The following is a 247,576-nucleotide window of genomic DNA, read 5'->3' as shown; positions in this document are numbered from 1 at the left end:
TTTGACCCACATATGACCTCACTTCACTCCCCATTTATGATGCCAAGCTTCAATCCTCAGCTTCTTAGATTTACATTGTCACTTCTGCTGGATTTGCGGGGCTTGGGGATTTTCTCTTTCTGAAGTCACTCTCCAACTGATTGAGTCTTCTCCAGTTAGAAGCTACCTCATATATCTTAGGTGACCAGAGATGGCATCTCTGGGTTAAGGCGATCTCTCCACCTCTTACCTATTTTATTAAGGTATTATAATTGAGTAATGTATTTAAAGAAGAAACTTGATTGTTTCATGTAAAAAATGTGTATTACTCATACTTATCCAGTCATAATGCATGTACATCCTCCCAGCCTCTCCATAGTTATATCCACATGCCTTATGCTCCAGTTATAATTGAGATATTCATGGGTTTTGTCACCAACTCCCTTGTCAAGGGGAGATTACTCTGCCTGGTCACAACCTAGTTGGACAGATAAATTTTAGCTCTTATTTAGCTAAAGGTGTTATTTGGGAGGGCTGGATTTTTGAGGTAGTTGTTACAGTTCTCCAAAGGTATTTTCATTGGGTAAGTTTTTGTATAGAAACTTTTTATTAGAAAATATTAGTTTCATCATTGTAAATTAAATTGCCAAATAATAATGTCTTAATTGTACGTCAGAATGGTAGTGAAAAGAACATGATATCTTGGATATGTATATTGTTGACATTCTAACAGGTGGGGTTTCATTTGTTTCGATATGTTTGGAGATACTCTATGTACTGTTGGAAACATGATGGAAGAACATAAAAACAAGTACATTTGGTTCCTAGGGGAGTATGTTGCCTACCTGGTCATCAGTGTTACAATACAATTTCTGTTGGTAATGTACTCCACAAAATGCATGTTTAATAAAATGAATATTGTTCACTTAAACTTGTGTAAATGTGTTTACTCTCAGCATAATGGCAAAGAAATAAACCCACAGAAGAGCTGCAGTTGTGTGTTTAAGGTTATCAGTTTGCCCATGAAATTACCACATCAGTGGCTGTATAGCCTATCTTGTACTAAGAAACCCTGAAACAGTGACAACAACCACATCAGTGGCAAAAGGCTTCTGTAGTGCTAGGTTATTAGTTTGTCCATGAGCTTCTGGCATCAAAAAGTGTATCTGTGAACCAACATGTGTCCAGGATGACTTTTAGCAAACATTTGTGAAAAAAGTTACATTGATAATTAAATGCAAAGTAGTGCAGTTTAAACTAAAGTAAAGATACAAGAACATAATAATTCGCTCTCTCTCTCTGTTGGGGCTCCAAGTGGCCGAGTGGTCAAAAGCGCTGTCCATTAAGGATCACTGCCATCTCATCTCTGTGTGGGTTCGAGTCTCGGATTTGGCCAATATGGTTGTGTGAGAAAGCTTGCCAGTAGCTTCTTGAGGGTAGTTGATTCTTTCCGGGGATTACCCGGGTTCTTGCTCCACCATTATTACTGGCTGCCATGTATAGCTTATTGTTTTCTGAACAATGGCATTTAAAACCCTACAACAACAACAACAACTCTCTCTATGACACATATTAGGCACACATTTTTAATGCCTCTGCCTATGCACACAGATCTGTTGTTAAGTGGATTGGACCTGCCAACCCTTATGATTTTGCCATAGGTCATATAAAAATGACCCCTAAAATATAAACATATGGAATCAAAACAAAAACTACAGAAACAAGATTGTTGTACCTAAATCAGGATAATTGGCCCATCTGTATTTGATTTGGATTCAGATTAGATTTAGTAGAGTTAATCAGGGAATCAGAATAGCTTTATAGTAGTATCTCAGACACTTTAAACAGCACATATTTTTTTCATGCAAAGCATCCTCACGATCAAACTGTTGATTATAAAATTAAAAAATGGCATCCAAAAAGCAATACATGTTGAAGACAAAAGGGAAAATAAGCCTCTTAAAAAGTGTTAATAATCAGTACAAAAGAATAGGAAGGAAAATTCTGATTTTTGTAAATAAGAGAAATAAGTATGCTGTCTTGAGTATTCCTTGTGGCAGGAGATATGATTGAGATCATCATTTGAAATCAAAGAAAGTTTCCACAAATAACGTCAAGATGAGATATTGGCCACAAGCCACTAAGGGTTGGAACTCAAAGTGTGTGGATCTAACACATACGGGTTACTCCATCAAGTTGTTCTCCTGTAATTCTCATGGAGGTGGAATTGCTGACATCACAAAGAACTCCATGATAAAACGTCTTAACCATACACAATATTCAGTTTTGACCACACATCATTTGTACTAGTCCAACCAACACTCACACTGGAGCAAAGGTCAGTCCATTTTTTCTGCCTATACTGCCTTCCTCCTAGTAGAAAAAACAAGCTGGCTGACTCTCTGTTTTTGGAGCAGTTTCCGAATCTCCTTGACTATGGAAATTTGATAGGTGGCAACCTGATTATTCTTGGAGATTTCAACTTTCACTTTGACTGTCTCGGAAACCCAATTACATCAAAATTTCATTAATGTTTTCAACCTCAAACAATCAGTTAAACAACCCACCCATATGAGATATGGTCACATTTTAGACTGGATTCTTCATAGACCTGATGATAACATTATATGGTCCTTCCTGGTATCCCATGACCTTGCATCAGATCACCTCTGCATTATATGCCATCTTGATGTATCAGTCCCTAACCCTCCACCTTTATCTGCTACTAAGAGATATCTCAGTATGATAAATAGAACCAAACTAATGCACAACATCCAAGCTAACCTAACAACTTGCTTACCTCCTACTGCAGAACAACTTGATAACTGCCTGCATTCATTGCTCAACAAGCATGCCCCAGCTACCAAGTGCAGAGTATCAGTTCAAAAGTGTTCTCCATGGTAAAGCAGTGTTAGGGACCAGCTTCACATTGCTATAAGAGGCTGCCGTAAAGCTGAGAGGCTTTGGCTTTCCACCAGACTCACTATTCTTAAGCAAATCTATGAAGCCGCTAAGAAGAATGTCAAAAATATAGTCCAGGCAGCGAAATCAGCCCACTATACTTCTAAGATCATGGAAAGTTCCAGCTGCAAAGAGCTCTTCGAGATTACTAGCAAGCTAAATTCAAGGAACAAATATACACCACTTCCAACTACCTTCTCTCCAGTCGACCTTCTGGATATGTTTGCAAATTTCTTCCATTACAAAGTACAAACCATTAGAGATAAGTTTGACACCACAACTTCAATTGACTCGTCATCACCATACAGTTGGGATACAGAATTTGAGCGACAACCATTAGCAGCATTTGAACCTGTCTCTATGGATTTTGTATGTACAGTCCTGATGAAGAGTGCACCAAAGTCATGTGAACTTGATCCAATTCGAACATCAATGCTGCTTGAGTGCTTAGATCCAGTATTGCCTTCACTAACTGTTGTTATTAATACCTCTCTAACATCTGTGGAATTCCCGTCATTTTTCAAAACTGCCATTGTAAAGCCTCTGCTGAAGAAACCAACACTAGACCATAATGATTTAATTTAAACTACCACCCAGTTTCTAATCTCCCATTCATATAAAAAATCTTAGAAAAGGTTGTTCTATCCCAGCTTGTATCTCATCTAAATTAAAAGTCTTTTTAGCAATGTACAGTCTGCATATAACCCTTGCCACAATACTGAAACTCCTCTTCTAAAAGTAGTTAATGACATTCTCTCTGCGTTGGATAGCGGAAAGATTACAGTTCTCACCCTTCTTGATTTGTCTGCAGCATTTGACACAATAGACCATGATATATTACTTCACTGTCTCCAGCATGTATTTGGCATTCATGATACAGCCTTACTGTGGTTCAAGTCCTACTTGGTCAACAGGACACAAATTGTATCTGCAAATGGAATACACTCCAACCCAGTTGATCTATGTTGTGGTGTTCCACAGGGGTCTGTTCTTGGACCTGTTCTCTTCATTCTGTACACTCAGTCACTCTCTAATGTCATAGATCATCATCCAGTGTCTCACCAATTGTACGCTGACGACACCCAAATATACAAATCTAACCACCCAACTGAAGTTGATGCTACCATCCAAGGTTTAGATAGGTGCATTTCTGATGTGAAATCATGGCTGACATGTAACAAGCTGCAGATGAATGATGATACAACTGAGGCCATTCTGATCACAACACAAAGACTTTCTCATTCACATCCTTTGCCTCAAACAATAAATATGAGCAACACCAACATTAAATTCACACAGTCAGTACGAAACCTAAGGTGTTATTCTGAACAGTACTCTCACATTGCACCAACATGTCATGAACATATACAAGGCTGCATATCTTGAGTTCGCAAATACCTTTCAGTTGACACTTGTGTGTTCATTAGTACTTTCAAGACTGGACTATTGTAACTCAATTCTGCCTGGTTCATTTCAATATCTGCTCCAGAAACTTCAAAAAGTTCAAAACACAGCTGCTCAGATCATACTTAGAGTACCACAATCAGAGAACACCTCCCCGCTGCTCTGTACCCTACACTGGCTATCCATTCGATCCAGAATCAAACACAGAATGTGTTCTCTGTGCTACATTTCACTGACTGACTCCAGTCCAACATACCTGTCCAACTCACCCATGTGTACACACCAGCAAAACACTTACGCTCCTCTTCTGACAATCATATACTCATTATTCCAAGCATGAAAACAAAGGCATATGGACAGCGTTCTTTTGCATACCAGGGCCCAGCAACGTGGGATTAATTGTCTGCTGAACTTTGACACAAAGACACAGTGATCACATTCAAGAGGGCTCTCAAAACTCACTTATTTCGACTGCAAGAACAAACTTAAAGACCTAATAATGTTTCCTAGCTTAAATATTATCAGCATGTTTTTTTTTTAATGTTTTCTAATTTCATGGTGTTTGTTTTTGTAATCATATCATTATATGTTTTTTTATGTTATAGGTGTTGTCTAATGTTGTAAAGTGCTTAGAGCTTCTAAAAATTAGGCACTATACAAAGTCCTCATTATTATTATTATTATTATTATTATGATTGGAAATTAAAATATACTTGTAATTTACAAACTTTTCAGATGAACATAATGTTTAAACTTATGGAAAAAAATTGACTGCCTTGCTGAGATGGTGTTTTTAGGATTCTGGTGCATGAATTCATGTTTTCTTTACAACAGTTCAGTATGAATAAGAGCTAATTTTTCATCCTCATCTTTATATATCTGGAACAGTTCATGGTTAGTTAGAGCCAATTAATAATTTTCATTTATATATGTTCACACATCAACCACCAGAGCTATGTTTTCTCCATTTTTAATTACACCTATATTATTCTTCTATTTAGTGTCAAAATAAATTTTACATTATGTTAATGAGAAGTCAGGCTTGAGGTGACTATCAGAACTTGTGCTACTGAGTTTGACTTCAGTCAGATATGAATGTAAATGTTTTAATACTCAGATTGTATTGATTGTTTTTTTACTGCACTAAGTACAATTATTACTGACTTTTGAATGATCATTAAACCAGATCTGTCACACATTTCAACTGAAATAAGGACCTGAATGCATATATAGATTCTGATAACATATCTTTAAAAAAATATTATATTCTTTGCACAAAAGGTATTAATAAAATTTGTGAGACATTGTCATTATGTTAATCATTTCTAAAAATCGTTCCGGCATTAAGTATAATCCATTGTCTACATTAGAACTAGCAAATGTTTCTGATTACTTGAAGGATCACATTTGTTCCATAATTAAAATGGAAGCAAGTTTAGTGCTGAAAGAGATTAATATGTGGGTAAAATGATCTTTCTCTCTCTTTCACTCTTAATTTCTTTCGAGCATGCTTGCAGTTGTCATAAATAATAGTGTATACCCATTTAGAAAGACCACATCCACTCCATATTGGTCATCATATGCAATTGTACAAGAAAGTGTGATGTGCCGATCTGTCATCTCTTATGTGCCATGGTTACTCTGTCAAGACATACGGAGATGATGGAGGTTTTTTTGTAATCTGCTCCACGCTTCCTCAAGCCCCACCATGAAGCATGGGGAATCAAAATATTGCTTGAGCTCTACCATACATATACAGTGTTGCTGTAACAAATATTAACTATGAATCCAATGTATATTTTTGTTGTGTTGTAAGTCAGATGACAGTTTGTACATAAAATTAAAGCTACAATAATGTAGGTACATTAAGAATACCAAAAACACTCAAACTGTTTTGATATTGAATTGAAATTGTGTTGCCTTACTAAAATACATTATACAGTTGGTCACTAGATATTTATTTAATTAGCTGTCTCACCTAGATAGGTTGTCATTACCATACCTTTATCCCACAAGAGACAAACTATTAACGTTTAAAATAATGATAATAATAGAGTCACATTTAATGACATTGAGTTTGATGTTTTATATATTATGTGGAAGATTTTGAGTTAATATTTTTTTCTGAACTATTTTCTAGAATATCTCGCTCTGTTTGAGATGTTATTGAGACACTTTGATTCTGACCCAGAGAAGTTTGCTTGTTTAGACCCATCTCAAGTTAACGCTAATGGAGACTGCTTATTCCATCTTCTTGCAAAGTGTAAATTCAGCAACACAGCACTTAAAGCTGTTGAGATACTCTGTGCCCGCAAGCTAAACTCCAGTGTTCGTAACTCAGAGGAAAAACTGCCAATAGATTACATAACCAATGAGAATGACAGAAGGAAACAGTTCCTTCGACTGGTCGCATCTCCAGACTTGCCCCAAAATAGGAGTAGTTCTCGTGTAAAAGACGGAACAATTAAGAAAAGTTCAATACAGCAGACAACAGCCAGGAAGATTACTGAAGTGGCGAAAGGTTCCACACAGACAGAGGCTCAATTAAAGAAAATTGAGGAAATGATCAAACTCTTAGAGGACAGCAAGTTGTCTGTGTTTGATTTATCAGCCAGCAAACCTTCCGTGTCTGGACCAAAACAAGAACCAACTGAGACAATACTGTCAGTGAAATCAAAGCAGGTTAGTGTTAAAGTTACAGAATCAAGTTCATTCACAGACCTAGAATCAAAGAAAAGCAATCAAAATATTGAATCTCATGTCAGTAAGAAAAAGGAGGAGGAAGGAGTGGAACAAAAGGCTGACTCAGATAATGCTGTGAGTTCACTTGCCATGAAACCAGAGGAAATGGAGAAAATAGAAGAGATGGACATTGATGCTCAGGTATTTGCATATATGTTAATTATGTGATGCCTATAGGTTGCAATATATATCTACTTTTTTTCTCCAAAACAATTGGTCTAAGTCCTAATTTCTCATAAAGAAATTGAATCACCTAGATCAAAAAGAGAAATATTCCCCCGAGCCAGATGACACAGGGAAGATCTTATTAGGGTAGAATCACCCTCTTACTCTCAGTCTCTCTATCTCTCTCTCACTTAGAAAGAAATATTAGATTCATACCTCAGAAGTAACTTCACTTCACTGTAATTGTTCACAGTTGTGAAAACTTTATTTATGTTTCTGAGAAGTCATTCTATTCTTTCATACAAAAGGTAACCTGCCATCATAGATGAATGTCATTGTTTATCTGTATTTCTTTGTATGCATATATCATACTTGCCTATGTTGTGTTTCAGTAAATATATGCCTTTCTTGAGTCACATTGGGAGAGGGTAAAAGTACATATAAAGTAGAGTGACTATATTTTACTTGTGGTGCAAGCAGGTGTTACTGAGTGTAGTTCTGTAAAGTATTAAGCTGACTTAATTATGTTGTTATACATACCAACATGTTGGAGCGTATGTCCAAATTACACTAGTGCTGCAATGAACATCACTGTGTTTGCAGCAATGCTAAAGCTGAGGAACTCGCAGTACTAATTAATGGAAACATGGGAACAGGTGAATTTAAATTAGACTATACATGGGTCTGATTAATTGATAATGAAAGCAAGAGTTTAAGCAAAATTAATCTTTTGGGAGCTTACCCTAGCTGTAACTAAAAAAAAACAGACATTGTTTTATTGATATAATTTTAGTCCCTTTGCTGATTTCAGTTTGAATGACTCAAAATCAGAATCTGACTCTAGTGCAGTATTGAAAGGACATGCTTCATGTACATATAGATCCAGAAATTATATTTCTTTGTTTCTCCATTCATGTAACATATTTTTATTAAATATTTTTATTTGTGTACTGACAGAAGAATAAACATAAAAATGTTATGACTGTTTGAGTTTTAGGGAAAGGTTGTGACCAGTACAGTATTGTAACTTGATCGCCAGGGTCAACAAAGTGCCATCTAGCTGTGTAGTGTACCATTCAATATCCTGCCAGGTCAGTTAAATGAAGACAGTTGGCAAATGTGATCTAAATAGTATATGTATTCCCCAGCTAGTCTCATGGTAACCAGAATATTAACTCTATCTAAAGTATGCACAAATATTCATAATTTATAATGTTTTTCTCGATTCCATTCACATCCAAAAATTTAATTTCTTGCTAATACACACAGACTTATAAAACACTTTACTTTCTGAAACATGCTGGACATGTACAAAATGTTTTAGACCTTTCAGCAGCAATAAAATGGATAAATCAGTCATTGGGAGGTTTAAAATAGAAACTTGTATTTAGGTTTGAAATTTTTAAACTGGATTTCATGCAGGAGATTATTGACTTCATAATGTTCTTGAGATAAAAATTGAACAGTGTAATTGCCTTAGTGATTATGGTTAACCACTGGGAGTAAATCATTCAATTTCATGACTATATAATGAGTGCCAGAAAAACAGCTGAGTCATTCTTTAAAAGGCAAAGGAACCTATAAATAAAATAAATAAAATATTTATTAAAATGTTTATAATGATGACTTTAAATTACTGGAGAGCAACAACAAAAAAAGGCATAGTATGCTTGATTATAATAGCAAATCCCTCCACACCTACAACTTTAATGGGGGCTTCAAGTGGCCATTATGGATTGTTGCCATCTCACCACTGTCTGCATGGGTTTCGAGTCTCAGGTTTGGTCAGTGTGAGAAAGCTTGCCAGTAGCTTCTAGTGGTTCTGTGGTTCTTCCTGGGGTTTTCCAGGGTTTTTGCTCCACTAGTTACACTGGCTGCCATGTATAACCTATTTGATGCTGAAAAATGGCATTAAACCCTACAACAACAATAACTTGAATGGTTCTGTTCCAGTCAATGGTCGACAACAGTGCAGCAAAACATACAGCTTTATCATAACATTGAAAAGTTGTTTGTGTATATATGGGAGCAGCTGTTTGCATTTCTGTCTGCAATATAAGAATTATTAAGAGTGGATATGACAACTGTGAAAACTGCTCCAGACTTGTTTCAGCATGTGTGTATTTATGGTTGATTTTGCAAGCATTGGTAGTTTATTGTTATCTTTAACAGGTGGATAGATTAGTTGATTTATAAATTCAGGTAAGGAACATGTTTATACAACCACATTATTTTGGTGCTTGGTTGAGTATGCCAGATGACTGCAGACATTGGCTTGCTATCATTTACCCATGATTGAGAAGCAGTTTTACATAAGACACATTGAAGAAAAGCACCAAGACTTAATGGATTTATTGTGAAAATTGTTGATTAACAACATACAATACATCTTGATGAATTATTTAATCAAATTCTTGTTTATTTTGGCACTAAAGCTTTGTAGTACGTAATAAAAATAGCAAAATAATTGCAAATGTTTGGTTGCCACAATATGTCCATTAAAACTAAGCATGCTAGGATGTTGTATATGGTATAGTTCTAAGTGTCTCCTTCCGGTTCAACATGTACCTATAAATAGGCTGCTTTTCCAAAATGCAGAAGAATTTTGAGCTATGTGCTGTTCCAAAATGGGCTGGTCTGGGCAGGTATTGAACCTGTGACACTTGTGCAGCTGAGATAATGTAGCTCCCTGTGAATAAGATTTGTTTCCAAGCATACTACTTTAACCTTTGTAAATTCTTTGCCAACATTTTTTATACATTTTATTAAAATTTGAATTTATGCCTTTAATAGGTGTTTGATCATTTGGCCTGGGAGGTACATTGCACAGATGATGTGTGGAAAAAGTTGCAGGATAAAGGCATGCCAAAGCAGATAAAGACTAGGATTGTTCAAAGTATTTGCCAGTTGGCCAGTGGGGAATGGCAGCCGCACCTCTGTAAGAAGTTGAGTAAGGTGCCACATGATCTGCAGCTTTATGAAGCCAAGGTGGCCAAAGGTATATATGGCAGTATGTGGTTATGATAATTATGATACCTCTCACTGCAGCAGTGGAAGTTTGATTTTGTCTGGTTGTTTTTCCATTCAGATAATTTGTTTAGCAAGAGCATGCTTTTTGAAGGAACTTAAGGTCAATAGACAATTAAAAACTGCATAAATTGAAATGAGCAGCAAGATGATGTGACCACCTCTGATAATAGTATTTTATTGTCCAGTTGACAACAGAATGCATCCTGCCATTAAACTATTCATGGTTACCATGTATAAACACACTAAGCCTTGACTGAGAAATAAATCTTTTTTAGTAGGATACGTCCCACCTAGTGAAACACTGAAGAAGCTCCCCCTTCGCATAACTATTCCCCCACACTTTAAGATTAATTATAAAGATGATATTAATATATTTGATTAAAAAGAATGAATGGAAATGGCTCCATATGAAAAGACACATGCATTCTGGCCTGCATTGAGTCGATGACTATTGTTATTGTGTTTCCAGCTACCAGGAAATCGGGACAAAGTTTGGAGAAATTATATTTTCCTGACAGTGAAAGGTCCTTGAACTTTGCAAAAAATTGATGAACATTGGGAAAAACCCAGGGATTTTCTGCCACCACATGATGACAAAAACAGTTATATAATTGTTTTATAACTGAGCTGAGCATGAGTTAAATTTATTTTGTGCCAAACTGATGCTATTTTCTGCCCATTTACTCTCAGACAGTCTGAATTAATTTGATCACATATAGAATCTGAAGAACTTTAAACACCAAAGCAGAACCTAACATATGGAGAGATTCAAAGTAAAGTTAACTATTTTATGCTGATTGAGCTCTTGCATAATCCAACCATAATCAGTGAACATTTTTAATCATTTTGGAATTATTTCCAGTCACACATATAATCCATCTTGACAAACCTACAATATGTAAGTCAAAGCAGCCCAGTAGACAGATCGGAAGGGATGTTAATTGTTTTATCTTTCTTGAAATTAGCAGCTACATTGTCTTGTCCAGATCAAACCAGATCAAAATGAGTATTACCTTAAATATAGGACACTGGAATCAAGGTGAGAAAGAAAAATGGATAAAATAGAATTTTCAGTAATAAATTTGCATACATGGGAGAATGTAGCGATTAGTGGAAGGGCTGGAAGAAAACAATCATCTTGGGAGGAAAGCACCCCCAGCTGGGAGGTTCACATGCATCTGTGAATAAGTCTGGGGTAGTCATAAATGTATGTTTAGTAGCACCATCAGTCAGTTTCATCATGTTGTATTTTTAAATGTAGGTGGAAGAGTACTGTGGCAGCTTGCACTTGCTTTCTCCCAGCGTAGAAGCAAAATCATGGACCATTGCCTGGCAGGAGATGAGACGGGTACTTCTCATTCTGTCATCAGTGGAAATATCTACTCAGAAATCATCCGTGTCTGGGACATTGAGCTTGATCACGTTAAACTGCATAGGTACATGCATTTATTTTTACCCACTCCATTATTTAAAAAGAACATGGAACATAGTATTTGTCAGAGGTGTCTGCATGGCAAGCAGATTTGTTGCTATGTTTGTAACAAGCTAGGACATAGCCAAAAGTAATGCACATACCAATAAATAAAAGACATGAAGGCCTATGAAACACATAACCAGCAACAGAACCTTTGTACACTTCTGAGTGTAAAAATTATGTATACAGATTTCAGTTATTATCTCATCTATTTGCAGAGTGCACCTTGTTGTCAGGTAAACGTTGTGAAATGTCAACAAATTATTCTAGAAGTACTATAGCAACATTTTAAAAACATCAATGAATGACTATTAATCTTTGAGACTAGCACATACAGACTTGTTCAAGGTCCAATAATGTGACTATGCCTAAGTTCACAACGAATAGCAATTTATTGTTAAAATTTATCCATCCCATGAAGGCTGTCAAATATCTGATAGGTAATTCTTGTAAGGCAGGAGTGGTTACAATTATGAGACCACTTGTGCATTTTCTTCCAGTAATGATGTGAAATCTTTTAATGACAATATATAATGTAAACACAAGAACTTCTGTAATCTATACAATATTTGGTTTACATAGCTTTCTAGTGTTCCATTTTTCCTCTTATTGTCCTGGATTTTGGACCTGAATATGGGTGTACATATTTTGTGCTAAAAATTCATTTGTTTAAATAAAACATAAATTAAAAACTTTCTTGCAGTTTCCTGTTTAGATCAAACCCGATTCCATTCTCAGAATAAATCCATTGCATGTATCCTTTGTCATGTCAAAAAAGGAAAGCAGAAGATTCAGAATTTTTGCCAGCAAAGAAAAGAAAACAGAAATGGATGGACAATTATGCCATCTTGTTTAGATTTGTGAAACCTTTTAGCAAAGGAGAAAACTTTTCATTTTGCAAAATGTATAATTCTGATTTCGCTGTTGGGTATGGAGGGGCCCATGACAAAACTGCATGAAAAAGCTAATAAACATCAGCTTACTGCTTCATCATCTACAGCACTGTCTGAACTTGCAGTGTTTATAAATATCAGAGAAAACCTTGATATTGATATAATTTGATTGGAAGTTTGTTTCACTAAATTTCTTTTAATAGCTAGTCATGCTGCTGATTTATTTCACTCACTTTTTTCAGACAGTAAAATCACTGGAAAGAAAGGACAAAAATGGTTGTGGAGTTTGTATCCTGCATTTGTAACATCTTTTGGATTATATTGGTGGCATTCCTCATCATCTTAACATATAATGTTAGTGAGTCAACAGTCAGCCTGAATTTTCCTCACAATGGAAAATCTCCTTTCAGTGTCTGCATTGGAAAATACAGCTCTAGATCTGCTGCATCCACCAAGAAGTTTCAATTGATTCCAGACTGTTGATTCTGGTTGCTGGCTACATGCCAGAACTGCCTGTTATTGGTGCTGCCTGCGTCAAATTTAAGAATTTATTGGGAGTCTGTATGTAGCTCTGAATTTCATGTTCAAGTGCAAGTCTTTCACACAGGTTTCGTATTGTGAACAATCTTTGAGCTACCTTATTTGTTTATTTTGGAGCTGAAAGACATCATAAATGCCATGGTTTTGTTTTCTTTGGCACATAGGATTACTGCCACTGGTATTCTAGATTTCACTACACAAGCCAAATGATCATGAAGTGAATTCACAATCCTGTGAGAATGCACTTAATCCCTGTTATGCATTTCCTCTGTATTCTTTAGGCCAACATGAGGTGTTCATCCATCCAGGCTTTTTCTTGATGGTCTTTTTTTGCAGTTCCCTATAGGGCCTTCAAATTCTTTAAGTCACCCAGAAGGCTTCTGTGTGACTTAATGGTCTAAGGCACTTGCCTTTACAGATCACTGATATCTGACCTGTGTCAGGGTGGGTATGAGTCTTGGCTTAGCCAGTGAGTATTTGAGAGAACCTGCAAGTAGCTTCCTATTGGTCAGTGGTTCTTCCAGTTTTCCCAGGTTGTTCCTCCACCAGATGTACTGGCTGTCATGTATTGCCTACCATGTGCTGAAGAGTGTCATTAAGTACCACAAAAAGAAGACAAATTAAGTATCTTGCTTTCCCCAAATATAATCAAGGGATATAACAAATCAACAGTCACCTGGCATATCAGTACATAAATTAATGGTGCTTGTTATTTCCAGTATTCTGACCATCTTCCAGAATCTTTCAGTTGGTTCCAAGTCAAGGTACATCGTTGTTTTGTCTCTATTTCTATATTTGTATGGTCATTAAATTACTCATCCTCATATATTTTGGAAAATGTATTCTCCTGGTCTCTGGTAGATTTTGAAATTTAGAGATTCTGCTTTCGAAAGCAAATTTATTTCTTTTGCAAAGATGAACCTTTTGGTGTAGCCTGTCAAGGTCTGTAACTTTATATATTCCAGTCATGCATAGGGCTGCAACATCGCAAATGTTGTAGGCACTTGGTGGTTGTGTACACAGATTAACCAGGAGAAAATCTTCTCCTTCTGACATAAAGAAACAGAATTTGACTGGCACCATAAAGGGATTAATTCTTCATATGAACATTTGTTTTTTTAGTGAAATCAATTTTCTTCCAGCTAGGCATAATACTGTTCTGAGGTTGTCCTTGGTAGCTCTATGTTTAGCTATTAGTTAAGGCTCATAATGATACATATGTTCTAATCCTGTTCAAGTCAGCCATAAGCTATCATTGTGAATCTTGGCATGAGTCTTCCTTACCAGTCTGTATGTTGTGAAATTTTATTTTTGGTACAAATTGGATTTGCGTTTTTTCAAGCAGATACATTGTTTTTCTTGCAGATCTATTAAAAAATCTGTGAAGAGAATCATCAGGTCTCACAGTTGGGGAAAGACCTGCCATATTCAGAAGAAACTTCTTCCATCCTTTCAGACCCAAACCAGTGCAGAACGAAGGATTCCCATGCTCTTTGTTGAAGTAGAACAGGAGGTCAACTTAAACAGCTTACCTGCACAGCAAAAGAAACAGCTGCAACAATATTTCCCACCAGCAAGTCCAAGCAAAAAAGAATATCACACCCTGAAATTTTACCCCTTTAATTCCACACTTGTCAACCATGTTTTGCAGAATACTGATGTCACAGTGGACTTCCCGTTCTGTGTCACTGAAATGGAACATGCAATCATCACACTTAGATCCAATGCTCCATTACTGCTACTGGGTCGCAGTGGTACAGGTTAGTAGAATTTCCAGTATGTAGAATTATGACATTTGTTTCTAAAAATATCAGTTTTGTTTTGGTTACTAATTTAGGATAGATGACCACATGCCCATGAGATTAAGCAATAGGAGCAGCAGAGGTCCGAAGCACTTTCTAAGTTTGACAACCATGCCTGCCCAATCTCTAAACAGAGCCGATGCAAAGGCACAGTACAAATGTAATGATAATTCTGCTAGCAGAATTGCAGTCATTTTGATGTTAAGATTAAGTTTGGGGGAAGAAATAAAAGCAGGAATCCTTGGAAAGAGTAAATGAAGTCAGTGGATTTTTCAGTCTTGTTACATACGTGGAAAGGACCTTTAATTTTAGCCTTGTTTGATTGGTACTTACTTAAATGTGGCGTTGAGATCCATTTCTGGAGTATTTTTATCTCAGAGTTATGCTGACTTGTGTGAATCCATCTTAGAAAATATGCATATCTATCAAATTGGGTCACTGTAAAAATCATTTATATCAGCTGCTCAAGTGTTTTAGGTTTAGTGCTAGATTCAGTGTCAATTTGGGCTGGTGGTTTGTGTAGCTTGTTGAGTGATCCTGTTGAGTACAGCATTGTCTAACAAAAATTTAAAAAATTTATTAGGGCATTCATGGTCCATGGATATACTTCTGATTTCTTTTATCAGGAAAGACAACCTGTTGCCTGTATCGTCTGTTTTCTAAATTCCGTGAATACTGGACAATGGCCCAGGAAGCTGATGACCCCCTCCAACCACATTCTTTAAAATATGTTTGCCATAAGATGGAAGAGGATAGAAGGGATGAGAGTGATTTAAATGATAAAAAGACATATTCAGGTTTGTTTTATCTTCTGAAATCTAAAATCTCATTTAACAATTATTTGTTTTGCAACACACAGTGTGCACAGTAAACTGAGGAGAATTTATAGGATTTTGTAACATCATCATCCTTTATGCGCTCTTGTACAAAACTATGTGAATAGTGACTAAATATCGTCAAATTCTTTTCTTAATGATTTAGGATGTAGTGAAGTTTCATTTTAAAGCTGTTAAACATTTAAAAGCTCATTTGGATGTAATAGGATGTTGAATGTTGTAGTTGGATTCTTAACTTTCCACAACTATTGACTATCAAAGCCCTGAAAATACCTTTGCACATAACATGTGCCTGTACTGTTGAATTTAATTATATGAAAGTTTAAATAATATCATTTTAATCACTTAGCTTTTCGAATCACTTAGCTGTTGTGACACATTGTATATAATCAAGTCTCATTCTTAATTATGATTAACTAAATATGAATTTATCTAAGTTTGTTTTCTTATTAAACAAATATTTTTTGACAATTTATCAATAACTATGCCTGCTTGTTTGTTTGCCTATAACTATTGACTGTTGTTGAGGTTTATACTATGAACAATACAACTTCATATTGACCAAATATGTGCAGAGCTTGCTGATTCATTGAATTTCATATTCTCCACAGCAAAGGTATCTAATTGTTTCATTACATAATTAATGCCAAATTTTGAAATTGTTTTATGATATTTACAATGTCAGTCAGATGTATTTTGCCTTGCAAATAGGTAATGACATATAAAAGCGAAGGTCAGAAATTTAAGCTTGTTATAAAATAGTCATGACCCCATTTTAGATGCATCTAGTCATAAAAGTAGGTTATGCTGTCATATACAAGTTGATAATGTAACGATAATGGAATTTGATCAGGGGTCCCTGAGTGGCCGAGTGGTCTAAAGCGCTCACCGTTACGGATCACTGCCATCTCACCTCTGTCTGCGTGGGTTCGAATCCAAGGCTTGGCTAGTGTGGGTATGTGAGAAAGCCTGCCAGTAGCGTCTCGTGGGTCTGTGGTTCTTTCCTGAATATTCCAGTGTTCTTCCTCCACCAGTTATACTGGCCCCCATGTATAGCCTATCTTGTGCTGAAAAATGGCATTAAGCCCTAAAACAACAACAACAACAATTTGATCAGAATATTTTTATGAGATAACCATTACTTCACTTGCAATGTGCATAATACTGTATAAATTATATTAATGTCTGGATAAATACAGTATTTACTACTTAATGTCTCAATAATTTATTAAAATTGTGTATTTTTAAAATGATTGTAAAGTACAGTAATCAAAAGCAGTATTTGAACATTTGTTGTTTCTCAGAATGCTTGCAACCAGTAATCACAGTAAAAGTACAGTGATCATAGTAAAAGTACAGTAATACAAAAAGTACAGTAATGACTGTACAAGTACAGAAATACAATAATCAAAGCATTAGCACAATAGTTTGAAGTTTAATTGAAGAGGTATTTTGTAGTAAAGTAATCAATGTAGTCTAATAAAGAAATAGCACATGAATCAAAGGCAGAATTACATAATATCAATCTGTAGTACACTAATTAACTGATTAAAGTAGGTGTACAGTAATTAAATCACTAGTGCAGTAATCAAAAAGTCTGTTTCAGTAGTACAGTTATCAGAGCAATATTGAACATAACTGTCAGGCTCAAACTCAAAACCTCAAAACTAACTCGATAAATATATATATTTAGAGAGAGTTTGTGCTTGGGGTGTGTTATAGCATTACATATAGGTACATCTAGTAGAGGGACACAAGCTTAGAAAATTCAGAAAGTTTTATGGTTTTATCATCATTGTAAATTATGTTTCATAATGTTGAACTTGAGCTTAAATGTGCTCAAAAATATAGATGCTATTGAGCAGGATCTCTTTTCCTTGGCCAGGAACTGTAGTTGCTGGGATTACAAAAGAGAGCAATTCTGGTTCGCAGCAATACCACATCCATCAGATCTTTGTAACAAAGAATGCAGTTCTCTGTAGTGAGGCACAGAAGCAATTCCATGAGCTGAGTCGTGCATGTTACATGTTACATAATCATGTAGAACAAGAGGCAAAAAATCTACCGAGCAGGTTTCAAGATGTAGATGAATGTTTGTACCCACTGTTTATCACCTCTAGACAGTTTTTGCTAATGTTGGATGCATCCATTGGTGCCCCATATTTCTTTGCAAGGAAGGAAGATGGTAGTTTGAAGGTAACATTTACTATTGGAGTGAAACCAGTATTGCCTCACTTTTGTTCAACTTCATCAAGAATGCAATATGCTTAATGTATATACACAGACATACACATGCATAAATTGTCACAGTTCCATTTATAAGTTGGCAACATCTAATTGCTTCTTGTATTGACAAGCTTTCTGTGGCAGAAAGTTATCTCTTTTTTAACAGAAGTAAGAATAAGTGGTGAATATCCAGGCCTGAAAATTTTAAGAAAATGTACTGTCAACAATTAGAGAATATGATTGTCAATATAGTGGAAAGCTGATTTACTCACAAATAAAACTAGTAGTATCAGTGGCTCCCTTGTCTTAGATAAAATAAGAAAAATATATGGAAAATAAAAAAGAATGTATCTATTTAATGTTTCTTCTCAATGTATCCGACGGATAAGGCCATTTGTTTTAAAACATACTTATATCACTAGATATTGACTGTGTCCTAATATGGATTCCTGCTGTTTCAAGTGCATGTATGCTGGGGACAGCAATTTTGATGTAAGTGCTGTTCTTGTTACTTCACTAGTGAAACTGCAAGTGAATATTGCATTAAATATACCCATTCATTTGCATGTGTAATTATGCAGATATCATTTTACTACCACTGTGCAGACTTGATGTTCAAGTTCTTAAAGCAAATCAAGACTTATTTTTATGTACAGGTAGATATACAGGGGTGGTCAGACAGTGATTGTCCCCTCAGCAGAATGGAATTGTTAGATGAGGATACTGATGGGGAGAAAGATGACAATATGGATAGTGAAGACCATGAGCAACATGCTGCTGTAACTCGAATGGTATACTACAGTAGCAATTAATGCATTTCATATTGAATTGTACTACATTCACAACCACCTTTAATTAGTTCATCTGGCAGAAGGACATGCAATTTTTGTGTCATTACCACCTTGTCATCACATGTTCATCAACTTTTTATGTTATTTACTCCACCAAAAGAGATCTGCTGTATTCAAAAAGCAATATTTGACCTTTTCTCTCGAATGACAACAAAAGTGATCTTAAAATGAATGTTTTTTGAAACATACTTTGCTCAAATATTATTTGAATCGTTGCTTCTTAAACAAAACATATTTTGACATTTTCGTTGGAATTTTCTTTGGAATTGTTGAATTGACTTTAATCAGGATTGGTAGACATCTACTCAAAGAATTTATCTCCAGGAATGTGTAGATGATTGAATGTACAACCTACCATTATCACATATACAGGTATATCAGATGCTTAAAGAAATTTGATGAAACGGTCATGATTTTTACCATTGGTGGAAACAGTATTTATAAACTCCACACAAGATAACTTTATTGTGAAAACTTTCACCTTGACAGATTTTGAAAGAAAAGATACTTAAAATTTGGCTCTGCCTGTATGAAAACTTCCGCCCTGACTTTAACCAGATTCCAGATGGAATTTTAAAGCGGATTTCCCTTAAAGCCTAGATTCTAATTATAAATTTTAGGTGGGTTCAGGGCAGATTCAGGGTGGAATACAGCCTGAAATATACAAATTAGGCCATCTATTACTAGGTGGAATTTGTTTATTCCGCCTACTAGGCAGAATTAGTTTATTCCACCTACTAGGTGGAATTTGTTTATTCCATCTACTAGGCAGAATATGTTTATTCCGCTTATTTAGCCTAGATTCCCAATATTAAGCCTAGATTCCCCTTATTATCACTTTTAGGCAGATTCAGGGTGGAATATTGCTTGAAATTACTGTTACTAGGCGGAATCTTTATTTCTGCCTAATTACATGGAAATACCTGCAGAAACCCCATCCAATAATGAAAATGTCAAGGCAGATTTCAGACGGGTTTTTTAAGCATTTTCTGTCTAAACCATAAAAAATATACTTCTGATTTATATTATGTATTAAACTGCCTAATGATTTTTAGATATTATTGGGAATCAATGATAAATATTCACAGTAATATTTACAATGGATCATAAATTTTATTTTGACAGACATTATCAAATAAGATTTAGGTTTTATTTGTCCTATGGGGCAATGCCATTTTCTATCTTGCATACAAAATCTGATCCAACATGGCATCACTTAGTATTTTTCATTTCACTTTAAAGTTTGATGAGGTTTCACACATATTTTGACCAAAACTTTCATTGAAATTATGTTGAGGTCTCACTCAAATTTCTTTGAAATATTTGTGAGGTTTCACAAAAAATTTGACTAAAACTTTTCTAAGACTTCACTAAAATTTTGATCATTATATAGTATTTTACTAAAGTTCTTTTTTTAGTGTTTTAGACATTTCAGCAGGTTTCAAAGAAATAATGGATATGAATTAAACAGGACTTTATTAACCAAGGTGATATTTAAGTGTGCATGAAAACAATTATACTGATGTTGTAATTATATGACATCCAAGGCAAGAGAAATGGTAGTTAATACTAATAAAAATAATAATAATAAAAATGACTTTATTTAGAGAAGGTAATTCAGTTAGTTACAGAACTAATCTACCGTGAGGCCTTCTATCTGTGATGTACAACATATACAGTATATACAACATGATATGAAGTATCTGACACTAAATAATTAAGTGGTTTTAAAAATCAAAGTATCAAGCCTGGAATACATGCACAGGCAGCTGTGAACACATTTAACATATATAAAATATAAAATATTAATCTGCATTGAAAAATTCAGCCGTGAAAATAATGCAAAATTACAGAAAAGCATCCATTTGAGACAATTTGATTATGAGAAGAAGAAAAGCTAGGAGCCTGCCTTATGTCACTTGTACTGTAGACTGGATTTTTGATTGCACAAACTATGATGCTGTTGTGGTCTCTCGAATTAGTCCTTGTTCCAAAAGCATCCATGACAAACGTTTATCATGATATGATAATTCTTATTTTACACTGAATTCCAACACACCAAGAATATTTTGATAATATACACAATAATGCCTCATGAGATTGAAAGTAGATTCTACTTTTCGGCCAAGAAAATTCCGCAAAAATATGAGTATCTTTGATAGATATGGATATGTGGCAACAATTCCCACCAGTGATCTACACGTTGTCCCTCCTTAAATTCTGAAGTTAATCAGTTTGGAGTTGTATATTACTTCAAAATCATCCTGATTCAATTCCTTGTCCAATTTAGCACGTTAGCCGTTACTGTAAAACTCTTCATGGCATAAAAAGCAAAATGCTTTTTCCTGGCATTTAGTTTTCATACAGATTGTTCCCATCAAATTTGCGTTCAGGGTATTCACATTGCTGCACATTTTTCAAATGGTTATTCATTCTCTCATCCCGCTCGAAAATTTGAATCGCCATGTTTAGTAAACATGCTCTTTCCCATCAGTTTCTGTTATGCAACGATTCAATGGGTAATTACAAAATGTTGACCAATCAGACCAATAAACGGAACAAATGCTTATTTGAAAGCTCGTTGTGGAATGGGACCGGATAGAGCATTATTTAAAAAAATGTTTCAGAGATGATATTAAAAAATGGGTCCATTATGAGGAAATTCAGGTCAGGAGAAAAGCGAAATTATGTTTTAAAATGGAAAACAAGATGAAAACTTGTTTGAGGGCAGTTAAATCCAATTGAAGTTAAACAAAAATACAACAACAACAACAAATTTGAAAAAGAAATTTAACAAGGAAAGCTGTGGAAAGAAGTTATAAATTGTGCCCAAAATAAACAATAAAAATTTACTGCTATCAGAAACAGGAAATATGAAATGCTGCTGAAAATCATTCAAATTGTACCAGAACAATAAATTTTATTATATCTTACTGATATTTTTATTGAACTGTTAGTGATATTACAATCACAAAATATCACTATATTTTTGGTCATTTAACTTGACAGACACAAAAAAGCCAAGTCCCAATTATGCCTTTATTTAACTGATGTAAATGACTAAGTTCTTCATTCCGCCTAGATGTTGGTTAGAAAATAAACTAAGTCCAGATTCCTCCTTTCATATAATAGATGCCAGTGACTAAGTTCCTAATTCCACCTAGATGGTGTGTGGAAAATCAACCAAGTCCAAAATTATGCCTAAAGATGTATTTATAGCAGGAATTTGACAAAAGTCCATCTTAGAGTTAGACGGACTCTTAGATGGATTCATCTTTGACTTCTCAAATTTTCCATGTCTGCCTTTGTATTAACCAGATTTTTAACATTTTAGACAGATTCCGCCTGGAGTCTGCTTAAGTTCCAGGTGGAATCTGCCTAATTGTTTCGTACGGGTGTTAATTCTGAAGATTACCATAAACCATTAATTCTAAGAGGAATGGGATATTCTGTTAAATTAGATGCTCAGACTTCAGCATGACAGCATGTTATCATTGTTATGATTTTCTGAATCGACTAGTACAGAACTCAATGTGCTAAACAGTTTTAATACATCTTGAGAAACTTGCTTTGAATTTGGTTTCCTGTGATTGATATGCATAATAGAATATGATGTATTAAGATATCAAAATGAGATGCGCCTTCATACTTTTCTGGGAAGAGCACTGTTCTTATAGGTGTGGGTTTGCTTGGCAACGAAAGCAAAATGGCGGACAGGGATGTGCACATGGTTGATGACATCACATGAAAACAATGGATCGTGCTCAAGTTTGGTTATTGCTAGTACAGACATGCCCTTTGCTACTTGCCTTCAGTGAAATAGACTGTGCAAGATTCTCAATACAGAGAGTTCCAGTGTTGAAGAACTCTTATGACTCTATATATCAAACAGTATACCTACCACAGGCGATTTGGATAATTATCCTTGATGGGGTTTTGCTATAAGGATTATTTATCTAGTATCAAATAAAGGTTATGATCTTAATGAACTTGAATATGCCTTTTGAGACTAGAGTTGATTCCTTTCCTTTAATAGCTAGAAGTTATTAAACACAACACAAGTACCAACAATTCATATTTTTGTACCAGTTGTAAACAAGATTAATTGAAGTAAGTATTGTTAAATTCTTTATCCAGTAGCTTAATAAAGTACTATATGCAGTTCTTATTGAATTAATATAAAATAAAATGTACACATTATTGATTTAATTTGGAACACTAATATGTATGACTGTTGTTTGGACATTTTGCACATGATAGACTTTAAAACTGAAATCGTTGCTTTCAGAACAAAGTGGACCCTAGACGGGAAGTGACATACAGAGTATTTGAGAATGAGGTATGGCCACGGATTAAGAAAAAGATAAAGGTCAGCTATCACCCTTCCCTGGTCTGGACTGAGATAATGTCTTTCATCAAGGGATCATATGAGGCCATATCCAAGCCCTGTGGATACCTAAGTAAGGAAGAGTACATTGTGATTGGTCAGAAAAGAGCCCCCAGTTTTTCAGGGGAAAGAGACAAAATTTATGAGTACTTCACTTGCTACAGTCACTTCAAGAAGCAGAATAGATTTTTTGATGAGACAGATTTTGTTCATGATATCTACAAGCGTCTTCAAAATATTCAGATGACTCCATGGGTTATTCATCAGATTTTTGTTGATGAGACACAAGACTTCACACAGGCGGAACTTTACCTCTTAATTAAAACCTGTCAAGACCCCAACCAGATGTTTTTGACTGGAGATACAGCGCAAAGTATCATGCGAGGAATCTCTTTCCGATTTTGTGACCTGAAATCACTGTTCTTGAAGGTACAGCAAGCAGAGCAAGCCATAGGAAGAATAAATGTTGAAGTGCCAAAACAGGTCTACCAGCTAACACACAACTATCGTTCTCATGCTGGAATTCTCTCCCTGGCAACAAGTGTATTGGACCTACTTGTCGAATTTTTTCCAGAGTCCTTTGACCAACTAAAAAAAGATCAAGGACTTTTCAATGGTCCACAACCAGTTCTAATCCAGTCCTGTAGTTTCAGTGATCTTGCATTGATTCTGTGTGGAAATTGTCAAAAGATTAAGTTTGGAGCTGACCAGGTCATCATGGTGGTGGATGATGCATCCCGAGATTTGATCGCAAAGGATTTCAAACATGTTTTGATCCTGACCATCTATGAGGCGAAAGGACTGGAATTTGATGATGTGATTTTGTACAACTTCTTTAAAGATTCACTGGTAGGAAGGCTTTTATGACTTACAATCAAATAAAATCCACTCAGAAGAAGTCAGAAGAAGTGTAAACATGTTATGATAATGAAATGATGCTAGAAATAGTACTACACTTTGTGCAGTTATCATTGATGCTGTGTGCAATTTCACCTTACAGCAAAATGTTGATATACTGCTAAGAAGCGATCAGATTATAAAGATATAGCTGAAGTCAATTTGCTCAGTGAGTCCTAATGTAGTTGATCTCAAACGAAATTGCTGATCTTTAAAAGAACTAGCTTTATTTTCTACTTTTTATGTTAAATGATTAACTATGGAATGATAATATTTTGTTTTTAGTAGTGTCCTTTACACCTTTTAAAATATTCATGATTGCATCTTAAAATAAAGTCATCAGTAAATTCTGAAACAGACTAAGCCTTGAAAATCATTGTTTACCGCATCAGAGAAAAGACAAATAAAACTATATTTTGCAAGATTTAAACCATTATATATGTAGTCAAATCAATAAATGCAAGTATTTTACTGCATTGCTGCATGTTTATGAAATAGGGTCAATGAAATATACAGAATGTGTTATATATTTTAGCAGTAAATCGCTTAGAATATTGTAGTGTCCTAATGTCTTCAGAATGCCTGTAAGATATATTTGCTGTAATCTTTTTGGAACAAACACAATCCAGATTACAGTATGTACACAAAAGTTATAAATGTTGGTTCAAATTGCAGTAAAAGATTATGTTAATCTGTCTGAGGTATATTGAGACCGTGTTTTTTTTTCCATGACAGTACATGTATCACATATATCATTTTGCAAATGATAGATTTGAGGAAAATTAAATGTATTTTATGTCAGGAGGGAAGTGTGTGCAGATAAATTTCTCCTGGTTTAATGAAGTTACTGATACTGTATTCATGATATCTATACATTCTGCTACATTTTGAATCCAGTTCTTGCGAAATCGTTTTAAAAGAAAATGTTGTTTCTTTAGCAGTCCCAGTAAAGTGAATGACGATGATCAGCCATATCACATGGCATTCATTTTCCATCTTTAGGCATCCAAGGAATGGCGATTAGTTACAAGCTACTTGGAACACTTGTCAACCAAAGAAAAGGCATCACATCTAGGGACCACATCTGAAAGTCTGGTAGAGATTGATGCAGGTAAATCAGAGTTATCTGCCATTCACATTGCCATATCAAGAATATTTTTCAGGTAAATAAGAAACATTTTTTTATTTTCCAACCAAAACCATTGCTTGAAAGCAATGATGCATATCTGCTGCCTTTTTCTGCAATACAAAACCAGCAAATGTCCCATTTCAAGCAAAAACCCATCATCCATTTACTATTTTGTAGGTCAGAAAATAGAACGTGATCCCAACCTTGTCTTGATGATATCCAAAATACAAAATACCTTTTGTTTTTTCTTGGATTCTTGCTTGCTTATGTACATGTGTTTCCTTTTAGTTTTGTTTTTAAGCGTATTTGGCCAACAATATGTTTTTGAGTACTGTTTTAATCATTTTCTATAATACTCCTTGCATTATGGGAGTGCATCTGCATCACTTTGGAATTTTTCAAAGAGTACTTGCATTTTGCTTAGTGAAATGGTTCTCACGTTTGGTTTTATTTTGGTTTTTTCTCTGAGACAATAATTGTGTTGCAGTGTGTTCAGAAGGCAGGCATAAGAAGGCTTCATGGGTTTTACAACTGACCTAGAAATCATATATCAAGTGTGCACAAACCATTGGTTGTACTGTTAATTGATGTTGGGTAGATGCAGTGAGAATCTTAGCTGACAGTGACCATACTTACAGGGGAAGTAAGAATTGTTCCACTTCCTCCTTATCATTTCAAAATGATCCTCTCCATTCCCAGGAGGCATGTAGATCACAACATGTCATAGGGAAATAAATAGATCCAGTCAGGAAGGGATAATGAGCAGTTTCCAATTTTCTTACATTTCCTAAAGACCTAACACCACTGATATTTGAAACAATGCTGTCTAAAAGCAGATCTGAAAGCAGATCCTTAGCTACTCCCAAGGGAAGGAAGTTGCTGGTACAGTAAAACCTGTTATGAGAGACCGCCCCTTCTGCCAACCAAAAGCGGTCTCTCAAGACAGGTGGTCTCTCATAAGAGGTGTGTGAAAATGGACTGGTTTTCAGGGTCAATAGTTAGCATTGTTGAAAAATAAATAATACCCATACTCACTGTACATGTATCATATCCTTTATTCATGAATCTTGTTAAATAATGCATGCATTCCTCTCAAAATATCTTTATATAATAAAGATATACATCTATCAAACGAGAATAAAATTTATGTTTCAACATCACATTAATATATACAAAAAATTAACAGATATGATGTATATATCTTATTTTATACACTTATTCACTTGTTTTTTTTTTTAAAGAAATCCATTATACTTCTTTGTTGACATGTTTTACTCAGCTATTTGGTCTGAACATGTATCTCAGTTATTGCCCTTTCATGAATCAACTTCCCACTTACTGGTATGTTTTTACTCCTTGCGACACAAAACCACTCCCATACTCGCTCGTTCAGATCTCCGTAAACTGTCCGTCGTGCCGTGGCATATTTCCTCTTTGCTTGTGCACCTTTCTGCCATTCGTTTCTAATGGACTTCTTGTCTTTGATTACATTTTGAACTTGCGTTTTACCGACGCTTAAGCTGACTGCTATTTTGCGAGTGGTCTCGTCTTTTTCATTTCTTTCAATGACATTAATCCTTTCTTTCAGTGTTAAAATTTTTCTTTTTTTCAGCGGAGATTCTGCCGTTGTTATTAGTGTTGACGTTATAAAGACTATCGGTTTTGATCAGGTTTTGGGGAATTGTGGAATAAATATATATTATGTACCAATGAATGAAACCAAAATACATAATTAACTCGTCAGGAAACAATACTGTACATTTATTCTGAGACGAAGTTTAAATCAACAGAGTTATAGCTCGATAAACAAATGTTCCGACCATCTGCACCCACGTAAACAGATTGTGGTTTGGTGAAACACTAACAAAAGAAATAAAAAATAATTTTAAAAAAATCCGGAAATGATTCTCACTTACTAGTATTAAAGACAATGAGCTCATTCACCGTCCAGGCATTATGGATTAACTGGAAAGCAAACGACGTACTCAAACCAACACTGAAGCCCTTTCAAACGATTTCTCACTTGGACATAAGGACTACCGGCGTTTTGTGAGTTTTCATACAGATAAAGAAAAAATACAAACCTCTAAATTGACTGCGTATATCCATCATTACTCCCTTTGATGTTACTCTTACTGGCTATTCACATGACTTCAGCACTACAATGGCGGTTAGTGACATGTACTTTAGTCTGGTTTACTGCAGTTTACAAATGACACCGTACGCTGGAGTTGTAAATTTCACAAAACTGGTTAGACAAATTATTTTTAAATACTTTATTAGAGCAATCTTTGCTATTTATGTAGTCTTTGTTACTAAGGATTAAATGATGGTTAGAGGTGTTTATCCCGATATATGGTTGTTCAACTATAGTGTTATTTAATGTGCACTTTGTTTGCATACTACATTTATCCCGAGCTCTAGTGTTTACAAAGGATTAAGTTAAGGTCAGTGGTGTCAATCTGTTTTGATTTTTTGGCGATGCGGTCGTTCATAGCAGTGTCAAAATGCATATTTTGCCAAGAAATCGCGGTCGCTGGTCGCGTTCAGCAGGTGGTCGTTCATAACAGAGCGTTTATATAGTAAAATCGATCCGTGCATTACGATTGTGGTCAGAAATGACAGGTGGTCGCTCATAGCAGAGGTCGCTCATGACAGGTTTTACTGTACCTGAAATGGGTATGTCATCCTTTCACTGTGGTTGGTTGGGGCTGTACTCTTAATTTAACAGTTAGACTTGATATTAATGGCATTATGTTCATGCACATGCTTCCATGAGAACATCATTAAATGTCCTCAGGGATACTTTTCTCAAGTCCCTGTCTCTGTATTGATTGACAGTGACTTGTCTGGGTCTAATCCTCAACAAAGAGAAATTCACACCTATCTCTTTACAGAATTTAATGGGGATGAATTTCCCCATGAATCACAGAAATGTTTGCATTCCTCCAAATAGAATCACCCAGTTTCTGTCCGTCATTGAGATTCCTTTGGCAAAGAATTTGTTGTTGGCTTGCCTTCACTGATCTATTCATGCAATAGTGGACACAGCTAAGGAATAATTTTCCCCTAGGGAGGTTTGATTTTGTGTTTTCTACAGTGGCTGCAAACTCGATATCATACCAATAATCCCCTGTGATATGATATCCATTACCATCTGGGCTGGTAGTTAAATTATGATTCAGGGTTAGAAGTGGACATAAAAAACCATTGAAGAACCTAAACTTTCATTTTGACCTTTGAAACCTTAAAAGAGCTTTAAAAAACTGAAAAAAAACTAAAATACACAATATAAACCTATATTTTCTCTATACCCACAAAAAATGCATTTTATGCACATGGTTTTTCAACCTAGCATTCTAGAAAGACATCTGGTCCCTTTAATTTTTAGTTTTCGTTCTATCTTTAATTTCAGGGGCCCCGAGTGGCCAAGTGGTCTAAAGCGCTCTGCATTACGGATCACTGCATCTCACCTCTGTCTGCATGGGTTTGAGTCCAGGATTCGGCCAATGTGGGTATGTGAGAAAGCTGCCAGTATCTTCTCGTGGGTCAGTGGTTCTTCTCGGGGGGTTTTCTGGATCTTCCTCCACCATTTATACTGGCAGCCATACATAGCCTATCATGTGCTGAAAAATGGCATTAAACCCCACAACAACAAAAACAACAACAACTATCTTTAATTTCATTAGGAACAAACTGTAAGCGTACTTGATCAGATTTGTAATAAATGTTATGTTCACCATGTAGATTATCTTTTAACTGTCTTAATCTGCAAAGATATTTCAAAACATTGAAAAAAGCTGATAATAACATAACATTTTAAATTTACTTTCACTTCTAACCCTGAGGATGGTTTCTAACTTGATTCTTAATTCACTACCCACAAACTGCCTCAGTTATACACATATATTAATCAGGTTCATGATGGGATTTTCATCTGGAGCCATAGGGACCAGTATTTATGGTTTGTGGTCTCTGGAAGATCCAATATGTAATATCAACAGGCTAGAAACAGGCCTCTAAGATTGCAAGGGTGTGTCAACCTTATAAAGTGTCATTGCATTATGATTGCCTCTGACAACACATTGTACGGGTGTATTTACATTCTGTCTCTATGAGTGCAAGTCAGGAACCTCCTTGGATGGGCAGCCTCAGAGGAGATCAGCATCAGCATCTCCCACATTATGAGCAATAGACACTGGGGTCCTAACAGAATGGTCTTCTAACAGTTCTTAGTAAAGGAATATTTAAACTATTTAGGAAGGAGGGCAATAATAGAATTGTTGGCTATGAGTCTAAACATAAAGTCTATTCATATGTCCCCCCTCACCAATGTCAGCTTAGAGGGCCTGGACAGTGGGCAGCTTTCAGTCTTCACCAAGTGAGGACTACCACTCCTCTGTCCATCAAAATACCTTCCAGTAATCTCAAGGATCATTGTTCATTTATTTCCATTAAAGACTGGGTAGCACAGAGCATCTCTTCTACTTAAAAAGTCTGGACATTTTTGCTTGACTTGAATCAAGTGATTGATTCAGCAAGACCTGTTGCCAACTGCATTGCCTATGGTGCCAAGTGGAGAATCTTCTGAAATTGTGTGCAGTAGAACATGCATTAATACTATCTGTCCCTCTTCAACCAGTTTTATATTTCCTTCTCCTTTGCAAATAAATGAACTGTTCTGTATCTATCACAAAGAACAACAAGGCAGCATTTTCTAGAACTCGTATGTTCTTAAGGGGTTCCTTCATTGTGTCTAATCTACATGTTTCTGATATCTTTAAGTTTTGTGAGTTTCAGAGTCTGATACTATGCTCATTAATGCCTTGGTGAAACATTTTGTATGTTCTGTTCTACCCATCGCAACTTAAATGATTGAATGAAACTTCCTTCTGGAAAGTTACCTGTAAAACAGTTTTTCATACTCTATTGTATTGTCAGTGAGGAGAGGGAGTGCAACTCATGTCATATTGGTGAAAATGGGGAAAGCACTAACTAAATCTTGTGAGATCAACTTTTACACACCACATTGAATCACAAGATCACATGCAGTTTGCAATTTGTTGCAGATATATTCTTGAGACAATACATTTAAACAGTGAAAAATTCTTCTAATCAACCATGATGAAAAGTTTCCCGTTGAAGCTGGCTACACTAGCTATGCAAATGACTGTTCATATGTCAGTTGGTGAACCAGGGTTAGCAGCACAAAACATGCTATTCATAAACAGCTGGTAGATTATTGCTTATTATACAACTTCAGGGAATCTTATGAGGAGTTGATTTTATAAAAACCAAACTGAGTGAAAGTAAAAAGATAATGGACATTGGGCAAGAAATGGATTATACTGATTTCTCTGTTGCCCAAATTTATTTCTGCCCCCCGCCCCCGCCCATTTGTTTTTGGTGACAAGTTTGTGATCCCCTTAAAATAAAACCCTCTCGCCATCACTGGGTAGGTATTATATAATGAAAATTAGTTTACTTCACAATAAAACTCCCCACAAAACATTGCATTTCATGAGTATTAACAAATGAACAATCTGATACATGAGAAGTGACTGCATGGATAAATGTTTTTTTACTATCCATGTATAATTAATTTCTAAGTTTTATATTCAGCATCCCAGGATACTATATTTGACCAGGAGCATGTATAATTAACATTTAATTAGTTGGCTTATTGTGGAAGATTAATGTGAAATCTGCAATTTCCCTGTGATTGCTACAGAACTCTTCAAACACTGCTTGCTCCATGGTATGTAGTGATGCATATTGCATCTAAATTCATTTACTCTCCTTCCCCATTTAAATGAACTCATAATCTTCTGAGAGTATAATGAAACCTGTAGCTTTCCTTGTGATTCATTTGCTTTGCACTAATCATGGAAACACTTGAATTGTGCATCATTTGCTTTTAAAGTGATACTTTTCAGTCAAGTATTGAAACAGTTTCTTTTATTACGAAGCTATTAAAGCATATAACAGCTACATTCAGTAAGGTGGTAATATGTGGTAAATCTCATTTTGTTGAGGTGATAATGTTGATGCAGTTACATGCCATTTTAAATTGGTGCCTTTGTGATAACATTCAATATTGAGATGGCATGTCACTACGGTGCTCATAATTGAGATCACATTCCTAATGTTTCTCTTATATACAAAGTGCATGCCATAATAATCCCCCTTGCACAGATTCAACAATCAGTAAAGATGTTCAACAGTCAGTAAAGATGTTCAACAATCAGTAAAGATGTTCAACAATCAGTGAAGGTGTTCAACAATCAGTGAAGATGGTACAAATCACTTGAACAAAGAGTAAAAAGAATTTATGAGACACAAGAATGCATAGGGTATGTGTTTCAGCTTTTTGCATAACCAAGAATAGAAGATTTACACTTGTCATTGTTCATTAATTTATCATCAAGTAAGACTTAAACATTAAACATTTTCTGTCACTTTTAAGAAATCTAATTTTGCTTTGCCAAATGCCAGTTTGCCTTGTTCATTAATTAATAACAGTGGCAATTGGTTTTTGATATAATTAGGAAGAAGTAGGGCCATTGGATTCATCCGCGATGCATAACATGACTGTCTGTGTCTGGCTGTCTTTCAGGTGTGCTTATGCAGGAAGGACGACCTCGACCTTTGACCTTTGACCCCAACCAGCACAAGGTGCTGAACTCGGAACTCAAGCTTCTGTATACAGCCTTGACTAGGGCACGGAGAAATATATGGATTTTTGATGAGGATCCTCAGAAAAGGGCACCAATGTTTGAGTACTTTAAAGCACGAAAACTTGTCAGATGCCCCAGTGTGGAGAAGTTGAAAACAATTAGTAAGTTCATGATCATCTCTTGAAGGTTATTTGTAAAACAAGAGGCAGATTAAGATAATGGCATTACATTATTTCAGGCAATGGTTATGAGTTTACCTTATCTACACATAACTAAGAAGTAGTTAAAGCAAACTGTAGGGAATGTACTTTTGCTATCCTTGTGTCAGCTGTCTAGCATGATCATTATATTAAGCCTAAAATATTTTTCTACCAATGTTGTGATTTAAGTAAACAAAAAAAACACAACAATCTTAAATCATGTTTACAAACTGGGATTTGCGAAATTATTAATCAAGTTGTATGCAACCCAGGCTCAACAATAATCAAAACAGGCTGAATTGGGTGGTGGGGGTAGATTCCTGCAGGGATGAAGATTAATGAATATTCTTATCCTTTAAATGTCCATATTATTTGTGCATCTCAAGTTGTTCATATCCAGTTTTCAGAGCATCACTAATTTCTTCTTAAGCATATTTGACCCAAAATGTACTAAATTCTGACAAGTGAAAATTTGCCAGTTTATTTTCATCCATATGTAAATGACCATACACGTGTTTAGGCTAATACATCAATTTTTCAATATTTACCAGTTTTGAACATTATCAATTTATTTTTTTCATGTTTAGAAGGAAAAAAGACCAATGCTAATGAAAGGAAAACATGTCTTGTTAAATACAAACAATTTGAAGTAGAAAAGCTAAATTCTATGACTTATTTTAGATTAAATTTTCACCCCATTATAGCAGTTACAAATGGTAATTAAATTTTTCAACTCTTGAACCAGACTGATCAATGATAACAAAAAGCAGTGATGTAAACACACAAAAATGTTTTTGTGTATATGTAAAGGTTGAAACCAATTGGAATAAAGTTAATGATCTTTCAGGTGTTGGGCATCCGAAAAATAATTACAATTTATACAGAATAATGAACAACTTCTTTAGAAAAGCACTTTACTGACAATTATTCTCATCGCAACTATAAAATGATTATTCAGTCATTAAACTGCCAAGATACCCCCCCCCAGTCTTCTCTAGTTATCGAGGGGTGTGTAACAGTACAAATGCTGATATAAAAGAATGTCTGGTTAAGTATAATTGATTTGACAAATTGTAAAGGTCATGCCTGCCAGATCATGGTGTGTCACATGGAAACATGATAACAAAATTCAAAAGACTCTGACATGTTCATATTTGTGGCAAAAAAATTCCAGTAACATTTTATGAAAAGAGAACCTTCATTGATACTATGATATATACATTTGTCTAGTAACCTATTAAACAATAAATAGTCATGATTCATCAGAAAAACTACCAATGAACAGTTTATACAGGCCTACTTGCATCAGTAAAGTACACAATTGGAGTTTAAACTTTACCTTTTTTGTCCTTTATGTTGCCAACCACGAACCAGTCCCATGTAAGTTGTGACCCGGTACTGCCTGTATCAGTTTTCCATTGCCAGTCACTGGGTATCCATATCTGGCCCTTGAAGTCTCTCATGTGGATCACAATTTCCAAAGACAGACAGCCTTTTTCGCTGTCCCCTCCATTGCCAGCTCAGCTATTGCAGTTGATGCAAAAGTCCCCTTGTCGCCCTACACTTCATACAGTTAAGACACATACAGGTGCTGTCTTCCTTTCCCAAACTGAAAATGTGGAAGGTTGAACCATCTGTGTATTTGCCTTTGTAAAACAATTGTAGTCTGGCTTCCACACTGACCACCGTTTCTTACAGAACTTCTTGCTGAAAAAGTTAAGTACGTTTGCAGTGCTCAACATCTGGGTTCCAGCATCATAGCTATTGTTCTATTCTTGACTTGGGATGGCTATATTACATCAATCTGACCATAGCATTGTTCACGCCATACAGAACCCCTCTGTCAGACACTTTAGAGGGTCAGATTTGTGTATGGCTTTTACACTCAACAGAACAATGTATCAATCTATGTCATCCCTTCTTCCATTTATAGACCCTGTTAAAATCATTTATTATAGATCACAATCACTATCATCCAGCCTCTGTATGGAAATAGGCCACCATGAGGTAAATTGTAAGCATGCTTATCATGTAAGACCATGTCATTTCACCATTGAATATGGTATACTTTTGCAACACTGAATCATGTGACAGAACCCATACCTCAAACCAGGTAAATTTTTACCTGTAGAAATCTTTTGTCACTATATATGTTGTATTCTCCAATACTTGCACCATGAATAGTAGCTGACAGGAATTGGTGACAGTGCTTTTACCTGACAGGAGACCAGTCATGTGACTTTCTCTTTGACAGTTATATTACCATTTTACATATGTTGCTTATGACTTGGCATTTGTCTTTTGTTTATATGGGCTGACTTGATTTTTGAGGTAGAATCAGTGTACAATTTTTGTATTGTGATCAAAAACATTTTGCTGAACATTGTATGCATCTTGTTCATTTTAAGGCATTGACCGATTTGATTGCCATACCTTTTTTCAATTGTGCAGTATAATTCAATTATTTTATTTTGTGTCTAATCCTACAATGTGTAGGATGCTTAATATTTGTCAGCATTGTGCATTTTGATTCAGTGACTGTTCAGAATATCATTGCTTCCAATTTTGTACTTGTTTGTGCTTATGAACAGTGAGTACTTTTATGATTTTGCAATTTTGACCACATCTTGTATTTAGCTGCATTCCACTGAATGCACTGATAGTTCACACATTGATATTGATTTTCAGATATAAAATTGTAACTTCATTGACTTGTATCTATGATAATACAAATGAGAATAATTGATTTTTTTATCCATTGAACCCACTAACCCATGCTTTGACCATTGTAAAGTTTTTATTATTTTTTTTCTTATCTTATCTGAAATATTATAAAGACACATTTAATCAATGTGGATATATATCAATATTTTTTGAGATTAGTTCAGTAATCTTTTATTGATGACATCAAGTTAAAGGTCAAATGCCATAACATAATTACAGTTATCTGGTGATGATGTTAACACCAACATACAAAAATAGTCCTGTCATGAAATTTGGTGCATTGGTGTTTCTCGTGAATATTTGAACTGGTTGAAATACTCACCAGTTAAACAGATCAAACTGTCATATCATGGATTTCACGAATTCATTCAACTAGTAGTATGGTAATTATTTCAAATGAATCTGTTGGGTTCAAGAATTTGAGAATTGCAAGTTTTATGCTATGACTGAGCAAGCTTTGAGTTATGTCCTGCGTTTGAGCCATTTTCCTTTGAAAAAATATCTTGCTTTACTATTTATGGATCTATCAAGAATATGCTGATTTCATAAATTGTGCTTTACAAGTCAATATATCTTTGATTTGGTTATTGATAATGGCATTTGATAATGGCTAACTATTTTAGAGCCATAATTTTCGCTCATGTCTATAGAACAAACATCTTACATTTTCCATCTCTATTGAATAAAGCATTTGCTCAGAAGTCCAGTCGAGCTGACTGGATACGCAGGGGCGAGGATTTCATGAAGAATGCCTTGTACGAGATGTCAGCTAAATGCTTTGGGAGGGCAGGAGAAACTCTGAAACAAAAGATTGCACTTGCACATCAGAGGGAATATGCTGCTTCACTTATAATGGATGATCCTCATGCCATGTGTGAAGGATACCTAAAGGCAGCAGAATTGTACCTGAAGTGTGACCTACCTGTCAAGGCAGCTATCTGTCTTCAGAATGCAAGGGAAAGGAAGTTGGCAGCTCTGCTTTTTAAAAAAGTTGGAGAGGTATTATACTGTTTGTTACAACTTGATGGGCCAAAACTTAAATAAGAGAAATAAGCAAAATTGAACAAGTTATTTTAAAAAAATTAAGTAAACATAATTTTCTTTTCCCATTGAATTTAAAGTGAACATTTAAAGAAAACTTACGGTATTGTGAATTAAACCTCAAATAGTGCTAAAAGCTTGATCACAGGTCCAAAAAGTATGTTAAAAATGAATTCCAATCTGGAAAGTGTTGATGTACCAAGAGCCTGGAATAGTATTGTTCTGATAACAGTATACATGTATCAGAGTGACAAAATGTCCTTGAATGAATTCACATGAATCCCAAAATAGTTTTTTAGTCTTAAGAGCATTCATGAGCACATTGTAATTCCAATGAATAATTTCAGTAAATAAATCCCTTCGGATATAACTGAAAAACAACTAACATTAAGATAGGAATAAAGATTTTAAGATAGGAATGAAGAATTTATTTACTTTGCTCATATTTTAACACAAAGACACAATATGACAACCAGAATAAGGGTAATTTTTCTATCAAATTCATAAACAAGATCCCTTCTACAAACTTCTAAGGTAAAAAAAATGCATAAACAGGTTTGCCTCCAGGTGTTGTATAATCTAAATCATAGACAAGAATTAGATATATATTACGTTATTAGAATTATGGCAAAAGGTCAGTCACAGTACAAATTAAATATACAAAACACAGTACATTTTGGCTGAAGACTTGAGTGAGTGGTGAAGGAAACTAAAAGTAGAAGTCATCACAAACTTCTGTAGTTTTAGAACTTTTTTTAAAGTATGGTTTTACACACACATGTTCACACCACAGCCACATCAACAAACATTGCCTCCTGATCAGAAAGTTTTGTCATTATCATGTGATGAATGTGAAATATTATGCTCCTAATATTATTACTCATTGAGATTACTTGAAAAAGGTCAATAGACAGATTGTCATGGCTGAACACAGTAATATGTCATATGTTACACTCTTTCATGTTACTCATAATATATACTTTCATGGTCATGTGGAAACATGTATGAATAATCATGGCAGCCCAGGATCTTATTTGAAATAAAGTCAAAGCTTCTCTTTTGAAATTATGACTATAATTATGTTCCGTTTACAGCTGATGCATCCATATTCATAAACCATTTATATGACAGTATTAGCCCTGATAAATTTATGTTCTTCAGTTTCCTTGCCAAATGTATAAGTAGTTTAATACAAAATGCAGTCAGACATGTATACAATGCTTATCTTGGGAAACAAGGTGGTCTTTATACTCAGGTAGGAGCCACCTTGGTGGATTGGAAAGAATTGGTGTTTGATATAGGCTGCATATATAAATATTTTGTCAGACAGAAAAAAAGAAAAAAATCAGATAAGGGATAAAGTGGCCCTAACTCTTAATTGTACTGTGCAGAAAGGCAGTGGGAACCCAAAAGTAGCTTTGATTATATTTACACTGAAACATTATATGTTCCACAGTTTGAAAGAGCAGCGGAAATTTATCATCGACTGAAGCTTCCTCTGGCAAGCAGCAGATGCTATGAGCATGGGGGGAATTTCAACCATGCATTGCAGGTTCTCTGTGAGAATGAAAGTTATGACGTGGCCATAAACACACTAAGGAGATACAAAATGATGACAGAGGTATTTTACTTTCACTGGTGAAAATATTTCCCTTTTTATTTGATTAAATTTGAAGATTGAAAGATTAAGTACATTATTTATAAAAAAAAGATTACTGTAAACAAGTATCATTATGGAATGTATTCATTCAGGTGCTTATGATGTCAATACATGTATTTTTTAATTTCTGGCTTGTCATATTAAAAGTCAAGGACAGGATTTCATCAGCAAAAGTCTTAATCGTGATGTAGAGTCAATTATTATATAACTTTGGTCTTCCTTGGGCCTGTCAAATTGTCAGCTCGAGATATACAGACATCTGGTTAACTATGAACCAGATTTGTTTAGAACACTGAATAAGTCTGACTAGTTTGCAACACTGATCAAAGGAATGTTCTTTAGGAGCAACTATCTTTGATTTATCTTAATGACTCTGCTATAGCAAAAGCAAAGATGTTTGGCCTCAAAATGCTTAACACATTATCATGACATAATATACATCAGTCATGCTGATGAGTAGAGCTGGGTACATTGAAAAAATGTTGTACCACAGTATTCTTGAACATGCCACAATATACAGAACAGTATACCACAATCATATTAGGGATTATCAATTTAATGTTCCGGGGCAGGAGCCAGACAGTTTTTTTGTTTAATTTCAAGCTGTCAATAGCTGGGAAAGTATCTTGTTCTGATTTATAGAAAATAACACCATGATATTATTTGGAAAAAAATATTATCTTGATTTAAAAGAAAAGAAAATATTTTAGGAAAGAAACAGACCCGCTTTCCAAAAACTAAGTTGTCTTCTATTAAATGAAATTTCAACATGTATGTTAATTGTTTTATATGCTTAAATCCAAAAGTGGTTACTAATGTAGTATTGCCAAGCTTACACTGGATGCTACTATGAAAGAAATTGAACTGACATTAGAATGACTAGTGATAAAATAGGAAGTGTTGATATCATAGCCTTCAACATTTCTGGCTACATTATTGATATAAAAGGCAGGGAAACTTCAAGTGGGATGCCAACACACTGGCAAGATATTTATCAGAGAGGGTCAGTCAACAGAAAACACATTTACTCAAAAATGAGAAAAATTTTGATGGACTTGAGAAATTATGAAAAGTTTAGAGAGAAAACAAGCATGCTTTTAAAAATTGTAGGATGAGTCGCAGTTTAGAACTTAATTCATATTCTTAGCACATTCATGTATGCCATTAAATAACTAAAACATAATATGTTTCTTTATAATCCAATATTTTTCAAAAAGTTGGATTTGGCCAGAATATATAACACAACATTCCATTTGTACATGTATTAAACATGTGATAAAAGGATCATAAATGTAATTATTTTTATAATATTCCCCGTTAATTAGTGGAAGATACTACCATTTTGTAGAACCAAATGAATAATATTTTGAACAGTTTTGTCATGAATAATAAAAACATGCTGTTGATATCCTTAAAGGCTTTACTAGGTTCCTGCGGAATTTCTGCATAGTCCTTACTGACAAAAATTACTGACATACTGGTACAATCAAAAAGCACCTTGCTACCTAACACCTGAAAAAAATACAGTGGTAAACTGGTATGCAAGGTAATACCACACACTTATTTTATCTAGACACATGATTCATGTACAGTGTATTTATTAACTATCACAGTCCTCTGCCTTTTAGAGGACACTAAAGATTTATTAAATTATCAAACACAAAGAAAGGTTTACCCTTCTAAATTGAATCCAATGTAATATTTACCAAAAAACACTAACATCCTTATTTTGAAACAACCTGTCAGTTCCTATCAATTTCTTCCTCATGTGGAGCATCCTTGTTTTTTTTCAAATGTGAGTCAAATATTCGTGACTTGCTGATGTAATCTTAGTTGTCATCCTAGTTACACTTCCCAAATCAGCAAGTTCTTGATGTGCGAATAATATAACTATATAGAGCGATGATATTAATAATAATGATGAGGACTTTGCATAGCACCTAATCTTTAGAAGCTCTAAGCGCTTTACAACCTTAGACAACACCTATCACATAAAAACATATATAATGATATGATTGCAAAAAACAAACAACATGAAATTAGAAAACATAAAAAAAACATGCTGAAAATGTTTAAGGTAGGAAACATTATTAGGTCTTTAAGTTTGTTCTTGCAGTCAAAAAAAGTGAGTTTTAAGAGCTCTCTTGAATGGGATCAGTGTGTCTTTGTGTCTAAGTTCAGTGGGCAATTCATTCCACATTGCTGGACCCTGGTATGCAAAAGAACATTGTCCATATGACTTTCTTTTCATAGTGTGAATAATGAGTATACGATTGCCAGAACAGGAGGGTATGTATCTTGCTGGTGTGTACACATGGGTGAGGTCGGATAGGTATGTTGGACTGGAGTCACTGAAACGTAGCACAGAGAACAAATTTTTTGTTTGATTCTGGATTGAATGGCTAGCCAGTGTAGGGTACAGAGCAGCGGGGAGGTGTGCTCTGATCGTGGTACTCTTAGTATGATCTGAGCAGCTGTTTTGAACTTTTTGAAGTGTTTGGAGTAGATATTGAGATGAACCAGACAGAATTGAGTTACAATAATCCAGCCTTGAAAGTACTAAGGAACACACAAATGTTTTAGTTGCATCAACTGAAAGATATTTGCGAATGGAGCTGATGCGTCTTAGCTCAAGATATGCATCCTTGCATATGTTCTTGACATGTTGGTGCAATGTGAGAGTACTGTCCAGAGTAACCCCTAGGTTTCATGCTGACTGTGAATTTAATGTTGGTGTTGCTGATATTTATTGTTTGAGGTAAAGGATGTGAATGAGAAAGTCCTTTTGTTGTGATCAGAATGGCCTCAGTTTTATCATCATTCATCTGCAGCTTGTTACATGTCATCCATGATTTCACATCAGAAATACACCTCTCTACACCTTGGATGGTAGCATCAACATCATTTGGGTGGCTAGATTTGTATATTTGGGTGTCATCAGCATATGATTGGTGAGACACTGGATGATGATCTGTGACACTTGAGAGCGGCTGTGTATATAGAATAAAGAGAACAGGTCCAAGAACAGACCCCTGTGGAATACCACAACACAGATTAATTGGGCTGGTGTATATTCCATTTGCAGACACAATTTGTGTCCTGTTGACCAAGTAGGACTTGAACCACAGTAAGACTGTATCATGAATGCCAAATACATGCTGGAGATGGTGAAGTAATATATCATGGTCTATTGTGTCAAATGCTGCAGACAAATCAAGGAGGGTGAGAACTGTAATCTTTCCGCTATCCAAAGCACAGAGAATGTCATTAACTACATTTAGAAGAGTAGTTTCAGTACTGTCGCAAGGGCAATATGCAGATTGTACATTGCTAAAAAGACTGTTTGAATTCAGATGAGATAAAAGCTGGGATAGAAAAACCTTTTCTAAGATTTCTTTATATGAATGGGAGATAAGAAACTGGGTGGTAGTTCTTTAAATCGTTATGGTCTAGTGTTGGTTTATTCAGCAGAGGCTTTACAGTGGCAGTTTTGAAACATGCTGGGAATTCCCCAGATGAGAGAGAGGTACTAATAACATCAGTTAGTGAAGGCAATACTGGATCTAAGCACTCAAGCAGTAGTGATGTTGGAATTGGATCAAGTTCACTTGACTTTGGTGCACTCTTCATCAGGATTGTACGTACGAAGTCCATAGAGACAAGTTCAAATGCTGCTAATGGTTGCCACTCAAATTCTGTATCCCAACTGTATGTTGACAATGAGTCAGTTGAAATTGTGGTGTCATGCTTATCTCTAATGATTTGTACTTTGTCACAGAAGAAATTTTCAAACATGTAGGAAGGTCGACTGGAGAGAAGGTAGTTGGAAGTGGTGTACATTTATATCTTGACATTAGCTTGTTAGTAATCTTGAAGAGCTATTTGCAGCTGGAACTTTCCATGATCTTAGTATTGTAGTGGGCTGATTTCGCTGCATGGACTACATTTGTGACATTCTTCTTAGTGGCTTCATAGATTTGCTTATGAATAGTGAGTCTGGTGGAAAGCCAGAGCCTCTCGGCTTTATGTCAGTCTATTTTAGTAGTGCGAAGCTGGTCCCTAACATTGCTATACCATGGAGTACTTTTTTGAATTGATACCCTGCACTTGGTAGGTGGGGCATGTTTGTCGAGCAGTGAATGCAGGCAGTTATCAAGTTTTTCTGCTGTAGGAGGTAGCAAGTTGTTAGATTTGCATGGATGTCATGTATTAGTTTGGTTCTATTTATCATACGGAGGTTTCTCTTAGTAGCAGATATAGGTGGAGGGTTAGGGACTGATATGTCAAGATGGCATATAGTGCAGAGGTGATCTGATGCAAGTTCATGGGATACCAGGGAGGACTGTAGAATGTTGTCATCAGTCTATGAAGAATCCAGTCTAAAATGTGACCATGTTTATAGAGGAGTTGGTTAACTGACTGTTTGAGGTTGAAAACATTAATGAAATCTAGGAGTTTTGATGTGTTTGGGTTTCAGTGACAGTCAGAGTGAAAGTTGAAATCTCCAAGAATAATCACGTTGCCACCTGTCAATTTCCATACTCCAGGAGATTCGAAAACTGCTTCAAAAAGAGGGATTCAGTCAGCTTTTTTTTCTGCTAGGAGGAGGGCGGTATAGGCAGAAAAAAAGAAGTCATTTTACCCCAAAAATTGCAAAGAACATTTATGGATGCTTCACTGTAAAATAAATGCTTGCATTTTTCATGTCTAATGTTATTGCTTCAACCTTTAATAGAAAGAAATTGAACAAATTATTCAGTTTAAATAGCCATAAACATTTGCTTTCAGTTCACATAGAGCTAACACCTTGACAAGTCATAACGATGTCAGTAAAATAAGTATGATAAAATCAACCATGGGTTTGAAGATGCATTCAGAATGGTCACTTTTTATGTTGAAAGTCTTTTTATAGCATATAATGGAGAAAAACTGACATTCTGATTGTTTCTTTCTCTTGATATTGTGATTTTGTCTGACATAGATTTTATAGGGTAAAATGACTTTAATACTCAAAGTTTTATTTTGGGAACACTGGGTTGATAAATGTTTTACATGTGTTATCATGTTGCAGGAATATGAATCGAGAGGAGAACCCATTCCTCAGATTCTGATCACCAACAAGCCATCAGACATGTTTAGTGAGGAGGGTATCAGCTACTTGGCCGCCAACTTTTTCCACAAGCACAACAATCGAGAGAGAATGTTGGATGCTCTAAACAGGCTACGATGTTGGCAAGACCAAGTTGAGTTTCTCAAACAAAACAAGTACCTGGAAGAGGCTGTACAGATTTTGGAAAAAAATGGTTAGTTCCACAGAGTCTGCACATTCTTGACAAGTGCTAACACCTCATGGTTACACTTACTTTGAAAAGTACTTGACCCTGAGGTGTGTTCCACAAAGTGCTGAAAAATGATTGAAGAGAACATTTATTAGTCCTTGAAAATACAATGCATTTCACTGAGAAACATTAATTAGCAGATAGAAATGTCATAAATAAGAATAAACCTATAGTAGAAGTTATTTAATATTTAATCTTTTTTAAATTGTTCATGATGGGTGGGTTAAATATTCAATAAGAACTTTGGCTGTGTCTCTTATATGTTCATAAATGACTCAGCCCATAGCAAAGTTGGCCCATTCATGTTCTCGGCCCATAATGTACTCAGTGTACATGGAATGACACATACTGTACTCAGTGTATATGGAATGGTCCATAAATGTACTCCGTGTACATGAAATAGCCCATAATGTACTCAGTGTACATGAAATAGCCCATAATGTACTCAGTGTACATGAAATGGCCCATAACAAACTCAATGAACATGGAATGGCACATAATGTACTCGGTGTACGTGGACTGGCCCATAATGTACTCACTGTATGTGGAATGGCCCATAATGTACTCAGTGTACATGAAATGGCCCATAATGTACTCAGTGTATGTGGAGTGGCCCATAATGTACTCAGTGTACATGAAATGGCCCATAATGTTATCAGTATACATGAAATGGCCCATAATGTACTCTGTCCACAAAATGTACTCAGCCAATTACATACTCATCCTTTCAATCCACAACTGATATAATAACAACATTGATGTAATGTTCTTTGTTCAATGGTCATTTCATGTTTTTATTCTTTGCGTACTTCTTTCTAGTGGAAAACAAATTATCCCAGATTAATTAAATTATGTATGGTACATTCAACATTTTGAAACAATCCTTGTCCTGCTGCTGATAATAAAAGGTAGCATGTGTTTACTCTACTACTTGTGATTGCAAACATTTATTCACATTTGTAAAATGATTACACTCACAGCTCCCATCTGTGTACCATACATTGTTTATCAACTGTAAATATTTTCCAGCATTCTGTGTTTAAAATAACTGTGTTAGTTGAGTTAAATAGACACTGTATTTTTTTTTAATATAGGAGCAGACAAAAGCAAACATTTCAAATTTGTATGTATTTATTTTTTATTATAAAACTTTGCATCTTTGCCTGTTTTTGCCTTGTCTTATTCCTTCTCTCAATATGAACTATAAATGAAGATGTTATTTATTTCATTTATTATCAGCAAATGGATCATCCTCTTGTCCAAATTAACTATCTGTAAAAAGTCAATAGGATGTACAGTTTTCATCTGGAATTTTGTTTACATTCAGCAATCAAGTTTGAATTGATTTTAGATATATTAGTAAACAACAAGTAATGAGTTACAGGAATCACAAGCAAGTACTTGCTGCTTTGCAGTTATCACTTTTGTGCACTTTACACAATGATCACTACTACTCATAGATGTGTTGACGTTATCATTTAATTTATGGATGGCAATATATATATATATATATATATATATATATATATATATATATACACCTTGATGCAAAGATCAAATGCCAATTCATTTTTAAATTTGGCTTTACTCAGAATGACCTTATATAAAAGAAGGTGACTGTTCTCCTCAAAATGGCAAAGATCGTATTATTGTTAATGATTAATTAATTAGTCAGTAGATAACATGTTTTGATTAAATATTTCTTGTTTAATAAGAAAGCCATATGAAATCATCGCCTTAAGGCAGATAAAGGCAGGTAGGTCCATTGCATTGGAATAAACAGCGCATGCATAGGAGCTATGCAGTAACAAAGAGCTCTGTCTTGTTCTTGAAAAGAAATTGATGTTTGGTCAATGAGAGTGAGTGCTTTGACGTCCCAAAGAATGAGTGAAAGTCAAAGATCAAATGCCAATTCATTTTTAAATTTGGCTTTACTCAAAATGATCTTATATAAAAGAAGGTGACTGTTCTCCTCAAAATTGGAAAGATCGTATTATTGTTAATGATTAATTAATTAGTCAGTAGGTAACATGTTTTGATTAAATATTTCTTGTTTAATAAGAAAGCCATATGAGATCATCGCCTTAAGGCAGATAAAGGCAGGTATTTCCATTGCAACGGAATAAACAGCGCATGTGTAGGAGCTATGCAGTAACAAAGAGCTCTCTCTTGTTCTTGAAAGAAAATTGATGTTTGGTCAATGAAAGAGAGTGCTTTGACGTCCCAAAGAATGAGTGAAAGTCAAAGATCAAATGCCAATTCATTTTTAAATTTGGCTTTACTCAAAATGACCGTATATAAAAGAAGGTGACTGTTCTCCTCAAAATTGGAAAGATCGTATTTTTGTTGATGATTAATTAATTAGTTGATAACATGTTTTGATTAAATATTTCTTGTTTAAAAAGAAAGCCATATGAGATCATCGCCTTAAGGCAGATAAAGGCAGGTAGGTCCATTGCAATGGAATAAACAGTGCATGCATAGGAGCAATGCAGTAACAAAGAGCTCTCTTGTTCTTGAAAGGAAATTGATGTTTGGTCAGTGAGAGTGAGTGCTTTGACGTCCCAAAGAATGAGTGAAAGTCAAAGATCAAATGCCAATTCATTTTTAAATTTGGCTTTACTCAAAATGACCTTATATAAAAGAAGGTGACTGTTCTCCTCAAAATTGGAAAGATCGTATTATTGTTAATGATTAATTAATTAGTCATTAGATAACATGTTTCGATTAAATATTTCTTGTTTAATAAGAAAGCCATATGAGATCATCGCCTTAAGGCAAAGGCAGGTAGGTCCATTGCAATGGAATAAACAGCGCATGCATAGGAGCTATGCAGTAATAAAGATCGAGCTCTGTCTTGTTCTTGAAAGGAAATTGATGTTTGGTCAATGAGAGTGAGTGCTTTGACGTCCCAAAGAATGAGTGAAAGTCATGAAAAGAATGAAATATGGAACATATGAATTAATATAGATATATTTTTCTTTAACATTAACATCCTTGACAAGGTCAGAGACTAAAAATATGTGACAACTAACTCTCAGTTCGATGAAGATGATATGACTGTTCCTATAACTCAGTGTCTCACGACTTGCTGTTTCTTCCCTTCCTAGTTAAAAAATATTTCATTGTTCATTTATAGGACAGAAGTACCTAAATATGAAGTTGTAAAGACTATACACAGCTTAATATTTCCTATTTTTTAAGTATTATAACAATGCATTTTATGTCTTTGAAAAGTGTTTGAATTTTTTGATGTAATGTATGTAAGAACTATATTATATGATTTTGCACATAAATTAATGAATGATGAAAGTGTTACTATCCCATCTTCAGAAGTATTATTGTTCTAAGTCCTTAAATTTCTTATCTATGGAATCTACAAAACAAAATAGGTGCTGTAACTAATTTACACTATCATATGAAATTAATAATAGATGACTTAAGTGCAAGGCAAAAATTCTTACGTGTAAGAACAGCTTCAAGATCATTACTGCTGAAGAATGATCAGGACCTAGACTAATGTTTAGATAGTTTGTTTACATACCATTAATAAATAGTTCCATTTACATTCCAGCACAATCAGTCAAATCATAGAGGGTACTAAGTTTCATGTATTCTGCAATTGCTACAAGCCACTTTTTCTTTTCGTAGATTTTGCATTTGCAATAAGCCACTTTTTTGTTTTATGGTTTCTGCAATCGCTAGAAGCCACTTTTTCTTTGCATGGATTTTGCATGTGCTATAAGCCACTTTTTCATGGATTCTACAATTGCTAGAAGCCACTTTTTCTTTGCGTGGATTTTGCACGTGCTATAAGCCACTTTTTCTCTTTATGGATTCTGCAATTGCCATAAGTCACAAATTGTAGGACATGGTGAGTAATGATTCTTCTGTGGAGAGAATACAAGTCCTTTCTTTTAGCCCCAGTGGCATTTGTTTTAAAAATATGAAAATTATAAATTAATTGTAATCACAGGCATCCCATCAAATGAATTTTATCAAGGTTGGGTATTGTTGTTGTTCCCTTATTGTATCATTTGATGCATTCTCATATATTGTGTTCCGAGTGTAGCCGATAGACTATTTAATATTGATTTAAAATTGATTTAGTATATGGTATTTACAGAATGGAAAATTTACAAATTAAGACCAGGTTGTGAAGTAAGATTCATGTACTTTAGATGTTATATCCCACATTTACATAATTCTGTGAAATGTTATATGAGTGGTATATGGAATACCAGTGAAATATTGTTCCTAATCAATTTCAAAGTCACAGGAACCATTAGATTAAATTTGGTGTAAATTGTTAGCTTCCTGGGTTCATTGGATATGGAAAATACTAATAATATTACTAATAATATATAATATTTTCCAAGTCTAAAGATGGACAAACATGGGTTTAATGGTTTTTTTTGTATAGTTACTTTCTGTCTCAAAATTCTTTACAGGTCATTTGAAATCTGTTAAAGTAACACAGTAAAATAGAGGATGTCATGTTAGTTTTTCCTGTCATGAAGGAGAATATTTGTATTCAGATCTCTAAAATAACTACAGATTGTACAGGAACTATGAACAGCATGATACTTTGCCCTCTGCACAATTTATAGACAACCATTTGAGGTACACAAAAACAAATGTTTGGAGGCATATTTTTATTTGTATATAACACACTGTAACAAAAATTCACCTTTTTTGCCCCACAAAATGACAATTGTCTTTGCTCAGAAGCATGCGAGTGACATGGTTTTTCTTTGAATAACAAATATGTTCTAGTTTTATCTGATGTAGTATCTACAATATGGAACAATGCTATTAAACTGGATTTTTTTATTACAGGTCAAAAAGATGAAGCAGTAAAGCTTCTGCTGATTCATGGCAGAATTGATCAAGCAGAACAGACTGCCAGAAAGACATTACAGGAAAATGTGATTGCCCAAACGTTGCTGGTGAAGTTGCAAGTTATCATGTCTCATGAACCTAAGACACTTTCTTATACTAATGATCTGCAAAGGACAGTAATGGAAGCTAAAACACTGTTCCAAAACTGCAGAAATTTGGATGGTTTTGCAGAAGCAAGTCTTTTTCTTGCAGATTTTTCGGATGGTGTGACAGACCTTACAGAAAGTTTAGCACATATTAAACAAGCTTGGAAAGCTTTTGTAGAATCGAAACCATATGGCAATCTAGCTGGTACATTGGAGTGTGTGGAGTGGATAGTTACTCACAAACAGATCACCAAAGAGAATTTCATGTGCCTTGTTCGAGGATTTGATCATCTTTTCAAAGTTCTTCAGATTTTGTGTTGCTCCAAATCATCACAAAATCAGGAACTGCTTCAGAAATATGACAGTTTCTATGGTTTGTTCTCTACCAAGCCAGATTATGTTGTTTATTACCCAAAACAGAAACCGAGATGCAAGAACATATTAAAAAATTATTCACCATCCAAACAAGAGAGGGAGGAACAGGTAGAGATTGAGATTGAAATGAAAGCAGCTCATGAAATGATTGCCTCCTATCTTTTAAATAGGGCCAAAGGTTGGCTGAAAGACGCTGTAGAGGAGGTAATAAAAATGAGAAATAAAGTTCAGCAATGCCTCTTCTACCAGGTTGGTCTTCCATGCCCAGATATGGAGATGCAAAATGGAATATGTCCAAACCTTCATTGTCCCTTAAACAATAGAACATTTGAGGAATTGATGGAAATTGATAAAATGTTCATTGAATTACAACGAAACATTGAATTTGGAGCTAAGCGTATGAGAATGACATGTCCACCAAGTCTGGCTGAAAATGTGGAGTACTTCCGTGGGTACTCTTTGATTAGTTCTCAGAAAGAAGTTGACAAATTCACCTCCTGTAGAATGATCCTAGAAGACTTAATACCAATGAGCTTCCATTCCCATGTGCTGTCCAGTGGATACCCAAGTGAAGTTCTTATAAAAATGAATCCACCAGTTAAGCAGTACATGAAAGCCTTCATGGAGAAAAAATGGAAAGAAGACACAACAGGTGAGAGGAGATTTAGAACAGTTGCTGCAAAATCTGCAAATGTTTTTCTGATGGTTGAATTTTGTAGCCATTTGTTCCATATTGATTTTGATTTTGACAAGGAACTGAGAGAGTTTGAAAGTGCACTCAGTGAGGAGCAGAATCAGGAAAACAAGGAAAGGAAATGGAGGTACTTTGCTTTGATGAAAGATCATGAATCTCGAAACAAGCCTGGCAGTCAGTGGATTGTGGAGTCATTAGCACGGAGATTTTATGATAGTTACTATCATCTGACAAAACCAACATCAGACCCACTGGAGGCTCTAATCAAATTTACCAAGTTTGTTGCTATGATTAGCAGCAAAGCTAAGGAAGTCCTGCCCGACTCAAAATTATTCCTTATGTGGCTGGAGTTTTATACTACCCTCGCTTTTTTTCTCATTGCCAAGACAAGTAAAGTAATGCAAAGAAACTATTTAGAACAGCCAGATGCTTCATTTGTTGTACCCGTTAATTATCTGCATTTGATGAATTTTATTGAGGCCACATTTCCACAGCATGCAATGTTCATCCAAGAGGCTGTTAGTGATTTTAATCCCAAAAGGACCAGTCATGCTTTGGTTCAGCAGAGGCTTGGCCACATCATCATCATGGTGTGTGGTACTTCAAACAATACAGGTCTCCTCAATATCCTCTTCTCAGCTGATTTGGACCAAATTTTCAATTGTGCAATGGCAGAAAGAGTCCTTGTTCTGGCCATGACACTGATCAGTAATACTGGAACATTTGTATCAGTAGAATCAGAAACCGCCCTCATGCAGGCTTTTATTCATTTACAACCACCAGAGAAATATCAACAAAGGCTAAGGTTGGCACTTGAATCTGTACAAAAAGCACAGTGCATTCGAGATGTGGGAGTAGCATTGAAGACCCTCTTGAAAGAAAGGGGAGAAGAGCATTTAATGTGTTGTAAATGGATACCAACAAGCTTTCAGAAAGATCATAGAGATCATGTTCAGTCATCTCCTCTAAATGATGCTGGACTCCTACCTGCAGTTTTCTTTGGAGAGAACACTTTAGCAGCTGTAGGTCAGGAAGCTGTATTCAGGCCAGATGTCAAGGAATTATTTGGTGACCATGAAGATGAAATACAGATATCAATGGAAGAAAAGATGAAATGGGAAATTGATACTGCAGCTCGGGAGAAAGCTCGCATAGAGAAGGAAGCTGGCATTAAGATCCTAAGATTGTTTAGACGGCTGACATTTGCTTATAAATGTCGTCATCTGACATATAGAGTTAAAGAACAAATGGTCAAAGAAGAGCTGGAGGAAAAGCTGAAAATGTTTGAGACAGCTAAAGTGACTAATCTTATGTGTGGAATATGCAATGTATCATTTGAAAGGTGCTTGGATCAAAGCACGACAAAAGACATGGTCTGTGATTGGTCTGACAAGACCTATGCAAATGATGCATATAGATTAGACTTTGAAGGTAAAATAGCATCAGGTTCCTTTACAAGAGTGAACAAGAAGTTTTTAGAACAAATGCTTAATCCTGAACAGGATAAGGATGAAACTAAAAACCGATCTGATGTCATGAGCCGAATGAAGTCCCAGATTCACAGATTTTATGATAGCCCTGGAGACCAAAGCAGTGCAGATAGTACATACAGAGAGGGGACATTAAATGAACATAGCAATACTAACCAAGCAAAAGGAAATGCAGTTGGGTACCTGAAGACTGTCTCAAATGAATATACTGCAGAATGCGGAAAGACAGACAAGTCAGTTGAAAGAGAGTTCAAAGAAATAAGAGCAAAGGAACTGGAGAAAATAAAGGTGGAACATATCCAGTCTTGGAAACATATGCAGAAACAACTAGAATTTCATTCCTTCAGAAAACTGTTTATGGAGAAACTTGAACCTAACAAAAAGTTCATGGATGAGAAAATCCATCAATATGAACTGGACAATCCCCACATTAGAAATACAGTGTATTCTGGCATGCAGCTAGAAATAAACAGGATAGTGAAATGCATGAATGGCATAAATCATGAGATGAACAGAATCTTGTATGAGAGGTCTTGGAAAACCAGTCAGTATCTACAGCGACTCATTGGGGATATGGTTGGATCCTACAATGCAGTGCATCACTATGTGGAGGAATCGTACAGAACATATAAACAGGTTTGCTAAAATATTTGATTTTCAACTCTTAATAAAAACTCTGAGCTTATAACTTAGCTCAGCTTCCATTGTCCATTATCCACCATGGTTTTAGTGTCTTACATTATCCACCATGGTTTTAGTGTCTTACATTATCCACCATGGTTTTAGTGTCTTACATTATCCACCATGGTTTTAGTGTCTTACATTATCCACCATGGTTTTAGTGTCTTACATTGTCCACCATGGTTTTAGTGTCTTACATTGTCCACCATGGTTTTAGTGTCTTACATTGTCCACCATGGTTTTAGTGTCTTACATTTTCCACCATGGTTTTAGTGTCTTACATTGTCCACCATGGTTTTAGTGTCTTACATTGTCAACCATGGTTTTAGTGTCTTACATTGTCCACCATGGTTTTAGTGTCTTACATTGTTCACCATGTGCCTGTTTGCATACACAGTATGTTAAGTGGAAATGTTGGCTTGAGTACAAGAAACAATTCAAGCCCAAAGGTTCAAATCAGTTTTTAATGTAACATAATATGACATACGAGGGTACAGATGTATGAATGTATTGTACATATCTGTAGGAAGATAAGTTTCAAATGAAAGATAAATGTCAAGGATACTAAATTACTGTTTATTTGGGATTACAAAAAATATAAAGGTAAAACGGAGATTATTATTATTAAACCCCTACATGTAGCATGATAGCTCATGAAATGAACTGCATTCTTTCTAAAATCCAAGATTTTCTCTGGTGGTACTTCTTCAGAAGCTTGTTGAAGCTCTAAGAATTCAGTCTTCTTCACAAACTGAGAAACGAATTTGACAACCATCAAGAGAGAGTTTGGTGGACATAATTGCATTCAGATATATAGACAAACACACAAATGTCTCTATGTTTTGAATTATAAAGTCTTTCTGAGATGCAATAGCATTCAGCTTATTTACCTTTATAATTTGGCATTGGATGCTGTTTAAAATACTGGAAGTTGACGTCACACATAATCTAGCATCGACATATACAACACTCATTACATGTCAGATTCACATGAAATATAAGCAAAATTACCCTGAGAAATTAGTCCTTTTGAAAGTGATTTTTAGATTGTTGGTCTGTAATGATTATTGTACCTGCCTATTTTACCACAAAATAATCCCACAAGAAATTGTTATCTGTATTAAGATGCTATTTTCTAGTCCCAGTTTTAGAAAGCTTTAGCTGTGTTGTTTGGTATAATCTCCTGTTTTGTCTAGATAGAACATTTATGTTTATGTACACATTTTTTAAAGAGTATCCTTTTTGACCTATATAGACCACATTTCTATACGTTTTTATAGAGTTTTCAATTTGGTCAATATAGTTTGTTTTTCTGCACATTTGTATAGAGCATTTCCTGTTTGGACAGTATAGACCGTTTTTATACACATTGGTACATTATAGCATCTTCTGCTTGGCCTATATAGCCCAAGTTTGTACACTTCTTTCAGATAACAAAGCAAATAATTCCTAGTGATTATCAATTTATATGACCTATACTTTGTATTATTTCCTAATCAGAAAGTAGAAATGGTTGAATTTCATCATGCATTGAACTTCAGGATATATTAATATATTATTTCATCAAAATATTTAGAAGTTGTAATTTCAGATTTTCTTTTTCAGAGGCAAAAACATCAGGCAGCTGTGGCTTTACATATAGAAATCCCAGAAAGAGAAAACTGGGAGGATGAGATTGAAAAAAATGTTGTGCATAATTCCGATTAAAAGTGAGATAGAGCTCAAGAATAATGTCAGACAGGGCAGAGATAATAGACACCAGGATTGCACACTGAACCCATGCAAGGTTTCTAATTTTCAATAATTTATTTCCAGAAATAAAAAAGGATAAACCACAGCTTTGAGCACTATCAGCTGTAGAGCATGCCTGAGATGACAGATGTCTATATATTATTGTGGTTAAATAATCTGTGTTTTTAAAATCAATTGTAATTTTTTAAAGTTTGAAATTCATAGATTTTATTTGTCAAAATAAATGAAATACTGAACTCTTAATTATTTCAAATTGTAGATTAATTTGCAGTTCATGTCTTTAAAAAAATTTTGGACATGATCATCTGGCATCATTGTATCAAACAAGAAAAGACATTCCTAACACACTGCTCAGGTGGCCTTAGTGAAAAGAGCATCTGCCTTGGATGTGGGAGGTTATGGATTTGAATTTCAGCCGAGTTATACCAAAGACTTGTCAAAATGGTACTAGCAGCTGCCTCACTTGGCACTCAGTTAGTGTTAGGACCGGTCTGTCTTGTATCAAGTTAATGGGACTTGGTGGACATGATGCTATATGTCTGCAGCATGATTCCCCAGTGCTAGACATCACTATAAACTGCCACACTGCAGACATCCTAGTGATATGCCAGATTGTTTTTAAAAGCTACATTAAAAATTGAAATCACACACACACACACATTCTTAATGCACATGTGGTATAACGTGTGGGACTACTCTTTGTACTAGAAACGTTAATATGACCGTTGTCATGTTTTATTCACTGTTATAGCAATAAAACCATGCACCTTTTAAAATTCTGTTCCAGATTTACCAATTTATTGAGCTTTTCATGAAATTTCTGTGTTCAAAATACCGCTGATGACTTCCAGAGAACAGATTTGTATGAGATAAAAGTTTAAATAAGTTTTTTTTGCATTCATACAGGTAGAAGGGAAAATAAAGATTTTTGATGTAGATTATAAGCAACAAGTCTGTTAGATTGTATATAGTTAAGAAATGGTGACAGAGATGAAGAGAAATGTCAGATCCAGATATCTCAAGAAGAATGTAAATTGTACGGATATTGTTAAAAATATTAAAGAATGTAAGACACTGAAATCAGAGGAATGCATTTTTGTACTGTGTACAAATATGTATAGGATCAAAGGAAGATGCATTATGTTTTTATATTTTCGATAATTTCACTGAGTGTATTATCCATTCCAGATAGGTTTCCTTGGCTCTGGAAAACTGACCCTTGGATTTCTGTTTTTTGTTTTCGATTTATGTTTTTCAATGAGATAGAGCAAAATTTTCTTATGTATTGATGTCGGCATGGCCATATTGTCTTCAGGAATTTGTTACTGACCTTGTAAGAGTTTTAAGAATTATTTCAGTTTAGCACCTTTCATTTGTAAATACTAGGATGTAACAGTAATGTATTAATTCTCTGTTGTTATGTATTTACTTTTTGTTGATGAGCTAGAAAGTATAATAAGTGAACCTGGGAGAAAAGACAAGCAACCAACCTTGGCTTCATTCAATGTTGGTCATTAAATATACACGGTACTAGTTTATATTGTGTGCAGTTCTCACTGGGACACATAAATTCCAAAGAAATGGGCTACAAATTGGTTAATATAAAAGCTCATACACTTTAGTGTAATAATTTCTGTGGGAAATAAGAACAAAAAGTGGATTAACTACCAGTTTTACAGGATAGCTTGCTATGATTGTCGACACAGGTTTGCACTTCCATTAGATAACAGTCATATTGGGAAATGACACACTTTTTTCATGCATGAACTAGACTTTGCTGAAAATCAGAATGTTTCACTGTAAAACAGGGCAGGTCCAGAATAATCATGAAGAATACAATAATTCCTATAATAGGCTGATGTCCTATGGCATGTACATTAAACTCAATGGCTGATGTCCTATGGCATGTACATTAAACTCAATGGCTGATGTCCTATGGCGTGTACATTAAACTGAATGGCTGATGTCCTATGGCATGTACATTAAACTGAATGGCTGATGTCCTATGGCATGTACATTAAACTGAATGGCTGATGTCCTATGGCATGTACATTAAACTGAATGGCTGATGTCCTATGGCATGTACATTAAACTGAATGGCTGATGTCCTATGGCATGTACATTAAACTGAATGGCTGATGTCCTATGGCATGTACATTAAACTGAATGGCTGATGTCCTATGGCGTGTACATTAAACTGAATGGTTGATGTCCTATGGCGTGTCCATTAAACTGAATGGCTGATATCCTATGGCATGTACATTACACTGATTGGCTGAGCTGACGTCCTATGACATGTACATTAAACTGAATGGTTGATGTCCCATTGCATGTACATTAAAGTCAATGGCTTATGTCCTATGGCATGTACATTAAAATGAATGGCTGATGACCTATGGCATGTACATTAAACTAAATGGCTGAGCTGATGTCCTATGACATGTACATTAAACTGAATGGCTGATGTCCTATGGCATGTACATTAAACTGATAGGCTTATGTCCTATGGCATGTACATTGAACTGAATGGCTGATGTCCTATGGCATGTACATTAAACTGAATGGTTGATGTCCCATGGCATGTACATTAAACTGATAGGCTTATGTCCTATGGCATGTACATTGAACTGAATGGCTGATGTCCTATGGCATGTACATTAAACTGAATGGTTGATGTCCCATGGCATGTACATTAAACTGAATGGCTGATGTCCTATGACATGTACATTAAACTGAATGGCTGATGTCCCATGGCATGTACATTAAACTGAATGGCTGATGTCCTATGACAGGTACATTAAACTCAATGGCTGATGTCCTATGGCATGTACATTAAACTGATAGGCTTATGTCCTATGGCATGTACATTGAACTGAATGGCTGATGTCCTATGGCATGTACATTAAACTGAATGGTTGATGTCCCATGGCATGTACATTAAACTAAATGGCTGATGTCCTATGACATGTACATTAAACTCAATGGCTGATGTCCTATGGCATGTACATTAAACTCAATGGCTGATGTCCTATGGCTTGTACATTAAACTGAATGGCTGATGTCCCATGACATTTACATTAAACTGAATGGTTGATGTCCTATGACACGTACATTAAACTCAATGGCTGATGTCCTATGACATTTACATTAAACTGAATGGTTGATGTCCTATGACATGTACATTAAACGGAATGGCTGATGTCCTATGACATTTACATTAAACTGAATGGTTGATGTCCTATGGCATGTACATTAAACTGATAGGCTTATGTCCTATGGCATGTACATTAAACTCAATGGTTGATGTCCTATGGCATATACATTAAACTCAATGGCTTATGTCCTATGGCATGTACATTAAACTCAGTGGTTGATGTCCTATGACATGTACATTAAACTGGTAGGCTTATGTCCTATGGCATGTACATTAAACTCAATGGTTGATGTCCTATGGCATGTACATTAAACTCAATGGCAGATGTCCTATGACATGTACATTAAACTGATAGGCTTATGTCCTATGGCATGTACATTAAACACAATGGTTGATGTCCTATGACATGTACATTAAACTGAATGGTTGATATCCTATGGCATATACATTAAACTCAATGGCTTATGTCCTATGGCATGTACATTAAACTCAATGGCTTATGTCCTATGACATGTACATTAAACTGATAGGCTTATGTCCTATGGCATGTACATTAAACTCAATGGTTGATGTCCCATGGCATGTACATTAAACTCAATGGCAGATGTCCTATGACCTGTACATTAAACTGATAGGCTTATGTCCTATGGCATGTACATTAAACACAATGGTTGATGTCCTATGACATGTACATTAAACTGAATGGCTGATGTCCTATGACATTTACATTAAACTGAATGGTTGATGTCCTATGGCATGTACATTAAACTGATAGGCTTATGTCCTATGGCATGTACATTAACCTCAATGGTTGATGTCCTATGGCATGTACATTAAACTGAATGGCTGATGTCCTATGGCATGTACATTAAACTCAATGGCTGATGTCCTATGACATGTACATTAAACTGATAGGCTGATGTCCTATGGCATGTACATTAAACTCAATGGCTGATGTCCTATGACATGTACATTAAATTGAATGGTTGATGTCCTATGACATGTACATTAAACTGAATGGCTGATGTCCTATGACATTTACATTAAACTGAATGGTTGATGTCCTATGGCATGTACATTAAACTGATAGGCTTATGTCCTATGGCATGTACATTAACCTCAATGGTTGATGTCCTATGGCATGTACATTAAACTGAATGGCTGATGTCCTATGGCATGTACATTAAACTCAATGGCTGATGTCCTATGACATGTACATTAAACTGATAGGCTGATGTCCTATGGCATGTACATTAAACTCAATGGCTGATGTCCTATGACATGTACATTAAACTGATAGGCTGATGTCCTATGGCATGTACATTAAACTCAATGGCTGATGTCCTATGACATTTACATTAAACTGAATGGTTGATGTCCTATGGCATGTACATTAAACTGAATGGCTGATGTCCTATGGCGTGTACATTAAACTGAATGGCTGATGTCCTATGGCGTGTACATTAAACTGAATGGCTGATGTCCTATGGCATGTACATTAAACTGAATGGTTGATGTCCTATGGCATGTACATTAAACTGATAGGCTTATGTCCTATGGCATGTACATTAAACTGAATGGCTGATGTCCTATGACATTTACATTAAACTGAATGGTTGATGTCCTATGGCATGTACATTAAACTGAGTGGCTGATGTCCTATGGCATGTACATTAAACTGAATGGCTGATGTCCTATGGCATGTACATTAAACTGAATGGCTGAGCTGACATCCTATGACATGTACATTAAACTGAATGGTTGATGTCCCATTGCATGTACATAAAGGTCAATGGCTTATGTCCTATGGCATGTACATTAAACTGAATGGCTGATGTCCTATGACATTTACATTAAACTGAATGGGTGATGTCCTATGGCATGTACATTAAACTGAATGGCTGATGTCCTATGGCATGTACATGACACTGATTGGCTGAGCTGACGTCCTATGACATGTACATTAAACTGAATGGTTGATGTCCCATTGCATGTACATTAAAGTCAATGGCTTATGTCCTATGGCATGTACATTAAAATGAATGGCTGATGTCCTATGGCATGTACATTAAACTAAATGGCTGAGCTCATGTCCTATGACATGTACATTAAACTGAATGGCTGATGTCCTATGGCATGTACATTGAACTGAATGGTTCATGTCCTATGGCATGTACATTGAACTGAATGGCTGATGTCCTATGGCATGTACATTGAACTGAATGGTTCATGTCCTATGGGATGTACATTAAACTCAATGGTTGATGTACTATGACATGTACATTAAACTAAATGGCTGAGCTGATGTCCTATGACATTTACATTAAACTGAATGGCTGATGTCCTATGACATGTACATTAAACTGAATGGCCGATGTCCTATGGCATGTACATTAAACTGAATGGCTGATGTCCCATGGCATGTACATTAAACTCAATGGCCGATGTCCTATGGCATGTACATTAAACTGAATGGCTGATGTCCTATGACATTTACATTAAACTGAATGGCTGATGTCCTATGGCATGTACATTAAACTGAATGGCTGATGTCCTATGACATGTACATTGAACTGAATGGCCGATGTCCTATGGCATGTACATTAAACTGAATGGCTGATGTCCCATGGCATGTACATTAAACTGAATGGCTGATGTCATATGGCATGTACATTAAACTGAATGGCTGATGTCCCATGGCATGTACATTAAACTCAATGGCTGATGTCCTATGGCATGTACATTAAACTGAATGGCTGATGTCCCATGGCATGTACATTAAACTGATAGGCTGATCTTCCATGGCATGTACATTAAACTGAATGGCTGATGTCCTATGGCATGTACATTAAACTGAATGGTTGATGTCCTATGGCATGTACATTAAACTCAATGGCTTATGTCCTATGGCATGTACATTAAACTGAATGGTTGATGTCCTATGGCATGTACATTAAACTCAATGGCTTATGTCCTATGGCATGTACATTAAACTGAATGGCTGATGTCCCATGGCATGTACATTAAACTGATAGGCTGATCTTCCATGGCATGTACATTAAACTGAATGGCTGATGTCCTATGGCATGTACATTAAACTGAATGGTTGATGTCCTATGGCATGTACATTAAACTGAATGGTTGATGTCCTATGGCATGTACATTAAACTCAATGGCTGATGTCCTATGACATATACATTAAACTGAATGGTTGATGTCCTATGGCGTGTACATTAAACTGATATGCTGATGTCCTATGGCATGTACATTAAACTGAATGGTTGATGTCCTATGGCATGTACATTAAACTGATATGCTGATGTCCTATGGCATGTACATTAAACTGACTGGTTGATGTCCTGTGGCGTGTACATTAAACTGAATGGTTGATGTCCTATGGCGTGTACATTAAACTGATATGCTGATGTCCTATGGCATGTACATTAAACTGAATGGTTGATGTCCTATGGCATGTACATTAAACTGATATGCTGATGTCCTATGGCATGTACATTAAACTGAATGGTTGATGTCGTATGGCGTGTACATTAAACTGAATGGTTGATGTCCTATGGCGTGTACATTAAACTGAATGGCTGATGTCCTATGGCATGTACATTAAACTGAATTCATTATAAATGTGCCTTTCTTAACCAAATGAAGTACATCATTTATAAGAGATCATCATATTAATTGGCATACCCTTTAATTTTCAAATAAACATATTCTTTTGTTGTTTTTGTTTTCTTTTAAATTTTGCATTAATAAATGTTGATATTGATCTCTGACAAAGAATAACCTCTGATTGTAAAGATCCTTGAATGAACAATCAATTTGGCACATGCTCCATGCCATACATGCATTAATGTTATTTCTGAATTTTTTTCATTGTGAACAGCTATTGAGATTCCAGAATGGCTTCTCTCATGGCAACTGCGCCAATTTTAAGTAACAAGCTCTTTTAGGCCTTGAGTGGTCTCCTTTTTTAAATATCATTTGAAACAATGATTATAGCCAATCCATTGTTGATTAGAACATTGGATTCTATAATTTTGGGGACTTAGTATTTTGAATTGCGTATGTATATAGAATTCAGATGCGATTCTAAAGCTGTGAATTTGAGTTGGTACGTTTGGGCAGATACAAATTATGCATTTTTATCATTGTGACTTTAATATTCTGGATCACAGGGAACTGGGCCTGGCAGATATACCCAGTTTACTGTGGTTGACAGGGCCACTATCAGACAGTCACATGACTTGCCTCCCCAGTTAATGAGTGAATGCCAGGGCCCAGACTAGTCAAATACAGTGTAACAGGCTGATGTAACAGCTGCTTTGATAGATAAGAAATTTTGAGGTTAAGGTAGCAGTGCACAAACCAATAACCATTGATATATGTTATTGAATGAAGATGCATTGAGATATACTTGTATGTTTATTTATGTATCTACATGTCCATACAAGTCTGACAGCTTACACAACACTTTGTATGGCTCTGCTGTTAGTGGATAATGTATTAAAGAGTGTAGAAAAATGAATAAACCTGGAATAAGTCAATGTGTTTAGGAGTGTTTCAGCCAGGATTTCAATCAATGGTTACAAAGGTACAAAATGTGTATTCTGCATAATTTTGTCCACAAGCAATATTTTAATAATTATCAGATTTAACTGCCACAGAAAGAAAGGTTGTAAACATCTATATGACAGTTCTGTTCTACAGAAAATTATTAATTGATAGTGATTTTCAAATAAAGTTTGTGCATAGAAATCTTAAGAATGCTTGATATGTTCAGAGGAAGGTCGATTTAAAGCACTGATATTATCATCCAGTACTGTGCCTCATATCCTTTGATTATCTAAGTCTGCATTCTAGACCTTGGGAGAACTGCTTCGGTGGCCTTGTGGTTAGAGTGTCCACCTTGGATGATGGAGGTCGTGGGTTCTATCCCAGGCTGAGTCATACCAAAGACTTAAAAATTGTAATTAACTGAGGACACTGCAATGTATAAACTATAAATATGTAGACACTAGTGTTTATAACATGAACACTGCAGAAGTTTTTGTTATTTTCAAATTTTATGAAGATTTGTTTTTGTAAATAGCAGATCTCTTCAAAAACAACACTGAGGCAACATCATTTGCATCAGCTCATTATGTTTCTACATTATTAGTTCCTAAGTATTATTTTACAGAAACAAGATTAAAGATGTAATGAACCATCTTATGAAATTATAGTGGCTACTTCCCCAGTTACAAATATTTAAAGGATTGCTTTTTTGTGCTTTTTTCTTCTTCTATAAGGCATTATTGTGTATGCAGTATTCAGACTGAGAGATCAGAAGAAAGGTTAATGTACTTTGATTCTGTCAAATGAAAAATAAGTACACTTACTAATTAATACAGCATTTTTTAACATCAGGATATAGTTTTGAAAATTGTATAATTCTATTGGAAAATAGTACATGGTAAAAAGTGAAAATTTCACAAAAAGTAAATGAAATTCTAGCAATTTAAGTTTGTAAGCTGTATTGTAAATTGTCCAAATTAACAAACCATTAAATTAAAAACAAAAAAATTATTGTGAGAATAGGACAGCATGTCATGTTTTGCCTACTAAGATGAAAAGAGCCCAGCTTGAATATGTTGAATACACATTTAATTGAATGTTGTGGAAGGGAGGTGGAGTTTGAAGAATCATCAAATGGCTCTTTCTTTGACCATCGATAACATGTTATCACCTTTTACTCACCATTTCAGAGATTTGTTAAACATAATTGGTTCCTTTTCTATGTCAGTGCAATGTGATCAAGAGAAAATGTATTAAACTTCTTTTGCTGAAGTAAGACTTGTTCTCTTCCATTTGAAATAGTTGAATATTATTTGAAATAATAATAAACTAATAGAACAGAAGGTAATCAAACACCAGTAGATCCTTAAAAATGTTTCATGTCATTCATGTAAATATTGTATGCTTTGATGCCTGTATGAAAATGGCCAATAGCTTCTTGTGGGTTGGGCTTTTTCAAGGGTTCTTCCTCCATCAGTTAAACTGGCAACCATGTATAGGCTATCTTGCACTGACAAATGGCATTAAACCCCCAAACAACAAAAACAACAACAATATGATGGCTTTGTGAACCTGTTTGTACTTTAACAAATACAAATTTAAATTAATTATTATTTTACGAAAAGACCACCTGACCTAGTTGAACTGCATATTATGGAAAAGATTTGGGAAAACAAAAACTGCCATATCATATTGTTTTATTCTGTCACAATTACAAAGTGCATCGTCAAAATTCATTACTAAAAGAACCCAAGAAAAGTTCATTAATTTAGTTAGATAAGCACCAGTAATGACCAACTATGGTGGACTTTGTAGTACTCTGTTGGCTTTGTAATGCAGTTATATGATGTTTAAAAGTATTGCACTTCATCATGTAAGTAAAATTATTGTTGGATTTGTGCAAATCAACATATTAGGAATTTGTTTATATAAAATATATTTTATGTTGGTGTAGAGAGATTCAGCCGCATATAATGTATTGCTGCAGAAAAATAAAATGGCAGACTTTTGAAGAAAGATGAATTTATTTCAAAGAAGAAAAAAGTTTGAGATTCTCTTGATGCATGACAATTTGCTGTAATTGAACATTAGACCTCAGAGTTAAGAAAACTATCATTCAATAATCATATCCCTTGTCACAAATCTCCATTATCACATCAGTTGACCATAGTACAAATATAAAGAAATACAGACTTATTATAATCAAGCTAACCTTTTTATCTAGAAACCATTAAATATATTTGACAAGAACATGTCCAGACTTAGCAGTAATGACACAGTTGGAAATAGCACATCATTCAGGCAACATGAGAATTAGGCAGAATCAACTTTCTTGGAATGTATGGTAGGTATTAATTTTGCATTACTAATTTGTAATATCTTTTCATGATAATAAACCTGTAGAACAAAAAATGGTATAAATGTGTGTAGGTAAGATCACCACTGGTTGATGAGCTAAGTACTTGTAACGCTTATTACAATTACAGAGCTGGTAAAAACAAATCCCAATGAAACTGTCGCGTAATGAAGCAATGCAAGGGCAGCACAAACTGTTGAAATAATTTGGATTGAATTATTTCTTCAAGATAACAATGATCTATAAAGGAAGAGGGAAAAGCGAGATGAAACCAGAATATCAGGCCTTATATCATATGTATCAATACAGATATTAAGCTTATTCCAAGTGTTTAAGTTGCTTTAATTGAGAGATTCATTGTGGGCAGATAAGGTGATGACTTAAATCAATGCTTCTTGTTATATATAAGATTCAGAATGTAAACTTGGCTATGTTATTGGTGATGGTATATATTTATTACTAAATACCATACAGATAGAAAAGGATACCATTGATAGCACAATATCTTTAAAATAAATCATCTGATTACTTTAAACTAGGACTGACACTGTTATCAATAATGATGTTGTATAAAGTATGATTAATGTAGCTGATTGTTTTGTGTATTTAATTTACATTGCTTGTTTGATAGTATTTGTATTTATTATGTTTTTTATTCGAGCAGAATCGAGTATTAATGTTTTTTGCAGTATTTTGATGTGGGTGAAATTATTTAATTCAAAATATCCTTCTCTGAAATAGATACTGCTCCATAAAATTCTTGGACATAGACATTAACTTTGAATTATATTGAATTAAAACAAGGAAAACAAATTGAGTTCTCAAACATTGTAATCGTGTATCTTCACTGGCATCTGTGGATATCTTCAACACTGGACTAGTAATCTACCTAGTGTTGCAGTCAAGATGGCAAAGGTCAAGACAGATGATTGAATGAGAAATGGCTCTCTGCATAATAGCTTTAATGATGCCTCAATTGCCTAGACAAAAGTCATGGTTTGTGGACCAAGATCATTGTTTCTTAAGACAAATTGTTTGTTCTTGAGTAAAATGCCTTGTTGAGGATAGTTATGCATTGTGTAATAATACAATCTAACTGGTAGAGGTGTTTGTCATGGCATATTGCATAAAAATAATGTATTGAATACAAATAGTGATTTTATTACTGTAAGCTTGGTTGAAGACTGAATACTTTAAGTATTGTCATTCCAGTTTGGGCTCTTTTTGCCTCTATCACCCATAATGTCTGCTCATTTAGCAGGCATGCCACACGTGCTGTGCAACCCGAGCATTATTAACATTTATAATCTATAAAAGTGAAGTGGCCCAAGTCATACTGTGATGAAAAGGGAAAATTACTTGTACTTTTGCTCTATTTTTATTGGTTGTACATCCGATATGTGGTTCCTTATCTATGCACAGAGTTGTCAGTGATATTCCAATTACCAACAAGACAGTCTCAAAACGCCTGTACTAATTATGTTATCCTCAATAGCCACCGAATACAGTTACTAATCGCGTTGAGACTACTCTGCCGCCGCAAGTAGTTTTGATTAAAGACGTATTCGTGACTGCAAGTGTATCGAAATGAATTTGCCATCAGCACCAGAAACACCAGTTACTACTGATATAGCCCCGACAATAATTCCGAGGGGTGTACGTATGATGTTTGTCATGCTTTCAATTCCAGTCGAAACAATATCACATTTGTTGCAATGGCAAGCCCACAAAAAACATCTACAACAAAACATGCGTGTTTGTATTTCACTATATAGCAACCGTTTCTTTTACACGGACAAGGGCGTCCTTGCTGACTAGCATTCAGGATTTTTTTTGTCTCGCTTAAGTCATTGCTGGTGTAAAATATTCATTGGTGAACATAACAAAAATACAGTAGTGAATCCAACTTCGTAATTGTTGAAACAAACCCTGAGTGTTTTGGCATCTATAGTTCATTTTTGTTTGCTTGCTTTAACGATGATTCCAAGTTGGCCTCGAGTTGGTAGTGCTACATAAAGTTGGTTCTAATGGTTTATTTTTGTTTGGCTATTAACAAGATTATGTTTGAGTGTTTAGGAGGAGATGCTAATGCCATTTTGATCGGTATGAGGAACCAAAATAATATCGATGTTAGCATCCGCTGTGTTGTTGTCCCAACACCCCATCAGTAGATTCCACAGCTTTAGCACCTCAATCTGAATTGATCACTTATATAAAATGATAAATCTAATCCTAAACACAAATGCCAAAGACGGCTGAATACCCGTCAGGATACAGGTTGACTCCTTCCATACTGATATTGTATAAGTGAACAATTTCTGAGTACTATTTTCTTTAGTGCTACACGTTGCTGATGGCTCAACACTCTGGACATTATTTGTTACTATTGTCATTACACCCAACTTGCCACTTAAGCCGACAGCAATGAAAACCCGTGATAAAGACATGTGCACCTGTAAGACATAACGTGTAGGTGAATCGAAGCGATCCGGACTGAACTGACAATAAGTCGGCTATTTACACTAATTCGCTAGTAAATATACCTGATGATACACAATCTTAAGTTATTATGAGTGTGTGGTGCTGTGGGCACGTCAGAGATTTGTTCATCCACGTATTGTTTTGTTGTACATTGGTATCATCTCATATAGAAGCAACCAACAATCCAGAGTCTCTCATTTCATCATTTTCAGTACTCTCAGCATGATGACGTGGGGTCTCCCAACTCACTTTGCTACGATATAGCCGAATACAACAGTAGTTGTCTTCCACCGCCATGGACGCCAATACCCTTTATTAAACAATTAACATATTCAAGTGATGGTGTAAGTACAGACGTGAGACGATATGAACGATGTCGAGGTGTCACCACGCATGCAACGCAATGAGTCACAGGCCCTGTTGTCAAATCAAGGTTGGCAATAACAGTTTCATGCGTGTGTGTCACCATTGACGCAAGTTCATTACGCATGACTTCGCGAAAATACTTCATTGATTTTACCTTCAGAAGTAAATCAAGATTAGTCAACGTCGTAAACGAAGACTTCATCCAAAAGGTATTGTGTGATTCGTTCCTGTTAATCAAAGGCCTTTTCCTTTCTTTATTTGTTTTAAATGCACTAGATGACCACCAATCACCTTTTTCAGTGCCATTCTTGATTCAGCTCCGAAACTCCTAAGGCCGCATCTTTTACAACTGCTGCAGTTGTTGCTGCCAATAACAGTCCTGAAATTGTAGTTTGGGATCAACATTATTTTACCTGTCATTTGCATTTGTGTCACCTCTGATTTCGATAATTTTAGCACCATTAAGGTGTTACTGTATTTTGTCGCATTAAGTTGAGGAAATTCTGTTTGGGCAACAATAAGAGGACTTTTCCAATTAATTTTGCGGGAGAAAGTTTCAGTGCGACCCCGAAACTACACTTGATTGAAACACCGGATTGCCTGAACTTCAAGTATTCCAGTGAAAAGAAAGTCTTTTGGGGAAATGTGCAAACCGATGCCGATGTTTTGGTGCCGATTACAGTACGATCACAAAATTGTGACATGCACGTGCAATATGAAGAATGGCTTCAGCATATTCAAGACTAAATTCTTCGAAGGTTCCTGATTACCAATTAACCGCAGAGAACCATTACTCACTCCTAAGGTGTCAACTATTATTAGTTGTTTGCTCGTGGCTGTAATCTCCAGTCAGAGGCGGCATTAGGCCTAGGGACGACCATGCTCGCGCAAGGCCAGAATATCGGTATCTCGATCGGTATGTTACTGCAAACACTGATTATGTCTAAACTTGATCAACTTTCGTGATTTGGCGCACGAATTTAATTTTTTCATTATTCATTAAAAAAAATTCCTGTTTGTGGCCAACGGGTTAATTGCGTTACGAAGTTGACTAAGTTGACTTCGCAAATTTGCGTACATTACGTGCGGCCTGTATCAGCGTTTCCAATTTAAACATATAGCTTGACAAACTCACAAGAAAAACCTTAGGCCTGACGCGCGGGGCTCCCTCAAGAGCGGGGGGGTTGCCCCACCCCCAAACACCGTATAAGTTGATAGAATTTGATAGGTTTATTATCTGCTTGATCAGTTGCATCTTTGACAAACATCATAGTTAGATCTTCTAATTTCGTTTAATCATGACATCACTGTATTTAGCTAATCGAAGAATTGTTATTGCGCCATCAGTTTCCATATAACGTGCGCTGCTGAATGATGCCGTGATATCCATATATACAAATCGCATTGGGTATTCACACCATACTTGGCATAGTTATAGTGTTCAAGTTTTCTCTCATTTCCAACAATACTTCACAGAGAAGAAAAACACAGACACTGCACTAGCAGTTCTACTTTATGTTTATCAGGGACCATACTCGGGTATTAGTAATACTGAAAATCTCATTTACATCGATCCACGTAAGCATTCGCCACAGTCTAAAATGCTGGATCAGATATGTCATTGTGTATACATTCTTAATTTTGTCTAATACCTTTGCAGCTAAATTACAGCAAATATGAAACACCAGTTATTGAATTTTCGACGTTAGCTCTATAGCATATGCCGGCCAATTTCACACAATATGAATAATACAATATATTACAAGTGTAAACATTTTAGATAATAAGAAAATATGTTTATTGCTGGTTGTTGTTGGGTTTAAGGCTATTTATTCAGCACAGGATAGGCTTTACATGGCGGCCAGTATTAAATGATGGACGAAGAACCCGCGAAAACTCCAGACAGAACCACCTACCCACGACAAGCTACTGGTAAGTTTTCTCACATAACATTGGCTGAATCCAAGAGTCGAACCCACACAGACAGATGTGAGATACCAGTGATCCGTAATGTAGAGCGCTTTAGACCACTCGGCCACTCGGGGCCCCTTTCATTCCTGCAATATATATATATATATATATATATATATATATATATATATATATATATATATATATATATATGTGTGTGTGTGTGTGTGTGTGTGTGTGTGTGTGCGAAAAGTTCTCAAACGATCGGCGCTAACAATATTTTGATGGAGTTTATGAAGGTCTCTAAAAATTACATCATTGTTTCCGAGGAAGCCATATAGCAGTTGCATGAGAGACACCTTGTTGTTTTGTTTAAAAGTATAATACATATTTATTAAAGAGGCTCAAAGAATGTTCTATGAGTTTTCAGACACAAAGCCGAAACATACTAATCAGTCGATTAACTTAGGAACGATCATAAGCCAAGCTACTGGTCAAAACAAAATATGAACAGTTTATATTTAATAGTGCAAATTAATTTGAGTCACTGAAGTGAAGTAAATTACCTGTTACATCTGCTGCGAGTTAGGAATTTGCTGATGATTTAAGCGAATGTCACAGATGTAATGATGACGATCTCAAAGAGCAAATAAATTAAATAATGTTGCTTTGCATTATAAAACAATATAATCCGAACGTACCAATATTCGGTATATATTCGAAATATTGGTACAACGATGCGAAAGAGAAGCATTGCATGGAATGGAAACCATTTATTAGAGCTATTACTAAAACCAACGAAGCAAAAGGTTTTGAGTAACTTTACAAACGGTACAATACATTAATGTTACTGTGTACAAACTCACAAAGTCTGGTCCTATTCGATACTCATTGTTGTGTTACTTTGGCCAGATTGTAATTTGGAAGTTATTTTTTTCGCAATTACAAGTGAATTCGCAGCTAAGGTTACAACATTTTATGTTGTATAAGAAAAGAACAAACTTATTAAAGAAAGCCTTATTCAAAATTCGTAACCACCATAAAAACGCGTAGCGATCAGCGACGGATATATATGTTAAACCGAATGAGTACAACAGTGTGGCAATTCGAATTAAAAAATCCCAAACATTTACATATATAAAACGCCCTATGACATCGGGACGCAGCAATAGGAAAGTTTCATGTCTTTGAAAGTATGAACACTGGCAGAACATGCCACTACCGATACTGTAAAAGATATTTTATGATGTTAAGTACTAGACCCTGTGCTGAACCATGTCTTAAATGTGGTGTTGGAGTAAAATCACGTAGTCAACATTGTCCGCCCTGTGGATCCTTTTGTGAATATTATCCTATGTATAAAAAGCAATTGACACAATCAACTGTTATTGCACAGACACTTATGATTGAATAAAACCCCGACACAGAAATAAAACATACAGAAATAAATGCAGTAATGGTAAAGACTGACACGATTGCGATTTCACATCCAAGTAGATTACAAAATTTAAAAAGAGTTATTGGCGGACTTAATAATTAGAGGAGTGGCCCATTATATCAACGTGCCGATCGTGCATCAGCTAAAACAAATCGCACGGCAGCATACAAAATCAAATAATAAATTGTATGCGAAAAGTTGTTATATGTTATTGCACAGACACTTATGATTGAATAAAAACCCGACACAGAAATAAAACATACAGAAATAAATGCAGTAATGGTAAAGACTGACACGATTGCGATTTCACATCCAAGTAGATTACAAAATTTAAAAAGAGTTATTGGCGGACTTAATAATTAGAGGAGTGGCCCATTATATCAACGTGCCGATCGTGCATCAGCTAAAACAAATCGCACGGCAGCATACAAAATCAAATAATAAATTGTATGCGAAAAGTTGTTATATGTTAATTATTGTTACCTATAGATGCAGTGTATCAAGATAATCCACCACGGGTTGTCTATTCAACAACGGAAACAATTTGCGTATACGAATACAACGAGGCTCAAGAAAAGCTGATATACTAGCAATATAAGGTGCTTTTAAGACTGAAGGAAATCGTCATCTTGATGAATATAACTATCTTTGCTCGTGAACGAGCACATCAATCACACATACCTGCATTTAATTTCATACACATACTGGTAAATTAGAAAACCAGGTGACAATTATCCTACACAGGTACAAACCAAGCAAAGATTCGACAGCTGTTAACAAGCATTATTCCTAGAATCACATTTGGGTTACAACGCTCTATCCACTGGAGTTAAAGCAGATGTCCTTAACGCGCATTCGGTTATGTTTCTTAATCGAGACAAGGATGGATTTATAACTTACTTCTCAATGGATTGAAAGCGGTTTTCGTACAATCCTGAACCGAAAAGATAAATCATTTATTGGTGAAGTGACAAAGCCATAAAAAGATATTCGTACAATGACAATTTGTTGATAAATCTAGCTAAATTTCACTGGAAGGTATTTTCTTTGGTTAACCTGTTAACGAGAAAATGTGTCTTTCCATACAAGCACATGAACGATTGGAAAAATTTTGCTGAAATTCAGTAGCCACCAATTATAGCATTTATTTCGTTGCTGTTGCGTAAAGATATTTCTTCTAACGAGTACAATTAAAGGTCGCCGGCCATATTCCAGCATTTTTCTTTATACCTCAGATTTGCATTACATGATTAGAAGTAGTTATACTTGCACAAAATGAATAAAAAAGATTATCAAGTGTAAAGAAGAAATAATCATTTAATTACGCGAAATAGAACTATACAGTGCTTATACTTCCCCTTAGCTACGATTTCCCAGCTATAGAGGACGCCAACCGGAAATAAAGTACACTTATCCCCACATGACGAGGTACATGCTTCTTGTTGTCGAAAAATGAAACACTTTAAGCTATGGATAGGGAACATTTAGATGAAACTATTGAAAACTAATTTACTGTTCAGCCTTATATCGATGTGCGTGCATGACGCACTAGATTGTGTCGCTTTCAAAGCTGTTCCATTGTTTCAATTCATTTTCAAAAGTCCCATTTATACAGATAAAAAGGCATCAATGATGGCTTCCCTATGTCGGCTGACTTTTAAAAAAATTTAAAGAAAAAGTTACTCTGAAAAGAATCCAAAGGAACCAAAGTTCGCTTCCTTATGTCAGCCGACTTCATAAAAAGCGGCACCTTTAAAAGAATCCAAAGACAGTTTCTGGGGTTGGCTTGCTTTGTAATAAAGTAACCTTTGTGTTTGATATCCTGTTGGTAAGTTTAAGCAAGAAGTTTATTGCGCGCTGCCAGTTGTGTTTATTCATCACCCTGGTTTATATTTGTTGCCATATACAATCGTAATTGATGAATGGACGGGAAATAGTATACGAAAGCAATAACTTGCTTTAATAATACTTTTGTAGCCCATGCTAGTCAAAATATTATAATTTGCACTCACAGTGAATGTATTTTAAAATAAGGGGTCATCCATTTAGTACGTACGCACAAATCTGGCAAAACTTGACCCGTCCCCCTCCCTGTACACATGCATACTTTCTTACAACCCCGCCACCCGCGTACGTACGCTTGACCCCCCCCCCCCAATTCTATAGAATGGGCTTTATTTAATCCACGCAGAAATGATCAAGGATTATTAATATTAACATGTTTAATAAAACATATAGTCCACCGACGTTGAATGTCTGTCTGCATCAAAGAAATAAGCTGCGTAACTTTAAAAAGTTTGTATATTGTCCGCTTAAATTCAAACGCTAACTGAACCCAGTCGAACAGGTTACATATTAGCTAAATTATTATGTGGTTTCACCCACCCCCGTTTCCTATGTGTACGTACATCATCAGTAGACCCACGCACCTATATGTAAGCGTAGGCATTTTGGTACCAACCTCCCGCATGCGTAAGTAATAATACATTTTATTTGCGAGATGCAGTCTTATAGTTAACCTGGATACAATACAGTCTTGTTCATTTTGCACCCTATAACTTGACATGCTTGAATGGCAGGTGTCTTCAAGCAATAAGGTGATATTCTTGTCTCTTTTGCGATTTGGTATCATGCATAATTTGAAATACAAAAACAAACAATAAAATTAACGAGTAAGGGCTTCATATTGCAGCAACTAAACATTGACAAAATGATCAGCATTATTCTCTCTCGTGTGTAATCAAGTGTGTATTATATTCAGCAGTGTTACAAATTGAAGATTAAAATTAAATATCTTTGTTATAATATCTCAGATACATTACGCTTAGAAACATGTATACCTATTGTGTAGTGTATTGTCTGTTAAGTTTTATTATTTTATAAATCGATATTGATAATTTGACGGGAAGACTTAAATTGAGAGTATTGTTGTGCAGATGCATACATTTTTTTAATATGAAACAGTAATGTGTATACATACTTAAATTAGAAAGAGCAGCACATACCATGTTATGTTTTCTCTCATATATATATATATATATATATATATATATATATATATATATATATATATATATATATATATATATATATATATAAGTACGTTACGAAGTATGATTACTGTTTTTATAGAATATCACGATAGACTAGTTTGTTTAAATATTTTTATTTTTCCTGAAACCTATTCAATTTTATAACCTTTTCAAATTGTCAAAAATATTGTCCCCTAAATAAATTATATATATATATATATATATATATATATATATATATATATATATATATATATATATATATATATATATATATATATATACTACATAGTATCGACTTGTTATCTGAAGAAACAAAGCTTGTTCAGACTATTGAGATGGGCCAAATTCAAGTTTGGACAAAATGTCTTAATTTCGGCCCAATTAAGGCCGAATTGTCTTGGGCCAAATGGACTATAATCCGGCGTAAATGGTACAACTTTTTATAACCTCAACCCTATTCTATCCCACAAATTCAATCCACTTTTATTTCTTCTGGTAAAGAGGGTCTTTCGGAAAGACAAAGAACCTTTTTTCTCATTATCATTCTTTTGGTTACATCAATATGTAACATTGTGCACTATATCTGCTGTATAAAAGCACGATCGTAAGATTTATCACAGAGATTTACGTGGGAAAATTATAAACACTTGAATGGCTAGGTTGAATAGAAGTGATAACTGTACGTTATATCCGTTTTTGGCACGCGGAACCTACGGATTATTTATGGAGTTTTCCGAATAATTTTGTAATTTATAAAAGCCTATTTTTAAGCCTAATTAAACATTTTTCTGGTGTGCATTCATTACTAATTCGTTTTTTTTAATGACTATAATAATATCACACGTTTGTGCAATACAGATGGCCAGTGACCTTTAAGTAAAGTTTGGTCCGCGTTCGAATGCACAAATATGGTGACTCTCATCATATGTACTGTGTACTGATTTGGTTTTGCTCGCTGATGTTATTGAAAGATTTCTTGACTCGCCATGCACGTGTAAAACTTTGATCCCACACATTACGTCTTGGCACCGATAATGGCTTGGGTTACATTGTTGTCCAAAACAGAAAGAGAATTTAAATTACTCACTGATATCTCTTTATTGAGTGTTTACTTCGTTTCGGTATTTGTATGGCTAGCCACGGATAAAAGCTTGCGAACAACACAAACTTGGACGAATATGAACCCGTTATCCCTAACAGTTACATCATGTATCTTAATAAAAATAATCTTTAAAGTTGGGAAAATATGCATCCGTTACCGGTTGTTGGGTTTCACTTTACTTATCTCACGGAAGCTTCGCTTCTCACAACATCAACAGCGATCACTGATACTTCTTTGATGTTGACATGGAAAAAAATTACTAATTCAAGTCCAACCTCATCTTTGTAGAACAATCTATATCAATCGCACATTATTTTAAGAATTTAAAGACTTGATGTTCTTATATAGTATATCTTTAAAATACAATTTTATCTAGATACAATCAATACCTTTTGTTTTATTACAGTTGAGAGTTTCTTTTCAATTTACTCTATTTTGCCAGGCTTTACTTGATTCATGCACTCACACACATCTGGCAGTCCTTTTAATCTAGATCGTGGTGAATCTCTCTCTCTCTCTCTATTCATCAATCCGTCCATCCATCTATATATCTATCTATCTATCTATCTATCATCTATCTATCAACTCTTGCGTTCTTTGACATACAATTATGTTCTAGTCCAGTACATGTAATGTTCTTTTTCAGGTGTTTCCTCGTCAAGAGAAAGTGTTAATGGTAAATTGTATAACCGTATAGGTTTCTACCTTACTGTACCGTCATGCTACGCAGTGACATTTCAAATAATCATCCGAAACTCATTAATATCCACGGACTTGCATTTATAGTCTTCAAAACATATCAAAATCCAAGTTTCGTGGCTCTGAATTTTGTATCGGAAATTTCAGTTCACTTTATTAAACTCTTTGTTACCAGATGAATTCAGAGAAAACATGCAATGGAGTATATATATATATATATATATATATATATATATATATATATATATATATATATATATATATATATATATATATTCATGCACATGCAATATAAATATATTCCAATATCAGCAACAAGCTGAAATAAGCTAGATGAAACATAATAAAGTTAAAAGCTTTGATTCCTGTATAAAATAGCCATGTAAAGTTTCGCAAACATAACCGTTTTTCTGTTTTATTTGTTTGTTTTGTCTATATTTTGTATCTGCTTTTGAAAAAGACTCACTAAAGAATCTAAAGCGCTCAGGCTAATTAGATACTAGTTTCGCACTGTTCGTTGTCAGTTTATTGCATATATATATATATATATATATATATATAGAGAGAGAGAGAGAGAGAGAGAGAGAGAGAGAGAGAGACAAGCCTTTAAAGTAGTGCATAATCTTCTTTATTCTGAGATATACAATTTAATAATTCATGTTACCCAACACTTCTCTTCATCTTGGTGTATCCTGATACAGCGATAAAACTGTTGTTTAATTTCCAGATTGATGCAGAGAGGTTGTATCTGTGGCTATCACAATGCAACAGTTTAGATGAACAATATTCCAAAGCAATAATTTCCGTGTTTTAATTGCTATGTTGATTTAAGCGTTCCAAACGCTAATCGTTAAGGAACATAATATAAAAAGCTTAAATAGTATTAAAATCTAATATTTTGATTTTGTGTTACTCAGAAGCACAACCTGTCATTATGTTTTCTACTGAATAATACCAAATATCAAAACTACATAATAAACATATCAAAACAACACAATAAATATATAAAAACTACACAATAATAAATCTTCACGTGGACAATTGATAAAGAATAATTGGAAGGCACAAAAATCTCAGGGATAGTTATGCACAAAAAATGAGGAAGATTGTATTGGTGTATCTTGCAGAAAACTTACAATTATTACAACGGAAATATCGGTAATCGAGCTACAAGATAAGAAATTTACACCATATCTACATGAAAGAGGGCTTCATCCGACTGAAATTCGTATTTTCCATGATAGGAATTGATGAACCTGATAGTGATGATAAATGATTCCGCGGAAGAAAGAGACATAATAACTTTGTTTTGTGAACTGTGTATCATGTCTGCGCTGGCTCCTTAAAAACAAGGTGCGCGCAAATTACGACACAGAATTCAGTGAATATAATACAAGAACCAACAGAACAGATATATGGAACACGACACTGAATTCAAGGAATATACTATGAGAGAGAACCAACAGAGCGCACGCTTGGTTACATAACAAGAGCCTATCATTCTTACCTGGAACGTCAAGGAGTTATAGTGTCTACATTTTTGGTCCAGTAATTTACTTGATATGTAAGAATGGGATATAGCCGTGATCAGTTAAATAAATTGAAAAAACAAACAAGCGAATTCCTAGATAACCTACACTGTGATTGAATGTGTTGTTCAAAAGTCATAATACTGAAAACAGCTTAATTTCTAAAAGGGCGAAGTGGTAGAATATCAATCATAATTAAAAATAACAACAACTTATCCTACTCCCTAAAAGAATAAAATTACAGTAATGATTGACTATTTGGTATAGAATTAATATTTCAGTCTTAATAACTGGTATGTATCTACCGACGGTGAACTTCTGAACGTATATCAAGAATGGATTGATTCATTTGAATCTCTCGCTGAGTATTATTCATATTAAGGTGATATAATAGTGATGGGAGATTTTAGTGCCAGATACAGAAAATCACAATTATGATGGTGAGGAAAGTGTAAATGTAACGCCTTCACAGCATTTGCTGACGTCAGCAAGTTGATACCATCAATTAAGTCGGAACTAAATAAATGGCTGAGTTGCACTTTGGAAAGATTGCCTCTAGAGCATAAGAAGAAATAATAAAATCAGCTTAAATATGGAATTAGGTTTGAACATAAATAGACATTGTCTCATATAAGGGAGCTCATCGGACCTTGAAACGTAGAAGTGCATTTATGTGCGTCCAGTTTATGTGTTGGTTACAAAACTGACTTCTTAAATTATACCAATCAAGCATTATCGTGTCATTTGCAATCGTTAAAGCTAAGTGCTCATTATTTATATATCATGTTGTTAGTCTGAGCTTCCGAGTTTACTTGTTGTCCTCATATGGACGATTCATTCAGACCACGTGCTATGTTTACTTACTGTATCACCACTATGCTAGGATGTACATCATCTGGTCTGTGTGTTTTGTGAGGCGTACCAAGGATTCAACATGATAATTATATGAGAGGTAAGACTTTCGATCTTTTCTGCAGGGCCTGTTATAATATAACTATTATGTTAGTCTTTAATTACGGTGATACGAAACCTCTTTCAAATAGACCATTAACCATGCCATACTGTTATTGGAAAATATTGTATGTAGCACGTAATACTTGCATGATACATAACAGTTGTCATGCTGATGAAAGCTTACTAGGTTATTCCTCGAATGATACTTGCGATAAATTATATGCACTGAATTATACGAGCGATTCTCTCTTTATCATGACAGTTTTTGGTTCACTTATTTTAGTCAAAACACGTGGCTATTATTGAAAACGTTATAGTCAGTTTTTGTCTTGAATAAAATCTCAAAACGAGAATCCTTGTTTAGTATCTAAGTGTAACGTTTATTATTCAGGGAATTGTACCAAAGATATTGATACCATATTTAAATCGACCTAAAACTAATAAGGGTCTTTAAAATAGTTACGTGTAAATTTAGCAAGAAGGCAACATAATGTACATATTTTATACATATTTGCCATTTACTTGAATACCTTGACGTTATATTGCACCGTTACTCATCAAGCATTAATATATTAGTGTTAGGATTGGTTTTGTCTGGCGGCAGAATATGGTGACTGGGTGGGACACGATGCCACATGTCTGAGGCATGATGTCCCAGTGCTAGACATCTCTATAAAATGCCACACTGCAGACATCGTAGTGATATGATTGGACAATTGTGAAAGTTACGTTAAAAATCCAAATTGCACACACACACGCACACACACACACACACACACACACACACACTTTTGACGAAAAGGGAAGTTTAAAAATTTAATCGTACCCCCAGTCTAGCATTTTACTTCCTTCTTTAATTGCATACAGTGGATGAAAGGATATTGGATATCTTTTAACTCTGATTGGTTCTGAGATACTCAGCTTAGTACCATAGTCTTGGCATGCAAAGGACTAACCCAGACATAATGATGTTTGTACACATATTGCTTTATGAGGTTACGGCAGTTACTGCTGTGATAGCATCTGTGCTTAATAACTAATATTGTTAATTGACTTAATAGATACCAAGGGTGATAATTAATGGTGTACGATAATGTTGGCACTACAATAATCAAAGTCTGTTTATTATATTGATTTCATATAATGTTGATGTAAATTTTGACAAATGTTTATTGAGCTGTTAAATCTGCACAATATATGTCAATTGAGTTGTCCCCCTTGACAGACTTTCCAAATGATGGGACTCTACAGCATTCCCTCATTATAATGCTGCCTAGTGGATTCATCGAGTATCCACTTATCATGAGGTACATTATACATGTAATGTTAATATTGCATAATAAAATGAGATCTACATCTATACCCACCTAATAACAGAAATAATGATGGGTGCTACAATCATGGAGTTAAGCATTAACTAATACATTAACTTTTTGTAATAAGCTTAAGCAGAGTTATGTTCTGGTTTGATTGCTTAGGAATTGGAATGTCTATAATAAATAATTCCACCATAATTTAATTTTCATTCTTGAGAAGGTATTAAGACATCACTGGATGTACAATTTTATTGATCATATTGAGAGTTAGAACCCAAGTTCAGCCACATGGCTGATGTCCAGCCAGATGGCTGATGTTTAGCCACATGGCTGACGTTTAGCCACATGGCTGATGTTTAGCCTCATGGCTGACGTTGACTTGAGTCACAGGGCTGATGTTGAGAACCATGGCTGACGTTGATTTGAGCCACTATTGAAAAGTTTGAAGCTTCATGAACTAGAGATATGGACTCATTTTGATTTAATAAAGAGCAAACTAATGGGAGAATTGATGAGATGGTAGTATTATGTAGAATATATGATGCTATTCTGGTATAACAAGCATCATCCCAGATCAATTCCCATCACTTGACATTTTGTCAGTCATTTATATTAATGGGAGTTCATCACAGTATGATAATTTCAGTACTTTTGGAATGAAGTCATAACTGTTATCCCAGCAGTGGGTAAACACTCATAATATTCTTGTTTACAAACAAAATAATAGATCTTAATGAAAACATTTGTTTCAGTTAAATGATGTTAGATATGTATGATTTTGATTTTAAATAAATCAGAATATACCAGTCCAAAATGGAGGATAAAAAAGACTTTGAACATAAATTTGTTTTGTTTGTTTTCAGTTGTTAAGACGGTTGCAAGTGACAACAGAAACATTCATTTTTTTACATTTTCTTCATTTAAAATGAGATCAACTATATTGATCCCAAACTATGCAAACAACTTTCCAACAAGAACTATTTTCATTCCATTATCTTTTTCTCTATGTTAGCGATAGTTTCAGTTATTTCATTTGTACTTAAAATTACTTCAGTACAATAAAAATATAAAAAACTTCTGAAATCAATATATGGAAATAATAATGCAGTTTTCCATCTAATATTGCTGTAATATTTTGAATTAAGTTACACTTCAAATTGTAGCATTTGAACAATTCATAATTCTCAGTGATTATCAGATTTTTGTTGGGTTTTATTTCTCAGAGGAAGGAGACTATTCTGGTTTCAAATAGCAGATTACATCTTTCAAAAATGACAATGGAAAACAATGCATTTGTCTGACATGAATCCACATATTTTTTCTTTGATTCATTATTGTCAATAGTACATAATGGTGTGTGATTGTATAATGAACTATCTTTAAAAAATGTGTGCATACTCTGCCAAATTTTAGAAAACAATGTTAAGATTACATTTTTTCTCTTTAAACTATTTCATATGCAATATTCTGAGATATCAACAGAAGAGCTGGTTTATTCATCTGATGTATAAATTCAATTTTCAATTTCATTAACCTGATTATTGACAGTTGTCATGATTTTATTTCCCCTTGCATGCTTTTAGGGAAATTTCATTAGATTTCCACTAGACACTTAAAGAACATTGCACAGTTAGGTTTTATTAAGTGGAGATATTTGTCTCTCAAGTCATGTCGTACTGTAAAATGTAGAATACATCATGCATACATGGTTATAAAGAATGGATGGTTAAAACAATTTTATGGATCTCATAACTAACAATGTATGGTGAGTGGCAATGAAAATGTTGACAGAATATTCAGTAAGTTTGGATCAGTCAAAATACATAACAGAAATATTAATATAGTGTTTTGATCATGCCAAAACACAAATGTTTTAGTATTTGCATCCAGGCAAATATTGATATAAAGTGGGAATATGGAGTGAATAATTAAGAGACAGACTCGTTTACCTATTTAGTAATGGACTGTCATGGCTTGCTTGGTTAGTTATGACTATATAAGGAAATTTAAGAATGGAAGAATGGGATCTTAGTCCTACCAAAGTTCCTTTGGTATGCACTTTGATCAACATGACATTTAGAAATTCTATACGGGAAATGATCCCAAGAGTAATAAGCGATTTACAGTCATATCTCATATATGCTGATCTGTTCCTCTGACAATTAAAGATATTTCTCAAAGATGCATAGTATAACCAAAGATTATTAATTCCATCTTCCACATATCAGAGTATTTTATTTCAATCTGCATGGAGTTTGGACCAATAGCACACTACTGTACATGTTATTGCTAGTAGTAATGAATTCCTCACATGACATATATAAAATACTTTTAATCAGAGTTTTTTGTGTTGTCACAAGTTTCAAGTTTTTGCATTTAGGACTGTTTCTCCTATAGTGCATATTCATGACACTCGATGGTTTGTATTCATCATGGAGGGTACTGAGAATTACAGGCAAACGTAGGTCACAGTGACTTTTGTTGTTCCAGCGGTCATGTTGCAGTTGGCTCAAATTTTCTTACACTGTTGCATGTACAGTCGTGAAAATTAATGGGTGTATTTATTTTGAGTGATACATTTTACCAAGGGCAAAGTTGGATCACATTGAGCTCCATTTTACCCTAGTGAGTTTGCAAGGTTTGTTAAATATGCTACGGCAAGCAAGACATATCGTTTGAAAGAATAATTGAGGTTTCTTTTTCTCACTTTTTAATTATTGTTTTATGTAAGTGTCACTTTTCTTAATTGTCTTTTTATGTCACACTTCCTGGAAGCCAGATTTAGGTTGAGGATAGATAGCAGATGCAGGCTTGACAACAAGTTCAGGTTCATTTTTTCCCTTTATTTGTTTCCCTAATTTTCTACATACAATCAAGGATAAGTAACATATATGTACTAACTGGTTCCATGTGACAACTATTGGGGCAATGCTTTTCCTTATATTAAATTTGCATATTTTACAATTTTATTCTTTTGTTAACATTTTTTAATTGGAAATATTGTTATGGAGTCAAAACTCTGAAGGGTTATTGTTGCTCATCAATATATCATATGTTACAAATGTATACCAGTTGATTTTGTACCATTTGTTTTGCTTGAAATGAAGAAGGGGACTGATACAATTTATGGTAGGTGCAGAAAACAATTTGTTTAATAAATAAAGTTATACATGATGCTGTTTTGTTATAATTACATCTTTTCAACCTGTCCCCTCATGTCCCTCTCCCAAATACAAACTTACAAAAGCTTCAATGTTCAGTGCTTCCTCTAGTCTTTTTAGCTCATAATCTTTATGGTTCTCTAATGATCAGAATCCTACTAATTACCTTTTGACAGTGGGGAATGTTTATATATTATTTTCTACAGAGGGGAGAGAAGGAACACTTGCTTGAAAAACAGTAACACTTTTGTTGAAGGAAGAAGTGCTTCTGGAACAAACAGTTTTCTTGGTCATGGTATCATATTTTATAATTTCTCTTTATACATCAGTTCTCTTTTAGTATTTCTGAAATGAAGTCATCACTGCTGTTTGTGGGGAGTTGGTTAAGCAAAGAACAATGCTTTGGTTGCATTAAACAGATTGCATCTTTCAAAGCTGAATGAAGGAAAAACATAGGATTAGTCACATATCCATCCACCTCTTTGTATTCATTAATTGATGTTAATGGTTACTAAGTATGATTGATGGTATAATGAACCATCTTTCTCAATATTTGTGCCAGCTATACCAAATTTAAAGACGTGTAATTTCACCATAATCACCATTTTATATGCAGTCTTCTGACTAAGAATTCTAACGATAGGTTTATTGACTTATTAGATTATGTATATTTCATTTTAACATGATTTTTGAATAAACCCATGGTGTTATCTTCCCTTGCTCTCCATATCGTAGGTTATCAGGGAAGATTCAAATAAAATTTGATTTTATATTACCTTTCCAAATAGAATGTTGTCGTAGCTGTCTAAATGCTTAGGACAATTCGAATACATGGCATACATGACTAAAGCTGGAAAATTTCTATAAATAACCGGGTGATTTAATTAGCTAGCAGCTAGCTTTTTGTTCTAGCCCATCAATTATGATTAATCAATTATAATTGTTCATTATAAAAACATGTATTTAAAAAAAACAGGTTATTAGAACAATTGGATATAGATTAAACATGATTAGCAAACTTATTACATAGATATGTCACATATTCAATTGTTATGTCATCAAACATAATTGCTCATGAAAATATTTGCAGATGAACAGGTTCATAAAAGCTTGTAATTTAGTTGCTATTTAATAACATGCTGCAAACTACAATAAAATGGCACAGGCATGAATACAAGATTTCCAAATGAACAATCCAAACTTTCGGACATGTATAAAATATTGTTTTCATTCTACTACTCACTCCTTGTGCTAATGTTCCTTTGAAAACTTAAAAACACATTACATATATATTTACAAAGAATACATAATTAAAATTTATTTTATGGCTGTGTAACTAGAACGTCATCGTGAGTTCCAATGCAAATTTTGGCAGAATATTCATAAAGTTGGGAACTGTTCAAAATATCTACAGAAATTTTACAATGAGGCTTTTTATATCATACCAAACAGCACATCATCCTGTACTTGTCCTCTATGCAAATATTGATGACATAAAGGGGAAATGTGCAATGAATAATTAAGAGGAAAACTATTGTCTTACCTAGCAAATGATGGAGTGTCATGTTTTGCGCATAGTTGGCTGCACGTTATTTGGTTTGCACATTGATTTAGGCCTACGAGTCTGGATGAAAATTAAGATTGGGGTCTTGCTCACACCACACTTCCTTTGGCATGCACATTGATTTACATGTCATTTATAAATCTGTACTGGAAAATATCCAAAGATTATTAAGCAAATTGCAGTACAACCTTATTGCGATCTTCCCAAGATTCTGGGTCAGGGTTGCAGCTAGACCAGCAAATTGTTCTGCACCTTTTTTTTTTCTTTGACTGGCGGCGGAGACCAACGTTGTTCTGCACCAGTCGTGCTGATACGTCCGAGCTATGTCACCTCGGATGATCGGACCGCGCGCTATTAATTAATAAATTTATTTAGACAAACCTTTGTATCCAGACGGTAAGTATAATCCCTCTTCTAATGATCCACAGCGTTAAATCCTTTAGAACACACACTTTTTTAGTATAAATCCCTGTCAGAACAGAACACCTGTGTATTCATCGGCTGTTGACCTCAGATTTGAATTACCCACGCATGCGTGTAAAGCAGCATCACCACAAGGTAAGAGTAACGCGTGAAAACCGTCTAGCGAGGCATATTTCACTGGGAATTTACTGATGCTTGGGTGGGAACTGTGTCGTTACGGCAGAAATTTAGGAGATAGGCAGAGAGAGAGAGACGTCATGTCAGAAATGTGAGATAGAGTGAATGATAAATAAATTGTAAAAAGACCACAAACTGTATTCAGATGTGAAAATATGCTACACAATAATAATAATTATAATAATAATAATAATAATTTATTATTATTATTATTACTAGTGGTAGTATCTTCAATCATATTTAATAACATTTACAATGGTATAAATGGATTTTATGACATACTACATTACATATCTACATATTAATACTTTACATTACTTATAAGAAGAACATGATTATTATGATGAATATTATTAATAACATTTGCAATGGTATTTATGAATACATAAATGCATACATACATACATGCATACATACATACATTACTTATAACATGATTAGCATGATGAACTTTATTAATAACATTTACAATGGTATTTATGAATACAAACATACATGCATACATACATATATACGTCATTTACAATTTTACACCATAACTTATATGGATAAGGTTATATTTTAATCAAAAACAATAGTTTCTTCTTCCCTTTTGACCACTGGTCTTCAAAATTCCTTGATAATTCTGTCCTATGTCTCTTTATCCGTGGAGAAATGATACATTTCAATTAAACGTGTCTTTACTGATTTTTCGCCTCTGTATACTTGGTCTCCCATTTCTTCAACCAACCAGGACCAAACATTAAATACAGCACTGTATGTTATGAAATAATAATAATAATAACGATCCTTTTCATATTAAATATTCCCTCGCACTGCTGGTATCAGACCATGTACATCCGACTCACTTCCCTGTCTCCTGTTTTGACTACAAATATAAACTTTCTCCTTTATATTGTAATCCCTCGCGAAACAAGCCGAACACACACACATTTTCATTGATGTGTATTTGACCAGAGCCGTGGTATCTCCGTTGTTAGAGGGTCAGACTAGCAATTCAAGGGTAGCTAATTCAATATAGCAGATCAGCACGGGTCGACTGCCTCAATGTGTCATCGTGAAAGACATTTCGCTCCCTCATCATGAAATAGTTATTGATGTTTTTAAAGGACCATTAAAGCACACACACACACACACACAATGGTGACAGAGAGAGCCATGAAATACACAAAGAAAACGGACAGTTTTTAGGAACAACATAAAGCATACTGCTGCGACTACTATGTCTATGAAAAAGACAATGATTAATAATGAAAAGAAAGAAATTTGCTACTACTACGACAGCACCAACAACAACAATACTACTACTACTACTACTACTAATGATAATAATAATACATATTTCCTGTCGCATTTGTGTTGGTGGTATTATATATATGTACCTGCAATAAATAATTGTCTTTTTGGCTGATAGCCTCGTCTCTTTGATGTGATGAAGAAACCACTCGAGTTCTTCTTCACAGTCTGCAGATGCTTCAGCAATGTATAGGAAAATGTTAGGCCCGCAAAATTGTTATTGTTATTAGTACTAGGAGTACTACAAATTATGTATATTACTATTTGTCGTAATAAAGAATGATTACAAAATGCCTGAAAAGTTTCTTCTGTGTATGACTACTACATGTTGCTCAGGTTTAAGTGTCAGTGTAACCAGTTTATCAAACATCGTACATTTTATTTGGCTCCACTCAGATCACATAAATGAGATTATAACCGATGTTAGATGTAGCAAGGATATTCTTATTTAGTTATTTTAATTTTTGTTTTTTCTTTGTACTTATCTTTGGTAGCGTTGGGGGTGGGGTTGAGTGGAAGGTGGAGGTGGCGTCAGGCAATGATGCCCAAAACAATCCAGGACGACTTACTTAATTTGGATTATGCTCGTGTGCGGCCATTCGGCTATGTACGAGTGGCCGAGTATTAAAGAGGACATATACAGGTACATGTATTTCTTTTCCCCTAGCCGAAAATTATGTATAAAAGGGTGGAGACAGTTCCTTTGATCTCCTGTCGCCGCACTTCACAACAGGAAGCGTTAATCTGTTTAATAGCTGGAGAACACCTCGCATACACATTGTAATATACACTCCACCCTTTTATGTAAAATTTGGATAGTTGGATAATAGCAACAGATGCTTTCCTTTGTTCTCTACGGTATAACAATTTTATACTCAAGATTATATTGTTGTATCATTGTCATTCATTTTATTCCCAAGGTAATTATAAGAGGTGGTATTAAAGAGCACTTGGGTCTGTTAAGTCAACGCAGAGAGAGAGAGAGAGAGAGAGAGAGAGAGAAAGCAAAATTGGTGGGAGATTTGGGCTACCCTCTGCTCCAATATAGGAAAACTAATATTGTCTTAAATAGGATAAGAAATATGAATAAAGGGAAAAACTATGCATGAACAGCGTTATACGTTTATTTGTACCTATATATGTTAAGTCCTCTACCAGAAATCTACAAAACAACAAACTGACCAAACTCATAGAGCCACCAAGAAATTTGAACCATAAAAAATATATCATTATGAGATGCAGATATAAAAAAAAATAATGGACGGAAAAGAAAGATGGGATGATAAACACAATCATAATGCAGGAGTTTCCTAAGAAAACTCAATTTGGGGTAGAAATCACAAACCCAATGATACAATGGGAGACAGCGTAGACGAAATGGAGAAATATTTTATATATTAATAATATTATTGATAAGAAACTCTATGATGAAATTATAAACTATATTACTGATGCAAGGATGAGATGCGGGAAAGAAATTTTAATTTAAAGTGGCTACTATAGCAAACATACAGTACGGGCTTGTATATGCAATATATAAATTATTAACCAAGACAATTAAAAACCAATATAAATCGAGGTTGGGGAAGAGCAGAGTATAACTATAACGATTAGAAACATGCAGCCAATCCAAACAAAAACATTAAAAGTTTATAGCAAATACAGAACAGTATACCAACACACACCTATAGCACACATTATACAATAGATCCATGGCAAGGATCACTAGAAATATTACTTTCAAACATGACAAGGAAACCAGCCGAAAGGTGTCATGCCTAAGGAGGGGAGTACTAGCCAAAATAAAACAACTTTAAGTATGCAATTATCAAGAAAGAAAAGATCAACTGCAATAAAAAACAAAACAAATAAATTTTCTTCAAATTCTTTTTGAATTTGTATGCAATACTCGCAAAAACAGGCGATGGGGGAAAAGTTACAGATATAAAATCCTTTAATTTTAGAACAAAGGGAGTTGGCTCAAAGACCTCTTTGCTTAACATTGCTAGAATTCCCGAGACGACCACAGATAAATGAGAGAGAGAGGTGTGGGTGATGTGGGGTGGGGTAAATACCTATCTGGTAATACTGCGATCGTGATTGTTCTACTTCGGTCGAACAAAAGATACTTAAATATATCTTCTTTCACTTTTGAGGTAGCTGTAGCTGTGAGCGCAATCCAAGGACATTCAGTGAAACTTCTCAGGACTGAAATCTCTCGAAATTCTGGTCTGAAATTTTCACCCCTACAATGATGACAAGTGTTTTTAGCCGCGAAATGATACGATATGAATTTATATAATATGTGTGTGTATGAGAGAGAGAGAGAGAGAGAGAGAGAGAGAGAGAGAGAGAGAATTGGTGATATAACGAATACTTACAATAATCGAAGATCGGTCGAAAGGAGAACACAAGCAAAAAACAAAACAAAAAGAAGCAACAACAACGTCACTCAACATGTACAGCAACAATACCAGTTTAAACAAATCTACTTTTACGATCTGATGAGATATGTGTACACTCAGTTTTAGATTTGCAATTGTTTTTCTTTTCTTACTCTGATATGTTCAAAGTAAGAGAGTGTGCGTATTTATTTTGTGGCAAAAATACAACAATAGCAAGTGGAGAAAATTATTTTTGTCTCAAACGCTTTAACTGCATACTCTGTTATAAAGGCTTGGTATAAGTACAGTAATAAAACTGTATTCCATTTCACAGTTTAATATTGCTGTGATCCCAGAAAATCCTTCAACAACCGCAGGTGTTATTAGGATACTGGAGCGGCTGCATGATTATGTTCCAAGAAGAGATGATAATCATGTGTATCCCATAGTGTGCTGGGGGGATGGCCTGTCTTGTGAAAGACACATAAATGCTCAAAATGCAAGATCCAATGCTGGGAATCCTGTACAAAGATTGGAGGGCTTGGTGCCATCACCTGGAGAATTTCACAAAAGAATGCTACTGCTTCAGGTAGAATAATACACATCTATAGTTTGTTTTGTACAGCTTTATGATGGAGATTCTATTGTTTCAAAATTATCCGTATTCTATTTTTTTGCGCAAGTGATGAACATCAGTACCAATGTGCTTCACTTAGTCAAAATCAGTATCAATGTACATCATTGTTAAACTAATAACAGTTTTGGTCTTATCGAATACAAAGATATCTCCTGACAAACTCAAAACCGATAAACGTGGATGCTTAAGTTTATGTGGTACCATCGTGGATTAAAGCACACACACACAATAATTATATATATATATATATATATATATATATATATATATATATATATATATATATACTCTCATTCTCTATCAACTAGGACACAATGGACCTGCTCTTTGATGGGAAGAGTGCAGCTGACAAGGGAACGTTGTTTCATTTAAAAAATGTTTTTAACCATCGTTCCGTTTCGAAACACGTGGGATCCTGTTTCAATTATGCTAGTGAGTTCCTTAACTTCGTGACAGATGGGTATTTAGTGCTGGCAGCGATGCAGGTTATAGGGTTGGACAATCTTCACGATGACATGGATGACTTGGGTAATGAGGACAAAACATCATATCTTAAAAATATATGCAAGAAAGTGGTGGACATATTTTGGGAACCAATACCAGAATGTTTGGAGCAGACCACAGCTCAAGAGACTGGGCGAGATAGTTACCAATACTGTATATGCAAAGAGGGTACGTAGATTTGTTTGAGCTAGTGAACTAACATTTTGGATCTTAAGATAAAACTTAAATTGATTTAAAATTAGTGACATTGCATGACCAACTGTTTTATGCTTGTTCAATATTTTCTTGAGTTTGGTTTATGGTTAAATACGAAGATATATTATTTCCAGATCTGGGAGAAGATGAACCGATGATACAATGCATGAATAGATCCTGCCCTAGAGGCTCCTTTTTCCATCTATGTTGTTTTAACCTAGAGGAAGACAAACTGCCAGATGAGTGGGTGTGCGGTGACACATGCAGGAAAACTGTAGAGGAGAAGATTTATTGTGTGTGCCAGTCGGTCAAAGAAGAACCAATGGTCGAATGTTCCAATCAGCAATGTGACCATCAGTGGTTTCATGTTTCATGCAAAGGGATTAAAGAGCTTCCAGATAGTGGTAATAACATAATGTATCTCTTCATTAATGTTCATTTCATGGAACTTTATCAATAGAAAAGATATGGCATTATCTAAAATCATACCCCAACTGTTACTTTATAATAATGGTCATATTGACATACTTAGAATTTTTTTTTCATATTCTCATTTTTATGTAAGATACATGTGTTGTCATTTCCAGAATGGTTTTGCTCTGAAAATTGCAAAAAGATATCAAGAAGGAAATCTAAGAAAGGGAAGAGCAAGAAAGACTATGTAAGTGAAAAGGCTGTCGACCGTAAGTTGGAGTATACAAAGACAATTCTATTCAGAGGGATGGAAGATAAAGTAAGAAGAGATGCTGTCAGAGAAAATGATGGCCCATCAATGGTGTCCTTTTGGAAGCAAGACATGGTCAAATTCCACAACAATAACCACAGAAAATACTTTATCCTGGGGCACAATCTAATTACAAGTAAGCCATGTTATATTTGTTTCAGAGCATTAATGTATTTATATGTTAATTAGGTCAAGCTAACTCCATCTAACATCTATGAAGGAGCAACCTATATTGAAGCCTTTTATTACTGTAATTATTCTATATTAGTTCATTATCCCAGCGACTATAAAGAACAAAACGGTTATCCATGATAAAACACATCACAAAAAAAAATCCACTAAATACTTACTTGTTCATAAAGTAATTTTAAAAAAATCCTGCATTATATTTTTTGGGTCCTTTTGTTTGCGATACTTAGTGTTTGCTTTAGGGTTACTGTACAAAAAATATTAAAAAGTCATGTCAAAATAAATTATAAAAGTTATGACAAGTGTTTAATTGGATGTTACAAAAGTTCCACAGTAAAGATTCTATCGGTTCATTTATTTAAAAACAAGTCACCTATATTTAATATAATTTTGGAACATCAAGGAAGTGACAGCTGAATACCCATTAGGACTATATCAGAATCATCAGATGCATATATCAAATATTCTGAAGAAAATAGTTTTAATTTAGTGTGATCATTCTGCGGTAGTATATAACATCTTTATTTCATTTGTGGGTCAGTAACAGTAAATTTGTATAAGAATCAGTTAAACAATGAGAGAACAGTGCTAAGTAACAAAGCAAATTAAATTCTTGCAGACTTATCTGGGTGCGTATCAGAGAGAATGCAGCAAGACTTGATGTGGAACAGAACAGTTAATCTTCGAGGAGGGGCCGGAAACAATGATGAGGTTGACCTAGTCAATGAATTTTTGAACAAGGAGTTCAAAGGTAAATCATTTGATAACGGAATTGTTATTAATCGTTTTAAATTGGAAGAATTGTGTTTTATAAATATATGAAGTCTTAGTATATGCAGTATTTTGTAATTCGTGGAAATACGACTTTAGCATGATGTTATTGGTGTCTAATATAGTATGTGTTCATTAATTTGAAAACTACCACATAATGTTAATTTTGGAGGTTAAAATATTAATGCTGACTTTTATTATCTTTATAGAAAGCTTACGAACGGCCGGTCATCAGCTGAGTGACGCCACTTTGGACAGGCATAGCAAGTTGGCTGGTGGGGTTGGCCATACTCTAGATAAAATATACTCTACAACAGTCTCCGAATCGGAAAGTTTCTAGACAGGAAAATCAAAGTTTTCACGAAGAAAGGATATTGAAACTTTCGTCAGAGTACTGAAGGACGAGGAACTCTTAAGAGAAATCCCTGGAAGATATCACAGAGCTTATCAGAATTTCCGCTCATTAGCAAGAATAAAGAACCCAGACATATACATCTCGTACATAAACAAATTATCACGCAAATTTGACAAAAGAAACAAAATTACCGCCAACTCAGATGTCAATTTATAATGTATGTATGTATGTATGCATGTATGTATTCATAAATACCATTGTAAATTGTATTAATAAAGTTCATCATACTAATCATGTTATAAGTAATGTTATTTCTTAACATGTATGTATGTATGTATGTATTAATAAAGTTCATCATACTAATCATGTCATAAGTAACGATTTGTTGCGCGAGGGATTTTAGTATGATGGAGAAAGTTTATATTTGCAGTCAAAACAGGAGATAGGAAAGTGAGTCGGATGTACATGGTCTGATACCAGCAGTGCGGGGGAATATTTCATATGAAAATGATAATTATTATTATTATTATTATTATTATTATTATTATTATTATTTTTTCAGAACATACAGTGCTGTATTTAATGTTTGGTCCTGGTTGGTTGAAGAAATGGGTGACCAAGTATACAGAGGCGAAAAATCAGCAAAGACACGTTTGATTGAAATGTATCATTCCTCCACGGATAAAGAGACATAGGACAGAATTATCAAGGAATTTTGAAGACCAGTGATCAAAAGGGAAGAAGAAACTATTGTTTTTGATTAAAATATAACATTATCCATATAAGTTATGGTGTAAAATTATAAATGACGTATATATGTATGTATGCATGTATGTTTGTATTCATAAATACCATTGTAAATGTTATTAATAAAGTTCATCATGCTAATCATGTTATAAGTAATGTATGTATGTATGTATGTATTAATAAAGTTCATCATACTAGTCATGTTATAAGTAACGATTTGTTGCGCGAGGGATTTTAGTATGATGGAGAAAGTTTATATTTGCAGTCAAAACAGGAGATAGGGAAGCGAGTCGGATGTACATGGTCTGATACCAGCAGTGCGGGGGAATATTTCATATGAAAATGATAGTTATTATTATTATTATTATTATTTTTTTTTTCAGAACATACAGTGCTGTATTTAATGTTTGGTCCTGGTTGGTTGAAGAAATGGGTGACCAAGTATACAGAGGCGAAAAATCAGCAAAGACACGTTTGATTGAAATGTATCATTCCTCCACGGATAAAGAGACATAGGACAGAATTATCAAGGAATTTTGAAGACCAGTGATCAAAAGGGAAGAAGAAACTATTGTTTTTGATTAAAATATAACCTTATCCATATAAGTTATGGTGTAAAATTGTAAATGACGTATATATGTATGTATGCATGTATGTTTGTATTCATAAATACCATTGTAAATGTTATTAATAAAGTTCATCATGCTAATCATGTTATAAGTAATGTATGTATGTATGTATGTATTAATAAAGTTCATCATACTAGTCATGTTATAAGTAACGATTTGTTGCGCGAGGGATTTTAGTATGATGGAGAAAGTTTATATTTGCAGTCAAAACAGGAGATAGGGAAGCGAGTCGGATGTACATGGTCTGATACCAGCAGTGCGGGGGAATATTTCATATGAAAATGATAGTTATTATTATTATTATTATTTTTTTTTTTTTCAGAACATACAGTGCTGTATTTAATGTTTGGTCCTGGTTGGTTGAAGAAATGGGTGACCAAGTATACAGAGGCGAAAAATCAGCAAAGACACGTTTGATTGAAATGTATCATTCCTCCACGGATAAAGAGACATAGGACAGAATTATCAAGGAATTTTGAAGACCAGTGATCAAAAGGGAAGAAGAAACTATTGTTTTTGATTAAAATATAACATTATCCATATGTTATAAGTTATGGTGTAAAATTGTAAATGACGTATATATGTATGTATGCATGTATGTTTGTATTCATAAATACCATTGTAAATGTTATTAATAAAGTTCATCATGCTAATCATGTTATAAGTAATGTATGTATGTATGTATGCATGTATGTATGTATTAATAAAGTTCATCATACTAATCATGTTATAAGTAACGATTTGTTGCGCGAGGGATTTTAGTATGATGGAGAAAGTTTATATTTGCAGTCAAAACAGGAGATAGGGAAGCGAGTCGGATGTACATGGTCTGATACCAGCAGTGCGGGGGAATATTTCATATGAAAATGATAGTTATTATTATTATTATTATTATTATTTTTTCAGAACATACAGTGCTGTATTTAATGTTTGGTCCTGGTTGGTTGAAGAAATGGGTGACCAAGTATACAGAGGCGAAAAATCAGCAAAGACATGTTTGATTGAAATGTATCATTCCTCCACGGATAAAGAGACATAGGACAGAATTATCAAGGAATTTTGAAGACCAGTGGTCAAAAGGGAAGAAGAAACTATTGTTTTTGATTAAAATATAACATTATCCATATGTTATAAGTTATGGTGTAAAATTATAACAGACGTATATATGTATGTATGCATGTATGTTTGTATTCATAAATACCATTGTAAATGTTATTAATAAAGTTCATCATGCTAATCATGTTATAAGTAATGTATGTATGTATGTATGCATGTATGTATGTATTAATAAAGTTCATCATACTAATCATGTTATAAGTAACGATTTGTTGCGCGAGGGATTTTAGTATGATGGAGAAAGTTTATATTTGCAGTCAAAACAGGAGATAGGGAAGTGAGTCGGATGTACATTGTCTGATACTAGCAGTGCGAGGGAATATTTAATATGAAAAGGATCGTTATTATTATTATTATTTCATAACATACAGTGCTGTATTTAATGTTTGGTCCTGGTTGGTTGAAGAAATGGGAGACCAGGTATACAGAGGCGAAAAATCAGCAAAAACACGTTTAATTGAAATGTATCATTTCTCCACGGATAAAGAGACATAGGACAGAATTATCAAGGAATTTTGAAGACCAGTGGTCAAAAGGGAAGAAGAAACTATTGTTTTTGATTAAAATATAACATTATCCATATAAGTTATGGTGTAAAATTATAAATGACGTATATATGTATGTATGCATGTATGTTTGTATTCATAAATACCATTGTAAATGTTATTAATAAAGTTCATCATGCTAATCATGTTATAAGTAATGTATGTATGTATGCATGTTTGTATGTATGTATTTATGTATTCATAAATACCATAGCAAATGTTATTAATAATATTCATCATAATAATCATGTTCTTCTTATAAGTAATGTAAAGTATTAATATGTAGATATGTAATGTAGTATGTCATAAAATCCATTTATACCATTGTAAATGTTATTAAATATGATTGAAGATACTACCACTAGTAATAATAATAATAATAAATTATTATTATTATTATTATAATTATTATTATTGTGTAGCATATTTTCACATCTGAATACAGTTTGTGGTCTTTTTACAATTTATTTATCATTCACTCTATCTCACATTTCTGACATGACGTCTCTCTCTCTCTGCCTATCTCCTAAATTTCTGCCGTAACGACACAGTTCCCACCCAAGCATCAGTAAATTCCCAGTGAAATATGCCTCGCTAGACGGTTTTCACGCGTTACTCTTACCTTGTGGTGATGCTGCTTTACACGCATGCGTGGGTAATTCAAATCTGAGGTCAACAGCCGATGAATACACAGGTGTTCTGTTCTGACAGGGATTTATACTAAAAAAGTGTGTGTTCTAAAGGATTTAACGCTGTGGATCATTAGAAGAGGGATTATACTTACCGTCTGGATACAAAGGTTTGTCTAAATAAATTTATTAATTAATAGCGCGCGGTCCGATCATCCGAGGTGACATAGCTCGGACGTATCAGCACGACTGGTGCAGAACAACGTTGGTCTCCGCCGCCAGTCAAAAAAAAAAAAAAAAAAAGGTGGAGAACAACTTGCTGGTCTAGGTTGCAGCTTGCTAGTTAATTGTGATTTGATGGCAAACCCAACACCTTCATGTCATTATTCTTAGTTTCAGTCACTCCAGAACGTGTAGCCGGCGCCTACTTCGGGAAGTTGTCCCTCAGTTGGCGAGTTTCGGAATCATTAAAATTAGATATACACTGTCCTTCACGTAGGACATCTTCACGTGGAGATCTGATTGTGATTACATTGGAGAGTTTAGCTCTGTGGTGCTGTTTGGATGTTAACAGAATAACTTCCAAGACTGGTGGTACTACTAAGACTGACTAATTCTACTTAATAATTCTTTTGTAACCGGTACCCGATACATACAACTTCGTATTTCAGTTGTTTAGAGTACGTGTTAATAATACCAAGATCGTAATTGTGTTCATATAAGTATGAACAAAGAAATTCAAAACGGCCTGGACAGTCAGATTGCTATAAATCCTAATGTCTTAAGAAAACATTACATCATTTCTATAGTAAATGAAGTGATTTGATTGTTCAACTCCAAAAGACAAGGTTCTGATCGACAATAGTGGCGAGGGACAAACTGATATTTTCTTTCAAACCACGACATATATTACCATTTAACCTTGAGACAAATTATTTTTGAGGTATGATGTATATAAATCGTTCCATTAGTATATAAATTCTGGAAGAGTGCATTCTACAAGATTTTAAGAAACTTATCCCAGTCCCCCTATCCCTCAAAAAGTTGAAATAGTCATTATATGAAGTATTGGTTTTCATTACAGAAGTTGCTTAATAATACATTAGGCTTACCCTTACTGCTTGCTTTCTTTCTATTCAGTATCTATTCTGAAAAAATGCTTCCACAGTTTTAGAAAAGAGATTTATAAGCAGTTGTATCAACAGAATATGCTGTTATTCATTATGCGTTTAAAATCTTTCTTAAGTGTAAAATTCCCGAAGTTCATATTCTACCCTGCGGTTAGGAAGAACATTGATCCGCTTTTTTACTAGTATGCCAGGAAGTATATTCTTTCACTTTAGCCTCAAATATTATTGGTGATGTAAAGATTATATTATTTGTTAGTAAATGCATACTTCACCATTGACCTGGAATAGTGGTTTACAAAAGGTTATCAGGCGCGAACCTTTGATTACTATTTATTTGTTGGTATACTTGTAATTGCGTATCTGATCTTTGCAATTATTGTAGGCAGGGATACAGCAAACAACATTTACTTTTCTACAGCAGTATAGTGGGAGACAGTTCTTGATATGAGACGGCAGGTAGGTGGATACCAGATGAATGGACCAATTTGATATGAGACGGCAGGTAGGTGGATACCAGATGAATGGACCAATTTAATATGAGACGGCAGGTAGGCGGATAACAGATGAATGGACCAATTTGATATAAGACGGCAGGTAGGTGGATACCAGATGAATGGACCAATTTGACATGAGACGGCAGGTAGGTGGATACCAGATGAATGGACCAATTTGAATACGTGTTTGCATTCGTAATGTGAGTAAACTAACAACTTCTGCTTGAAATTGTAATTCATGTTTACGCAAGTATTAGTGTTTACAGTGATGTACTGTAAGTCATTCGTAATGTATTAGCTACAAACTAGGATCGTCAATACAACCCAGGAGATGAGGGCGTGGTGGCATTAAACACACTTAATACGTAAATATAGGTATTGTTCTTTTTAAAATACGCAATGTACTTTACCGTGTATCATTAACATCTTCCTCAGTTTGTGGTTTGTGTGCGTGTGAAAAGAAAACAAATGTTTGGATATTTGAAATATACCAAAAGCAGGTTATTGTGACACATAATTTTAATCACTTTTGACCAACAGCATCTGTATTTCATACTGAGCGTCACCTGCATTAATTTCCTGGGTTGAAAGGCTCGTGAGACATGCTTGTTACGTTGGTTATATTTATGATTTTATCCCGTGTCGTTCACGCAAAAGCACTAAAGAGATGGGGTGCGAATGCTTAAAATAGGTTAGTTTTAACTGACCTAGTCTTAACTAAAAGCCAGGGAATTGTCATACATCCAATATACTTTATTATTTCGTATTTGCTGTGTCCATCGCAAGTAGTCATATATTTCTTTTGTCCATCAGCATTTAAAGGCCCATTTAGGTCTCTAGTGAATGTGTTGAATCTGTCATACCTAAATAGCAAATATACGCAATTGATTGTCAATAGCTTCAGCAATAGAGATTGTAGTTTGTACGTGTCTTTATATACATGTGTCTGAATGCATATGTCATTCACAGCAGAAAACCTGAAAAGGGAATCTCCACGATATCAACTTAGAAAGTTTCCCAAACTGTGTTGTGATTTGTTATTAAAATTGTATTGAAGAAAGAGTAACCACACACACAAACAGACACACACACACGCATATATACGTGTGTGCACGTGTGTGTGCGAATCTTCAATTGATTATTTGAAATACGAAATTATAGAATAAAATAACTGAAATAAAATATACATTACGGTATTTCTCAACAAAGTGTCATCAGTTCTCACGTGGCTAAGGTAATATATTTTACACTGTTACGCATTAACTAGTTTTAGATCTTCAGTGTAATGATAATCGATAGGAATAACACAAGTTAGTCTCCCAACTGTACACACTAGTGTAAGGCACCATCAGTCCCTTAATGCAAAGTGTGACACAAGTTCGTGCAGCAACTTTGTCTAAGATTCGCAGTAAAATATAATCGAACAGTTTCCATGTATTTATGGTGTTTTGCTGTCGTCGTTACAACGTTGCGTAATCCATTGTGAAAATGCATCTTCTTGCATATTGTAAAAGGCGACAAAAAGAGGTAACGCATTTTTGCAATGAGTTGCACCTCTTGTCTTCAGAAATGAAGATCCTGGTCAAAACTTTATCAACACTGATTTTCAGAAAGGTACATAGCAATCATCTGGGAGGTCATGTCAAGCTTCAGATGCTATATAAAGCACATTCAGTTTCACAATTGAAATGGTCTCTTCTGTGAAGTTTATTTGAAAGGTTAGATTGAAATTATAGTTTATGACAATTTGTAGCCGATTCCAACCTGTGTTGGCAACAGTTGTTGTTGTTGTTTTTGTGGGGTTTAACGCCATTTTTCAGCACACAATAGGCTATGCATGGCGGCCAGTATTAATGTGGAGGAAGAACCCGGGAAAACCCCGGGAAGAACCACCAACCCACGAGAAGCTACTGGCAAGCTTTCTCACATACCTACAATGGCCAAATCCTAGACTCGAACCCACGCAGACAGATGTGAGATGGCAGTGATCCGTAACGGAGAGCGCTTTAGACCACTCGGCCACTTGGGGCCTCGTGTTGGCAACATAGTTATCTAGCTATAAGGGGAGGAAACATTGTGGCTTTGCCTATAATGATCCGAATTACCTGCTACCATTACATTGCGTTCCTTCTCTTGGACTCTAAACCCCAGTCCAAGTTAAACATTCACTCCTATATAGTATTCACGCAAATTCCTTTTTTTTTGCGGGGGGTGGGGGCTACTGATTGACAAAAGAAATTGTATCAAGGATATAAAAAAATGCACTGCACGTAGTCATTTCATTCATCAATGTATAGTTTCTAAATTGATTGTTGTCAGGGGGTCCCAAACACTGCCGACTTGGTGTTTCGAATCAAATGGAATTTCTTGAGTAACATGCCTGCGTTTTCAAGCAACATATATGATGTAGCTCACTGCCTTTGATAATCTCATCAGTTCCGCAAATTTTGGCGTTGCATGTCTTTGTCGATAATTCTTCCCTTCTAAATGTATTAAAACTAGACATTGCAAATATTGAATGCAGACGACATAGTTTTTGCTGATTTGAAACAAGAAACATTGAGGAGTCTGTCTGCTTGTTTACATTGGGATGTTCAATTTACGTTGAAACGCAAATATTTTGAAAGCATTAGGGAAACCCTGGCGACAATCAGGTTAGAAATTATACATTAAGGAATGACATTATTAAGGCTTCTGCATTTTGTAATATCTTCAATGCTTTTCGTTTTAAAGTCAGTTTAGGGGTACAAACAAACGAGGTGGTGTGTATTCTATAGTAATTCGAGCAGCCACTTGCCTCCAAAATCATCCAGAAGATACCATGGATAACATTCGACACACAAAAACGCACAAAAACTACGTAACTAGGATTAGGATGACATATCTCGCAGAAAATCTTTAGGTGACAGAATGACATGTTGTGTTTTGAAGCTTGAGTTCATATTTCGTACATGAATTAAAATAACTATATTTACTATTATAAAGATTAAATATTCAAGGACGAAACAAACGAAAATGTATTTTTAAGCGAAAACCCATTTGTTGCCCTTTATACTGCGTCGCCATAATGCCTACACAAAACTTTGACAGACAAACCATCCTTCTGGCGAAAGAATCGCCACACAAATATTGTATGTCAACCAGCGTTATGGCGACAGTGATCCTAAGGCCCTTAGTGTCATAAAAATAGGAAAATAGATGCCTTTTAACATGATCCTAAATATAAATATATGCTTTATACAACTATTACTATGCCTGCTCATCGAAATGCAAACCCTTTCATCATAAACTTGTTTTTAAACGGGTTAGGTGCTGTATAGATAAAGTTGACAGACTGGAAAGTTAATTTCATACCGATGTAATACATTGACTCGCTCTGATTGTGTGTGGTCAAAATAATGTAGCCAAGAATATGGAAATGATGTTTCCTTAAAAAAGCAATTACTTGCATATTTTATCGAGTCAGTGTAAAACTGTTAATAAAGTTGTTATCCAAAAGATGAAATGTATCCAATACGCGAATAAAGCAAAATATATTTTTATGTTGTGCTCAAATTTATTAGCTAATAATGTGCAGAACAGACGAGAGAAGTATATTTCTTACTGTATCCAGTGCAATAACTTCAGTATTTAACCGTGTATGCTAACAGAAACTGCGTTAGTGGTAAATTCCTCATTATCATTACTTTTGACTGGCAGTTAATGTCTGAATAGTAAAAATAAGATTTTCCTTTCTGAAAATAAAAGCACCCAGCATTTTTGTTCTTTATGAAGGAGAGAGCTATCGCGAATTCTGTCCATAAAAGATGAATGCCAATCAAAATATGATTGTATATACCTGGAAGTGGAAGATGGAGAAATGTTCTTCTTTATTCTTTTATTTTGTAAGTGTCAAACTGAAAATGGTGGACCAAAGGAGGTATAGTGGAGAACTCAAGGTGGAGAAGAAAATATGAAGCCTTTATCCAAATAAAATCACCGTTTACCCTGAGCAGATGTCTAATTTACCATGTGTGAGCATACCATACTGAATTAGGATGACCCACGAGCCGACCTTTGGTAGAGAACAATATACAAAAAGGTGTCGCTAATTGTATCAGAACTACTATGTTATTACAAGGCGTTGCGTTGGATTATTTACATAGACAACATTTCCTCTGTTTCCCATATCTACACCACGTCATTGTTATAAGCAGATTGGAAATACTGATGTGGGCTGGACTATTTAATATACGTTTAAATTCTGAACATTAATTTTACAAAACAAAGCAAGCCATTTTTCCTTACATTATTTATCTTGCTTTGAGAGAAGGGAAGAGGAAATTTAATCCCCCGTTCGTGTATCCTTGCCTTGCTATACAAAGCCTGTCGAACGACACGAGGATTAGAATTATCATATACTAGTGACTTGTTTGTGCTCTACTTATACTCATGATGAATGACGAAAATATTACAAAATCTTTGGTCTCTTACAGTGTTTTTGTATATCAAGATAGTAATTTATATAGATATATAATTATTTTGATTGTGGCCGTGGCGCTAGTCAACAGCTGAATAATAATATTATGTCTTTCGGTAATATTGAGTGCTTTCCTTTCTGCTGAACATTTTATCAGTGAAAATAACTGTGCAAACGTCTACCGATGCAATGTTTTCTAATCTCAGTTTCACATTAAAACTATGCATTGTAACAAGTAACGAGTTAATTTTTCAACTTTTGACTTAACGGACACCGATATCTCCCATTTGTTAACGACTTTTCAGTGAATGCCAAATCTGAGTCTTTCAGCATGGACCATTTCTCTTCAGCTTGTGACAATTTTAATTTCACAATCAGTATCAAGAAGACAGAGGTGATGAACCAGCCTGTGTAAGGAAATCCTTATGTAGAGAAAACCATCCCAACAAATGGTCAAACTCTAAAAGCAATGGGAAAATGCACCGACCTTGCAAGTGCAGTGCCAAAAATTAAACTAATGACCGAATTGGTAAAGAAAGTGTAACCTTTGGAAGGCTACGCGTAACGTCGTGGAAGCAAATTAATATCAGTATTCACACAAAACGGAAGGTCTAGAAAGCCAAAATGTTGCCTACCTTGCCATATGAATACGAAACCTGGACGATATGCAGACGCGATGACAATAAACTGAACCTTTTTCCTTAGCTGTCTGAGGAAACTGGTGAGCATAATATGCCAGGAGCAGGTTCCAAAGAGTGAGATTTTCAGAATAAAAGACAATTAGGCCCAACTTGGACCAAAAATAAAACAATTAGGCCCAACATGAAAGACAATTCGGCTCAACTTAACAATACAACTGACAGTAGTTTAGTATTATAGCTTGGAAAAAAGGAAAAAAAATAGCTTGTCTTGTTCAAAGAACAAATGAATACACTATACGGTATATATATATATATATATATATATATATATATATATATATATATATATATATATATATATATATATATATATATTAACATAAGTTAACTAGGACAATAATTTTTGGGAGACAATTTTAATATATTTTGTATATTACCGTATAGTTCAAATTCTAGCATGTAAAATAATGATCTTGTGTCTTTTGGAAATTAATGCGTGTAATGTTTGAGATAAAGGGAGGTTACAAGACAACCCTGTTTTGTTTTGTTGTTCAAACTATCGGTAAGTTGGGCCGAATTGATTTTGCAGTTGGGTCGAATTTTCTTTCAAGTTGGGCCGCATATATATACTTGTTAAAACTGTTGCCAGTTGTCTCGAACTGCCTTGGGCCGAATTGTCTTTGGATCGAATTGTCTCAATACCAGGTTCTCAAACGGGCAGGCATTTCAAGCATACACACTTTGATAATTAAATCATCCGATGGGCAGTCCACGTTATCATGATACCAGACGAAACGCCTGAGAACCTTCGAAATTTTCCTCAGGTCATCATTGAAACACTTCATCACTGACCCTAACACTTAAGTAGATTTTGGATAGGTTAGTTCAGCCTGGCGCAATCTCGTCCATACTTCAGCTACAGGCTTTGAACTGAGAAGAAATGCATAGGCAGTTCACAAGCGCGAGCAGAACTGCAGAAAGTCACCTGTTGATCAAACAACCCGAAGCTGAATATCCTGTTCATTGTCACAAATTGGTACTCAAAGAAAACCCAAACAGTTATTGATTTCATGGCCATCTTCGAACTCGAAGTACAAACAGCAGGTTACCAATTTACATACTAAATCATCAGTGTGAGAAGAAAATAAATTATGTGATCTGAGATGCTACATTTAAGCGCAGATCAGCATCAATTTTATTTACGACGAAATAAACATCATAAGAAGTCCTTTAGTGAAAATAACGTGTTGATATCATCGTTAAATTTGGAGGAATAGCGAGATAATTTTCAAGATGACTACAATAGCAGCCATATTGGCCTTCAGAGTGACACCATTTTATTTAGGACCAACTAGAAAATCATGTCTTTAATGAAAACGGGATGTTGATATATTCGTCTACGCTGAAGAAGTAGAGTTACAACTCTACGGTCACAGACTTAAGTAACTGAAAAGAAGCAAAATCAACCAGTTTTGTAACACTCAACAATTTAATTATTATGGTCATAAAAGAAAAATGTCATATAAATTTACTGTATAATGAAGTGAATCCAAATTTGTCCTTATAAAAGTCTTTAAAAGTCCTAAACGAATGAAAAGTCCTATATAATTTCACTACCACAAATGTACTGTGTAAGATGACGTTGTCCAGAATTCTATCGAATAATTTATAACAGTTTCAGAATAATATTGTCCAAATAATGAGCACTTTCTATTACCACTGAACAGTCCAAACAAATGTTTTTTCTCTCGAAAACTATCTAACTACAACATAAAATAAGTCTGCAGACTTACATCAGGAAGTCTAAAAGTTTGAATTACTCCAGGAATCGCAATGAAACTAAATGCTTAACTTTCTCTTTTTATACACAGTAAATTGCGACCTTATTTCGAATCGGACCCCATATGACAACATACCCTATTGATTTACGGCACACTAAATCACGACGTACTAAATTTATATGACCTTACGCAACTAATGGGGAATTCTTCTCGAAACTTCCATATGCCATTAGTCACTGAGAAACTAAGCCAAAGGCGCCATTTCAAGTCTTATTATTACCATCATTATTACTAATTGTATACTTGTAGGTAAACAACTAAGTATAGACACTACGGGAGTTGTATTTTCAACAGAGCCAAATCACGCACACAATTTATAACAAAAAATATTGTATACAGTTTCAGCCCATAAATAGAAACTGCGAAAATTAAATAAAATCATATACCACAAGTTACAGAAAATATGGATATAATAACAGTAGTGATAAAAAGAATTTCAATACATTGAATGTGCGAGAATCAATTTAATCTACCAGACTATTTGATGAATGTGTGTTAATGTTTCATGGCAATCCTTCAAGCAAACGTGCTAATGGACAGACTGACATTGGCCAACCGACGACATACGGAAGACAGACAACAGACCATCCGATAAACTGTTCTCTTCTATGACCAGTAGAGTCAACATAAATAAAAGAAGAAAACAAAATAATGTGGGAAAACTATGTTCAGTTGCAGTATGCAGAAGCACAATTTCAGTGGGAGGTACAGACTGAATGAGCTTGGGAGGTACAGACTGAATGAGCTTCAAGTTCTAATCAGTAATCGAGGCGATTCTTGCTAAATGACGTGATATAATGGGGCAGATTGCAGACAGTCTGACACTCACAAAGTAAACCTGCTTATTACGGCGCTACAGTTAGTGATGAAAAAGAAGCTGACAAAGATTATGCAGTTGCAACGTCAGAACGTATCAATGTCTTCAAAAGTAAGTAGCTATATCCAACAAATCATACTAGAATAATTAAATACAAGACAGAGAAATGTCAAAGAATGGCAATGGCTACAATGCCCTTGTATTATGACAGTTGAAACATCAACAGGTACATTCTAATACTATTGTACTAAAAACACACCTGAACTGGACGATGAGATTAAATCCATAAAGGATTTTAGTTTGCAACAAGAAATAGATCTGTCACGTTATAAGTAAGGAACAATAGCCATATTGCAACATGTATATGCCTAACCCTGAGGCTAATTATTCGGTTCATAAATGTTGCGAGTGTAACCGACAGCAAAAAGACGGATGGGAAGCCAGTTGTATATAACAAGGCCATATGAACTTGTTACTGGCGCCTTATTCTGCTTCGTGCGATTCACAGGTAAGTGGCATAAATTGCCGGTTTGGGCTCAAAGGAACATCAAGTGAGGGTCGTAAATCCACCCTTGACAGACTGCCGGGGAGGGTGCAATGTCTGCTAATTATGTAGACCATGGGTGAATCGACATCCAGTCGAAATTGAGCAAGGCGTGGCCGCCATTGGACTCGCAAGTTTAAATCAAGTGTTTTGAAACTGAACGTCAGTAGTCGCTAAACCATCTTGCGGGAATTGCATAAGGAAGTTATGAGCTACTCCGACGTCATTCGAAATTGGCGGGAAATATTATTATTCTGGGAATTACAAAGGAGCTTCGAAAGGTCAGTGACTTTTTTCCTCGATTGTCGCAATCTATTAGGGCAAAGTAATTGTACTTTAATTATGTGTAGCATGTATATTTCATTACAATAATCGTTAGTATGTAGACTTACCATTTGTAGGGTTTGGTTCATTTGTAGTGTTTGATCTACATGCATATTTTGAGATATGAGCAATGTTCATGTAACGAATTAATATTATAATTCGCTATTTGGTTAATTCGTAGTGAATGATAAAAAAAAAAATTGGAACAGATTCCTGCACAAAAGGTTTTATTATTATAAGATAATGTAACTGAAAATTGGAGACGCTGGTTACAACAATGTAAATTGTACACGAGTGCTAGAAAAAGTCCAAAAAAGCGAGAAACTGCAATTTGCAATTTTCTAGATTTGCAAATGTTGAAGTGAATTATAACTTTGTATAATGGTTGCAGTCTGTAACATTAGTTAATAGGGGTATTTGACTACTTGTGTATACTTTGTAGGTGTATAATGTGCAAGGATATATCAGCGCATGGATATGTGGATATCTGTGTACACTTTGTAGAAGTGTAATGTACAGAAATGTATCTGATTATGTGATATTGTTCTGTATAATAATATTGAGAATCTATATATACCGATGTAATGAAATCTATTGATATATGCACGATAAGCAGTTGATACCGTGTATACCATACCAGAAAGAATGGGTATTTCGATGTGCACGAATCCATTACCAAAGAAGGTAATGTCTTATCTAATGATAGATTGTTGTTTAGTGTGAGACTAGATAGCTAGAGGAATATACTAATGTCCTTGTGTGTGTTCGGACAGGAAGCTTTTAGGGAGCGGAGGAGCTATAGGAGACAGAGAAAGGAAATACCCTGGTACAGTTGGTCCCGAGTCTCTAAGAGACAAGAAAAGGAGAGAACGGAAGTGGAGGAAGTGGAAGGGTTAAGGACGTGGTTGTTGGACTGAAAGGGTACTGGGTACCAGTCAAGAAATACTACAGCTGAGTAGAAACACAGGACAGGAGGAAAATCTATCACACTAAGTCAGATGATGAAATAGGCCGTCACTTGGTCGAGTGAAAAACGAGAGATAGGGTTTTGAATATTGAATTTCATTTGAGGAAGGACTGTCTGTAATTGAATGGCATTAAATTTGTTGCTTATTTGAATTTCACCTTTTTGTGTATTCAGTATTTTAACTGTCGGTATCGCTGACTGGGGGTCAGAGCTTTGCATCTCTATCACTACTTCAATTTCTAACAAAAATGCGCCAGGGTGGGTCTTCTTTAATAATTAAGGAGCATCCCACCTCTAAGAGAGTCTACGTAACCCTTTACAGATGCCTTGGCAATAAGTTGTGTTAAGGTGCTGACATTTTCCCATCAAAATAACGGAGTGGTATAAAAGTGAGATATACCCAATGTTTACACTGATAAAATTATTGTGCAAAATATTCACCAATATTTTAAACAAATGGTTGTATAGATGGGCCTAATATTAATGTAATAGACAATTCTCAGGAAAGACTGCATGTGATAACATTCTGATCAGAAGTTTGTAAGCAAATCTGGTGGTGAATTTTACTGTTTTATATGTTGATTTTCCAAAAGCTTTTGATAGAATATAGCATAATAAATTATTTTCTCTTGTGTCGAAAGGTAATAATGGAAATATTTTATAAGTTTTAAATATATATTCTTATTTGAAAAGCTGTACACTAACACCCTAACGATCTGACCAGATAGTTTAATTGCAGTTTGGGAACAACACAAGGAACCTCAATTCTTTTCTTTTTAATGATTATTTAACTCAGAAGTTACAATTTAGTGTGTAACAGAGTGAGAGAAGTTTAAAGGCCTAACACTAGTGAATGATAAAAAAAAATTGGAACAGATCCCTGCACAAAAGGTTTTATTATTATAAGATAATGTAACTGAAAATTGGAGACGCTGGTTACAACAATATAAATTGTACACGAGTGCTAGAAAAAGTCCAAAAAAGCGAGAAACTTCAATTTGCTAATTTCTACTATTAACTGAAGAGGCTGCAGTGGAACTAATCAACATATTTCATATTTTCATTCGAAAACGATAAAAAAAAGACAAAACTGAACATCTGATATGGAAAGGTGATGAATATTGTTCCACAGGGATACATTAGACCTATAAAAGACATGTTTTCAATGACAGATTACAAAACTCTGGAGAGCTTTGATCAATTGCTAACGGACTTAGGAATTCTAGCATAAGACTGGATTTAGTAACCTCAAAATTGTCTAATTATGTGACAAAATTACTGTAGGGATAAATGATGATCATACAAGAGCAAGACTGATAAGAGAAAAAGATTTATCACTTGAAAGAAGTATTGAAATAAGCAGAGCAACTGAAACCATAGCAATAAGAAAAGAATTTTTTTTAGACGAATGAAGATAAAAACAACAGAACAACCAAATATGTCTTTTGATGGATTAAAGAAGAATGGTAGCGAGCGGAGAGCTAAATGTAAAAAGCTTTACAGAAAAAGCCATTGAAAGGAAGAGATTCAATACTGCATAAAGTGTGGACTAGATCACTGGGAAAGACACTGTCCAATAAGTGGCCAACCATATACAGAATGTGGAGGGAGAAACCATTTTCAGAAAGTTTGCTACAGTAAGGCAACAAAATACAAAATTCAGGACACAGAGGTGGTAGATACTAAATACACAGTTACACAAGTAACTTGCAAGCCTCGTGGGGAGACAAATAATGTAACCCCTTAACTGGGATATTTTGTCTCGGTCCAAACCCCAACATAGATTCTATATACCTAGGGTGGTTCATTTGCTTATTTTTTGTTACTGAACGATACATGGATCTTATCATAGGTCGCTTGTAGCAAGATACTCGTATAGCATGGTGTGCATGGGTACTTTACCCCTGGTCATGTGCATCTTTTTTTTTCTCCTGTGTTTATAGGAGGCTTACTGTTCTTTGCGAGACAGTGATTGCTTGGATCTTGTCAGAGAGTGTCAATACTCTTACTCTGAACTACATCCATTGAGCTGTCTGTATGGATGGATAGACGGATAGATCGGCTAGAAGAAACAGGATAGTGAGGCTAGTATCCGTTGTGTGGCAGTGAAGCCATTTCAACCGACAGTTTATCTGTTTCATGGTGGGAATTGTTGAACATGGACGTATAATTCTGGAGAAGGATGAGGAATTATGACGTGAATTAGCAACTTCGGGATAAGGACCATTACTTTGTGTAATGTATAGGATATGTGGTTGTGAACCACATTTCATTTTCTTTGTAACACGTGGTTATTTTAACCATACTCAATTTTCTTTGTAACACCTGGTTATTTGAACCATACTTAATTTTTTTTTATCATTTGGTTGTGCAAAACCCCATTTCATTGCCATCATTTTTCATTGTTATTATATGGTTGTGTGAGCCATACTTATTTTATTTTGCATCATACGATTCTGTGAATCATACTTATCTGTTCATTTGTCTCGTATGATTCTGTAAATTATATTCTTTCCATTGTGCACATCGTGAATGTGAGAACCATACTCATATTCTTGTTTTACATACAGGTATCTGTAACATGTTCAGTTAAGTAGCAGTGTATTAAATGTAGTGGGTGGGTGTGCGAGTCAGTTTGCATATGTGTTGTAAACATTTTGTTTTTGTTTTATAAACTTTCATACCTTCACATTGTGTTATGTTATCATTCAATCCAAGCATCCATTCGGTTTCAATCTTGTTACAAAGAGGTCAATGTATGCTAGAACTAGGACACAAACTTGTATGCAACTCGATTCATGTGGTACTTGTGATACAACAAAATTAGTCAAGCTTATAATTACTGTGGAGGAAACGTGAGAAAATAATAGTGATAATAACACATGTAATAATAATAATAATAATAATAACTTTATTAAAGAAGTTCATTTCGTCAACTGAACAATCTTCCATGAGGCCTTCTACAATGACATATGTAGAAAGATATAGATATGGATAATGCACAATTTTAACAATATGAGGTATCTTTAGACGACAAACGCTATTAAATAAAAGATAATTGATCTACAATAAAATACACACAAGGCTTTAAGGATGAGCACATCCAGGATTCAAACAGTAGTTGTGAAAATGTAACATTATAGGTGAATACATGTTAACAACGTCATAAATGGTATTAGTACTGAATTAACATAATCATACAAATGATTGTTTCTGTAGATATTGACTAAAAAGCTTTTTGAAACCTTGCCTTGAATCATCCGACTTTACATAAGGTGGTATGGAATTCCATAGTTTGGCTCCAGGAAATGCAAAACTCTTCTTATAAAACTCTGAATTTGGTTTAGGTAAATGTAACTTGTTAAGATGGATCTTAGTTCCTTATATGTGGGCATTTTTAGCACAATATTAGTTATTTTTAAGATAATCAGGAGCCAATCCATGTAAGGATTTATAGACCAATAAACCCTTTTGTAACCAAGTTCTCGGCTGAAATGGAAGCCACGTTCAGTTTAAAAATATATGTTTATGGTGTATCTAAATCAGCATCAAACTTAACTTAGCTGCACTTGTTTTAAATTTCAGTATCTTTCCTGTTTTTCTTTACCACTATTATCCCAGACAGAGCAACAATATTCCTGGTGTGGCATGCTATATTTATTGTAGAATGTCATTCTTCTCACAATAAGATTTTATTATATTCAAGAGATAAAGCAGTGAGTTAATAATTTTAATGACCTTATCAACTTGCATTTTCCAGCACAAGATACTGTCATGCTGCCAGTTAGTTTCTCATCTTTTGAATGTTGTATATCCATTCTCTCCATCATTAATTTTAAATCACGTTTTTCCAGCTTTTACTCTTACTCTACTACCAATGATCATTGCTTTTGATTTGGCTACATTTATCATCATACCAATGTGCTCCTATTAGGTATTTATTCTTTACCTAATCTTTATTTTAATTAAGTGTTAACCTTATTTCCTGTTGATCCAATGTTATATGTCATCTCATTTGTCCACAGGTGTTGGTGGATAGCTCAGTCTGAGAAGTTAAATCATTGATGTACAGCAGAAAGAGTAATGTTCCAAGAAGTGATCCTTGACTTTATCAGTTTCTTATTTGAAACTTTATTTAGCAACCTTGTTGTCTGCCTTCAAGACAGATTTGAAACAAAGTTAAGCTTTCATCATTAACTTGACATATGCTGAGCTTTTCAAACAGGATTTTGTGATTGACAAGATCGTCCCATTCTAAGGTCAAGGAACACTGTACCACCTACAAGGATACCTTGATCTATAGCTGTTAAACAATTAGCCACTGGTCTAGTTAGTGTAGTCTGGCATGTATTCGGAATGTATTTCAAGGAAGCTAGATTGTAGTAAATCTAGTGAATTAAATGATTCCAGGTAGTTTCTAAATTTATTAAAAACGTGTCTTAAAATAAATATGAGATTGATATTTTTGAGAAACATGCAAATTTATTTCTGATTGTCTTGGATGTTTATCAGACATCAATATCGGAAGGGATGCAAAACCAGTTGTTGAAGTATAGTCAGTGACCTAGAACTCAAATTGTTACGTGATATATCAAAAGATGACATGAAGCCAGAAGAACAAACAGTAAACTGTAGATAAACATTTAGACATACAATCATATCATGTATTTGTTCATGAACAATGTTATACAGTTTGATCAATGACACACCAGATGAAACTAAATGACTTGTAAAATCACCATTAAAATTGTTGTTGATCGCAGTATTGCTATGTTAAGTATGAATTACTTGTAACTGGGTTATTCGGTTAATGAAATCTGAGGCACGATTCCCATTTTCCCATCACCTATGCTTTGGAGGGAATACACTAACGTATATTATTATTTTGAATTCAAACCTGACTTGCTTGTGTTCAGAGTATCATATCTAGAGTCACGCAAAAGTATGAACTTAATATCAAAATGTTGCAGTGTACATATTATAAATTACAAAGCATTCAATGAGCAAGATGACATGCACTGATGAATATTGCAAAAGTAAGACAGAGGTGCATACATGTGATACTTCTGTAACAGTTCCGGTCCAGTTATTTCATCATTTCCGATAAATTTGTTTCAATTTAAAAATATATACAATAAATAAATTCTTGTAAATCTGAAATTAGATTTTTTGGGCTTCACATTTTAAGACAATTTACTGAATCTAAATCAGTCCTTCTTATGAGATATCACATGTAGTGATTAAATGTTATTTCTGAAGATTACTTGTTTAATACATTTTGACATTTGAAACTATATATATATATATATATATATATATATATATATATATATATATATATATATATATGTATGTATGTGTGTATGTGTGTGTGTGTGTGTTATTGACCTTTTATATAAACAAGTTTCTGAAAGGGACTGATACTCTCCAATCTGAAAAGGATTTCCATAACTCTGATAATTTTTTAACAAAAACAAAAATCTAAAATTAACTCATATTGGATACAAAATTGGCATTAGTTTTATGGTTGGTCACCAGACATCATTAGAATTTTGGGGTGAAAATCCCACATAAGCAATAACAATAATAAGTCTGCTGCAACTGAAGATCAGATCAGTACCATTTAAATTTAGAACCATCTAGAAACAGTAAGCAGACTTCTGGTGAAAACCCCATTTTGATCTGACCTTCATTCAGAAATAGTGCTGGCAATGTTTACAAGATAGCATCCACGACAGCCATACTATAAGCTATCACAAGAAATCTTTAATTCATTTTAATATTACCATCAATCTAGGATACTGATAACATGCTTTTCAAGATGTCCACTGTGGAGGTAGTATTTTGATTCATATTAGTAAGTTTCATTTAGGACAATACACACATCATAAAAGATCCTGTGAGGAGAATCAAATGTCAACATGATTTTCCCTTCAGGAAGGATATTGATTACTGGATTTTCAAGATGGTTGTCATGGTGGCCATATTTTACATCAGACTGGCACAATTTGCATTCAGACCAATTTGACATTATCAGAATTATAGTAAAAACCTCATACGGCAATGGTTTTCTGTTTACAAGGCATAGAAATAACAAGTCTTTTTTTCAAGATGGCCACCATGGTGGTGCCATTTTCATTTTCAGAAGTATCTAGACATCATATGAAATCACTTCACAAAAGCCCCATGTTGAAATAGTGATAGTGAAATATTTATGATAGCTGCTGTGGTGGCCATGTTGGATGTCTTAAAAGAATCATTTTCATTGCAAGGAACGAGACCAAAGATCAATTTGTGTGTACAGTTTGAATGCAATCCTGCAAGTACTTTAGAAGAAGTAATGATAACATGCAATATTCTAACAAATAAACAGAAAACAATGCATCCCATAGGCACTTCATGGAAATTTCCGAATAATACCATCAATAGATTTACATGGTGAACATTGCGACATGAATCAGATTCCTGCAAAAAAAGAGTAATATCTGTGCACACCTGATAATGTATGGAAAGAGACATCACATGATCAAAAATCTTGTATTATTTGTCACTTGATAATAAATAATAATCTAATTACGAATATTCTTTACATGATAATTCTGAACAGAAATTAAATGTTATTCCAGCAATGGTCTGAAAAAGTATTTGGCACACTGTTAACTGGATATATTTGATGCCTTTTATTTTCTATGTTGTATATTTGGCACATACACAAAAATGCTTACCATACCAATTATAGTATTCATTTATAACAAATGGCTGTAACCAAAGTGGACATTCTATTGCTTACTTTGCTTCCATACATCTAACAACTTCTCAATACATTATATTTTCCAATCATAAATTAAGCAGTTCATTTGTTAAAAATATCTCAGTTTTATTACAATGAAAAACTAATACTGAACAGGCGATTTTGTTCAAAATCAAATTCATGAGTTAACGTAATGATGCCTGTTGCCAGATCAGCACATAATATTGTAACGCATGACCAAAATCAGCTGAAATGTTGCTGATGCTGTACAAGTCTAGGTTCAAAAGTTAATACAAAAAATCTTATAAGAAATCATGCCTTCAGAGTAGTATCAAGCTCAGGAAATCCGAGGCCATCTCATTTGTATGTGGAGATATAATCTTTATAAGATTTATCTCATAAAGAAAATCTTTATCTTAACTGTGGTTTGAGTCAATTGAGAAATAATCAGATAACAGATAATTTCATTAGCTTATCGTCCCATGTAAATTCTTTTAATTGTTTCAGAAATGGGGGTAGGAAACACATGTTGGGTGTTACTTCTCAATGAATTCACACACAGCTGTTTCTGAGAGATCTGCATTTAACCGTATGCCATTTTTGCCACACATGCAAAAGGGTGAGAACTGTCTGCTTTTCATTGGGTATTGGGCTCAAGATTTTCATGGCCTGTCATCTTTTTACTCTAAATCAAAAATATCTTAATGCATAATGTCTGGACACTCATTTCCATCTGAAACTGGTATTTTTTGGCTGAAAATAGATCAGTTCTCAAATAAAATTTTATATGCTGTATTTTGTAATGCACAAACAGTATTTGGTATCATTTTACAAGTATAGCTGTCCCCTTTCTGATAATACCATTCACTTTGAATTATCATACATGATGTTGCTGTTATAGAGTTCAAAAGTAAATGTGGCAAGATTTAATGTAATAATGTGCATAGATGTCTACCATGTTAAATTTAGTTAAGTATTTTTTATAGGCCAATATACCACATTTGAACAAAATACAGTATATCCAGAAATAAAGCCTCTAATGTGGGTTAACTGGATGTCAATTTTGATGATGCCTGTTTGAAATAGATACAATAAATATGGGCTCCTGAGTGGCAACAAGCACTGCTGATGTACAATGTTGACATATTTATGGATGACGAGCAATGGTGCTGCCTTGCAAAACAAAGTATAACTTTATCAAAATTGAGGGCAAATGCAAATATTTTCTTTTGTTATTTAAAGGTATTTCTAAACATGTGAAATGTTCATTTTATATGGAATGTAAAGAAATATAGGTGAAATGGATATATTAAAAATATTGAAAATACAACCACCATATAAAAGTTAATGTTAGGACAGGTTTGACTAATTGCATATTCATTGCATCACATTTGAAAACATTAATGTAAAAATTCCAGCAACATGAAATGTAAAATATACATACAATTTATTTTAGTTTAGTAACAGTATGAAAGAGACATACCAAACAAATTTAATCAAAATCTTCATTTTATATTTATAATAAGCTTTGCCTTGAAATATGTTTCCTCCAGTAAAAAGTGCATGCCAAATACTGATGAACTTATATCAAGTGAAAACATTCAAAATCACATGGAAACGTAAAGCATTTTTTATTTACTTAAAGAATATTAGCATAGTGAATTGGTCATTCAAGCAACGTATATCACAAAAGCAGCAAAACCACTTGAGAAACTAAAACAAGACTTGAGGCCTACCACTAATTTATCTCTTCTGTATGCCACTGCCTTCCAATAACAGGCACAAATGTTATGCCAAAGTGGTCTATTGTTTGCTTTGCTTTCTGCAGGGTATTTTAAAGAACTATAGCCAAGCTAGAGAATGAATAAATATTAAACATGTCCCTTTTAAATAAATTGAGAAAACAACTTTAATATATATGCGGGGCTCAACCACACACTAAGACAAAAGTCTCAGATCCTTTTTCCAACTAAAAAAATACCACAGCTAATGACGCACGTACAGTACACTTGTTTAATCTGCAACAAAAGCTATCTTGACTGGCCCCAAAATATACTTTAAAAAACTCTCAAGAAAATAAATATTAACTTTTAACAAAACCAGAATCACCATCCATCATTGTGTAGAAACATATCATCTAATTCAAGTTTATATACATCATTGTCCATCAATGTGTAGAAAAATATCATCTAGTTTGAGTGCATACACTTTCCCCTAATACAAAAAGGTTTAATTTCTTTACAGTGGATTTCAGTACATGTTGGGAACTCCGCTGGTGATATACACTAATTCCCCACATAACTCCACTCTGCAAATAAAGACCCGATTACACTGATAACACTCAGTTTACTATTGTTTAACATCCTTATCAACTGATTATAATGTACAGGTAGAAAGAATGGTGTTGGCTGTTTTGCATATAGTCTGTGCTTTTGGAGGAGAAAAAAAACTAAATTTTACAATGCTAAAATGTTATGCATCCTGCCATATGAGTTATTATTATTGTAAACAGGACTGTTTTCATCAATAAACAATGTTGATTAATTTAAATAATAACACCTAATAATGTATAACAACATAATCAAAGTAGGGTGTATGCTAGGTTATAGTGAAAAGAAATCAAAACCCCAAATTTAAGGCAGGATGCATGTGGGACTAGCCCATGAGCAAACAGAACACCAAACTAGAATCCAGGTGGGTGGGGGAATGTGTACCAGACTCGTAACAGTATTTTGTTTGCCCTCCCAGCTGCTAATGCAAATCAGTCATCTTAAGAACACTTAAACACAAAATCACAAGAAAATAACAAAATGAATAAAACTGAGCATGAAAAATGTCTAAAATACTAAATTACTTGTACAGGAAAATAATGGAATCGAAGAAATCTATGAAAAGTGAAAGAAACAAGAGCAAAACAAGAAATTGTCGGCAGCAGCTCTTGACTCAAGAGGTATGAGACAGTATCTCATGAAGAGTCCTCAAAACATCCTGTAAGGTTTATCACATTGACACAGTTTTGGGGAACAACGCACCTTTGCCTATAAATGCACTCCTTATGCAAGATTGTGGTAAAAGACTGAAAACATTGATGCCAACCAATAAGCTTGCTAATGTGGATCTCTTTAATTTCTTTTGTATCAAATTTTTGTTGTTTGGTTTCAAAATGCATATTCAGGGCTACTTAATTTCTTTGATCTGTAAAAAAAAAACTATTAAATATTAATAACAATATATTAGATTACAATTCACTTTATTACATTTCCAAGTAGACAGGATTAATTCATACTTCAGTAATTGGATTAATTATGTAATGACATGCATTGCTAATACTTACCATATATGCTAAGATGTCAATATAAGATCATGACATCCTTTAAAATCAACCAAGTTTAATATCACTTCTGTAATTAGTGAGAACAGAAGATGGTAATGCTCTTTAATGTCTTCAAAGCACGTGGATGGGACAGGCTACTTTCTCATGAAATAAAATGGCATAATACCTTTCCACTACCCACATAAACTGATCCCTCATTTGTCAATAAATTCTTCAAGCAGGACCTTGTTAGTATTCTGTGTAATAACTAGGATAACTGCCACTCAAGTTCAAGCTAAGTTTGCTTCTGGTTTACCTACTTTCTATACATCTTGTGTAAGGCAGTAACTAAAGAAACTGACAAACTGAAGGAATATGCATGCATGAGTCTTACTGCCAAAGACTGACCAGTTTTTGCTAATATTCATGCGCAGTGACAATTTTGATTAAAATTGTTCATTTGCATACAGTTGCCATTGATACTAAAACAGACAGGTGAGGAAGGAGGAGTATGTTTTGCTTGTTTCATGTTTTGGTTTGATTTTAAATTTCTTGTCTATCTTGCCTATGAAACCACATAAATTGGTAATACATGAATTTAAATTGATTCACAACTAACAGGAATCCAAACGTAACTTTTCTGAACCTAGGTAGACCACCTGGAATGAATAACATGTTGACTGAAAGCAAAAAAATCCACATAAAATTTGCAAGTTCTGAGCTGTTTGAATTATTAACTTAATGCTTGTGTCCTCTTCATGGTTTTCTGTTCTTTCTTCTGCGGTTATATTTCTCTGGTTGCTTCACAACTTCTTCAATTTCCACATTATCTGTCTCAGATATCATCCTCTGCAATGCTCTAGGTTCTTGTCTTTCTTTCTCTTCCTACAAAGATATTAGATATGATGTAACACTGATAGAATGTAATCAATACATTTGAATGACTAAATAAATAAATATGCAGATGAATACATTAACATAATTATTGAAATCCATCAGTAAGACATACAATTTTCAAAAAAAGAAAGAAAAAAATGTAATGAAAGATTTCATCATTATAAATATACCAAAGACTGCAAGAAATAGTTTACTGAAACAAGAAAGTGGCCTTAAAGTGAAGCCCACCATGACCTCCATATTAAGGGCCTTTAGTTAGCTAAAGATAGGTTCCCACTTAAGATATATATCAGATCCAATGAGGGTGGTATTGGCAAAGAAAAACGAAAGAAAACTTTAACATTGAGTTTAATATAGGGTGTGGGAAAACAGAAGGATAAGATATGAATAAGAAAAAGAAAAAAACTGTGGATTTGTTAAGCTTCTCTCATTTGGGATGGACAAATATAAACTAGAAACTCCTGATCAAATGCACACATGTATTAAGAAAATATATTCCTTCAATGCACATATTTGTACCATAATCAGTTTACAAAACTTAACAGACATTTCTGGGACAATACTAGCAGCATGCTTCAATATCCACATTTAAACTGGCATACTGGCGGAAGAAAAGGCTGGCGATGAAACAGATGTCCAAATACTTCTAGACAATTAAACTAAAAGTATACAGTACAGTATTATCTGGATCTACTGATTCTACAGATTAACTGTGCCACCAGATGAAAAATCTATTTATGGATAAACTTTATCTAGGGAAAAGTCCACTTATCCCGATTGGTTTGGATGATTAACATTTAACTTTACTGACCAAATGCTGGATTATATGCATCATATTTAAATCAAGCAACAAATGTTTGCAATACATTGTATAATACAACACTTATGTATTAAGATATTTCCAGTGCACTGACATTTAAGCAAATATTTACAAAATGGTATTTTTCTTAATTTTTACTATATCACCAATATAAATTTGTCAAACTTTAACACACAAAAACACAAAAACAAATTATCAACAGAAAAAAAGAGAACTGAGAAAAGAATTAAGAGTATAAACTCCTGTTTTCATTAAAAAAAATATATGAAATGTCAAATATTTTTCTATATCCCTCCTCTAAGGCAACTAATAGGATTATCAAAATTTTTGTGTTTTCATGAGTATGCAAAAGAAAACAGCACAAAGGATATTTTCATCATATTAGCCTGAATGAACTGGACAGGGAAAGATAAATGGATGGACAGCTGTAAGTTCAAAGTCAAACAGGGGCCGTAATTGTAACATTTTGTCAGAAACCAAATGAGTGGAACAAAAATTTGCAATGTATATGAGATTTAATGTATGTTTCCTATCTGAAGAATATGGCAAGGGTATATAAACAAACTTACCTGCTTGAATTTGTAGTACTCATCTGCAACATTGGGAGAAACTGTATCATATGCCTGACACATGTCCATGAACAGAGTTTCTAGATCCCCTGTTTTGTGCCATGATTTCTCAGTTTGGATTTTGCTCTTTGCACTGCTTATGCTCTTCATGCAGTTTTCAATTCTGTTGATATATATCATTTTGTGTGAGTATGCTGCATTTATCATGTCCGGATTGTTCAATTCATACTGTTGGAAGAAATCTTGAATCTTTTCTACCTGTGCCTCAACTTTCTGACACAGTTTCTGGAAGGAGTCAAACTCATTTTCTTTCTGAATATGGTCATGTGACTTTTCATGTTCCTCCTTTATCAACCTAAGATTCATTTTTCTTGTTTCTTTTATATCTTCTTCAGTTGGATGTGCCATATCTCCAATTTCTGCAGAAGGATCATATGAGAAAGACCTTGTATAATCAGTGGCCTTTTCATCTGCTGGGTAAGTGTTTGTTTTTCTGCTTTCAGAAGCATCAACTGAGTAGACCCCCAAGTGACCAAATTTTCCATCAGACAATGCATTGTCATTTCTGTTCATTTCCTGTTCAGAAGAGTCTGTTGCATCCCAATGGGACTGAGCAGTATCAGATAATCTGCTAGCTAGAGACTGCATACTATTAACTGTACCAGATATCTCCTCACTGTCTGCCATATCACTCTTGCCAGATATTGCATTCATCTTTAGATCTTTAGAAACATCAGACATGTTTGAAGTCATCTGCTGCTCTATTCCATACTTAACATATGATGCTGACTTGGCCTCAATGACTGAAAACGGACTCTTTTGTTGTATCAACTCCTCATAGGAAATATTGCATGGCACACAAAAAACATCAGTCAATTCGCTTGTCTCAAGAATGTTCATCTGCTCATCTTGTTTGTCTCTAGCAAATTGATCCTCAAATTTAGTTTCCCTCTCCTTCAGTGCTATATCTTCTTGTTCTTGTGCCATATCTCTATCCACCATCATCTTTTCTTCCATGGGCACTGGCATTTCTTCTTCCTGGTCACCAAAAGATTCTGTTAACTGTTGTACTAATCCAGAGTCATGGTACACAGCAGCCATGGTGTTCTGTCCAAGGAACTTTTCAGGCAGAAGATCAACACTGGTCAGATTATATGTGTGGATAAAAACTCTTTGACCTTTTTGTCTGCTTCTCGGTATCCATGTACAGCATATAAAATGTTCATCCTCCCTCTTATTCAGGAGTTCCCTCAAAGCTACTCCCACATCTCGGACACCCTGTGCATTCTGCACAGCTTTCAATGCCAACAGCACCCTATTGGGGCATTTATCTGGTACTTTTAATCTGGAAAGAGTTTGCATTAAAGCAGTTTCTGATTCTTTTGATACAAATGTCCCAACATTGCTAACTAATGTCAAGGTTAGAACTAGGGCCTCCTCTGCACAATTGATGGTATTGTCCAAGTCCGCAGAAAAGTGATCACTCACAAGCATCAGAGATTCTGCTGTACCACAAAGCAATTTAACAAAGTAGTGAAGCCTAACTTGTATCAAATTTTGATCATATTTTCTTCGAGTGAGATGGACAGCCTTTTGAATGAACATTGTTGGTTTTGGGAATGTGTCCTCAATAAAATCCATCAAATGTAAATAACTAGCTGGCACAATGAAGGAAGCATCTGGCAGCTCTGAAGAGTTTCCTTGCATTTCTTTATGTACCTTGGCAATGAGAAAGAAGGCAAGGACTGTATAAAACTCCATCCACATAACAAGGAATCTGGGCTCAGGTAGGACGTTTTGCTCTTTTGTCTGGATCAAAGCAATAAATTTGGTAAACTTGATCAGAGCTTCAAATGGATCTGCCTTTGTCAGGTGAGAGTAACTATCAGAGAATCTGTGAGCTAGGGACTGAACAATCGGCATTCGACCTCCTTCCTTGTTGATATCTGTGTCTTTTAAATCTTTCATAAGGGCAAAACTGTTCCATTTTCGATAATTCCAACTAAATTGCTCTTGGCTGAGTGCATTTTCAAAATCTGCCAGTCTCTTGCCAAAATTAAACTTAATTGGGAACAAATGGCAACAGAATTCAATCATTAAAAATGTATTAGCAGATCTAGCAGCAGCTGTATCAAACTTTTTGTCCCCATTAGTGGCCATCCTCCATTCTTCCTCCACAAATGCCCGTATGTATTGCCTCAAAGGAACGTTCATGTTTCTGAAGACTTCACTTGGGTATCGCTTGGAGAAAACATGCACGCATTGACTCCTCGGTGGCAAATCATCAAGAATCATCTGACAGGCGGAGAATTTGGAAATGTTATCTCCCAGAGAAGTGGCCACTTTATAGTTTAGGAAGTACTTAATATGTTCATCCAAACTTGATATGTCTGTCTCTATTAATGTTCTTGCTCCAAAATCTATGTTCCTTTGCAGTTCAATGAACAGACTGTCAGTTTCTATCAATGCATTAAATGTCTCCCTGGTATGTGGATGATGAAGCTTAGGGCATGTTTCATCTTGCTTCTCCATATGTGGGCATGAATGACCAATTTGAAAATAGCGGCACTGATGAAACTGAGTTCGTATTTTTACTATCCCCTCTATGGCATCCTGAAGCCAATGTTTTGCCCTGTTTAAGAGATAAAGGGCAAGGTTTTCATTTGCTTTATGTTTGTTAATCTCAATCTCTACTTTCTTTTGTTGAGATGAAAGCATACCACTGATCATGCTTTTACATCTTGGTATCTGCTTTGGGTAGCAAGTTACACAGTCAGGCTTTGAGTCATAGAGGCCATAAAAATGTTCATATTTTGAATGTTCTTCAATATTTGCACTCTTCTGGCAGCATAAAATCTTAACAACTTTGAAAAGGTGTTCAAATCCTTGAACAATATATCTGAAGTTGTCTTTGGTTATTGGTGCATGTGTAACAAGCCACTCCACACATTCCAGTGTACCAGGCAGATTTGAACAGGGTTTGGAATCACGAAATAAATTCCAGGCCTGTCTAAAATAGATCTCACTTTGTGCAATGTCAGATTTACTGACAGCTAAATCTGCCAAATAAAGGCTTGCCTCTGCGGAACCATCTGCATTTTTGCATCGTACAAATAGCTCCTTTGCTTCTTTAACCATCTTCTGTACCTCCTCAGTAGAGGGACGTCTTTCCTGCTGTTGAGACATGAGAACCCGTGAACATACCAACAATGTCTGGGCTAAGGTACTTTCATCAAGTGTCTTTCTTGCCATTGTCTCAGCTTCCTTGATCTTCCCATGAATCAACAGGAGTTTAGTGGCTTCTTCTCCTTTATCTGTAACAAAAGCAAATTATTAATTACATGTACATTCTATAACTCATTACATACCAGGTCAAATACACAACTCTGAAGTAGATGAATGCTTGGTTTTTAATCACACTTTTAACACATCACTGGAAATAATCTGTCCAAAAATACAGAATCACCAACGCAAATTGGGAGGTGTGTCAATGTGTCAATCTCTGATTAGTCCAGATCTAGTGGTATGTTAAAGCTATCAATTGATCATGTGATCATGTGTGTGGAGAAACTAAGTAGCGTGACCATATTGTAATCAGTGGTTGTATAAACAATGTCTGTTTTAGATAGCTGCTGATGGGGGTGTTAATAATTAAATAAACACAATGGGATCAAATCGTCCAAACTTTTTGACTAACATATGGTAAATAAATTGTGTCATTAAGCCACTTTGTTTTTAACAATTGTATGTAACAATCACATCTTACTGACGGCTGTACAAATACAGTTGATTGATTTAAGCTGTGGACAGAATAAGGCTTCATTTCCGAATACAATGAGGACGTAAAATATGACTTATAAAAATGACTGCATTTTGTTAGTTTACCTTAATGCTAATGAAGAAGAGCAGCAGGGAAGTTCTACAGACCAGACGGTTCCGCCAAAATAAACCTTCCTACGAGAACTTTCTCCGTAGAAGCCTCAGAATGCAGAAATAAACCTTCCCAGAAAAACTATTTTGCGTAAATTCGACCCCGAGTGCAATTTTTGTGTGCAAAATATATCATTCTGGACAAGGGTTTTTCGGGGGTGGGGGTGGGAAAAAGATCGGGTGTCGAGTGTGCACGCAAGATTTGGGCTGCAGATCCTAATTTTATCTCGCATTAAAACAATATAGTTGAAAATAAGATGAGTCCGAAAGCTAGTACAGTTGGAGAACCTCATTCTGCTAGATTAGCGCGAGAACAATTAGCCGCATTAAGGAAGTTCATTCCGACAAAACAATTATTTAAGAGAAATGTTCGTGGTTACGAAGATGTACAACATGGAATTTCAGAAACTTCGGCAAAATGGTTGAAACCAGTTACCGGAACAATCGAAAAAACTGTATATGGTGATGAAAAGGATCCAGATTTCAGGAAAAGTGGAATTCTTCTCGCGTTGAAAGGTATTGAGGAGCAATCACGAACATTACCCGATCGATTAGCAATAGCAGCAGCAGCAGCGCAACAGGGTGGACAACCTGCAATTGCTTATAAAATAGGTAGTAAGGGAAAACCTAGAGTAGGAAAATCGGGAGTAAAAAAAGGGAAATTTAATATTGATGATTTAAGAGAAAATTTCACCGATGAGGGATGGAATATAATATCACAACCGCTATCTACGATATATAGTTTAGATCAATTTGGTCAACTTGCGGAAGATATGTTTAGTATTCGAAATGAATATTTGACTGATATAGGAAGGGGAAAATATCGAAGTCGTAATAGTTGGTTTGGTACGTTATATAGAGTTTATGCGGGAAAAACACAGGCGAGTGAAAGGGATCCATCTTTTAGAAGATTTATGGCAGCAGCAGACGATAGGTATAATTATAATAAACAAATGGCGGAAGAAAGAAAACAGCAAGAGAAAGAAAGAAAACAACAGGAGAAGAAAGAAAAAACTAAAACACGAGGAAGAAAAGTAATACCACAGGAAGATATTCAACCACAGGAACCAATAATTCAACCAGAGGAATTAGGAGCTAGACCAAAGGAAAAAATTCCACCTCAGAAAAAGGAAAGAAAACCAAGAAAGAAAAAAGATCAGAGTGATGAACCGATAGTTGTGCCCGAATATAAATCATCACCGGCTAGTAGTTCGTTTATAATTGATCCTAATATATCTGCTAGAAATTATTTGGATGAAAACAAGTTGTATTTAATCAGCAACTATGATTCAACAGTTCAAATGGCTGCGCATGAAACTCCGGAAAATAAAAGATTCTTTCTGAATAAAAATATTGATGTTGATAAAATTGACACACTTAATTGGTATGCGATAATGTATTTTGGTAGTTTAGGAAAACCAATATTATATTCTGATGAAGATTTTGCGAAATTTACAACGGATGTTCATAATCAGAGAGTAATGTTATCACAGGGAAAAGCAAGAGCATCAGTTTCAACAACACCTAAAAAGGATAGTCCTGCATCAGCATACTCCCGCATCTATTCATCACCTGAAGAAATTTCTGCTTTATTACCACTTTCTTTTCGCCCCACTTTACTTTCATTACCTACAGGTGAGAAAAGTTTACCACCTAAAAGTAAAAGTTCATCACCTAAAGGTAAAGGTTCACCACCCAAAAGTGATAGTTCTGAATCGCCCTCCTTTGATCTTCGCCATACACCTCAATTTCCTGAATTACGTGAAAGGGTGTATCCTTCTATAGAGCGCCCCTCCTGGCGTCCCGCACCTCCAGAACCAACATCGACAAACTGGAAACCACAGGAACTTTCACCCAAAGAAAAATGGAATGTCCCGAGAGATGAACACCCTGCTGCTAGAAGCCGCTCACCTCCAATATTACAATATTCACCAGGGTCGTCGTCAGGGACATCACCAGGGTCAGCAGAGGAGGAGGAGAAGAAGAAGAAATCTTCATCGTCGTCAGGAAACGACGTATTCTACGTATCACCATTGGAGGGATCTCCAGAAACAAAAAAAACAGGTAGCGGATATACAGTTTGTCCTGACAGTGTTGTCAACGACGTATCTCGCCTTGAAGTATTAATCGGAGGAAAACGAGCCGGAAATAACTCCCGTGAAGTAGTCAACGAAGCATCAGATATTTGTCAGCGATTATTCCGTGGTGGTGTCATTGACTCTCACATTTACAAAGAGTTTGTTGATGAACTCATCGATTAAAACAATACAATTGAAATAACATGATTGTTCACAAACATCAGAGTAGACCCAAACAGGTCCGTATAGTAAACTCTCGATTGCCAGTGTACAAATATATTCACGATAATGGATTTGGAGATATTGTTGGAAGTCTCGTCACGCGAGTAATACCTAAAATCGGACCTGCGATCAAACAATTTGCATCAAAAGCAATAGGAAAGATCGGCGAGACTGCCATTTCTGGTATCGGTAATTTGGCTAGTAAGGGCTTCAATGTTGTCAAAAGTAAAATATTAAGTTTAACTCGTAAAAAACAACCCGTCAAATTACCTATCACCAGAGAAATGCCACCCGAAGTCAGTAAAGCCATAAATGACGCGGCAAATAAAAAAATAAATGATCTAGCGCAGGAAGTTGCTAAGACAAATTTAGTGCAGGATGTTGCTAATACAAGTTTCATTTCAGGCAGTGGTCTTCGTTTTAGATGATATTCTTAATAATAAATGTTCGCACGAGTGTCAAACGAAGTGTTCGACATGGACGAGCCTGTAGGTAGAGACACATCAGTGAGAGATTTCCAGTATTTCTCGTATGATGCAGTAACGCCAAATACTAATAATCGTTTGGAAATTCAAGTTCACGATACAACGCGATATTTTCTTCCATCTGAGGCATATATCGAAGTTACCGGGGAAATTATTAAAGCAGATAATGTTGCTCTCTATGGAGCAGATTTTAGAGTCGGATTTGTCAATAACGGTATTATGGCATTATTCAAGAGCGCTACTTACATGATTGATGGAAGAGAAATTGAGTCAATTACTAATGATGTCGACTTAGCAACAACGATAGTAGGCCTAGCTAGATACTCGGATGATTTTACTAGATCAGCTGGTCCGGGTATGATGTTTGCCAAAGATAATTCTGATCGTCCCGATAGTAGGCCTTTTATCGTTAGACAACCCAATGATCGCGCCGCTAATCCTGTCCCCAATGCAAATATCGAAGATATGATTATTAGTACTAATAATGATCATAATCTTGGATTTGCCACGCGAAAACTTATGCTACAAGGACAACGTAGAAGATTCTCTTGTGCTATTCCGTTATCTCATATATTCGGATTTTGCAGGCATTTCAGAAAAATTATCTACGGAGCGAAGCATACCGTAACATTTATCAGAAAAGGAAGTAGTGATGATGCTATCTGGAGAGAAGGTAATATCGATTACGTTGCTAACGTGATAGATGCTAATCTCGACCCCCCAAATGCCGGTAGGGTAAATTTAACCAAATTTACTTTGTGGATGCCAGCGATAACTCCATCAATAATCGTAGAAGAAAAATTATTATCATTCATGAATCAAGGGGGTAAATCTATCATGTCATGGCTAACAACAACAACAGATTCCACAACTACTGATATTGATGGTGATTTTACTTGGCGCATTGCATCACAGCAAGGTACCTCTGCACCTAGGCATATCTTTGTTGCTTTTTTGCATACACGAAGATATCATCAATTATATAGCCACATGATATTCGATAATATCCACGCAACAAACGTGTCACTGAGAGTAAATGGCCAACAAGAACCATCCGAGGAAATAGCTATCAATTTTGAAAGTTATTCGACAGCTCGCGCATATCATCGATTGCTAAGTTTTATGGGTCGCGATCAAAATATTGATACTGGATTGCAAATATCACAGTTGGATTTTAATACTCGCTATCCTATCTATTACTTTTCCTTGGAACATCTCGATTTGGTAAAGCAATCCGTCGTCGATATTCATTTCAAAGCTAGAATTCGAACAGGAAATAATTTATATAAGGTATTCGCAGTAATTCTTAGTGATAGAACAATGATCCTGGAAGGCATCAGTGGCAGAATGAGAGTCATCGACGCACCCGTAGAGAACATGTAACAAATTCCAAATTTAGATTAAGCGATTATTAATATGCCATACGAACACGTTAGTGTAACTCTGACCCCCGGTCAGGTGAAAAAACTTCAATCAGCTATATCAAAACGATGCGGTATGAAACTAACCCTGAAAAACGATCAAATTCAAGGTGGACCTAACAAACTATCGTTGAGTAAAAGTCAACGCGAACGTTTCTCTAAGGCCAAATCAGCAAATACTGGTGTTCATGTGAGTCTTTCCATAGGCGCCATCAGAGACATGGTAAAAACAGGTGGATTTCTTCCTTTCCTATTACCTTTGGCGAAACTAGCTCTTCCGGCGATTGGAAAGGCACTAGGATTAGGCGCCCTCGGAGGTGTTGGTTCTCAATTAGGTTCTACAATAATGCGAAAAATTACCGGAGGAAGATATCGTAAAAAAAAGGGATTGGGCCTTTATCTAAGACGACCCCCGTACGGATCCGGGCTAAGTCGAGTCTACCAGCCTCAAATTTAGATTTAATAAGTGAAGCAAAAAAAAGAAAATAAAGTTTTTCAGAGGCGTATTTATGCGAGATCAACTACCGGACAAACCGAACCCTACCGAGACAGGAATAATAAATCTCGATGATAATTCTGGACCTGGCACTCACTGGGTTGCTTACGCGATTAATCCTCGCGAAGTTGTTTATTTTGACTCGTACGGATTAGCGCCGCCAAACGAATTTATCAAATATGTGTCAAAATTAAATCTTCCGGTTTGGTATTCAACTCTTCCAACACAAACACTAGCAGATCCACCAATATGCGGTCCAGAATCAATTAATGTCCTTGATGCAATTTCAAAATCATCCAACCCTTATCGCAAAATTTTATTTGAATATACCGTAGATAAATATCATGGTTGACATTTACGGTAGATCCCTCTTCAGAAAAGAAAAAAGAGAAGCAGTAGGCGACATCGATACATCAAAGTTTGCAACCAAGAGCGATATTAACAATCTTCTATCATTGTCAGAGGTGGATCCTGGCGAAGTTGCTGTTTTTCAAAATACCGAAGGGCGATTACAAACTAGCAATATCAAAATAGCTGATATAATTAAGCGAGAAGAATATAATGATCACATTGAACAATTTGCTCGTCAATCGGATAGGGTATTAAAATCTATCGCTGATATTACCGATATCATCGCAGAGTTTCCACCAAAGGCAGATTTCGCAGATATAAAACAAAAAAATAGTGAGCTATCAGCAACATTGCTCCTGAAGGCTGATAAGACACAAACCGACGATTTCCAGGAGAAATCAACAAAAAGATTTAACAAATTAACTAACGACCTTAAAAAACTTGACGAAGTATCAAAAAATCTCAATAAAAAAATCGATGATGATATAAAAAAATTCATTGATGCTTCCTCAACAGCACATGGCGATTTCATTGAGAAAATAAGATCCATCAACGAGGAAATTACTAGTATTCATGGTGAAATTAGCGAAATACATACCTCGATGGGTCAGAAAACATCAATCGACGATCTCAATAAAAAAATCAGCGAGGAAATTACTAAACTTAGCGATGTTGTTGTTCCCGAATTTACCAAGGGGGTTAACGCAATACAAGGACAAATAGATGAGAAAATAAAAAAAATCAACGATGAAATTAACATGGTACGTGAATTAGCGCGTCAAAAGGTCGATACATCGGTGTACGACAGAGCTATTGACCAAAAGATCGATAGATTCGTTTACGCCACTGATATACCAAAATTGAGCTCGGATCTTCTCGACGCAACTACAAAAATTAGTGATATTAACACAAAAATATCGTCAATGAATCTTGAAAGATTTTCGCGTATTTATACACCAGTGGAATTAATGACAGAAGATTATAGTTATTTTATGCCACTTGTGGTACAAACAAAGGGAATCACATGGACGCCCGAGGGAAATCTTGATACTTTTGTCGCGCCATTTACTGGTGTATATCGAGTACAATATATTTCCAAGATAAAATTTAAGGTAACAACCAGATTTCATGAAATTCATGAATATTATCCTGGATTTTTTATTATTTCCATGGAGAAAAATACCAGGGAAATATTTACAATAGAACCACCAGATAGAACCACGACAGAACCAACACCTTATCATGCAATTTTCGAGTATTTATCCAGATAGACTACAATTGTTGAGATAATTAACTAATAAATGACCGCATCGGATTACCGTTACAATCAGGCGCGATCATGGCAGGATTCGCTAAAAAAACTCCTCGATGATTATCAGATAAAAATAAAGAAATATCAGCGTAGATTAGTTACTATTGATGTTGCTGTGTACGCGGTATCTGCCATAGTCGCCGGCGCAGGAATAATTCTATCCGTAGTGACAACAATCGCGCCAATTGTAGCAACAATAATAATCTCGTCAACAACAACAATCGCTGGTGTTTTAAATATCATCGCGAAAAAAATCTCATCGTGCACGAGTGAAAAGTTATCTTCGTACAAAAATAAACTAACCAAGATCAATGATGCGTACTCGAAATTATCATCGCTGCTTTCTGAGAGTCTCAACGACGGTATTATATCCGATCTAGAATTTTCTGCAATGATCAGTATTTACTCGGAGATTGAACAAATGAATATTAATAATGTCCGAGCTAGCCCAGATCGTGACAAACACGACACCACCGACAACAACACTGATATCGCTAAGTTCCACTAAACCAGAATTTAGCATTAATTTTTCAACACCAATCAGCGTCAACGAAATTGCGTTAACACAGTTGCGCGTCTACAACAGTTGGCCCAATGTTAGATCGACGTCATTCGGTAATTTGATGTCAAATAATTCACTTGTTTTTGCAAATAAAATCAAATCGGATGGTACACCTGATTGGACTGTTGTTGGTATACCAACGGGTAGTTATGAAATTGATCAACTGAATAATGAGTTTATCACTAGAATATCAAATTTAACCGGCGATGCTGCTCCGGGAATAAAGATATCTGCACATGAACCGACGTTGTCATCGATGATAGAAGTAAAATCACCGTACATGGTAGATATTTACCAATCATCGATCAGGAAAATATTAGGTTGGCCCGAGGTCGCACCTCTAGTAGAACCAGAAAAACCAGATGTTATTATTCCAGGTTGGTACGAGGAAGCGCTTCCAGAACTACCAGAACCCAAAAAATCGGATTTTACAACCGATGAAGGATGGTATGAAAATATAAAACACAAACCTTTGATCCACAGCGCCATCAATCTCATGAATAACCACAAATTTAATCTAGTAATGTTCGCTTTTACTTTTATTAACGAAAGAATTCTCTCGTGGTTACCTCTTCCTAAAATTCCCCCAGATGTGAAAATCTTTGACGTTACCAACATTAATAGGATAATAGCCCCCATAGACGGTATCATGGTAAGAAGAACCCTAGACGAGTTTATTCAAGAACACGAATTACAATTAAATTTATTGCGGGGATCATTTCATGAATGTATCCTAAATAAATCAGGTTCATGTAGCGAAATTATCAAACACGTGAAGATTTTAAATCAGCTTGCGAATGATATTGAATATTATCACGGTATGTTTATTCAGGCGATAGTCGACGATATATCAATTGCCGATTATGTTCTTCCTATTAGCAAATTCGAGTTGATCAGAAATTCAGGAGAAAAACAAAAATTCATGAGAGTATTTGAATTAACCGAGGAAACGCTACCAAATTTCAAATTTCCCAATTCTGATGCTGATGAAATGAGAAAATCCGTCACTGATACCATCGATGATTTATTTCCGAAATTACATGCCGCATGGACTAAAAAAGTACATTCAGAATTAATTCTCAAACACAATAACGATCCAACTAATGGTGGACGGCATATATCGCCGGGTATCGTTAATATAACGGAAGTTATCGCGATTTATCTTCACGCTGATGTTGTCGAAGGCAGCTACAATGTTGATTCGTCAGAGTCGAGTCAAGCGCATCAGGGTTTTATTTTATATTCGTTTTCACCTAGCGCCTCTCCTGGTTATTTGATAATAAAGGAGCCAGTTAATCCGTTTTACCTGCGATGTCATAATCGGTTATTGACGAGAATAAATTTCAAACTAACGGATCAGAAAGGAAATTTACTTGATATACGAGGAGAAACTGTTAGTATCAATTTGCTAGTAAGATCGTAAATCTGTCCACGGGAAAAAATGGGCGAAAAAAATAAATAAAATCCAGGGAAATTTTCAAAATTAATATATTTTTTTAATTTTTGTTTTTTTGTGGAGATATTCAGGAATCAGAAGATTCCCTAACTTTACTCTCATCGACAAGTCTTTTCAACTGCCTGACACGAGAACTTGTAATTTTTCGTGATTCATATGCGTCTGATAAAATCAATCTAGCATTCTCCACCAACATCGATAACTTAACGAAATCCTCAATTTGATCATCGTTGACTGTCGCAAGTGATTGGTATATCGCAATCTGGATTTTCTTTATTAATTTATACTCCGACGGCAGCGTATATTTATATTCAAGTTTTCCTTGAACAATTGTTTCGAATTCAGATCGAATTTTATTTGTATCTAGATCCGATGGAAGATTTATTTTCTTCTTCAGATCATCAATCGCTCCAATGATGTCGTTTATAGTTTGTTCGTCCATTATATTAATTTTGTAATATTCAATTATTCTTCGTCGCTTTCCGAATCAAATATCATTCGAGTATAGGAGAATTTAATCCACGAGTCAGCATCATAAGAAAACGTCGCATTGTATTTTCCTTCCGCAACTCGTTGTACCGAATGTGAGTCAATAACGAAATGTTTTGCTGCTGCACGCATCGACGTAAACGCAAGTTCCTCACCTGTAGCTTGATTTACTGATTTGACGGCCCTCGCATATTTCGGATATTTGCCGGTATTACCAAATTTATTATTATCACTCTGAGTTACAACACGAAGATTGGAAAGTTTGTTATTTAGTTTATTTCCGTCAATGTGGCCGATGACAAGTCCAATTTCTATCGGTCCGTAATAACATTCATATACGAATCTATGATTCGAATAACACGTGCATCTTTCTCCTCTCCTTTTTTTACCGAATGTAAATTTGAAATATCACGAATTGCAAATACTTCCAACACGATGTTTCGTTCTAGCATTTCTGACGGTACCATCTACAGATGCCTCGTATCCCTCGATGGTAGGATGTGATTTATACTCGTGTGTGATTTTCATTGCAGGAATCGTTGATTTCATTTCCATATATGATATTCTGTTTGTTTAAATCGCAATTTGCTTTGAATCGATTAATATAATCTTCTTCGCAAGTTATTATCGAGGAAGATTTTCTTTCGTAATATCTCCGTAACTCACGATAATTTTTCCCTCCACAGGACAAACATAATCGTGTCTTTCCTCGAGTGCCAACTTGACAAACTAAACATCGTTGTGGTCCTTTACTACCTCGTCGAATTGCATATATGTTAGCTCCGCAATATTCACCTCTGCAGGATTTGTCACATGATTTTGTTGATCCGACTGTTATCCATTTACATTGCATTATATAATTTAAACATTTGTCTAAAATATAATAATGGATGCATTTGATCTTGATGAGGCAGAATATATCATTCCTGAAGTTGATCGTGCCAAAAAAGAATTCTTCGATGATGGAGCAATTCATGTTTGGTCAACTTGGAAAACAAACTCCGTTGATGCTACGATGAATTTGGAGCGAGCGAAGAAGATAATCGAACATATAAAATCCGAACATAAGGAAGAGCGATTTATCTTTGGAATAAAATTTATTGCACAAATGCCTGATGATACTTGGATCATTCGCGATAAACGAGATCCAGTACGTGGCGGTAAGAAAAATGTCATTCTTGATAAAAATTCGAAGCCAGGATTGTTATTGGGAATAGACGGTCCTTATTATGCTAGAGCTTATCCTTCTAGCGCTGTTGTTTATGGAATTTATCGGCTGAATAATAATCCTGACATGAAAAATCTACCTGCGATGAAGGAATCTCCTATGATAAATTGCGTTGCTGAGCGCGTTATCGAACATATGAGGAATGCCCGTCGAGGATCTGGCTTGACTCAATTGAGATTAGATAAAATTAACTCATGGGCAAAGACAGTTGTTGATGGTGCATCGATTGACGATGTTGCTGCGTTAAGTAAGAAACTTAAATTTCCTATCACGGTAAAAACACTATCGGGAGAAATATTATATTCATCACCGTATAGATCTCGAGGATTACCAATCGAAATTGTTGATCACAATTCACATGCATGGGCGCAGTCGGTAATGATATTTCCACGAGATCGTATTGTTAAATTTTATCCCGTTGATGGCGAAAAAGACAATTCCGATGCCATGTTCAGGTATATCAAAATATTAGCCGCGTCTGATCCAATATCGGTCTGGTTATTTTCTAGCGAAGAAAAATATGATCAGTTTATCCTGCCGCGCGGAGATATTTACCGAGATGAAATATTACACGAATCGATGAAAAATATCGCGGTGAAATATTCATCAAATCCAGATCAGCTATTAACGAACTGTTTTACTGTTCCATCTGTTGCTGCTCACGCTGCCAGAGAAAGAAATTCGTGGAAACCTACAAGGAACGAATTTCTCAATGATATTCAACTTAGCTGTATCGAATACGGCCATGGAGGATTATGGAATACCAAGTATTATTTCGAAGATATGATCTCCGTTGACATGAGCGCGTGCTATCCTGGAAGTTTCCTTGGATATGGTGATTGTGCAGATTACTTTGCTAAATTTGGTCATCCAACCAGTGAGATGACGAGAGTTTCAATTAACGGACCATTACCAGATTTTGTTATGACAGGATTCGCTCACGTAACTTCATTCGAACTTGCTGAAAATTTGCATAAAATTTGCTATATTTGGTTTGGTAGGCATTTATCTCAGCGAAGATGGGTCCCTACGGTATTGTTGAGATATATGTTGGATTCATCGATGTTAATATCGTTGACGGTGAGCGAGGCAATTATATCGTATAGAAAGCAGACCGAAGTGTGGTTGCCCACGGATTGTGAAAATGCGAAAGATATCGGAAGAAAAATAATTGGTAAATTTACTCAAGGAGGATCAGTTGATCATAAACACTGACATGCTAGGTTGTTTATCAATGATGCCGAGATGGATTTTATTATTGCCGATACGGTATCACGTGGAATATTCTGCAACAGAGAAAATATTATCATTGATGGAGAAAAATTGGGTACCGTAATCAGCTATCTCGATGGAGAATCAGCGCAATATACTCATTTGAGATCATCAATGCTAGCTTATGTAAGTATTAATTTGCTGTCGATGATAAACAAATTTTCTGATATCGCGGTAAGGGTAGCGACGGATTCGTTTTATATCGATAAGAAATATCAGTGTAGGTTGGAAAATTTAATCACCGATGGTTCCTGGGGGACTTGGAGAATAAAAAACGAAGATATTCTAGATTATTGTGAGGACGCCGATGTTGAAGATTGCGATAAATTTCATAAAGATAAATACGAGGAAATATCAACGGCTGCATCTGCATTCGATCCAATTTCACGTAACAAATTTGTCTATATGAACGGTCCTGGTGGTAGCGGTAAAACAACAAGAGCGATAAATTTATTTATGAAAACTGATATGATCGTGCTGACTCCAACTCATAGATTAGCGCGAGAAATAAGACAACGCGGCGTTAATTCTGGCACGTATCACAGCTATTTCAAGTACAGCGGTGGATTATGGGATTCGGCTCGTATGGGAAACAAATACATCAACAAGATTATAATATTTGATGAAATTTGCACGGTAAATTTAGTTGTGTTAAAATCATTCCTGGGTTGGCTTGAAGGGAAAAATACCGCCGTAATAATGTGCGGCGATCACGGCCAGCCTGATCCTATTGATGGTGAATCTCCTCATGAGTGGCTTAGGAACTTCGTTGATTATTATGAAGAGATTGATGCTGATTATAGATCTGATGATATTTTACTGACCGAATTTAAGAAAATAATTCGATTACAACCTAATAAGTTTCAATGCGATGTAATGAGAAAAATAATCGACGAGACTCCGATGGATATTTTTCTAAATTTGTGGCGTCCAGATCATCTGATTGTTGCTAGTAGAAAGATTGTTCGCGATGCTATTCAGGAAATGTTATTCAAACTCCATTGTGAGAAATTTCCAACGTTACAGGTGCCGTTGTGCTACAGGCCCGCTGATACCAGGAAACAAAATATCAGTGTTACTTTGCCATGCGGAGAGGAAAAAATACTGGTTTTGAATGATATTATTTTCGTTGATATCAATCTTGTCAATGACGCGATAAACACAGAAAGATCGCCATGGAAACTCGGATACGCAACAACGATACATTCGTCGCAAGGATTGACCGTGCATGGCCAAGTTTGGATCATCGATGATAGAATTTCCTGGTCAAATTTAGTTTATCTAGCCGTGTCTCGAGTAAGAAAATTATCTCAGTTAGGTAGAATTCGATTTTACATTAACGACGATGGCGGTAGTTGAGTATCTTTCGGAATTATTTGTAGTTCTTCTTTGGTAAATCCTCGTTGTGGTGCTAGCGAATCTAAGAAATAAATTGCTGGTCTTCCTGATGATCTTGTTACGGCTGATATTTTATGTGTAGTAACGCTCCAAGTTGGATCAGTTGCTCTTTTTCTTCCTCCCTCGGCTTCCCCTTCCTTGTATAAATATCTGACCGTGACGCTACCTAACACAGGTGGAATCGTAGAATCTCGCTTTAGTGGTATATTTGGTTTTGTAATTGCAGTTGCGGGTTTCATTGATATTGTTCGTGTTACTTCGTTATTTAGTGCATTAATCACGTGAGGCAATCTTGTTGCCCAATCGTGAGATCGTTTATCTTGAATAAATTCTCTCGCGTACTGATATCCGAATAATCGTTCCGCTAGTGTTTTGTTGAATCTTTCAACGATGGCCTGACTACGATGAACACCAACTATGCCACGTCGGATTTTAACATTATTTTTTTTTCATTAATGAAGTAACTGCACCGAGGAATTCTCGTCCTGGATCAATCTGAAGAAGCTTCGGCCATGTCAATGGAGATCGTGAATAAATTTTCTCAAATGCCTTTGCAATTTCAGTTGCTGTTTTATTCGATAATGGTTCTGCTTCTTTATACCTACTAGCAATATCAACAACTGTTAGGACGTATTTGTAAGTGACTCCATCAACGGTATCATGAGGAAGAAACATTAAATCAGCCTGATGTACTTCATTAGGGACACTGACAGAGAAACTCGCATATGGTATTTTTTTAGGCGGAGGAAGATATATTTGCCAGGCCGCTTGTCTTGATAGCCACGATTCAGCGACCGAATGCTTTACTTTTGCTGCCTTAGCAAGTTTAGCAATTGCTGATTTTCCTCGCCAGAATCCTCACGGAGAATAATATATTTGCTCCATTATTATTTACCAGCTCCGAATACTAATTTACCTTTCATCGCACCTTTTATCAACCAAGTTGCCAATTTCTCTTTGAAATTTTTATCAGGAATTGCGTCTATTGCGTGAATTAGTCTAATATCAGCGAGATGTCTTTGTTGTAAATCCCCGCTACGATACGCAAGATCGTGGTAGTAGCATGCGTTATCAATAGCGTTTACTGGATCCTCACCGGGATTTGGTTGATTATTATTGTTGAGTCTTATATCTAGCCTCGTGCCAGGTCTGCAGTAATTGTATCCTGGCAGATGCTTCTCTCCGGGATATTTCGCCCAGGGTAACCCAGGTAGATTTTTCATGGAGGCTGTAATGTCTCCTCCGGTTCTACTTTTTTTTTTACAAATCTAAACTTGATTGTCTTGCAAACTTCACATTCACCCTTAACTGCGTTTCTGTTATTACGTGTAACGATTTCGATTGGATTTATCGTAGCTGTGCGTGTGCGACACTTAACACAATATAGATCCATGTATTCTAGTAACATGAATGTAATTGATTTTTCGGCCACGAAGAAACGCGAGCAAGTGAAACATAACGCGGCATTACCAAATTCGATAAGAATGATAATCATTGGCCCGTCAGGATCTGGAAAGACGCAACTGTTGTTAAATTTGTTAATGCGATGGATAAAATGGGACAAATTGTATTTGGTTGCGCCATCCGTTGACGATCAGCGATGTTATCAAGTATTAAAAGAGTTTAGCGATAATACTGACGAAGGCACAATAGAATTTATCACAGACATCAATGAAGCTCCATCAGTGGAAAATTTAGATGGCGATGTTAATAATCTCGTCGTATTCGATGATGTGATGCTAGATAAACAGACCAATCCGGCTAGGATATTTTCGCGTGGCCGGCACAAGAATACCGATGTGATTTACGTGACGCAGCGATATACACAAATTCCGAAAGTTATTAGAGACAATTGTAATATTTTATCAGTGTTCAATGGCGTCGATACTCACACGCTGAGAAATATTCATCAGACCTGGTGTAACGGCGATATGGACATAAACAAATTTAAAAATTTCTTCAGTCACGCTCAGGCAACACCGCACGGATTTATCACGATTAATCTTCATGATCCGCGTAGTAGGTATCGAATCGGTCTTGATCAAATTTACTCATAAAATTGCAGCCCAAATCTTGCGTGCACACTCGACACCCGATCTTTTTCCCACCCCACCCCCCCGAAAAACCCTTGTCCAGAATGATATATTTTGCACACAAAAATTGCACTCGGGGTCGAATTTACGCAAAATAGTTTTTCTGGGAAGGTTTATTTCTGCATTCTGAGGCTTCTACGGAGAAAGTTCTCGTAGGAAGGTTTATTTTGGCGGAACCGTCTGGTCTGTAGAACTTCCCTGCTGCTGAAGAAGATTATGATGCCACTACTGACCCCAAGAGAAAAAAGATTACCATCAACCAAGCCAAGGACAGCATAGCAACACTATTTTCGTATTTTGAGCAGACGTCAGCAATATTCACCAGATGACATAAAACAATAGTGAAGCCCTTGAAAATCTATGGCCACTATCAATAATCATTGCAGATAGATTCGTCAGAGAATCCAGGCAAACAAAGGTTACAGATTTCTTCAGAAAACTGACATAATTAATGTATGTACAGTACATACATGTACCTAGTGTGATGTGTTCGATGTGTTAATTGTCTAAACTTATATGTACTGTACATGTATGTACAAGCGCATGTTATAATTTCAACCATTATTGAATATACAGTACATTTACAGCTAGCATATACATGTACATGTATACGGTGTGATGACATCGTAAAATAAAAATGTGCATGATTCAATTATCCAGAAAACTTGTTAATCTGGACATATTCACTGGAAACGATTCTGTCTGGATTAACGAGGCTCCACTGTATATTGTGGTCCATCAAACCAAGCATTTGTCTAGTAACGACCATGAAATTAAAGTACATGAGGACAGTAAACATTCTGATGAAAGGTAAGCAAATGATGGCAAGTAGAAAAGAACAAATTTAAAAAGGACAAACAGTGCTGAAAAAACTTATAGCCCGATGCCTGGAGCCCCTCTAATTTCAGATTGGGTCCATCCTGTATTCTAAGACAGGTGCCGATCAGGCCTGTAAAATAAGCATCTAATTTGCCCAAGCCAACTTGCACCACTATGAAGAGATGCAGAAATGTATTTTCAACATATTGACATACCTGCCATAAATGGTGCAATCTGATTAAAATAAGATCACCACAATCATAAAACAGCATCTGATGCTAGAAGCGATTTATGAACTCCCCAAAACCCTGATATGGTCATGTTTCAAGAAAACAATTTTCAGTAATCTTCAAAGATACCAGAAAATTAAAGACAAACAAAATAACTTCACTTTCAGAATATGCTTGTTACACATAAAATGTATAAACGGTAAACAGTCATGACTGGAGTTTATGTAAATCTATCCTTAAAGCAGTTTAAACAGCGTGGAGAAAACAGAGAGGCTGGGTATAAACCGCCATTTCACAAATTAGTTAAATGGCTGACAATTGATAGTGAGAAGTATTGTAAGAATGCAGTGGTTGGTCCCATTGTGTTAATTTGCATAGGTAAGATCAGGAAGTAGAACATCCCAATACAGGTACATAAAAGATATGCTAGCTGTGTGTAGGAAAAGAAAAGTTAGTACATATCATTGACTTGAAAGAAAATGTTTAAGCCCTATCTCTTATAGATGTTTGACAAGTTTGTCAACAGCAGCAACATTTCTTTGAAATCGGATATTTACTGCATATATAAATTGCAAAGCATGATCATTTCAGATGTTATAATTGTGCTCAAGTGTGATTCACTTTTTAAGCTGATTTAGGAAGCAATTAGCTATCCGCAAAGCCCAACAAAAATAAATTCAGAGCTCCTGGTTAACTACATGAACCGTAACACTATATGTGTTTAACCTGAACTGTACCTAGTGTGTATTTTGTGTTTATGTATTGGTCATTATTTGGTCATTATTTAGGTGAGACAGCTATCTGGGTCATCAACCAATGATAAGGGGCAGCTCCTTGTGTTCTATGCATTGTACAAATGCTTCAGTAACTGTGAGAGAGTCAAATTTTATATTTCAAGGCTGAGCAACAGATAAGTAAATCAATTAAAGCTAGAGTGTCTTCAGAAAAAAAACTTTAGATATGGCATGAATATGGAATTATTTTATACTTATGGACATTTCCAGTGGGACATTTTTATTCCATATCTGACCAACTTAACGGTTATGGATTTTAGTGTGTCTATAAGGACAATACATGACTTTAAATATGGCATGAATATGGAACTATTTTATACTTATGGACATTTCCAGTGGGACATTTTTATTCCATATCTGACCAACTTAACAGTTATGGATTTTAGTGTGTCTATAAGGACAATACATGACTTTAAATATGGCATGAATATGGAACTATTTTATACTTATGGACATTTCCAGTGTTACATTTTTATTCCATATCTGACCAACTTAACGGTTATGGATTTTAGTGTGTCTATAAGGACAATACATGACTCTTCAAAGCCCTTGAAATTTAATTTTTAAATTCTAAATTAAATTCTAAAATCTTTTCCAGGATTACAAGACAAGCGGGAATTCTGGCTGAATTATACAAATTTTTGCAACCATTTTTTTCAAAAGTGATGTGGGAAAAAAAGGTAAAATAGGCATTTTCCAAGACTTTACACTATACTGGTGAGTATTTTATGCCAAGTTGAGTATGATACGTAAGAAATAACAGAGTCTTACATTTATACATGAAATTTTAATAAAATGACCATTTTCTAAAATGTGATTGGACTGAAATCATACCATGTTTTTCCATGATTTCCACAGCTTCATCTAGGTAATTATTCTGTTTGAGAAAATCTACTCGATCCTCCCAGCGTGGAAGTCTGTCCAGTGCATCCATCATTTTCTTTAGGTTGTTTGTCCTATGGTACATACGTGCTGCCGTATAAAGGACTTGTTCCTCACTAAACTTATCTGATGGCTGATTGGTGATCAAATACTGAGGAATCGGTTCACCTCTTGACTCATACTCCTTGAATGTCAAAGTAAATTAAAAAGTTTGCATACATGTATTTGAATGGCTCTCAATTTTCTTTTATTCAGAAATAAATGTATCAAATACATATAGACTTTTCATATTCTAAATGATTTATTTTAAAGGATCTGATATGTTCATCCAATCTAATTTGGCTCTGTCCCAAATTAACACACACACATACACACAAATGTGCCTGATAATAATCAGGTAAATAAGTTTTGTCTAAATGGTAAATATAATAAAAAATGCAATCACATAACAGTAACTGAAAGATACCCATATCTTGATAATTTCTGGCTATTAGATAGAAAGTGATCATAGAATATGAGGCATTGATAGAAAGATAAAAGCAAGATTCTGGTGCATAAATCATAACTCCAGTCAGAAAATTATCCCGATTTTTATACCAGCTCTGCTGGTGATTAAATTAGAATACTAAGGGAATCCAAGTGAACACACAGAGTCTTTGTGATGTCTTCAGTTTGCTAGAAGCAAGAACTGGAGGGGTCATATATAAAGCCTACACAGTCAAACAGTACACTGCCACATTCACACATCCCAGGGCAGATATAAACAAAATGAAGTCTTATGTCAAGTCGTGTCAACTGGGCAAATTGTTGTGTGATTCTGTCATGATGACAACATACTTTTCCATAGTAAGAAATTTCAAATCCATGTAAACAAAATTCTGAGGAAGGATGAGATCTAAATTATGTTTGGAAATTATGCCTAGACAAATCACTCTATCCCAACACTGAGTTCCTCATTAGTGTGTTGTGCATCAACAAGTCACAGGAGAAGTACTTGCAGATGGACATTCCTAAGGACATTAAATGAGCGAGGCTCCAGGATTAGAGCTAGGACAAAAGGGTGGGCGTGAAGTTGGAAGATCTTCTTTCCTGTATTTCTTATTTCTTGTAGGCTGAGAAAATGGGTAATGTCTAAAGTAATTCGTTTTACATAAATTGTGTTTCTCTGAGAATACTTACCCAATCACATTATGTTAGAAATATTAGTCTGCTTTCTCACAAATCAAGCCCTACTAAAGAAAGAAAAGCAACGTATCCTGTCTATATTTAGATAAAGGCCAGTAACTCTTTCCCATCACCTCCCCTCGATACCAACAGATGTCACCAAATTATAGCTGAGCAATACACTAACAAGGATGCTCGCATGGATGGAAGAGTCTTTAAGTAATATGACTGGCAAAATATTCTCAGAGAAATATAATTTACTTAAAAATTTGCATTCTCCTTCAAATATGTTCCCAATCAAATTACATGAATAGCTGTTGTTGTTGTTGTTATAGGTTTTAACGCCATTTTTCAGTACAAAATAGGCTATACATGGCGGCCAGTATTAATGGTAGAGGAAGAACCGGTGTAAATTTGGAAATAACCACTGACCCACGAGAAGCTACCGGGAAGCTTTCTCACATACCATAATTGGCTGAGCCTGAGACTCAAACCCACGCAGACAGCGGCGAGTTGGCAGTGATCCGTAACTGTGAGCCACCTTATATGAAGAGGATAAGAGGAGGAGGGAATGCTGAGCATCCAACCTTTTCCTTGGGTATCCTTCTGGGGATGAATGAATGGATTCCCCAAATGAAATGTTTAACTTGCAAAGCTGTAGTGGTAAGAGAAGAGCGTTGAGAAGAAGAGTGAGGTCTGGTCAGGGAAGGCCCATCCATGTTTGGGGATGCTAAAGATTCAGGTTGACTGGAATCATCCTGGATGTACTGTCGCTAGAAAGAGTAGATGATATATGACCCAGGGCGTACCCCATCAGAGAGGGGCTATCAGAATGATCTTGCCATTCTGACCTTTTAGTTTCTGGGTTATTTTCTGTATCAGCACTTCCCAAATGATCAATAGTGCATCCATGGCCCAAGCCTGGAACTTGAGACAAAGGTTAGGAGCTTTTGATTTTTCCACCTTGTTGCCAATAGGTTGATCATTGAAGTTTGCAAAATCTAAGTGAAAACTGATTGATAGATGAGATTTTCCGTGTGAAGGATGTGACCACCTCTGGTTTGGTTCCTGGCCAAGACACTGATGCAACCAGGAATGTGTCTGACTTGTATTTTGAGATGGAGATTACTGCACCCACACAGAAAAAGCCAGATCAGAATACATAGGTCAAGTGATTTGGTACCTCCCTGTTTGAGATCACCACCACAGTGTTGTCAGACCAGATAAAGCCCATTATTGCCTGAGAGGTGATCTTTTCAGCAATAAAAGACATTGATGACATCTTTCATTTCTAAGATGTTGATGTGTAGAGTCTGTTTCCCTGGTGATGATAATGAAGTTCAGCAACAGGTGGGCACCCCCACTGTGCGGACTGGTGGTGGGACCTTCAGTTATTCGTCACTGGGGTTCTTTAGCAGAATCCCAATGGTCAGCCAACCCGACATTGGAGTGATTGAATCATGGGTGTGATCATAACTGTTTGATTAAGAAGACATAAAACTGGGCATCAATGTGCTGACAAGGCCTACAGAAAGAGACGGCCAAGCAGGTATGTCCCAAAGAAAAAGACTGCCAAGCAGATTTAAGTCCACCTCTGTAAAAAAAAAAAAACCAAACAAACAAAGGGTGCGGGAACTCTCCTGCTGGACTTGACAAGTTCAACAATTCTGGTAACGCGAACACAAGGGGTTGCACCAGAATCCAGATAGGTTATGAACTTCATACCTATGGACGAAATTCTGGGCTGGATACAGGTCTGACTTCCCCATTCTTGAAAAGGCACAGATGCCCTGGATGAGAATGGAGATCGTTCCCGCCTTGGATTAGGATATAACTCACCATGTGTTTCTGTAGGATGCTGCCCAGGTATGTTGCTGTCAATGTAGATGACACAGGCTGGAGCAGGGAGACAATGCAATCCATAGTCGCAGTGAAAGCCCAGGGGCTGATTTTGAGGCCAAAGGGAAGAATGATGAATTGATAATGGTATGGCAGTAAGCTAAACAGAAACACTTGGAAAACAGGGGTTGGATAAGGATGTGAAAGTATGTGTCTTTCAGATGCAGACTGATGGCATACTCATCCCATCTGATGCGGAGGTGGAATTACCTTGCCATCTCTATCCTGAATTGGGTGAGGTGACTGAAGTTGATGGTGAACCTCTACCTGCTGTTTGTATTCCAAAAAGAAACAGCCTGGAGTAAAATGCTGTGGATTGTGGCCTTTTTTTAATGAGCAACCATTATCTCCAGTTGTAAAAAGGCATATATCTCCTGACGTAATGGTGTATTCATGAACAGGGGAGAATGGATTGTTGATAATTATCTCCAGTTGTAAAAAGGTATATATCTTCTGAAGTAACGGTGTATTCGTGAACAGGGAAGAATGGATTGTTGATAAACAAAACCTATGTTATGTTATGGGTCTTGCTTTTTAAATCATATTGTATGAATTTGTATTGTGCTCCTCTATGAACACATTTTCCTACAATGACATTGTTAACAGTCTGTTACAACAATGCATTTAGATTTTTAATGGGCTATGATAGGAGTCAGACCTGCCATCCCTGATGAGTCTGTCTCAGTAAAGCAGTTGATTTTTTCCGTAAATCTGACCAGTTTTCAGTAAAGTGTAACAAAATATCATAAACTGCTATTGCAAAGCTGGAAAACATAATTAAAAGTTTGGTATTCAGAATGTGCAGCGACAACAAACATTATGTTCAACTGAAAAGCTTGCAAAGTACGAGTAGACTTTATTTACCACTAGTACAGTTGAACAAATTTTAGTTCCAAATTCTATGCATCTCAATGGCTTGTTGTCTCTCTCAACATGACATAATTCCTGGACAAAAAAAATTCCATTTCATATGACGACGGCAATCATATTTCCTGCCACGAGTCATACTCAAATTGGAATGTGATGTCCAATAAACATAATTGTATCCCTTCTAGCTTATATTCACAAAAATCTGAAAATTCCTTTTTATTTTTCCTGTGTTGATTATTAACACTTTTCAAGAGGCTTATTTTCCCTTTCGTCTTAAACATGCATCGCTTGCTGGAAGACATTTTTTAAAAAAAATTATATGATCAACAGTTTGATCATGCAGGCGCTTCGCATGAACAAATAGGTGCAGTTTAAAGTGTATGATGTGCTGCTGTAAAGTTAATCTGGTTCCCTGTCCAATTTTCACTACTTCTAATATAAAACCCAGATCCAAATCAAACACGGATAACAAATTTTCCGGATTTTTTGGCAATGATCATTTTCTTGTAGTTTGTGCTTTTATGCCGCAAGTCCACATTTTAAGGGTAATTTTCTTAAGACTTATGGCAAAATTGTAAGAGTTGGCATTTCTGTAGGAGACATAGTGCATTCGGAACAATGTCAATTGTGTTTAGCTAAGAAGGAGAGCCTACGCATTTAGAAATAGAATAGCTAGTAGTAATAACAAAATCTTGAAAGCAGTCTTCCATGTTGGTTGTTGTCATAATTCTTCAATGACTGCTCATTTTTTGTATTAATATTGTTTCCTGGTTTTGTGTGAAATTGATGGTTTTACTGTAAAGTCACAATCATATTTTACAGTTATCAGTATTAATGCTTTTTAATGTGCCCTGCAGAGTTAACTGCTGCAATGAGCGTGAGGAAGTAATTTGTACAGGCAAGTTGATTTCATCCACATGTGAATATCTGCATCATAGTCTGAAATTTCAACTCATGTATTAAATGCAAAAGCTCATTCAAATACTTCCTCATTTTATGACTGGGCAATTTAAAAAGACTTATGATGACTGAAAACTGTATAAATCTTTAAATAATGAAATGAACAAAACTTCAGAAATAAAACTACTTCATAAATTGTATATAAACAATGGCATTTCTCAATAGATTTCCTTCTTAAAAAGAACACAAGTAGAAGCAGGCATTGTTACCTTCTACTAGATTTATAAATTACCTCTCTTTTGAGTTTGTATCTATGTAGTGTGTCTATCACTGCATCATAATATTCATTCTCATTTAGAACCTCCACTGCACAGTTGAAATTTCCCATTAGCTCAAAGCATCTGCTACTGTCCAATGGACGCTTCATTCGGCGGTAGAGCCCTGCTGCTTCCTCAAACTGAAAAGTAATAATATTCAGAATATTTTTACAGTTCTCTTTCTCAAACTAGAAATATGTCTAAAACATACAGATAAACCCATCTATATGGTACAATGTAAGAAACATTTGATCAATTTTCTTAGCAAGAAATGCAAAGCTAGAAATCTCAACTTGATCTAATTTTTTCTGCCCCCTCTATATTCTGTGCAGCAAGCTGCTTCATTTAATTCTAAACAAAGAGATTCTGAAGGACTATATGGATTGAAATCCAGATTTGGTATAGGCCAGATAAACTTTCATGATCAAACATTAGCTTCTACTGACTGATTTGATCATGTAAAAAATGATCAGTTAATTGTGCCAAACTTTTACATGAAAAGCAGAGAACAGATTCATGCCTGCCAGTACATGATGTACAAGAAGAACACAATTTTTAACTCCTATAGCACTGTTCAGAGACATGTGACATTCATAAATGCTGTAAGGGTCCTTTTGTAAACATTATTTTACACAGCTAATTTTTGTCTGTGATTATAGATTATATTTTAAAATAATTACCTCTTGAAGGTAAAAATATTTACTTGGATTTGACTATAGGACAATGGGTTTCCCCTTGGGAATTTCTGCTCCACCTGATAGTTGTCATGTTCTTGACTAAACTTTAAGATAAAGACCTGACCTTGTTTACTACTTAGAATGTTCTGGAAGTGAACATTTGACCTCATCCTGGTGCTCTTATTGTGTCTTAGGTTTTTTAAATAAAGGCTCTTTGCATCTGAATTACTCATGTCATATCTTAGTGGAATCAATTATGGCTGTACTCAGTTATAATTTACCCAGGATTTATTTAAATTATTAATTAGAATTACAAATTGCTTATTGAATTTAGGACTAAATCACTATTTTGGAATTATTGTGAATTCATTCAAGGACATTCTAGATTATGTCATTAAGAAACCTCAAGACTGTTGGTATATTAACACATTCAAGGCTAATGGCACATTTGTACATTCAAGATTGGAATTCATGCATAACACCACTGGAATTCTTTACTGAACTTTCAGAACACTCCATGCTTTTGGACTTGTGATCAAACTTTTAGGACTATTTAGGACTTAATTCACAAATTAAGTTCCTTATAAATTTTAACTTTGTATTCGAGGGAAATAAATTATTTGTTGAATTTTACAAAATTTGCTGGGTTTTGCTTTCTTCTGTTACTAACTTTAAGACCATAGACTTGTATAAAATTTGATATTTAAGAGTTATTTCACATGCAAATTGTCTCATCTGGTACAAAAGTGACACTATGCTAAATATGCTGTTGCAGGAAGAAATAAAAAAATGTGTACAAAGCCAATATACAAGAATATATGAAAAAGAAAATGGCAAATATTTTCAATTATTCAAAAGATGTCTAGAAAAAAACTGCAGATTGAAAACAGACCTAAGTGAAATACATGCTAAGGAAATAAACGAGATTCTGCATTCTTACTTTATCATGATGATGAAAATGTATGGACAGCTGTACTAACCAGATTTGTTAAAATAACCCAGAAGAGCCTTGAAAGATACCTTGCCAATAAGAACTTTGTGTTTTGCATCAATTCCTTTAAATTTTCATACAAAATCATTTGAATGAGAAGTTTTATACATGCAAAAAAGATCCAAGACATAGCCACATTTACTGTGTTATACCGAAATATGCAACAATTGTATTATACCAAAGGCATTAAGGAAAGAATTGTTTCAAAAAGAGCTCTCAAAATACTGGCCCATTTCCAATGACATAAGGCAGGTTCTTGGCATTTCTTCTTTTCATAATCAATGTCTCAAATGGATGAAATCTTAAAGCATTTGATGAACAGTTCTATATATAGATATATATCACTGGTTATTGTTCATGTTACAGACTTAAAACTGTATTGAAGTCACTGTATATACTAGATGTGCTGTACAAACAGAAAACCTACAAAAAGATAGATTAGTTCCTGTAATAGGGTTACTTTCTCCAAATAAGGTCATTATTGTTATTATTATTACAAAAAATAATGAGATTAAAATTATATATATACAAGGTGTGTTTTCAAATTTTCTAAGATCTTATTTGAATGAAAAGATTTACCTGTGCAGAAAAGATCAATAGCAAAATATTGTTTTTAAAACTTGTACTTTGATGTTTCATATCTGAAATATGGAGATGTTCAAATAACTTTAAAAAAATAATGATGTATAATTTAGAAACATGCAAGTTGAAATGACCATATTACAGCATTATATTTCTTGCTGTTGCCATCATTTTCTTTGTCATTATCAAAGTTATCATGCAAGAAATTGTTTAATTTTTTTTTATTACCTTATATATGCAGACTTATCTTCTGTTTAAGTCAATGCTATAATTACTTTTCAATTTGTATTGACTACAAATAGAATCAGCTTTAAAATATTCCATTTCTAGCAAAATGGATTACTTCATTTATTCAGTATCAAATAGTGGTTACAATCTCTAAAAATATCACTCAACAGGAAATTAAGAAAGAAAAAGACTGTTGGCAAATCTCTGTAAGAGAACAGGATAGGTCCAAACGTGCGTTTGTTACCCGCGACGGAACCTACCAATGATTGGTTATGACTTCTGGAGTCCAGAATGCGCAGAGTGTCTTCACGCGGATGATGAAAACGTAATTGGCAGAAGAAGCATCTGATTATCTCATTTTAAACTGCACAAGCATTAATTGAGAATCTATTCTTAATAATAATAATGATAATAAAGACTTTATTTAGAGAAAGTAACTCACTTAGTTACAGAACTAATCTACCTTGAGGCCTTCTATATGTTGTGTACAACATATACAGTATATACAACATGATGTGAAGACTCTGGCGTGACACTAAATAATCAAGTGATTTTAAAAATCAAAATATCAAGCCTGGAACACATGCACAGGCATTTGTGAACACAAAAACATGAATAAAATATAAAATATCATCCTGCATTGAAAATTCATCTGTGAAAATGATGCAAAATTCAAATGTGAAAATGATGCAAAATTACAGAAAAGATGATGGTATTTATTGCACTAGAACTGTTCAATTGTCTAAAGATTTATTCATGGCTTTTCTGCATACTTTATACATCAATTAGGCCTTTCTAAGAAATATTATTTCATGAATTGTTAAAATCTTTACATTATTCATAGCATCCTGGAAACTGTCTCTACATTGATCTAGAATTAAATGGCAAGCCCTCTTTTGGATTCTTAAAAGTGTTGTTATGTTTGAATTAGAGGTATTACCCAAAATTACATTACAATAGTCCAGATATGGCTGAATATAACTTTTATAAAAAGATTATCATATACTGAAGATGAATGTATGTTTTGAGTTTCCTCAGTAGCCAAAGACAAGAATTAACCTTTTTTGAAACATGTTTAATGTGAATAGACCAAGTAAGATTGCTATCTATGAATACACCAAGAATTATTTCATGAGAGGTCATACTAAGGCTCACATTGTCAAATAGAACCTGGAGTTTGTCGCTATCTAGCCTTGCTTATTTTTGTTGCATTTTAACTAGTAGAGGTTTCGTCTTTTCTATATTTATGATCATACTGTTTTCCTTGCACCAGACTTTAAGTTTGTTGAGAGCATCTAGTAAGTTATTTTCAAGTACCGTTTTGGTTTTACCCATCTCAGACAGCGTAGTATCATCTGCATAGGGGTCAGTGGAAGAAAGTGAAGTACCAATCTTAATAGGTAAGTCGTTGATAAATAGAATGAATAACAGCTTTCCAAGGATAGAGCCCTGTGGTACTCCACAATTAATATTTTACCTTTGAGAAAGTTTACCATTTAAAGATACTTTTTGCACTCTATTGGTTAAGTAAGAAGTAAACCCGTTTAGGGAGTTTTCACTGCATTGGTAATTTTTTTAGTCTTTCAAGCAAAATTTCATGATCTACAAGATCAAAAGCTTTACAAAAATCAACCATAATAGTGCCTACCATTTTTTCTTGATCTATTGTTTTCAGCCATTTATCAATCAAATTTACAAGTGCAGTTTCACTGGAGTGATTCTGTCAAAAGCTAGACTGATTATCATGAATAAGATCATAAGTGCTCACATAGTTGAGAAAAGAATCATGTACATGTTTTTCCAGTAATTTGGAGAGACAAGGAAGGATATAGAGGGGTCTGTAGTTATTTACATCATCTTTTGTTCCCACTTTATGCAATGGTGTAGCCTTGGCTCTTTTCCATGTTTGTGGAAATTTATGAGACCTAATACTTTCATTGCAAATGAAAGCTATACTCTCTACAATTGCAGGTGCAGCTACCTTTAGTTTTTGCATTCATTCTTCTGTAGATCCATTCTTATATTGCTATGTTTATTACTAAGAACAAATAACAAAAGTAATGGAATCTGGTGGATATTTGCAATTTCGAACGTAACTGAAACACAATAACTGTGCCATGAAAGTTTCCTTTTTGCAGGGAAAATGTTTATGCTTAGGAATGCTAGCAACGACGGCTTAAAATGCAAACTAATTTTTACCAACTTGGATGTGCTGAAAGGAAAATGTGCTTCACCATTCGTTACGTGATTGTGCTATGTTTTTCCACTGAATTCATACCAATATGACCTGTGACAAAATTACTGAATATTTTAAATCTCTGTGTGTGTAAATTTTCAATGGAAATCACTTGCTTTATGGATTCAATGTATATGATGAGATTCGCAGGTGAGTACATGGTTTTGATACTCTTTTTATGCTATACATCAGACATACATAAAGAGTAATCACGTATATGTATCAATTCATGATAACTGTGCCAATGAAGCATGTATTTTACCGCCCACATTTATTACCTTCCCACCCCTGCAATTTTCAGGGGGTACATGCATCATCTTCTTCAGCTAATGGACCTGGTTGCTTATAACACAGTTCGGTCTATAACACGGTCGGGTTCTATGGCTCCCAACTACCTTGTTATAACGGGGTCACAATTCTTTTTGGTCATTCCAGAATATGCTGCATCTTATCAATAGCAATCAACTTCAGAAAATAACCCTTAACATGGTTGGATCAAGTTTAATTATTATTAAATTATTATTTCCTATCAGCTGAATATACATAATTTATAACTTGATGTTAGTAAATGTGCTACCTTAACATAACTGCCATGTGGTTAACTCATGTATAATCAACAATCAATGGGAAGAGTTCACCAGGTGTCATACATGTAAATCTGGGGAAATGCAAAGGAAGGTTAGTATGATAAAGATTCAGTTATGCTAAAATGAGGGACCCAATTAAAGGGATAGGAAGCATATGTGGGAAACAACCTCTTGTTTGCTGTGGTTTGTTTTCAGTTTTACAATATTATAATAGTTTTAGTGATACAATACCTTTCCAAGTTTCTCTAAAAGCTGAGCTGCAAGTTCTCGTTCCCTTGCATTTTTAAGACAGATGGCTGCCTTGTCTGGTCGGTCACATTCCAAGTACAACTCTGCTACTTTCAGGAATTCATGATACATTGCATCAGGATTATCTTTCATACGGGAAGCAACTAGTGCCCCATGATGGGCTAGTGCAACCTTCTGTTTGTCAGTTTCTCCTGCCATCCCAAAGCATTTTGCTGCAACTGCATACAGGGCATTCTTTTGGAAGTCCTTTCCCCTGAGAATCCAGTCCTCTTTCTTGGACTCCGCAGCAAACATTACCTCTGTCAAATCTGGGAAATAAGTAGCAAGGTTTATAGATTTTCAGTACTAAAAAGTTACTTCATACACTACAATGCTTTAACATCCCAGTGTTGAACATTTTACTATTTGTATTTACATCTTGCAATGTGTCTGTAACTAAAAGCAGGTTCACTATTATAAATCACAAAATTTTTTGCCAAGTCAGAGAAGGATGAAATATGGGTCATATGGGGCTATTTTTGTGACGAGGATGTTGTACTCATCAAGATGCATTCAGTACCGAGTTTCATGGTTCTAGGTACAATTGTATTGATGTAACATGGAAAAAGCCCATGGTCATGAGCTAAATGCAAAAAGTAAACCCAAGTAAGTAAAATGAAAAGTGTAGGTCACAGTGACCGTCCTATGTAATGGTTGTAACACTAAATAAGCTACATACAATCATCCAGTTTAATTATCCTAGTAATGCTTAAGAAATAAATTTCTAACTTCTAATCAGACACTAAATCAAATCAGACACCCTTGATATATGTCCATATTCATGCTTGATCAAACTAGCATTAGAAAGGTAGTTTCCAACAAGCTCAGCAAATCAGATGCAAAACATCCCAATGTATGAATTTTATTCATTGTCAAAGAGAGTAGTAACAAGTTCAATCAGATGCAAGATGACATAGTTAATATAAACAGGTCTTGCTCAAACAAAGAACAACAATTTTGTGTTCTAATTTACAACTAAAATCATTGCTGGGCAAAAAAAAACTTGTCAGTGTCTCCATCCTTACATCAAACAAAAAAAAACAGGATAGGTAATATGACTCTGAAGTTTTCTAGTAGCAGTAACATTAAGAAGATAAATTCAGACTAAATTCTTTACAATGAAACATTGGTCCCTTTTCTAAAAATATTCTTATTGTTCTTTCAGCACCCCTTCCTCCAAGAGATGTGTCTGAAATACAAACGATAGTCCAACACATGAAATCACAAGCCAGAAAAGATAGGACTATAATAATTGGCTAAGAAACCTCTTAAAACGATGTACAGACTCTAAGAGGTGCAAAAATCGACAACATATGCGCAGAATAATGAATACTGACCGATCCAAATACAACCAAATTATTATTTCAGTAGGTGGAAATGGTGCCAGAGATGGAAGGTCACTAAATCAAATCAGAACAGATTTTGAAAGTTTACTGTATGCTGCTAGGTACTGCAGCCCAAATACATCTAAAATAACGATATCAGGACTACCTCCTTGTGTGGACATCAGGGTGAAAGAAACAATGATCTGATAATTGACCCATGTGAAGACTTTAACGTACAGTACATTCAACAATACACATCTTTCTTTCTTCAGAACCAGGACGTCAACCTAAGCCTCTACCAGAGAGACAAAATTCATTTAAGTAGAAAAGGAACCTCTCAACTAACGAGAAATATTAACATGTATGCCCCCATTTTAAGGCACTATAATGAAGAGTATTATCTCTACTGTGGAGAAACTGACAGGTATGCCATCATGGCAAACAGATTGAGTGCTTCAGATGCCATAAATCTGGACACAAACAAAGACTTTGTCAATCAATGTATTATGCATACTAGGAAGCTGGCAAAGAGGAGAATGCCATTGCTTCATTTATGAAATATCTAAATGTACCTAGTGAGACTTTGACTCTAACTATTCAATGGACACTACCATATAATAATTTATGCAAAAGTTAATGGATTTTCAGGGTCTGTATGTGACTTTGAAGACGCAAATATAAATGAACATTTAAATATAGAAATAGGATGTCAGAATGATAAAAGTAGTATGGAGACAATCTCAGTGAGTACCCCATTGCATGATGACATACATATGATTGATATGAAACTAAATACAAAAGGTTTGAACATAGGTCATTTAAATATATAAGGCATAGTGGGAAAATGGACCAGATTAAGATAATTTTGTCTTCCAAGGAAAATAATATACATGTTTTAGGACTCAATGAAACCAAATTAAACGTTAACCACAATGATGATCTATTTCACTGTCAAGGCCACAATAAACCATTACACAGGGACAGAGAGACAGCGGGGGGAGGTCTTGCTGTATACATTAGGGAAGATGCAAATGCAGAAAGGCGACTTGACTTAGAGTCACATAAAATTGAGTATCTGGGTGGAAATTTCTCAAAATAATGCAAAATCATTCCTAGTTGGTTTCAATTATAGGTCACCTTCCCCCAAAGCAATCTGGAATGATAACTTTTTGAAACAAATGGAAAATATTCTTGCACAAAAGAAAGCAATATATATATACTTGGAGATATAAATAAGGTCCTTCTCAGTACTTAAATAAGGAACAATTGGATGGAATTTATTGAATCATTAGGCCTAGTCCACCTGGTAAATTAGCCTACAAGGGTAACAGAAAAATCAAGTACTCTTATTGATCACATTTATACCAATCTACAAGACAATGTGGCTTGTGTTAATGTACCGAATGTTAGTCTTAGTGACCATTATCCTACCTTTTTGACAAGAAAGGTTAAATGCAAGAGAAATAAGAAAATTAAACACAAAACGATCACAAACATATTGTTCAAACTTTTTAATAAACAACAATTTCTCAATGAGCTATTTAAAGTTCAATGGAATATGATCCAAAATTTGGATGACATAGATGAAGCTCTGAGGGTGTGGACTGACTTATTTATGGATGTAGTCTCTAAGCATGCACCAGTGAAAGTACATCGAGTAAATAATGAAATCCAACCTAATTCGCTTACTAGTGAAATCCTAAATGCTATGAAAACACGAGACCAATTCAAGGCAATGGGAAATCATGCACAATATAAAGTATGGAGAAATAAAATAACAAGTATCATTAAAAAAGCTTTAAAAAACTTATTATCAATCATTGCTTGAAAACAAAAATAGCAACACAAACTCCATTTGGAAAGTCTTCAATTAACTCGCTGGAGGAACACAAAAAGATCAAACAAATAAAATTCACTCACTTCTGGTAAATGACACCATAGTCACTGATGACACTGACAGTGCAAATGTTTTCAATGATTTTTTCACCAACATTACCACAACATTAAAAGAACCAGTGATGAAGACAACTTTAATGAACTGAAAAGTTCTGCAGTAGCAAAATCTCTAAGGAGGTATGTTTCTCTATTCCACCAGTATTAAAAACCTTTGTTAAAAAATGTCTTAGTGAACTTGATACCAAGAAATCTACAAAACTAGATGAGATTGGTCCACGAATCATTAAATCTTATGCCTCTGCTATTTTAGATAGCTTAACATTCATAATCAATTTAAGAATTGTAACCTCATCTGTCCCAAAAATACAGAAAACAACAAAAGTAACTCCTACTCACAAATTTGGTTCAAAGGATGATGCTGATAACTACGACCAATCTAAATAGTACCAAACTTGTCAAAATTGATTGAAAAACATGTGCATGACTCATTCGTGCCATATTTAACCAAACACTTGCTGCCACACTCTAATCAATCAGGCTTTACACAGAAACATTCATGTGAGACTGCCTTGATCTCCCTAACTGATAAATGGCTTCAAGCACTTGACCAAGGTAGAATAACAGGATCTGTATTTGTAGACTTCAGGAAAGCTTTTGACATGGTGGATCATGAAATCCTTTTGAAGAAACTGAAAATCTACCAATGTGATGAAAGCACAGTTAGATGATTTACTTCATACTTAAGTGAGAGAACACAACATGTCTATATAAATAATGTTCTGTCTGAACCTGGAACAATTAGACATGGAGTACCACAAGGTTCAATTCTAGGTCCATTACTATTTATTTTATCTATTAATAACTTCCCAACTCTTACTAAGGGACTCAATATCATCTACAGATCTCTATGCAGATGACACAACATTGTCAGACATCCAAAACACAAAGCACCAACTCAAAATTTCTTTACAGAATGCCCTAAACAAACTGGACAACTGGTGCACATGCATTGGCATGGTGGTAAATACTGGTAAAACTAAAATATTACTTATCAAAACATAGCAAAAAAGGACAAATCTTGATAGTGATGAACTAAGTCTGACATGGAAGAATACAAATTTGCAAATGGTTCGTCATGATAGACTACTTGGTGTTCTGGTAGATAATAACCTATCATGGACTGAACATGTCAAATATATCAGTAAAAAAAGTGAATTCAAGTTTATGGTTTCTCAGTAGGATAAGACATTTTCTCCCTGAAAGGCACATAAAACTATTTTATAACAGTTGCATACATCTCTATTTAGAATACTGTAATACAGTACGGGTTAATTCAAATGACGAAAGCATAGCAAAGCTGGCACATCTTCAAGAAAGAGCATTTGGGCTAATATCAATCCAGAAAGAAAGCAAGGAAAATTCAGCTGGTAAGTTAAAAATATTTTACCTATTAAAGACTGAATTCGTTTGAGAAAAGCCAAATTAATGTACAGGATATCCAATAATAATGTTCCTAAATATTTACAATCACTATTCCAGTATAGGCTACCTGACAATACTCCCCACCTGCGATCCATGTCTACTAAACAGTATAAAATTCCTAAACCAAATAAGGAATTATTTTAAAAAAAGTATCCAGTACTCTGGAACTTTGCTCTGGAATAGTATTCCAGTTGAGATTAGAAATGCCCACTCTTATTTCCTTTTTCCAAGCCCAACATATCCAGGGGCTTCAGAGATGTAGCTAAAATAAATAAATTCCTTTGTATGAGGGCCTCGAGGCAGATTAATTCTTCAGGTAATTGTGTTAACCTCTTTAAATAAAGTAATTATTATTATTATTCTATTATCTATTTAATGCTCTGTGTGTTTTGTTTTCTTCCTATTTCATAAAACTGAAGTTAAAAAAAAAATTCTTTTGTAATAGGGCCGTAAGGTAGATTAGTTCTTAGCTAATTGTGTTACTCTCTTTAAATAAGGTTGTTATTATTATTATTATTATTATCTTTACATTGTAACTTTTGTTTTTTCTTAAATTTAATATACTACTTTTTCATCAGCCCAATAAAGTAGTACTGTATGGACATGCCATTACTAATGCAGATATACGTACATTAATTCATACTGTGACTGGACATAAAATACGCAATACTAATGAGCTGAAGCTGGCTGAATTTATTTTCTAGAAATCAAAGAAATGTCATTTTCTTCCATCCATTAATCCTTCTAAATGGGTACAAGATAATCTTAAGAAAGCTGAACATTCCCAAATCGAGTAACAAAAATATGTTAAATGTCCAAGTTGACATGTTCACAAGTAAACGTGTAAGGACAGTACAAATTTCTTTCTTATGGACTTTGACCTTTGATTGACAATTCAAGATGGAAGTAGTAGCTTTTTATGGCACCTCAACACAAATGTGGGTACTTGTCAACATCAATAAGTTATGTTTCTAAGGTGTCAATTCAAGCTGTATGCACATATTAAGTTTGGTTTATTTTAGGTCCAGTCAGATCAGAACCATTTTTATTAAGGACCAATTAACACAAGACATCTTTCAGTGAAAGCACCATGTCAACAGGATCATCCTTTAGGGAAGAAGAGTAACAGGATTTCAAGATGGCCACAACTGTAACCATATTTGATGTCAGATCCATACCAGTTTCATTTAGGACCAAACAGATACAAATAACAAGGCTTCTGCTGAAAACAAAATATTGATATGACCATCTGTGCAGAAGTAGGAATAAGATATTCCTGACAACATGAATGGCACCATTTTCATTTAGAACCAACCAGACCCTGGTAAGAATGTGTGTGTAAAGTTTCACAGCAATCCTCAATGGAATTCAGGAGGAGTAGAGATAACACACTTGTGCTAATGCAGATGGATGAATAATGGATAACATGTCACAGGCTAAACATGACTGTTTTATTCCTATGAAAAAAGACTTTGTCAGTATTCCTCAGCAACATGATGTGTCACTATATATATGCACTCTTCTCTAGACCACTCTGACGGCCTAGTGGGAGAGCATCTGCCTTGGACGTGGGAGCTTGCAGGTTCGAACCCCAGCTGGGTCATACCAAAGACTTTTTAAAATGGTACTAACAGCCACTTCACTTGGCGCTCAGCATTAAGAAGTTAGTGTTAGGACTGGTCAGCCTGGTGTCAGGATAATGTGATTGGGTGGGACATCATGCTACATGTCTGCAGCATGATGCCCCAGTGCTAAACATCACTATAAACTGCCACACTGCAGACATTATAGCAATATGACTGAACAATTGCTAAAGCTACATTAAAAATCTAAATCACACACACACATGCACACTCTTCTCTATATAATTACTTAAATAATCTACATATGTCTGATATAACTTAACTTGCTTTAAATATGAACCAACCACAATTATTGAACAGAAGTAGATATTACTGAATCATACTTGTAGTCTATCTCCAGTAGGTGCTGAAAATACTTGCAGAAATATTTAGAATGATAGTGAGTGTAAAGTGTAATTCTGGATAAAATGAAAGGCAGTGAAATCACAATATTCAAAAGATCTGTAATTTGTCTGCTTTTTGCTGTTTATCTTAATTTTATAATAAAAAAGAGCCTAGAGTTGGCATCTTTAAAAAGGGAATCATCTGTATTTTATTGTTAATAATGTTAGTTGAATTTGAAGTGGTTTACGAAAAAAGCATATTGTTTTTAAATTCTTATTTATACTGAATAATTAATTAACAAAACATAAATCTGATCATTTTGTTGACAAATAGCATTTAATATATAAATACAATAAATGATGACTATACATGTGTCAAGCTGAAAATAACAAAAAGTTTAATTTAGCAGTATCATTTTAAGTTGTCTTGTTACTTTGGAGTTTTTTGTTGGACAATGAGATCATTTGTATGCATCAGAAATACACAAACAATGCCTGGCTTGGTTAGGGTAAATCAGTTCTAAAACGAGAGTTCAGCATCTTGCCAAAATTTATTGGTGAATCTTGTATTCTAAAATACCATCAAGTTGATATGTATATTGATTATGTATCATATTGTATCATAGGCTCTGTATCCTGAACTGTATCCATGCGCAGAACAAGTGTTTCATTTTACCTGTAAAATTATAACATTGTTTCAATTTTTTTCAATAACCCCAATTTTTGACCCAATTAGGGTCGTTTGGCTCTGTGTTTTACTTCTGGAATGAATGCTGCACAAACCGTCTTATTTAGCAAATGAGATTGGAGAAAAGAGATCATATACTACAAGAAATGCCTAACTGTTGGGGGGGGGGGGCAGAAATAATTAAAGAAGTTTATAATATAATTGTTTATGTAGTGTATTCATTTACTTACTGGACTCATCTAACTTGCCCAAAGAATTGACAAGCTTCCGTGCCTTAAAGTATTGAAACATTGGTGCCCTCTTGTTGGGATCTTCATCAAAAATCCATACATTGACCCGAGCCCTTGTCAAAGCCGTGTACAGATGCTTGAGTTCTGAGTTCAGCACTTTATGCAGATTTGGGTCAAAGTGCAATGGCCTTGACCTTCCTTCTTGTTGCAGCACACCTGGAATAGAAGATAATTTTCAATTTCTTACAGAATGAAAACTGAAATTCAAAAAAATCTAAAGCTCTGATCAATTCGTTTTAATTAATATTTTAGCCATATCTGGCATCCAAGATCAGCAATAATGAATTCTTGGTTCAATTTTTAAAGTCATTATACCAAAGCTGACCTGTAAAATGATAACTTAATATCTACACTAAAATGTCATGTGGTGTTTATACTCATGGTCAATTGGCTCAAATCTGCAGTGTTTATGCAACTATTATTGTAAATGCAAGATCGTTTAATCCAACTTTTATGGTGAGCACCTTGCATTTTTTAATTCTATTTAATTAGGCAAAGGAAAGGGATTCACTCACTATAATTTGAAACACAAAGCTCTAAACAGATGAACTTGTCATGGCAAATTAAAGTTAGAAGAAGATTGGCATTCGGGGGATTGACCCATCTAAATGATGCGGAATGCTTCAATCCAACTCTTTCTGGGTTTCATCCACACAAGCAACATTTCTTGTAAAGGTATGAAGTTCATAAGTAACAACTCTTTCCAAAATTTCAAAAATCAATAAAAGCATCCAGGTTTAAAAGATAAAATGTTAAATAGTTCTGAACCTATGCTAATTGCAAGCTATATTGGTTAATAAATGTGCTGTAGTGTAGACTCATCATTGATTGAAAATGGGTGTAAATTCCATTAAACCAGAGCGCCATAAAAAGTAGTGGTGGATATTAAACTGAAAACATATTTCTCCAAACATACATGGCTCCCACACTTTTTTTAATGTTATTTTCCAGGATTTTTCAAGGATGAAATTTATTTTTTCAAGGTAAAGATTATAAAACATGCTTTTTTAAATCAAAATGTTTATATTTCAATACTCTCCCAAACATCTGATTCTAATATATCATGGTGCACAAATAAACAAAATATCTCAGAAGAAACAAGTTTGCCCCCTGTATATATTAGAGATGAAATGATTCATCAATGTATCAAAACATCAATACTTCTGCTGTAATGGCACACATATCGATACAAGAGATAAAGAATCAATACAAAATGATACTTACTGTAAGTTATTTTAGTCCTCATAAGTCATGAATAATTATTATTAGTTTGCCTTACTATTCTTTAAATATAGAATTCATCTGAAATAGCCTTTGCAGTCCTCAGCACTTATTTGTATTAATAAGAAAATGTAAATGACTATTGAGAATATTTGCTCACCATCTTCAAATTAAAACAAAGTGACAATGTTTGCAATCTTCCCACTCACCCATTCCATGCTACTTATTTTAACAAAAAAGCATGTTCAGCATATAGGATACTATCCAAACGTGTTCCACATGTATAGTCAAGTACTTTACTCATCATTTAATAACCACTTTTACGCGAAAAATGTACACTGAATTTTATCTTTTCTATTTTGTTCAATTTAAAAGCTACACTATCAGTATCCCACAAGGTGAAATTTGACTTACTACTCTAAGGAATGACCGTACGTTTTCTAATCCAGGTTTCTTCTCAATATTTGCAACCTATTTTGCATATTTGGACATTTATTTTGGGTTGTGGGGTCAGAGCCAAGTACCTATTAAAAAACTGGAATTTGAAACCACAGTGCAGTAATGGCATATAGTAACTGCTTACCAGTAGGCCTAGCAACTTTAAATGATATTACATGAGGTCAAACTGATTTGAAATCATCTGGAAAATGAGTTGTTTTAAAATTGCAAGTCTTATAATAATGTCTTTAATATGATGATAGACAAGATGAAACTACAGCTTTGATAAAACCTGACCTGGTTCTCACCATTTGCATTGGTACACACATGCCTATACAAATTTCTCAACACTGAAGGGCCAATAGTCACATGATATAAAAAACAATCCCCTTTCTAATGCTGTACAAAGACTAAAAAATATTAAACAAAAGTCTCATACCTCTAGTGAAATCTCAAAAGGACATATAATTCACAAAATATTTATTATAATAACAAAAACCAGAAACGTTTCACTGTCACAGCAACCTGGGCAGAGGCAGTCATCATGCTGAAAGCACATGTCAATGTGTTGGTCACACGATACAATGAAAGCACTGTTGATATCCATGTTCCATCAATTGTACCCAGGATGTTGTTCATGGGAAAATATGTACTGAATTTTGTGTTCATTTGTTGTTTTTTTATCACAAACATTAAGCAACTTTCATTTAATATTATTCTTTTTCTATAATATTTGAAACTGATACTGTTTGTATCACATGACATGCTGAACCTATGACATGAATATGCAGATGGTGAGATTTGTGTACTTGTATGACTAGCAATGCAAATGGCACATACCAGGTTATATGTTATCAACGCTGTAGTTTCATCCATTATCAGTATATTAAATATATATAAATACATATCTGTTTTAATATTCTCAATTTTCTGAGAAAATAAATAAATTACCTATTGATTTCATTCAGGTATGACTCAAAGTAACATCGTTTACATTTTCTATGTCGACAGGTAAGTTACTACTATATGCCACCACCATACTGGCTTATGGTGAAGCTAGACTGGTTTTCAAACCATCCATTTATCCAGACTACTAGATGAATCTAATCTAGTGAGCGTGTGGATTTACTTTTCAAGTATCTTTACACATGAACCTCATTGATATATACTGCAACCTCCAAATATTCTGGTCAGAACTCAATAAATTTAAATATAATTTGCAATCAGTTCAGTTATGACTCAATTATGAAATCATTTCTCTCGAGTGATAGTAGAATATTCCTGGGTTTTTCCCAACTTTGATTAATGCTTGCAAAATTCCATGGTCTTTTCAGAAGGGAAAATGTTGATCATTTCTCCTGACATGTTCCCAATTTCCTGGTAGTGAGATAACTTTTATGGTAGCATAAAGTGCTCACTTTATGACAAAAGACCAAGCATAATGGTACAGAAAGCTGAGTAAAACTTGCCATTATATCACATTTTAGCCGGCATAAAATTTGTGATTACATGCTGTGACAGGTATCATACTATACTGCAATTATATCAGGAATCAGTAATGTAATGTTCTGGAACATGGCTTGACATTTTTGAAAATAAAGTTCCATCTCTCAATTGCTGGAAAGAAAATCTTGCACTGGTTTATAGCAAAAAAACACCATATTATACCCATTACATTTTTTAAAGAAAAAATTTTATCTAAAAGAAAATGAAATGGCTCGATCTAAAAGACACACCACACTCAAGCAAATCATTAGTGCCTTATAGTGGATGAATTCGCTGTGTCTGTTAATTGTCTTAAAAAATGGTGTAACTAAAGTGGGATGATTAAGCTTACTCTATAGTCCATACTTGTGAGAGATATTGTGCTGATTTTAGAGCATGTGTTAAAAAAGATAAGACGTGTCAACATTGAGACCTAGAATTTACTAGCAACACTACTGATATAATAGGCAGAGAAACTTTAGTATGCCAACATCTGGGAAAGATATTTATCAGAAAGGTCCAGCAAATACAATGTATACTTACTCAACAAATCAGAAAATATTTAGTGGGCTTAAAAAAATTGCATAAATTTCAAAATATTTGGATGATTTGCAGTCTTATATGAACTTGAAACATTAAACTATGCCACCAGTAGTAAACCACAAAAAAAGCAAATTTTTGTTTTTTAATACACAATGATTCCAAAAGTTTGATTTATCCCAAATATCTTTCACAACATCCCATTTGTCTACCATGCTGACCTATGTGACATGTGTCAACATGTAATTCAAGGACCATAAATATAAATACTGTGCAATATTCATAATTAATCTTTTACAAATACAACTGTTATGAACATGTTTTTGTAAAATTTAGAATTAGGTTCTCATGAAAAATGAAAATATTTTTTTATCATGAAATCTTTAACAAATTTACTGGGGAACAGCCATACATGCCTTACTGATGGAAACTATCAAAGTGCCAGTACAGTGAAAATGTACCATGGTAAGTACCACTGGAAAAAAAAACATCACAGTAAACCAGTATGCCCATAATACTCTGGATTTTGATGAACACTGGCACACAACATTTTTGAAGGACAGATATAGGCTATAAATCTGGCAAAATATGTAAAGAAGTTGCAGACAAGAGTACACTGAACACACCAGTATGTGGACTTGGTCACATAAATATCTTATATACTCTATGGAATGGGGGATGTGGGTCTTGTGTGAAAGCAAGTTACAAGTAGGATTTTTGATTACTTTCATCAATCTGTACCAGACTTTCACTGCCAATAGATGAGGCTCCTTGTTGAGAATCTTTCTGATTTGACAGCAATTCTTCCAAGTATTCAGTCACTACCCGCCATTCCTTGTCTGCCTGAAATTGGAAAGTGTAATAATGTACATCCAATTTAAATGCGTGCATTTCAAGAGATTATCAAATTATCAGATGACTTAAATAGAATAAAAAGAATTAATCATGTGTGGCCTCTATTGCTGATATCATTTTAACTAAATGGATTTGGCAATTTCAAACATCATTATCTATGATGCAGATTAAAATAAAAAAATAAAAACCAAGAAAACTAGATTCATGATTTGGAAAACAATCTATATTCTCTTACTGCTGCAACATTATGCATCAAAAGATCCCAGTGGACATGATATTGCCCATCTGGATAACGCACCATAACAGTTGATCATTTCATTTGTATGAATACAACACAATACAAATTATCTCTGAAACTTTACAGATTAGTTTTACCTAGGTAACTATAGAGTCAGGTACAATTTCTTTCTAAAGATCAAGGCATAATTAATACATGAAGATCTTGCTGATAATCAACGCAATCCAGTATAAATCTACCTGTCATGATTTATTAATATTTCACAAAAAAAACGTATCTAGAAAGATAACAATCCCAGTCATTCAGCTGCAAAACCACATCATTACTGTGCGCCAGTGTCACCTAATTAAACATATGAATCTCCAACATAGCAGGATTTCTCTCCCAAACTTAAGGTTGTCTCCTGTCCCTCACTAAAATCTCCTGCATACCCAAAATTATTGGTGCAAAGTGTTGTTTTCTTCTTTTTTTCATATTCTGATTCCACAGTATTATACACATTGTAATATTATCTGTGACCATGTGACTGAACTGGCTTAAGCAGGGGAAAAACCAGGTAGTTGCTGATTTCACGCTTTAATACTGTCATCGTGGTTGACTGGCTGCATTATTTGAAGTTTGTTGAGGTGGATTATGCTATGTGTAAGAAGAAATAATTCGGAAAGAATTAAAGACATTAACTGATCATGGTTAGGTTACTAAAGAGCGTACTTAGCATAAAACAATTAACATTACTTTGAATCTCTCTGCATGGTATGTTTTGCATTGGTGCTTAAAATTGTTGAGATAGATTAGACTCCATACTATGTATTATTGAAAGTAATTTGGACAGGTATCACGTAATTGTGTATTTGTAAGGTATATGCATTAGATCTGAACTAAAATGTACTGGTTTTGTTTCTGTGTACAGCATTAGCAAGGAGTTTATTTATGTCTTACATTATTTCAAAACAGTGAGTTTGATTAATCTCGGGATGTATGAGCAGAATGCTTGCAAGGAGAAAACCGATAAACTTATGCTTTCTGCATCATTGCCATGGTACCTATAGGCTTTAGGTAGACACTAATGTCACAACATAAACGTTCTTGTCAGGAAGCTGTACACATTACAGGAAGTAAATCTTTAGTTATAGAGGTACATGAAATATCAAATTGTATTTTCTTTTGGCTCTCTGTATGACATGATAGAACCCTTTGATATATTGGATGTTCTAATATTCAGTCTCAATTTTACTGAACGCCAGACATGTCATATAACATTATTTTATTTGATACACTAGTCTGTTTTCAAGGTAGCCATTCTATAGCTGCACAAATTAATAATTCTATTCTGAGCTGCTTGTGTTTGGATGTTTGGAGGTGTAACCATGTGCTTGAATTTGTAGGTGTGATTTTGACCATTGAGCTAATAGCTTGGATGCAAATTCATAGTAATTGGCTGGTTGTTGTATAGCATGTGTGCTGCTGTCCATGACGATTTTGGTGATGATGTTGGTCACAAGGCTATCTCATGATTGGGGACCAAAGTTTTGGGACCAATGGGTCTGTTGCAAGCAGGGAGGGCTCTAGAACGATCCTTCAGCAGACTGGGAGGGGCAGGCCATGTGTGGTTGCTCTTTTATCATCCAACAGGGACTGAAGATATTTTGTGGTCATCAACAGGATGCCACAAGTTATATGTTTCCCTTTTTTTTCAAAATTCATCAGTATCACTGAGTGAAAATTTGAAACGCATTTGGTATATGAGTGAAATCATATATATTTGTAAACATCCTACTGGTAGATCAAATATTATCCATTTTTGAACAAATTCCATACTTTATTCAATAATAGGGTAATTAGTAACAATCTTTACATTTGCTAATTAAGCAATAACCCAATTTAGCATTTCTACTTGAAAAGACATGCTTTAAGAGTCAAACACATTTTCATTCATCTTTTCATACTGCATAAATGGCATATATATGACAGAACCAGGATTTGAAACCATTAGATTTAAAAGTTTCCTCAGTATACTGACCTCTAAAGCAGTAGACTTTTTGATTGGCATATGTAGTATGTTCTTCAAAGGGATTAAAAACAAAATAAGTGCATTTGTTTGCAAACAACAGATTTACTCTTTACAGTCTTCAACACAGATTGGATTTTGGTTCTGAAGGCAATGTTACAGTAATACTGAGTCAGTACATTGCCAGTTAATGATAAAGGATTGTTATTTATCTTATAGTTCGTTGCAAAGATTTTTTAAAATAACAACCAATAGGATTTTAAGATTTCATTGCAAGTTCACTGACACGTGACCAGTAATGATATCTGCTGCAATTAGTAAGCTTCACATTTAACCAGGCCTTCAATTGTTCTCTGGTCCTGATTTCTCCCTGAAACAAATTGTATTCTGTGAAGAATTGAGAATTTTCTTTCTGTATCTGTGTTTGCAAATAAGTTCAACTGGTAGCCATAGAGCTCCGGTTGGTGTGTTTGTAAGGTTGCTGACTGCTCTCCATCAGTACCACAAGTTATGTTCACTCTACTGACGATGTTCCTGACTTGGACTTAAAATATATTCCTGAATCTAGTCCTATTTTTCTTCATTGCTTAGTTCAAAAAGGTCTGCTGGCAGGTTTCATCACTTTAAATAATTAAAACCAATATTGATTTAGACTTGAAAAAATCAAAGAAAAAATATGCGTTTATGATTAACTAATATGATTAATTAATTCTCTTGTAATATATTGCTAGCTAATATTATATCTATGCATTGAACTTATTTGCATGAAAACAACAAATACTTTATCGAGTCAAATAAACCAGCTCTGAACTTCTTTTACTCGCCTATATGCTTAAACTGATATCAAAGTTTTGTTGAACTTGTAATTATTTCTCAGCCAGCAGTTTTCTAGCATTTGAAGAAAGCATGTTTCGACAAATGGCCATTACTTGAACACAATATGCAAGAGCTGTCCTTAAATATTTCTCTTAAAACATCTTGCACAATACTCTAAGAACTAAACATGATCAAAAAAATCAAAATACTTAAGTGTGTCTGCTGAGGTCATTATTATGATTGCTCTCTCCATCTTGTCTCCTCTCAACCAATGGTCAGCTGATTTTTTAACAAAGGCTCAGAACATAAGACATAATAACTGCCTTTGTTCTTGTATTAATTATAACACCTCAACTAAAAATAAAGCCTGCATTTGGCCTTAAACAATCAAAATTCCAACAATAAGGTAATCAATTAAGAGCCTGTTTTGTGCATGTGTCAGCTGTTCATTAACATTTCTAATTGTATTGCTCTGCCATGCATCATCACATCGGACATTGTACTGGTGGAATATTTCCAGTTCACAGTATACAGATTCTGACTAGTTTTTCTTAAGTGTTGAGAAAACAGGTCAAGATACTGTGGGTTTTTTAAAATAATTTTTTGGTAAAAATACTCTCAATTTTCAAATGTGGTACATCTATAAAATTGCATGTGCAGTAGCCAGCCTTTAAAATGCTATTTTTGATCCAACTCCAGTGGAATCATATGTATGATAAAGTCTTAGGATCAACATTTGAATATTTTTTAACGTAGGACACAGATGCAAGTCCCATTACTCAACCCCTCATCCCCTTATTAATCATGCTTGAATACAAATATTTCTTCATAATCTTTAAATATATATTTACCTAAATGGTGGGAACTTAAGTAATAACTTCAGAACTCTGACCATGAGACAAAATCCCATGTCCTAATGCTCTTAAGCATATTAAGAAGCATTTTCTCTCTCACACACCTGTTGTAAGTGAACTTTACAATCTCTGTCCTCAAAGTCAATGAAATTACCATTCATGTCTTACTATCATAAATTTCGTTTCTAAAAAGTCCCCATCCCAAAAGTACCAATGTCATGGAAGAGCAGAAAATTTTAGCACATCCATAGACCAGTCATTCATATCTTGAGTTTTTCAAGCTTCTATTTAAATTGTGTATATTTTGTGTAACATTAATCACAAAAACATGTTTGGATCTGCAGCATGACTTAACTGATATGTTTGGATCTGCAGCATGACTTAACTGATATGTTTTAATAATAATAATAATAATGATAATAATAATGATAATAATAATAATTATTTAAAACAAAAAATGAATTTATCAAGTACAATTGAGGCCATTAATAAAGCATCTACTAAAAGTAAGTTCTCTCATCTATAAAATATTTTAAAAACCTCTCTACCTGGGAGTCTGTAAAGAAATTGTACAGAAGTACATCGTCAAATTCCAGTCCTTTGGCTTCATAAATTGTTAAGACCAGTCCCAGTTTCAGTTCCTCAGGAATGGACTCTTTAGCCGCTTCATTAACCACCAAGATTGCCTGGTGAGCGCCAAACTCAATTGCTGAGGTCTTCCGACGATTTCCCCGAAGCAGCATGGCAAGGTCACTGACACTTGATGACTCAATTAGAATTGGTTGTGGACCATCACTGAAGAGCCCTTGATCTTTCTCTAATCGGTCAAAAGATTCAGGGAAAAACTTAACAAGCAGGTCTAGAATACTTGATGCAAGGGAGAGAATTCCCTCATGGGAGCGATAGTTTTGTACAAGCTGATAGACCTGTTTTGGGACTTGAATTGCTTTTTTTTTCCACTTAGCTTGTATGGCCTCATTTGCATGGTAGAAAAGGGATTTTAGGTCTTCAAAGCGGAAAGAGATTCCCCTCATGATGCTCTGTGCAGTGTCTCCAGTCAGAAACATCTGGTTAGGATTCCTACAAATCTGAATTAAAAGGTACTGTTCAGCCTGTGTAAAATCTTGGATTTCATCAACAAAGATTTGATGAATATCAAACAGCTGCTCTTCCTGAAGATTTTGAATACGTTTGTAGACATTATGGACTAGATCTGTCTCATCAAAGAGCTTATTATCTCTCATGATATTATTATACTGTTTGAAAAGCTCATAAATTTTGTCCCTTTCTCCAGGAAAGTGTGGAGCTCTTTTCTTTCCGATCTTATGATAAGTCTCCTTGCTGACATATCCCTTTGGTTCAGAAAGAGCCTCATACGAACCCTTGATAAACGATATAAATTCTGTCCAGACAAGTGTGGGATGATAGCTCTCTTTGTTTTTCATTTTAGGCCATACTTCCTGGACAAAGACTTCGTAGGTCACTTCACGTTTAGGGTCCAGTTTGGTCTAAAAGAAAATTCAGTGGGGAATTATGTCATTCACTGTAAATAATTTCATGCAACAAGAGTATGGCGAAGGCATGATAGTCATCCTATATGAGATAAGCAATACAGCTGCTTTTATACTTATTTAAAGAGAGTGTTGGACTTAAATTAACAAATGTATGACAATCTGTTGAAACCTTTTGGCTTAGCAAAGAAACATTTAAACCATATTTCTCTAGTTATTGAATAGTGACCTTCACAAGAAAGCTAATAACACTAAAATAGTTAATCTGGTTGCTGCTCTAAATACAAACCACATTTAATCAAAATCTCCAGTTCCCAAAACGTCAGCTATTGTCTGCAAATGACACCGCAGAGGTAAAATTTACAAACAAAAGCTTCAATAGAGAAATATTTTTCTTGGGCTTTAAATCAGTTGTTTTAAGAATATTCTCAATTTTCAAGCTATTATGAGAACATGCCAATCCAGTTATATTCTACTTGTCTACTTGGAAATGACCTTTAAAGTGCTAACTCAAATCTACAGCTTTCTTCCTTCATCTTTGGGCAAGGTAAATGTGAAAATGTATTTCAATCTGTCCACTGGAGCTTAAGTTTTAATGTGGAAATGATACGGAACTAGCAAAATCTCTTTTTGGTAACCTGGCCTTAAAATAAACAGAATTATTCCAAAGGCTAAAGGAACAAGTGAATTCACTGAACTTATGTTCTCAGCAGTAAATAGCTGCACCAAAAATTGGGCTGAAATACAAAAATATATTAGGTCAGGATTAAAAAATGATTGGGTCTGAATTCTGCTAAACAATGATGTAGGATGCAGAAAATGTTTGCAAATACCCGTGAAGTTCCCACTGCTTCCTCCTTTTGATCCTCTTCCTCCTGCCTTTCACTGTCACTGTAATCAGAACCCTCCTCATCCCCCTCTATATCAGAATCCTCTTCCAGCAGTAATAGGATGCTGAGTGGATCATCGTCATCTGACCAGCCTTGGACGCTTGCCTGTTTTGAAACAATGACATAATTAGCTGATGGATAAATATAAGCACTATTATATTAGAATTAGCCAATGATTGTAGGGCAATATACAGTTCCTTACAGCAATTTGCATTACCTGCAGATAATTCAAATTGGCAGGTAATGCAAATGTATTGTTTCCCAAGGAAATATGACTGGGATTGTTTTCCTTGACTTCAAGAAAGCCTTTGATCTTGTTGATCATGAAATTCTGCTGCAGAAGTTGAACTGTTACAGGTTCGACAATCCTTCTTTAAACTGGTTTAGATCATACCTAAACCAAAGGTCTCAACAAGTAAGCATTGGCAATATTAGCTCTCAAACCTGCACAATTCATTCAGGGGTCCCTCAAAGCTCAGTTTTGGGCCCTCTCCTCTTCTTTGTCTATATCAATGATCTACAATTAAATAATGAATCCACAAATACAGATTTGTTTGCTGATGATGTAACCTTGTATACATCTAGTTTTGATACTCATACTTATCCAAATGAGATTAAGCTCAGACCTTATTTGAGTCCAAAACTGGGCACAACAAAATAGGATGGTAATTAATGAAGGTAAAACAAAATGTATGATTTTGGGGATGTCACAGAAACTACACAAATCAGGGAACCCAGAAATATCTCTTGCAATAAATAATCATTCATTAGAAACTGTCAAACATGAAAAGCTTGTACGTGTGACCGAAGATAATTTATTATGGAATGACCATATTGATAAGCTTTGTAAAACACTGTCATCCAAAACTAACCTATAAACTTCAGAAACGAGCAGCACGCATAATTTTAGATGCATCTATTGATCATCCCTCAAAAGCATTATTTACAGAACTCAAATGGTTCACAATATATAACAGGACAGAGTTTCACAAGGCAGTGCTTTTATATAAATGTCTACATGGAATTGCACCAGATTATCTTCAGGACTTATTCAGGCCTTTTTCAGCACAATACCAGTGGAGACCAATATCACATGGAAACCTTTTACCACCAAAGCCAAGACAGAGCAATTTAAAGACAGCTTCCAATACTCTGGTACAGTTCTGTGGAACAAGTTTCCACATAAAAGTAAAATCTGCTGAGAATATTAGAGTATTTAAGAAGAGATATCATGAGCATGTATGTGCTTCTAATAGATAACAGAATTTAGTATTTTAATACTAAACATGTTAAAATAAACAGTAATTATTGCTATCTTCATATAATGTGCATTGCTATACTCTCCTCTGAGGGCCTCAAGGGAAAATAGTCATTGACTAATGAGTCCCCCGCTATAAATAAAGCATTACTATTATTATTATTATTATTATCATCAATATTACCTGATGGGAAGTTAATTATGGTTCCATGATACCATAGAGTTACCTCAAGTAAAGCAATGTTATCTAGCAGGTATCTATATATTACGGGGAATCATTCTGCTTCAATTCCAGGCACATAAAACTGGCACGTAATGCAAATTTAATCTTCTTCCCAGACACTGCATTATCTGATGCAAATGTTTGGTCATGAAATTTTTTTGAAACAAATGTTACTTCAGTTTATCATAGTTTATCTATATTTGGCATTCTTTGTTATAATACATTTCATTATAAAGGAATTCCAAATTTAATGTGTGTACTATATAATTTAATATACCACCCTGAGATGTAGTGTGTGTAATTACCTGGGTTTGACCAATGTTACTTAGTGATAGCATCCCTCTCAACCCATTATGGGCTCAAATAGCTGTCTACACCATGGTATGCAGGGAAAAGGTAAAACCTGCGGTGCCTGAGAAAATAACTATTCAGTTTCATTTAAGGTTACTCAAGTACAAAAGAAAGATAAGATGACGCAAATGGCAATTGAGTGGTAACAAGCTCTGCCAATTGGAAGCCAGATGACCTTGTTGTTGAACTTGTCTGAAATCTTGATGATATAAACCCATATTCAAAAAGGTATCAAATTAAGGTATGAAAGATAACTCCAAGAGTGGCAAAACAAATTGTTAACAAATGGACAATGCATGATAAACACAGGCCATGCCATAAGTGACCAGGTGAGCTAAAACCTGTCCCTAGCCTGTTATAGGGCTTGAGTGACACTCATATGGTGCATCATGACTAAATGAAAGTGTTCCTTATGGCCTTATCTTTGCATTTCTTCACACCTTTAAAAATAATTATCTTCTGAAAGAGGAAACTCCAAAAAAGCAGCAAACATAAAAAAAGAACCATAACACTCCCCTTCCCTGAGGATAGGTGACATATTAAATAGCCCTTATTTTGGGGGAGGGGGGCAGTTAACCATGGCATAACTTCACTATCATCAGCTAGTATTTGCTGAACAAAACTGTTGCCTGAAAATGAAACATGCTGTAAATAATCCACTATGGGTTTTCTATGTGGCCCACATTCAAAAAGTATTTGTAAACCTTCCTTTTATGCAAGTCCAAAATCTGACAAAATGCTTATTCCAGGGCCTAATGTGCCAATTAAATTTAGTTTAAAAACCATTCATGTCAAATTGAAGAACCCAGATGTGTAAACAAATGCCTGTATAACAAGAAAGTGCTATAATACCTCTACTGGTGAAGCAATTGTTGTTATACAACACTATATGGCTGAATCGCTAAATGAAACTTGTATAATGTGCTGAATATACTTTCAAAGTGTGACTTGAAACTAATTTAAGTCCTCATGCATCGCTGCTCAGCAAGTCTTTGAATTCATAATTTTTTTCTGCACAAGTTGCAAAAGCATGTGCCCTTACAGCATCTGGGAAAAGTAGCAATAACGAAAAGTTTTAAGATGGCAACTTTGGTGGCCATATTGGATACCAACCTACCAAACATCACAACAAGTCTTTTAGTGAAAACTCCATGCTGACATGACCATATCAGATGTAGTAGCAATAAGATTTTCAACTTGCCCATGATTGATATTCAGGTCAGAACCATTTTCAGCTAGGACCAAATAAACATCAGCATTAGTTTTATGGTCAAAATACAATATATGGTTTTCACCTTAAGGGGATTATGATAATATTTATGATAATATTTTTAAGATGGCTGCACTGGTGGCCATATAGATTGTCAGATCTGCACGATTTTCATTTGTGACCTACAAGACATCGTATCAAATTTCTCAGTGAAAACCCTATGTCAATATAACCAGGATGGGCTCTCAAATATTCCATCCTAACTATCTGATAATATAATTTATTCATAGTTAGGGACCTTAGTGTGACTGAAATTTCAGAGAACTCTCAGGGAATTGCACTGAAATGTCCTTATTTCACCAAAATAATGGTGTTTCACAGAGATTATGTCAAAGTTTCTGAAGACATAAATGAAATGTTAATGAAATTTTTTTGAAAAATATCAGTGTGAAACAGGTTCCCAAAAGATTTTGAAATAAAATTTCATAAATAACTATTGTATCAAAATGACCAAATTATGATACAATACTCTACTGAAAAGAATGATGATTTTTACATATGTCAGACTGTTAGACTAAACATATGGAAGAAAACCAGCAGTGCAAAACATGAGAATACTTAGACATTTCTTGTTCACCAATGGGTCAAAATGGGTTTATCTGGAGGACTATAACATTTTCTACAAGTTTCTCAAAAGGTGGATGTACTTGTGAACATGGCATATCATCTGGGAAACCACGGTACATCATACCTGCCATAATATGACAAGTTACATGAAAAACATGATTTAGGACTCCCACACCCCTTGACATGGTCATGTTTTGAAAAACACGCTTTTGAGAAATCTTAGCCCCAAAGTTTTTCAACAAAGAAGAACCTTGCTCATCACAATACATGCATGTAATCAGTAGTATATATGAACAGTAAACAGTCCTGTATATATGAACAGTAAACAGTCCTGCTCAAAGCTCACCAAAACCTATCCTTGGGGCATACAGCTGATGCAGATGCAATCAAAATGTAAGATATTCAGAGACAAAAACAATCACCTATCAGAGATTCCTTAATTTACTATAACAGAAAGAATGATGAGTTGCGTCCATGTAACTAATCTGCATAGGTAAAGTACACAAAAAAAGAATAAACCAATGCATCTGAAGTATATTGGTCAATGAGACATGCTGAAGAACAGATGTTATTACACATCCCTACATTGAACAAGAATGTTGACGAAAAATTTGACAATGTTTGCGATCAGCAGCAACAATTCAATGAAGTTAGATTTTTACTCTGAATATAAAAGGCAAAACATGATTGTTTCAGTTCTCAGGATATTCTTGAAGGGTGATTCATTTTTAAAGAATGTGATTCAGGAAGGAATAATCTATCAGCAAAGTCGAGCAAAAATAAGGATGATAGTTTTATTTTGTCAAACACAGCAGCAATGGAGTGAATTTAATTCTTTGCACATCCTGCAAACATATTTACGAAAGTCATTCCGAAGTATAGGACATCTGCTGAAATAGGAATACCACCTGTATGTAGCATCAAAGGCATCTGATATTTTATAAATAAAATGTGACATATATATTTATCGTACAGGTCCAGGTATTTCATTTTGTCATAATTTTTCATTGTACTTTACTGATAAAACGTCAGACTCCTTTAGTAGCATATTCAACACAGTGAATTGAACATTCAGATCATTTCTCCTTTTATCTTATTCAAAACATTAACTGACCCATGCTTTTCAGAACGATTTTTAGCCATGAAATAGATTGACTGAAAGCTCGTGTTTGCACAGCTGATTTGTGTTGATGAAACATTAACACCTGAACTGGATGGAGCCATTGATTACAGTTGAATTACCTGTAAAGACCCTGTTAAACTTAAAAATAGTATGTTCTCCCCCTTCCCCCATTGAAACAGCCTTCCCAGATTTGATATATGTTCATTTTTCTATAGAGACAAGCATATCTCATGGTCAAACTGCATCAGATAGTTCTCACAGAGACAACATTATGGCTGTCATAAACAACTCAGTTTTGGATTCACTCAGAGAATCGAGAAGGAAAAGTCTGGACAACATTCTCCTGTGAGAGCAGAGATGAACACTTACGCCACTTTCATTACCTTCAAACCCCCTACTGAACTACCGAGTAGCAAAGACAGCATCAACTTAAGCCATTATTTTGCCATCCAACAGATTTGTTTTTATTTAATATCAGTGTGGTTGTTATTATGTGAGTGTCTGCACATGTGTATGTGTATGGCATTGATAAATGACAATGCTACCGGTAAGTCAAGCAACCGTTTCTTTCAAGTGTAATATTGCTTTGAAAAAAAATTAACTTTTATTTATTCAGATTTACATTTCCAATAATTTTCTATAGTCTTGTATGAAAAGATAACTTGTCCTCAACTGGACAACATTGCTTTTGTTAGTCATGTGCACAGACCCACCCCCCACGTGACCTCAAAACACTTTTTTGAGGCTCAATGTGTCTGAGAATTTGGCAAGCATGGTATATATACAGAGTTAATTTCTTTTCAAGAAAATCAATATTTTTAGTAGATGCATGGACAATAACTGACTTTATATGATGCTCAAATATGTAAGTATTAACAGGAACAAAATGCATTATTACATTATTGGATTCTAACTCTTCTCCTAAGTTCCAGCAAATTATTATGATCGCATTAAACCCGTTTTCTTTTAAACTGTATCTTGTTAACATGCCAAAATTACTGTATTCATGACAATTAAATGACCATAAAATATTATTTGTTAGCATTTTTGAAATGGAAGCATGCAACTATTTCATAGCTGCTAACAGAAATAGGTTGACAAATATATACAAATAAATTAAAGAAAAAGGAATGCCTTAAAAAAGTGCCTGAAAACTGATTATTATTAAATTGTAACAGACCCCAACAGGATGTACATATGGATGGAAAAAGTACATTATGGGTCCTTACCATAAGCAAAGTAAGCCATAATAATACAGACCTGCATAAAAGTTGAATATTAGGATATTGGTATGGCTGCAACATCTGTGTACTTTCACAGATGTGAAAGACAAACAAATGTCTTAAAAGACTGATATTTATACACCAGAAAGTCAGTATCAGTTTATAACAGGAATTTCAGTGCTACATGAGAGGCAGAATAGCAGTACTGTATATTATATACCTACAAAGATATTTAATTATACCTTCAAGCTACCATCAGTCTTCCTGTCAAAAAAATATGGAGGACCAAATGATGCATCCAGCATAAGAAGAAGCTGATGAGATGTGAGAAATAGTGGATAAGAATGACAATCCACATCCTGGAGCCTATTTGGCAGCTTTTTTTCCTCTTGCTTCACATGGTCAGGAACACTGTCACATGCATGACATAAATTGGTGAAATTTTTCTTCATTTCCTTGCAGAGAACTGCATTTTTAGTGACAAAAATCTGCCGAAGATGAATGTGGTGCTGCTGACCATTGTCCTCGCTGTTTTCATTTTGTGGCATTTCACCTCCAGGGCCTGTATTTAGAAAAAGAAAACAGAATCAGATAATGCTGTATTCACCAATGGGGGTCCCTATAAAATTTATATTCATTACAAATTCTAGAAGTACCTTGTTTTTCCTACACACCCCAATACTTTTGGAAACAAGGTGCATGTATTTATCGAAAAAATACAGATCTAGTTTAACAATGAATTTATTATAAAGAACTGTATTTCAATTTTTACCAATTTTTTTATAAATGAGGGATGTATAGTAATTGTAGGATCTATCAAAACCACTGTAAGATCATAAATGCCATTTTTCTGTAAATAACTGGACTGCACATCAAAAGCAAATGGACTGCTTACGGGTCAACCATGTTTTGTAAGGGCAGCAAAGTGGGTAGCTACTGCCCAGTAACATTATTTATAGTAGCTCAGTGGGTCATATAAGTGAGACTTGCCTGTACAACATGTAGGTAGCCCTGATTTTGTTTTTGGAACCAAAGGCATGTCTTTTAGATTAGAAAATTTTGGCAGAAACTAAAAATCCAAGTCAATTTCTGAAAATGATTACATTGAGGCACAATACAGCTTTGAGTGCATTTTACATTTTAGGGGAAACTATATGTACTTCACGAGACTGATGAAATTCACAAGCACATCATTATTGCTTAGTAACTTTAGAGTGATTTTAGTTTTTAATTGTTTCTATGATGTAAAAATTTTATCTTCTGCAACGAACTCTTTCAGGAAATGAGAAATTATACTGTTTGTAATTTTAACTTGATGAATTTGTTCCTAATTTGTTTGTACTCGGCCCTGAACTACTTTTACAAAGTGACATCTGTATATGACAGGACCACTATATTTCATATCATAAAAGTGTGGTAATTTAAAACTCTTAGTTTAATAATATTTTAGTTCTTCTAGAATACTGATTGTAACTGTACTTTTTGTTTCAAATACTTCACAGTATAATTTTACAAAAATATATAACATTAGTATTAACATTTGATATGTAAAAACATTTATACATCAATTACTGTATTATTTTATGTTTGTGATGGTCATGACAGGGATTATTACAGAAAATGTGAGTGTTCTGAAGAATTTAATTCTGAGTGAAAAGAAGAGGAATTTTACTTACTATCCACATACATCTGTCAGTCTTTGTAAATATATTAATTACTAGTGAGCGGCCGAAAATCCGATGAAAGATGGATTACGAGATTATACCTCGTCTGGTTGATATCCGTTACCAGAAATGTCAACAACAAAAAAGCAGATATTTCACAACATACAGTATTCATGCTAGATGTCATGATAAGTGGATTGTAATATGAACAAAGAATTTGTTTATGTAACAACAGACAAATTTCAGTACTTTTTATATCCAGTTTGCGGCTTTCTTTCATGGGGCCTCTGAAGTTCTGCAATCCAAACCAATGTTTGTATATAAAAGGTTAAACAGTCAACAACGTCGCCAAAAAAAAAAAAATCACCATATGATATGTTTTGCCGCCAATAAGGAAAAACAATCCAAATCTGCAATATTGGCAAAGACCTAAGCGATCCCAGAATAAACTTTTTATGCATTATTTTTCATACATTCAAGAAGAAAAAAAAACTACTTTTCTGTGTACGAGAAAAATACATAAAACATTTCAGAAGTCACGCCATGATCATCTTGTGTTATTCATACACGATCTCTTCCCCAAAATGATAAAGTTTTTACATAATTTTTCTTTCTTTTAAGAAAGAACTTTTTGTGTACAAGAAACATACATGTATATGAAATTTCGGGAGCCACACCACAACTGTGTTATGTCTGAATTCGTGTTATAACGGAGTGCGCCATAGCGGGGTCACACTGTACCAGGAAAACATCACAAATCATTTCATCTTCATCTTTGAAGAGACAGTCCTTGGTCAAGAGTTTCAATGAGGTCACATATTGGTCTATTGTCTTGGAGCCTTGAATAAACTTGAATCTGGCAAAGACTGGATCTAATTTTTGGTTACACTTGATGGTTGAAGTTTTTAAAGAACAAATTGATGGGTCATTTTTCCATCCGTTAGAGTCCATGTGTTGAAAATATCTCTACCTTTGTTACCTACCCAAAGTAGAATGTATGTGGTTTCAAAAGGAAAACTGGGGGACAACTAATTAAGTTCACCAAACTTCATCATATACTGCATCCAACCATATGATTTCCACTTACGATTTTAAGATTTGCTAAAGAGTTTAAAGAAAAAACAAAAAACTATTTAGGACTGAATGAAAGAACACATCTTTGGTAGTGGGGTGAGTGTAAAAATTATGATGTAATTTCAGGATACGAATTTCATCCACCAAGTTACCTGGTTTCATACCCTTGTCATCCAGTACTCTTTTGACCTCATCTTCACTATCATGTTCATTTATCTCATTCTCCTCCACCTCTTTTTCTTCTTCATTTCCACCCTTTTCCTCAACGCTGTGTTCCACAATCCGAGGTAGAAAGGGATCTTTAGCTTTTTCCCAGTAGTTCAGGAAACGAGTCCACAGGCGATAAAGGCAACAGGTTGTCTTTCCTGGTAAAATATTGAAGTGGACTGCTCATGATCACCCTATTTATTTCATACTTTTCAAGCAAAGAAATACAAATTTTGTTCTAAAGGAAACTACCATATTGAATATAATTATCACCCAGGGTGTTCTCAATATTTTCATTTTCAAGGTTAATAATTTCCACATACAGACCATTCCCTCCCTGAATCAACATTTTACATTTTTATTTAGACACTGTTAATGACTAATTAATCTATTATGTGAAAAGGAAAATATCAGGGCTTTAATTTATAAAATGTCATGGAATATGAACTCTCATGTTATAGGCACACCCTCCCACCTTAACTAAGAAAATACAACCGCAAAATCCATGTACATACATTGATATGAAAAGTGAGAGTTAAAAAATGATTTTGCTGTTTCATTTACTACCAGATGAATGACTTTAAGCTTTTGAAGGCACGTAAAATAAATTAAAGTGACTGAAAAAAAAACATTTCTCAGTTCTAACTGTCAGCTGTATTTTTTTTAAGTGCCTGTGGTATACATCACTGCAATATTATTGTCACTAATGCTTTTCAAAGCACATTACCATGACGGCATGAGAGTGTAATTTTATAACCTTTCCTATAGTTATTGATTGCACAATGTAAGTCCACAAACCTGTACCACTGCGACCCAGTAGCAGTATTGGAGCTGTGGAGCTAAGCATAATGATGTCATGCTCTCGGTCTGTGACACGAAATGGGAAGTCCACTTTTATATCGATATTTTGAAGAATGTGGCTGATTAGTGCAGAGTTAAAGGTGTAAAACTTTAGAATATGATACTCTCTCTCATTGGAACTTGCTGGTGGGAAATATTTTTGCAATAGTTTGTGTTTTTCCTCCTGCAGATGTTCAAAGTCAGATTCTGTTTCAGCAAAAAGTTTGGGAACTCTATGCCCCATCCTGGTTTCAGTCATATTGGATGGGATAAGCTTCTTCTGAATAACGCAGGTTTCTCCACGATTGTGAGATTTGATGATCCGCTTAACAGCAAGTTGGACAGACCTGAAAAGAGGAACAACATCTACTTTTAAGGTCCTCAAGAATTACTCCATTCTTTAATAGAAAGATATCTAACAACTTTTAAGGTCCTCAAGAAGTTCTACACTCTTTAATAGAAAGAGATCCAACTTTTAAGGTCCTCAAGGATTACTTATTTTTAATAGAAGGAGAGTTAACAACTTCTAAATGCATGATACTGATGTATTTATTTTCTTTTTTTGACACTTTCTTACATTTACAACACCTTCAGAGTTACAATGTTATCAGCCTGACATGAATGATATACTTGAAATGGCACATATAAATGGCAAATGATTGTTTAAACTAAATCAGATAAAAAACTACTCTAAGTGACTTATAATTATTACTACTCTAAGTAAAATGAAAGTAACATTCTTGTAATTATTTTTCAAGATGGGCCACACAAATAATAAATGTGGACATATGCTACAGATACAATTAAAGGACAAATATCCATGTCAAACAGGGGCCATAACTCAATACAGGTCATAAAACATAATATAAAATTTAGTTTCAACCCATGAAGTCTTTAAAAAGCAGAAATTTAAGGGCAAAGTTCCAAGTCAAGCACGGTTGATAATTCTGTAGAAATCTGCAGGAACAAGGTGATAATGAAGCCAAACATCATCTTAATATAAAACCTTATAACAAATTTGACTCCATTCCATTGGGTCAAACATTGTGGAGTTGAAAAGAAATTGATGATCAAAGTTCCAAGTCAAACAGTGACCACAGTTGTGTAAACACTTCCTGAAACAATGAAAATTAAACATGACATATATTTTTCTAATGTAAAGCCTCATACAAATTTTGACATCACACTCATGAAATCCATCCTTTAAAACTTCTCAAGTGCATGCAAAACATTTTACTACAAAGTTCTAACACAAATAGAGTTCATTACTAAATATGCTAAATCCATTTTGCTAGAGTGCAGTGAACATCAAAATTGACCACAAGGCCTTCTTAGTGTAATGAATCATATACAATTTGATATCAATTCAAAAGTAACTAAGTTAAAAGAAAACTGACAGGCAAAGTTCTAACCTACACTGCTTTTTGACAGATGGGGTGGTATCTTAAGATGGGTTTTGCTGTTTCCTCCCCTAAGTGTAGTTGAGAACTATGCAATCCACTGCCTGAAGCTGTCACCTGAAAATGGTGTTGACAACTGAGTGCTTACTGGCTGAGGCTTTAGGCTTTGTGTACCTGGTTCTCCATTGCACTTATGGGCAACTAATTAGGTCTGCACCATACACAGCTATAAAACAGGTATTTTATAGCCCAATTTATTGAGGGACCTCTCTTTTTCAAATAGTGAATGTCATAAATGATCTGCCTCTGAAAAAAGCTGCATTTGCTCTACCAATATGTAGTTTGGGGGAAGGGTTCAAACTAATTTTAATTATGCAAAAGTTACCCATCGCTATTAAGCAGTAACATCATTCTTCTGTGTTGAAAAAACCTTGTCCATCTGATATGAATATATCCTCCACCACAGTTAAGAATTGTCAATAAGTAATTTTTTATGAACTACAGTATGCCAGGACATCAGAGCAGGGTGGGATGAGGGTATTTGATAATAAAAAAGAGTAAGTATTAAATAATTAAAAATCTACATTGTAACATCATCAATACCTTACACATCCCTATTAAGCAGCCGAGTGTGTCATTTATTCTGACGCTTTAAAACTGATTAAAAACAGATAAAAATGGAAATTACTCCCAATTAGAGAGACATCCACTTTACAAATTGTTGGTGTCTCTCTCTGCTACATACTGTGCTGCAACTATCGGTCCCAGAGAGAAAACATGTCAGAAATTGTACTTCATAAAAAATTTCTGTAAGTGATAGGTTTTTGAGTATTTTTCCTATTTCTCTTGCATTTTTTGTTTTTTGTCCAAAAAGTAGGGTTGTGGTCACTAAGACCAACATTCAGTACATTAACATAAGCCGCATTGTCTGGTAGGTTGTTATAAATGTGATCAATAAGAGTGCTTGATATTTCTGTTATCCTTGTGGGTTCATTTACCTGCTGGACCAGGCCTAATGATTCAGTAACTTCCATCCAGTTGTTCCTTATTTGAGTATTGAGAAAGTCCTTATTTACATCGCCTAGTATATATGTTTCTTTCTCCTGTGCTAGAAAATTTTCTGTTTGTTTCAGAAAGTTATCATTCCAAATTGCTTTGGAGGAAGGTGGCCTGTAAATGAAACCAACTATGAATGATTTTGCATTATTTTGAGAAATTTCCAAATACTCTCAATTTCTTTTGTCTCCAAGTCAGGTCACCTTTCTGCATTTACATCTTCCCTAATGTATACAACATGACACAAGACAGACTCCATCTGGGTGCAAGGGGGATGGAGACAGGCCTCTGCAGTTCAAAACAATTAATAAGATCAGCATTGTGCAAATATGACATGGACTGCAGTGACCTGCAAACATTTAAGTATATTCAAAATGGCAGCTCCATAGACTTTGAGAGTTGATACTGAACTTCTTTTGTTCTCAAAAGTTACACAAGGAAATAAGCAACATAAGTTGAAGAGAGACGGCTAGAATCAACATGTTTCCTACTGAATCAATCACAGAAGTATCTGCACCTAGCATCACCTTGAATGTTGAAGCTGCTTGAATGATGCATCTAGCAACCTGACCTGAAAACTTGTTCTGGCTAATATATTGCTTAAGATGAACCAAATATGAAGGTGAAGAAAGTGTGGGTTGTTGTGTAAGAGGAAGCACTGTGTTGCAGCAGAAGATCCCTCATGTGAAGTAGACACCTAGGTTGATCTATCATCAGGTCAAAAACTGAACCATATTTGTTGGGGCCATAATGGTACAATGGGAATGATACGAGCAGTGTTAGTTCAAACCTTTTGTACAACTTGATGTAGCAATCAGAAAGGTGTGAAGGAGCATGCAATCGGACAATCTCATGTGGGAACTGAATGTGTTCACTGAACATGCTCTGGTCTGGGACTGGCAATTAGACATTTGTTGTTGAGCCTGTTCATAAATAGTCCACTATGGGAATACCCCTGTAAGAAAATGGACCTTGATGTTATGTAGAACTCTTTAACCCAGCTGGACAGACTGTCCACTAAAATGTTCTTATTACACGAAATGAGGTGAATTCAGAGGGCAATATTATCTGAGGTGGCTCAACAAAAGAGGTTCCAGATCTCCATGCAAAAAGAATGTAATGTGTTCCTCTTTGATGTCAGAGAAATGCACCAATGGACCTGTTGTCGTCAGAGATCAGGACAGGTTGACCCTTTACTCTGGTGATGCACCCTTGTAGTGCAAGAAATACAGTATTCATTTTTAGGTTGTTGATGTAAAGAGATGATTTGTCCAGTGTCTAATGACTCTGGAGAATTATGCCCTGTAGCTGTAAGTTAATGCCTCAACCAGAATCTAACATATCAGAGAACAGATAAGAATGGGGATTGGGTGCATGCATGAAGACCCCAGTCAGGAATCTGTCCAGATTCAACCAACAGTGAAATTGGTGCTGAAAATCTGGTCTTAGAGGATTCACAGCTTAAAGGTTCCCAATAGGGATTAGGAAATGCAATCAATGATGTTCTAACTTGTAGCGCCTTTAGAAGTGCCCGGATTCAGTCTGTCTGATCCACTGAAAGCCACACTGAATTCTGATTAGTGAGACAATTCATTCCCACTCAAACAAAGTCAGAAGGAACAAGTTCTGACTTCTCTAGATTGGGTAAAAAACCCAATAAAGCTATTGCGAACCAACAATGGAACAGATCCTTGTTAAGGGACTGAACCTGAAGATTCTGGGTCAGTCAGTTATAGAAATAGTGGAGAATCATGGTTCCAGTAACAGGAGATAGGATGCTACAATAATTGGGACAAAGACTGGATGTGGAAGCAATTCCGAATAGCCGAACCCAGAACTGAAAGACTTCCCGATCCAAGCAAAACTGATGGTATTTCCGATATGGAGGAAAAATTTAATGTGCAAAAAGGAATCCTGAAGATCGATGGAGTCTGTCCAACCTCATGGATGCATTATATTCCAAAGTGAGGAAGCAGGCTCCATCTTGGAATGTTCCATGTGAAACTGGTTTAAGGGGGGAGATTGATGATATGAAATTCTTCCCTTTTCTTGGTGACCAGTAAGATTATGAAGTAGAATGCAGAGACTAGCCATTCAGAACCCTCTTTGCTGCCCATTTCAGCAAAAGGATGTGCACCTCTTCCCATAATTTTACCAGACTGGACTTGTTAAAGAACATGTGGGTCCTTGATAGAGGGACTGTTTCCAAAATTGAAGTCAGTAACCCTCAGACTTTGTCTATGATGCTTGACCAAGCCTATAAAATGAACCCTATGCTGATGTTTGGGAGAGGTATGTATGACAAGAACGGGTGCTAATCCCTTGGGTCATTTCCTCACACCTTCCTGGGTAAAAAAGGTGGCTTGAAGAACTTCCTCTAATATGTCTTTCACAGACTTCCACTGTAAAGACCTGACTGACAAAGAGGTCTTATTGCATCAGAACATTTTCTGGCCAACTCCAGCAGTTATGAACGATCCATGTTCATAACAATAACAAAAATAATTATGACTTTATTTAAAGAGGGTGAAACAATTAGTTGCATGGAACTATTTCTCCTTGTGGCCCTCTATTATGTGCATATTTACATTCAAAATACATGTATATGTTTACACACACAGCATTAATAATAAGCTATATTTTTAAACAGAAAATTGAACTGAACATGTTTCAATTGAACGTGGCATGAAAGCATTCATTTGCATACTCAACACTAAATCTTAAGTTTAAAATTTGGTTCCTAAGCTCTGATTTTTTTTTTTGTAAATGCTATCGAACCACTTTAATCCCCTACCCCCTCCCCAAAATCTCTAAGGATTTGCACGATTTGGACAATCAACCTGAGGGGACATTCTGTAGATGGAATTTCTGTCATATGACAGATAACTAACACTCATGGATACAGTTCACATTATAATTTTTATGCTAACATTTTGTTTAAACAGAAAATTATTTATCACTTGTCCAATAATTAGAACAAGCAGTATGAACAGAACAGTAATTAGGATAACCTAACTGCCCAGAATGAAACATATCAACTTAAACAGGTAAATCCTGGTTCAAGGTTGCCTAAATGGCTAAATATGTGCAAAGCAAGAATAATGCAATAATTGCAACTGTTGGTGACTTGATATCAACTAGCAATGAATAATACATAAAATGAGAAGTAAAATATATAATTCAAACCTAGTTAAAACATGACTATTATATAAAATACTAACTCATATGATCCTGTTACACTTGTTCATTTTGTTTTGCATTTCTCCACTATAAAATTAGGACGTGTTTGAGCCTTTTCTTTATTGTGTGTGCATCTTTGTACTAAGTTTATGTAAATATGCCTATAATAGAGGGCCACAAGCAGGATTAGTACTATGCACCTATTTTTGTCACCTAGATACAGTTATTATTATTATCATTATCATTATTATAATCATCTCCTAAAAAAACAGAGGAAAAAACTTGGTTTGATCCAAGTGCTTAAATCAGGTTCATTCATTTCAAGGGAACAGCAGAAAATGCTAGCTGTGCTTACATTACCAAACCAGGCTATAGGTCATAGGTATTACCCACATCCCCTGAAGTGATTACTGACTTCAGATATGTTTATGGATAAATGGATATCACCAAATTGGGAATACAAAATAACAGTATGCTACAAAATAAAAAAGTATCTATGCAATAATTTCATGTGGGACCAGCTGGATATTAGGCTGAAACTTTAAGTTAGTGTCATGACTGTAGTTAAGTGGTTTAGGAACAGCATTAGCATCCAACTGCTAATGGTCTTGAGATCTTATCAGCTTAAGTAAAGCTAGTGAAAATTATTTACAGGACTAAATCAAATATAAGAAATGCACTTCTTGGTGATGTGATAAAATTATTAGTTAATATCTAATGAGTGTTTCAATAGAAAATAAAGTAAGGAGAAAACAGAAAAATATGCAAAAGAAAGATGCTATAATTTTTCTTATGCTTTTTTTCATTATTTTACAACACAGTCAAAAGCAATGGACTACATACTACCAAACCTGAATAAATGTAATTCAACAAGACACCAAAGGAACAAAGACAAAGTTTTACAACAAGTAAACATGCACCTGTACAGTTTGTCATGGTCAGGTACAATGTCCCAGATTCTGATGATCTCTGAGTAAATTTTCCCACCACTATCAGGATGAGGAGTCCCCTTCTCTTGTCCCGAAAGGTGTTGTTCTGCTGTCCTGCTACAGCGTGGGGAGAAAGCAATTGCAAGCTGCCACAGCACTCGGCAAGCTAAAATGTAAAATATATGCAACATGCGTTTCAATGAAAGTCATTTTCTGAAATAAAGATATAAGATCTGAACAAAATACACCTTACAATTGTTTTAGGATGATAAAAGTTGAAAAACAAATCTACAAAACAAGAAAGAATAAAAATATCAAAACATACAAAGGAGATATTCTGTAGATCCTAAATAATAATTTCAACATAAAGTTAGTTGGTTTGAAATTGCTCATCTGGTTTTGATTAGCCTTATAGACAAATATTAATAGCAACCAGCTTTAGTTCAGCTTCAATAAATGAAGTCAATTTATTTAGTTTTTGTAAACAAATATCAATGAGGTATTTTTACTTTTGTTGATACTGTCAAATCCTGTATGCAGATCATATTCATTTGTCTAAATATGAAACATTAAGTCCACAATTACTCATCTGGCCAAATAAATTATTTGTGTTTGTTAAATATGTATGCCTTCAACTGTGTACAAAACAAACATCCAAATTTTTAAAAAATATTTAAAACTTGTTAAACATGTGAAAAACTTTTTTACTGATGTGAAATCCACATACACAGACAAATATGACAGGCAAATTTCATTGTCAACAGTGAGTGGATTTTGCATAATCCTACTAAAATGTTTCTTGGCTGTCGATTTTAAGATAATACTCTCATGAATTAACTTGTAAAATTCAACCAACAGTGAATTAGTCATATCAATTTAGCAGTCACGAAGAATAGCATAGAAAAGGTGTTTAGCAATTTGTTCTGTAGCACATGATTTTAATATTAAAAACAGATACCTAATCAATTACTCTCAAATATCTAAATTCAAAACAAAATAATTATCAGATGTCAAAAGAATGAAAAACAACTGCCTTCAAGATGTAATTGTAGCTTGAATATTTTAATATGTGTATGCATATAATAATAAGAAGAAGAAGAAGAATAATACTAATAATGCTTTATTTATAGAGGGTGACTCATTATTCAAGGACTATTCTCCCTTGAGGCCCTCTTAAGCAATAATTACTTTTTATTTTAACATGTTTAGTATTAACATACTAAATTTATCCAAAAATCAAGGAGGCTCATGATTCATCTTGTTTCTAATAAGTAACACTTGAACATTAAGGTCTTTCTTTTATTTCAGCAAAGTTAAAAACCAACAAAATCTGCAATGACCCCCTAACTATGTAATCCAAATAATCGCATTTGTCTCGCTTAAGTTTACTGATTTATTTGTTGCGAAAAAATGTTTTGGGTTATAATGTGTTCTCCAGACATCTTGTGGTGAACAAGGGCAGAATTGTTAAAATTCTTAAAGCCTGCCACGAAAGGATTATTCACTTTTGCAGTCTTCACAACTGCACAATCAGAAGTCACAGTGATAATCCTAATGGATGTGCCGTATTCCAGTCAAGGGAATTATTTTCTCCATTTTTCATTAAAGTTCAATCCACAGTTACTCTTTTGTGTACTGCTTCTTTTACTTTCTTCGCTAATGATTTTTAGTGCACGAAGTTTTAATCTGAAGATTGCTTTCTAATGCAACAAGCATTGAGGTTAAACATCAAGATGACATCTTGCTGAGCTCAGTGGAAATCGTGTGAGAGAGCTTGTGAGATTAGGGGAAGCTACTCCGTCATAACACTGCCTATGCTAGTCTGGTTTCTTATTTCGTATGTTCTCTGCGTTGCACTCCGCTATATGAATAGAGGAGCGCAAAACAGGGAGTAAACAAAGCAGGGAACCAGTCAATGCCAATGCTCAAAGTATACACGATGCCACCCCTCATCCAATGCGCTGGATATTAAATGAATCCTGATCCCATTATTCAAATCCTCTGCATCAAAAAAAAATGCACTGCAACAAAATGTGTTCGTCAATTTTCTCCCGTGTGTGTCCCTGATGCACAAATGTGTGTAAAGGGAAACACTGATTAAAATGTGGCTTTTACAGTGTGAGTATAAAGCAATTTGATCTTCCAATACTGTTGGTATATCAATCTTTGATCTGCCCATGGCACATTAATACACATATATGTCGCTTACATATTCTTAAATCAGTGATGAATTTACACTAATGAATCATTATCAAAGTAAGAAAATAATGAATAATCCCCATTTTTTTCGATGAATTCAACATGGTACACAATTTCAGCTAAATCCTCTTTGTGTTCCCTTCTCTCTCTCTCTCTCTCTCTCTCTCTCTCTCTCTCAGATGCATAAGGAACAAAATATAGTGGAATCAGTGAAGTGAGAGAGAAAAAGGATTTGGGGCTGATGGAGCCCTCAAAACTGCACACCAAAGTTATCTGCAAGAAACTAATTTTTCCGAGTAAAATGTTTCTTCCGGAATTCTTACCCAATTAAAATACCATAGAAGTACTACTGCTACCTCGCAAATCCAGCCCTCCCAGATACTACTTTTAGCTAAAGGGAGCTACAAGTTGTCTGCCGACCTATATGGTGATCTCCCCTGCTGTATCAGACTAGGCGGCAAAGTCTAAGAATATGTCAGGTACTACTAAAGTGGAAGGCATGCTCTCTATGGATGTAACTGCAGGAAGACTGGGTGGGTGCAGGTGTAATATGACTGGGTAAATGTTCTCGAAGAAACATATTTTAGTAGGAAAATTTTGTTTCTTCTTCAAATACGTAACCCAATCATAATAACTTAGGAGAATAGGTAAGAGGTAGAGGGTGGTGCATCCTTGTACCATGAAGATACCATCTCCTGTCCTCTATGGTATTGGGACAGCTTCTAGGTAACCCAACTGGAGGGGACATCATCTGGCGGGGCATGGCTTCAAATAGTAGAAAAGTTGTCGTGAAGATGCATCTTTGGAAGCTGTCAATTGATCTGGAAGGGTGACCTGTTAAACTGTGAAGATAATTCCTACCAGATCAAACTGGGCCCTCTGGGATGACACATCTCATAGATAAAAGCTAAAGACTGTGGACTCCAATCTCTGTTCCACACCATGAATGATGTCAGTTAGAGAATAGTTTTGATCTGATGCTAGGATGGTGGCAACTGCTCAAACCTCATGAGCCAAAATGCATGATAAGTTCATCTGATCTAGAGTTATTTCACTATAAGCTGAGTGAATGACTTGTCACTCCAGGACAAAATAGTCTGTTTGATACATCCTCCTGTCCTTTTCTGAGAAGTAGAAAGTATCATGATCTCCCTTGACATAATGGCTCTGTTCTATATAAAGGTAGCACATGCAAACCCAGACTGGATCTTGTAGATCACTCTGCCTGACTGCCACATAGGTTGGCAGACATCTTTTAGTTCCCTTTAACTAAAAGTAGTATCTGGGAGGGCTTGATTTGCAAGGTAGTAGTAGTTCTCTTAAGGTATTATGATATGATTGGGTAATGTATTTGAAGAAGAACCTGGGTTGTCACAATGGCTAGGCATACACATTCTATGGGATTTCAATAGTGTTCATAATGCCGATTAAAAATATTTGCAATAGCCTGTCTAGACTGTATGGTACGATTTTTAGTTAGGAAGCACACACATTCTAAAACATTACGTATTAAAGACCAAAGCCATTTGAGAAAAGCCAAATTAATATACAGGATATCCAATAATAGTGCTCCTGAATAATTACAATCACAGTTCCAGTATAGGCTAGCTGGCAATACTCCCCACCTGCAATCCGTGTCTAACTATAAAATGTCCAAACCAAATAAGGAATTATTCAAAAAAGTTTCCAATACTCTGGAACTTTGTTCTGGAATAGTATTATAGCTGAGATTATAAATGCCCACTCCATTTCCCTCTTCCAAACCCACATATCAAGTGGCTTCAGAGATGCAGCTAAAATAAATAAATTCCTCTGTATAAGGGCCGCAAGGCAGATTAATTCTTCAGGTAATTATGTTACCCTCTTTAAATAAAGTAATTATTATTGTTATTATTATTCTATAATCTATTTAATGCTCTGTGTGTTTTGTTTTCTTCATATTTCATAAAACTTACTAAAAAGGTTCTAAAAACAGATTATTTAATACTATAATATCCAATGGCTGCCCCTCACCCACCCTACAGACTAATCAATCACCAACGTAACATAAGAATGTATCAACAAAAATGTATTTATGGTAAGCTTCCCCTACCACACCTCTCTCTTAGTTGGTCAATTATACCACTGTACCTCTCTCTCTCTCTCTCTCTAGACCTTTGCCTGAGTCATGTGTCATTGTCTCTGGACCTGTGAATAATGGTCAAATTTACAGTGAAATAGAGTAAAGGAAAGAAGAAAGATATAAATGGATAGAAAGAATGTTATGGTCAGTAGCAATGTTAATCATGTTAATTAAATGTTAATAATGACTTGATAAGCTGTAAATAAATTTAAATGTTCGAATTACCTCTTGCTGGTTCTTCATTTTGCTTACTTACATTTCCCCACTCATTTCAGTATCCTTGCCATTACGTGAATGGCTGTACATTTAGTTTCAAATTGCTCACCATGCTGTATTTGTAGTTTTCTTCATCTATAAATCATCATTGTGTCTTATATTTACTTAATATGAATGAAAATAGAAGTGCAAAAATGAAAAGAAGCAACTTATAAATTTGCAAAGAGGAATGTGATTAGCAACAAATGGCGAATAACTACATTTGGAAAAGGGCACATTGGTCAGGGACATGAACTGTTCATTCATGCAGTCATTACACAGTTGTCAATCTTAACTCCTTTGGAAAACAAGTATGTGTATTTGTATTTAAAATAGATATAAACAAGTAATGTACATATGCTGTATCTTTGATATATCACAATTTTTATAAATCTTTCATTAAAAGGAAACTCTGCAAGCTTAATTGCCATTTTAAATTTTTTTTATACATATGGTATATGAATGATACAGCATACATACTATATATATATATATATATATATATATATATATATATATATATATATATATATATATATATATATATGGACATAGACAACTAATTCATTGCATTAATATTCAACTATATATTTGTGCTTAAATCATGTGTAAATCATTTCAATGACCTATTCATGAAGAAACATTTTAAAATGATGAATCATCTAGTTTGCTGATAGTAAAATAAACAGAGCTTGAGAAATAAATTTAAACCAGAGAAATGAATCAAAGTCAATGTTATACATATATATATACATATATATACATATATATATATATATATATATATATATATATATATATATCAATCAATCAGTGACCTACATTTGTGGAGAAAGTGGATGTAGCCCCTCACCAAGTATCAAAATTCCGGGTATGACAGTGTGCAAAATGTCTAAATGTCAACATAATCTAAAACTTGAAATAAACTGACTTGTTTTCTCACAAATCATGTACTTAACCTATGCAAAATTAGACTAATGGACAAACACCAAAACCACAATCATACATGCCAACCCATGGCAAGGAAAAAACTGCAATCCAGGTGGACAAAAAGAGTAATCTGATCAGAAAAAGAGCAATCCACAAAACATAGTAAAATTCAATAACAATATGTACAAAATGATTTATTAATCCCTTCTGGTCTCTTAACATCAATTATTGCTTCACATCAATTATTGCTTCATATTTTCATATATAGCACTTTGAGCTTTAAAAAGCAACAGTCTCTCATATTGCATTTCAAAACACTTTGTACCAGCTGAGATTATGAATGTTTTACAAACCAGTGGAGAACCAAGTGCTGGATTACAGAGCCTGGATCTGAATTCAGTTTTTATTTTTTGTTAACAATACTGAACAATCTCTCACAGTCAGCATTAGAATGGTAAAGAACCAATATTCCTTTCATAACCTGACAAAGAAGAGGAAATATATATATATCTTCCAGTTACTGGAACATTTAGCTGGGAAATAAGGAGCCATTGCACCTCAGCTCTGTCCGCATGAAGTACACTCTCAGGTAGAATGCCAACTTGATACTCCAGGGGTTCTCCTTCTAATTTACGAGCAGCCTTTCCTGTATCATATGACAGGGATAACCTGATATGTACAATGATGGAGACATTTTTCAAAATACAGAATGCAACTCCTTTATGAATTCCAGTCATCACTGATGCATAATCAGCTGAAAACTCTATACAGTTCTGCCAACTTATGTTTATTCAAAGCATTATCAAGCAAATAAAAAATGTTTTCTCCAGTGGAATCTACTGTTAATTCTGGAAATGAAAGAAGAGCATTCTGACTTTGTCCTTTTTGTTGTCAAAGTCTCTTACACAGACCAAGTACATCTTTTTGTATCATAATCACTGCTCCTGTCTGTTGCAATACTAAATGGCCCAATTTTCATGGCTTCTGCAATTTTAAGCAAAATATCTTCTGCTAAACACCTAACAATATTAGATGATTTTGTTCTTGCAGATGCATATTTTCTGCAATTTTGGAACATAGTCTTCTACTTCTAGGGGTAGTCTATTAGGTGTGCATGTGTGTGTGTGTGTGTGATATGGATTTTTAACACAGCTTTAAAAAATTTTCAGTGATATCTCTACGATGTCTGCAGTGTGACAGTTTATAGTGATGTCTAGCACTGGGGGATCATGCCATAGACATGTAGCATGATGTCCCACCCAGTCACATTATCCTGACACCAGGCCAACCAATCCTAACACTAACCTCTTAATGTTGAGCGCCAAGCGAGGCAGCTGTTAGTACCATTTTTGTAAGTCTTTGGTATGACTCGGCCGGGGATTGAACCCATGACCTCCCGCATCCGAGGTGGATGCTCTAACCACTAGGCCACCTGAACGGTTTAGAACTAGGTAAATAATGCCTCTGCATTTGATAGTTTTGCTTTAAAAAAAGTTACAAGTTACCTTAGTATTGGAGTTTGTAAAACAAGCTAATTCAAGGTTTCTTTGTTTTACCATCATGACCAATATTAAAATCCTTTCTACACAGTCTGCAGTGGGCATGAAGTTGCCCTAGAATAGAACGTTGTATTGTGTATAATTCATGTATTCATCTTTGAATCATTTTTTTGTCTTTTTCTAATCCATCTGTGAAGTTATTTGAAACACATTTTTGCTCTATTACATGCATCGACTAGAATAAATCTGACTTGACTTTTTGCTCCAAATACCTACAGACTGGTTCTGTATCAGGTATGAATTAAAACAAAGAATCTTCAAGCAAAGATTAAAAATTAGAAAACCAGTCTGTTGTCTCCTAACTAAGCCATACAATGCTATAAATAGAAACTGAGGTCAAAAGTTTGAAAGTAAAACCAGCATGTTTCTTGGGTATAGGGCAGCTGCTATAAATAGAACATAATACTGTTAGGAAAGTGCATGCAAGGCTATGGACAAGCATACTCTTATGTCATAGTTACAGAGAAGCTCTCTTTTCTAGAATATGGTCTGAAAGATTAATGGGACATTAATAAAAATAAGAAAACAAATTATTACATTTTTGGGGAGGGGGACATACCGACAACACTTAATCTGAATCCGTTTATGCACAAGGCGTAATTTAGTGACAAAAAAGAATAATGATTATGCCAAAAGCGTAATGGTTGGCATTTATGCTGTTATTCCTACATAACAGAACTTGCTATCAGACAGTTTTGCGATATGAGGAACAGCTATTATTATCCTCATCTTCTGCTGCCAATCCCTCTCATTATATCCAAATCCTATGTTCCCAGTTTTCAAGTTAAAGGCAAAACAAAAATCTTCAGAAAACATTCCTGATATATCAGAAAGAAGATTGACTTTGTAAATTATCACAATCTGTGACCAAAATATAGATTATCACTGGATAAGAACTGCTTACATTTGATATTGTGCATCATTGCAGGAAAAGCAAAAGCAACAGGTCACCATACAATTTATATGGTTACAAATATTTAGAAACAAAATACCTTTAGACACCTTGGCCTCATAAAGCAGCAGACCTGACGGCACTCCACTCAGTGGTTTGCACAGGTGTGGACTCCATTCACCATTAGCCAAGAGACGAAAACTTTCAACAATCCTCTTCTTCATGAGAGATTGTATACACTTGTCACACAACTTTTTCCATACATCTTCTGTACATTCTACCTCCCATGGCAAACCATCAAACACCTGAAATCAACATGCAAATGACAAATTGGAAAACAACTGAACTAAATGAAAGAAGGAAGAGAAAGCCAATGCTGCACACAAAACACTGATGGCAATAACGTTGGAATGCTAAATATATACTAGCACAGAAATGATGGTGAATTTCCCTCAAACAAATATTAATGTATAATAATCTTCTTTATTAATCATTAATGTAAAGTGAACACATATTTTCATATCTATTAAGGAATCAAATAAATTACATTGAATAGGAACATTATTGTTATCAAGCCAATCTATTTGTTGTAAGATAACTTCACAAATAGTTTAAATATGTAATCAAAACAGCATCTTTTACTTCATAATAATATTTACTTCACTATATCAAATATGGAGATCTTGTCTCCCATTCAGTGGTCATGGAAGAATGCTAGCCGATTCAGACTCTGACTGACTCAAACCTAATGCCAGGCTGACTGAAATATTATATTACAAAGAAAAATGATAAAACGTGCAAACATCTTTAATTTTGTGGTTATTTCTGATTACTGAGGACCAGTAGCATTTTCACACAATATATATATATATATATATATATATATATAAATATACACAAACACACACACATATATATACACACACACATATATACACATACATACATACGCTTGGGCCTGAATCCAGATCAAGTTTCCAATGGTGCTTGCTCATGGGGAAGTCCAAAAGTCAAAACTACTGACAGCTAGAGAGACACTATACTAAGGTCATAATGCTTTATGTATTGCAATTTTACTTGCTACATGACATAATACCAGTACATTCATTTATGATGTGTCTATTTCTTTTCTCTTCTATTTATCTAGCTGAGAGATCAACATCTTTGTCTATGCATATTATTAGATAACTTTGGTCTTCAGAATTATCTGTTAATGTGCCAAACATCATGATAAAATTTAAATAAAAAAGTCATTCATCTGTACAAAGTAACACAGTTTCAAGAAAACATTACATATTGTATTTTACCTTATTATATCAACTTTTGTTGTGAAAATTTTTTTGTACTAATGGACATGTTCCAACCCTTCAAAGTTGAATTTTCCAGTCAGTTTGCCTTGGGCAAAGAGACTTCTATCAAATGTGTCCAACCCTGACATGTATTTTATATTTGTTGGTTTTAATGGCACTTCTGACACAATACTGACTATACCTTTGCGTCAATTGTTATCTCTTCTGTTTCGTCCTCTTCAGTCCTCCCTTCCTCTGCTTTCATACCAACAGTACCAAATGTATCCTCTGGTTTTGTCTCCCTTGCATTCAGTTGCTCTTCATTCTTTTTGCATAAAGATTCAGCAGTTTCCTCAAACTTTTGTTCTGTGGGTGCACTTGTCTGTTCTGTCTCAAGATTTGCCAGTGTTGAGCACTCCTGATGCTTTTGTGTTGCACCTGGAGAGGAGGGTTTTACAGTTGACAAAGAAAATACAGGTGATTTGGAATCTTTCAAAAGTTCGATCTTTTCTTTGATTCTGTTTCTTAGCTCTTCTCTTTCTGTGGAAGGATTTATTGCTTTTCTAACGTTTCTAATTGTTTCATCCCCTGTTTTTTCATTGACAAAACTCAATTTATCAATGGGTATCTTTTTCACCTTGGACACATCTGTAGTTGCAACCATTCTAAGGAACTGTTTCCTTCGATCTTTTTCTTCAGTTATGTAATCGACTGGCAATTTTCCATCTAAATTGCGGACACTGGATGTTAGTTTGCGTTTACACAGTGTTTCTATGACTTTTAACGCTGTACTGCTGAATGTGCATTTTGCCAGTAGATGAAATAAGCTATCTCCATTGGCATCATCTACTCGTGAAGGATCTAGGCAAGCAAACTTCACTGGGTCAGTGTCAAACATACACAGCAATGTCTCAAACAAGGTGAGACTATCTGAAATGATGATACATATATATATATATATATATATATATATATATATATATATATATATATATATATATCTATATATATATATATATATATATATATATATATATATATATATATATATATATATATATATATAATGTTTGTGTTGCAGCCAGGAAGGGACAAAATGATCTCATCAGGCCACCCAGTTTCCCCAAAAGTGGTATTACTTTTCACCTTTTTTCCTGGTAACAAATGAGTCAGACATGGGCTAAAAATATTCCACCTATGACATATCAATATATTTTGTTTCCAACTTTAACGAAAATGTCACTGATGAAAGCAAAACAGAAATAAATTTATTTATTTGTCGATAAACCCACCCAGTTTTATAAGAGACATCTTTGTTAACACATTAACCCCTGGCAACGTGATAACTCATCATACTTTACCTCCCTCATCTCCCGAGTGACTCGATAACGTGGCTGAGTTTACCTAGCTTGCATCCCAAGCACCACATTTGAGAGGCATTATTTGCCATGGCCTGTATCCTGCACGATGAGTTAAATTAGCACAAACCATTAGTTGATTAAAAGCCATTTCCTAATTTTGCAGGCAGTTTAACCAATACAATTTTATTTTTATTTCAGCTGATTGTAAATGAGACCAATCTCTATGCAAGACGAAAGCAGGAGGAGAAAGAAGACCCAAACTGGAGAGATGTTACAGAGAGAGAAATTAAAGCATGGATGGGGATGAGAGTTTTTATGAGTATTCTTCAGCTCCCTGAGACAGCCATGTACTGGTCAACAGATGCCCTATTTGGAAGCCTAAGTATTAGAAGAATAATGAAGAGAGATAGGTTTGATAAAATATCACAGTATTTTCATATAAATGATAGTTGTCGAAATCTTCCCAGGCTTCAACCAGGTCAAGACAAGCTGCATCATGTGAGGCCAGTGTATGATGCCATTCAAAACAGCTGCTTAGAAAACTACAATCCTCATCAAAATGTAAGTGTAGATGAAGCCATGATAAAATTTCGAGGTAGGTTATCTTTTCGCCAGTATGTACCAGCCAAGCCGACAAAGTATGGAATCAAGGTGTGGATGAGGGCTGACGCAACGAATGGCTACACCAATGAATTTCAAGTCTATACAGGTAAGGACGCAGGTACCAGAGAAGTTGAATTAGCAACACGTGTCGTTATGGACCTAACAGAAAAGATTTGGGAAAGAAACCACATAGTAAATGTAGACAATTATTTCACCAGTCAAGATTTATTCGAGAAGCTTCTACAGAAAGGTATGTATGCACACGGAACCATAAGATCTAACAAAAGAGGATATCCTACACAGCATCTTAATAAATGAGACAAGAAGCACATCTACGCTCTATCAACAGCAGAAGATCCAGCAGCCATACAGAGGACAGTACAGCGCAAATCCAAAAATGGACAAATCAGGGACATCAGAGCGCCATCTATCATGCCAGAGTACAACAATAACATGAAGGGAGTGAATACGGCAGACCAGCTGAGAACACAGTACAGTACATACAGAGCAGCCAAAAACTGTTGGTTGTAACTGTTTTGGTTTTTGTTTGATATTGCAGTCACCAATAAATTCATACTAATGAGAAAATGAGAACATCATGTCAAGTGGAGCAAGAACAGACGGATAAAAGCACATAGATTAGTTGATTTTAATATGACTCTGGCAAAATTACTTATTGGAGACTACCATGAAAGTGATATAGCAGTACTAGCTACAAACACAGGAGGCCACTATCCTAAGAATGGTGAAAAGAGGGGAAGATGTCGACAATGCAGTAAACAAAAGTGACGCCGTGAAGTTTTGAATAAGTGTATTCATTGTAATATTCATTTGTGTGTGGATTGTTTTAAACCAGATCATGTAGATTTTTTGAAGAATCATTAAATAAATGTTTGAGAAATAAATTTTATTAGCATGAGTGTCCATAATTCAAGGTTTGTTAAATGTTTTATTAGTTTTTAAATTTTCAGTGAGAATTCTAAGGAAGAACAATAGAGCAAGGAAAATATGTCCATCTGTATACAGTATTCACGGGATATTAAGTTTACAAGAGAGATGACAAGTGGATTTTCAGTGTACATAAAATAGATTTCATGTGTTGATAGTGTTAATAATTCTGTGTGAATTCATAATGAATTATTTGTGGCAAGAGAAGCAAACTGGTAAGTACATCATTTGTTTTCACCTTTATGCATGAGTTTTATTTCTGCATGTAGCATGAAATTTATACCATTATGTGTGTAATTTTACTGAGAACTGCTGTGCCAATTTCAGCTTAATTAAATGAATACAAATAAAATAATAACAAATTTATTGCAAGTAGCCCCCTCTATATGCTGCAAGAGACTGCCCAGCTGTTTGGCTCAGGGGTTAATGTGTTAATATGCCTACCCTCAACTTTCTGATAAATTTGCTGACTGACCATATGGTCACATCATGGAATAAATATTGTATCTTGATGTTATAAAACACTTTGAATAGTATACCCACCTTTATCTTTTTCAAGAACAATTCTTAGGGCAGCATGTAAAGGCGTATCCCCATCAGTAAGGGAGAGTACAGATGGGTTAGCATCTCTCTTCAACAGCTCAACAATAACTTTGAAATGACCTTGGCTAACAGCTGCTTGAACAGCATTGATTCCACCTGCAAGATAAGATAAAAAAGATTACAGCTTTGTGTGGCTAAAGTTATATGTTTTGTAAGTTATATACAAGTTTTCATGAAAAACTTAGTGTTCCAAAACTGGTATTCTGGAATATAACTTTGTATGCCCAAGCATAAACAATGTCAAAGCATATTTCCTCTGAGATTAATTCTCTTTATAACTAGTAAAATTCTGGAGGAATCTGTCTCTTTGCATGAGTAGAGTTGTTGTTTTGGGGTTTTATGCCATTTCTCACTGCAAGATAGACTATACATGGTGGCTAGTATAACTGATGGAGGAAGAGCTAGGGAAAACCTTTGTAAGAAACACCAACCCAAAAGGAAGCTACTGACAGAGATTCGAACCCATACAGGGTGAGATGGCAGTGATTGGTAAAGGCCTGCACCTTAGACTAAATGGCCACTAGAAGTCCCCTCACACGAGTAGAGTAAAACATGTTAAGTAAAATTGAAATGTATGGACAGTTCAAACATATTCTATTAAGAATTACTTTGCAGTGAATAAGTGATACTGGTTCCAGATATAACTTGGAAACTCAAAGAAAAGATAATGAAATTTTTGTTAATTCTGAAAATCATATGCTAATACAAAAGAACTTTAAGTACATATGGTAATAGTTTGATTAGATGAAAAGCTGAGCTGTTATGTCAAACAATACTGCCATGAATGAACATACATGTTAGCAAGAATTATGAACAAAGAAAGCAGTCATAATGGGCATTTTTCCCTCTCAAGTTCAGCTAAATTTACTCTCTGAAAACTGACCAACAAGCACCGACCTGAAATCACATATCAAATCTGAGATATTATAATGATAAAATCATTAAATTTAACAAAGATCTAGTCAGGTATATTTTGAGCAGGTATTTCACGGGTTAAAACGATAACATTTCATCTTGAACCAATTTTTCATAATCATGTGACTTCATGCATATAGAAAAGGAACTTGATCAGGAATGGCTTCATATTTACATGTTTTCTCCCAGGTAACAAAGTAGAAATGCATGCAACAACAAATGTCAATGCAGCTTATGGTAGATGTAGTACAACTGATGTAACAATAAATAACTACAGCCCATTTATGGTGTTTAATATTGCACCATTTGATATCAATACTTTACTTTTCCTTTTCTTGCTAAATTAATATAATACTTACACTAGTAAGTAGCAAATATATTTCATATTTTTATTGGCACCAGCATTAGAAAAAACAAAACTGACAAATTTCAGGAAACATTCTTTTTTCAATACCTTACTCATTACATTTATTATCTTTAGGGCCATTCCATTAAAGCATACATGGGACCCAGGGATGGCACTTTGAAAGGGGGGTACTCAGCCATAGATGCAATTAGAATTTTCTGATCACTTTAACTTGAACTCTGTGAAATCAAAGTACCCTGGCATATATTTTTTTGTGAAAAACTGTCTTCCCTGGGTATCATGAATGTTTAAATGGAACAGCCTTTATTACTGCTTGTTCTTATGACCCTGATCAATCTGCTACAAATTTGTATGCTCATTGCAATGGCTGCCATAAAACTAGAGTTGAAAAGGCCCACACTGAAAACTGTTTCTGGATAAATGAGGAGTAAAAGCTGTGTAGCAAACTTTTGTAATCTGTTATTGATATATCTGTTATGACTATATAAAACTGTAAACATACATAATTCCACCTGCACCAACCAGAAAGAAAAAACAAGGAAATTAAATAAGGAAGGCAAATAAAACCCTTTCAATATGTTTAAATTTCAAGAAAATTTTATTTAACAAAACTGTGGATGTTTAAACATTGCCACCATCAAAACTTAAGATACATATTGCAATTTTGTCTACTACAATCAGTCAGTCATGTGTTTGGATCAAGTACTGATAATACATGCCTTTACACAAACAACATAGTTTTAAAACGAAGTCTTATTAGCTCAACAAGAGATTTTCTTTCATTAGCTTTCTGGTGCTTTACTGACCACCACCCATCCAAAGATCACAAAACTGAACAACTGTTTTACCTGGCCCTTTGTAGCCCACAGTGCGGGATTACACATTGGAGAGGAGCTCCTAACGGTGAAAAAAGTTATATATATAAATTTATATATATATATATATATATATATATATATATATATATATATATATATATATATATATATATATATATATAATCACAGACCTTTAATTTTCCTGGTGCAACAAGGCATTTTGGCCAACTCTATAGTCACACACATGAACCTGCTGTTCGCAATATATTTGTTAAATAATTGAAATGCCAGTAGTGGTACCGGAAAGTAACATTTCCATTGGACAGAATGTTACCACGTGATCAAAACAAATTGCGTTCATTTCTGTATGAACTGTAAGGAGAACTACTTTTCCACTTCTATAAATAGAGTCACATGTACAGCATAAGATAAACACCGCCAGGTAATGCAGACATGAAGTAAGCATTAAAGAAGAACAAAATTCTAACAAAGAAACAAAAAATAACTGAAAAAATGTGGCTTCCATTGGTTGAAGGACTGGTATTATGATGACCTTTTTGCGATCAAGCTAGACATCCCAAGTGCTATAAATAGCTATGTAACAGAAAAACCAAAAACATTTATTGCTACGCTCAATTAAGATTTCTGTTTTTTTAATGATGCAAACAAAATAACATAACAAATAATTAAAATTTCAATTATAAGAGTTTAACGTTTTTTTCTGAGTTCATCGTGGTATAAACTGTCAGTTGCCGACTCACACAGCTTACATAACGGGCATTATTTGCTGTGTGAGTCGGCAACTGACAGTTTATACCACGATGAACTCAGAAAAAACAACATTAAACTCTTACTTAAAAGATGTCTGGACCATAGATCACATCAGGTGATAGAAGCAAATCATAAGTTTTTCACCATAGTTTCTTTTTCCTTTCCATTTGCTAATAATACTTATCTATGCAGTGTTTCTATCACCAAACATGCTGCCACATTTGCATTATAAATCCACTAAGATAAAGTTCATCAGTTTGTTGAAAGAATCCTGTTTTGTTGATACTGATTTCTTTTCAATTTACTTTCCACTTCTTGACTGCTGGCAACAGATCAAAGTCTTTTATATCAATATCAACAAGATTTATTCTCAGAATAGAATACTAACACTCAGCATGCATCACAGCTTAGTTTGATCAAATTTGAAAATCTGCAATCATTTACTACACACTTGACACCGAAAGTACATGTGAAATCTGCATGATACAAATCACATTCAGGTAGTGTCCTTTCATTGTCATCAATTATGCTGCTGATAGTCCTCTGTAATTACTGTACACTCTTTTGTATTGCTGACTGCATCACTGCTCTCTCTTTGTTTGCTTAACAGTGATCTACAGGGACTTATATTCTTGTTTACAATTTACTGATATATAATACCCATCCAATATATATTATAAAATGAGAGGACATTTCTCTTCCTCCTTACATGACCTATTTAATAAATGATGCTGACATTTCAAGCTACATTTTGTATAATGCAATAAAACTGGCATCAATGTTGAGCTCAAACATTTAAAATTTTGCGCTTACACAAAGTCTGATTTACAGTTTCACCTGTATGGAATGCTAGCTTGTTTTTCCATGATATCACTCAATATGGCCTTGATTGCAGCCATCTGATATGCAAATACAACAGGCAGAATGGAATATTGCCCTTTTTTTCTCAAACAACAATGAAGTTATCAATAGATGCTGTACATCACTATCATTTGACCAACGAGTAGGCAGTATTCCATTCACAGTATTGCAGTTGCATATAAAAACCTCTATATAAAATCTTTGTATAGGAATAACAAGTTAAATGTCTGAAGTAAATGTCAGTGCCTAATTTATTATGCAATGCAAAGTGTTGCTTAGAATATCAGGATCATTTCTGAAACAGGAAAGGAAAACTGTCTTCCCTTGTTATCATATATATAGTACATGTATTATGTAATAATAATAATAATAATAATAACAACTTTATTTAAAGAGGGTGACACAGCCACATGGAACTATGTCTCTTTGTGGTCCTCTATTATATGCATATTTGCATTCAAACTACATGTACATAGCTACACACACAAACATACACACACAAATAAGCATTGATAATATGCTATATCTAAACATGGATACATGAAACAGAACATTTGTATAAACATGCTCCCGACTGGTAAATTGTAGACACAGTGCAAAAATAGAGAGACAACATAGTGGTTAATTAGTGGATTTATACTTAAATTGTGATGTATTTGTCAAATCAAACAGATTCCACTTTTCATCAGATTAAATTAAATGTATATATATTTTTACTTTCTTTAATTTCCTTTGAGATTCTGTTCCAAATTAGTGACCCTGAATATAGAAAATATTTCCTGTTTGGTTTTGGGATAGAAAGGTGGTTAGCTGAAACTGATCTTAAATTAGGATTGTTGCCTTGTTTTCAAGCATTGTTCATTCAGATATAACTGGGCCATATTTTTTAAAATTTTTGCACAAGTCAATCCTTTCTCAAAAATATTTGTTCACTTACTGTTAACATTTTAATATTATACCAGGCCCTTTTGGGGAACCCTGACTTTTACAATGTAAGTGCCTTTTTGTGTTTATTTTTTATCTTGACTCTTATTTGATTGCCATTGAAAAAGATTCTCTGTGAAAGCACTTAGTTAAAAAACTAGTTTTGCATTTCTCATCAAAGATTTTAATATTCAGTAAAAGTTTATAAATGACACAAGCAGCCAGGTGGCTAATTCACAATAATGTAATTAATCCTCAAAAAGGAAGTCACACCTTTGAAAGATGTACAACAAGAACAGACATTGTATGATGCCCTTCACAGCTAGAAGTTTATTAACATTTAGAAATTTTAGTGTTGCATCCAGATAAGTTCTTGTCTACATAACACACATAGCAGTTAAAAAAACTTTGATTTATGCTTTTAGCTAGGTCTCAAAATAATAATTTCAAATTTTAAAAAGCAAAGAAATAATTTTTTTTTGTATTCCCTATAATGCTGATTCCATGACTGTATATATATATATATTTTACCATCTTTGCCAAGAGATGCTCCATTGTCCAGCATCAAAGTCACAACCCGTGGCATGTCTTCTGCTCTGAAGTTTGTGTCCCCAATCACATCAACAATGTCAATGCCGCTAGCAAAACTTTTCAACTTGTCAGGACCATGTTTTTTCTGGTACTTGCAGACAGCTGCGTCTAAGTGCCCCCATTTCTTCAACTTAATTAGTTCCATGGTGACAAGCTTGTATATGGTCTCAGACATGGATGTCAAGCAGTCTGGAATTTCTATTTGGACAAGAGTCAGACAAATGTTCATCAGACATGAATTGTAGAGTGCTTTAAATAAGAAAAGTGTTCACAGGACAGGAATACCCCACTACCCTTTATGTTTAAAAAATGTACACATTTAAGAATAAACTTATTTTATATAAATAATGTAATGGCTAAAAATGATCATTATTATGTGAGAGATTGTTTTCTTCTGTGATCTCTCTTACACCAATTTAATAGTGAGAGAAAAGCACTTGTATGAGCTTGAATAAAACAAACTGAAAACATCTGGCCTAAATAATGGAATTTAAATGAACAAAGACAGCACTAATTCTGACAAATATCCTTGGCATTACAATGAAACAACATTCAGTCCTGAATCGGCACTCATCCAACTGGTCACATGACTGGAAGATTTGCTTAAATGGCAGAAATATTAATTTGACATTTGAGGTCTTCATACCAGAATGATGTCTAAATTTTGTTATATTCTGCTTAACTGTTTTAAAAGTTTTAGAAACAATTGCCATATTTGATGATGGATCATACTGGTAACATCAGGCGTGTCAAAGTAAGTGTTTTTGTCATCCATGTGTTAGTGCAATCTGAGCACATGGAGCAGTCTTATTAAAAAAAAAAAAAAAAAACCAATCAACACTGGTATCATGTTGACACTATACAGACTTGAAAAGACAGAATGCCTTCTATAAAATCTGGTCAAATTATATTAGGCAAAATTTGACAAGACATCATTTTAGAAGGATGTCTTTTATTTAGCAACTTTGGCTGTATTTAATGGCAGATCTGCATCACCTGCATGTATTTGTTAGGTTTGAATGCCTGTCAAGTTATTTCAAATTCTGTTTCATCACATTTTTTTATGATATGTCTCATGTATTTCATAATGGATCAGGATTATTTGTTCAAACTTGAATGACCTCTATGTCAAGATGATCTATGCAATATTTGGCTGAAACTTACTGAGTGATTCTAGATAAGCTGAAGAAGTAAATAATGGCTGGCAGATGATATGAACCAGGTAGAGGATCGTGCCATAAGCTCATAACAACGATTTTTTTGTAGAATATGTTCTAACTATATTTTCTTTCTATCTTAAGTAATGGTGACCACATCTGAAACAACTTTTGTATATATTTTATAGTCCTTGCAAGGTTTGATTGTTGTGCAAAAATAACTATCAATGGCACATTCAAATAAGAAAAACGCATAGAGGGTATGAAATCAACATAATTGGCACAAATTCCCAAATCTCTACTGCCGTCATATTTCTGGTTGCATTCTTGGTCTTTTATCTGAGATGTACAATTTTTTGATGATTCTTTTGACTATGAGAGATTGATGGTGTTAACCCAACACATTACATGCAAACAGATGTCTTCACATGAGGTGATTCACTAACATGTCAGCAATTATTTCATGGCAAATCACTCAGATTAATAAATCAGTTTGCCACTACCCAAATGAAATTGTCTTAACGAGACTTCCCTCTTTTCACCCAGACCATTATCATAACAATGAATGATCTTATAAAATAAATATTTATGGATTGTACACTATGACCACAGTAATAATGTAAAGGTCAAAATTTGTATCTCTTGCTTTCAAAGGATAAAGGCAAAGCAACAAAGTAGTGATAGTTTTAAAATCATCATACTACATTGATTCTCATCTGCATATATAATTATTTCTTTGTAAGAAAGATTGCTACTTAGTCCCTTTATAATATGCAAAACTACACTGTTACCTCAGTGATTGCTTGTGCAGTTGCAGCCTGCAGATAATGAGAATGCTTAATATTATAAACTGCCCCTCATGCTGGGATGTTTTCTGCCAAACTGGATAAAATTGTGTCAACTTGATCAAATTATGTAAATAGTGGGGATTTTTTATTTCAGAAGTAACTCAAAGATCTGCACAGGATGCTTTCTGTCAAAATTCTGTTTTAATTTTTTTAAAGGTCAGTGTTTACAGGTGTTAAGTATTTTATTGTGAGTGCATGCTTTATGTCAAATTCTGTCATGCAGTTTTAAGAAAAAAAAATCAGCATCCCCTGTACAAGTTAAAAAACTGTTCATACCTGAAAGCTTTCTATCATATTTTGATCTAATTCTGCTGAGAAGCTTCTGAAAAGTCAACGATTTTTTAATATGTTAGCAAATGCAGATGTATTTGACGGTTGACCAGCCACATCTGCACAAATTTTAGAGAACTTCATCATATGATGATGTCCGAAACTGGTTCAGTAATTTACGATTTCAAAATTGCAATTATGGATGGACAAAGGCTGGACATTGGACATCAGATCAGCCATGTTTTCAAATAGGACCAAATAATATCAGATAAAACTTTCAGTGAAGACCCGATGCTGAGATGACCATACATTTAAAATAGAAATAACACATTATGGCACTGATCGCTGTGGTTGCCACAGAGAATGTCCATGTGGCACCATTTTGATACAAGACCAGAAACAAAGTCTGCTGGTGAATACCTCATATCAAATAAACGTGCAAGAAAAGGAGCGATAAAAACATTTTCAAGATGGTTAATCTGGCAGCTATAATGGACATCAGATCAACACCATTTTCATTTAGGACCAACTAGACATCATAAAGTATTTTAGTTAAACCACATTTTGATTTGACCAACCATTTTGGTGAAGTAACAATAACAAGGGCGGTATCCCTCAATCATCTATTGAATACCCAAAGACAGTCAACTAATCTCATCTTGGTATGAATCATTGAAAATTCAGGTGACTAGTAGGACAAGTGAAAAGAATTAGTATTTAAATCATAAATGAATTATCACATAACAATAATGACATTTAACATACCAGGTGGGGTGGTTTCTCTTAACTTGCCAACAATAGCATTGATCACTTCACCAGTTATGCTCTGCTGACTGGACTGGTGTTTGTGTCCCAGAACTTTTATCAACTTCTGGTATCCACCATCCTGATTTCTTGTGCTGAAGTCATGTTCGCTACCTTTAAACAAATTAACACACCAATCACACTGAACAAATTGATGCCTAGGTACTGCAGCAGTTCCTTGGTCTTGACCTTGTGATCTGTTTTCAGGCGACTCTTCTTTACCTTTGCCTTTTTTGGATTTATTCTTTGCTTGAGAATGGGCCTGTTTCTGTTTGTAATCAGTCAATTGACTCAAATCTTTATGATTGTCCTTCCACAATTCTATTGAAAAGTAAAATTGTAAAGTATATTTAGCATCTAGTACAAAATATTAAATGTTTACAGAACATCCAAGCTAGCCTATGTCTTGTCAATACAAAAACCATAATAAATTTGACTTCAAACTGTAATGTCTTTCAAAATGTTGGCAATATATGTGTTCAGCTTGTAACTGTGGTCCGAAAAATGCATGGGCAAAAAACACCTGACCCACAACTTAAGGATTTTGATACCAAAGCTGCTGTAGAGAAATCTGTTCAAGTTTTTCTTTAAATGAAAAACCAAATGTAGTATGCTATGTTGACAGAATATGGTCATATATTTATTCTTCCATTGACTTCAAAAATGTATTGACCTGAAATGTAACTAAGCTAATTAAATGCATTAAAATAGAAAACAAAGCATAATCTCTTCACTGATTCTGTCCAGCTGAACAAACAATTAAAAAAAATCACAGGAAAGGGCATGGAAAATTGTTATAGTTGTAACATCACAATGACATTTATCATGATTCCATTCCTTAATACAGTGATGACTATTTCAAAATGAAATCTGATGACATGTATATTGGTGATACAATAATAAACTGTGTTCCGCAGGGAAAAATATATTCTTTATGAAAAGTTAAAGTTTAATGAATAATAATTCAACTGTCCCATTCTCAAATTTACACTCATGTAATGAAATACTGGTTTAACAAAAAAGCAGCATCTACAAACAAGATCAAAAGTGTAAACAGAAACTGCATAAATCAAGATGCGCTTCCGAAGCTAATGAACATAAATACTGCTGATCCACTGAGAGAACAAGATGTTTGTAGAGCAATTATACAATGGTTGACCTCAGGACCTGGAGAAAAATATTGCTTTGTGTAAAAATTTCCAAGATTCAAAGAATGAAACAAGTCAATTTAAGTGATTTTATTTTAATTTTTCATATATGAAGTATATCAACTGTAATGATTTATGAAAAATAATAATAAAAAAGGTCAATTTTGGGCGTGTTGAAATTGGGGTCTGGACTTGTGGAGTACAAATCAGGGCCTGTGATAATTTTCTGGCCACCAGCCCACGGTTTATGTCAGAATTTTTTATTTTAGAGCTGATCTGAGTTACCATAGTTACCATTTATATTAGACAGAATACAATAATTTTTTTTCTTGCCCCGGAACTTGAGGTGAAACTTTTCTTCACCTAGTTCATATGTCCAAAGAGTTGAGAAATGAAATAAATTTGTGTTGAATGAGGACCCACCACCACCAGTGCGTGTCGCAAAAAAAATGGATAAACAGAACGACTCTTTCATAATAAAATGAAAGAAACTAACCTTGTATTATTATCATTTATTCCTCTTTTGTCATCATCAGCATTAAAGAAAATAAATATATCCATAACTCGGTATATGTAGCGTAGGCATCCAACACACAGCATGTATTGCTTATATCAGATAACACATGATGCATTGTTCGTCAACTTCAACATAGTGAAACAAATTGTGTTTGGTTGTACTCAAGTACTCTGGTGGCCTAGTGGTTAGAGCGTGTGCCTCAGATGCATTAGGTCACAGGTTTGAACCCCGGCAGAGTCATACCAAAGACATAAAAATGGTACTAGCAACTGCCTCGCTAGGCAATCAGCATTAGGAGGTTAGTGTTAGGACTAGTCGGCCTGGTGTCAGGATAATTTGAGTGGGTGCCTGATGCCCCAGTGCTAGACATGACTATAAACTGTCACGCTGCAGACATTGTGGCGATGTGACTGAAACATTGTTAAAGCTATTTTAAAAATCCAAAACACACACATAAGGTTGTACACAAAGGTTTGAATATGTTATCCAATTGAAAACTTGATTCAAGAAAATCGCAAGCAATAGAGTGAATATATCAACCGATTGCTGGAAGGCACCTGCCATTCATGCATGACACGGTGCTATGTGCAAAATAACCGAGATTGTATTATATCAGTGTCAACTATAATGACAGTATCTCACAAATAAAACTCATTATTTGAAAATACATTCACTGTGATTGCAAATTACAATTATTTTGTCAGCATGGGTTATGAAAAGTGGTATTGAAGCAAGTTATTGCTGTGTATACTATTTACCCATAAACATCAATACCTATCTGTATTAATCATGACTATAGATGCCCAGCAAATAAAAGCTCGGGTGGTGAATAAACACAACTGGCAGCGAGCAATAAATGTTATTTTATTACAAAGCAAGCCGACCAATGAAGCAGACTTTGGATTCTTTTAAGTGTGCCAATTTTTTAAAATATCTTTTTTCACATATGAAGCCAACAGACACAGGAAAGTAAATATTACTTCCTTTTTACAAGTGTTCTTGGTAATTTTAAAAATAAAATGAAACAATGGAAGAATCTTTAAAGTGATACAATATAGTGCTTTGTACATGGACATCGATGATGCAGCATCGATTTGGAAAAAAATAAAATCATTTGATGAATTCATGAAGGCCAGAAGAGAAGATGATGATTCTGCCAACAATATCATCATTAACATGAATGCAATTCTAGTGTTCTTTGATCTCATTTTTGGATGGACTATCAATAAGATGGTGGTAAAAAGTGTAAGAATTAGGACAACTGGTGCGGATTTTAAAACTATCTGACTTTAGTCCATGTAGTTATTGCTTCAGGAGATTTGTTGACTTCAATGATGATTTTCTAGGCATGAGAAAGCTGAAAAATATTCATGTACCGAAAGGATGAATCAAACGTGAGCAGAAGCATTAGACTGATGAGATGATGCTGCAGTGGATTAAACAGTTTTATCTCATGTACAGAGTTTTATATTTTTAAAAAATAAAATTTAAGTTGAGTGCATTCTCCGACATGTAATTTTTGAGTGATTTTAAATGTGACATACAACTTACACTTTGTAAAAAAACAATGTCCCAGAAGATACAGTGCACAAAAAAACTTTAAGAATTAATTTATGGTGTCCCAACAAATATGGTGTCCCAACATATACAGTAAATATGGTATATAAAGCTGACTTCTGCTCCCATGATCACACAAGAAAATTGTAAAATATTAGGAGTGTGTATATTCAAATTGTATGGACATCAAAACCCACCAAAAAGACAAACATGGAGACTGCTGTTCACTTTCTAACATAAGGAATAGGCACCTGAGATTGTACAATCCTACACTGCACAGGATCTGCAGAATACACTTGAATGAAAAACTAAAATTGTTTATGCTGAAAATGTTGGTTATCAATACCATCATAAAGGTAATCATCCCTGACAATGTTTCAAATTGTTATTAAAATCACTTCAAATGCAAAAAGTGAATATCACTAGCTATCATGAAATGTAAGTCTCAAAATACTTGTGTGCCTCTTAGTGAAAGATATTTCTTCAACAATTTCTTTCAACCATAAATTGAATACTGTCAAAATAAGTTTAGACTCCATTATTTATTTGATGTCAGTCAAGATTTTTATGTTGTCTGTATGTATACTAATTACACTGATGTAGTTATACATGCTCTTGTGGTAGACATTATTTTCATAATGTTTTGGGGATATTTTGGCAACATTTTATTGGCATCATGTAGCCAATACTGTGTTGCTGTGTCATTAAACCCTATACATAATGTATGCATAGCTCAAGTTGGCATCAGGCCAGTTCACTACATTATATATGCATGCAGTCAAATTTTTCCAGAACCTGATGGTGTCATAGTTTCAGCACTAAGCATGCTATTTTAGGTGGCCTTTGAGATAATGAGCAAGGGCAAAGGAAATAATGGTCTGACATTTTAAAGGGTATTGAGCAAAAAATCATTCCTGGCTGTAATTCAGATGCATGCACTAATTTAAATTTCCATATGCAACTTGGGCTATAGCTCAGAATAGACTGAATTCAGAATACAGAAACACTTTACTTGTATTATTATGCTAAGTTACCTTGAATAGTGGAGATGAGTGTTTGCACATTCCTTAAGTGAATGTGATATGTTTTATCTTTCACCGTCTTTCCATCTTTGTTCCTGATAAATGGGTTGACATCCTTTTCAGCTAAAAACTTGATAATTTGATGTCTAAATCTGGCATCGTTGCAAGGTTCACGAGCGACAACGTGGAGGACTGTGTCTCCATTGCTGTCAACAATGTTCTGCTCCTTATTTTTTATGACAAATTCATTAATGATGTAGTTCAAAAGAGCCAGGCTTGTTTTGTTTTTGAAGTTTCCTGAAATAAAATGAATAATATAAGAAACTGGGCTGCATTATCCCCATGTTTTAGTAGTTAAGAATGGGGATCTAGCTATACCTGTCATCCATTCATAGGTCTGTTACATTACATTCTATACCATAAGTGTATTTTTCACAAACCTCTGTTACCCTTGTTCCATGTCATAAAACTCTTCAATAAAGGCATTGGGGCCATTCCCTTTGGGTTCACTTGTTTGGAGTGAATAACACGGATATGCATTATATATGTCAGAGTTGGTTCACCATCTAAGAAGATGGAGGATTGGATGTCTCTGGAAGGGAAGGAACATGCAATAAACATCAAGATTACTTCATACCTGTGGCATATTGTAGGTGGGGGAAATAATCATGAGTTTTGAACACCCCATGACTTGAAATTTCTTATAGAATAATACATTTCTTGTGCGAAGATTGTTTCATGTTATACTTGTCATATTTTCTGATAAACTGGTTGTCTTGTAATGCAGACATTAAGTCAGAACAAAAGAACATACTGTGTAAGTGTTTCTAGCACAAAGTGCACTCTGAGTTAAATCTGTACATGAGTGACAAAATAAGGATCATTACAGTCTTTTATTTAAGAAATTAAAGTCTTTAACATTTAGCTTAATTTATAAGTCGAGTAATGTATGGGTGTAAAAATGATTCCAATGCTGAACTTGCACCAAGACAGCACTGACAAAAACACATCCTACAAAATTTATCAGAACTCTGAGTATATTTCTATTAAACTTTCTGCATTCAAAAGTGCATATTGTTATTATGTTCAATATAACAAGAGCGATATTCAGGTTTCCCAAGTTCTTGAATTAATTTTACTAAACAGCTAAAGATGTTCAACAATACACATTTTTCATTTAGTTTTCATCATGATAACAAAATTCAAATTCAAATTCAAACCGTTCACGTGGCCTATTGGTTAGAGCGTCCGCCTCAGAAGCAGGAAGTCGTGGGTTTGAACCCCGGCCGAGACATATCAAAGACTTTCAAAAATGGTACTAACATGTAAACAAACATGATCTATTTACAAGCCATATTCAGAAGCAGTTGAGCTTCCCAGCTGCATATTTCGAGACTAGGTTTAGTTCTGATACCATCACTGATCGCAAATAACTGGATGATGATCCTAACTCTTATTTGGACCATAATTCAGACAGGTCATCAATGATTACTATGCCTCTACATGAGATATATGAATCAGCTGGGACTGGAAGCATCACTGCTATAGTTAATGGCCATGTTATGCTCAATTTAATAAAGTTTAATAAATCTGACATACCCTTACCATTCTTGAAAGGATTTGTTCCCAATCACTGGGGATTCCCTTCATACTGGACTGATCTTATGAATATCTATATTGTGCCTTTTACTTCTGGAGATGCATAGGATCTATAAATAGGTATTTATAATCCTTAAAAATAATGTTATGGCTCTATGGTCTTAAATTAAGTGTGTGTATGATTTGGATTTTTAATGTAGTATTTAACAGTCAAATCACTACGATTTCTGCAGTGCGTCGGTTTATAGTGATGTCTAGCACTGGGGTATCATGCCACAGATATGTAGCATGATGCCCCACCCAGTCACATTATACTGACACCAGGCCGACTAGTATTAAAGTTGACCTCTTTATGCTTCTGCTATTACCATTTTTATTAAGTCTTTTGTATGACGGCTGGGGATCGAACATACAACCTCCCACATCCGAGGTGGATGCGTAATAGACAACAGTGATCACTTTAAACAACTCAGCAACCTGGGCAGGGCCAGATTCATCAAGCAGAAAGCACACGTCATTGTGGTAGAAACATAATATAACAAAAGAACTGCTGACATGTGCTTCATGCTATATGAATTTTACCCAGGTTATTGTTCTTGAAAAAAACGTATAGAAAATTTTGTGTTCTTTGGTGCTTTTTTAATAACAAACAGTATGCAAATTTCATTTACTATTTTTGGTTTCTTTCTACAAATGGATACTGCTGATATCATGTTACTACTAAACCTGTGATGCTGTGAATGTTGGTTGTTTGTAAAAGTAGAAAAGTAGGTAGCATATTTCATGTAATTTTTTGTACATGAAAAAATAATTATTAATTTCAGTGTACGAAAAATTATATGAAAAATAAATAATTATCATTTTGTTGTACTCACTGTGTATGAAAAATAAAGGGATCATACCCAAACAAGTTCTACCGAACACACGCTACTCAACAACCTGATGGTACAAATGTACAGAATAAATGTATATTTTCTGTCTCATTCCGCTCTCATCTCAAGAATTCAAGTACAATCAAAATAAAAGTACTCAAAAAGATTTTTGTTTTGTTTTTAGTGAAGAAGAGAGAGAGAGGGAGAGGATAATGTCTCAATGTGCAAGATTGTATGCATTTAGAGCATATTTCTTTGTAGCTGTTATGTTGTGTAGTGTTGGCAAAATGATTAAGATGGCCTGAACATGTATTTATTGGTAAATTGTATGCAACGATATGAATCCACATTGTCAAGAAACTAAGTGCAACTTGTATTCTTATAGCAACAACAACCTTATTTTCAAATTACAATAAAAAATATAAGGAACTTGAAAACATGTTTTAGTTGCGTACGAACATGTGTGTGTGTGAGAGAGAGAGAGAGAGAGAGAGAGAGAGAGAGAGATGAAACAAACTTTTTTCAGTGTAAAAGACCATATTTATTCTGGGCAGTTTTTATTTGTAGCTTTTGCAAAGAGAAAAAAAACTTTCCAGTTACCTGACAACTGTGACAATCCTCATGTATTAGAACACAACTATATTCCATTATCAATAAGCATCTCTAAAGCAACAATTCATTCTTGTTTTAATTACGATATACATTGTTAGAATAACCACATGGCTATGCAGCGTTATTTATATGCTAAATAAACATGCTAAGATCTTTGGTTGATCCAGTTGAAACCAGAGAGAGGGCAAGATACAAGAGATGAGGTCAAATCAGCGAGGCTGCCAGTAAAGAAACGAGGCTCTCTTTAGGGCGATGAAAATCTGTCAGTGTGCTATCATGGCCATTTTCCATACAGTAGATGTTGTAAAGACCAGTGATCATACACATTACTTGTTATTCGAACTCACCAACAAAGGTAACAATAGAGGGTTATATCCTAGAATAGATTTTTAACAAAATGTTAATTATATCCAAATCAAAACAGTAAAAGAACTTAAAAGATTGTATATGTACAAATCGATTTAGCAGAGTCTGTGATTTTCAAACTGACGATAGAAAATGACAAGTTTTTTACAATTTATTTTTTATGACTATAATGAAACAATAAGGCTAGTTCATCACTGGTCTGTGTGGTTTGTGGTCTTTACTTTTAGCATGTACTCAGATATAATTTTTGTTGGATAAGAAAATATCACAGGACTTCCGAACTCATTTTAAAAGGCATGTGGTCTTTTGTTACAGTGACAGACTTAATACAGATAACTAATTAGCAACAATTCATTATTACTTTTTGTAAAAACAAAATGGCTAAACGGTATCTTCGAGCTATTTTTGTAAATGTAAATCTTCGTAGTAGAAATATTGTGTCCAACAATTTAAAGGATTTTTCAAAACATTCAAAGTGTAATGCACAAAATAAATGATATTATTTACTTATTAATATTTCACGATCTCATGAATATTCAGTATTTTTTTATTTTATCTAAGTGTAGAAATTTAGACAAATCTGTTGTTTTTTAGATCCTTCAAAGATTGTCTAAAGAGCAATTAAAAACAATTCTGTTTATTGTTTTATACATAGCACATTTTCAGACAATTTTATTTCTTTACACGCTGTCATGACTAGCCTTTACTACCACTTGACTTAACCATAAATGGCTAAAACTTCATTTTTTTTGTCTTCCACTATCATCATGTGACATCCTGATATTATTATACTAACAATTAAAATTCTCATCAGCACTGTATCACTGTACGGTCTGTTTGTGAAAATGGATTTTTTTTTAAATTTTAGGACAATTTATGAGGTAAACAAGGACCTATTCCTCTGAGTCATGATGTTGGACCCATAGCATTTAAGGTGACTGACATTTAATAATATAAACTGATAAATAATATAAAAAACTGTACAAATGTTATGCTCAAATGTTTCATTTTCATCACTTCAGAAAGAATAATTATCATGTGATAATTTATTGTGTAAACTGATTGTGTCGAGTCTCGGATTCAGCCAATGTGGGTATGTGAGAAAGCTTGCCAGTAGCTTCTCGAGGGTCAGTGGTTCTTTCCGGGATTTCCCAGGTTCTTCCTCCACCATTAATACTGGCAGCCATGTATAGCCTATCATGTGCTGAAAAATGGCATTAAAACCTACAACAACAACAATAAACTGATTGTGTATTAAAGTTTGGTCTGAGGGAGTATTAACATTTAATAGCTTAATATACAACAAACCTGCTTTGATGGTCATGTAAGCAACTGCATGGAAATAGGTGTCTCCTGGGTAGCATGAGATCTTTTGGTAATCACTGTCATACCAGAATGAGTAGCACAGCATAACCATAATCCAGGGATACTTTTTTGCTTTCTCCACATTGCATAGTGGTTTCAAATCCAAGGGAAAGTGGGCTTTAACATGAACACTCATATCAGCCTGAAGATATGCAACAAAGGCCATATTCCACTCATTATATAGAATGAAGTTGTAGGCAACTCGGAACCATATGAGACCAGTAGTCTTATAAAGTCTTGCCTCAAGAGGAACTGTATGAAAAAAAATAGAATCTTTGTGAAACAAACAGACCAATAAGCTCTTGAAAATACCTTTTCAGATCAATGTTTTAAATCAATGTTCTGAACAATTACTATTAACCTCTCAACAATGCCTGATTGACATACATTGTAAAATAATGTATGTTATTTTCTCTGGCAACAATCTAGGTATACCATCCATACAGCAAGACGTTCTTGAAAACAAAAACAGTTATACGCATGCCCCAAGCCAGGTGCATGAGTAGATTGTGTCATGCTAAAAATTCTCCACTATATGGAAGGATGCATTCACACTGAACAGACAGTGGCTTTTTGGCACGAACAATGATAGGCTACATAATTGGGATGGGTGATGCATTGCTGCTATTAAATCTTAGTATTCAGCAAGCAAAATATTTTCTGACTTCGTATTAATTTCATCACCTACTATAAAACCCAGCTTACACTTTCTCCTGGGCAGCAGCTGATATGTACGTATCAATTCCATAAGGATGTCTACTTTGATATTGTCATCCAGCCTCAATGCAACTCTCAGGGCACAGTATAGTGATTTTAAAGACTCCTCGAAATGTTGTAGACCTCGCAGTGCACTTCCTATACAGACATGTCCCTGGAAAACAGAACACATTATAATGTTAAAAAATCTTGTGTAACTGGTATTACAACATATATTGTACAATTCAACCAATTTATTTCAATTTCTTTTGTTTCACTGAAAATGTGGATCTCAACCCAAATATATGGTCAAGTCTAGATTTCTAATGTTCCAATGAGCCTACATCATAAATTTACTGAAAGACAAGAGCCACAGGTTGTTTCATTGATTGTTTGTGAATTATGTGGAATTGACATATTACTGTGAAATGGCTCATTCTGAGCTACTACTTTTACACCAGCATCTGACCTATAATATAATTCATGACTTTAGCATATAAATGGATTTAAAATGTTAAGCATTATAAATTTTATCACATGAAGAGGGACTAAATGTAAGTTGTTAATTTATTTCCATTCAATAACAGAATTCTTTTTAACACTGGTTTTGCCTTTATTTTTTCCATCTACCTAACCATCCAGTCGGGTATTTTTATTTTCCTTAAGTGCAACTCTGGCTCACTGATGAAAAGTCACCCCTTCATATGGATTTGACTTGCACAATAAATGGGGAATCAATGCCTTATATCTACTCAAAATGAATAGATATCTTCTATGTATGCATGTGTTTGTGTATATATATATATATATATATATATGGTGTCATACAGTTGTGACAGTGGAGTATAAATTTACATGCTGGAAAGTTGTTTTCTGGAAATAACAAAAGACACTTCTTCACCATACATCTCATAAAGATATAACATATATTGTTATGTATATTTAAATTATATCGTTTGTTGTCTTTTGTTCATGGCTATATGTTATGCATATCTGTATTTTGTCACTGCCCTTCATCCAAAATCAAGTTAATGGTGTACCAGACTACTGTCTTGAAAAATTATTCATTTTTACCGTACCATTTGAAGTGGAATTAGTCTCATTGTTGTGTTCAGTTTTTAGTTTGGGTAGATTAATTTATTTTAATTATTAAATTATTCACTGGAATTACAAAGTGCTCATTAATACGTCTTGGACTAAATCATTATTTTGGAATCATAATGAATTCAGTCATGATCATTGTGGAATATATTATTGTGATACAAAAGGCTGTTAACACAGCATTCAAAACTACAGGCACATCCACAAATCTAATATTGGAATTTAGCTGGAACACCACTGAATTCAAATGGAACTCTATACATATGGGTTAACTTTTAGGATTATTTGTGATTTAATTCATAATAATGCAAGTTTCATTTTTTTTACTTTGTATTCTAAAGAAATTATTTATTTGCTGAATTTTATAAAACTTCTTGGTTTTCACTATTTTTGATTAATTAGTTTAATGCCATAGAGTTGCAACAATATAAAAGTTGGATGGACAATTCTTTCTTTATCTCCTACCAGCATCACTAATTCAGAGATAAAAACATACCCTTTGAAAGTTACTCTTTATAAACCAAAGGTGTAGCCACTATTAAGAAAAAAAATGCTAAACAGCTGAAAATCATTAATGGAGCTGAGCCCAAACAGCCTTATGCTGTAGTATTACTTAATCTTTAATTTTTCTTAACTTGAAACTTCACTTTTCTCTTCTTATACTAATATATCCCCATATAAATCAGTGACCAAAATACTGACCTTAACTTTGACAAGGTCAAACAAATTTTCAAGGTCACCATAGAGCTTCTTAAAGTTTGAAGAACACTTGAAGCACTGCTCAAAAGACCAAAATATTAAAGTATCCATACCCTGTAAAATTGTTGATCATATGAAACACTCTTATTGGCATCATCTAAGGCCTCTTGATATTTGTTCTGTCTAAGAGAAACAGCTGCTCTGCTTGCATAGAGGTCAGAAATATCTTGGGGCTTCAACCCTGTGGGCATTTGAGAGCTATTCTCCTCAAAGATCTGAATTGCCCGGCTGTAATATTCACCAGCACCTACACAATCATGTGCTTCAAATTTCTTGTTTCCCTCTTGCTTCAACTGTGCTATATCAGCAGTGGTAAGCTCTAAAGCATAAAAAATATTACAATTTTAAAAGACAGTCAATTTGTTGAGTGAAGTCTTAAACAACATAAGGATCTAATGCTAGTCATTAGCATATACAAGTTTAGGGACTAGCTAATTACCATAATCTTTCAGGGTGTTCATAAAACTTCACTGCCCTGGCAGTTGGAGTTATATATTAATAGGAGTTAAAGTGATTGTAATGTAATTTTATTTACTGGAATTTGACATTTTCCAGAAATTAATTTTATCTGTTTTTTGTTAATACCTAATATTTATAAGTTACTGAATTTTTATGGGAATATATGAATGAGTTTTTCGTATGTAAATACTGCATGACATAGGGAGTGCAGTCTATCCATCTGACAAAACGAGTTCATATTTTCCCATACAAATGCAGTTACCTTTTCATTATATGCTCATTTTTTTATTCTACCTAATGCTTAATTATATTAACAAAATACACAACAAAAAACAAAATAACTGAATGTATGCTGTATTCCAAACTAAATACACAAACGCAGATTCATCATTACACAACAACAACATTATTACTACACACATCACTCCGCCCAGATAAATCTGAACTCAGTCACGCGTTCGACATAACTTTCGAGAGAAAATGGCGTGTCTAGTTAAAATTGTAATTTGGAGTCATACTGTGAAGGAATGCATTGCAACAACTTTTCCATTTGATCTGGAATGAATAGATTTTGGTATTTGTTTCGATTCTACAAAATTTCGTGATTATGGACTGGATTTACATGTGACAATTCCACATGAAATACATCAGATTGAAGAAATGAGGGAGAAGAGTGCTGATATCTGCAAATGTATGTGTTTTTGTTTCTGTCAATGAATGTTTGAAATCATAATGTGGGAAAAACAGTAAGTCTTTCAACTGCAATTATCAATAAGACAATATGGAATTTAATGTTTATTTCATTTTGAGTGCAGTAAGGAGGATGTAATTGCACTTATTTCGAAAATACAGTACAATTTTCAAATGTGTAATCATGATTGAGAAAATATGACATGGCTCATGTAATTCCAATTTGCAGAACTAAGAAAATTAATTTTGAGGAAATTTAGGGTGCAAAACTGAAAGTATATTTTTTGCCATTTTTATCACCAACTAAAGAAGACAGTTTATGCTTTGTCACTTGTATGTTATTTGTATGGACCCTTTCTTGCGTCTTTTGCATAGCTAGCCTAAATCCAAAACATTGTAACAAAAAAGTTAATGGAGAATGTGCCAAAGCAGCTGGTATGTGGCAGGCTATGAAACAGCTTTACTTCATTCAAAAATAAATTTAAACAACCACAACATAAAGCACCTACTACGCGAGTGTACATGATTTGTTTACAAATCAAAAGTACTGGTGTCTGCGTCCATTGTTTGTTTACAATAGAAAGTAGTTCCTTTATGCATGTGAATGCAATATGATGGTGTGCAATATTGTAAAATACTGAACAATTCTGACAATGTAAAGTTAACGGAGAAAAAAATTGGCATATAATAATAAAACTTTGTATCATAATGCTGACCTAGTTCCTAACCATGATTCAGAATCAGTAAACAACTTCTTTTTTTATTTATTTTTTTATTCACTCTTAATGTGGGATTTATAGCGTGAAATTGAGGTTGTACTGGATGTACATGACTTTAGACATGTAAAAAGCCTCTATTTTGAAATTCTGGTTTTGCTGGAATTGAGCATTAGCCAGATTTAAAAGTGAAGTTTTGAAAAATAATTTCATTTGCCCTTCTAAACACTCAGACATCAAGGCGTTCATTCAGTTGTAACCAGTTGGAGTTTAATTATTTGGATTCTAAGAGATTAATTCTTTTCCCTGGAATATTTAATTGCTCATACAGAATTCTTGGACAAAGACATTTATTGAAATTTTATTCGGAATTCAAAACTGGAATATTATTTTCTGTGGCTCAACAAAGATCTGTAGACACATCAGTGCTTCACTGACTAAAGCATATATCATCACCTTCCATTTTGGATTTTCGTCAGGACTCAAACTCAAATTCATTAGAACATTTTATTTCTAGGTCTTCGAATTTTTAATTCTTGGATTTTTTTGGGATTTGATTCTTAAAACTGTAAGTTCTTTTCCTCATTTTTACCTTGTTTTACTAGGGAAATACATTATTTGTTAACTTTTACAAAGCTTGTTGTCTTCAGTTTTTTCTTGTTACTGTTTATGACAGCCTAAACATGTAACACTGTGTAAACAATTTCCAACATTCAGTACATCAAAATAGGAGTGTGTGAGCAGGATTTTTTTTACAAAGCTTTAAACATTTTCCAGTCATATTACTATTATGTGTGCAATGTGACAGTTTATAGTGATGTCTAGCACTCAGGCATCATGTCCACCCAGTCACATTATCCTGACACCAGGCTGACCAGTCCTAACACTAAACTCCTAATGCTGAGTGCCCAGCAAGGCAGCCTCTTGTATCATTTTCATAAGTCTTTGGTCTGACTCGACCAGGTTTCAAACCAAAGACCTCCTGCATCCGAGGCAGACGCTCTAACCACTTAGGCCGCTGGAGTAGTCTCAAAATAGGAAAGTAAAAGGTAGTTTAAAATTTCTGTAAGAATAAACCACTGAATGTTTACTGAAAACTTCAATATGGACAACAGAACCAACATTTTCCAGACCAATAAAATCAAAAAAGATATATTAACTCAAATAAAAGTTAAACCCTTCCCAACTTCACTGGCAAAGAAATTATAAATGCTTACTTTCAGATTTAACATTGGCTGTTTTGATAAGATTATAAATCTTGTGAGTATATTCTATATAGTCTATGGGAAGCTTTCCATCAGCATCTGGAATATCCAGCCGACATCCATTTTTTATGAGAATACAAATCACTGTCTCCACAATTGTGGGCTGGAATTGTGCAGACTTGATAACTACATGGTATGGTCCATTGCCACAGGAGTCCTTAGCATCTTTCTGATCTGGATGCATAGCATACTCCTCCAGCAGATATGTCAACAGATCAACAGAACCTAACCAAAAATAAAGATGGAATAACACAATCAAGCAACAATAAAAACATTAAAACAAACACACAAATATAAACAAATGACAAATATATGGTAGTACATGATCTATTCTACAGGGTTCATACTGGTTTTTAGCATGAGGAATTACAATAAAACAGACAAGTTCTAGTTCAGTTCTCCTGGCTTTTCCTAGACAATTTTACAGAATAATAATAATAATAATAATAATTTATAGAGGGGGACTCATTTAGTCAGGGACTATTCTCTCTTAAAGCCATCTTAAGAAGAAAGCATAACAATATTCATCATATAGTAGTTATTACTATTTATTTTAATACGTTGTTAGTATGATAGATAATAAATTTTATTATTATCTATTAGTAAGTCACACATACTTCAGTTACAATGCTGTCGGACATTTCTGCGCACCTAAGGTTTCCATCACCAATACTGAAGCAAAACGCACATCAAATTCAACTGATTGACAAAAATAAAATTCTGCAATGCTACCATTTGAAAAGAGGCCATTGTCACCAGAATATTCTGTTGAAAACAACATTAATTTTAGACACACCGGATACCACCACTATGTTTTCATGACTCGCTATATGTCGGCCTATTCTGCACATAGTTTTGAAAAGGTGTAATGTTTATTAACTGGACTAAGAAAATGAAATACATTACTTTGGGCTGTTTCTGTCAGCATTAAGGTCAAGTAATTAGGTCAGGTTTATAGCTGGTCTTAAAAAATGCAATGTAACAATGCCAATAAATGACAAGAAATATTAAGCAAACTAAACTGATCGTGAAATTTTTTTAGAAAGTTCAACATTTTATAAAAAATAAATAAAAAGCTATTATGCTGAAGAGAACCATCAATCAATAAGATGTAATGTGTTTACAACGTCTCGTTTATGGGGAAATATTAGTAAAGAATTTAGAAACAGACTATATGCTGGGGAATTTCTTGAGAATCCTGTTCTAGTGGCAATTTCACATCTTGGATAGCAAACGATTTTGTACATGTGGGACAACTTCTTGCAAAAGTGGAAACTTGGATTAAAATGCAGTATTGTTTTAAGGTATGCATTTCCATCTTTTATATAATGTATTTATTTTATGATTCTAAATAATACATAGTAAATAGGATTTTCTGGGTTACAAGTTCAAGGTCATGGAGTGGGTCTTCATGTTGACATTTAAAAATCTCATTTTCATATGAAATAAGGGTAGAAATGTGGGATATTTTTGTCTTTATGAATAAAAAAGACAATCATTCTTTCTTTATATAAATTGGATATTCGACCAAAAACAACATGATCCAATGATTTCAAGAATGTCATATCTTTGCGCAGAATTACTCGACGTGCAGAATTGGCCTACATAGTGGTTATGGTGGATGAAGTTTTCCACATGATGTTCATTTCAAATGGTCAAGTGTTGAATAAGGCCTAAATAAATACTCTATATAGACATTTATGTACATAAACTGCCAAGTAAAATCAATCCTTTCATTATATACTGCAATCCATGTTAGTTCAGTAAACAATATCTTGCATGAACAATCAATATGATGCATCTAAAATATAAAAGGTGCTGCCCTTTTCTGAGGTTTATAAATCGTGTCAAACTGGGATTTGGCAGTTTCTCCATAACTGTGATCTACATATAACTCATTGTTGGAAGAATATATTACATTGTGACATAGAATGCAAGTTTCTGAAGCTGAATGTATTTTGATTCTAGTAGAGGCAGTGCTTGCAAAGGTTACCTATACGGTCATCCCAATGTAAATTATTATCCACAGATACTTACTGAACACTTTTCATCTTTGACATTTTCTGGCAATTATTTATTGTAAGAAATAATTTTGGGCTTCATAATTTATATAGCTATGTGATATCTCCAAAATCACACATATTGTTTTATTATCATGTATTACCAATCATATTGTTTTGTGCCAAACTATGAACTCTAATATGACCTGAATCGAATCTTGTTTGGATAACTTCAATATCATTACTAGATGTATACAAGCTTTAATCAACTGCAAACAAATCTGCATTTGTAAATTCAATACTTAATGGAAGATCATTTACTAAAATGAAACACAAGCTGGCCTAACACAGAGCCTTGAGCCCTGACTGAACAGTGTTTATTTGTGAGCAAATATTGCCAATAGTTACTCTCTGAGACATTTGATTTAAGTATAATGCAAACCATCTTCAAGAAAAATTAATAAAACCTGTAACAGTTCATTTTTGCAGCATAATAATCAACTATATTAAAGTCTTTCTGGAAGTGAAGGAAAACAATTCCAGTCAAGGAACCATTGACCATTTCTTGTAACCAAAAATCTGGTAAACGGTGAGTTCTGTCTTACATGAGTGATATTTTTTTTTCTAAATACTGATTGTGCCTCATGAGGTAAAAAGTAAGGTTTAAAATGTAGACCTTTATAGCCATTTGCTTTTCAAATTTTTATAATATATATAATAGATATTGGATTGTAGCTCCCTGGATTCTCCTTTGTGAAAGATAGGTGTAACCTTTCTTTGTACATATTGAGGTATCTAGAAAGTTACCACTCCTTATAATTCAGTTTATAATATGGGTTCTAGCACTTCCAGTTCCAAGTGAGAGTCACACACTAAATCTGAGATGTCGATAAACAGACAGAAGTCAGATTAGAAAGCATGCATGGGGACTCAGTCCAAGATAAATATGAGCTGTTAGGAGATCTCCGTGCAGAGTGGGCTCAAGTGCAGTCTTCCAAGGGGAACCAAGTTTGTCATGGAGGAAAGAAAGATGCAGGCAAGTCAAATATTAAATCTTGGTTAACTTTTCAATTCCTCCAAGTGGGTGTAGATTTTTTCTACTCTGTCTGGTGGGACATGGACTAATCCCATTTCCAAAAGAAGTAAATTCCAATGTATAAGAAGTTCTGGGATGAAATAAGCTCTGATTTCTCAAGGTTAGATCAGGCACCCAGACATAACACCATGGACCAACAGTGAGACAGATCAAGTCAAAGGGACTAAAGGCCACTGTGAACCAGCCATAATTTTGTGGAATGATATACAAATGGACATATTAAACCAAGATTTTCCCTCTTGTTATTGTGCTGGAGTAGAACTTAAAAAGCTTGTTACCTTCAAACTACAATTATCTTAAAAAATCTACCAATTATACATATGGCAAAACAATATACCTGTACTGATTGCAATGTCAATTCCAACATGAATTGGTGGTTTCTTCATTTTAACTTCTATATCCTTGCTGGAAGCTCCATTCCTCAGTAAAGTTACTGCAAGCTGACTTACCCAGTTGTTCATATGTGAATAAGAAACATTTTGCAAGAAGTTACCCACACTGATGTTATCAAAGGTACACCCCTTGGCAACAGCAATCCCATCAAGCACACTTCTAGGCCCACTGAAAAAAATGTTAGATAAGACCATAGTAAAGACATAGTTCATATAAAAATTTTAAACTGAAATTTAAAGACCTTTTAGGGACTTTATTACTCATTAAGTTCCCTTTAAACCAGTAAACATATTACCAAATTGTTTGGAAATGTTAATTAATATTATCATTATTATTAGGGGCCTAAAGAGCTCTTCATCACGGATCACTGCCATTTCACCTCTGTCTGCATAGGTTCGAGTCTCGGGCTCGGCCAATGTGGATATGTGAGAAAGTTTGCCGGTAGCTTCTCGAGGGTCGGTGGTTCTTTCCGGGGTTTTCCTGGGTTCTTCCTCCACCATTAATACTGTCCGCCATGTATAGCCTATCTTGTGTTGAAAAATGGCGTTAAACCCTAAAACAACAACAACAATAATTATTATTATTACATCAGATTCTCTAGTACAGTGATTTTAATCCACTTTATAAACATTAGCATATCTACATTGTGGAAGATCACTGTTGAACTCAATGAACAGATGAAGTAATACATTTACACTTTTTGTCACCATCTAAATGCAACTATGTTACACAACCATGGGCGAAAGCTGGGAAAAACCACAATACTGAAAAGCAGCCCATGGGTCAAGTGGGCTGCTCAGGCCCCCTCTTGGGTCCAGGGCAAAGCCTCTGTGGGGGGGTTTAGGGGAGTGTAAAGCCCCCCAGAAGCTAAAAAGGAGCAATGTTGACACATCATTTTTGTATCAATAATGGAACTTAATAAAACAAAGTCAATAATGGAACTTAATAAACCAAAATTATGATTCTTTAATATTAATATAATGCATACTTCGACTGACTCATTGACTCATTGATACACACATTTCTCATAGTACATTTTAAAGACAAAATGTGCTTCCTTTATTGTAACACAATTTTTCATTATTATTCTGTAAACGTAAAAATTCAGAAGTTGAAAACAAAATTTCTAATTGAAATGTTTATTACACTAAAAATATATATATATATATATATACACACACACACACACACACACACACAAACAAATAATAGTTCTATGAAACATTTAGTTTGTTACATAAATCCTCCATCCTCTTTCAGTTAATAACCACAAATGCTTATTCTAAAAGGCTGATATTCAACAATTTCAATTTTTTTCACTTAGTCAACAAATATTTTCTCAGTCTAAAATCTGTTAGCATGTACTGCTTTATGAAAATGGTGACAGCTTTTGAAAATTGGAGACAAAATATTGAGGTTGGCAATATTTGGGGCAACAACTTCTTAAAGCGAGCGTCATCCCGGTGTTCTTATCATGAAGTTTAGTCAGCATATAGACAATGTATAAAGTCAGTCAGCATATATACAGTGTATAAAGTCAGTCAGCATATATACATTGTATAAAGTCAGTCAGCATACATACATTGTATGAAGTCAGTCAGCATACATATTTTGTATAAAGCTGCTGAAATAGACAATGCATTTTCCTCCCTAAAGGACTAGCAGTTGGGAGCCGTAGATGGTTACACTTTGAAGTTTCAATATGCTCAGGAAAAATGAGTGTGCTGTACATTTAGTCATTTATGAATTTTTAACTGTTCTGAACTGGAGAGAAGAAACAAAATAAATGCAGTCACTGTCTCTGAATTTAGCAGGGGCAAAATTCCAATCTTCCTGACCAATGACGACAAAAACAAGATAACACAACAAATTATTGTTAATAAAATCTTTCTATGAGACAAAGGGAGCGGTGGAAATAGAGAAACAAATGGTAAAATGATGTACAGTGGAACCCTGCCATAGCACGATAACTGGGGTTAAAAAAAATTTGATCGTGTTAATAGCTGGGTTGCGTTAATGCAGGGTTTTACAGTATTTTACTTTTTTCAGAGAACAACTCATCAGCGCATACAAGTGTATTCATGTCTAATGTATATGATAAATATGGTATCAACACCATTTACTATCGTGCCATCATGGCATGCAGTTCATCCACAATGTATGTAATTCCACTGAAAAACTGCACACAGATTTGCAATATTCAATAATTTTGTGACAGATTATTGCGTCTGAATTCAACGTCTAATAGAACAGAATATTAGCACCGTTTACTTGCCGTCTGGCATCATACCATCATTGCTTGCAATTAATCCATAATGCATGTAATTCCATTGCAAAAACTGCAATCATATTTAAAATATTCAATAATTTTGTCACAGATCACTACGTGTCTGAATTCAATGGGAAAAATTAACAGCAAAATTAGGTTCAGAAAGACTAAGCACATGTACAGTTCATTACGTTCCAGTGTCCATGAATGGTGTCTGTACAAATTTCATACTGCTAACATTTCTGATATGTGTTTACATGTACATTTTATCCATTGTAAATTTCCAATTAACGCTTGTATGCCTATTGGGTTGAACAAGTACAGCAAGAATAATTAACAATCAACACATGCTTTCAGCATGCATATAATGTTTACTTCAGATTTTGAGAATATTGAAATAAACCTGTGAAAACTACAATACTAATAATTGCATAAAGTGCAGAGAATGACTTGCATTTGTGAACTTACTTTTCAATACATGTAACAGTAAAATACTTTTATAAAAAATAGGAAATTAATGACAAGTTCATAAGCAAACACCATACACATGTAAAACCTGAGAACTAAGTGCAGTAAGCCTGCACTGGTCACGAGTCACTTTTATAAAAAAATTTAAGCTGAATGCATGTACAATTTCATACCCTTTCAATTTCCATCTAAGAAAGCGAACATTATTTACTGGTCAACTGATTGTGCCTAATAATACAACCAAGCCCAACAAACGTGTTGACAACTTTCATTTTTTTATGATCATTAAATTGTGAGAATCTTTTATCAACCACTGCATTGTCTGCTGCTTGGATGTGTATGAAGTTAAAGAAGAAGCACATGTTGGCTATTGTTTGAGCAACGATTATATACAGAATTAATTAAAGACAATCACAAAGACGACTTACTGGCTTTACTCATGGATCAGTAATAAGTAACATTTCCAATAATGTTTATTTTGGCATGACACTTCAAGAACCTAGTGACATTGTTAAATTTCAGAAGCTACACCACAATCATATTATATTCAGATTCATATGTGAACTCTTCCCCAATATGATAATACACATTTTACACACTATTTCTCGTACTTAAAAAAATATTTTTTCCTGGTACAAGAAAAATACATGTACATGTATTTAAAATTTCAGGAAGCACGTCACAATCGTATTATATTTGAATTCATACATGATCTCTTCCCCAAAATGATAATAATTTTTTTATACACTATTTCATGTACTTTGAACAAAAAATATTTTTCATATGCGAACGAATATGCAAAATTTCGGGAGCCATGCCAAGACAACATTATATCCGAACTCATGTTATCAAGGGGCATGTTATGTCGGGGTCACACTGTACATGAAGGTACAGAAACAGACGAGGTTCAAATTATGACAATACCGGGGCACAGTGTGCCAATCAAATTTAATTTAAAAACCATTTAAGTCATGTAACTAGCAGTGCAAATGATGAGTTCCATGCCAAATTTCATAAACACTTGTTTCGTCTTGTTTGTCGAAAGATTAAGATATACAGAATGTTATACTCACAATTTCAAAGAAATTAATCATATTCCTGTTGATTTCATGCAGGTATGGCCCAATGAAAGGACATTCAAGATTGCTAGTCTGGATAGTAAGCAGCTACCCTATTATAACACCACACTGTGTCACTAATTTCAACATTCCAACTTTTTAATAGGCAATTGGCTCTGACCCTACACCCCAACATAAATGTCCAAATATCAAAATTGGGGTGGCATGGGTCTGAGGAAACTCGGACTACTTTACACTGAACAAAAAAATAATTACCATGGAACTGGTGGGGTGCATATACCTGCAACAGTAATCTCAGACGAATCCTCAATTTAAAGAATAGCAAGGCAACAAAGCAAACAACTAATACAATTTTTGATGACTGATAAAGATTAAAATAACTTGCACATGGTAAGTATCGTTTTTGGTATCGATTTTCCACCACTTGTATTAGTGTGTGTATCGTTACAGCAATAGTATTTATGCATCAAGATATCGACAAATGATTTCATCCCTAGTAATTAGCCAACATTCAACCATGGAATTACTGCTTCAGCTACCCAGAGGGATAAATTTAATGATCAAATGTTTGCCACTGGAAAATATACACATTTACATTAGAGCTTTTAAAATAAACATTTTTTAATAACATTTTTTAATCATTTTGTATGATAGCAGGCACATCTGAATCATCTTATTTGATGGTGGATTGGCATACAGTGTTCCCCTAATGAAAGGACCCCTGACCAGTGGACATCTATTTTTTACAGCCAGAATCCCTTGGCACTAATGACTTTGTGTTGAAAAGTAACCCTTAAGAATGGCCACCCCTCTAATGCAACCAGCAGCCAGCACATGTAAAAATGTAAACTTTACCTCTCACAAGTGGGCACATTTTATTGGAATGTGTCCAGAACCAATATTTAAATTGTACGGTGTGATAAGTAATCCAATTATCTTTACCCACGCCTGTTTGCCACGCCAAGCTTTTGTTAAAGAAAGAAGTGTTGGCTAATGTACATGTACCACTAAGTTTAATATTATATTATTAATGTCAACGTTTACATGAAATGGGGTCAGCAATATTGTGATAGAGCAAGATAGAGCAATGTGATAGTGCTTTGGACTTCACACAGTGGTTTATCATTTTCTTTGATGATTTTTTTATGACCGGACGTAATTGTCAGGATCATAACATGGTCAGCAAAGGCTAAATAAAAATTTTGTGGATTAACACACAAAGAGAACGTAACCTTGAACAAAACAAAGGTACCAGACAAAGTCCGAAAAACCTTGTGACAGGACATAAACGCAGCATTTTGTCCATTCTATCAAAGTTTCATCTGTTGCAGTACTGTACAATTAGCAGTATAGGTATAAATCATTACAAAACTTTAACAAGTCATCACATAAACGGAAAATTAATACTTTATGAGAAACAGTAAAAGTTATTCGACTTGACAACAATGGGGAGAGTTCAAGAGTTTTTGCCAAAAATATCTGTGTTGGGAAATACACAACGTCGGAACAGATAAAGTGAATATTCAGCGGCAGTAGGAAAATGGAGTAAATGGAAAGAGAATTATTTTAAATGCGAAGCAATGTATGTGCCAAAATTTAAATGACGTTTTTTGTATGGTTTTACCATGCACATGTCAACAATACTCTGCTCTCATTTCATGCTTTAGAATAGAAGCTATTAATGTTAACTTGAAATAAGTCTATTCTTAAGACAAGAAGAGCCTTTTAATAATTAATATTACTTTTAAATGAAGATATTAAATGCTTTAACACTTTTTGTAGCTTTCTTACTGCATACACATAATTGTCACAAACATAGCCCCCCCTCTTAAAAGGTCACCCATCCTATATGGCCATTTTTTCAGTGCAAAGGGGGAACCACTGTATTTTGTACAAATTTGAAACCCTCAATGCAAGGATGCTCTCTCCAAAACTTGGATGAAATTAGTCCAACTGATTTTGAGAAGATGAAAATACCTGTTGTTGATGGACAGATGATGCACGTCAGATGCAGGGCCATTATTACATGTTTACGTGGCTTAAAGCCAGGTTAGTTCAAACAGCACTGCATTGTGCTAAAAACAGATAAAATTTTGATTTAACTTACTCAGGTAGTCCACACACCAGAAGACACACTCCTTTCCAGCTGTTGGCATCTGCCAGTTTCCAGACAACTCGACATAATATATCAGGTCTTTCAGGCACTTTAATTTCTGCTAAAATTGCTTGAAATCTGTCTGAAATACACAAATTATTAACATGCACATTAATTAAAACCAAGAACTAATCACAAAATATTCTACACCATTACATGTGGTAAATTGGTTGAACCATATGATTTATATCTATTGTAGGTGCTTAGCAGATTATCAGTTTTGTTAAGGAAGGGGAAATAACTTCAAAGAGAAGCAAACAGCAGAGTTAAAATTTATCAGTTGCGAGACATCAATTTCCTTGTCTGAAGTGTTGTGTAGTTCTTTTTTGTTTATCAGTTGCGAGACATCAATTTCCTTGTCTGAAGTGTTGTGTAGTTCTTTTTTGTTTGCTCTTGCTCACAAAGTGCTCACTTTTGTTGCTGCATGTATAACTTCTGTATGCACACACAATTTTCCAAAAGGATGCTGGACTTCTTGCTTACAGTAAATATGGCATTTCTTTCAAATGATCTTAGAGAAATTGGTATGGAAATATGTTGGATAGAAATGAGACATTATGTCCAAAAACAATTTTTTTAGAATGTGTATAGTCAATGATTCCAAAGGCAAGGAAAACTTACTATTCCACTCAAATGTCAGATAGTATTACAGAAAAGAATCCTAGAAAATCTGTCAAAAAGCTGCCATTAACATGTATTAGTGATGAAAATGGTCATATTCAGCAAGAACAACTTGAAATTGCAATTGTACTCAATGAAACATTTGTGGATCTCAAAGCTCACACAAAATTCTCCAGTGATGAATTAAATAAGCATATTTCCTCAAAACTCAGCAGAGAAGAGTGCTACAAAATATATAAAATAAGTCTTGAATTCATTTTAAATGAATTAAACAAATTTGATATCTAAACAGCCACAGGTCTAGATAATTAAGTGCTAAATTCCTAAAACTCTCATCCCAATTGTTTGCACCTTATGTGTATCTTCAATCTAAGTATTTCCACAAGTATTTTTGAACAGGCTAAGACAGTGAAAAGTAACAGAAATACATAAGCAGGGAGAACTCTCTGATATGAATAACTACAGACCTATATCAGTTTTATCATCACTTTCAAAGATATCAGAAAGACAGGTTCGAATAAATTTAGAAGCTACCTGGAATCATTTAATTCACTGCATTCACGACAATCAACCTTCTGTAAAGGACATTCATGCTAGACTACACTAACTAGAATGGTGGATGATTGTTTAACACCAACAGATCAAGGTAACCTTGTAGGAAAAGTGATTTTTGACATTTCAAAGGCTTTTGACCTTGCAAATCACAAATCCTCCTTGAAAAGCTAAACGTTTATCAAGTTAACTATGAAAGCTTAACTTGGTTTTAAACCTATCTTGAAGACAGACAACAACGGTTTCTATTTTTAATAAACTTTCAGATAAGAAACTGATAAAGTCAGGAGTCCCACAAGGATCAGTTCTTTGACCATTACTCTTTCTGCTGTACATAAATGATTTACTATATCACATTGAGCTTTCCACTACCAGCAAGAATGCAGATGACAAAACATTATAAAATACTAGCTCAACAGGCCATGAGATTAGCACTAAATTAAACAAAAATTTTGTAAAAATATATAACTTGTGTGAGCACAATGGTATGAAGATAAATGCAGCCAAATCAAAAGCAATTATCACACATGTTCAAGCAGGAGTAAAGGCTGAGAAAAAAAGTATTTCAAAATAATGATAAAAGGAAGTGATATACAAGTCTGAAAATGAAAAAATACTTGACATCATGATAGACTTGTGCTGGAAAATGCAAATTGATTGAGGTCATTAAAAAAGTTAACTCACTGCTTTATCTCTTGAACAGAATAAAATCTTATCTCCCTCAAGAACAGAAAGATATTCTGCAATGCAAATTATATCATGCTACACCTAGAATAGTGTTCTCTCTGTGCTAGTAATACTGAATATCAGGTGATTACTGAAATTTCAAGAAAGAGCAGCTAGAATTATTCTTGATGCTGATTTGGATACACCATCAACAGGTCTTTTTAAAAACCTAAAGTGGCTTCCTTTTCAGCAGAGAACTCAGTTTCAAAAGAGTTTACTAGTTTACAAATCCTTATATCCATTGGCTCCTGTGACTTTTAATTTCTTACAAATGTACACATATGGAAACTGAGATCCACTTCAAACATCAATTTATATTTACCTAAACCAAATTCAGAGTTCTATAAGAAGAGTTTGCTTTTCTGAAGCCAAACTATGGAATTCCATACCACCATATATAAAGTCAGCTCAGGTTCATGCCTAGCTTTCAAAATGATTCTTAGTCAACATCTACAGAATCTGATTATAATAACTAAGCTGTACTGCTACTACCTCACAAATCTATCACTCCCAGATAAAACATTTTAGCTAAAAAGAGCTAAAAGATATTTACCTGCCTATGTGTTGGTTGGTCAGAATGATCTCCCTTGATGTAGGGATTGGTGGTAAAACATACGAACATCTCAATTATTTCTGGAGCACAAGACATGCTCTCTATATGGCTGTAACTGTGGGAAGCCTGGGAGGGTGTATGTGTATTATGATTGGATAAGCAGTCACAAAAAAACAATTCTGCTAGAAATAATTAGTTCTTTCTTTAAATAAGTTACCCAAGGAAACAGGTGGAGGGAAGTACAGCCCCTTAGTGAGGAGATGAGAACTACGGTTACCAAAGGTATGTGAGACAGATTCTAGGTAACCAGACTGGAGAAGACTCCATATGTTGGGAAGCAGCTTTGGAAACAAAAACAATTTCAGTCCGGCAAATTCATGAAAGTCGTGAAGCCATGTCTTATCAAGCTGTCAAACTATCTGGGAAGGTGCCCTGTTGCACCATGGCAATATGCCCTACCAGATCGAGTTGAGCACTTTGTGATGAAAGACCTGAGGAAATAAATGGAGAATGTGGACTTAGATTTGCACTCCAGGGCATGAATACTATCAGTTAGATAACAGTTCCAGTCAAAGGCAATGCTTGTGGTAGCTGCTCTAACCTCGTGAGCCGAAATGCATAACAATGCATAACAAATTCATCTGAGCTGGAGTTATTTCTTGATATTCAGGAAAAGAGGGTCTGTTATATACTGACCCTGAAAAGTACAAATAAGCATGATCTCCCTTGACACATTGACACAATGGCTGTCTTTTAGAACTCGCAGTACTAATTCAGTTCCCACAGCAAACCTATGCAAACCCCATGATATTAAAAATTCAATAACTTTACAATTCTGAGTGCTCATAATCAAACCAATATTTATCAGTATGAAACCGGGATGACAGTTTCTGTATAGAGAAAAGTAATTGAGCCATGACATTTTCTGGACCTACATGTGTTTGAAACATGTGCTTTCAATTCCGCACCAATGAGTCAGGTGCTAATTTCTGTAATGAGTGTTACAAGTTCAAGACTGTTAAAGGACTGAAATTCCATCAATAAAACAATGTCTCTATTTTCTTCAGCTTCAACTAGGATAAGCTCTCAGATGATTCTTTTTGCTACAAAATAACTTTCATTATCAACCAATCCTGGCCACTCAAACCCACATATACTCTATTTTACTTTCACCCATTTCCAGGCTGGTTCCCATTTTTCCAGACAATTAGTACTGTGTGTCCTTTTACATACCACTTCAAGGCTCATACTGAATCCTGTAGGTGGCCTTGAGTGGAAGTGTCCTGAGTAGACAATGATTTCAGTACCAAGGTCTGCTTGCATATGGACAGAAGCCTGTTCTTGGCAATGAAAGAGGGAACCATCATAAAGTGAAAGTTAGATACCTCAAGAATGGATGCCAGTAGTGGTAGAACATGTTCTTGTCTTCACCACTCTGTAAAAACTTTTCCCATTCTTCGCTTTCAGAGTGGAGAATCTTCTTGCTAGAGCGATTCTCTCCCCAAATGGTTGCAAAAACTGTTTATATAAGTCTATGGTATGACTCGATAGGGGATCGAACCCAGGATCTCCCGCATCTGAGGCAGGCGCTGTAACCACTAGGCCATTGCAGTCATTCTGTAAGCATACATGCATTATATAATACATATATTACAAGTTCTCTATAGGTCTCAGTGACTTGCATGTTAACATAATAAAACTAAAGCCGAAACTTAGTTGTGAAGTCAAACAGGCTATGCTTGCAAGCACTTAAGTATGTGTGTAAAGACAAATAAAGTGTGGCTAAAATTGTAAAGGCATAACTTTGTCAAGATAGAATTAAGAAAGCAAGACCATGTTGGACATAAAGATGAAATATACTTTCCTTGTGAAATGACTACTAATCCAACTTGTATCATCGCTGACTCTGGCTTTTTTGAGATTTTTCATGTTGAGAGTGGGGATATAATCTTTAGCTCTTTCTAGCTAAAAAGTTTTATCTGGGAGGGCTGGATTTGCAAGGTAATAGTGTACGGTAACGTATTTACAGAAGAAATAATCATTTGTATGATATTGTTTAATTCAGTACTACTATTCTTCAAAACATTGCTATGTAATGTTCTCATCTATACTGATTTTACACATTTGCTTCTACTCTGTGTATGAATCATGTATGTACACATCCTTAAAGCCTTGTTCATATTTTATTGTAACAACAGATCTATTGTCTAGTTTTTAATAGCATTTGATGTCTAAAGACAGCTAATCTTGAAAAAGTTAGGCATTATATATATTTGTAAAAACATAATTGTAGAAAGCCTCATGGAGGATTGGTCAGTTGACCCAATAAGCTTCTTACCTTTAAGTTATTATTATATTATTATTATCAAGCATCAAATGGCATGATGGAAAAAGTTGTTGTTTTACATGTGAAAATACATAAATGAAAAAAATGTATAAAACAATTCACCAACAAATTTCTATACACTTAAGATAAAGATCTCTACTATTTAAATGTGAAGACTGAAAAAGGTTTTGGCATTAAAATGTAAGATATCATTAAGGAAATAATAAGCATTATGTAAATATATGCATGTTCTTGTTTATTCCATGAACTGTGTTCACTTTTATAAATGACAATGAAAGTTTTATAAACGCTTTATGACCTTAATATGCTTACCCCAGTGCCATAAAAAAAAAATCCCAGGGAGAGCATAGCAAACACTTATCAATACAGAGCAGCATGCTAAACTGAATTGAAATTCAGCTGTCCTTTGTAAAGTGAAGCTGAACTACTGCAACTAAAGTTAGGAGGATGAGCAATCATGGACGATGACTCACTGCGATTCAGAAATTATCAAAATCGAGCTGTCCATATTTTCAAAGAAATTCTGGTAGCTTTCTCACATACCCACATTGGCTAAGCCTTACACTCAAACCTATATGGACAGAGGTGAGACTGCAGTGAGTGGTTAAGACAAGTGCTTGAGACCACTTGTCTAAATAGGGCCATGCAATGAAAACAAACAGAAAATTGCCTCTGAAAAAAGTTCAACAGTTGTAAACACTTCAATCTATACTGATTATTGAAGAAAACAAAGATCAGAAGCTATGACCTGCTTCACTTTTGTTCTAGCCTTAACTGCAGAAAGTTTACAACAGCTGGCTCACCCAGCAAACTCAACCAAGGGAGAAAAAGGCAACATTCCAGATTTACCACTGGGTAAAAAGAGTCCCCTAAGGGGTTGAATTGGAACATAAGGAAGGAGGGATGTTGATTCAGCTCCTTTCCCTATGCAGAATACTGCTCCCTAGTTAACATCTCAATCCAACTGGAGAATGAGTAGACTATGAGGATAGATTAAGCTGGTTTGCTGGTGACCAGTAACAGACATACGGATTCTAGTATCTTCATATCTGCCCAGTGACTAGTGACTGATGTCTCAATCTAGTAAATGATGACAGACACCTGTTGAGCAATATTCTGCATGATTTCTGGTGTCTACCACCCAAAGACCTGTCAGGTGGTAAAAATCTCCTCAAGAAGTCATTATTTTGTGAACCTGATTCATCCAACTAGATCCTTCGGCACAAGCCTACCCTGCAAGAAGGTGTTTGGAACTTCCAAGAACTGAAAAGTGCAAAAATCAAAAGGGTTTCTTCCTGTCACAACATGAACATTGTTCTCTACCAAATCACACACCTCATCTGACCATACGGTCCAGTTAGGATATCCATCCATGCATAGGAACCTGACACACTACCAGGCATGTGGGGTAAGTTTCCCAAGAATGTCTTTCCATGACCACAGTTGTCAATGCCTTGTGAATACAAATGACTGGAATAAAACTGTAGGGGATACTAATCTAACCTAAAATTGGTACCAGAGTAGGATATATTTAAAGAAACATTGCTGAACTTGCAGGTGCACTTAAACTGTTAAAATGACAAACTGTAAGCAATCACAAGGGGAGAAAAGACTAATAACAAGACAGAAATGTTTAAAGCTGAATGAAAACATGACAGAAGATGATTGAAATAGTATAATTCCCTGAATGGCCGGAGACAATTAGTGTGATCAAACTGACTTAGGCATCAAAACAATACTGTTCTTTTGTTGTTTTCTAGGCCCCCTATTTCTAACTGAGATTTCACCTTGTACTAAGGACTAGTGCCAGAAATATGAAAGCAGCACAATAATAACTGGTAATATATTGCTGTATTAAAATCAGTTTAAAGTTTGAACAAAACAAAGGAAGCAAGAAAGTTCCTTCCAGTTTCTTTTACTCATTTTGCACGGCTTACTAAACATGCTTGGTGTGATGAAGAGTAGGCATGTGGTAGTGGGGGGGGGGGGGGGCAAGTAAACAATTACCCAATTTTATAACTGGATGAGACTAAAGTACTTGTCAAGAATAATATTCGAACCATTAACAGCTATCTGAGTAATTGTTAAAGCCCTACATGCTATCATGTAATGACTGCTCACTCCATGGAGCAGTCTTACATTCATGCACTTGTACAGAAAGCATGATATAGATATAAAATAATGTTCATGGCTCACCTGTTGCACTTGCTTGTGGAATAAGTGTCACAATCTCAACAAGAATGGATACTGTGTCATCATTTCCATTGGGATTTTGTTCATGAATAATCTTCAGTTTATTCACATTCTCTGATAAAGCCACCTCAATTGGCAGGCCATTGTTATCAGCCATCACGGTTCAGCAAGAACCCTGTAATATCCACATAAAATATATAATGTCTAGATGTGAATAAGAATTCCTCAGATGGACCTCTACTGGCAATATTGTTTTTAGATATTCATGAAGGTCCAATTTCTTCCCTCCTTTTAACTTTTCTTTATTCCCAAGCACTGTGAAACTCCAGAATACTAAATTTGGTAACACAAATAAAAGTCTAAGTGTAGTATATACTATGGATAAGTACATAAAAAAATTTATCATGGCTTTTGATCTTGAAACGTAAACCACTGAACTGTTAAAAAATAGTTAAAATATACAAACATGCTTGACACTTTGAAATGTCTGGTATTCTCCAGATTTTCAGTACAGGGGGACAGACTGTCCCTAGCTGATGGATCCTAGATAAGATACTGTCTGTAAAAATTAATTGGCACCATCCAAGGTAGTCTTCAGATATATACATAAACTGATCTTGATTTTAAAACAATCCACTCATGCTAAACATGTTTACAAGGCATCACAGATAAAAACCAAAGTAAAAGCTTTTGACCTTGAATAAATTATATATATATATATATATATATATATATATATATATATATATATATATATATATAGTATGTACACTGTAAAAATGATTTACCACAATATGTATCAATTTTTCATGAAAAGGAAACAAGGTTTGCCTAGTTTCCTTTTAATGAAAAATTTATACAAGTAGTATATCAAAGATACAGCATAATACTTGTACATATATTTTATTTTATACCACATACAAATACACATATTTACCCTTTGAACAGAGTTAAGATTGACTATATGCAACTGTATTGACCAAGTGAATGAACTCCTCACATTCCTGCCCAGTGTGTCCACTACAAGTTGTGTGCCTTTTGTGGCTATTCACAATCATCTTTACAAATTGATAAATTGTTTTCTTTTTTGACTTTCTATAGTTATTCAAGCTGATTAAATCAGTGTAAGATGCTTATGACTTAAACAGTTATCTTCGTCAGCAGTGAACGTTCAGCCTTCACATACCAACATATGGAAATAAGCATGGAATAGAAACTAAGAAAAATCACAAACCAACTAGAAGTAATTAAAATATTTAATATATTTACAGTTGATCTAAGTCATTATTCTGCTTTAATTAACATTACTACTGACCATAACACTGTTTCTCTCTCTCTCTCTCTTCCCGTTTCCCTTTGATCGGTTTGATTTAACTTTTACTATCATTCACAGGTCCAGAGACATTGTCGCATGACGACATAAGCAAAAATCCTATACTCATGTTTTCATTGATTTTTTATTATATCTTGCTAGAAGAGAACAGGGTAAGGAGGTTAACCTTTAGACATTTTAATATTTAATTAATAACAATTGACTTTTAGAACATTATTATTGGAAGATTTCTTTTGAATCCAACAATCAAGCAAAAACATATATGAAAACAGGTTCCACTCACCTTGTCTAAAAACCTTTCATTCTATTCTTGACTGCAGCTGTCACTATTGTTCCTATATCATTAATTATCAGATGAACCAAGCTTAATGTTGCACATGAAGTTACAAAGAATGGCAGCCAAGAAAGCCCTTCATCAAACTACATATAACAGAAGCAACTAGTGCATGTAAAAACTAAGCAAGAAAAAATATAAAGTACACGTGTACTTTCCTCTTGGAAAAACATAACACAGATAATACTCCTGACCCTACCTTGTGTACCCAATGAATGTTTAACTATATATACACATATGTCATTGCAAAGTCCAGTTACTGCTCATTGTTGATAAATCAAAACAAACATGACTTTTGCATCATCTGATAATGGGATATTTAAATAAATATCAATTAATTGATTATCATCAGTAGGGTTAAAAATGGCATTTGCTATGAAGCTACTTCCTTTTCCCATTTAAATGATGGATCTGTCCTTGTATAACATTATTCAATATTAGATTTGTTTTTGTTCTCTCTCTCTCTCATTGTCTCTCTATGTAAATAAAATGTGCCAATTCCTATCCAAAACACAGTAAGTAATAATGTACCCAGAACCAAGTTTAATTGCATTATTTGTCATTCCATGCTCAGCAAGTGTTTTAACACTTTAGATTTTATAGTTGTTTAATTGCATTTTTAGCACATTATTAGCAGAGGAGAGATGTTAGTGATCTGTAAAGGCAAGCACCTTAGACTGCTCAGACACAGAGGAGGTGATTATTACACAGAGGAGGTGATTATTACACCTAGAATAAGAGAATACAGTGATTATACACTCAGAATAAGAGAATACAGTGATTATACACTCAGAATAAGAGAATAGTGATTATTACACACAGAATAAGAGAATACAGTGAAAATTAACCAAGTAAACTGCATATAATAAATAAATTTCATAACCTGAGACTTTAACAAAAATATGGGGGGGGGGATTATTTCTTAATTTATATCACCTGCCAGACAATTGTACATATTCATCTATAAGGTTAATCAAAACAAGGTGTAATTAGTAACCATGATGTTGCTAATACTTCATCAACCTTTGTCCTCCATAATAAAACTTAGCTGTTGGGAAACCTAAGCATCATCATGAGATATGTCACTTTTTTCAATTAAAAACCAACATCTGTTCTGTCCAGTCTTAAAATTCATCCTCCTTCTTCAAACTTTTTATATACAAAACAAATTGTTAAAGATTCTGTTTTGCAAGAAAATAATCAGTTTGTTCATTTGTTAAACAAAGAAATATGTATTCAACCAGAGACAGTGGAGGTGGGATTGGGGTTCAAGAGATAATTACCAGGATCTATGCAAAATGTTGTATGGTATCTATGTAATAGATTCTCAGTACATGTAGTTTCAAAATATAATATTAGTTGCTTAGGAAACATCTTTCTTTTCCAATGAAAGGTTACTTAAAGTATCCTATATCCAAAATGATCATGTGTCCTTGTCCAAATGTTACAAATGCCTGTAACTTATGCCGAGCTCAAATTCTTTGTAATATATTGCCACTTCAACTATTCAACTGGTTGTAGTACTTCTTGGAAGAACCAAAAACAATATATTATAAAAATGTCATTTGAAAATGAAAACAAATATACTGAAACTAATGACAGTCCAATCTTGTGTTCTTTACCCATACATAGTATGCTTGAAAAAAGAAAAGAAAAAAAAACCAAATATGACAAATTCACAAAAATGATAGCATACTCCTTACAAAGTGTGATAGTTATGCAAATATTTAACAAATAAATTGTTATCATCACATACAGGTTTCCGTTTTCCAATAATTATTATTATATCGTTATTACAACAACAAAGAGCTCTTTAAAAACTTTAGTAATAGCCTTTAATTACAGTGGAATGAATAGACAAATCCAAACACAAAATGCAGTGAATATGTACTAAATCAACCTAAACCAATGCAGTCCCAAGGCCCATATGGTCCTGCTCCATACTTATTAAGACTGAAAGAGGAACAGGTATAACATATTGTTGCAAAACATGTACAATGGGAGAGAATGTTTGCTCATTTTTATGCATCTTTAATGTGCTGTGACTGACTACATTCAAGAAACAATACCCTGTACTGTCAAAAGTAGATCGCTGATCAATATCACTGCTTCCTTGCGCTGACCCTGAACTAGTCCAACTACGCTCAATTTAGCAACTATTATTTCATAGGGAAAATTAATTTTTTCAGTCTAGACATCTTCTCAAAGTGCAATTAATGAATTCTAAAACGTAAATATTATAAGGAGTTATTGTTTGTTTTTTCCAATTTACCCCTTATGTCCAGAAAATGAAAATGGTCACATAGAGCATTTCACATCTTACATGGAAGCAAGACCAAGATCTATATTCTCCAACCTAAAATACACCCATCAATTATTCACAAAAATGAAGGGAATTAAAAGTTCTTATAACAATGTATAAATTTATATACAATATCTTTACTTAAATAACCAGAATTACCAGTGAGGAAAATCTGGGAAATTCATTTGCTTTAAAAACCAATTTATCTTCAGGGCAGCCGGCCTAAAACAAACAAGGGAAATATTTAACCTCATTATGGTTTGTTGTTCCGTGAAGGACAACCATATGAGTGCATTTGATGTTATCGTAGTACTAAACAAATTTCCATAGACCTCAATGCTAATGTTCTGAGAAATAAATAAACTTTCTATTCTACTTCAGCATGTCACACATCATAATGATTAACGTTAGATTGTCATTTAACAAGGAATGAATCAAGTGTGTCACTGCATATAAGAGAGATAACTCTGCTGAAATTAGAGGTAAGAGTTATCCAGTCACATCAAATGCACTGTCAATGATATGTACTACATTTTTATAAATTCATAAAAAATACAAAATACCAAGTAGTTGTGAATGAATATAATCTAAACCAAAGATTTATTGGAATTGGGAGGCTGATCAAACACTTTTCTTAGGGAACCATCCCCATCCGTCAGAAACCAAAATTATAGGTACATATTAAATGTATTATTTTTTCTTCTTGCAGTAAATAAAATATATTTGACTACAGTCAGACAACTTTTGCATATCATTCAATCACAAATTATAAAATCTGCTGGATAAGTAATTTAATAAATAAAATCATTACATATAAAATTAGTGCTTTACCATTATAAACTTGACCTTAATTTTCAGATACCAATAGTATAACTGAAGTTGAATTGCCCATATGAAGGTTTTATTGGTCTGAAATATTCATTCTAATTGTCTCATTCTACTTGTTTCAACTAGTATAACTGCAATTCTAAATATCAAACAAAGTTTTCTTTTAATGTGACAGATATTCTTCATTGTGCTATTGTACTCAAATAAGACAATAGTTCAAACAATTTTGATTCTTAAGCACACTGTTTAGTTATAATATTTATATCTATTATTGTTTGAGCAATGATCAAATTATTTTTGAAAAATGCTGAGCAGCCTACAGAGTCTGGATATCCAATTAATTTTAGCACATGGATCCATTAGTAAGCAATACAATTACAAATGATTACATACATCCACAATGTTGACAGTCACATACACACATGCTACTGAAGGAAATCACAATACTGGTACATATTGTTTATGTACCATATGCACTCACAATTCGAATAATAACTGGAAGCAACACAGATCCTATTCTGCCATTCCACAACTTACCTTCAAATCAGGGTCTACATTATTCGTTCTATTAACAACACTGACCCAGAGTTGCAAGTACATTATGCAATGGCAGATCTGGGTCTGTGCAGTTTGGACTTCACGCTTATAGATATGAAATATCAGTGAGTATATATATATATATGGTAGCACAGACACTACATGCTCAAAAAAGATCTGTCAAATGGAATAAGAGAAATTTCCCAGCAAATCAGGGTGGGGTGGGGTATTTGTGTGTGAAGATTGGTTTAAGGGCTTCCTAGACAGCCTATTCAGAATTACAGTCATAATTTCTCATTTATAGACATACATGTTTGCAATGCACTTGGACTTTTGCAGGTTTATCCTGTAATACTTAAGAGTAACTGTCCCAAAACAAAGACATATCAGTCTACTTTAAAATTAAAATTATGGGAAAAATTATTCCATCATATGGACAATAGTGGGAAATCCTATAAACAAAGAAAAAAAGTAGCTCTTGTAAATAATTGTCATAAAATCTATTCATCTGATTTGTCATTTGTTTAATCAGTACAATCTATTAATCATGTGTCCAGCAATAAACTCAGTCATACCAAACAAAATGTGCAATTCTAAAATAGGTATAATCAACCATACACAGCTAATTCTTATATATACATGTTGTGGGTAAGGTTCCATTTCGGATCACATGTAAGTGTGATGCCTATTTGGTTGATATTTACCAAGATGTTGCTTGGATGCAATATGACATATTAATTTTATGATATACTTTTAAAACTTTGCATTACATAGCAATTTGGGATTCAAATCACATATCCAATTTTTTTGCCTATTTAAAATGTAACCTCAATTAAAAAAAGAAAAAAATTCAAGTGTACATGTAGCTTTCGGTAAAATTCAATATAATAATAAACATTACAACTTAAACTGACAGAAAATAATCTCATTTCCTTTTTTGTTCCAAATTCCTGGCTTTTGGTGGATCAATTAAAGAACTAGTAAAATAACACCAAATCTAAATTGCAATTAGTTATTTAAAAAAATTGACCCCTGATATAGATCTTAAGCTTAGTGATGGTAGCCCTTAACCAATAAACACATTCCCATCCAAGTCCTTGATCAAAAATTTTGTAAGCTTTAACACCCCAATCAACACAAAGAGCAAGCAAGCATCCATGGATTTCATGAGGCAGATACAATCCAAAACAAAGCTGAGTTGTTGTTGTTGTAGGGATTAATGCCATTTTTCAGCACAAAGTAGGCTATACATGGTGGCCAGTATAAATGCTGGAGAAAAAACCCTGGAAAACCCCTGAAAGAACCAATGACAATGAGAAGCTACTGGCAAGCTTTCTCACATACCCACATTGGCCGAACCCAAGACTTGAACCCACACTGACAGAGGTGAGATGGCAATGATCTGTAACGGCGAGCGCTTTAGACCTCTCTGCCACTCGGGGACCCTGCAAAGCTGAGTAGTAATACGCACTTAACTGTTATGTTTTACTGCATATGTAAGCAACACTACACAGAAGTGCAAGTCCATGAAGATTTAGCTCCTGCCATTCTTAATAGATCTTTTATTTTTGTCTTGATGTTTATATCAGTACATATAAATTATTGTTTATTAATGAAATGCATTTGTTTTAAATTTCAAGTACTTCTTTCAGTATTTCCATGCATTTTTCCAGTATATATGTTTTTAACTATACCTCCAATTCAAGTACATTTCTAGAAAACTACAGAGTTCATGCATTTTCTGAAACAAAAACTGTCCAAGTTTTCTCCAGGTTTTGTGGATTCCAGAATGAAATTTATTTTTTAATGGTTCACATATGACCCTCACTGTATATAATCGTAAACATTTTGGTTTAGAAAATGTGTATTTTCTTCCCTCTTCCATAACAACTGAATTAGACAACCATTTACTAAACTACAGGATGTATCACTAGAACAATACAACTATTGAAAGTCATATCAATTTGCATGTAATTTGCTTTAATTTACAGAAAAAAAGAACTTTACACTGCTTAGCTGCATATGTTGGTATGAAGACAGTATTTCAGAAAATGATTGTTTGACAAAAATGTCCTTAAACATTATATATCTCTGAGTATAAAAGCTGATTTGTTTAAATTTTAAATTATTTTCAAAACAACTTTTCCCAGCCTGAGGCAAATTGTTGTTTTCCAAGGACTCATCTTTGGAGTGAGTTGCAAAAGATATTTGTTCCCATTCCATTACCATGTTACTCAACATACTTTGCTTACATTGATCAATACCATACCTATTTTCTTTTTTACTTGTTTGCCAACTTTAAGACCTCCGATTGCAAAGCACTCTGCACTTTTTAATCTATACACTGTAAATATTTAAATACACACCATGACTTCTCAAAACTGTAATTTTGGTGTTGTACCTTTGGGTCTAATTTGCCACTTAACATGCATGTCCAATAGATTAAAATCAAGTACAACAGGGTGACATCATTACATGAACTGTGATAGAAACAGAAGAAATTAATTTGTATCAAATTCACTTAAATCAATGTCTGTCTGTCTTTTTATTATTTGTATTATTATAAAGACAATTACAAATCATTGGGGTATACACCGATTGATGTTTCTCCTAATTTTGATCAGCACCTATGTTAATCTAAGTGGTTGAAAAAAATAAAAACGAATGTTAACTCTCTCTCTCTTAAAATATAAAGTCCTGTTTAATAAGGGTTGTTACCTCCCTTGCACGAGTTATCATTATTTGTTAAAGAGACTTCCAGTGAGCAAAAAATCCAATGCAATGACGTCTAACAAAGAAATTGATGACCCATGCTGTTTTGACAAGCTATCAGTGTGTGAATTGAAGATTTATTTAAGAGATAGAGGTGCACACATATCAGGAAATAAATCTGAATTGATCAAGCGTGCTCAAGGACTTGTCAATTTGTGCATCATTATTCTGAGGAAATTCAACTAACTGATTCCACATTATAAAATTTCTCTAGTATTAAAAGATAACATAGATTCTGAGCCGTGTTTGGTACGATTATTAGACCCTAACGCATATTTACTGCAGGGCAGATACTGCTAGAATGAGCTACTTCCGTCTGATGGATTCTTCTAGAAAGGGTTTGTGACCATAATGGCGAAAATAAATGTTAATTCGCCAGATTGGATTAATGTAATGGTTGTCCGAGAGTTATGCCTTGGTACGTTACTGTCCTTTGAATGGATATGTGTAGTTTTTCAGTCTTCTTGCGATTCTGAAGATGGGTAAGAAAAGTTTAATCAAGAAGAGCGTTGTGGTTACGGTTGCACTCCTTGTGTTCATTTATAGTATCAATAAGGTGATTTCACATTGTCAGAGATTTTGTCATACTTTATTGATAAAACGTCAGACTCCTTTGGTACATAACACCTGGGAAATTATGTTCCCAAGCTATAAAAAATATTTTGCGCTAATTTTCTTACCAAAGTTGTTTCAAACTGCTTCAATCTGCCACCTTGCAGAATAAAAATTGAAGGCAAGTTGTTCTCCATTGATTTTCTTTCGTACATTCCATCCTTAAAGTGGGCAGAACACAAACCATCTTTCTTTTCTGAGAACACAAACTTGGGATTCACATTCTGATTGTGTTTCAACCACATTTTGCAGTCTTTTGTCATTTGGAAACCGATGTAATGCAATTATTCTATTGTTAACACATTTCCCTCTGTAATTGCTGGGTACACAACAATAATGTCTGTAAGAATTACAACCTGTAATGATTTTTCTCTCAGACATATCTGGTTTTGCGTCTGCCATTTTCGCTCCCCAAAATTTCGTGAATACGTTAATTTTATCTTTATTGTTGAAAAGCATGCAAGAGGAGGCAATAAATCAGGGGAAATAACAACCCTTCTTGAACAGGACTAGACCGAGTTGTTGAGCACACAGGTGGCAGGGTACAGTTTTAAAAATTGGCCCCTGGCAAATTTCTTAATTGAAAGCTATGCTGTGACTTTTTCAGTCATTATTGTTTACTAATTAAAGATATGGCTATATTTGTGAACTAGGTGTTTCGGGCTTGTGTTGTTCTTAAATTGATGTCAGGCATGTACACCTTCCATAGTTACTCTGCAGCATGTTGATAGTGAAATACCAATAGTTGGCTAGGAAGAAGAGCTAGCCTCCCATAGCAGTAAACACATGGGTTTGGGGGATGTAAAATATCTCAAAAACGGCTTGAATGACAACTATTTTCAATTGCATCAGCCTGTTTAGTACATACTGTTCTGTAGAAGTGTTATCTAAGAAAAGGGCTTGTGTTTGCACTGTGAGTATCACATGGTGTCAAAAATGACCTTCAGACATGAAAATTACTGGCATAAATTTGTGGTTGGGTGGTGCATAAGCTTCTTCTGCTATGAACTGCCATTGACTCTCTGGTCAAGTGAATACTATTCTTATGCTTTGTTTTAATATAGGTATCCAAAAATATAGCCCTCTTTGAGATCACTTGTGTATTTGATTTTTTTATATTTTTTATACTCGGTTGCTGATTGCCGCATTACATTTGTACATGAAAACTGGCCCCTGCCCCCTTAAGGAAAACTGATAACTTATACTGGTGCAGTCAGCTTACTTCTATTATACTTTTCCATTTCTTTGTGTATATTTAAATAATTTGTATGCATTAGCTTCATTATATTTCCTTCCTTTTTCCATATACCACTTTGGGGGGGCCCAGCGTGGCCGAATGGTCTAAAGCCCTCTCGGATACAGATCACTGCCATCTCACCTCTGTTTGCGTGGGTTCGAGTCTAGGATTTGGCCAATGTGGGTATGTGAGAAAGCCTGCCAGTAGCTTCTCGTGGGTCGGTGGTTCTTTCCGGAATTTTCCCGGGTTCTTCCTCCACCATTAACACTGGCTGCCATGCATAGCCTATCATGTGCTGAAAAATGGCGTTAAACCGCACAACAACAACTATATACCACTTAGTGTTGTTTGCAATGTGCTTTAGAGAGCTAGGTAACTTTGTTTTGTACCTCAGTGTGAGAACTGTTTACATCATGACAAAGAAGCAGATTTTGGACTTAACTTACTAAATATGGGAACAAAATGGTGACCATAATGTACTGTCTTGCTCTTTCTGTAGTTGTCAAGGTTTGCACTCCTATTTTTATGAATATTATTCACAATTCAATACAGACACACAGAAACAATTGCATAACATGTCAACACGCATTCTTAATAGTAATTGAACTCCAAAGGAGCAGATAGACTTCAGAGGAATCATACATAAACATACTGTTGTGAATGTTGAATCTCACCATTGGAACAGTCTTAGAAATAGTGATGCATATGATATATTGCTTGCCATATTTTGGTGAGAAGAATGAAAGTTTTAGC

The 247,576-nt window shown here is 34.7% G+C and overlaps 4 protein-coding genes across 4 annotated transcripts; 3 read left to right on the top strand and 1 right to left on the bottom strand.

Moving 5' to 3' along the window:
- Window positions 1-6,494: 6,494 nt before the first annotated feature.
- LOC149787095 (TPR and ankyrin repeat-containing protein 1-like) lies at window positions 6,495-61,936 on the top strand. The gene is made up of 15 exons (XM_089977613.1): window positions 6,495-7,227; window positions 10,045-10,249; window positions 11,543-11,717; window positions 14,554-14,948; window positions 15,617-15,787; window positions 17,712-18,022; window positions 18,709-18,843; window positions 23,192-24,139; window positions 25,190-25,298; window positions 31,933-32,154; window positions 35,606-35,916; window positions 37,415-37,579; window positions 42,690-42,921; window positions 47,797-51,140; window positions 52,791-61,936. Exons 1-15 carry the CDS (start codon window positions 6,505-6,507, stop codon window positions 52,890-52,892), a joined length of 7,548 nt encoding a protein of 2,515 aa, XP_089833739.1. The 5' UTR covers window positions 6,495-6,504; the 3' UTR covers window positions 52,893-61,936.
- A 17,923-nt stretch (window positions 61,937-79,859) lies between these two features.
- On the top strand, window positions 79,860-88,169 carry LOC149787094 (uncharacterized). Its single transcript, XM_089976044.1, has 3 exons — window positions 79,860-79,898; window positions 87,187-87,441; window positions 87,798-88,169. Exons 1-3 carry the CDS (start codon window positions 79,860-79,862, stop codon window positions 88,167-88,169), a joined length of 666 nt encoding a protein of 221 aa, XP_089832170.1.
- A 635-nt stretch (window positions 88,170-88,804) lies between these two features.
- On the top strand, window positions 88,805-90,212 carry LOC149787093 (uncharacterized). Its single transcript, XM_089976043.1, has 3 exons — window positions 88,805-89,048; window positions 89,721-89,852; window positions 90,082-90,212. Exons 1-3 carry the CDS (start codon window positions 88,910-88,912, stop codon window positions 90,210-90,212), a joined length of 402 nt encoding a protein of 133 aa, XP_089832169.1. The 5' UTR covers window positions 88,805-88,909.
- A 17,786-nt stretch (window positions 90,213-107,998) lies between these two features.
- On the bottom strand, window positions 107,999-237,025 carry LOC149787092 (TPR and ankyrin repeat-containing protein 1-like). Its single transcript, XM_089976042.1, has 26 exons — window positions 236,872-237,025; window positions 229,829-229,958; window positions 223,850-224,073; window positions 220,369-220,641; window positions 217,340-217,605; window positions 215,419-215,601; window positions 214,674-214,872; window positions 209,929-210,213; window positions 205,634-205,993; window positions 202,534-202,791; window positions 197,287-197,442; window positions 194,034-194,761; window positions 192,643-192,847; window positions 184,577-184,751; window positions 177,979-178,367; window positions 177,126-177,338; window positions 174,478-174,797; window positions 168,164-168,325; window positions 166,368-167,327; window positions 161,774-161,891; window positions 157,305-157,520; window positions 149,661-149,986; window positions 144,104-144,268; window positions 138,931-139,162; window positions 117,461-120,774; window positions 107,999-116,059 (listed from the first exon to the last, which is right to left on the bottom strand). Exons 1-26 carry the CDS (start codon window positions 237,023-237,025, stop codon window positions 115,931-115,933), a joined length of 10,140 nt encoding a protein of 3,379 aa, XP_089832168.1. The 3' UTR covers window positions 107,999-115,930.
- Between the last annotated feature and the right edge of the window lie 10,551 nt (window positions 237,026-247,576).

The sequence above is a fragment of the Sinohyriopsis cumingii genome, chromosome 12 (assembly GCF_028554795.1).
Source record: "Sinohyriopsis cumingii isolate HCF-2022 chromosome 12, ASM2855479v2, whole genome shotgun sequence".
In the NCBI taxonomy this organism is placed as follows: Eukaryota; Metazoa; Mollusca; class Bivalvia; order Unionida; family Unionidae; genus Sinohyriopsis; species Sinohyriopsis cumingii.
Note: the sequence above shows the minus strand (reverse complement) of the source record. Positions and strands in the feature narration are given on the sequence as shown.

Bases quoted from the DNA above. Each gene is read 5' to 3' on its own strand.
- LOC149787093 (XM_089976043.1), top strand. From the start codon at position 88,910: ATGGAAGATAAAGTAAGAAGAGATGCTGTCAGAGAAAATGATGGCCCA. The intron at 89,049-89,720 runs GTAAGCCATGTT...AAATTCTTGCAG, and splicing joins GGGGCACAATCTAATTACAA to ACTTATCTGGGTGCGTATCA. The intron at 89,853-90,081 runs GTAAATCATTTG...TTATCTTTATAG, and splicing joins TTTGAACAAGGAGTTCAAAG to AAAGCTTACGAACGGCCGGT.
- LOC149787094 (XM_089976044.1), top strand. From the start codon at position 79,860: ATGGAAGAATGGGATCTTAGTCCTACCAAAGTTCCTTTG. The intron at 79,899-87,186 runs GTATGCACTTTG...TCCATTTCACAG, and splicing joins GTCCTACCAAAGTTCCTTTG to TTTAATATTGCTGTGATCCC. The intron at 87,442-87,797 runs GTAGAATAATAC...TCTATCAACTAG, and splicing joins AAAGAATGCTACTGCTTCAG to GACACAATGGACCTGCTCTT.
- LOC149787092 (XM_089976042.1), bottom strand. From the start codon at position 237,025: ATGGCTGATAACAATGGCCTGCCAATTGAGGTGGCTTTATCAGAGAAT. The intron at 220,642-223,849 runs GTATATTGTTTT...ATTTTTGGTTAG, and splicing joins TGACATTGCAATCAGTACAG to GTTCTGTTGATCTGTTGACA. The intron at 161,892-166,367 runs GTAGAGAGGTTT...TTCCAATTTCAG, and splicing joins ATTTCTTTACAGACTCCCAG to GCAGACAAGGAATGGCGGGT.
- LOC149787095 (XM_089977613.1), top strand. From the start codon at position 6,505: ATGTTATTGAGACACTTTGATTCTGACCCAGAGAAGTTTGCTTGTTTA. The intron at 7,228-10,044 runs GTATTTGCATAT...TGCCTTTAATAG, and splicing joins AGATGGACATTGATGCTCAG to GTGTTTGATCATTTGGCCTG. The intron at 18,844-23,191 runs GTATACTACAGT...CGTTGCTTTCAG, and splicing joins ATGCTGCTGTAACTCGAATG to AACAAAGTGGACCCTAGACG.